The sequence below is a fragment of the Porites lutea genome, chromosome 7 (genome assembly GCF_958299795.1).
Source record: "Porites lutea chromosome 7, jaPorLute2.1, whole genome shotgun sequence".
NCBI classification, from domain to species: domain Eukaryota; kingdom Metazoa; phylum Cnidaria; class Anthozoa; order Scleractinia; family Poritidae; genus Porites; species Porites lutea.
The window spans coordinates 22,121,818-22,374,317 of record NC_133207.1 but is presented as its reverse complement, the minus strand read 5'-3'; the positions used below and the strand labels follow the sequence as shown (position 1 = coordinate 22,374,317).

General features: G+C 39.4%; 17 protein-coding genes and 1 long non-coding RNA gene across 20 annotated transcripts; 7 read left to right on the top strand and 11 right to left on the bottom strand.

Annotated features, from left to right (window-relative positions):
* Window positions 1-3,995: 3,995 nt before the first annotated feature.
* On the bottom strand, window positions 3,996-15,088 carry LOC140943575 (uncharacterized). Its single transcript, XM_073392677.1, has 5 exons — window positions 15,049-15,088; window positions 10,002-10,096; window positions 9,524-9,586; window positions 8,855-9,066; window positions 3,996-5,881 (listed from the first exon to the last, which is right to left on the bottom strand). Exons 2-5 carry the CDS (start codon window positions 10,062-10,064, stop codon window positions 5,419-5,421), a joined length of 801 nt encoding a protein of 266 aa, XP_073248778.1. The 5' UTR covers window positions 10,065-10,096; window positions 15,049-15,088; the 3' UTR covers window positions 3,996-5,418.
* Window positions 15,089-17,726: 2,638 nt separating this feature from the next.
* On the bottom strand, window positions 17,727-29,414 carry LOC140943933 (uncharacterized). The gene is made up of 4 exons (XM_073393041.1): window positions 29,301-29,414; window positions 19,718-19,780; window positions 18,900-19,111; window positions 17,727-18,602 (listed from the first exon to the last, which is right to left on the bottom strand). Exons 1-4 carry the CDS (start codon window positions 29,376-29,378, stop codon window positions 18,137-18,139), a joined length of 819 nt encoding a protein of 272 aa, XP_073249142.1. The 5' UTR covers window positions 29,379-29,414; the 3' UTR covers window positions 17,727-18,136.
* LOC140943934 (uncharacterized) lies at window positions 22,218-23,569 on the top strand. Its single transcript, XM_073393042.1, has 2 exons — window positions 22,218-22,471; window positions 22,620-23,569. Exons 1-2 carry the CDS (start codon window positions 22,218-22,220, stop codon window positions 23,080-23,082), a joined length of 717 nt encoding a protein of 238 aa, XP_073249143.1. The 3' UTR covers window positions 23,083-23,569.
* Window positions 29,415-45,729: 16,315 nt separating the features above from the next.
* On the bottom strand, window positions 45,730-48,418 carry LOC140942860 (E3 ubiquitin-protein ligase TRIM45-like). Its single transcript, XM_073391873.1, has one exon. It carries the CDS (start codon window positions 48,135-48,137, stop codon window positions 45,795-45,797), a length of 2,343 nt encoding a protein of 780 aa, XP_073247974.1. The 5' UTR covers window positions 48,138-48,418; the 3' UTR covers window positions 45,730-45,794.
* A 10,538-nt stretch (window positions 48,419-58,956) lies between these two features.
* On the top strand, window positions 58,957-64,496 carry LOC140942799 (E3 ubiquitin-protein ligase TRIM45-like). Its single transcript, XM_073391806.1, has one exon. The coding sequence runs from the start codon at window positions 59,082-59,084 to the stop codon at window positions 61,347-61,349; it is 2,268 nt and encodes a 755-aa protein (XP_073247907.1). The 5' UTR covers window positions 58,957-59,081; the 3' UTR covers window positions 61,350-64,496.
* Window positions 64,497-66,680: 2,184 nt separating this feature from the next.
* Window positions 66,681-78,800, bottom strand: LOC140943937 (atypical kinase COQ8A, mitochondrial-like). The gene is made up of 13 exons (XM_073393044.1): window positions 78,301-78,800; window positions 76,862-76,928; window positions 76,181-76,252; window positions 75,890-76,015; window positions 73,721-73,806; window positions 73,484-73,624; window positions 72,800-72,881; window positions 72,473-72,566; window positions 72,013-72,154; window positions 70,336-70,443; window positions 68,948-69,013; window positions 68,316-68,402; window positions 66,681-68,027 (listed from the first exon to the last, which is right to left on the bottom strand). Exons 1-13 carry the CDS (start codon window positions 78,703-78,705, stop codon window positions 67,752-67,754), a joined length of 1,752 nt encoding a protein of 583 aa, XP_073249145.1. The 5' UTR covers window positions 78,706-78,800; the 3' UTR covers window positions 66,681-67,751.
* A 540-nt stretch (window positions 78,801-79,340) lies between these two features.
* LOC140943049 (coiled-coil domain-containing protein 85C-A-like) lies at window positions 79,341-87,195 on the top strand. 3 transcript variants are annotated; one of them, XM_073392086.1, is made up of 7 exons: window positions 79,341-80,006; window positions 80,276-80,385; window positions 81,389-81,442; window positions 82,105-82,165; window positions 83,194-83,246; window positions 83,783-83,962; window positions 84,808-87,195. In XM_073392086.1, exons 1-7 carry the CDS (start codon window positions 79,475-79,477, stop codon window positions 84,904-84,906), a joined length of 1,089 nt encoding a protein of 362 aa, XP_073248187.1. In that variant the 5' UTR covers window positions 79,341-79,474; the 3' UTR covers window positions 84,907-87,195. The 3 variants fall into 3 exon arrangements, with proteins under 3 accessions (XP_073248187.1, XP_073248186.1, XP_073248188.1); XM_073392085.1 differs by having other exon boundaries at window positions 80,273-80,385; XM_073392087.1 differs by lacking the exon at window positions 81,389-81,442 and having other exon boundaries at window positions 80,273-80,385.
* Window positions 87,196-114,845: 27,650 nt separating this feature from the next.
* LOC140944614 (uncharacterized) lies at window positions 114,846-117,799 on the bottom strand. Its single transcript, XM_073393732.1, has 3 exons — window positions 117,416-117,799; window positions 117,183-117,231; window positions 114,846-116,398 (listed from the first exon to the last, which is right to left on the bottom strand). The coding sequence occupies exons 1-3, from the start codon at window positions 117,797-117,799 to the stop codon at window positions 115,584-115,586; spliced, it is 1,248 nt and encodes a 415-aa protein (XP_073249833.1). The 3' UTR covers window positions 114,846-115,583.
* Window positions 117,800-121,957: 4,158 nt separating this feature from the next.
* On the bottom strand, window positions 121,958-123,391 carry LOC140944297 (uncharacterized). Its single transcript, XM_073393452.1, has one exon. It carries the CDS (start codon window positions 123,182-123,184, stop codon window positions 121,964-121,966), a length of 1,221 nt encoding a protein of 406 aa, XP_073249553.1. The 5' UTR covers window positions 123,185-123,391; the 3' UTR covers window positions 121,958-121,963.
* A 3,506-nt stretch (window positions 123,392-126,897) lies between these two features.
* Window positions 126,898-138,525, bottom strand: LOC140942476 (uncharacterized). Its single transcript, XM_073391384.1, has 9 exons — window positions 138,339-138,525; window positions 135,364-135,445; window positions 133,501-133,632; window positions 132,879-132,984; window positions 131,920-131,977; window positions 131,329-131,495; window positions 130,114-130,244; window positions 129,897-129,945; window positions 126,898-128,726 (listed from the first exon to the last, which is right to left on the bottom strand). Exons 1-9 carry the CDS (start codon window positions 138,473-138,475, stop codon window positions 127,933-127,935), a joined length of 1,656 nt encoding a protein of 551 aa, XP_073247485.1. The 5' UTR covers window positions 138,476-138,525; the 3' UTR covers window positions 126,898-127,932.
* Window positions 138,526-138,841: 316 nt separating this feature from the next.
* Window positions 138,842-146,524, top strand: LOC140942477 (elongation factor 1-gamma-like). The gene is made up of 8 exons (XM_073391386.1): window positions 138,842-138,938; window positions 140,044-140,107; window positions 140,773-140,915; window positions 141,246-141,389; window positions 142,077-142,206; window positions 142,649-142,847; window positions 144,486-144,780; window positions 146,293-146,524. Exons 3-8 carry the CDS (start codon window positions 140,811-140,813, stop codon window positions 146,446-146,448), a joined length of 1,029 nt encoding a protein of 342 aa, XP_073247487.1. The 5' UTR covers window positions 138,842-138,938; window positions 140,044-140,107; window positions 140,773-140,810; the 3' UTR covers window positions 146,449-146,524.
* A 1,891-nt stretch (window positions 146,525-148,415) lies between these two features.
* On the bottom strand, window positions 148,416-161,230 carry LOC140943717 (uncharacterized). The gene is made up of 8 exons (XM_073392828.1): window positions 161,104-161,230; window positions 159,558-159,657; window positions 158,771-158,932; window positions 158,421-158,498; window positions 157,458-157,525; window positions 156,066-156,152; window positions 150,987-154,286; window positions 148,416-149,635 (listed from the first exon to the last, which is right to left on the bottom strand). The coding sequence occupies exons 2-7, from the start codon at window positions 159,646-159,648 to the stop codon at window positions 151,008-151,010; spliced, it is 3,765 nt and encodes a 1,254-aa protein (XP_073248929.1). The 5' UTR covers window positions 159,649-159,657; window positions 161,104-161,230; the 3' UTR covers window positions 148,416-149,635; window positions 150,987-151,007.
* A 108-nt stretch (window positions 161,231-161,338) lies between these two features.
* On the top strand, window positions 161,339-165,196 carry LOC140942629 (tRNA (guanine(6)-N(2))-methyltransferase THUMP3-like). The gene is made up of 4 exons (XM_073391562.1): window positions 161,339-161,894; window positions 162,924-163,260; window positions 164,111-164,273; window positions 164,802-165,196. The coding sequence occupies exons 1-4, from the start codon at window positions 161,346-161,348 to the stop codon at window positions 165,130-165,132; spliced, it is 1,380 nt and encodes a 459-aa protein (XP_073247663.1). The 5' UTR covers window positions 161,339-161,345; the 3' UTR covers window positions 165,133-165,196.
* Window positions 165,197-165,230: 34 nt separating this feature from the next.
* On the bottom strand, window positions 165,231-172,025 carry LOC140942631 (uncharacterized). Its single transcript, XM_073391565.1, has 5 exons — window positions 171,938-172,025; window positions 171,595-171,853; window positions 167,685-167,721; window positions 167,378-167,534; window positions 165,231-166,580 (listed from the first exon to the last, which is right to left on the bottom strand). The coding sequence occupies exons 1-5, from the start codon at window positions 171,972-171,974 to the stop codon at window positions 166,078-166,080; spliced, it is 993 nt and encodes a 330-aa protein (XP_073247666.1). The 5' UTR covers window positions 171,975-172,025; the 3' UTR covers window positions 165,231-166,077.
* Window positions 172,026-172,236: 211 nt separating this feature from the next.
* Window positions 172,237-175,613, bottom strand: LOC140942630 (DNA polymerase epsilon subunit 2-like). Its single transcript, XM_073391564.1, has 2 exons — window positions 175,220-175,613; window positions 172,237-173,670 (listed from the first exon to the last, which is right to left on the bottom strand). Exons 1-2 carry the CDS (start codon window positions 175,589-175,591, stop codon window positions 172,474-172,476), a joined length of 1,569 nt encoding a protein of 522 aa, XP_073247665.1. The 5' UTR covers window positions 175,592-175,613; the 3' UTR covers window positions 172,237-172,473.
* A 4,193-nt stretch (window positions 175,614-179,806) lies between these two features.
* On the top strand, window positions 179,807-180,602 carry LOC140944613 (uncharacterized). Its single transcript, XM_073393731.1, has one exon. It carries the CDS (start codon window positions 179,844-179,846, stop codon window positions 180,600-180,602), a length of 759 nt encoding a protein of 252 aa, XP_073249832.1. The 5' UTR covers window positions 179,807-179,843.
* Window positions 180,603-182,240: 1,638 nt separating this feature from the next.
* Window positions 182,241-227,994, bottom strand: LOC140944611 (anaphase-promoting complex subunit 1-like). Its single transcript, XM_073393730.1, has 59 exons — window positions 227,806-227,994; window positions 225,794-225,847; window positions 224,058-224,223; window positions 223,312-223,406; window positions 222,607-222,686; window positions 221,889-222,090; window positions 220,525-220,792; window positions 219,987-220,146; window positions 219,143-219,241; window positions 218,104-218,188; window positions 217,356-217,421; window positions 216,346-216,420; window positions 216,165-216,216; window positions 215,951-216,027; window positions 215,461-215,521; window positions 214,797-214,975; window positions 213,990-214,058; window positions 212,544-212,662; window positions 211,701-211,770; window positions 211,506-211,576; window positions 210,867-210,961; window positions 210,202-210,287; window positions 208,634-208,690; window positions 208,472-208,556; window positions 207,971-208,028; window positions 207,527-207,573; window positions 206,441-206,563; window positions 206,151-206,218; window positions 205,442-205,495; window positions 204,184-204,290; window positions 203,604-203,681; window positions 203,423-203,512; window positions 203,076-203,187; window positions 202,855-202,995; window positions 202,239-202,288; window positions 201,267-201,451; window positions 201,020-201,111; window positions 200,701-200,787; window positions 199,959-200,006; window positions 198,751-198,833; window positions 198,412-198,490; window positions 197,680-197,754; window positions 196,839-196,903; window positions 196,127-196,217; window positions 195,332-195,385; window positions 194,880-194,936; window positions 192,332-192,468; window positions 191,163-191,249; window positions 190,472-190,589; window positions 190,155-190,232; window positions 189,680-189,747; window positions 188,998-189,073; window positions 188,480-188,527; window positions 188,186-188,272; window positions 187,774-187,869; window positions 186,347-186,460; window positions 185,166-185,241; window positions 184,388-184,516; window positions 182,241-183,240 (listed from the first exon to the last, which is right to left on the bottom strand). Exons 1-59 carry the CDS (start codon window positions 227,947-227,949, stop codon window positions 183,152-183,154), a joined length of 5,562 nt encoding a protein of 1,853 aa, XP_073249831.1. The 5' UTR covers window positions 227,950-227,994; the 3' UTR covers window positions 182,241-183,151.
* A 16,544-nt stretch (window positions 227,995-244,538) lies between these two features.
* Window positions 244,539-248,093, top strand: LOC140943827 (uncharacterized). Its single transcript, XR_012166638.1, has 3 exons — window positions 244,539-244,642; window positions 246,962-247,021; window positions 248,028-248,093. It is a non-coding gene; the product is annotated as an uncharacterized lncRNA (long non-coding RNA).
* The last annotated feature ends 4,407 nt before the right edge of the window (window positions 248,094-252,500 follow it).

The window sequence follows — 252,500 nt, the reverse complement described above, 5'->3', positions numbered from 1 at the left end:
TCGCAAGAAGAAGGGCAGGTTTTGCACAAAGCCTCGTTTGGATTCCCGCCATTACGAATTCTACCATACCGAAAGTATAATAAGATAACTTCACAACGTTATTTTGGATTTCTTATTAAATTTTCTTCATGTCGTTCACAAACTATTATTTTTAAACTCGCCTTTAGAACGCGATATATTTTTGTTGTTGTTTAATAACGGAGGTATGTGTATAAAAATGAAGTATTTACGTGCGTTCCGATTGGTCAAAAACATTTCTTTTAATGCCAGTGAACTCAGGCCCAGTTCAAACGTCCAACTTCTCATGTACTAAACCTAATATAAAAGTCCGACATATCTAATTTGAGTCGAGCAATGAATTAATTTCGAGTGGCCCACATGGGAATTTCGACCGTGGAGCGACTTTGTGTCAAACGTCGAACTTTTCAAGTGCCGAACCTAATGCATAAATGACGATAATTTCTTTTCACTGCTAAACATTGTAGACCATTTTTTTACAGCGTAAGAATGAATTGAGTTCGACGAATTTAATTCAACGTCTAAATCGACCGTCGAACTTACATCATTTGGGTCGATCCAAGTAGCTGTTAAGTTCGGTACATAAAAAGTTCGACGTCTGAACTGGGCGTCAGACAAGCTTCGCCAAAAACAGTGTTAGCGTATTTTATTATAACAGGAGAGGTTAAGCGCTACGTTCACGGCAAACTGTAAAGATTACCTTACCATGAGCTTTTCCTGCCACTTCTTATGATTGCCTTCTTCAATATGTAAGGTTGGTCTTCACCTCCGTGTAAAACTCAATAAAATTTAAACGAAATTTTAAATGACAGATTCAACTGGGAAGATTCACCTCATTTAAGGTAAAATCCGGATTCCAGAATCTGGGAATTTTTTGTTGGTGGAATCACGCAGACTTTCTTAGGGGTTCGTCACGCGTTCCTGCGCGAAGAACCCCTAAGAACGTCTGCGTGGGAGGCTAGAATCCAAGACTGTCATGGATTACCTTTTTATGGGGGCCAGAAGATGAACTCACACTCGCTGGATGAAGTTCTGAGGATTTGTTAACAACTGGATATATGCCAAGACGCGGTGATTATTGATGAAAAACGGGAACGAGCTGTTCGTGGCAAATACGTTTTGCTTGACCTTTCCACCAGCAGTTTTACGTGGATTTAGTTGTGTTATTAATCAGAAAAAGTCACTGTTGAAAAAGGAGAAAGAACATATGCAATTCGAAAGTTCAGAGCTTCCTAGAGACAGTATTAAAATTATTTTTCTTTTCTTGCACACTTCTAACAGTACTTGCTTACTACGGTCATGTGACGTCATTCACAGAAAAGCTTGAACAGGTTTGTTAAACACGGTACAAATTTACTCATTCAAATGATTTTTATTTTCTTTAAACTTGGTTCAGTGATTAAAAGTTGGTGCTAATCCCGGACTGCAGACCACGTTGGCACCTACATTATGGCGGATAATGAGATCTCAAGCCAGGCTCCATGCAAGGCTGTCCAGAAAATTCCAGTGAAAATCTTGTTCCGCTGCCCACCTTAAATGGAGTGTTCTCGAAATTCTTCCCTACCGAACTGAGAGCTATACAGCTTAGTAAATGTCCATCAAAAGCAAAAAAGGGAGATAACTTTTTAAAGGCGAAAATGGATAGAAGGGAAAGCTAAAGGACTGAATAAGTCTAGGAGGCAGTGAACATTTTTTTTTTCGTAAATTAGTATCGTGAAATTTTTGTCCTATGCACAGGCTTGAAATTCCAAAGCTCTAGTTATTTATGTTTGCAAAAAATAGGCGGCGAAGCTGGTTCAACTTGCAAACAACGGCTTGATTAGTTTCGGTTCGTTTCGGCCGATCATAGTTTACATAAATCGGCTTCACTTGCAAAAATTTCTAAGGGCGAATGGTTTATCCCCCTTCAGCAAGAAACACAACGAATTTAGACCCCGAGACAAAGGCCTACTCTGGGACCTAAAGTGGCCTAAAGTCGCCCAAAGTCACCTTAAGTCGCTTAAAATCGCCTTAAGTCGCCTAAAATCGCCTTAAGTCGCCTAAAGTCGCCTTTAGTTTCCTTAAGTCACTAAATCATTCAAATCTTAACAAGGTTCAAATTGTCTTGTAGTTATTACTTTTTTAGTTTTCTATTTCCAGAATGCATGATTTCTCATAAAGTGTGTAATAACCCGTGTTCAATAATATTAGCCACACACCCACCCCACCCCCCACAAAAAAACTCCCACGGTGACTTAAGACCCATTAATTTCTTCTCCAGCCCTCTAATTTATACATTTAATTACTTTACACAATTTACTACACGTACTAATTAGTCGTAAGCAATACAAGAATAATCATTCCTGTATTGTTTATGCAAAAATGACAACATATAGTACACAACTTTATCCAGTACTTGTACAGGTATTTTATTAATTTCATCTGGGAGGTTTGTCTCATCAGTTTCTGAGTAAAAATATTGTTTAAAAAGGCATTCAAAGGTTCAAGTTCTAGCTAAATTACATTAAACAGTGTGCAAAGAGAGTAGACAGAGTAGTGTCCAGGTAATAGCCCTGGGGTACTGGATTTTATGATTGGGCTAGTGAACTGCGTTTTTAACTTGCCTGGCTGGCAAGTAAAGTTTTTTAGGGAATTCAGATTACAGAAGAACTGTAATCAGTCCCATTCATAAAAAAAATTGGGGTTAGTCAAAATGGCTTTCAGGCTAGTGTATGCTAGGCAAGCTGTAAAGCTGACTTTCTTTGCACCCCGAACAAAATATAGTTAAAACTCTTTTCTACTGCTTTGTGAGAGTCCAACATTGAAACACATTTCAAGTAACTAAGATCAATACAGGTAGGTTGAAGGGAGAAAAAAAAATTATTAATGCCGCCACAACATTAATCTAAATTTTCTGGTAGTTAATACAAGTCTAAAGGTCAATCGAAAGAAGTGTCCATGTAAATTATCGACCCAGATTTTAAGAGCAACTAATGATAAGTTTTTTCTCCAGCACACAACCTCTGATCTGTATTTACCGTCGAATTATATCCATCTATCATTGACAGAAACACAATCACTCTTATAAACTTGAACACTTAGCTTAGCTTGTACGTATACAGTCGTCTCTTTAGGTCTTCCCTTCCAGACAGAAATTCAAGCTTTGTACATCGAAGGTGCGTAATACTGCTCTTTGTTTATGTTGTCGTGATTGCTCCCTGCCAACGATTTGATGTAATCGACCATTATTGATGAAGAACGTAGAAAAGCGAAATAATACTGTTCTTTCCTCCACGTTATGGCCGCCCAGAAAGTAGTGTGTTTTGATCACGTGACTAACTGGTCTGGAGGCGGGGAGAGGGCGGGACCGAGAAACCATGGAAATTAGCTTGCGACTGAAGTGGAATTCTGGGAGAAGCAAAATGGCGGATAAAATGTTGTGCCTCGCGTTTTCGTTTAAAGATCTCCTTTTAAATGGAAATTTCTGACATAATTATGGAAACGTTTACACTTGGTACTGCCATCGGTTTAAACATGACGCACAATGTTTCCTTTTGTGCTGAGAGCGTAAACGCTGCCGCGTGGAACAGACCGAGCGAGGTTGGTTGAAGCTAAGCTTAGTTGTTTCTGCTGGTGCATAAATGCACTCATGAAATCAACCCGACTGGAAAGTTTCCAGAGAGACCATGGATAAGAGAGTACGGTTCACTAGCGAAGCAAGTATTTGGAAGTGTTTTGTTTGACTGAGACAGGAAAGGAGCAATATATATACGGCGAAAAGTACAAACTTTTTGTTTTGAATTCAGTTGGGAAAACATCCTCTTAGCCAAACGTGTGGGGACAAACATTGGCAGAGCAACTGCCAAGACATACAATGGGGATCGTCATTTCCATAATGTGCGATATCGATAAGTGATTTTAGATGTTTTAAATTAATTACTTAAATGTTTGTTGTCAAATTATGAAAAAAAGACACTTCAATATAAAGTTTTTGCTACAAACCAGCTCACAGTATTTTACAGAGATGTATTGAAATACTCTACTTTTAGGGTTTTATTTTTTGGAAAAAGAAATGCAGGAACCATTGATTTTTTGTCCCTTATATTATGAAATAATGCATTTAAAGACCAAGAGAAAATTTACCCTTTTGGTTGCTTCTAACTCAGATTTTGTCTCTGCTAATGTAATACTAAACCAACACCCTTGATATTAGCCTGTGCCACGGATGGAACTAAACTCTGGGTTAAGTCCATCTGCAAAACAGTGGCAAAATCCTAGTTCTGGGCCCCCTGTGTGTGTATCAGGATTAGAGAACATGCCAGGACTGGACTGTTAAAAATGCCATTGTCCATTTGCCAATCATGTTGAAGGGGAACTCAAAATGCTGGTAATTCATTTAGTGCATCAGGGCCCAGAACAAGGATATTAGAGCTGCTTCGCAAATTTTACTAACCACGGTTAGAATACACCTGCAACACAAGCTACCTTGGTATTTAATGTTCAAAATATTAGGTAGCTGGGATTGTTGTAAATTTGGAAGACTAATGTAGATGTCTTCAAGACTGAATTAACTTATGCTACAACATTGTGTCCCTAGAGAGGTAGTGTTATCAGATTTTGATTTTGTATATGTTGTAGTTCATTTTTCTTTCAGTTAATTTTTATTTTTCCATCGTTTCTGGGTATGGTTATGTATGCTAATGAATTTAAAACAAAGGAAAACCACAAATTAACTGAAATTAAAAATTAACTGCAACATATTCACTAACATATAACTCACCTAAATGTCACCTTTTTCTCCTTAAGTCGCCTAAAGTCGCCTTAAATCGCCTTAAGTCGCGCAACATTTTGACCAAATTTTCCTAAAGTTGCCTTAAATTGCCTTAAGTCGCCTAAAATTACGGCGACTTAAGGTCCCAGAGTAGGCCTAGACAACAAATGCTGAGCAACTCTCCTTCTTTCTTCGGAATAACAATAAAATCGGAGTATCTCAGATTATTGCCAAAAGATGTCTGTTGTTCTTTGCCATGTGTCCAAACCATCGCGTTAAAAACGGAAAGTTTGTCATTGTGCCTGTATTATAACGAGACCGCCTTAATTTCTATTTAGCTTCCCTGCATAACTGATTTACGACTGAAAACTAAAGTTCAAATCCCTTTTTAGCCATTATTGGTAAAACTGCATTATTAAATCCAGCCTCTTGAATCCTTAGGTAAAGTTTTTATCTTCTTCTATAATAATCGTACCTTTCTAATATTTCAATACTTTTAATACTCTAGTAACACACTGGCTGTAAACATATCTTAAACAACGTCAAAACTGGTGTAATAATTTCCGCATTATACGCCATCCTATCTACTCAGAGATGATACACTGACAAAAATGGACGATGTAGAGTTTTTATGCTGAATGATCTACGTCTTACTGATAGCTACCGAACCACCACTGGGTGGTAGAGTCGCCATTCATTGTACAAGTAAACTTGGGGTTTGTAGAGCTATAGAAGCCAAAGTTGTCCTCACTGCTCACTTGGCCGACGGAGTAATCGAACTGGCATTTGTGTTCGGTGCTCATGTGGCCCAAGTACGAACCAGCTACCTGCCAGAACCCGGCAGTCTTGTGTATTCCAGTGTGACCACGGATGTTGACAAGCTCGGTCTTAAGACAAACACCGTGACCAAGGAAGGCAAAGATGTCGGCGTCTGCAAACTTTCCACGGACGTAGTCTTTGTAGTTGTTGATGCCGTACTTGTCATAACTGCAGGTGGCTCGCCAGTGGGTGGACACGTCCCTTAGTGACTTCATTCTGTCCATTGTTAGCCGGTAGAGGAACCAGTTAGGCGAGTTTTCGTTCACTGGGTCGTTGATTGACATGGGTGTTTGTCTGTCGGAATAAGATAAGATAAGATAAGATAAGCGACTTTATTTAACGAGGGTTACACGTGACAGTAATTAAAATTACTGATAAACTTGTAGCCCTCTAAAATAAATTAAAAATACGATGAAATGAAATAAAAACTAGTGATAGGTTACTATTTTTGGCACCCACCAGAGACTATGTCGCCAAGACATTGATGGGGCTCATATAACGTTGGGAGGAGAATCTGTGAAACACTGTGATGCCTTAGGTACCTAGGCGTAGTTTTGGACAACAGTCTTTCCTTTATTGCATATTGACTATGTGAAGAAAAAGTTTCTAAAACACTGGGGAAGTTCTCAAGAATTAGATCATCATTAACAACTGAAGCATCGAACCGATTGTATAAATCGATAATACTACCAAATTTGGAATACTGTTGTGCTGTTTTTCATGGCTGTGGTAAAGGAAATGAAGAAGAATTGGAACCCCTGCAGAGACGTGCTGCTAGGATAGTGTTAACGGACGGTGCATTTGTCCACTCAAGATATGGCTTCCAGTATTGGTTGGGTCCCTCTTAAGACAAGAAGAGTGAAACATATCGTCAAACGTGTCAAGAATTGTCTTGATGGACAAGCTCCAAGTTATTTCTCAGAAAATTTTCGACGGCGAACTTAGAGATATTCATGAATATGACACTAGGTCTAAGGATAGGTTATCTATTGATAAAGTCAATCTCGAGTTGACTAAGAGGCTACCTACTACTACTAAGAGGCTTCATAAGGAGGCTACCTTTTTTTATTGATCATAATTATGTAATGTATCCCAGTTTCGTATATAATTAAGTTTTTATCTATTTATTTATTTATTTATTTATTTTTATACAGGACCTATGTTGATAGCAGTTTTTGTAACTGTTCGACTAGTGCAAGGGGCACTCAGAATAAAGCATGCCGCCCGTTTTTGCATTCGCAGAACTCTCTCAAGTAACATTTTATTACACGATGTCCATACTGATCTTGCATACATCATGAGTGGTTGATTGGAGCTCATATAACAAGTTGTTATCTTGCACAAATTTAAAAAGGGAGCTGGCTACGTGCTTTTCGAGAATCTTCGAGAAGACAGGTAAAACAGATATCTGGCGGTAATTGTTTATATGATTGCGTGCTCCTCCATTATGTAATGGCGTGACCTTTGCAACCTTGCAATTGTTAGGAAAACTGTTGGTCGATATTGAAAGGTTAAGTAATTTGCATAATAGATTTGCAATACCGGTGCAATTTTCTTAAGAACTCGCACAGTTATGCCATGGTACCGAGATGCCTTGTTGCTGGAGATTTTTTCTATAATGCCAATAGTTTGTTTAGGCGTTACCAAAGGAATTTTGTAAAACGTGTCTGAGTTTAATCTTGAGCAGATAAATTTTCTCAGCTTGGAGTTGCCAAACTCTACATCAGCTTTGTTGTCCTTGCAAATTTGTTCTAAGATGTTAACGAAGTACTTATTAAGTTCATTTGCAATGGAGGCTTCATGGCCAACAACATCATTTTCTGTAACGATTTCATTGATACGAACTCGAGGTTTACTTGTCCCGCTCAACGATTTCAGTGCCTTCAACAGTCTTGGATTCTAAATTCCATCCAGTGGATTCCGGATTCCAGGTACTGGATTCTAGTCTTCGTCAGTGGAAGTTGGATTCTGGATATTTATCGTTAGTGGATTTCCAGATTCCCTGCGCTGTATTCTGGATTCCAAAGCCCAGAATTCCGGATGCAGCGGGTAAAATTTTCCTGGATTCCGAAATCTGGATTCCCTTTCATAAGGCAAACATTATTAGGGCGAAAAAAAATTAAACTAAGTAACTAAAGGCAAAAGGCAAAAAACCTGCGTATTAATGGATCTGAACAAGGAGTTAAAAAGACTGCAGATTTAAAGGTGCGCTACAAGGTACTCAGCACGATTTGCTAGTTAGTAACAAGGGAATGAAAAATGTAGTCAGGGAATTAGTAGTCTTTAAGATAAACTTATTGACTTTAAGCCTTTGAAGTCCACTTTGGTCGTTTTTGGTTCATATGGACCTATGCATATTATTCTTCCTGAATCCATTAAGGTTTCTATTTAAGAGACTAAGGTAATATGCAAAATCAGCGAGGATAGATGTTACCGCTGATACCTTGACTGATTAGCAAATTTTGACCAATTCTGACAGAGTTTACAGACCAAAAAGAAAACCAACATTTTGGCAAAAATCCAACCCTAATCCCCATGCAATTTTTATTTATTTTTTAGCAAAACTTTTCAAGACGTACCTTTTAGTAAGACTTTCTATTTTTAGTTGGGTTTAATATTATACTCAATACATGATGTAATTCTTATTTATCATTTGGTTATTTTTATTCTATGTATTGTTGTATTGCGCAGTTAATCATCTCGTTATGGAACTGTGCAATATAAGTTTTAAATTAATATAATTATTATTATTATATTATTTACTATTTACCGACAGTCTACTCTTTACAGTTCAATTTGCATATCAAGAGCCATCATGGCTATTGGCATATCTATATCCCTTTGTTGGAAAGAAAGCCAGCCAAAATTTTAAGGTGGGCGACATAACTGGCTGTAAAAAGAAACGAAAAAGGAAAAAGAAGAAAGCGAGAAAACAATCGAAATTACCTTGCGAGCAGAGTTTTCTCGCTTCATGACTTTTAGCTTTTACGAAGTCATTCACGTGGCTTAACTTTCGCGTTGTTCGTAACGAAGCGACAGACAAGATCAGAAAGAAACCTGTGCTCGCAGGGTTTAATCGAAATAGATAAGAAGTCCAAACTTGGTTTATGCGCATGAGAAAAAAAACAAAAACAAAAAAGCTGCTTCATTAGAGCCATTCTTGTGCTAACTGGCCAAAAACGATCCAATAAGGAGGATTTAGTCCAAAAAGAGGTTTTTCCCTAAAAACTGGAGGACGACAAAGGGTTAATCCATTCAAAACAGTACCTAAAGTTTGAGAAGAGCTTGTTTTTCAGACTCCAAGACATGATAAGTGTCCAGGCCGCCCCAGGTTCTGTTTCCATGTCGCAGTACACAGTGAATCCATTCCCTGCAGCATCGTAAATCTTGTAGTAGCCGCAATTGTCTGCTCCATTCTTTAGGTGGTCTACGCAAGATCTCGGTTTCAATTTGTTGGCATTTTCTTGACACCCTTTTTTCTGTAAATCGAAAAACTAACTTAAGGCCTGTAGATCGAACCAGCGCGTAATGCATGGGGCGACGAAAGTTATGTGCGCGAATGTTATGTGCGGCTGTATGTAGGACGCCCCAGATCAACACAGAAGCTTTGTATAGTTCGATAAACACCTAAAAGAGTTTTAAGTGTACATAACTGATAATGGATGACTTTCGTTGTCTTGCTGTTTCCAGTATCATTGTAGCAAGTTGAGATGCTCTATTTTCTCATGAGCTCAGAGGAGCTGTCTTCTTAATGTTTTATCGAACTACTTACGATACATTCCCAAAAAAATCTTTTGGCTTCGAGGAGTGTGTTTGTCTTCAACTCCTAATATCCTTTAGTCCTTCTGTTGCGCTTTTCTATTTCACATGGTGGTCACGTTTCAAATTATAGCTATTCCTTCATTTTCAATTACCCATCAAAAAATAAGCTCCCACCTTAGTGCCTGAATCCTGGCCTGATCCTACGTTTTGTTTAACACCAGCTTTTAAATTGCCAACCTCAAAAAAAAAAATGATGATAATGATCATGATACCATAAGTGAAAATATTTCTTTTGCGATGCATCTACTGTGGAATATACGGTTAGGGAAAGGAGTAATCCTTTATTTGGCCTAAACATTAATATGTGTCGCTGGACAGGTTATTGTTTTCAGGTTCAGGGTTTAAAGGCCTCCACGGCACACATCTACCAAAACGCCCCTTAAGTCCCCCCTCCCCCCCACCCCCTCCAGGATGGTAACATAGCTTGTTTCTTGCAGGAATTCATTAGGCCTGTAGTTTCAGAATGTGGATCTATCACGATCTTTGCAACACTAGCTAACTGCGTTGTTAGCGTTATTGTGTCTGGAGTTCTCTCTCCAACTCGACGTCCCTACGGGTTATTAGAAGACCCTGGTGAGGAAGTTGACATTACCGATTTTCCTTGGCAAGCAGCCACCAGGAGAAACAGACAAGCAAAAGAGAACTTCATGGACATGACTGATAACTACCGTTCGTTCACGGATGAATCTGTTAGAATGAAACATAACCAGTATATTTGTAAGTTGTTTGAATGGAATGCAAGATCAGAGTATACAGAAGAGCATGCGTATGAAATCTCTATTTTGTAGGGGTTTTTCTTTTATCACGTTTTGGCATTAGCGCGCATTAAAGTGCCGGAATGAAAATTGAATGAACACCAACTACACTAGCCACTAACAACTTCATTAATGTGGTCTATTTTGCGTAAACAGGGCTTCTTTTGAGGCCAGAAGCCCAACTTAAAGTTCGGTTCGGAAATTTGCTGAAGGCGGACTTCAGGTCAGTTTTTGCCTCATAGGAACCTGGACCCAGGGGCAAAAGGATGCGAATAGCATCATCTACCCTAACATATTGAAGTGCATAAGGCCCCTTAGGTATGTAATCATTAATACCGTCCCCCTCCGGATAAGATAGATGGTAAATGGTGCGCCAATCTGAGGAATGTTTTTTGGGGACCACGCACAACGGATGGCACTGCATATGTGATAATGGAGGGGAAGGGAAAGGCCCGGCGACCCTGCCCAACGAGATCTCCTTGGTAAGGTTAGAGGATACCACCTTAGAGTGCTGAACCGCGGAGATTAAGTTACGGGAGACTCGATTTTTTTCCGGACCAGTGTACCCAACGTGCGTGCCAAAGCGTAACGCGTTAATTAAACTATTACTAAAATCGCGATTAGGATGGTGGGAAAGTTCCCTTTCTAAAATAGCTACATTAATAGGGGTGGATACGGAAGGCAAAATGTTCCTTGCTAGTAGCTGCACTTTATCGTTTGCACGGTCGCGGGAGCTGGAACTCTGATAAGGCCTTGAGCTGTCCTTTGAGATACTGGCGGGGCAAGTGAGGGTAGAGTGGTTGGCGGAAGGGCAACGGCGGCACTGGTGCGGAAAGGGACAGGAACGTGCAGGTTGGCCACTTGATCGGTTGAACTTGTAGCACACGGGTCCTTTAGGCTGGCGACGCGAGTGGTCGGCTGACGGACACTAACTCTGTTTGTGGTATGGGCTGCAGCAAGTAAGACAGTGAGGTTTAGCCAATCCAGAAAATAGTACTGTCCACAGTTCTAAGTCGACTTGATCCCAGCTCAACGACAGGTCGTTTGCTGCCCTTCGACGAAACTGTTCATCGTACGAGACCCGAGCCAGGCCCTGAAACTGGGTTTCCGCCCTTCTAATTATCTGCTGGTATTTCAGCAGTTCGATGGAGCGCCTGGGATACGCGGCAGCAATTACCAGCATGTAGGTCGTATAGGCGTCCAGCCATTTGTGAAAAGTATCGATCACATGGACAGAGAAGAGGGGAGGGAACCTGGGGACAAGTCGTCCAACCGCAACTGTAACTCGGGGACCTGGGGTTGAGTAAGGGAATCGGGGAGCAACAACGTGAAATCAATGAACTCTCCCCGTAAGATTTTGTCTTCCAAACTCGTTTCTAACAGACGGAGCAAGCCCAGAGGAGTTGCTGTTCCGGCTCGTCGAGGCTGTGTTCCACTGTAAGGAGGTGTGGCGCCCATGAGAGGGAGATTCGCGGAGATGGAAAAACTCTGAAGCACGCGATCCACAGAGTATTGCACCGTGCTCTCAATGGTGGCGAGCTGAGCAGGGGTAAAGGAATTTCTTGTGTTAGGCGTTGTCTCCTCGAAGTCCTCCACCAAAGGATCAATCAGGTCGGAGTAGGTCTCCACCGGCTCTTCCTCGGAGTCCTCACCCGATAAAACAGCATCAGGGGCTTGAACGGTCGCAGGTTCAGGCTGTTCATGGTGTGCAGATGTGGCTGGTCTTGTGGAACGGGCACTGGTGTTGGCTCTAGGAGGGGGGTGAATAGGGGTATGCAAATCCGCCGATCCGTGGTATTTTTAGGCCCGATCCGTCGATCCGACTTAATTTCTGTTCAAATCGGAATCCGTGTTACTTTAAAAATTTTTCGTGGTATATAGAAAGTAGCGTTGTAACATGAAAAAATGAATTACTTAATATAGTTGTTCTGTAATCGCAGCAGATCCGGGACTTCATGTTTAAGAAGTTTTCGTTACAGCTTCAAAACATGAAGCATTAGGGACAGAGCTTATAATGTTTCTTCCAACAATACAGATTTGACTAATCAAATAGTCTGCAAGCTTGCAAAATGAAAGTATCTGGTATTGCGTAAAAGATTTTTCAAAAAAAAGGTTAAAAATAAACGACGAGCATCACACGACTCCTGCAGTAAGTCGTATTGGTAGTAGTATGACCTTCAGAGCTTCGCTCTAACTAGTAGGTCCTTAAGAGATTTTCCCTTGCGATAAAATATGAGGAGAGGCTCCTTAAAGATTTCTCTTAGTCGTTGCTGGTTTTGTATAAGGTGCCACTTCCCCATAAGTATTTTCTTCAGGCTAGGTAAAGCCGGGTGGTATTGTGTAACAAAAGGTAGAAGTTTTTTGCGTGCGGATTTGTTTCTCTGTTGTAGGGCTGTTTTCCTGTCGGCAAATTTTACCTCAGAGAGGTACTTTCTTAAAATAGCGGTAGGGTAGCCTCTTTCTAACAGGCGGTTGTGAAAATTTCTGATATTCCTCTCAAATGTGCTCTGCTTGGAATTAGTCCTTAGAAGCCTGAGCGCTTCCCCTTTGACGAAACCTTTTTTCCACGCCTGGCGGGTGACACGAGTAGAAGTTCGTGTACTGGAATGTTTCTGTTGGTTTGTAATGTGTTTGCACGTCTAGGATTGATTCCTTGTCGAATCTTACTCCTTTGTACACTTTTGTGTCCAAGAACGTGATCTCTGTTTCTGACATCTCAGCCGTGAATTTTATCGTAGAGTGAAAGTTATTTGCCTTTTTCACAAAACCCTCTATTTTGTTTAGACTTGCGTTCCATAGCGAAAACACATCGTCAATATACCTTTTCCAAAAAAGCGGTTTCATCGTGATGCAACTCTGACTCAATATTTGTTTTTCTATTCTGGCCATGAAGATGTTTGCAAAAGCAACGGTCATCTTTGTTCCCAAGGCTACACACTCGATAGTTCTAGTTTCCATTTTGCAATTCAGACAATTTACACGAACGTATTCACAGATCTTGTCAGCCCGTGTGGTGGAGGGGGGGGGACTCCGCATATGAAAGGGGTGGGGATGCTCGTCGGAAATTTTGAATTAAACCCCTAAAGGAGACCGATCTGGGCGTGACAAAAGCTTTTTTTGATCCCTAAAAGAGACCATGTTAAAACACAGACGAATGAGAAAACTTGGATTACATGACTGGAGTAAATGAAACGAATTAAAAATATACATATCAAATATATATTTTTATATTTTTTCGCGTGCAACCCTTAACGAGACCTTCACGGCTAAATATGGTGGCGTTTTGCCCAGAACACCCTAAATGAGACCAAAGTCCGAAATTTACACACCTAAGCGAGACGACGAGCATCCCCACCACTTTCATATGCGGAGTCCCCCCCCCCCGGGGGGCTTGTCAGGTCACTTAGCATTACCGCCATTACCTGAACCATATGTCACCATGCACAAGGTTGCCTGACGTCATTTCTGTCACGCTGTCTATCAAGAGAAAGTCTCTTCCGGAAACCTCGGAAGTGGAACGTTAGCCGACAAAACACCAGCACATTGACCAAGGCCGACCGAAAAGTGATGATCCGATCCACAATCCGAACTTCTAGACTGACAGAATCCGGAAACCAGGCCAAAACTTTCAGCTGACCCGCGATCCACGGTATTTTTCAAATCCGCGAATCCGCTCGATTTTTCGCCAAAATCCACAATCCGTAAGCTTTTTAAGACCAAATCCGCCGATCCGCGGACCTATTCACCCCCCTCCTCTAGCTACGGCTTGCGTTTTGGATGGCCGAGATGTAATACCTTTTCGAGGATGTGTCGCGGTTTTTAACCGGCGGACTAAAACAGTTTTGCTACCAGTAATGGAGAGATTTAGCGCCTGTAAGCGGAGGCGAAGGACCTCTTCAGAGAGGGACGTGAGGTTCTCCGAACCACGAGATTTGCGAGGCTTCGACGACACACGTGGACGAGCCATAAAAAAATTATAATATTTACGAGTAGACTGTTAAGTAAGCAAAGCAGCTAAGCGAATGATGAATTTTGCCTAAAATAACCTTTTTATAGCTAGAAATCCCGGGCTAGACATACGTCTAAAGCTAAGCCAATGGACGATGGCGTACAATAGTGTTGCAGCAACACACGGTGCGTACAACGAGACATGAATAGAGGTATTTATTGAATCTAGCCATACAGAACGAATGTTACAAACGTACTAGACAGTGTTGCAACATTTTGACCTTGGTACCTGTCCGTACCGTTGTACTAAGATGCGACAAAGATATTAACTATTGTAGATTCATGGCTCGTTGCATGGCACGAGTCATCATTCCCGGGAGCTCTGGCGCGTCACGCTCCATTAACTGCCATTTACTGTTTCATCGTAAATTTTTTTAAAATTACACCACCTTTATCAAATCTATTGTCCTTTTTCCCGGTTTAAATCCGATATGTTTTCGTGAAAGATTGCACGTCGAGCTTTCAATTTTTTTATTCAAAAAATAATCTTTAAAAAATGGGAACTGGATCATGAATGAAATTATTAAGTTTAGTGCTTATCTCGGAAATCCTTAAATTTAAAAAAAACGTACGATGGCAACATTTTGCTCTCTGAGCAGTGCTGTGAGCAGTGACGGGATTGCTGAGGCCAAGGAGATCCTCTAAGGAATCTTCAGCATACACTCGGGAGCCTACTTTTTATCAATTTTTATGCGCAATCTGCTTCTGACAGTAACAGCAGAATCCCAGTACAAATAATGTTCAGCAGTGGATGACTGAAGTCAATTATTTTGTGGCTACCAAGTATTTAACATTAAAAGGAAGCGAACCGACTGAGATTTAATGGGTGTACGAGGCATCTTGAAATGTCCTGACGTGTAAATGGTGAGTACTTACCTATGTGCGCGTTGAAACCACTTTATCACGATCGATCGAGCTACAGGAAAAAAAAAAAGCAATTAAGTTAAGCACTCGACATTTTGTGAAGTAGATAAGATAAAGCATAACGCAAGGGAGGAAAACATAATATTAGGTCAAATTCCTTACTGAGTAGAGACGTTCATAAACTGGACTAGAATTGGGGGATTAGGAATATTTCAGCAGCGTCTCAACTCGGTAGACAAGTTCAGCTGGAAAAACCAGTTTTTCTTGAATTCACATATTTCGTACATAGTTGTTTCTCCGTTTCATGATTGGTGGTTTATTCTTGCTTCATCGCTAAACCAGCTTATGTGGTTAATAACAATAATAAACTTTATGTAATTTACGTGTCAGGATATTTAGCTTACAAGCTAATTGGGAACAGAACAAAAACAAACGCGGAAATAAAATGCTTAAGATTATAAATATAGTGATGTAAATTAGATCTATAAAATGTATGATTGTAAAATAGTTTTAACCCTTCCGAAGAGTGACCAACATCAATTCTCTCCTAAAAATTTCAGTAAATAGTTAGGTGGAAAGGTTTTAAGAATAAATGTTATAATCACTGAAGAAAATATGCTTTGATCTTTTAACAAATTCTCTCAACCATGTTTTCAAGAAACCTATGAACGCCATCCTGGAGAATTTGTATGTTGGTGCTTAAAGGATTCCAAAAAACTACTGCGTCTCTGATTGCAAAATCAAGGGAGGATATCACTTCTCCATTTTGTCCTTAAAATAGAAATAAATAAATACGACACGTCACTGAATTTTTCAAACTGTTGTGAAGAATTTGACCTCACTTTGTTTTATTCTCGGATGATAAAGCAAAGAGGAAACTAAAAGAATTTATAAAGAGAGTAAATATAAAAGGAAAGGGGATCATGAGAAGCTGGTTGGGAATAATGGTAGGAACTGGTGGACAAAATTACAGGGGCACTAAAAGCCGACCCAATGTCAGTATTGCCAGAATTGTCTCCAAAAGTTTTCCCTGTGCTTTATATTAAGCCTTTTTCATTGCTTAATTTGGAGCAGCCCTCTGTTCGGATGCCTTAACGGAACTTGCTCCTCTCGAAAGTTTTAGGTGCCTTTTTCGTCTCATCCGAAATTATTACCCACCATGACGGGTTCAGTCGAAAATCCGAGGGCATGAAGTAGTATTAAACTTTCCTCAGAAAATTCTTCAGATTGGAAGAATTGTCTTTATACTAAAAATTTTCCGACGACCGTTTTTAATTTTTAACACAAATCGCAAATGTGAAAAACACAACCATTTTTCTCCAGATAATCACCGCCCCAACTTTGCGGAACTGATTTTCAATAACCTGATGATATTCTAATTTAAAACAAAGCCAGTTATCCAAAGGTGTGAGTTTTACAGCTCACTGCAATACTGAGAGGAAAACATGTAACTGTCGGCATTATTCCCTTCAACAGAATTGTATACTGAGTTCTTTAGTTATTGTTACTGATTACACGCAATAAGTTATCATACACATTGTAGAAAACGTTCTCCAACTCCAGTTGCGTACACTCAGTTATTTATAACAGCAACATACTGAAAAGAAAGCTCCTTTAAAACGACTCTTCATTTAGAATAAAGATGATGTGAACTGCGGAAATTCAAAGTTTAAATTAAGATATGATCGTCGCAGTGGTCGTTGAAATTCAAGCAATTGCAAATTAACATGAAACTGAAATTTCGGGACTTCAACGGGATTCGAACCCACGTTAAGATAAGTCAAGTTGGGTTAAGAATAAGCCTGCTCCCAATATATGGGTCTCCATAGCTCAGTTGAGAAAAGCGCCGGCTTTGAAAACCCAAACAATGGCGGCTGAATCGCGTTTTGCAAGCTAAAGCTGTTTTGTCTCGATACTTTTGACCAACTATTTGGATTTTACTAGACAATTATTCCTCTCGCCCTCATGGCCTCTGAGTCAATAGCCAAGTCGCCAAGTAAATGTAAGTCATAAAGGGTGTGAAGCCCAAAAGGGTATGGCTTTTGCACCGATTCGGTCTGAAAGCGGTTATAGACATTGGCCATTTCGATTCGGAATCTGGTAGTCTCGTTTTCGAAGGAACTACGGGAGTGTATGAACGTATTTTTCGTTTCAATTCCGAAAATTCCTCCCTGGTTTTGTTTTCTTTTGCAAATTAAAGATTTTGTTAGCTAAACCTCAGAAAGAAAAACAAAAGATAGAAAAAAAATAAAAAGGATTCTGGTCTCAGTAATAAAAAGACTTCATCGCGCACGTGGCCTCTCAGCTGGGGGATGAAATACTATCGGAAAACGGCGAAATATTTTGAATGAATAATAATGTCTTTTTGATACTGACCCCAAAGGAATTTAGCATGTTTTGCTACCCCTTAGAGGCCTCCGGCCTACGAAAAACAATTGAGAGATTCTACGGGAAGCAAATCGTACAGATTCCCCTGGGCTTGTCAAAGGTACCTATTATTCCCTGCAGCCAATCCCAGTTGGACTAATCACGTGGTCAGACCAGTTATCTCAGAAACAACACCGAAATGTGGGAGCCTGGAAACACAACCAATATTCAGAATGCAAGTTTCAACTTCAAACGTATTGCCCCTTGACTAGCAACAAGTTAAGAAATAAAGGAACGACTGAAGAAAACTGGCTTTGGTTTTGTCAAGAGAAATTTCTATTGTGAGACTACATTTCTTTTACATGTTTAGATGACTAAATCAGGAAAAACCAGAAAGGATAAACATTAGATATGGTACTTTTTTGTTTGACTTATTCCAAAAACTTGAATCAAATGCCTTTGACGAAATTATCTACTTTATAAATTTATCATTTGGTTACTTTATAGTCGTCCGTTCAAGCTGAGATAAAAACAATGAAAAGTGGGTTTAAAAAGTACCGTTTTGCTGGCATTTTCCTTGTTTTGCGCTAACCATTCTTTATCTGTTATTTACTTGTATTAAAGAGGTGGCACAGTTCAGTTAAAACGTTTCACAGCCCTTACAACACAATGGGCGCATGCCAAACTCAAAGTAAATGCCTAGTGTTTACGCGCGAAATAATCCACCAGAGTGTTACCTATAGGCACCGAACCACCACTGCGTGGTAGAGTCACCATTCATTGTACAAGTAAACTTGGGGTTTGTATTGCCGTAAAAACCAAAGTTATCCTCGCTGCTAACTGCACCGACGGTGGGATCAAACTGGCAACCTTTTGAAGAACTGTCGATATGAGGAGTGAAAGTAGCAGCAACCTGCCAGAACTTGGCAGTCTTGTGAATTCCAGTGTGACCACGAATGTTGACAAGCTCGGTCTTAAGGCAAACACCACCACCAAGGAAGGCAAAGATGTCGGCCTCCGCAAACTTTCCACGGACGTAATCTTTGTAGTTGTTGATGCCGTACTTGTCATAACTGCAGGTGGCTCGCCAGTGGGTGGATACGTCCCTCAGTGACTTCATTCTGTCCACTGTCAGCCGGTAAAGGAACCAGTTAGGGGAGTTTTCGTTCACAGGATCGTTGATTGACAAGGGAGTTGTCCTGTCAATGAAAACAAAATTATCCAAAGTTACAGTATAGTAAATAGCCATGCATGTTTTCTTTTTTCCTTCCCTTTTCTTTTTTTAATGCAGTTATTAAAGTCAGAGATGTGAGATGCTTTTGCTTAAAAAAAGGCTGCGCAAGAGTATCCTCAGCCTATGGAAGTTTTTTTCCAATTCTCCTTTGAGGTGACACTGCGACTTCAGATAAGCACAAAGGGGGGTGCGGGGGAGGGAGGAGTGCAGTAACAGCGATTATCACACAATTTTACTTTTATTTTGCTCATTTGAAAAGTACCTAAAGTTCGAGAATAGCTTGTTTTTGAAGCTCCAAGACGTGATAAGTGTCCAAGCCGCCCCAGGTTCTGTTTCCATATCACAGAACACGGTGAATCCATTCCCTGCAGCATCGTAAATCTTGTAGTAGCCACACTTGCCTGCACCATTCTTTAGCTGGTCTACGCAAGATCGAGGTTTGGTCTTGTTTGCGTTTTCTTGGCACGGTTTTTCCTACCAATAACAAGGAAGTTGTTAGATTTAACTGTCTGTCTCTAACAGCTCCTAAAACCTGTCCCCTAGGTTCAGAACTCAGTCAGAATATTATTAGCTTATCTCATGTTTTTCTTACCAGATACCAAGATATTTTATATATCAACAGAGTTGCTATCAAAGACAGTCATTTCTTCACTGATGTCCCTGTCTTGACTTCTTTTTCCTCCCAAATCAAAGTAAAAGGAAGAAGGACCGCCTAATCGAAGGTTTTCTATCGGTCTGACAATCTCAACTGATTTAAAAGTGACCAAAAGTTTGTCTGTTAAACTGGCTGCTTCCAATCACATTTCCCTTTACGTGTTGTCGGATATTCATAGTCTATTCCTTTCTTGATCTCAGTGTCTGTAGGACACTTCTTTCGATCTGTCTGTCACTGCGCATTTTAGTAAGACACAAACTAAGGAAAGTTCTAACTGGTTAGAGTGTCACTTATCTATCCATCAGCTCTATCTGAGTGCCTATAGTGTCTATCTGTACTCCCCCCTGTCTGTCAGTCTCTGTACGTTTAGTCTGTCTGTGTGGTCTTTTATTTCATTATTCACTGTGTAATAAATTACGTCTCACCTTCCTGCGGGAAGTTTGTGCTGGGTCCATTTGTTTTTTAACGGCTTCTTTAATATTGTAAGTCTTAGGGACATAAAGTAGAAAAAGTTGGAAAAATGTACTTTAGCGAGTCATTTGGGTTAAACTAACGAGGCGTTATCACAAAGACAGAAACTACTTATAATAGAGTGGGCGGGAGACAAATGCAAGCACAAGCTCTGCGTGTGTCCGTCTTTGTACTAGACGGCAACTTCTTTCCATTCTTCCTTTTTCTTTTCTTTTGTTTGAATCTTATATCAAGTCGTGAACAAAAGCACATTGCAAATAAATTCATCAAAGCCTGATACGCCTGAGGGTCGGTAATTCGTATATGATTTTATACGCAATGACTAAGATGAGATGGTGAATTTTAAACCTGGTGAATACATATGACAATGATGTTTTTCTCAATCTGTGATACAGGTAGCGCTGTAGAGGGCTGGGTCGAGTACGGGGACGTTTCCTTCCAACCTGCTCCCCTCAATTTCCTCCCTGACCCCCAGCCGAGCTCATAAGTAGGGTCAATCGGCTCCTGGCCGGCGCAGGGTATATTAGCGGGGCTCCCGCGCGCGAAGCGCGCGTGGGACAGAGCCCCATACTCACGGAATATGGTCAACCTCTTTTCGTTTGGTTGTCACGTGATTGACCGAGCGTACGTACGTACGTACGTACGTACGTACATACGTACGTACGCGTCTACAGATTGTACGGGTGGGGTAGGGGAGACTATCAAAAGGAAGGGAGGGGTGTCTCAGGCATGTCTTGGCAAGTCCACATCTTTAACATAGGATTTTAGTATAGGACATCCAAGCAGGGCTGAAAAACGACTGCGCATGTGCTGTGGCATGCGGAAAAAACGCAGGCTCAGGCGCGCGCTAATTCAAAATGACTCCAGTTTCGCGGGAAATAAACAGACGGCATTTAAATTGAAAAAATAAGGTCACAGTTAAAAAGATAAGGGTTTAAACAACAGTTTTGAGAAGAAAAAACATTTTCCTTAAAATCTAGTGAGTGTAGAAATTTTGAAAAAATTGTTTTCGCGCCGAAAACGGCCATTCGCGTGATCTTTAAGTGAAGTTGCGAACCCGGCTAATTAGTGAAAATTATCGGCGATGTTTACAACACCTTGTTGGCTTTTTATTGTCATTTTGCCGTCTGTTTTTGGGTGTTGGTTTTCTGGTAAAACCAGAAACTCGAAAGAGGATTGTTATGGCCATAGCAAACCCTTACCACCAGGGTTAGCGAGAGCAGCAGAGTTGCTGGAGCACACGATGGTTTGCCTCAGACATCTGCGGATGATCGAGAGCCAAGACAATCGGTGCTCTGCACCCTTTCAAGAGAAGCACTCAAAGAAACTTACAGAGATTCCAGCGACACATTATGGAATTATTGATAATTACGGCCGAAAAAACGAAAACTTCCGACCAGGGAGCAAGTGGTGCCATGCTTGTAAAAGGAAGTTTTACAAAAAAACAGAAGGAGAAAGTGGTATGGCAAGAAGAAAACGAAGTAAGGTAAATATTGGCAATTCCCGGGTTAGTTTGCATTTACATTTTATCAAGTCATTAACAAGTACTCACTTTCCCCAACATGTTCGTGTTACATTCTTTATAGAAAATGGATATGATGACCAGTTTAACGGAAAAGGAGACAGAGTTTTACCAACTTTACCAAAAGGAGGCTGAAAAATGTCACACCCTGACAACACAAATGGAGATGCTGAAACAACAGCTCTCAGGAAACACAGGTTTTACTAATTTACTTCGCATTGCTGCAATTAAATTTTACATCCCTCAACTATTTTGCATTTCCCATAAGACACATTTTGTATTAAACAGTTGGGTTCCTTTATTTTAGAATCAACAATTGACAAGAAGTTAGAGGAATTTCAAAAGGCTCTTTACAGGCACCAAGTTACCACACCTGACATAAAGATTTATGATACAGATTCCATGAAACAGTTTGTGAATAAAAACAGCCCCGGACTCTTTCAAGATCTTCTTACCTGTGTTACAGGGTATAATAACATTTGTTTTATTTGTCACAGATCACAAAAAACGTCTGCCCTACAGAAGGACAGTGGACTGCATGCATCCAATTGTGGCATGTCATTACGGGGACTATCTTCTGGCCAGGTGTTGGGATACAGCACAACCCCCAGGACAATACAGCAGTTAAAAGCTAATTTGAGTGTACAACACACAAGCTTCATTTGTCAACAATTTCACAGGGTAAATGAGGTGAGTCCCTTGGGTGTAAATATATCTAATAGCTAAAAGTTGCCCAAGAAAAAGCTTTGAAACAAAGAGAATCATCATGAAATCTCCTGATACAGTAAATAACATTTATGTGTGTTGCGTTTAATTTTGCTTTTTGTCTTTCTTAACAGCTGCAATGCTTTATAGTTTTAATGCTTGATGACTTCCACAACATCCATTCACTCCATACACCATCACAGTTGGTACGTACAAATGTCATCCACATGGCATCCTGTTTGGCAGATGTTCATCCATCAGTTCATGCAGTCCCTCAGCCTGCATTGCCCTTACACAGACAAGTCACAATAAATGTAAATGGAGAGCAGAGGACCTGTGCTGGCGGAATTGACATTAACGACGTCCTGCAAACAATAACAAACTCATTAAGGAATATGAATAAACAGTTCTGGGACCAGCTACCAAGTTACATGCAAAGCCTTGATCCAGGAAGACTACAAACAGCACTACATGAACTAAGGTACACGTTAGTCTTATTTGTTACCCATTTATCACAGAAAAATGTCTATTACAAAAGAGAAAGACAACAGGTTAACAGAAAAAAAAAAAATTAGACTTAATAATTGCAATGAAATTGTAAATATCCGTAATGTCTGTCTGTTGAACAGGGTGTACTCAGATCCAACAACACAAGACATTGAGACGCGCGAGACTTGTATGCTAGTTGATGAGTTTCAACAAGATTTAAAGAGCATGGAACATTACAAGATGGCCCTTGAACGTGTACTGAACAAATGCCCTCAACTTAACCTGTACAGCAAGAAATTTGTTAAACCATTGCCTGCTGACTGGCCAGGGTGGTACTATCCCAAAAAGCTGATAGCAAGTGGATGGAATCCCAACATTAGCATAATTCCAGAACAAGGGCCATTTCATGTGTGTCTGAATGCTTATGAAGATGTTCTTTTGAATTTTAAATTTTTTTTTGACAAACTGTTTTCGTATGTTTTTGGAGGTACTTTGGCATCGAAACCCAAACCATACCAGACATCCCTGTGTGTTACTGCTGCCTTACTTGGTTGGCAACTGATACGACAAAAGTTACTGGAAAAGTTTGGAAAGTGCAAGTAACATGAATTTGTCACCATTCTACACTTGCTTGAACATGTTTTGCCCCTTGTGTTCTACCAGTATAACATTTTCAGAAGTGGTGACTTAAAGTTGTATGAGAAAGTTATGGCACAAATAGCTATAATTTTCATATGCTGGAAAAGGAGACATTATGACAAATCAACCTTGTCATTTTTGAGTGATTGTGCATACCAGTGTAAACATCTTCCAGAATACTGGTCAAAGAAGGCAAGTGTTCTCAAACTGATCACAGAAAAGAAGGTTGAAGTTTGGCACTCTGTACTGCGAAGAAACACTGAGAAGTTTGACGATGCAAAAAGCATTGAAGACACAGCAAAGTCTATCGCATCATCAGGTTTTTTAAATGATTTTATACAGTCCTTTGTTCCTCAATACCACCGCGGTCATGCTGAACCAAACTTATGGCTTATCGCAGGGAAGACAGCAGAATTCTTACTTGAACTGTTTAGGAGTGTCTCAAGAAACTGTCAGAAATCACACCAGGTAACACTCCTAGGGAAAAGTAAATACAGTGAACTATAAAGTTTTAAAGGTGCCCATAACACAGGTACCATACGGCTTGATAAGTAACTGGCCCTATGTTCTTAATAACTGAAAAAGAGATGACACTGACATTACTTCATCTGAAAAGTAATTATCAGTTTTTGCTTTAATAATCAAAACAATTGGTAAAAAGTTATACAGTCAATCCACAGAGTAAGAAAACAAAGTTGTGAACTAAAACTAAAGTAAAGAAGCACAATAAAATATGCAAAATGCATTGTGCACACACCTGTAAGTACACTTCAGTGTATTCATATTCTACTGACCTCATTTGGTTTTGTCTTTTTAGGTCAAACGCTCCCTTGCAAATAATGGAAGACCAAAGGGAAAGCCACAGTATTATCTCCCAACATTTGACACCATAGTTCACACAAAGTGTTTTCCACTGAGTTATAACTTGGAGGATGTGGAGCCTGGCCTGGAACCTGACCCAAATGTTTACTGTGACTTTCCAACCTGCACAAGAAGAGATACAAGTACTGTCATGAGATTGGCCTGCTTCCACTGTTTTCACCAATCTTGCATTTCATCGCATGATTGTTGCCCGATCTGTCTGGTTCCCCTGAAGAAAAAGGTGGAAAAATTAGTGAACACGTTCAACACTGGACTGCTAACTTCTAATGATACTGTTGCTGTTGAAAGTAACGAAGACATTCACGAAGAAGAAGGAATTAGTACACCAGCAGCCATGAGTGTGACAGAGGCTCAGTCATTTTATTCCTCAGCAGAATGGGCTACGAAGGTTGACAGCACAGTGAATAGTTATGCAGCAATCCCTCTTCCATCCCATCCAAACCACAATCACTCTTCAGCTCAACCAACAGTACATGAATCCAACTCTAATACCCCATCTCATGTTCTCACACCCATCACCATCCAACCCTATCATGATGGTAATGTCACCTACTGGTCTTTCCCACATATCATTTCTCAATCTACAATCCTTGGAAGAACAGGAAGTAATGCATGCACATTTATTGCCCTTTTATTTAGCAAAATGTTTTTTTCACCCAATGTCAACATTCCTGCAACTGGGAGTCCACTAAGCCAGACATGGGTCTATCAGATAGTTGTGCAAGGCATTTTGGCTGGGAACTCTATCTATGACTCAGTAACAAGTATACCTCGAACATTTGGTGTGTTGGAGGCACTTCAAACCTCTAGGGTTTTGAACAACATCATTGGGAATACTACCGTGGGCCCTGAACTGCCTGTTAGCATTGTCCCTGAGACGAATCCCACAGCTTCTTTGCCTTACTACTGGAGACAAGCTCTAGTCAAAGGGCGAACAACATCAGTATTTATTTTACGGTCCAACACAGTTGTCTTTATTCCAACAACACAGGGAATTTTTCTTTTAGACAGTCATTTTCATGGGAACAGTGGAGCCCAAGTTGCCTTTACAGAGTGGCAGCATTCATTTGAACTTCTCTCTTGGTATAAGAGAATTAATGGCTTCCAATACACACTTGGAACTGTCACCAACGTGACGTTCAACTAGAAAGAGGGCCGTACAGGGGTGCTTTCATAAAAGTCATGAATCCTGAATTCAATAAGATAATTATTTAGTGCCCTGTGACCAAAGGTGGATCGTGCCCGAGAAAAACTCAAATTGATAACCAATAACCACAGGTGACCCAAGCGTAATATGAGAGTTTGTATGGGAAAACTAGAGTTTGAAACTTAGATGAAATAAATGAAGTAAAAGCAATAAAAGTTATTAATAAAGTGTAAATATTGTTACCTGGAGTGTTTGTCTTTGTTTTTACGAAGTTTCAACGCGATTTGAGTACTTCTACATCATCTGGCCTGACAGTGTAATAATAAGAGAAGTCTCTTATTATTACACTGTCATGTCAGATGATGTAGAAGTACTCAAATCGCGTTGAAACTTCGTAAAAACAAAGACAACGACTCCAGGTAACAATATTTACACTTTATTGATAACTTTTATCGCTTTCACTTCATTTATTTCATCTAAGTTTCAAACTCTATTTTTCCCGTACAAACTCTCAAATTACGCTTGGGCCACCTGTGCAATAACTGAACCTGAAATGACATTTTAGTATCCGTAATTCGTAGAAGTTATTTCTTGGGTCCATGAATCATGCCAGAAAATCCCCTCTACAAACTTCCAAGAAAGTACTTATATAGGAACAAGTCAACAATGACAAGGATTACTGTCACTTAACTCGAGAAGGTGTATTTTAATATATATGTCTACGTGAAGCTTGCTGGTTTATTTATGAAGACTTCAATTCCCGCGCGATTTCAGTTTTATCTCGCAGTTTACATGCGGGCTTGGTTGGGAGTCAAATTGTAATAAAACTATGATTGGAAGGAATTTATTACGTTACGTCCATTGAAAGTTTACTTGATAATAACTCGATTATATTTTTAAAGTGTATAAAATCAATCAATCAATTCACCGCCATACTTTCAGGACGTAACATGTCGATAATTCCGATAGTCGATAAAATTCGATCGTTGTCGATCGTTGTCGATACTAATCAATCGACAAATATCGGAAATCGATAAAAGTCGATCACACAATTTCTTGTGATTATCGACGTTGTTCGATTATGATCGATTTTGATCGACTTTGGTCGATTATGATCGATTTTGATCGACTGTGATCGATTTTGATCGATTTCAATCGACAAATACAAAATCGGAAATACAAAAAACAATGTCAAATGTTGAACTGAATAAAATCACTGACGAAAATAAAATGCCAGTTTACTTTACTTTTTAATTACTTTACTGGCCTCGATTTTTTCCCGCATCCAGTCTACACTTTGACCCGCTCTGTCCCCTCTAAGAAACACGACTTCGAGTTCCCAGGATCTCTCATCTCTCCCGCCAAGAGAGACTCTGGGAACTAGGTTGGTCCGAGTTATGTTACAGATCGCGATTTCGCTCAGCTGAAGCTGTTAATCGATCATTTCTCGAGGTAATTTAAACATTCTATTCTACAATGAATAACAGACCACTTGGTTGTTCAGGTTTTTATTTAGCTTTATTGCCATACAGATTTACTTTAGAGCTTTTTACACTTTCATAAAAAAGCTGAAAAAAGTCATTCGAGCTATTATTGGTTTGGTTACTTGAATTTCGTAGCTGATTGAAAAATTTGTCGATAAAATCGATAACCAGTTAAAAATCTTGTGATTATCGACAAATTTGACTTGTCGATTGACAATTATCGACAAATTTCGAGTACTATTGACTTATCGACTACGTTTTCGATGATCGACTTTGATCGACATGTTACGTCCTGATACTTTTCATTGATCAAACGATCGAAATGAGAGACGATCGCCTCGTCTGACGCATGCGCAGTCGTTTTTCAGCCCTGCTGGACATCCACAATATGGTCAATTGACAGCTGTCAAAACAGGATACCCACTGACCAGTATCCCATGACCATATCGCAGGCTCATGTTTCAACTCATCGAGGTGACGTGATTTATTTGGTAGCTGTCCGCTGACCAGTTAATTGTTTTACTAGATGGCGAACAATGTTCAATCTCATACTTTTTACTAGTTAAACTGATAATGCACACATATTGGACATCAATGTTTTGATCAATTGACAGCTGTCAAAACAGAGTACCCGCTGACCAGTATCACTTGACCGTATCGCGGGCTCAGGTGTCGACCCATCGAGGTCAAGTATTTTTTTGAAGTTATGCGCTGACAAGTTACTAGTTTTCAAGTGTTCGCAGGCTCAAGTTCAATTTTTTTCTAAATTCATATGAAATATGTTGTGTTTATGTGCTACACAAAATTTTGATTGCAAACTGACCTCGGACGCGAAAATTCAGCCAGCTGTTACAGGCAGGGAAGACAGTTGCCTTTGACTTTTCTCACCATGGTCACGCGTTGGTCACGCTCTACGTCCAATTTTTATGCTCTGATTGGTCAAAATTTGACAGGTGAGTTCATGCGGAAAATTTATGCAGCATCTTGAATCTTGTTTACTTTGACAGCTGAAGCTGACAGAGTTTTGTGTCAACTTGTAATGTTTTTAACTGTCTTTTTCCACTGGATGTGCAAAATGAAATTCAGCTGCTATCAGGAGTCTTCTGTTATTCATGGCTAGTTTGTTTATTGGGTTTTTGGTTGAGGAATACGTCGCTTGTCAAAGTCGGAAATCCGATTTCGGATAGCATTGTTTTCGTTTTCACCTTGCTTGATGCGTAAGAGGATTGCAAAGTCTGAAGCGATACTGGCTGTTCTTGATACCTTTCAGGTGCTGCATCTCGAATGGTAAGCCAGAGAAATTATTGTATTTGATGTTTGTTTTTTGTATCTAATTTAATGAAGTCGAGCGGAGTTTATGCGGGCATTTAGTTTATGCACGTTTGTAAGATTTGAGACAATGATCTGACCGAGTATCAGGTTTGATATAAACTTACAGAACTTTAAAAAGCCTTTAGACAGTTTCTCACCGCAAATAGAAAGAAAACGCTCCAAAGAATATTTAGTTATAATTCTGGCCAGAAAAGAAAGCTTTGAGCGATTTTCTTGCCTCGAGTTCGTCTTTGAAAAAAGCAAACACCGGGAAGCCGGCTTAAAACATAAACTTAAGCTTGAAGCTTGAAGACTCAGGATTTTTAGGGACACTTTAATACTTGTCTTCCAGAATGAAAATTGTTGTCTCTGTATATGTTTCACCGAATTATATTTCTTTTATTGATTGTTAGTAGTCTCTGTTGTAATTTTAATCGCTGTGCCGATTGTTTTCAGTCGTTCAGTGAACATCGCTTGCAGGAGTACTCAAAATGCCGCGCGTTAAACCATTAAATAAAAAATAAACATAATAAATTCTTTATAATGTTGGAGCGTAACTCTGTTAATGTTCATTCAAACACTCGCCACAGCTCGCACTACAAAAGTGAGAACCGGATGGCCGTATAGGTGATTTTGGAAATTTTTTTAACAGTTTATGAATATTGAATGAGTCTAATTTGTATTGTGAAATACTGCTTTCTGTCCAAGGTCTGCCGGTATGATAAAAACAGTGCCTCATACTACTGTTTCACCTCATTTGTGATGTATTAATGCTATAAAAGGTTGGTTTACACGCACCCAGATTTGTTGACAAGATTTTGCAAAGTAAACTTGTCGAACGCAAAAAAGTTGGCCTGATTTTTTTTTCCACTAATTAATCTACGGTGATCAAGAGCCATTATGGCTCTTAAATGTGATCGAAGATCATTACCAGTTTTTGGGTGTACATATGAGGCTATCAACTCGATGTAAGATTTGGTTCACTCTTGGGCTGTTTGCAAATTATTTTTCTCTAAAATCAGGTAGCCTTTCCCTCAAAAGTCACATAAATGTGCTCTAAAGTTAACTGAATTGTGGAATTCGAATACAAGTTTATTGTTTAATTTAAGTTATAAATTTATTAATGGGAGCCTCGCTTTTAGCCCTGGCTAAATCTATATATTATGTCTGATACAAATCACCTAGGGATTTTTATTCGCCCATAAGTTGTATCTCAGGCCCCTGGGGGAAAAGTAGTCTTATCCCCATTTCTTCCTAAAAAAAAGGAACTGGGTAACTGGATCATGTTTCCCATAAATTGTATGTTGTAAAATTAATAATTGTTAATAAACTGAAGAAAGCATCATTGTATTGTTTACCATTGCTCCTTGGCAAATAACAGCAAGAAGAAAAATACAAACTAAACACAACTTCATGATGGCCTCCTGCACTGTCATAGGATAACGGAGTGGACTTGTCGGACCCCCTGTGAGTTCACTAAAAGCGAAAACGAAAAGTGAAGTGAATTTGCAGAAACACCCTCATATATACAGTATATTTTAAAAGTCTCAGTCAAGGGATCGAGAAAATGTCAACCGATTTTTCAATCTTTTTACGTTTTCAAATTGACGTGAATAAATCAATTTTTTTTGTTTTAAATTGATCATTTTGGTGAGTACACATTAACAACTTTTAGGTCTCTTTGCAGTATGAACTATTATGTCTAATGTTCCAAAAAACAACGATTAAAAGTTCTATATGGCTCCTTAATACTGGACAGGCAAGCATCTACTAGTTCTGGTTGCAATCGGCATCTTATTTTTTATACATATGCAATAGTATGGCCTAATAGAGTAATAGAATAAAACGTAGGACCATCTTGAACATTGACGGTAAAGTGCGATGATTGACTTTGAGGTACAGTTCGTACATATAAGACACTGCAGAGAAACTCTCTCCGAATTCAGACTTGCATAGTTGAGGCCCGATCGGCTACAATGTAAGCTTCAACTTGTTTACTGCTCGCAATTTTTCTACTTAAACGAAAACAAAACAAGGAAGGCAAACCCTTGAAGAAGAATATGTGTTTGAATTTAAGAAATATATAATGACCAATTTAGGTACCCCTTATTTTTAGGCTTCTATAGGATACTTACCCACTAGTAAGCCTCCAATGCTAGTGAGATAGAAGGGTTGATCCCGTTGCCTTTATACAGCTAGATAAAGATCACATTTAGAACCTATATTGGTTACTTTCAAGGCGGAGCCATCATATTTGGTATAATGATGGCCCATAGTAATTATCCACAACCTTATCTCCTTTAAACTTAAGTGCACTTTGTCCTTTCACCTGAAACTTGGCGGTTCTTGTGAAGAGCAATACAGCGAAGAACGCAGATACTGATCAATTTAGGTGTTTGGGAAGCTTGCAACCTACCCCTCCCCTAACCAAAACATTTTGCCCTATTAAAGTGTGAAGTAAGCGTTAACGTTGAGTTAGGGGAGGCATAGATGGGCAGTTTCCCAGAAGGCCTAACTTGATCCAAAATTTTGTTTGATGTTCATTGATTAGTTAGTGGTCAGTGAATGAGTTGGCCTCACGGTGTTGTATGTTGAAGTAAAACTCTTCATAAAGATCCTCGACTGTAGACAACTTGATCATTTGTTAAAACCTTTGCTGCCTTCCCCCACCCCCCACTCCACGCCTTAATTCAAGCAAGCATAAAGGCGTGATCTCTTCTTGATATTTGACTCACAAGGCAACATTTTCCCTAAACGCGTACAAAAAAGGCTGAAGTGCACTCATATATAGGAACTTTATACGGCATTTGCATAGGTAATAGCATGATTTGTGGTTGTATTTCGAAATTGTCACTCGTAATTTCACGATCACGAACCGTTATAGGTGAGTGAAATTTGAGACAATTTTGAAACATCACGAGCGGTATTTATGCCAGATATCACGTACAAATCATGCTATTATTTGTTTATACTACTACCCCAAAAAGGTTTGAAATTTTCACATGTAGGTTTTTCAAATTAAGCTGAAATACCACTGCTCTAAGCCAATCAAATTGCCGAAATTTCTCATGCAGTAGAATATAGTGTATCTATCTTTTAAGCCGGATTCTGGGGACAACCAGACTGAAGCCGTGGATGCTGTGCAAGCCCGGGGGGGGGGGGGTACTTTAGGAATTTCTGGGTGGGGATGTGCCGCTGGGACCTTGGAATCCCCAACCTATACCAGAGCTAGTTCAGCTGAATTTTGCTACCCTATAGTAGAGCAAACTCCCCAAATCCCCCCTATCCTAGAGTAGCTGTTTCCCTAGTCTAGATAAAATCTTCAACCAACTGATCAGTTTCCTGAAAAATGATACCCCATTCTAGACCCAAACGCTCTGATTTATATACCCTATCCTAGAGTAAACTGCTTGAAAACCATACCCTTCACAGCGGCACATACATATATAGCCCATATATGGCAGTACCCGCCCCCCTTCCCCCACCCCCCGGGTGTGCAAGGATGTTTTGAAGACAACAGGGCATGGATGGCGGCAGACCAGCTAAAGCTTATGAAGACAAAACCGAGATCATTCTAATTGGTACTCAGCAACAACTTGATAAAGTGAATATTGCACACCTAGAGATTGGTTAAGCATCAGTGTTAATTGTAAGTTCTGCCGTCCGCAACCTTGGTTCGTGGTTTGACGTTAACCTTGAGATGACAGAACAGATAAACAAGACTTGTCAATCAAGTATAATATCAGACAAATAAGGAAGTTCTTGACGTCTGCCTCCACCAAATTGCTTATACAAGGCGTGATCATGGCACGCATTGATTATTGCAACGGTCTTCTCTATGGTGTGACTAGCTGTGCATCTTGCAGTTATCACCCATGCACCCAGATACTGTCATACTACCCCAGTGCTGCCTTCCCTGCATTGGTGCTCTGGTGAAGTTCCGAATTTGCTATAAAATCTCTGTGATCTCTTTCAAGCCTATTTACAATCTGGGGCCTGCGTATTTAAGTAATCTCGTACATATTACACGATATTCTCGCTATAACCTGCGGAGTAATGTGGGCGTTATTTTGCAAGACCCTAGCTTCTCCAAAGACTTGGAACGGTTTACCGGACTGTATTAGGAAAGAGAATGATTTTGATAAGTTTAAGAGACTCATTCAGACGCACTATTTTAAAAAGGCCTATAGCGACCTGTCTTGAGCTATCGTAGGTTTCTATTTTCTACTTTTATTTTCCCTTTTTACTTCTTACTTGTTATGAGCGTATGCTAAATTACCTATTAGGAAGGAAATGTAACAAATGATTAAGCTTTAGTTTATTTTTTGTAAATCATTTTCGTCAACGGCTCTTGTCTTTAGTTAATATGGGTCTTCATGCCGAGATAATACGACTGAGCCCGCTGATACACGAGGGAGAGCATGCGGTATAAACCCTATATAGTCGGCGATCCCCGGATGGTGATCTGGTGAGTAGTCTGTGACCCCCCTTTGAAAAATCCTGGCTACGCCCCCGGACACTGTGTGTTTATGATTTAATAAATAATAAATCTTTTGTAAATAAATCTTTTGTAAATAAATCTTTTGTATTTTGTTTAATTGTTATTAACTGTTATTAATTGTTTCTTTTCTTTTCTATTATTATGTTCTTACATATTTATTTAATTTTGCCCTTTCTGGTTCATCGCCTGTACTTATTTTAAGCGTAATTGGCAGTTATGATGGCCAACTATAGAAAACCTAATGGTTCACTTGGCCATCATACTCAAACTTTCATATCATTTTCCAGTCACTGCAAATTCTGTAAGTTGAGTCTTTAACCTAGCGTTAGTCAAAATATATATTGAGCGAAATAAACTGAACTTGAACTTGCACTTGACTTCTAATTCATAGCCTTTGTATTGGTTTGTGTTGAACCACTCACTCGTCATAAATAAGATCCGCGATTGTATACTGTAGGCAACTAACCCCTCCCACTCCTCCCTCCAAGCAGGAATATTATCTTAGCTGCCTGTTCACAGACCCTCTATTTTCTCCTCGAAGTCCGTCTAACGCGCGTGATCAAAAATAAAAACCGACGGCGATTTATTGACCGCGAGCGCAAGGGGGTAGGGGTGGAGGAAGAAGAAAATAGAAGCGCCCTCGCCGATTTTTCGGAAAGAACGAAAAGAAAAATAAAAGAACGTCTGTGTACAGGCTAATCTTATCTTTGCAGTTAGAACTTTTCTTCGTTGGCAGATTAAACTGATAACAAAGCTGAGCATGCGTTTTTGCGTGCACGAAAGGCTAAGCACGGTAGGTACAATATAAAAGTGCAATATAAAAGATCTGTTTATCAGCAAATGGAAGGAAATTTTATTCAAGTCACGAATGCTGAATGCTGAGATTTGAATCGGTCCTAGCACAAAAAAGAATTAAGCTAAAACAACTCGGGCCGTTCATAAAGGTCATCCATAAGCCTAACAAATACTCTGAAGGGTTCCATTTTATTGCCTATCATGTTTAGAAGGGAAAACTTAAACCTGGGTTGGTCGAGAATGAAAACAACTGTATTTTGGATGAGAGTTATAAAATTTCACAAGTTGCAGTTTATTCAAGTGTAAAAACCTAGATAGCTAAGTTATATTTACGGCCATTTAGTCCTAGATACGACACAAGTTATCTAACTTCATTGTGCTTCAGTAAAGTTTTAGAACGATGGTTGTTTTTAGTCCCCTTTTCACTGTGCTTGGTGACTTTTCACAATCGTAGCTGAAAAACAGGCTAAGGGCAAAAAAGGTGTGTTGATGTAGAAGGTCGAATTTTTTATATATATATATATATAGAATCAACTGGCTTTAAGAGTTTTTGCAACATTTTTCATGTCAACATATTAAACCAGTCACTATCAAAGGGTTTAAAGGCCTGAAATGATTGAGTGTGGATTATCGATTGCAATGACTGAGTGCGAGTAACTGAACTGACTCAAAGTTTTGCACTTACACCGACAGATCAAACTGCAGATAGAGGTAAAAGCACATTGTCAATATATCTAAAAGCCGTGCAACATAGAACCAGGGGCGTTGCATCATTACACGCACATACGCTTTTGAGTACAGCTGAAATCTGGAAAATATATATTTGTCATGTTCCTCGAAGCCTTTTTATCATTAAATCGGGATGAATGATATTTCTTTCTCATTTTAGTGGTGTTTTTACCCGTCTAGCCTGCGTAGCAGGCGCTAGCAAATAAATGGGCGCAAGAAAAAACGCACGCGCGAGAAGGAGACACGTGTCTCGCTCGCGCGCACCTGTTGTTTCTTGCGCCCATTTATTTCCTAGTGCCTGCTACGCAGGCTATTACCCGTCTGAAGGGTAAACAACTCGCCCTTTGCTTGTTACCTCCTTGATGTCGTCATTGTTCTACCTTTTTTGCACCCTACCAATAACACTTGAGATGAAAATTAAACAACTAATTATATATAATTATTGCATTTTCCTTCGCATCTATTTACTGAAAATGTCCTACGAAAACGCAGGAAATGGCACTTCTTCTAAATTCTCTCTTGGTATAAGAGAATTAATGGCTTCCAATACACACTTGGAACTGTCACCAACGTGACGTTCAACTAGAAAGAGGGCCGTACAGGGGTGCTTTCATAAAAGTCATGAATCCTGAATTCAATAAGATAATTATTTAGTGCCCTGTGACCAAAGGTGGATCGTGCCCGAGAAAAACTCAAATTGATAACCAATAACCACAGGTGACCCAAGCGTAATATGAGAGTTTGTATGGGAAAACTAGAGTTTGAAACTTAGATGAAATAAATGAAGTAAAAGCAATAAAAGTTATTAATAAAGTGTAAATATTGTTACCTGGAGTGTTTGTCTTTGTTTTTACGAAGTTTCAACGCGATTTGAGTACTTCTACATCATCTGGCCTGACAGTGTAATAATAAGAGAAGTCTCTTATTATTACACTGTCATGTCAGATGATGTAGAAGTACTCAAATCGCGTTGAAACTTCGTAAAAACAAAGACAACGACTCCAGGTAACAATATTTACACTTTATTGATAACTTTTATCGCTTTCACTTCATTTATTTCATCTAAGTTTCAAACTCTATTTTTCCCGTACAAACTCTCAAATTACGCTTGGGCCACCTGTGCAATAACTGAACCTGAAATGACATTTTAGTATCCGTAATTCGTAGAAGTTATTTCTTTGGTCCATGAATCATGCCAGAAAATCCCCTCTACAAACTTCCAAGAAAGTACTTATATAGGAACAAGTCAACAATGACAAGGATTACTGTCACTTAACTCGAGAAGGTGTATTTTAATATATATGTCTACGTGAAGCTTGCTGGTTTATTTATGAAGACTTCAATTCCCGCGCGATTTCAGTTTTATCTCGCAGTTTACATGCGGGCTTGGTTGGGAGTCAAATTGTAATAAAACTATGATTGGAAGGAATTTATTACGTTACGTCCATTGAAAGTTTACTTGATAATAACTCGATTATATTTTTAAAGTGTATAAAATCAATCAAACCTACTCACCAAGAGCTGCCATCGTTTCCACAAAGAAGGGACGCTTTCAGGAACTTGTCCGCCGGCTTTAAACGAACATTCCCCTAGAATCCTTTCAGCATGTCAGAGAATTTCCGTTGACTGAAAACGTTCACAAACTGCGTCTCTCAGTTCCATCTTGTAACCAAACATTGCCTTGGAACGGCCGCGTTCACCGCCATACTTTCAGGACGTAACATGTCGATAATTCCGATAGTCGATAAAATTCGATCGTTGTCGATCGTTGTCGATACTAATCAATCGACAAATATCGGAAATCGATAAAAGTCGATCACACAATTTCTTGTGATTATCGACGTTGTTCGATTATGATCGATTTTGATCGACTTTGGTCGATTATGATCGATTTTGATCGACTGTGATCGATTTTGATCGATTTCAATCGACAAATACAAAATCGGAAATACAAAAAACAATGTCAAATGTTGAACTGAATAAAATCACTGACGAAAATAAAATGCCAGTTTACTTTACTTTTTAATTACTTTACTGGCCTCGATTTTTTCCCGCATCCAGTCTACACTTTGACCCGCTCTGTCCCCTCTAAGAAACACGACTTCGAGTTCCCAGGATCTCTCATCTCTCCCGCCAAGAGAGACTCTGGGAACTAGGTTGGTCCGAGTTATGTTACAGATCGCGATTTCGCTCAGCTGAAGCTGTTAATCGATCATTTCTCGAGGTAATTTAAACATTCTATTCTACAATGAATAACAGACCACTTGGTTGTTCAGGTTTTTAGCGGGGCTCCCACGCGCGCGAAGCGCGCGTGGGACAGAGCCCCATACCCATAGATTATGGTCAACCTCTTTTCCTTCGGTTGTTACGTGATTGACCGAGCGTACGTACGTACGTACGTACGTACGTACGTACGTACGCGTCTACGGATTGTACGGGTGGGGTAGGGGAGACTATCAAAAGGAAGGGAGGGGTGTCTCAGGCGTGTCTTGCCAAGTCCACATCTTTTACATTGGACATTCACAATATGGTCAATTGACACCTGTCAAAACAGGATAGCCACTGACCAGTATCCCATGACCATATCGCGGGCTCAACTCATTGAGGTGACGTCATTTATTTGGAAGCTGTCCGCTGACCAGTTAATTACTTTACTAGATTGCGATCAATGCTCAGTCTCATACTTTCTAGCTAGTTTGGGATCGGAGCACAGGAAAACTGATACACGTCAATGTTGTGATCCATTGACAGCTGTCAAAACAAGGTATCCGCTGACCAGTATCACTTGACTATATCGCGGGCTCAGGTGTCGACCCATCGAGGTCAAGTGTTTTTTTGAAGTTATCCGCTGACAAGGTACTGGTTTTCAAATGATCGCAGGCTCAAGTTTAATTTTTTTTAAATTCATATGAAATATGTTGTGTTTATGTGCCGCACAATTAAAATTTTGATTTCAAACTGACCTCGGACGCGAAAATTCAGCCAGCTGCTACAGGCAGGGAAGACAGTTTCTTTTGTTTTTTCTCGCCATGTTCACGCGTTGGTCACGCTCTACGTCCAATTTTTATGCTCTGATTGGTCAAAATTTGACAGATGAGTTCATGCGGAAAATTTATGCAGCATCTTGAATCTTGTTTACTTTGACAGCTGAAGCTGACAGAGTTTTGTGTCAACTTGTGATGTTTTTAACTTTCTTTTTCCACTGGATGTACAAAATGAAATTCAGCTGCTATCAGGAGTCTTCTGTTATTCATGGCCAGTTTGTTTATTGGGTTTTTGATTGAGTCAAAGTCGGAAATCCGATTTCGGATGGCATCGTTTTCGTTTTCATCTTGCTTAATGCGTAAGAGGGTTGCAAAGTCTGAAGCGATACTGGCGTTACTTGATACCTTTCAGGAGCTGCATCTCGAGTGGTAAGCCTAAGTAATTATTGTATTTGATGTTTGTTTTTTATTCCTAATTTAATGAAGTCGAGCGTAGTTGATGCGGCTATTTTGTTTACGCACTTTTGTAATATTTGAGACAATGATCTGACCGAGTATCAGGTTTGTTATAAGCTTACAGATCTTTAAAAAGCCTTTAGACATTTTTTCACCGCAAATAGAAAGAAAACGTTTCAAAGAATATTTAGTTATAATTCTGGCTGTAAAAGAAAGGTTTGAGCGGTTTTCTTGCCTCGAGTTCGTCTTTAAAAAAAGCAAACACCGGGAAGCTGGCTTAAAACATAAACTTCAGCTTTAAGCTCGAAGACTCAGGATTTTTAGAGACACTTTAATACTTGTCTTCCTGAATGAAAATTGTCGTCTCTGTATAAGTTGTACAGAATTATATTTGTTTTATTGACTGTTAGTACTCTCTCTTGTAATTTCAATCGTTATGCCGATTGTTTTCAGTCGTTCAGTAAACAACGCTTCCCGGAGTACTCAAAATGCCGCGCGTAAAACCGTTTTAAAATAAAAAATAAACATAATAGATTCTTTATTATGTTGGAGCGTAACTCTGTTAATGTTCGTTCAAATACTCGCCACTGCTAGCACTGTAAAAGTCAGAACCGGCTGGCCGTATAGATGATTTTGAAAATTTTTTCAACGGTTTACGGCTAAAGCCCACGCGTGCTTCGATCGTCCTGAAGAGCAATTTGTATCGCAATATTGTGAAATACTGCATTCTGTTTTCCGGGGTCTGTATGATAAAAACAGTGCCTCATAGTACTGTTTCGCCTCAGATGTGATGTATAAATGATATAAAAGGTTGGTTTACACGCACCCAGATTTGTTGGCAAGATTTTGTAAAATAAACTTGTCAAACGCAAAAAATTCGGCCGGAATGTTTTTTCCAGGCCTAATTAATCTACTGTGATCAAGAGCCAACTCGATGTGAGATTTGGTTCACTCTTGGGCTGTTTGCAAATTATTTTTTGTAAAATCACTTAGCCTTTCCCTGAAAAGTCACACGAATGTGCTCTAAAGTTAACTGAATTGTGGAATACAAGTTTATTGTTTGATTTAAATTATAAATTTATTAATGGGAGCCTCGCTTTTAGCCCTGGCTAAATCTATATATTATTTAGCTTTATTGCCATACAGATTTACTTTAGAGCTTTTTACACTTTCATAAAAAAGCTGAAAAAAGTCATTCGAGCTATTATTGGTTTGGTTACTTGAATTTCGTAGCTGATTGAAAAATTTGTCGATAAAATCGATAACCAGTTAAAAATCTTGTGATTATCGACTTTTATCGACAAATTTGACTTGTCGATTGACAATTATCGACAAATTTCGAGTACTATTGACTTATCGACTACGTTTTCGATGATCGACTTTGATCGACATGTTACGTCCTGATACTTTTCATTGATCAAACGATCGAAATGAGAGACGATCGCCTCGTCTGACGCATGCGCAGTCGTTTTTCAGCCCTGCTGGACATCCACAATATGGTCAATTGACAGCTGTCAAAACAGGATACCCACTGACCAGTATCCCATGACCATATCGCAGGCTCATGTTTCAACTCATCGAGGTGACGTGATTTATTTGGTAGCTGTCCGCTGACCAGTTAATTGTTTTACTAGATGGCGAACAATGTTCAATCTCATACTTTTTACTAGTTAAACTGATAATGCACACATATTGGACATCAATGTTTTGATCAATTGACAGCTGTCAAAACAGAGTACCCGCTGACCAGTATCACTTGACCGTATCGCGGGCTCAGGTGTCGACCCATCGAGGTCAAGTATTTTTTTGAAGTTATGCGCTGACAAGTTACTAGTTTTCAAGTGTTCGCAGGCTCAAGTTCAATTTTTTTCTAAATTCATATGAAATATGTTGTGTTTATGTGCTACACAAAATTTTGATTGCAAACTGACCTCGGACGCGAAAATTCAGCCAGCTGTTACAGGCAGGGAAGACAGTTGCCTTTGACTTTTCTCACCATGGTCACGCGTTGGTCACGCTCTACGTCCAATTTTTATGCTCTGATTGGTCAAAATTTGACAGGTGAGTTCATGCGGAAAATTTATGCAGCATCTTGAATCTTGTTTACTTTGACAGCTGAAGCTGACAGAGTTTTGTGTCAACTTGTAATGTTTTTAACTGTCTTTTTCCACTGGATGTGCAAAATGAAATTCAGCTGCTATCAGGAGTCTTCTGTTATTCATGGCTAGTTTGTTTATTGGGTTTTTGGTTGAGGAATACGTCGCTTGTCAAAGTCGGAAATCCGATTTCGGATAGCATTGTTTTCGTTTTCACCTTGCTTGATGCGTAAGAGGATTGCAAAGTCTGAAGCGATACTGGCTGTTCTTGATACCTTTCAGGTGCTGCATCTCGAATGGTAAGCCAGAGAAATTATTGTATTTGATGTTTGTTTTTTGTATCTAATTTAATGAAGTCGAGCGGAGTTTATGCGGGCATTTAGTTTATGCACGTTTGTAAGATTTGAGACAATGATCTGACCGAGTATCAGGTTTGATATAAACTTACAGAACTTTAAAAAGCCTTTAGACAGTTTCTCACCGCAAATAGAAAGAAAACGCTCCAAAGAATATTTAGTTATAATTCTGGCCAGAAAAGAAAGCTTTGAGCGATTTTCTTGCCTCGAGTTCGTCTTTGAAAAAAGCAAACACCGGGAAGCCGGCTTAAAACATAAACTTAAGCTTGAAGCTTGAAGACTCAGGATTTTTAGGGACACTTTAATACTTGTCTTCCAGAATGAAAATTGTTGTCTCTGTATATGTTTCACCGAATTATATTTCTTTTATTGATTGTTAGTAGTCTCTGTTGTAATTTTAATCGCTGTGCCGATTGTTTTCAGTCGTTCAGTGAACATCGCTTGCAGGAGTACTCAAAATGCCGCGCGTTAAACCATTAAATAAAAAATAAACATAATAAATTCTTTATAATGTTGGAGCGTAACTCTGTTAATGTTCATTCAAACACTCGCCACAGCTCGCACTACAAAAGTGAGAACCGGATGGCCGTATAGGTGATTTTGGAAATTTTTTTAACAGTTTATGAATATTGAATGAGTCTAATTTGTATTGTGAAATACTGCTTTCTGTCCAAGGTCTGCCCGTATGATAAAAACAGTGCCTCATACTACTGTTTCACCTCATTTGTGATGTATTAATGCTATAAAAGGTTGGTTTACACGCACCCAGATTTGTTGACAAGATTTTGCAAAGTAAACTTGTCGAACGCAAAAAAGTTGGCCTGATTTTTTTTTCCACTAATTAATCTACGGTGATCAAGAGCCATTATGGCTCTTAAATGTGATCGAAGATCATTACCAGTTTTTGGGTGTACATATGAGGCTATCAACTCGATGTAAGATTTGGTTCACTCTTGGGCTGTTTGCAAATTATTTTTCTCTAAAATCAGGTAGCCTTTCCCTCAAAAGTCACATAAATGTGCTCTAAAGTTAACTGAATTGTGGAATTCGAATACAAGTTTATTGTTTAATTTAAGTTATAAATTTATTAATGGGAGCCTCGCTTTTAGCCCTGGCTAAATCTATATATTATGTCTGATACAAATCACCTAGGGATTTTTATTCGCCCATAAGTTGTATCTCAGGCCCCTGGGGGAAAAGTAGTCTTATCCCCATTTCTTCCTAAAAAAAAGGAACTGGGTAACTGGATCATGTTTCCCATAAATTGTATGTTGTAAAATTAATAATTGTTAATAAACTGAAGAAAGCATCATTGTATTGTTTACCATTGCTCCTTGGCAAATAACAGCAAGAAGAAAAATACAAACTAAACACAACTTCATGATGGCCTCCTGCACTGTCATAGGATAACGGAGTGGACTTGTCGGACCCCCTGTGAGTTCACTAAAAGCGAAAACGAAAAGTGAAGTGAATTTGCAGAAACACCCTCATATATACAGTATATTTTAAAAGTCTCAGTCAAGGGATCGAGAAAATGTCAACCGATTTTTCAATCTTTTTACGTTTTCAAATTGACGTGAATAAATCAATTTTTTTTGTTTTAAATTGATCATTTTGGTGAGTACACATTAACAACTTTTAGGTCTCTTTGCAGTATGAACTATTATGTCTAATGTTCCAAAAAACAACGATTAAAAGTTCTATATGGCTCCTTAATACTGGACAGGCAAGCATCTACTAGTTCTGGTTGCAATCGGCATCTTATTTTTTATACATATGCAATAGTATGGCCTAATAGAGTAATAGAATAAAACGTAGGACCATCTTGAACATTGACGGTAAAGTGCGATGATTGACTTTGAGGTACAGTTCGTACATATAAGACACTGCAGAGAAACTAAACAAGACTTGTCAATCAAGTATAATATCAGACAAATAAGGAAGTTCTTGACGTCTGCCTCCACCAAATTGCTTATACAAGGCGTGATCATGGCACGCATTGATTATTGCAACGGTCTTCTCTATGGTGTGACTAGCTGTGCATCTTGCAGTTATCACCCATGCACCCAGATACTGTCATACTACCCCAGTGCTGCCTTCCCTGCATTGGTGCTCTGGTGAAGTTCCGAATTTGCTATAAAATCTCTGTGATCTCTTTCAAGCCTATTTACAATCTGGGGCCTGCGTATTTAAGTAATCTCGTACATATTACACGATATTCTCGCTATAACCTGCGGAGTAATGTGGGCGTTATTTTGCAAGACCCTAGCTTCTCCAAAGACTTGGAACGGTTTACCGGACTGTATTAGGAAAGAGAATGATTTTGATAAGTTTAAGAGACTCATTCAGACGCACTATTTTAAAAAGGCCTATAGCGACCTGTCTTGAGCTATCGTAGGTTTCTATTTTCTACTTTTATTTTCCCTTTTTACTTCTTACTTGTTATGAGCGTATGCTAAATTACCTATTAGGAAGGAAATGTAACAAATGATTAAGCTTTAGTTTATTTTTTGTAAATCATTTTCGTCAACGGCTCTTGTCTTTAGTTAATATGGGTCTTCATGCCGAGATAATACGACTGAGCCCGCTGATACACGAGGGAGAGCATGCGGTATAAACCCTATATAGTCGGCGATCCCCGGATGGTGATCTGGTGAGTAGTCTGTGACCCCCCTTTGAAAAATCCTGGCTACGCCCCCGGACACTGTGTGTTTATGATTTAATAAATAATAAATCTTTTGTAAATAAATCTTTTGTAAATAAATCTTTTGTATTTTGTTTAATTGTTATTAACTGTTATTAATTGTTTCTTTTCTTTTCTATTATTATGTTCTTACATATTTATTTAATTTTGCTCTTTCTGGTTCATCGCCTGTACTTATTTTAAGCGTAATTGGCAGTTATGATGGCCAACTATAGAAAACCTAATGGTTCACTTGGCCATCATACTCAAACTTTCATATCATTTTCCAGTCACTGCAAATTCTGTAAGTTGAGTCTTTAACCTAGCGTTAGTCAAAATATATATTGAGCGAAATAAACTGAACTTGAACTTGCACTTGACTTCTAATTCATAGCCTTTGTATTGGTTTGTGTTGAACCACTCACTCGTCATAAATAAGATCCGCGATTGTATACTGTAGGCAACTAACCCCTCCCACTCCTCCCTCCAAGCAGGAATATTATCTTAGCTGCCTGTTCACAGACCCTCTATTTTCTCCTCGAAGTCCGTCTAACGCGCGTGATCAAAAATAAAAACCGACGGCGATTTATTGACCGCGAGCGCAAGGGGGTAGGGGTGGAGGAAGAAGAAAATAGAAGCGCCCTCGCCGATTTTTCGGAAAGAACGAAAAGAAAAATAAAAGAACGTCTGTGTACAGGCTAATCTTATCTTTGCAGTTAGAACTTTTCTTCGTTGGCAGATTAAACTGATAACAAAGCTGAGCATGCGTTTTTGCGTGCACGAAAGGCTAAGCACGGTAGGTACAATATAAAAGTGCAATATAAAAGATCTGTTTATCAGCAAATGGAAGGAAATTTTATTCAAGTCACGAATGCTGAATGCTGAGATTTGAATCGGTCCTAGCACAAAAAAGAATTAAGCTAAAACAACTCGGGCCGTTCATAAAGGTCATCCATAAGCCTAACAAATACTCTGAAGGGTTCCATTTTATTGCCTATCATGTTTAGAAGGGAAAACTTAAACCTGGGTTGGTCGAGAATGAAAACAACTGTATTTTGGATGAGAGTTATAAAATTTCACAAGTTGCAGTTTATTCAAGTGTAAAAACCTAGATAGCTAAGTTATATTTACGGCCATTTAGTCCTAGATACGACACAAGTTATCTAACTTCATTGTGCTTCAATAAAGTTTTAGAACGATGGTTGTTTTTAGTCCCCTTTTCACTGTGCTTGGTGACTTTTCACAATCGTAGCTGAAAAACAGGCTAAGGGCAAAAAAGGTGTGTTGATGTAGAAGGTCGAATTTTTTATATATATATATATATAGAATCAACTGGCTTTAAGAGTTTTTGCAACATTTTTCATGTCAACATATTAAACCAGTCACTATCAAAGGGTTTAAAGGCCTTAAATGATTGAGTGTGGATTATCGATTGCAATGACTGAGTGCGAGTAACTGAACTGACTCAAAGTTTTGCACTTACACCGACAGATCAAACTGCAGATAGAGGTAAAAGCACATTGTCAATATATCTAAAAGCCGTGCAACATAGAACCAGGGGCGTTGCATCATTACACGCACATACGCTTTTGAGTACAGCTGAAATCTGGAAAATATATATTTGTCATGTTCCTCGAAGCCTTTTTATCATTAAATCGGGATGAATGATATTTCTTTCTCATTTTAGTGGTGTTTTTACCCGTCTAGCCTGCGTAGCAGGCGCTAGCAAATAAATGGGCGCAAGAAAAAACGCACGCGCGAGAAGGAGACACGTGTCTCGCTCGCGCGCACCTGTTGTTTCTTGCGCCCATTTATTTCCTAGTGCCTGCTACGCAGGCTATTACCCGTCTGAAGGGTAAACAACTCGCCCTTTGCTTGTTACCTCCTTGATGTCGTCATTGTTCTACCTTTTTTGCACCCTACCAATAACACTTGAGATGAAAATTAAACAACTAATTATATATAATTATTGCATTTTCCTTCGCATCTATTTACTGAAAATGTCCTACGAAAACGCAGGAAATGGCACTTCTTCTAAATTTGAACAATTTTCCGTGGGGGACCATGCCTCCAGACCCCCTATAGCTAGTTTGCAGTACCTTCGGAGGTCCATCCTTTCTTCCTGGAGTGGTGGGGGTACTCCTGGGAATTCTTGGTGGGGGTGTGCCGACCAGTTCCCCAAATCCTGACCCCTATTTCAGACCAAAAAATTTTAATTTCCACACCTGCTTTCCGACCTTGCCTTGAGGCAGAAATTATGTCATAATTTCTTTGATTGGAGCGCAAACAAAAAATTGCTCCAAATTAACGTATTTCGAATTCGCATATTTCTATTTCTTTCTTCGAAACGATAAATACGTCCATACACTCCGGTAGTTCCCTCGAAAACCATACCCGATTCCAGACCAAAATGGGCAAAGTGTATACCCGTTTTCAGACCAAAAAGGCCCCAAACCCCTACCCTTTGGGGCTGCAAATACCAATATGACTTGTATAAGAGAGTACCCCCCAGGGCTTTCTTTCCGTGCGTTCACCTTCAAAACCTCACGTTACGCCACTGAGAACACTGCTTAGTAGATTGAGATATTGGATTTAATTATTCAGCTTACAAAATTAATATAGACTTCATTTTACTGCATTGATTACTACAATTCAGTTTGCTATTGAAATTTTTTCACAAAACACATAGAATACTTCACAAACAGGAGTGCTTCTCCAAAGTTTCATCACATAAAATGATCTAACTACCAAATGAATCTAATTCTGTGTAAATCTATAAAAAACCTATCTTTCTTTTTAAACTATAAATACTTCATTGCCGGAATTCACTTTGAAAGTATATATCAGTTTCGCACCGTATTTGGTAAATATTCCGTATTCAATTCAACTCTTAAAATCAAAGTAAGAAAAACCGATTAGACAAAAATCTTTATAAAACCATGAATTTTGGGACGTAAAATTGAAGACAATTTATAAAAACAGTTAATCTATTAAACTATACCACATTTGTACGGTTCGCTGTGCACTTGTGCATCAGGCACTGCTGTGACTAAGCGAAGAAACAAATGATTTGTTTCTCTGTATTCTGAAAGTTTTTTTAACAGCTAAATGGCAACCTTCTAATGAACTATTTTACAAATCAAGTCAGTTGAACTGACGAAGATATTCGAGTTTCTGCAGGGACAAGTAAAAGATGAGTGACTGTTCAGTTATAAAGTGAACAAAACTTAAATTGTCTGGAGTAAATTCATTCTACAATGTAGAATTCTTGTGTTCAGTGAATAGTGATACCCTTGTTTGGTTGCCCATGGAGAATACTTGAATACGATCGTTTCCCCAGTCACTGATAACAATTTGATTATCCTTTAATAAAGCGACACCCATTGGGTGATTAAACTGTCCCAGCGACTTTCCTTTAGCACCGAACGAATTCAGGCAAGTTCCATCGAATCTAAAGAACTGCACGCGATGATTGTCAAAATCGCAAACTACAATTCTGTCCAACTTGTCCACAATAACTCCTCGTGGACTATACAGTTCTCCTTTCTTGGCGCCCGGTGCTCCAATGGTTTGCAGAAAGTTTCCCTTGGGGCCGAAAACTTTTAAGACATTATTTCCAGTGTCGGAGACCACAAAGCGCTTCCTTACGTTGCAGAAAGTAACGGCCCTAGGCTTTTTCAGCTTGCTTTTAATCGTGTCTCCAAACTTAAACAAGAAAATTCCCTCGGGCGAGAAGACTTGGATTCTATGGTTGTTCCAGTCGGCGACAATGATGCGACCTTCGCCATCTACGCAGATTCCGGAGGGTCCGTCGAACTGACCTTCGCCGCTGCCCCGACGGCCGATCTTTCGAACCAGCTTGCCTGTTTTCGCGTTATAAACCAAAATGCGATGGTTGTCCCTATCGGCGACTATGACGTTTTTCTCAGTGACGTCAAAGGCAACGCCAACGGGATAGTTCAGCTCTTCTCCTCCAAAGTCCATTTTGCTCATCCCGCTTGAATTCAACAAATGGACGCAGTGTTTTTGAGTGTCCGAGACCGCAATGTCTCCGATACTGCTGATGGCAATGCCGTTGGGTTGGGTGAAGAGACCGTTTGCTCCTGTCATGGACTCGAAAGATTTGAAAGGAAGCATGACAGGTGGTTTGATGACCAGTTCAAAAGGACTTTCCTGGATGTGCTGGCCACCAACTTTTACTTCCAAGCCGTAAGTACCAACCGCTTTGGCAACGTACGTCACGTCGTAGTGTCCATCTTCGGAGCTTTTAACGTCAGCCGTGATTACTTCTCCGCAGTTGTTGTTAGATTTTGCTTCTACCGTGACGTGATCTGCACTGCTATAACACACGTCACCATTCATATCTCGAGTTGTCACCGCGAAAGACGTATCTTCTCCCACAAAGGCTTTTCTGAGTCCTTCGCCGTCTGCGAAGCACGACAACGGGTCAGTACTGCTGACAACGATCTGACCAAGCGACATCGTCTCAAGGGTGTTCACCAGCGAAGGATTCGGAATGTACTCTACGGCTGAATTCTCTACTGGTCGCGTGTCAATGATCATATCACCCAAACTTTCCAGCCGAGAGATCACGCGATCTCTTAGAACCATAATTTCGGGAGCAAATTCCCTACCGATTAGAGAATCCACAAATTCAAGTGAACTATTCGTCTGGGCTGAAAGAGACTCTAGCCTGCTCTTCTGTGTCAGAATTTTTCCTTTCTTTTCGTTGCGGATTTCTTCTAACATCTTTGACATCTCATCGCCATGCTTCGTGAGGATTCCTACGAGATATGCGACTTTCTCATCCACTTCGTTTTTCAGCAAATCGATGCACCTATCGATTTCCGCGATGCGATTTTCGGTGTTTTCGATGCCCGTCTGAATCTCCCGAGCTTTTCCGCGTACAATAGTCGCTTTTTCCTCCATCGCGACTTTACTTCTGTCTGCCACATCTTGAATGTCTTGTGTTGCGTGATATTCCTCGTCAATAATGTTACAGAGGCCACACATGTAGACATCACATTCCGGGCAATAGAACTCTATGCTTTCCAAGTCTTTTCTTTCATGTTGGCAGTAGATGGGACGCTTGTATAACGCTTCGTAGTGGCTGCTTTCAAATTCATTAAGTTTGACTTCGCGGTGCTTCTTTTTCACGTTCATTTGAGCGTGCGCACTAGTGCAAGGCGGGCAAAGGTACTCATCGCAGTCGAAACAAAACGCTTCCAATTTTGTTGTGTCTTTGCAGTTGTCGCATACCCCATCTGCTTCCTTCAAGGTCTTTGCCTTGTAAAGATCTAGGATTCTACTCAGGTGAAAATTTGACGGCGAGTCCGGCATTTTCGTCGATGGTTTAAGATCTTCCTCCGGTACCGTCGCTTCTGTTTGGCATACCGGGCACTTAAAAATGAGCTTTGACGACTGATGATTCCATAACTGTTCCAAACAGTTACCACAAAAGCTGTGCAAACACACCGACAGCTTAGGATCCTTGAAAACATCACGACACTGAGTGCAAATTACCGTAGCATCAAGTTTGTTGAGTATATTTTGAACAACGTCGTTGCGTCTTAAGGACCGGCTTTTCTCTGTCATTTTGTCAAGATCTGTTAACGAAACTCGTTCACGTAGCTGGCAATCAACGAGTAAAACCCCTGTGGTGTGGAGCAAAATGTCTCGGAAAGAGCTCAATACGTAGGTATTAAAAGCAGCTATAACAGGTATATTCCCTTAGGTTTTTATCATGACAATCACGAATACTATATAGATCCGTTCCGGTTCAGCAGATGACTGGCGTATTTCAAATTTCACGAACGCTTGATGTGTTTTGCATTGATTAAAGCAACCAGATAGAACACCGCAAACATATAACACTGAACGGTTTAGATGCGGTTTAAAAACATATTTTGACGCAATAATTTAACTTGGAGGATTAAATAGATATAATATTTTGCATATGTAAAATAGCATGTAAATTTTAGGAGGCACCCACGCTATAGGTTGCGATATTCTAGTGACTATATTGGATGACAATTAAAATCGGATAATAAATATGTCTGTATCGACTTCTTAGTTTGTCTAAATCTCAATAATGCTGTTTACTCCGAAAGACTCCGCATTCATTCTTGATTTGCTACTGGTATTGATAAAAATACTAGAGATATTATGTCTTGGGGAATCATGCCATTCAAGAAGCGAGCGGCTTGTCTTTCATCTCATCAAAACATCAACTTCCCTTTTTTCAAAACTGGCGGAAGACTACGTGTGTACTATGTAGGTCAGGCAATGTTTGGCATTCTTGGGTGATGGAGAGCGGAATTTTAGGCGGCAGGCTTGCGACCAAGACGGAAGAGCAGTGACCTAAATGTACTGAAAGAAAATATTGGAATGGTTTGTGGTCTTTTGATACATATTTCGTTGCCTTTTTATTTTAGGCAATCACCGGGTTGTAATGGTCGGTATAAAAACGGCCTAGCCGCCTGGAATTCATCTTAAAGCAATTCACTGTTAAATCCGAGTTAACTCTGACTAAAACAGTCATGAGTTGAAAGCACACGGTTATTTTCCAGCAACGTAAAATTTTAAGCTACACCGTGTTAAACTTCCTCCAGGTATCGATCTGATAAGAATGGGTATATTTAATGATATTTGATGAGCTGTTACACTTTGATTGGCTGTCTGAATGGTCCAAAAATAGACATCCATTTCGCGCCTTTTTGTTTGTGGAAAGTGTAGTAAATCGGATAGGACTGTGAATTGGCATTGGCAAGTTACAAAAGAAAAGTATCGATTACTCTCTGACCTTATTCGGCTCGGTTAGCAAACTTTCCTCAAGCGTGTCATTGATTTTTCCATTGTCAATATTGGCATGATATTGGTTGATTCTTTATCGTTGTTGCCTTGTGCTGGTTCATTTGTCATGGAAAATTCGACTACGCAAATTCATGACTGAATGACTGAAAATGTTGGTTTAGTTTTTGGTCTGATCTTCTGGTCCCAGTTTTTTAAAAGGATGATACTGCTATCCAGTGTATAGCGCAATTGATTTCCCTACTTATAAAATCCGCTGTATAGTGATTTATCCATTAGATAGCGCTAGCCGACGTTTCAACAACTGGAGACTGTTGTTTTAACCTATTCTCAACATTCCTTTTAGTTTAAAACTCCACAGATTTTGTTAGTTTTAGTGTCCTTAGTGCATACGAGCCTGGATAACCAAGAAGGAATGGGCTTCTAACACAACAAAGCGGCCATGATCATCAGATCACCTTCTTAGTTTAAAGGGGCTTTGTAATGAGGATATGAATTGTAACTGTTTTAGGTGCTGTTTTAGTTTTTTGCTGAAGTCATTACTTAGGCCTTGCCCATACAAAACATTCTCGTGGAAATAAATAGAGGATGACATGACCGAACGCTGCCCTCACTCGTCAAATATTATTTACCATTCGAAGAGAAATTTCGTATCTCACTCATTCCACGTTAAGTGGGTAAATTACCATTTTTTGGTGTCCATGGCAAGTTTTGGGGACTCAAATTGTTTTCCCATAATCAATTCGCTGAAAAATACTTAAAATATGCCCAAATAAATAGCGACAGTACCCCTTTGTGCTCCTGTAGACAGTAACTTTGAGGGAATCAAGGCCAACAGTGTCCAAAAAATGCAATTTTGCTATGTCCACAGAGAGGGTGGGTATAGAAGGTTACGGTATATTTTTGCTTGTCGCCTTATACTATGGAAACTAATCAATCTAATGTCTCGGGAGGGACCTAAACTAAAGTCCTACATGATCATTTCTCACTGCAGGTCAGTTTTGTTGCTTTTAACTACAGTGAACTGGTGTCCGCTATTTTTATGAAACTTCCGTTACCGATCTGAGGGCAGATCACAAATGGCCTAGAAATAAATACTGCGAATGATTTACATCGGGTAAATATTACTTAAGTTTGCTCTTTTTGATACGCAATACAGAAAATGAAGAGCAGAAGCCTGTGGAAAGAAATTCCCTCTCACAATAGCAGGATTCAGGGTGAACAGTTAAGGTTGTAACTTCCGTTACTAAGATTACAGTAGGAAAAAATGAAAAGTGGGTCGTGCTGATTTTTGTGGTGACGGAGGAGCTAGTGAGGATTATTATGGAGTATGTTTGGTTTTTCCGAGTTATTAATTTCACTTCAAGATGTAACAGAAAAGGTAGAATTGTAACTTCCGTTACTGTAACTTCCGTTACCAAGAATTTGTCCGGTCTCTAAAACATGGGATAAACGACAGGAAAATTTCAGGAAATGCTGTCACACGATTGCCCCAACAAACAACCCAAGCCTTGATGACATCTGGTGAATATTTCGTCATAAGTAACCCTCATACGTGTGCCATTGGTGAGATACCTCTCCGTCAAGTGTGATAAGGGGATTTTAGCTGAGTTTGTGGTTCGACGAGTTTTTTTTGCATAGTTTAAAGAAGATTAGTTTCCTTTGAAGTATTTCTGGGCAATTTAGGAATATAAGATGAAAATGGGACAAGCATCTTGATCATTTTATTATTTTTTTTAAAGTAACGGAGGTTACACAAAACAGGAAGTGGATTATCTGAAGCTGTTTTCGCTAGTTCAACCCTCTTTTCTGTGAATGGACCTTACAATATTTATGTATTACAATTCTTGTACGAATTCTAACAGATTACCATGTATCTATTAATTTTTTTTTCTTTCAATTCAATTTATTTTGCTCATTTTGTTGTTTTTAGCCTTGTTCCACCCCAAAATTCCAAAATTTCATCCAAAATTGTTTAGCATTAATTTAATTCAATGGAATAAGTCATATGCATTGTTATTTAAGACGGTCTGTAATCCCAAAAGTAAGTAGTTGGAAGAGAAATAAAATATTACCTTCCTTCTGTAACTTCCGTTACCGAAACTTATTTGATAATCACTCGTTTTCTACTAGATCACATGTTTCCAAACTATAAAAAAGGTAAACAACACTTTCTTTCCCTCACATTTAGCAAAATAATGTTTAGTCTGACGGCTTTTTTAAAGAAAAAACATTAAAAAAAACACAGCAATTTTAAATTCTCAATATTTTGTTACGTCAGACCAAAGTACACCATTGCAGAACAACTTGACTTTTTCATTCCTTGAGCCACTGACTTGACTAAAATGTAAAACTCAGACCTTAGCCTTCCACTGATTTCATTTTAAACATTTTATAGTATGCTAAATTAAAAAAAACATACTATAATGCAACACTGTGCTGTTTCAAGGCATACAAAATATCACACTACATGCTATTAAATAACAGGCTATAACTTTTTATAGATAAAAGATATGTTGACCAAATTTTGGTTTCTCACCCTTCAATAATACATCTTTCGGTTAAACTAACTACTTGTCTGATTTGTTGACCTTCGATTTTTCGAAAATCCTTGGCACAATTTACCCACTTAATGTGGAATGAGTGATCTCCAAGCGACCATGTGATGATCTATTTATTATATAAACAACAATGAAATATCAATTCATTTCACTTTAAATAACATTGCCTATAAAAGTACATTTTTTTTCTACTCAAAAACGCGAAATAAAAGTGATTTTCGCAAAATCGCGTAATTTAAGTGTCGCGAAATATGCGCACATCAAAATCGCGAAATAAACAATGTCGCGAAAATTTTATGTAATAGGATAGGTCGAAGCCCAACCTATATTGCAGTAATGAAAATATGGATAAATAATTAAGGAATGGTAGAGCATGCGTAGAGACGTTTTAGGAAGAAAGAAGCTGCATCTAGATATTAGTAGACTGTTCACAGTCCCCTATTTTTTCGTGAGATAGTTTAGATATACCGCGTCTTTCCGTCACGGCTATCTTGATTTTCAAATGTACCGAGGCGGGGGGGTCTCGGGGATTATAGCTCTAGGGGGCTGGGGGTAGTTTTGACACTCATGTTTCACGCTTCCTCCCAAACCGCCCCCGCCCCCTAAGTAGTTTTGACACTCATGCAAGATGGCAGCCCGTAACGCAAAGCGCTCGATCTCGACGATCGTAGGGGAAAATAGAGGACTGTGAACAGTCTAAGATACTAGTATACCGATTGACTTCGCAACTTAATTTGCAACGTGTGATATTTCCGAATTCCAATTTAGGTTTTCGTCCAAAATTACCCCTAGAAAATTTGTCTCCTTTACTTTAACAATATTTTGATTATCTATACTTATTTGAATATTACAAATTGTACGTTTCTGTCTTGGTTTAAAGACCAAAAATTTAGTTTTTTCAAGATTCAGAGAAAGCTTGTTTGCTTTAAACCAGATTGACAGTTTGTCCATCTCTAAGTTTAACATATCTGAAAGATAGTTCAGATCTTTATGTGACAAGAATACATTGTTATCGTCAACGAACAGTATCAGATTAGATTAGAAGCATTGGGTTAGTCAATTATCTGATTTGTAGTGAATATTTTGAGCCCTTCGCTTTCAAAATAACTGTCTGGAATGTCCATATTATTATTGTAACTGAGTCGTAAACATTCACTTTATCATTTATCAATAAGACCCTAATTTAATCTGCAAGCTAAATTAGGTTGTCAAAAAATTAATCACGTGACTAGTAAAATGACTTAAATCATCACGTTTTGTCATCACGCTACGCCATGGGGACTATATATAGCTACACGAAGAGTCAAGTGATTCATTGAACGAACATTCCATCTCAGGTTTTAATGGATAGCCTTAGCCTAGTGAAAACCACAGTTCACCTTTGGGCTCCCGGCCATGTTCAGTCTGTTTAGGTCAGACATCTATCGGCCCATAAAACGATGATTCTATTCGTTCTTGTTGGCAAGACGATATATAGTAATAGGCAATACGAGGTACCACTGTTCAAGTCCCTGAAAATGCTAAACATCGTCGAGTTAAATGCATAACTAACAAGCTACCACCATTCTTATGTGTGTACAAATGAATGTGTGGTAAATAAAGGCACTTCTTCAAAAAAAAAAAAAAAAGAGAAATATAAAATAATTTAAAAGAAATACCGAGGTAAACGAATCCTTGGTTGATTCACGGTATTTATCTATTTATTCATTTATTTGCTTAACTAGTTTTCTATTAATCACTCACACTAAAAGAATATGAAAAAGGGGGGAACAGGAATGGTTAACGGTAATTACAGTATAGGTAAATGTGACAAGAAACCCTAAAGAGGGGCCGTAAGGGGGTTTCTCGTGAAACGTGATTGCCTGTTTTTATTCTGCGTGATCCGTGATCATGATAAATTAAAATCCGTGAACCGTGAATGATATGCTTGTCGTGACACGTGAAACCATAAATTTATTTTTCGTAAACCGTGAAACCATAACTTAATTTTTCGTAAACCGTGAAACTTGACTAGAAATCAGCAATTTTTTTACGTGAAAATCAACTTGCTGTGTAAAAGAGTCTGTATAAAATGCTCTTTTGGATGCGGCGCACATTGCGTGTTTGATACGTGACAGACGCGACAGAAGATAGAAAAGCAATTAACAGGCAATTTGAGCTTCCTCCGGCAGTCTTTGCCAGCCGACAGATCTTAATTTCAATCGAAGAACCAAGGCCACGTTTCTCGGCTTCACTCTTAAGGCCCGCAAGGGCGACTATATGTTTCTTGAACGCTTCTAAAGAGTAATGTTCTTCGGTCAGTGGGATTGTGACTCGTTCCTTCCCTCCGAGGAAACCAAGCGATCCAGGGGATTTGGGATCGATGAAGTAAACGACACCTTCAATTTCGCACATGGTTTTAAAACTTTTGTCGCTCTCCATAACTTTGATACTAATGCCACTGACTTCAAGCGTGAGCTTGACCATAATGATTGGGTGATCTTACATACACACGCGACAAAGAATGATGGTCAATGATGTCTTTGTCTTTTCTTGTTATCTAGCCCCGTGAGTCGGCTTCTGTCAAGTCTCAAATTGCCTGTTAATTGCTTTTCTATCTTCTGTCGCGTCTGTCACGTATCAAACACGCAATGTGCGTCGCATCCAAAAGAGCATTTTATGCAGACTCTTTTACACAGCAAGTTGATTTTCACGTAAAAAAATTGCTGATTTCTAGTCAAGTTTCACGGTTTACGAAAAATTAAGTTATGGTTTCACGGTTTACGAAAAATAAATTTATGGTTTCACGTGTCACGACAAGCATATCATTCACGGTTCACGGATTTTAATTTATCATGATCACGGATCACGCAGAATAAAAACAGGCAATCACGTTTCACGAGAAACCCCCTTACGGCCCCTCTAGAAAGAACGCGTTTTGGAAACTCGTCAGTTTTACAAGGTAGGTATTTTTGCTAACATCGCAGATAAATTATTTGCGTGTCCCCGCGTGTATAAAGACCCTATGAAAGAGGCAACTGAATATATCGAACAAGAATCCGAGTATGACACGGAGTCTCAAAGTGAAATGCCAGCAACTGTAGACAGTGACCAGGAGGACGAAATGACTTTTCTCCGAGCTTTAACAACTCGTAGTTCGAGTAGCGTCCAAGCTTTTTTAGCTTCGGGGACAGTCGTACTTGGGGCGGTCAAAATAACTGAAAGGTTAAGGTAAAGTCTGTCTACGAGCCTAGTGGCCCATCAGGCCGGAGCTTATCCCGGTTTCTATAGCATGAAGCGACTGGGAGTATTTCTACTCACCCCTGGATGGGATGCTAGTCCATCGCAGGGTTACCCCCCAACATTTCGCTGGTACCCATTTATACACCTGGTTGGAGAGAGGCACTGTGAGAGTAAAGTGTCTTGCCTAAGAACACAACGCGGCGCCCCGGCCGAGGCTCAAACCCGGACCGCCCGACCCGGAGCCCAGCGCACTAACCATTAGGCCACCGCGGCTCCCACCAAAATAACTGAAACGTTACCCAATTTCAGTTCCTTGCACGGAGAACTTGAACCTGTGAAATGGAAACACCCCAAACAATAACTTCCGAATGAAACATTAGCAGTGATCCGTGGGCCTTATAAAGTAAAAACACTCAATGTGGAGGCTTATTTGTGAAAGACGCTCTCGTCAATCATGTTATTTCCCGTGAACCGTGAAACTCGAAAATTAATTGCCGTGATTCGTGATTTACTATTTTTAATAGCCGTGAACTGTGCGCAGGACCCCCCCCCCCCCCCTTACGGCCCCTCCCTAAAGGACCTGTAAACTTATATGAAAACACTCGATTTTCTATCGTATCCAAGCTGTTCGCGGAATATTATTGTTAAGCACACCCCCCAGGGGGATTTCCATAAATTTCGGGTAGGTGTGTGCCGCTCAGGGTCTTTTAATTTGAATGACACCCTATTCAAGGGGCAAAATTAAAGAACTGTGAAAAAAATAAGAATTTAATACTAACAAATGAACGTTAATTAAATCTTTTTCTTGGCTAGCGGATAGCGCAGCAAATGCAAACAAATAACAAATGCTTTTTTTTTCTTGTAGCTGGAAATTCACATTGACCAATACAAATATCCTATCTATCTAAGTAACAAACCGGGAACACAATGCCAAACTCGGTGGTTAAAATGGTACCGTATTTAAGGTTCGGGCCCCCCATGAACCATACCACATCGGGCGGCACATACCTATCTAGCCCATATATGGGACAACTGAGGGAATAATTATTCTCTCTTCTCCCATGTCCCATCTTTTACATGCGCCTTATAAGGGAGGGTACTGTTCAATACTTAATCGGGACAAAAGTCATGAATTTTCATTACAAGTTTCCGGCAATATACCTAAAGTTTGATAATGAATTTTCTATTCGCTGGCTTGCATCACAGCAGGTGGTAAGTAAAATGAGATGTATTAATGAACTATTGCGACACCTTTACAGTTTGCGGTGCTCAATTTGTAAGAGGAAAATTCATTTTCAACCAGGCTTATGCTTCAGCATGCTTACTAAAATATATTCTTTTCCTTTGACGGTAATAAACAACCGCACAAGAGGGGAGTATCACGGCTCAAAAGAGAACTGAAATAGCAAGACGACTAGACGTACATGAGCCACGGATTTTTAATATCCAGAATATCGCCTTTTGCAGATTTTTAGTGCTTTCCTGAAAGGATGAATTTGCAAATAAGCTCTACCTTATAATGGAGCATAATGTACTTTTAGTTGGCAGGTGTAATATCTGATTTGGAATAGAATTAATTTGGCACGGCCTCGACTAGCATTTTTGGCTAACTGCGTGCCAAGAAGTTATACGGGCAATATTATCATAATAAAAAACTGCAAAAACACTACTACAAAACAGAAACGACAAAACTATCGTGACAAAACCAGTGCCAAACTGTGTTGCCTGGGCTTATACATCTTTGTAAGGGGTTTTAATTTAGGAGGGTTTATAAACGGAGGGACTTATATCCGAGGGGCCGTTTATAACCGGAATAGAAAGCTAAAGCAGAGCTGATCAAAATGCGTTTTGTGATTCAAGTACTGGTTTTCATTTAAGCTTTAAAAATACCAGTCACATGCAATAAGTCGAATCAGTCAAGAAAACAAAAGCGAGAAGGGGATTTCATCCCGAGGAGGAGGAGGGGGGGGGGGTATATTTTTTCTGTTTACTGGTACATGGGGGAGGGGGGCTCATAAGTTAAGGGCGATAAGCGACTAGCCTGTTCCAGGCGTTCAGATGGTGGGGAGCGGTGCGAAATTAAAAGGAGCGCGAGAAAATAAAAGCGAGGGAGGAGGAGAGTCCCCCTCTACTTTTCATCGCTTTCTTTACTTCGCACCCCTCTCCACTATCTGAACGCTTGGAACAGGCTAATAAGAGACACTTTATGGTGTTCCTTTTTTGCGTATACAATGGAGAACAAAAGAACTTGGGACTGTGAGAAAAAGTGAACAATTCTTGCAAGGACCTCTTGGACAAACAGCGGCGAGCGAAAGCCGGATCTTGTCGTAGATCAGGATCAACAATACAAAATAACACTTAAAATTGAAGGCAAGACTAGACAAAACTAGTCCCTGATGAAGACTAGTTTTGTCTAGTCGAAATATTGGGCAAATAAATTTGTAAACCTTAGCTGTGTGAAAAAGCCCTTCCAAGTAATTGTAACGTAGGACTCTGCTCCTAACGACAATTTTTTGTTTGGCCGTTTGGGTTCATCCCGTCGTCCGCCACCACTCCCCCCAGCAATGTTGTGGGCAAAAAAAGCACTCATTACTACCTATTTGCTCAAAATTTAATTTTGTTTGTGGTGGGAGGAGAGGGGTCGCTAGTTTTACTAATATCACTGGAAATTGGAAAGGTCCCGACACTTTTGACCTTCATTGTGGCTGATCCAATTTAGCCGAGAGTTCCCGCCAAGTGCGCAAATTTTTTATGAAAAAAATTGTTTATTATTTCAGTACCTACTTATTTACCCATTGGAACACATGAGCGCAAGATGCGCATTGTCCAACGTCAGCAGCATTTCAGCTTTTCTAGAAAACCTTATGTCATTCACAAAAAATGTTAGATATGTGAGCCACGTTGAGAGAGTTCTAGGTGTACGGGTAGTAATCATTTTAAAATTATTTACAGACGCCATTTTAATCGTCATCAGGTGCAGTATATATAAGACATATAAGATCTAAAGTTTGTTGGAGCTGTCTGACTTGAATTACTTCCAGTCGCGTTTTTTCAACCACCAATAACCAAGAGGTTTTGACTAAGCTCACTCAACGCTAAGAATTTTCTTTGTTCTCTTAATCAATAAGATTGGAATAAAGAATTTATTGCAGATCGTATCTCTGCCATGAAATACGTATGAAATGGTCCTGCAGACGTATTAAGAGTGGATTAACTGATAGTCCTCCCTTTTACAGGATAAATACCTTGTAGACTGGCATTTATTGGAGAGAGCTTAGGAAAGAAATCAAATTATAGAGGACATTGAATCTAGTGTGTTTTCAACGCTGTGAAATGATATGTTAATTTCAATAGAATTATCTTGTCAGCGTAAGAACATAAGGAGACAATGAAGGTCATAGTAATTATGACAGCTATTTTGTACAGTTATGAATGGATGGAAGCAAGTTATTTATATTCATAAGCTAGCTTTTCCCTGTTTCTCAATACTGATTCTTTGCAATAACAATTCTGGCTCAGTGCAGTAAAAATTATGAGGGGCCAGTAGTCAACTATCGCTTGGCTACGTCCTCTTAATTATGTCGAATAGATACGAAAATAGCAAATAACCTATGAGAGGCTTCACAAATGAATAAACCGGAAAAGATGTATTCGTTTTCAGTTTTATGCCAAACACTAATCGGAAACGAACTTACATAAGTATGTAAACAACAGACATCTCAAAATTCGTGACTTTATTGCACCAAGTACACGCTGATTGTTTTAAAAGCGGATTAGCGCTTGATTGAAGGACCCAACTGAGGCTCATGTAAATATTTGTCATAAACCAGCGGTTTTTGTCTGATGAATGCAATTAACGATTAACGTTTGCGTGGTTTGAAGTACTCAAGTGAATCGCTCGACCTGCTTTGATCGCATCGGTTGTAGGTCGAAGTTACAATCTAATATGGACATCAGAAATGTTATGGAAAACCTCGAGGAGTTGGTTACCTGTCCTTTATGCTCCAACGTTGTTCGCAAACCCAAACTTACGCCGTGTCTCCACACGTTTTGTTGTGAATGTTTGAAAGAAATTGCCAGAAGTCGGCCATATCAAACCTCAATCGCGTGTCCACTCTGCCAAACTGATATTCGAAAACCAGAAGGCAACCAGTTCGATTTACTGCCATCAAATTTGTACACCACCCGCCTTCTAGATCTTCTGATCGCCAAACGTCGCAATTATCCTGATGCTGCCTGTGGGAACTGCCAAAAGAAGTTGATGTTAAGCGCGTTTTGCTTTGCGTGTGACACATTCATGTGTGATGAATGCTTCAACGCGCACAATGTCATTACTCGAAGTAACGCGCATCGTACAGTGAGTCTGGGAAAATTCAAGATGCGAGATTATGAAGATCTGCTTCGGCGACCGATGCTTTGCGCCCACAAATTCACAGAGAAAGGTGTTGTCGAATACTTTTGTTACGACTGTGACGCTTGTGTCTGTCACATATGCAATATCGCCGTCCAACACACTCATCGAATTGTCGACCTGCACGAGGCCGCTTCGGAGCAAAAGTTAAAACTCCGAGATATGAACTCGAGACTCAAAGAGCAAATTAGAATGGTGGAAATTGGTGTTCATAACGTCGAACATCGATCAGTGGAAGTCCAGGAGCAGGTAGACTACCTGAAGAAAGATATCACAACAAAGATGGATAATCTTGTCGCCAACATCAGGGCTCATCAAGAGGAGATTATACAGTCGCTGGAGAATATCCGTAGGGATAAGCTCGAGAATCTCTCATTCCAGCTAAAGCTTTTCGAGACTATGAAGTCACAGACCGAAAGCGCCTTTGTTTACATCGAAAATCTTCTCCAAAGAAATATCAGCGAAGAAATCCTGAATATTAAAAATCACGTCACGTCACGCGTTGAAGAGATCGCGAATCTTGTTGTGGGCACAAACCCCGCGGAAAATGAACAGATCGGTTACGTTCCTAACTTCGAAATATTTGATGGGCTTCAAAACTCGACCATAGGTAGAGTTGTGACCAGTCTCACCGAACCAGCCATGTCAACGGCTGAGGGAGACGGTGTGGATGATGTCTCAGCTGGAGAAGAAGCTGAATTTACAGTTACAACCAGAAACGCCCAGGGCGAGGTCTGCTACAGCGAAATCGACCATGTGGTAGTGGAAGTAAAGTCTTCGATGTGGGGTGTGATAGAAAGCAGTGTTCGAAACTATAAAAATGGTACTTACTATGTAAGTTACTTGCCTCGCGTCCCTGGGCCCCACCGAGTACAAGTTGAAGTTGGCGGGCATCTGATCCGAGATAGCCCTTTCATGGTTGAAGTGAAACCACCGATTCTATCCCCCCTGAAATCTTTTGGCTCCCATGGCAATCCAGATGGGAAATTTACTCAACCTCACGGAGTCATTGGGTCAGACAATGGGCAAATCGTTGTGTCGGATAGCCTAAAGCATCGCATTCACGTATTCACAGCAGACGGAGGACAGATCCTCGATTTTGGTGGAGAGGGCACCAAAGATGGCAAATTATTTCACCCGATGGCCATAGCCTTTGACAAGAGTCAGAAGTACATCCTAGTCGCTGACAGTGACAACAACCGTGTGCAGTACTACGATGTTAAAACTGGCAGGTACGTCAAGAAGTTTGGCTCAGAGGGCAGTGGCCATGGCCAGTTCAATGGACCGTGTGGCATCTCTGTGGATCAGAGAGGTCGCGTCATTGTCACCGACTGGAACAACCACAGAGTCCAAGTTTTTGGCCCTGATGGCAAGTTCCTTTTCAAATTTGGAGATACAGGAGAAGACCGGCTCATTCATCCCAGGTTTGCTATTTACCATGATACAGAAGAGCGTTTTGTGGTCTCGGACACCGGTAACGATGTGATAAAAGTTTTTGATCAAAATGGGGATCTGATACGGATAATAGGCCGACCTGGTCACAAGAAAGGCGAATTTTGTGGCCCACGGGGCCTAGCTATTGATAAAAACCAAAATATTATTGTATGCGATTTTGAAAATCACCGTCTTCAAGTTGTTACTATAAGAGGAGTTGTTCTCAATAGTTTCGGTACCAATGGGAAAGGTATTGGGCAATTTGCATTCCCACTTAGTGTTTCCGTGGTCGGTGGGTCACGTGTCATTGTCAGCGATTGGGGTAACAATAGGATCCAGATCTTTAAGTATAGAGATTCTATAAACTAAATGATAATAGTTTAGCTTGTAGAAAGGTTTGCTTTCAATATTGGGTAAGCTTATATCCACAGTGGAACCGACATAACCGACATAAGGAACTGGCAAACTTAGTTCGCTGTAACAGGGTTTCGTCATATGAAGGTTCTTTTCCATATACGGTATTTTACTATAACTGGGGTAAAGAAATCATTAGCTTTACCGAGGACTTCGTTGTATACAGGTTCGTTGTATCGAGCCGGGCTCCGCAGCGCTGTATCCTGGGTTGGCCGGGGGCGGGGATCGGAGTGCAAATGAAAGAGTCGGGGATGCTTGTCGGAAAGTTAGAATTAAACCCCTGAAGGAGATCAATCTGGGCGTGGCTCAGGCTTGATTTGACCCCTAAAGAAGACTATACGCAATACAGTCTGACAGCATCTGTTTCTTTTTATGTAAAAAATATTACAAAATTTTCCGTCCTGTTAATCCACAATCTGCAATTTTAACCTCTAAGCAAGCGACGAGCATCCCCTTGACCCCGTCATTTTCATGTGGGAGTCCCGTCAGGTCTTTATTTTAGCAAGTACAGAAGGTCACGTTTTCTTTGACTTGGCTTTCATCCATGAAGTGAATGACTCGACAAACTGTTCCAGGGACAAATATTACTGATTAATTTCTAAGTTAGAGCCATCTAAATTTCATGAAGTTTTTGTCATTAACTGAAAAGGTGCAAAGTTAAACTAAAAGTTCTTTTCAAATAGACAAACCAGAATAATCGAACATGGCAACTTAAGTGCATGCCTTGAAACATTCATAAGAGATTTGAGCCTTCTCATGTTGACCCTCTCGTCTTATACTTGGGTGCAAATTAACATCCATTTCGCTTGTTAAACATCGTTTGCTCGCTGATCCGGTCTACATGCGTATAGCAAAAAGCCTCTTCGATTGGTGACGTCACCATGTAAATAAGCTGTTATTGTTAGAGATTGCCTCTGTAAGAAGATTTTAAAAATTTGAATATTAGCGGATTTATATTAAGTTACACGTAATTTTAACCATTATTTTAAGGGTGATTTATTTTGTCTCGTCATCATTTACTGCAACTTTGCCTTAAACCTCAATTCCGCCACAGTTGTAAATATTATATTATTTAAAGAATTAATAGAGGATATTACATGGCCGCGCGGAGATAAGAAATTTCTCTTCGACTGTTGAAAAAATATTTCACGAGTGAGCGCAGCGAACGAGTGAAATATTTTTTTCGACACGAGAAGAGAAATTTCGTATCTCCAAGCGACCATGTAATATTCTATTTATTATATAAACACCAATGAAATGCCAAACCATTTTACTTAAAAAGTTTCTTGGTCTGAAAGGTGTGGTTTATCATGAAGCCATAGCAATGGTGATATTTTCACATGTGAGGATAACATGTTATTTTCACATGTGAAGATATCAAGTTTTCGCGCGAAAGCTCACTTGGTATTTCATTGGTGTTTATATAATAATGAGGATTATCACTTTAGTCTCAAGAATCAACATTCGCAAGAATGTCTGAATTTCACAATTCTCCGTTTTGTGCCCCTGGAGTAGAATAGTCTCAGTGGGGAAAGTCAGCGGACCAGCCAAAGTACTTCTTAAGAGTAAAAGTGAACAAGATTTTACCAACTCTCTCACTTTTAAGCTTCTGTAAACGCGTAACACAAAAATGTGCAATATTTTTGCAGCATTGCTCAAACGAGTGATGTTGCGCGTTATGCCACCCACCTTCAAACTCGTCTCGCCACAAATCAGGTTGCTGCAAGTTACCTGAATACTTACATTTGATTGGATAAAATTACGCGCGCGGTAGCCACTTCATACGTGGAAGTATACGTCACTTGCTGCAAAGCAAGTTTGTCATGGGCAGGTAAAACGCGCAACATGCAATCTTGCTCTTAACGTAAATAGATAAACTAGAAACTTGTCTCTGTTCTTCTCCGTAACTAGCATTCCCCCTTTTGGATAGTTGCCTGGATTTTAAAGTTTGTTAAATAAACTATCTTATCTCTATCTGATTCATTTAGCATAATCGTAGCATTGCTAGTAATAGCAATTTCAACAACATACATTTCTTAGAATTTTGACGTATTAGATAGGATCTTAAACAGGCTCTTAACTATTGAATCGAAGCTTCTAGAAAATTTGATATATTTCAATTTTCATCGTCAGTTTTCTTGTTTTATTTATTGGTACTCATTTGTTTGTTTTGTTTTATTTTGTTGGCTTTCGCGCTTCCTTGTCAGCCCAAGTATTAGCCTGTGTACAGACCCCCCCCCCCCCCCCCTTCCTTTAAGGAAAAATCAGACAAGGGGCGTCTCCGATATTTCCTGAGGTGAGGACGGTCTGTCTAAAGGCTGCCTTAGTATCAATTCTAGGGCTTTTGGACGTTTCAATGGTCTTTGAATAAGTAGCGATTATTAGCTATTACTTTTAGTGTAACATTTTCATTTTTAATTAGCTAAATACACTGTGGACTTCCTATTTAATTAGGCGCAAAATGTTAAAATTATGAAACCTTAACTCGAGTCCCGCGTAGGGTAGTCGCCCTTGAGGCCCCATTTTTGTCTCGTTGCGTGGCGAGACAGAAACGGCGGCAAGGGAAACTACAGGTATAGTAGCCTTCCACGCATACGTTATTAGGGCCTCGTCAGGAGGTCGAAGGAACGCGTGTTGGAGCAATAAGATCGAACATTCGAGTGCGGGGCTACGCGTACGGTAGCCTGTCATGGTACCAGTGTGGTGTTTACCGCAGGCAATATGATGTCCGATGTAAAATGGCTGTTTATTAACCCCGAGGTCACGGTACTCCCTTATACTTCCTATGGGGATTTGCCGCTGGTTCTACGATTCTCTCCGCCTGTTTTGTATGGACGAAATAAAGATGAATTTTCGACTCCATTGCAAACGAAATTTGCTCAGTAAGCTAGACTTGATTAGGAATAATTGGGGGTGGTGAGTGCTCAGGAATCGACCCTGAGAGAATTAATTAGAACGGCAAATCCCTGTAAAATTGGCCCATACATGGGAGTATCCCCTTCGGGTTGCTACCTGCGTGTTGATCAAAGTACACGTGTATTGACACTCCAGTGTAATAATAAAGCATTAATCAAAGATTAAAATGGCCAATTTTTGTCTGCATTTCATAGCCTCGTTTGTATCCTGACTCTAGGAACTGACTAAAGAGAGATATTTAGAAAATAGCCATCTTCCTTGACTGACAGAAACAGGTCAACTTGCCTGAAAATAGTTACTTCGGTAGAATTACAAAGTCTGTCAGCCCTTTCACAGAGACGATGGGTGGCATTTTATCTCTCTTTTTTCACCGGAGATCCCATACCGTAAAATTCCGAAAATAAGCCCCGGGGCTTATGTTTTTCAAAGGCCCTTTTTGAGGGGTTATTTTTGGAGTGGCTTATATTCGGAGGGGCTTATCTACGGAGGGAAATTTGCGTTTCAAAATCGATTGGGCTAGCCTTATATCTGGAAGTAAATTTACCGTTTTTGCTTTGTTTTACTTTATATTTGAGGGCAATTTTCCGAGTACAAGTCCCCGGGGGGCTTATATTTGGAGGGGCGGTTTAACGGAGGGTTTTTTTGCGTTACCGGTTTGGGGGGCTTATATTTGGAGGCGCTTATACATGAAGGGGCTTATTTGTGAAATTTTGCGGTAATTTTACCACAACCATCAAATACATCGGACGTTCAGCTTCGGGTTCAAATCGTAAATCTATCCGAGGTAGTGTATCGTCCGCCTGAGTCTGGTGCTGCAATTGGATTGTTCTTTGAGGAGTTTTCTAGTTTGTTGGAAGAAGTTGTTGTTTGCTAAGAGGAGCTGCTCATCATCTGCGACTTTAACTTCCACATGGACGATACGGCTGACAGATATGTTAAACCTGAAACAACATGTGGCTGTTCCCACCCATAGTATAGGAGTGGTCATATTTTAGGCCTTGTCATATCTAGAAAGGAGGCGGAGGCTGTGAAAGTCAATGAACTTGTTGTAATGCAGCAGTTAATTTCTGACCACAAAGCTCTTTGCTTTCAGCTGAACTTTCAGAAACCGCTCAATGAACGAAAGTCTGTTCTGAGCCGCCGGCTCAGGAACTTTGATTTTGAGTCCTTTAATAAGATGATCATCTCGTGAGGCCTGCTAGCAGATGCCAGTGATCTCCCCCTGGAGTTGCTGCTGGTTGACAGGTATGATAACGTCTTGCGTGACACCATGGACATATTGGCTCCGCTGAAATCTAGGACCATCGTCCTTCGTCCAAACCCTCCCTGGTATAACGAGGACATTGGCCTGATGAGAAGAGGAAGCGGCGCAGGTTAGAGCGCAGGTGGCGCCACTCTAGCCGTCTTGAATCGGACAGATTGAGCTACATAGAGCAGTGACTATCGAGCTAATAGGATGTCTATGGGACGTAAACAGACTCGCATTGCTGTTCGAAAATGCCCTCGGCTGTTCTTCTGTGCGGCGTCGCGACATATCTCCGGCCAAAGGCTGAAGCTACGAGCCTCGAAGCTCTTCGCACCGATCACAACCGGTAACCGCGCACAACTGGGACGGAGCCTTGCTTTTAGTGTACCTTCACCTTACCTTCACCCTGTTGATTCACCTTGCGAAAAAAAAATCAAAGACAGTTCTCTTTCCTTTATTAAGTATTTGACTTATTAATCCCTTGCAACCCCTTTACATTGTTTCTTGGTAACTTCTCTTGTATTTACAAAAGAAACGCGCTTAACAAGTCAATCACTTCGACCTACTTCTGACCGATTATTCTAAACATATGAAAATTGAAAATGGCGCCACGAGGAAACGGACACTTCGTTCAAGATTATCTTCGAGTTTTACATCTTTATGACTATTACAGACTATTGAATCAATCTGCTCTTCCTTGACCGATAACTATAACCTTCCGAATTCTTCGGATACACAAGATCTCTATCACGTAAACAATACCACGGCTAAACGTAAACCACGACGAAGTGCAATGCACTTCGTCCCATGTAGGCGGGAATTTTTTTTTGATGGAATCTGGAATCATACATTTTCGTCATCTACACTAGTAGGGTTTTCAAAAAATCATTGGCAGCATTCGCCACCTCGGGTCGTCACGATCTGCCATTTTACAGCACTTGGCTCATGGACTATATGGGCGCGATCCATTCAACCAAAATTCAGACCGGTCCGACCGGGAAAAGAGGACCACCTCAAAAGGTGGACCTGTTTTTCCGAAACTTTCCCGGTTGGACCGAACCGATCCATTGAGTTTTGGACCGAAATTTCCGGAAATTTTGGTTGAATGGATCGCGCCCTATAGGTCCCAAGTGTGACATGGAGTGACGCTCCATGTAAGGGATTCTGGAATCCGGGAAATTTTATGCTTGTGGAATCCGAAATCTGGGAAAGTTTTGCTTGTGGAATCTGGAATCTTGGGCAATGGAATCCGGAATATAACACAAGGAATCCGCAATCCTACTAAAGATTGGAATCCAGAATTCAAGTTCCATTCACAAAGACTAGAATACAGTACCTGGAATCCGGAATCCAAGGAGAGGAATCCAGAATCCAAGACTATTTCGGATTCTCCTCACATGGGACGACAAACTGATGCACAGTTTTGGAAATGACATTACTGTTTCCTTTACGAATCCATGAGTTACAGCATGAGTTTCTGGTTACAGTCACGTTACAAAGCGTAATGCAGTATACAAGTACGATTAAGATGGAACGCCGACCAGCAGTGAAATCGGAGACTATTTCTCCTCTCCTGTAAGTAAAACCGACAGTTATCGGTAAACCCATCTCTGCAGGGCGTTGATTACGGATATGGCGTTTCCGTGTACGGGTACGGATAGTCTGCTTCTTACCCCCCGGAGAAACGGGTAGGCTACCGGGTAGAACGGTAACGCCATTATCTCTTCTGGGAGAAAATGGTCGCCTTTTACATTTAACGCGGGTAGACATGTTCGCCTACCCGTACCCGTACCCGTGCGGTGTAACTTAAGGTCACTTCTGTTCCATAGCCTTTACGATTTAATAGGGATTGTCCAATTATATCTTACATTTAATTGATAACCAACAACCTCGTTCCCAGGGTCCTCTCGACAGAGAAGCGAAGAGAGAGGGCCAAAAATGAGAGATTGTCTGTTTGTACTGCACGCAATTAGAATGCGATTGAAAATTGACTGCAAATTGCGAGCCATCATAAAAAATTGCGAACCATAGCGTAAAACAACTTTTAAAGAGCTTCCATGAGTCACTGATGTAGCAAGAATGAAGACGGGGCAAAGTGGGGATCGGAGTATCCGTGAAAGTGCTGTTCGTCGGTTGATTCACCATTAAACTGAATTCCAGGATGTTCTTATAAGCGCTCTTGCGCCCTTTTCTGGTTACTCATCAAACTTGTAACTCTGCCACATTTCATCAAAAAGAGGCTTGCAGTTAATTGATGCTCCGAGCTTGGCACACAACAGAAAAGACCCGGACATTTTTCGGTGGAGTGAATACGTTTCCTCAGGGGGAGGGGATAGTCGATGACGTAACATGATTGGCAAGAGCTCTTGTATGCGCCGCGTGGTATCTTGGGTGTTGAAATCGAAGGGCCGGTCATTGGCGAAAGGCTCTCCAAGAATCATTACAGCGTCTGCGTGTGCGTTGATCATCACCTACCACATGGAGGAGAATGAATGTTTGGAAAACCAAGAAATCAATTTCACAACGTTGAATTCATGCATCTAATATTGGTCATCAAATATTGTATTTCGACTAGCTGTATGCCATGTTTGGCGCTCAGAGTAACATGTTTGCTATATAAAAGGGTTTAAATGTTACCGTCCCATTATGGCTCTTGATGTTCAGGAGAAAATTCATAAGGAAATAAAGTACAAGCTCTAGATTCTTGAATGTTGTGTCTGTTCTACAAACCCTCTACTAATCAGTGTACACTTTCTCACCTTGGATTCATATCCAGTGAGAAATCCCAGTCTTATGGAATTGTCAATCACCATGGCTCGGTCCCCTGTGGCGGCACCTCGGATAATCTAAATTACAAACACAGCAATGTATGAATGAGGCTGTCTCATACCCAGAGTCCACGAAAGCGCGGCAAACAGAGATCGCAGGGCATCACGGGAGGATTAAAACGCGAAGCGCCGCCAGGTACGGAAAATCCTTCCCAGGGCATTACATTCACTGAGGCGCTGAGTAAATGCAATTGAAAATGCTTGGGAACGAGGTTTTCTAAGCCCTCCTTTATATACTTAAGATCCAAGGTTCTAAACAGCGGCCCAGTTGTTCGAAAGTCGATTAGCGCTAACCGGGGTTAAGTTTTAATTCGGGTATCTTCTTCAATCAGTTCAAAAGCATTTTCTTGGATAATTTTCTTTATTCTTTTTAGAGCATCCAATAACTAAAATTTTAGTAAAAAAGAATTAACTGAAATGCTTTTTAAGCTTTCATATCTGAATTCAAATCTCGCACTATCCCTGGGTTATCTTAACCCAGCTTAGAACAACCCGGCCCAGGATTTTAATCTTGAAAATCGGGACCATGAAAACGATAAGGACAAGATTTAAGTCCAACTGACCTTAATATACCGATCTACAAATTTCTTGTCGTACGCACGGGACGCTCCAAAGTCAAGCAAACAGATCTAAAAATTAAGACACAGCATAATCATGAGAGGAAACCCGCGTTTATAATCAAGGGTTAGGGTATGGGTCGTCGAAAAAGTTGGGACAAGAGAAAAAAAGAGGAATGAAGGGGGAGGGGGAGAAGAGAAAGGGAGCTTCTTTCCTACCCTCCCCCATCTTCCATTTTTTCTTTTTTTGCTCTCCTTCCAACTTTCGCGCAATAGTGAGCCTAAGTAAACAGGGGTTTCAATAAGCACCAACGGCCGACGAAACGCGTCGGCTACTTTGCTTAGAGAAGTCGGCTACTTCCCTCTACAAAGAAGAAGCAACTAGTTTGAATAACGTTGTAGACAAGAAATATATCATAAAATTTGAATGAAAACGTAATTAAGATGTGTTTTCGTAAAGGCCCACTAGTTTTCCGTTATGCTTAAGTCATGTGAACGCTATATTTCAGTCATTTTTTCACAGTTTCTTTCATAGGTTTACGCAGAATTTGTTCAGGGGCAAAAGTACGTTCATTTGTTCATTTTCTTGTAGGAATTGACTGTGGGACATAAATTGAAAGCTACATTTTTTGAATGAAAAACAAGCTCTTTTGTCCTCATATTTAGTCCCCAGAACGCTGAAAATCGCATTTTAGGGCTTTGAAATTTCAAACTTTTCCCCTAGAAAAAGGGGTCTAACGGTCCCTTGTTGATACGCAGTCAGTTACTCTATTCAAACCTGCTGGCTACTTCAATTTTTATTGAAACCCCTGACAGTAAAGGCGTTTTTGAGGAACGCACAACCGGAAGTGAGGCCATTTCTCTTTTAATATGCCTCGACGCTACCACATTTATATTGCCAAGCTTTTTTTGTTCTTACTATTTGCCCGAAATTTTAGAAAAAAAAAACACTACTCAAGAATACAAAAAGTAAACTTCCGGTTGACATGCGTCACTCAAAAACGTTTAAGCTCCTTGATAACTTGATCAGAAACGACAGTTGTACAGTTGTACGCAGGCTATGTTACGGGGAGAACTCTAAAAGATTACAACGGATTGCTGTTTGCATTCGGTTAAGCTTGAGGTGGACTGTCGTCTAATAATCTTTAAGTTTATCTAGTTTGCGTAACAAGCGCCGGTTTTGTAGGACAAAGAAAGAAATATCGAGGAAGCGCGTTCCCATTGCGCGGTCTGTTAAAAACATGATAGACCTTTTTCATAATGGCGGCTGATAAATATATTCTTTTTTATGTATGATAATCAGCCTTTCTGACCTCGTTTGTACTTTGCACATGCTAACGAGGCCAGAAAGGAAAATTATCTGACAATATCCTAACAATATTTCTGGGACAAACCTTTTCCGTGACAGGATTGTAGAAGAAGTTTGACCAGTTGGGATCTGTTTGCATGAATCTGAACTCAAACAACTCCTTCAAACAGAGTTTAAGGATGTTTAAGCACAGCTGGAAAGCAACAGAAGCAGAAGTCAAGTACTTTTCCACTCACTTAAATAATACATATTGTAGAGCTTTCTTGCATTTACAAAGGTAGAGAAAACGGTCTCATTTTTAACTTCACTTATTTATCAGTTATCTAATCTACTACACTTTGTGAAAAATACAACCCGAAATGCAATCAATTCTGTAGTTTTGTCGCCCGACAGCGCTGTACATAAGGTAATCCAGGACAGTCTTGAATTCTGGACTCTATGCTGTGGATTCAGGATTTTAGATTCTGGATTCCAGACTCCTTGTTTTGGATTCCAGATTCCAATGGTTAGCAGGATAATGGATTCCCAGTCTGGAGCTGAAGTCCTTGACTGTTCGCAATGCCCTTTTTTTTTTCATAAGATCATCAGGATTGAGCACCTACCAGTACAGGCAGCCATCTTGGTTTCATAATAGGGGACTGTGAACAGCCTACTGAAGTCTGGATTCCAACACTCAGGATTCTGGATTCCACAGGGAAAAATTTCCCAGATTCCGACATCCAGATTACAGAGTTCTCAATGGAATCTGGCACCTGGTGATTGATCACTGCCTAATGCACCTATCAATGTAAACCCCGTGGGGGGGGGGGGGGGGGGAGTGCGGGCAAGGGGTGGGGATTTGACAAATTTTAAAATTTTTCGATCAAATTCCCCAGGGTGGGAAACGAGAGGTCAATCAAAGTGTCAAAAAAGCCCCCACCCCAGGGGAAAAAATCTAAACAAGCAATGCTATAATACTATATAAAACGAATAAAAGAACATTTCAAACACGTTGTTACTACTTTTAATTACGGTTAACGGCAGCTCCATTAAATTACTCGCTGTAATTAAGTATTTTCTCTCTCCACTAGCATATCTTATCTTGAACAACAAAATCACTCTAGGAAGATTGCCTGTGCTATATAATATTAATAAAACGTAAAATGCTTTATAACATCTGCTCAACATGTCGGAACAGGTCGGATCAGTGACCCATAAAAAATCCTCTGACTTTCACGGTGGAATTCGATTTCAATCGAGTTCTACAATCAGATGGGAACTTGAAGATAAAAACTTCCTCAAAATAGACATTATCTGTTTAGATGACAGTTTAAAGTATCGGATTATGGTCATTAAAACAAATGAAAACTTCATACCTTTCTCCAACAAGGTGACTTTCAGGAAGCCTCGAGGGACGGACTTGGTAACTGTTTCTGAATTGATACCAGGCTTCTGTCGGTCAAAGTCAAATGTCCCGACCCCGGGGTCGCTTCACACGATCAAAAGCCCGACAGCGGGGATAGTCCCAGGCATCAAATCCCCTCCCCTTACCCGCACTCCCCCCCCCACGGGATTTACATTGATAGGTGCATAAATTTGTAGCCAAGTACTTTGCATTCTATTTGCTCCTTTTCCCTCCCTAGTTTACAACCTTTCCGTTTGTCACTGCCGCCTACTTTAATAAGGCTGGGCAGATGGCTACTTCAAATCCTATTGAGACCCCTGAGATTACCTTACACAGGGCAAGTTTTGCATCAATTTTCTTATGAGATTCCAACAATACCTTGTTAATGGTCTCCTGGTTTGGATTTTCTATCTTATCAAGTGATGTTCCCTCTATCAGCTCTGTAGTTAGCACTTGCTTTGACGTCAGGTCTTCAATAACTTCAGGTACATAATACTCCGGCATGTCTTTCAGCAGTTCTCTAGGTAAGAGAAAAAAAAGAAAACTCTACAATGTCTCACAGGGAAACACTGTGAAACCTGATTTTTTCTAGCAACATGAGTATTGTCGCCATTCCTTCGTTAACTGAAGGATGGAATCCTGTAAAGTGGTTCCAATTTTTGACTCAGAAGACAAAATCCTGTACTGTGACCACTCAAAAAAATCTCCTTGGCAACTGTACTTTCACATGGTACTATTTGTTCTTCAGCTTTTTCTTACAAAAAGAAATTTGAATTTTTGTCTAATTTTGATTTATGCCATTTCTGGGAGGGTTAGAGTATTAAGACTGCTCCATTACCTAAAGTGCTGTCCATTCTTAGCCTCCCGAAGATAGTCTACCTCCCAAGCCATCTCCCGTCTAGCAACATCCATGGCATTCTCTGCATATAAACCTAGTGAAATTAAAGAAAAAGGTATAAAAGGTTCACATGAGCAAAGGAGTACTTGTCTTGTCCCACCACAACTAGCTTTCCAGCGATTTGCAGAGCAAGCTATCCAACTCCTGCATACAAAGAATAAAGTTGTTGTTGTTGTTGTTGTTGTTGGAAGCCCTCATGGCTGAAGCTTAACCTGGTTAAAAACAAACAGGGAGATCACATGAATTATAGGACTGGATGGTAGTTACCTTCAGGTAAGAGATTACTGACTTTCAACACTGTCATCAAGTTGTTGATGTCACTGTCGATGCTGTCCCCAACCCCTGGGTACTGAGGTAAACAAGACAAAAAACAAATATGAGAAAAATTTAGTAAGCAATTATTAATGACCAGGAAGAACACTCCAGTATTAAAGTAACAGAATCACTCCAACTTTTCCTGTCATTAACAGAGACTTTCTGTCCTAGCAAAGAGCTAAAGATACCAAATGAGAAGATTGATTGTCAATATCTTTAACTCAACATTGCTATCATGCAGTACTTTAATTTCTTGTTCATCCTACAGCCAAGACATATTCATTAACCAATAAAACACTCATAATAATATCTGACCCTTAGGGTTGCCAAAAGGTTTTGAAGTAGATGGCTGAGTGGTCAAAGTAGGCGGCCAGTCCACGGATGTTTCATTCAAAAAATCCCTTCCATAAAGAAATGCCAAGCAGAGTAGCTGGCCGATACCAACTGAGTAGGTGGCGATTTTCGCTGGCAGCCAGCTACTTTTGACAACCCTGGACCCTTAAATGAAAATCTGACAAAATTAGGTCTCTACTTGTAATCAAGATGCCTTGCGATTTAGCTACAATATTGAATTGTTAAAAATGAAAAAATAAAAAGTGCAGCATTTCCAGTGCTTTTCATTTGAGCCCTTCATACCTGAATCTTTATAGCAACAGAGCGCCCATCTTTGAGTACCCCCCTGTGCACTTGGCCAATGGATGCTGCAGCAAATGGCTTCATGTCAAACTCTAAAAGTTTGTCTCGCCAATTGGCTCCCAGTTCTGTCACTAGAACTTTCTGAAATGAGAAATACATTTCAAACTCATAAATCATTGTTGCCAAGCAAAGTAGCTTTTAAAAGACAAAGAACCAGTAACAAAGTAAACTGCAGACCTCCAATTGCCAGCGAGGCATGAAGTCTGCACTGTCACGCACTCTTTCAAATATTGTTTGTAACTCTGGTGAAATGAAAGCATTATCTGCAAAAAAACAACAACCAATGTCAGTAGAAAAGAAAGCACTGAGCAAGTAAAGGAAGGACCAAGGGCCCATTTCTTGAAAGTCCCAGTACAACTTAACGAGCCCAAAACCAAACATTCAAATCAAATTTAAAATCTAAAGAATATTTTGTTCTGTCAACCAACAGGTTTATCATATTATCTGTAAAACTTTGGAAAACATCATTGAAACTTTGATCTTAAAAGTGCTAACAAAGCAGCTTTTGGGTTCAGTAATCACCAGCACTTTTGAGAAACAGGCACTTGCTATTAAAGGTTTCACTGCACTATATTTTACATCATAACAACAAAATGTACAGGGAAAGTTATTTACTAAAATGAAAACATTTAATAGAGGAGTCTCTTCAACCCTTTCAGTCTCTTGTCAGGAGGTTTTTACTATCGAGTCTGTGGAGTGCCGACAAATTCCTGCACAGCTATGAACATTCAAATGAAACCTCTTTTGCCCTACATGTAATTTTACATGGCATTGTTTATTTTCAGCCCTTCAAAAAATGAAATTTGGAATGTTTGTTTAACTTTGACATATCCACGTTTGGGAGTGAAAGGTTCAAATGATCTGAAGATTAACTATGGAAGTTATCAGTCCGACCTTACATCACCTCAGCCTGCATGGCAGGTGCAAAAAGGGGAGGGGAAGGGGGGAGGGAGAAAAGCATAAAAGGGAAAAGGGAAGGAAGGGCCTGCTATAAGAGCCGTTGCTTTTGTATTCCGCCTACCAATTTTCCAACTAATCCGATAACATCAACTATCAATACGTTACCAATCACAAGTAGGGGGCTTCTCAGCATGTTCTGAACTTCATTACTTTGTTTACTGGAAATTGTCAAGTCAAGAGGCTTTTTTCAAATGATATAATTGAGCGAAATAAAACATTTTTACTGTTCCTGCTCCTGCACCAAACACGATAAACAATGATCAGTGTTGGGTGAAAACAAAAAACGTTTGGTCTTATGTCATCAAACACAATGGTCACAAAGAACAGAAGAGTTAAATATCTGAGACTCAAATAATGGAAGGAGAATTATAAAAAATTGTCAAAAAGCTCAATGGATAGTTTTTACCAAAGCTTCAGCTCTCTTTTTACAAATCATTTAGAAGTTCACTCAAGATGGTATATTATGCTTTTGCCGAAAAGGAGCGTGTCCAGCTCCTAAAATTCTTCAAATAATGATAACCGCTGCTCTTGTGAATATAGGCACTGCAGATGTCCGGTACGAATCGCAATCGCCGCTCAGTGTTTGGACAAATCCAGTATACAAAACCTCCTGAACATCTCTGCTTGCTAAAGAGGCTATTATAGTACTGTTGGTTCTAGTTTGTGTTTCAACATGAAGTTGCAACTTGATTGGAGTAATTTTGATTTTCCAAAGCTTATGCCAGTAGAAAACATTAGTCATTTCCTGGATGCCTGCATCATGATCATGGTTGTCTCTCACTAATACACGCCAATAAATCACTCAATAGGGCTCAGCCAATCAGGAATTTGCTGCTGCTACCGTCTGCAGAAATGAACAAATTATAGGGGGTTCTTATAGCAGGCATCCCTTACCCTCTCTACCCAATTCCCACCCTTGTCTTTGTTCCTCCCTATCCCCTACCCCTTTGGATGCCTGCTACCCCAGGGAACCCAACTCACATATTTTAATGACAGGGGGGTCCGACAGAGGTTCATATTTTATACCCCAAAAAATCCCAACTTCAGAATTTGTCTACCCAAAAAAATCCCTACTTTTTTTTTAGCATACCCAAAAAAATCCCTCAGTGTTTTTGCATCAGCAAATTTTATTATTTATCTTCTGGAAAGCTAAAACGTGCCAACTTCAACTTTGGTTTTGGTCAAAAACAAAACTATAAATTGCGCTTATGTTATTTTTGATTTGAGCTGATGAAAAATACAATACCCAAAAAAATCCCTCTGTTATTTTCACGACCCAAAAAAATCCCTTTTGGCCAAAATGTCAGACCCAAAAAAATCCTTCGGACCCCCCGTCATTAAAATATGTGAGTGGGGCCCCTGGGCCTGCTACACATGTTACATCACCTTGAATGCTTAACATTTGTCCTAACTTTAGCGCTGCTCCTCTCATTTTACATAGTGTGGTTACTATTCTCTCAGCATTTGCTTCAGACAAAAATGGACTCCCAGTCAGGTCTGCTACACTAGTACCTACATAAGAAACATCATCAATGAGAAGGGTACAATTCATAATATACAGTACCACTCGAACAAAAGTATGAAGCTACCACTCTTTTGCTTGAAAGAGATAACATGACACAATAAATAAATATTCAAATTTACAAAAATGTTCATGATAGAAGAAGACAAGATTACCTGTCTTACTAAGACCAAGTTGTCGCTTTGTGACCTCGGCAAGAGCACCAAGTCCCAGCCCAGCAACCAGGCCTGCAAGAAAAACAGTCAGGGTGGATATAGCACATTAATTTAGTAAAAGGGGGCTGCGACACTTGCCAACGATTCAGAGAAAAAAAAGCTACTTCATTGATTAAAGAATTCTGAGGGCATCTGTGTCTAGCCATTAAGTCCCTATAAGACTGTCTAGGACACATAAAATTAATTATAACAAATAATAGTCTCAGACAGAAGTGAGGACCATCACATCCTACCCTCAACCACTCACAGGACCGAAAATACGCAGCCATAGAGGAAGCAGTGATTTGTTTAAGGAGAACAACTTTGCAAGAAATCTTATGAATACAACCCCAAATTGTACAGTCCTGAGGCAACTTAATTTTGGTGAGAAAAAAATAACTCAGGTTATGGCTCTGCACTGAAGGTTAAATGTTACTGTGTAGTACTATAGGAGCTACATTCATTGATTTTTGTAGTGATAATGATGATGATGATGATGATGATGATGATGACGATGGTAACAACATACAAGTATGATGACGATCAATACTAGTACTTTCAGTTTTCACAATTTTTATCTAAGACTTTTAATTTGCTTCAGTTCTTGAGAGAAAGAAAACAAACAAAAATAAATGATCATACCACTGTAATTCAAAAGTCTCCCAACTCTGGAGGAAGGAACTGGTGACTCCTTTGATCTCCCACTCAGCTAAATTCAAAGAAAAATACATGGACAGCATCAATAATGAGCATTCACCTACTAATTTTCATATGTCAGACGAGAAATGCTGTTGATAACCATATTAAACAATTTTATTTTGTTCAAAAGTAGGCAGCAATGAGCTGAAATACTGTTAAAACTACAATGTAAAACCTTATGGAGAAAGATGTTTTTTTCAGTTATGAAGCGACACAGGTGAAAAAAAAAGTCCCTCCTACTAAAATAAAACAAACTCTGTGCACATGCAAATGATAGTTAGCCCCTTCCAAAGTGAACAGGTGTCTTGAAAGAAAAGTCCAAAGGACTTTTTATCAAGGACTCATACTGATTGAATTGTGATGGAACAGGTTGCATTTGAGAGTTTCGGTGGAGTGATTCAAGCTTCAATTGACAACAAAATTATTGGGACACCTTTGTCAAATGGTGTATTTCATGGAGAACAAAAAAGTCTGGACTCCACCTCCACCCTTTCATTAAAAGTTGGGTTGTTTGTTTTTTGCACTATTAGCTTGAACAGCACAGCAACATTGATTGAAGGGGGTGGGGAAGGAAAAGCTCTATGTTTCACTGGCCTATTGAAGTGTCTGATGCCTGGTTCAGGACGCTGAACTTTTCATAAGCAAGCTCCGCACGTGAACCAATAATTAAGGGGGTGTTTACATGAGAAAACTCGCACCAGCGCGAGTTTCATACGGGGATGACTTTTTTACTTCGTATCGTGTTAACATTATGACTGGGTCATTTCATATCGTGTTATTTGAAGGTACACTACATGTTGATAAAATACATGTACCATTCAAAACCGCAAATATGCGCATGCGCTACCATTCCAGTCTACCAGCAGACTGATTTCACACTGAAACTTGTAGTCGTTTCACGTTTACATGATACCGTCGCGAGATTTTGTACCAGAGTGAAACTCTTGCCCCGCTACAACAACCAGGGTGAACTCACACAGGGGTGACTTACAGCATGACATTTTGTGGTGGTATCATGTAACAATTATGTAGAGCCATGAGAAGGAACCGGAGTGAGTTCACTCCGGAGCGAAAGTCGCCCCGGTGTCATGTAAACACCCCCTAAGAGTAGCTATTAGAATTTGGAAAAGCTCAGCTGTTCTTCCCACCTAGCCCAGGAAGAAATTTCGGATTTGAAGCGACTTTGAAACAGCTCTGATTCTGATGCCGAACTTTTCATGTGCTGAACCTAATGCATGAATTATGATAACGTATTTTGCAAGCAGTCTGACTGAAATAAGCATTTTTTGTGAAAAGAGCATTGTCAGTTTGTGGACAATGGGTTCTGATTACATAACCATAGTTATGTAAGTTGCATCTAGTCCAATAGAAAAAAAATGTACCTTTTGAGTAGAAGGACGTCTTGTAGAAGAGACTTGTTTATTTGCTGTGTTATTCTTAAGGCCTACATTTCTTTTATTTGCAGCGGTTGTATCTTGTCCAGGATTGGTGGGTGTTTGTGAAACAGCATCACTGGAGCTGGTCGTAAACAACAACCGAGCCGCTTTTGAACAAGTTATATTTGATTGCAACAATCTTGAACGAAATTTCACTCTTTCTGTGTAAGTTAATGGAGCACGAGCTTGAAGACGTCCGCAACACTTCCCTGTCGTTGGAACAAGCAATGTTGAAAGCATTCTAGAGGGCAAAACACAAGTGTTTTTTGTGCTGGCGACATGTGCGACAGGCCCTACTATGGACGCACATGCAAACTTCTTCCAAAGTCGAAAATGCCTTTCTTTCATCATATTCTGAGCCGGAGGATGCGAAATACCAATTGGTTTGATGTGCACCGAGAAAACAATACCAGGACGTAGAAAATACAACTTTTTAAAGGTGATAGATCGGAAGCGAATTCGGAAATATGCACATGTTGATTTTGCTCCTGCGTTTGTTTACGGTCAGCAGTGGTGACATTTCATCCATGTACGAGAGCATATAGCGTCCTAAGCGAGTGGACAGAATTTTTTATATTTCTTTCTTTTTCTTCCTTATTTTAAAACTTTTTCTTTTCATTTCTTTTCTAATGTTATTTTGTAACATTAATTTACTAAGCTGTTTTGCAAAATATAAAAGAAGACAGGACGAGGGCTCCAGCCTGCCGAAAATTTATCGATATTGCAAACTGGTCTTAACCGTAGCGTTTACTTGTGTAATTTAGAGCTTTCGATCTTATCAAAATTTTATAAATACATAGTTAGTAGAGGGGAACTAACTATGATAAATACGAGCAAAAATATTTCGTGATGTGATACTTGGGAAAACGCAATGGGGTGAAATGGAGTGAATAATTAGTCCGTGGTCAAATTTATTGCGGTCACTCAACTCTGCATTCTGATTGGTCAACGATAAATGATTTCATTCATCGCTTCGTTGTAGTCTGTTCGCCAGTCGCTGTCGAAAGGATGAACTCTGTCATCGACTGTTTCTTATACCGGATGTGGTTCACTTCTGTGTTTTTTTGGACCTTTTGTTAAGCAGTTGAGCAGCAACGTGCTACTTTAGAAGGGTTAAAACATGAGTGGTTTTGAGAGACAAGGGAATGAAAACTTCGTGTCAAAAGCAGAATATGAAAAAATGGTGGACAAGGTGAAACATTGCGAAGCAGAAAGACTTAAAGTCATGCAGGACCAAGGGAACATGATGAAGGAGTTTAACAAGAGAATGCAAGTTCATTTGGATGAAATCCGCTTGCTTAAAGAAGTAAATCACAAGCTACAAGCAGATCTGCAAGAGCTTCGCGACCTGACTTGTTACTTGGACGACGACCGACAGAAGTGTCGAAAACTCGCGCGAGAATGGCAAAGATTCGGACGGTACACGGCCTCTGTAATGCGTAACGAAGTGGCAAGCTATCAGGAAAAGTTAAAGATTTTAGAAGAAAAGCAAAGTGATCTCTCAAAAGATAATGCAGAATTGAAGGAACTTTGTTTGTACCTCGATCGTCAGCGCGAATCTGTCGCGCTGGAAAATAGAACGTTTTGCAGTAAATGCTCTCAGCGGGTCATGAGCAACCAAAACCTATCTGCAGTCAAACAAAACTCTACAGGTATCGAGCTTGCTGTTTATTTTGATCACCACCAAAAATGAGCACATTCATGGTAGTTTCTATCTTTTCTTTCGTCTTTTTAACACATTGGTTCACCAAAACACTAACTATATGTTCATGAGCTGATTCAATCCTCACATTCGTTATATTCTAACGGGGAATGTAACGATTTTGGAATGCGTCCGTTGTCGTTTATTTTGCCTGATGTGTCATCCGCTTAGAATCTTCGCATCCTTTAATACTCACGTCTCTTTTTCTAATTATAGCAGATCATGGTCAAGACAACGAAAATTCTCTTTCTGAGAGGCTTGAAGCGAAGCTAACCGATATAAGCTCACAAGTGGGCGCAAACAACGAACACACAACTTTACAAACTAAGGTATTTTATTAAGAAGATTACAGTTACGTTGTTTCTAAACAGCTTATGCTAGCCGAGCAAAACGTCCTTACTTATTTGCCATCAATATCTCCCCTATCATTTTCATCCTCTTTTTTAGGATTGAAGCTTGAAATAATTTACGTGAATTTGGACTTCCTTTTTATAATTTACAACCCGCAAACAGTGTGTGAAGTAAACGGACTACAGTTCTTAATGAACCGATACACGTATTCACCAGTGGAAAGGTGTAAAACCCTTGAAGCTATTAACGTGTAAACATTCATCTAAAAATTTGATCTCATCTGATAGTTGAACGTCGTACACGATCCAGCTTCTTGAAGTTCGTGTGCAGATTTCAGGATTTGTTTAATGTTGCAGAACAGCCATTAAACGTCAATTATCTCAACAAAAGACAACTGAAAAGAGTTTTACAGCAATGGAATCCCATTGTTTCGTCTAAGAGAATGGTATTGTTACTAAGTAGGCATCAGGATCAGGGAAGTGGATCGCTTGAACATAATTTAGTTATGTCAAAACAAGTTGCCTCAAATTGGGTTTTTTTTTCAAATCAAAGATCTGAAGACCAATATCAATGAAAACTGTACAAATAAATCACGGTTCATTTATTGCCGTGTTGAATGATGAAAGTATTAAGAACCCTGAAGCAATATACAATACTCTAATATATGACCTATAAACGAAGTCCTCCTAGGGAGAAGGCGGGTATTATGTCCCTAGTCTGAATTTCAAATACTGTTGTTTCCTGTTTTGAGGAGTAGGCCATGTCCCTGTCAGTATTTGACTGGGCATCTTTATGTCGTTTGTCGCTATTATGATTTTGTCTACTCTTATGTTGCTGCTTCAAGGACATGTTGTTTGTCAGAATTTCACCCTGACAGGACCTCATGGATGATAAATACAGCATGTAGTACATATGTAGTATTGCATTGCAGACTTGATTTCTTTGTTTTTTCTTAAGAAAAGTTCTGTTTATAATTCCAAGGCTGATGTTGCTAAAAAGAGAGTTTCTTTTACCTTCCCTGAGGATATTGATACTGTAAGTATTTCTAAGTGTATGGATTATGTCTTGTTGATAAGGCAGTTCCACATGTCAGGCCTTTTGAAGGTTTATGGAATACTACAATATACTTGTCATCAACATCATCATCGTCATTATCTTTTATTCACACTATTCAGGTACATGCACAAAGAAAAAATGAAATACAGTTATACAAGAACATATAGAGAACAAAATAGTAGAGATTATAATAACTGAAGTGTCCAATTTTTAAATCAGCGTGCAAAGCCGAAGTAGCGAGGGCATTTTTCAATTTGGGTTCTTTCAGTTCCATGTATAATCAAAGGGATAATGTTTTGTTTTGTTGGGGGGGGGGGGGAGCATACAAGTATTCCTAGAGACAAGGCCTATTCCAGCTCCCCCTGCTCCCCTGCTCCCTGCTCCCTGCTCCCTTTTATCTATGTCCTCTGCCTGGACCGGAGGTGTTGAGGAAGGTCACCCAGGAGATTCATGTCTTGTCCCCTGGTAAGGGAATTTTACATCCCCTCTGTTTAAGTAGGTGGGATTTTCTCACTACTCTACATTGGAATAGTTGTAGGCTGATAAGGTGACAATGAACCTGTAATAAGATAGAGTGGACTGTTCATTAACTGTATATGATATTTTTAATTACGGGTTCTTCCAATTATTTATCCATGCAGGATAGTACAGACTCTGTGAGAAGTGATACCCCTCCAAGAATAAGAAACAATGGATTGAAAAGTAAGTTGTAAAAGTATGTGCTGTTAGTATAAGCACCTCTTTACCTGTAGTATTGGAAGTTTTTGGTCAGAGAATGTTCCTTAATAAAGTGATTAGCAATAAGGTTCTAATACATTGCACATGACAAATGTACTTACTTACTTACTTACTGCCAGCCAAGGCCTATTGTTAACAAAAACATAAGGCTTGGTCTCACATACAAGTTTCTAGATCTCTTACATTCTGCAGACCATTATCCTGCAGTGTCTTTACGTGTCTAGTTATCAGACTCCCATGAGTAGGCACCCATGTAAATATCAGCTGTTGCGCTGAAGAGTACTGATCATCAGTCGAAACTTGTCCAGAAAAAGCAATTTTTCTATTTTTAATGGTACATGTAGTGGTCAGCTTTTCTATATCAAGCTCGCTATTTTGTAACCTTGTCACTTCAGGATATATATTGTTTATATTGACTTATTATATGGAATAATGTTATTATTTATATATATGAGAATGGTAGATGAATAAGTGAGTGAATTATCATCCTTGCAGTTTAATGATTCTAAACAACCTAAGTGGTTGAAAAGAATCTGAAAAAAAAACAGACATAATTGGTCATCAAACCCTGATATTTTTAAAGATGGGGCACACAATGATGCTCTTTCCAGTATGACCTCAAGCCAGGATGCAAAGAAAATCATTTTTACAGCTTGCCATTCGAGCAAGCTAAAGCTAGCATTTACTAGCCTAGACGTCATTTCAACTAGCCCCAAAAACTTTTTGACTAGCAGAATTGATTTCACAGTTCTTCTGTTATTCGAATTCCTCAAAAGACATCACTTGCCCGTCGGACAAGTTAAAAACAGAATTCACTAGACTGATAGCAAATCCACTAGCCCCGGGCTATCGGACACTACTTTCTTTGTACGCTGCCTCAAGCCAACTGGAGATCAGGCCAATCATTGTGAATTGGTGATTAATACCTAGCTTATACCCTGCTGTTGGAAATCACTGATGAGTCTCTTCTCATTTTGTTATTAAATCTCCAGATGGAAGCCAGACAGGAATCCTCAGAAATGGAATCAGATCAATTCCAAAACAGGTATACGTCTTACACTATTTTTAACAATATGTTACTTTTTGTGTTTACAGTTTCCATAGAAACTGTAACACTTTGCAGTCATTTAGTGTCCGTAATGGCTGTAAGTAAGAAAAGCGATAATCCTAATTAAGATACAATGAATTACTGTATGATTCAGTTTGCAAACAAGGAGAGTCAATGCTAGTCATGCCTTGTCGTTCTATCAATAATTTTTTCTAGTCAAAAGAAATTTTGCAAAAAAGGAGTAATTGTGGTCATTGACATGCTACATATATGTAAAATAAAGGTGAAGGGTAACTTAAGTGAGATAAATAAGTGTCACCTTGTGCGTCAAAAATTTTTCCTACTATGCTTTATTTTCTTCTTTATTTTCTTCTTACTTATATGACATAGCATGTGGATAAAATTATTGCAAGTGCACAACAGACATAAGCAAAAAACTGTAAATATGTTCTCTCTCTAGCTAGAGAGATATTTCTCTTGAGGTATTATACTTGTATTTTGCCTGATAACTTTGTAAATATTATTCTGCACAGGGTGAACTTCCGTTCCCTTCCCCAACTCATATGACTCCAGAGGCTGTTGCACAGGCAATGAGAGTATTAGAAATACACGACAGACTGGAACACCCTGATCAAAATATTGGTGCAAACCCTGAGGATCTAGCAGAAAGACTGGCTGATAATGAAGTAGAAGTTTTGAAAGAAATGTGCAATGTAAGAAGAAATGTAATATATAGATTTAGCCTAAGGCTGAAGGCGAAGCTCCTGTTGGGAAATTTATAATAATATTTACTTTAAACAATAAACTTGTAAACATATTGCAAAGAAGGTACCCAATTGGAGTTAAGCCTGTGATTGGATGAAAACTAGTTAGTTGTCAGCAGATAACTTTAAGAAAACATGCAGCCTCAATAGGTCGACACCTGAGCCTACTATATGGTCATGTGATACTGGTCAGCGGATACCCTGTTTTGACCTTGAGTTGTGAATTGCCCACAACATGGATGTGCAATATCTGGTTGCAGGCTCCCACACTAGCTAGAAAGTGTGATATTTCACACTTCATAGTGCAGAGGAATGGATGGGCAGATGGCCACGTGACTATCAAAATTTCTTGGATGGATAGAGAACCAAATTTTCTCCGCTGTCGCCTGTGGGCTCCGCTATAATGTACATTGTCGTGTGATTCTCAATTACTTTCAATTTCTGACTGTTTTGAATTCAAGGTGTTTGGAAGGCTGTGAATGGTAATTGTCCCTACACATGTAAAAGAGATAGGAATGGCTGTCTTAATGACACGGAAAGCCAACAGTTGTAATTTTTATTTTGAGTGAAGCTTCACTAATATTATGTAAAAATGATAGAATGAAAAACCTGCTGACAGTTGCAGAGCATCGTTGCTACTCAAATCTTTAATCATGCAGTCAGTCTTTTATTGAGGGATCTTATTATACCCCTGCTTCTGTGCAACAACCCTTATTACTGTTGTCAAGACAATATTACTGTCAACTGTATTTTTAAGGTGTAAGGAGTAAATGCTATTTTAAACTATTTTTCAGGTTGTGTGGCGAAAGTTATCCGATGAACCAGAGTCGAGGCAAAATGGAACTCACAGTTCGGACAATGATGGTGATCAGATTCTAGAAGATTTGTTATAACTAAGTATTGTGGCAAATTCAAATATATGTGATCCAGTGATCAGCTGATAAAGAGGTCATCAAATCTCAACTTGATTAGCACCTACAGTATGGTACTGTGTCAGTTAAAAACGTTTATAAATAGTAATTTTATTATGATGATCTATCTCTTCATGTACAAAAAGTAGAAACTTTGAAACAAATTGTATTTATTTGACTGAGACATTTATAATTTCAGAGAAGGGAGTACCCCTAAAACAGAAGAGATTAAGTCATGATTGTTGTTAGTTACATGTACCACATGTGTAGTGTTTTTGTGTAATGAATTCTGACAAAATGCTGAAAGAGAAAACTTAACCAATAGCTTAAGTCAAGAGTGCTTAGCTTTGATAGTGAGGTAATCTCCCCTTCGTGGCATTTGTTTTCTCATAGTTTAACTAATATGTACAATAAATCTTTCTACCTGTAGCTCGTATGAGAAATATAAGGTGAGGGAGAGGTTTGCATGTACAGTACTGTAGACGTCCATTCATAAGCCTCCCCTTCTTAAAAGCTCCTCAGTTATAGGCCCATCTACCTGTAAACAAAACAATAAAACTGATTTGCGTTTTGCATTTAGACGAGCTGGTTTCGTTTTCAAAGACTGATGTTCTTGTCCAGCTTGGTACAGTCAAACCTAGTGTATTTACCAGACCTCTATTAAGCGGTCACTTACCAAAGTCCAGTAAATGGTTTCCATTAATTACTGTAAAACCGACCTATACTATCAAACGGTTGCGGTCACCTTTTGCGAGGTCCCAACGCGGTATTTCTTATTGTCTTCACCTCTGTTAAATGGTCACTTTGACAAGATGTACCATACCTTTGCAGCAGGTGCGTTGGTATAGTCATTTAATTTTTTCCTTTTGGTACAAGTAGAGGAAGACACAGTTTGTGGCCTAAAAGGCGAAGGATAGCAATATTTCGCTCTTCCACCATCTTTATTTTCTTGTCTTTATGAGTAACTCTTAGGTTTGTCAAACCTGTATTAAACGGTCCACCTGTATAGAACCTTTCACGGTTTATTTCAACTTTTGACATGGACCAGTTAGGGAAAATCCTTTGACACTAATTGAAAAATTGCTAAATTTGAAAGTGATACGTCACTCGAACGAAGATACCGTAAAATTCCGAAAATAAGCCCCTCCAAATATAAGCCCCCCAAACTTCTAACGCAAAAAACCCTCTGTTAAATCGCCCCTCCAAATATAAGCCCCCCGGGGGGCTTGTACTTGGAAATTGCCCTCAAATACAAAGTAAAGCAAAGAAAAACGGTAAATTTCCTTTCAAGAATAAGGCTAGCCCAATCAATTTTTAAACGCAACTTTCCCTCCGTACATAAGTCCCTCCGAATATAAGCCCCTCCAAATATAAGCCCCTCAAAAAGGACCTTTGAAAAATATAAGACCCAGGGCTTATTTTCGGAATTTTACGGTATAGCTTAGCAAAGTTGCGAAAATTTACAGACCTTTGTATGTTGGGGGGCAAGTTTGTGCTCCCCGCCATACAAGCGTTTGTAAAATGTCGTTACTTAGGCGCCATATCTTCGTTAGTTTTCAAACTTGGTAGTTTGACTAATTTGAAGGCGCTTTTTCCAGTGATGTTGACAGACTTTCCCTAACTGGTCCATGTCAAAATTTCAAAAAAAAAAAAAAACATGAAAGGGTCTATTTACCCTTTAAGTCCCAATAGTGACCAACATCAATTTTCTCCCAATGATATCCGTACATTGTCAAGAGACTAGATTATGAGAATTAATAAAATGATCAGCTAATAGAAAATGCTTTGATCTTTTGTCAAATTCTCTCAACTCATTCTTTAAGGAAATATATAGAGATCAGTTTGGAGAATTTGCATGTGGATATTGGGGCTTAATGATGACAGTCTTCAAGACTGACCCATCTACAGGTTGGACTGAACGTTCTCATCTTAATACGTGTTCGGAGTTTTTCTTCTTTTCTTTTTCCCTTTTGGCCAAACCGATATCTTACGGTTTAAAAAGAAAAGCAAAGCAAGTAATTAACAAGGATGAAAATAATTTTGTTAGTTTGTCTGTGTGTTGTAAAAATATTTGTACATCACAGTCTTTGTACATTTTATAGAGGTCGGTCTGTCTGGTATTTATTGATTATTTATAATTTTTTCAGGCTTTTTTTAGATTACTTTAAATTCCATGGGAATAGTCTGTAAATAAGCATCTGCAAAAGCAGAGTCAAAACATTAAGTATGGAATAAAAAATAGCGATTGAAAAAATTATCGCATTGATAAGCTGTTGTTGTTAGAGTTGATGTAATTGGTTAAGTTAATTTGTTTCGTTTTTGGGTTTGTTCCCTTTTCAATAAGCGGCTCTTTTACTAGGGACGCGTTAGCCGTTTTGATTCGCTTGCTTTGGTTTAAGCATTTATGTAGACTGCGAGCAGTCTCTCTTTTTAACTCGTGGGTACGCGCGAGCGTACCACGAGTTATTGCGGGGACTGAGATATGCAAATGAGTCACTCACTCACTCGTAGCAGACGCACTTCGTAATTAAATCGGGTCCGAACTCGAGAGCGCGAAGATCTATCGTTTCCAAAGAAGCACGCGCTCGCCGAAGTTCGGTAGCATGAAATTTCTCGCTGCGAGCGTGCATCGTGCGCTACAGCACGGTTAGGATAGAGGTCTTACCAAATTTAAGACAGGCAGGAATCTTTCAAATTAGTACTATTCAAAAGCCTTTGACCCGTCCAGGCGTTAAACTTGACAAGAAGATGAGCATTTGCTCTTCGATTCCTTCAACTTCGACGCTGGCTTGATCTCCACCCTTGTAGTACTGTAGTAGGTTATGTGTATGAATGAATTTATGGCGGTCAGTATAAAACACGGACTGCGGACTACGGACTGCGGACTGGGTATAAAATACGGACTGGTGAAATGTATGGTAAATAAAGGCACTTCTTCTTTTTCTTCGTAAGGACTTCCCAAGATCACGGGGGGAAATGGATGTGAGTTTGAGCATCACCTTTTTAAAATAACAGCGGAAATCGAGATAAGAAAACATAAGCTAATGTTTTGCGTCAAACTTCGCGGAGGAGTTGTGTCGGCTTTGTATCGCATATGTTCTTTCATTGCCATGAAATGTGTTTACATTTTTTTTTTTTACTGTCAGTAGCCTGGTTTCAATAAGCCTTAATTTCATCCCATTGCTTCGAGTCGTTTTTATGGCTCGATCGTTTGCCTCGGTCGTTTGCCGGCCGAAGTTCCATGGAAACGGCATTAAATTTGAGACTTTTCGCCAAATCATTTGACCATCCTCAGTGGTGTAGTGGCTATGTGAGGACGGGTGAAACCGAAGGTACTGGGTTCAAATCCTGCTAAGAACTTTCTTCCCTTTTTTTTTCTTTTTTGTTTTGTCTTGTTTGCTTATTTGTTTTGCTGTTTTTTTTTGTTTTGTTTTTAAATATATACTTAAATAACTGTTACTAAAGTGCAATAAACAGTAAGAAAAGTATTGTGTTTCCAGAACAAGGATAGTATATTTATAATATGAATTTCTATCATTTCCTAAAACTCACTGTGGGAAAACCAGAGGTGATAACTAATTGATTATTTTCTAAACAACGTACCCACGAGTTGACGAAAGTCTTTCTTTGATTTCTTCCGTCGAGCGAAATGCGCGAGACACGCAAATGACCACGCGCGTGACTGAAGGCGCGAGAAGGGAGACGGAACATAGAATTCCGAAGCCACTTCGTCACTGAACACTTCTCTTTTGTAATCCCCGTCACTCTAGACGAGTTGGGTATAAATGCGTCACAGTTTTTATACCATTGGGATAACGGTGAATCCCATTTTTGCACTAGACGTTAAATGCGTCTGTTAAGAAAAAACATAAATAAGCGCTCAAACTAATAAAGAAGTTAGAATGAAACTCGAAGTAGATTAAAACGGATTGCATTGTTTATTGGAGCTTTAGAAAACTCGTTAGGCCCTTAGAGCAGTTTTTCAAAGTTGTTTTTGTTATTGTAACGTATACCGGAGAAACAAACGTGCGGGTGCGTGGTACGCGTCGCGTGATACCTAGCCTGAGAAAACAGCAGACATTTCGAGACACCACCACTGGTTTCCCGCTATAATGACGTCAGAGAAACGAGCGCAGACATTCCATTCTGAAGAAGCTTCACTAGTCAGCTACCCAGTTCTGGGTAGTGCTTTTGATTGGCTGAAGCAGATTTCCCACGCGGCACGACCAATCATCTGAGAAACGAGCGCAGACGTCATTTCGCGGGGAAACCAGTCATGGCGTCGCGAAATGTCGGCTGTTTTCTTAGGCTACGTGATACCTAGACATGTCTTGGCTAAAGGCAGTGCTAATTCACGTGATATAACTTCCTGGTTCTAACACATGCACGTGCAGAGTTTTGATTTGATACAAAACCTTATGCTTTACTTTCTTGTGTTTTCTTTTTTAAGATCTCATTGCCGGCGTCATTGTGCTTAGTCACGACGAAATCGCTGTAATGATCCCCTACGCCAGCCATCCCTTGTGTCGCCACGGAACGATCCTCCAGTCACGCCACGTAACGTTTCTCCGCACGTGACAACATCAGTAAAGAATGGCTACGCAGAAGTACTAGCGGCGACTATAAATCTATTCATTTCAAGAGTATCGTATTTTTATCAATTTCCTTTGCGTAAGCAGTAGTTTCCCGGACTTTTTCCAAAAATTACAATAAAAACAAGCGTTTGAGTGTGGTGTTTGGGTTTAAATGTCTTGTGGCTCAATTTCTCGAAAATAATAAGCTTACACAGAACATCTCTTTAAAATGCACCCACACAAAAAACTCAGTGTTATGATTGCAGGAAGTCATGCCTTTCCATTAAAAAGGTCGAAATCCATGTGGATTTCGACTTTTTTACTGCACCACAAGGGAAATGAGAAAAACTGAATCGATACAAGCGAAACCAGCTGTAGGAATATCATGTCAATGATTTAATACACGAACCGAACGTTTGGGAGAAAAGGGAAAAATTAAAATATTGGCTCAGTAACGGTTATATGTTTAAGAATAAGGTAAATTATGCGGGTCGGAAAGACTGGACGAGTCAAATAACGTCATACAAAACACCAAACTGAATCGGATAGGGTAAATTATGAAATGGCATTTGGTGTGGAAAAATGCGATAAGTCGCCCCAGTCTTGGATTCTGGATTCCAGGTCATGGATTCAGGATTCTTTGTCAAAGGGAACTTGGGTTCCGGATCCCAATTTTTAGTGGGATTCCGGATTCTTTAAGCTGTCTTCCGGCCAAAGCGAAAGATTGCGGATGCCACAAGCAAATTCCCGCATTCCAGAATCTGGATCACTTCCCTTACAGTCCTTACATGGGGCAACGCAAGTTATGTGTGAGTTATATAGGTCTTGTGTAAACAGTACTCTTCAAAAACTGTTACGTACAGTCTAATATACTGTAATGCTCACTACACGGTTCGTGCAGTTATACTACTACATGAGAAATTTCTGCAATTTGATTGGCTTAGAGCAGCGGCAGCTTAATTTGAAATACCTGCATGTGGAAATCACAAAAACTTTGCGGTCAGTAGTTTCTAAAAAAGAATAGGATGATTTGTACGTGATATTTGGCATAAATACTGATTGTGCGTGGGTAGGCAATTGCGGGACATTGATCAGAATCAACTTTTGTAAAGAGAAGGACAAGTAGCAGAACATAGCGGGAAAGGACCAATTAATCAAGAAATTGCGAGTAATTCCCAAGACTTAATTGTTTTACATTGCTTCGCATTGCTGACATAAAATTTGATTAACGTTTTTACTTATGGCACAAGAACGTTCGAGATGGTCAACTCTTTCAAGAAAAAAATTGGCGTTGTTGTCACTAATTTCAAGTGCTGCAGCAATTTCACTTTTGGTTGCTTCCACTAGAATGGCTTGCAATACAAACGAGAAAGAACTTGATTGCGGAAAAACATCAAAAGCCGTCATTATTTTTGTACATGTAGGAAGGTGTTTTGGAGTTTTCTGTATCATGATTTTCTTAGTAAGTGGGTCTGCATTAACACTTATTACATGCAACAAAAAAATTGGAGAAAGGAACTCAAGAGAAGCTGCTGCCTCTGATATTCCCACTGAAGACCTGGATAACTCAGCAGCTCCCGTACTTCCCTATTTTCCGCCGTTTGCCGATGCTTCATCGACACAATTGCCTGATTACTTCACTGCAGTTCAAAACACACTTGAAGTTTCATCGCAACCGAATGAGGAATTGTGGACGGAGGATATTGATGGCTCTGATGATGAAAATGAAAAGCCTCCATGTTATGAGCAAGCTCTTACCATGTCGGGATTGTCTGCTAGTGAGGCTGACTTAGAGAATCAGGCAGGATAAACAGGACCATAGTGAAAATTCTGACAGGACTACACTGGGGTAAGCCTCCCCGCTTGTTGCAATTAACGAAATCAAACTACAACAATTTTAATTGATCTTTAATGTTGGCTGATTGAACCAACATGGCCCCAGCATGGGTGTCAGTAAAACGCGGAGTCAGGGCCGGGTCGCGTCTGTCTTCTTTTAAAAGAATGCTGTTTAAGGGTTACGGTTTAGGGTTAGGGTTAGTGTCAACCCTAACCCTTACAGTAACCCTGTAGAGTGTTTTCACATGACGTCATGGCGGCCATAATCTAATGAGCGACCCAATGAACAGGGTCGTAACATGGTATATCCGGGACCCATTGATCCCTATTTTCTTGCCGTTATTTTGATCCCTGAGCCCCATTTTCCCTAAAATTTTGATCCCTGAGCCCTGATAAAAAAATTGATCCCATCCATGTTTTTACACAAAATCTTAACTTAGACAACTTTGTTTATCTCCAAATATAGAATATAGAACATGTTCAAATGGGCTGAAGCGAAAAACATTAACTTTAATTTTTAGTGCAAGTTGTAGGTTCTATCAGAGCTTTAAAGATCAATATGAGTCAACCTCTTTTTGTGCATTATTCTATTGAAAACACTTCAAATGTAATGTTTGGCGATACTAGACAAATGATAAAACCCGATTTTCTTGAACGGGAGCGTTAAACTTGATTTTTTCAGACGTTCATCAAGAGTATCTATAGGTTTATTTTCAGTGTTGCTCATACGAGCAAGGCCACCCGGAGTTTTATAAGCCAATCACAAGAAAGCATTGGATTCAAAATTTGAATAAATACATTTTTAGTCAAACCGCAAACACAGCTAGCGCTGGTTGATCCCCGGTTGAATTAATGTCACTGTAAGGTACTTCTGAACTAAGGTCTTCCTCTAGCTTTCCAATTCCTGTCCCGTGCGAACATCTGCTTGCCCGATCTGTGTGGGTCACAGATGTTTTATTTCCAAAGAGACTCTGGCAACCAAAAATTTCACCTCGGCCGTGTTACTGGTCTACAATATTGATGTTAATAAAGTGTAATCGTTTGTCTCATGATTCAGTCACTTAATGTTGTAGATCGCGACGTTTCAACTGCGTACTTCAAGTGTTCATTAGAAAAAGCAACATTTAAAGACCTTGCCTTGCTAGTCTTCGTCGACAGGACACACGTGAACTTATATGACTCCAAGCTCTGGTTCTGGTTGGTTGATTATTAGCCGCTGAGATTGGTGCATTTCTTACTCCGTTGTTTGTATGAGCTTTTGCCTCTCTGGTCCGCTGTCGTACGGATCTCTTATTGCTGTGTTTCTTGATTAAGGGCAACCAAGCTTCTGGACTTTCTACTCTGCTATCCCTGTTGATGTTGTTAGAGTGTACTCTTATGTGAATTTCCTCTTTCACTCTGTGTGTTACAATGAGGATGACGATCAATTACCAATGGCAAAATACCTTCTTTACATGAAGTAGAAAAATTAAATGATGTAAGCCACAGGCTCGACAGTTTAACAGCTTTTCTGTGTCCAGCCCATTAATGGCTTTTCCTGGCTTAATAACCATGGTAGATTGTCAGAGGACATATCTGGTTGTAGGTCTTCCAGACTTACTCTTCCAGCTTCAAATCTAATTGGCTCTGAAACGTCGTCCGCCTGAGCTTGCTCCCATTCTTCTTCGTCACCACCTGACGCAGGTGAATCATCTGATTCAAGTGACCCATGGAGCAATGCAACTATGCGTTGCTGTTCAAGGCAGCTCAAACAGAAGTTGTTTCCATCTTTTCTTATTTGAAATTTCCCAATGATATACACTCAGGTGAATTTCCATCGTCACGGTGCCCAGTCTGGTATACAAGGAGATCTTCCTCTGACTGTTCCAGCCATCTCAAACCCATGTGATCTTCCAGGAATGCGTCACCGTTATGGTGGAGATCGTGCAAAAGAACTGCAAGGAAGAAAGGAATGATATACCTCTTGTAATTGTACTTGAGAGCAACTACGTCGCCTTTTGAATAGATAATCTCATATTCTTCGGCTGCGTCTTGAACTGTAGTTTGTCCTTCACTCCCTTAAACCTCTTTCAGCAGATCGACTTCTCCATGCGCCGACATATTCCCTCTAAACATACTCAGAGCAAGTTGAAGTGTACCAGCTCTTTCTTTGGTCTTCCCTCTCGTTCGTTGCTGTCGTACACCCCGTCCGAATTCTTTCGCAAAGCTCTGCAATGCCTTCCTTTATCGCTCCTTTCCCTCCGCCCTCGTTTCCTCGTCCATATCCTCCTTGAGGTTTACTCTTTTCGTGCGACTTTTGAAGCTATTCCGGCGCCTTTAGACCCACCTTTCTCTGTGTGTAATGGCTTTGAGGACCGGTATAAAAGATAAACGAGGATTGGTAGAGCCCCTGTTTTGCCTTCTAAAAGGCAGCTGGGCCGCCGCGATGCGTAGTCGTTCAGAGCGGGTGTTCTCACTCCACTAAAGAATTCAGACTCCAAATCTAAGGTGGTGATACCTTTCGGGGCCAACCATTACATAAGCTGAGGCCGAATAGCCCAAAGGGCCGAAAAAATTCTCGTAGATCAATATTGTCACTAAAGTCTGTAAATTTTGGGCTAAATAGCCATTGCAGGAATGAGGTCTGAAAAAATCTTGCACGAAAAAAAAAAAAAAAACCATCCCCGGCTCAAAAATCAAATAGTGGGCCCCTTACTGGTGGCCCTTTCATGCTGAGTGCTATAATATATTAAATTCCTGCAGACTCTGCTACTTTTACCTAGTTTGCAACATTCCTTTCACCAATTTAACCGTTTATTTTATAAAAAAAAAAAACTAAAGAAAATAAACCATTAAGGCTGTGTTACTTATAATTCACCGAGGTAAGTCTTTGGTGTTCCACTTATTTTCACTAATTCTACAATGTTATTTCAGATTATAGCTGATTATTTATCCTAAAAGCATTTATCAGTTATACAGTAAAAGAATGTGTCCTTTACTTTCCCGGCCCAATACTAGTACTAATAGGTGAACCGATCTCGGTTTCTCATCAGAGTTCGAGATAACCCTAAAACTCCATGCAATTAGAGCAGATTTATTAAATTGCGAGAAAGCATTTATTTTGCAACAAAGCGCGCAAATTCATTGTACTTGTATTCTACTTTTGACGTCCATTCTAATTATTTAAGTACTTTTAAGGGTTAAGTTAGTGGTCCAAGAAAACTAGCCTCGCGATTTATAGTCGCCTTGTGACTTGCTTGAGGCGATGAGACAATCGGGACCTATACAGTGAATTCCGCTTTCAGTGAATCGGTTTGTCTATTGTCCTGTATGGTTATGTTTGATCGGCCGAAAAGCTCTATGCTTGGACCCTTGCCAGGAGTAAATCAGTCAAGGAAGTACTTACATACCTTTCTCTATCACAGGATTTCTTTTTGTCCTTTTTCTTCTTCCCCATTTCTCGCAAAAAAAAAGCTAAAAAAGATATGACTGTATAAATCGCTTTCTCTGCCTTCTGGCGTTGACAGCGCGTTGAGGAATTGCATTACAAAGCGAGAAAAATGACGTGAGATTCATATTACAGTGCCCTCAACAATTAAATAAATTAAGAATATGATACCATGTTTTCGTCAAACAACCAGGGCTACGTATAACAAGAACTGCTGCCAGCCGGAAGCAAGAATAGGTAATGTACCTCGGCCAGGAAAGTCTATGGACACAAACCGTATTATGCGGAAAAATATGGTGATATTAAAGAGATTTTTAGACCGTGTAATAAATCTGATCCCTGATTCGGGTTAAAAAAGCCTTGTGATCCCTGATCCCATTCTTCTGAGCCCCGAGCCCTTTCCTCTGAGTCCTGATCCCAGTCATATTTTGGGCTTTGAGCCCTGAGCCCATATACCATGTTACGAACCTGTAATAAACTTTCATGTTCTAATTTAATAATTTTGTTTAGGCTATCTACACTACGGTTAAAAATACAAGCACGGTTTATTAAAAAAAATGTAGAAGTGGAAAAACGCAATAGATATTGAATAATGCCTGAGGTCCGAGGCGTTCTTAAAAGAAAGTAATTAAAATATCGTGTTGCGCTCAAAGAACCGGACGTTTGGGAGGATATTTAAAAAAATATTGGTTGAGAAACGGTTCTATCTAAGAATACGAGAAATTATACCCGTCGAAAGGACCCTACGTCATGCAAAATGAATAGGGTACTGCAGTCAAGGCAGGTCAAGCGTACCCCCTCAAGATTCTATTAATGAATTGATTATTTGAAAAATGAACCCGTCTAATAGTCGTTTCCGTAACTGGTGTCAAATTCAATTCGGCATTCTGCATGCGTAATGAGCGGTGAATATGTTACGAGAACTTCTCTGTATTTGGACAGATTGAAAATCTTTGAATGGATGAAATTTCTTAAAAGACATTTTATTCAGGGAAACTGTGCTAGTAGAAATTTCCGTAACTGCCTCGCGTGTGAATTCACAGCTTATTACACGTGCAAGAATGCGCAGAGAGGAATCTGGGGCGCTTTCCCTTCAACAAAAATTCCGGTTTGAAATACGTGCTCAATGGAACGGCACAATCCGGTTGCACAGACCCGACCCAAGCCACCGCGCGTTTTGTTATATTGTGCCCTCGCAGCAGACTCAAAATTACACTCCAAAAGAGAAGAGTAAATACTGTTTATATCCTAAAGAACACTCGACTCTCGAAAAGGGGCGGTGGAAAGCTAAAGGCGGAGGAATCCTATTTCGCGTGGAAAGCCTATGAAAGCAAGTGAAGGTAAAAAATTCTCGTGAATTGACCACTCCAGAAATACCATAACATACCATAATGCTCTTTGTTTGTCACTCCAAATTTTTGCATAAGCATTGTCTTGAGTTTCTCTTGGGAGTTAAAATGGCCCCAAGAGAAACTGAAAACAATGCTTATGAAAAATTTGGGGTGACAAAAAAAGAGCATTATGGTATGTTATAGTATTTTCTGGAGTGGTCAATTGAAACGATACGTTTCTCAGAATATTCCCGGGTGGGGGGGAGGGTACTCCCCCGAATTTTGAATAGGGGTGTGCCGCGAAGGTTCGTGAACCCTAACCCTATTTAAGGAACTGAAACCCTTTTTAAGGCCGAAAGCCGAAAAATGATACCCTATTCAAGGAAAAAACAAAATTATTAATAGCATGAAAAGGAAAACTTTATTTCTTCTCTGTAACATTGGATGTATAGCATCAAGCATAAAATACTAGAATAAGCCTAGTTTAAAAAAAATGTTCGTTTAGGCGGGCGTTTTCACACTCCAGTATTAGATAATACAATTAAGCTACCCTATCTAAGGACCACACCAGGGACACAGAAACAAAAGGGTAAAAAAGATACCCTATTTAAGGACCGAGAACCTCGAAAACCATACCCCATTCCGCGGCACGTACCTACATAGCCCATATGTGGGAGTACCCCCCCCCCCCCCCGGGGAATATTCGAACGATTCGAAGCAATTCCTGGATTTGTACGGTAAATAAATTCGGTGTTTTGGCTAATTTTGTATTCAGCCAGGCTTTGATGTATTCATTTCAGCTTAATTGATAAATTGCTTTGGTTAAATATCGTGGACAGGTTTCAGACAAATAATACGCTGATTCTCACGGACTTTATGACTTTATACACACACTTTTTTCACCTAGCTACGTGTCGTGTTGTGTCAGTTATTTGACACTGTTAACGCAGGCAAATATCAAAAATCGAAAAAAATTGCAACTGATTCAAACCTGATTTGAGATGTCATGGCTTTACTCACAGTACTTGACTTTCCATTGGAAACTACTTGTTCTTGTAAGCAGGATACAAAAGAGCGGTACTTGGGACAACAGTTTTGGTGAAACGGAAAGGCACATTTCGGTCCGACCGACCGAAATGACCAGACCTGTCACTGTAGACCACCTTGAAAGCTGGTCCCGAATAGCCTGAATATTCCGGTCGGACCAAACCGAAATGGTCCGTTCCATTTGATGAACCAACCGAAATTTCCGGAATTTTGGGTTAAATGGAAAGCGCCCCTAAAAACTACAAGTACCAACGGATTCAACTTTCGAATAATAAATTCATTTATGATATCTTGTGGGGTACGCTTGACCTGGCTTGACGTGGGATGTTCAAGGATGTCATAAGTGAAGTCTTGTGTTACTTCAGTAGCAGTACGTACTTTCCCAGACTTGCGTAAACTAAATTCTCACGCTAACGACTTGTAATGTTCCTAGTTCCTAAATTTATCAGATTCACTTTGTCCATGTTGTAACAAGTTATTATTTTTCGTAAACTAAATTCCCACGCTAACGACTTGTAATGTTCCTAGTTCCTAAATTTATCAGATTCACTTTGTCCATGTTGTAACAAGTTATTATTTTTCGCAATTGTTGAGCAGTTGATTTTGCCTTGCAAATAGAAAATTATCCTAGGCGTATGGTATAACCACATCCTATGACGAATAATAGAATTGACTCGGTTTGTTTTTATCAACCTTAGTAGTTTTGACTGTAATCGGTTTATGCGCGGTAAATATATAATAGTAGGGTAAATAATGTGGGATATGTTTAGGAAATAGGTATCACGCTCATGTGTTAGATCACAAGAAATAATTGTGAGCCTTTGCAAAGTTCGGTTGGCGGCCGGACATACTAAGGCAAGGCGTTTACTTGTGGTAGCAATAAAACTAGCGAGCATTGTAATTTTGGTTAGAATGTTTAGAGCGATTGTGACGTACGAATAAATGAACGCAATAAAGCGAAGAAAGTGAAAGATACAGTCCTGATTGTTTATTGAACCAGCGGACGCGGAGATATTCCAAACGAAGCGCGACACTGATCGGAATCAATCGTTTATAAAGAGAGGCAAAGTCAACAAAGTGGTAGATCATACTGAAAAGGACTACAATTGCGACTGATTCCCATTACAACTTACTATGCTGACATACTGAACTTGATTGACGATTTTACTCATGACAGAAAATACCGGAGAAGAACGAGAACGCGTACGTTCGAGATGGTCAACTCTTTCGAGAGGAAAACGACTGGTGTTAGTGTTGTCACTAGTTTTCAGTGCTGCAGTGATTTCGCTTTTGATTGCTTTATCCAGAAAGCCTTGCAATACAAACGAGGAAGAAGATTGCGACAAGGAAGTCATTGTACATGTAACAAGGTTTTTTGGAGTTGTCTTTAGCATGATTTATCTTGTCAGTGCGTGTGTAATAATAGTTTCATGCCTCAAAAAGACGAGAGTACGAAACCCAAGAGAAATGGCTGTCTCTAATATACCTGATGAAAACTTGGATAACTCACCAGCTCCCATACTTCCTTATTTTCCGCCGTTTGGCGATGCTTCATCGTCACAATTGCCTGATTACTTCACTGCAGTTCAAAACATACTTGAAGTTTCATCGCAACCGAATGAGGAATCTTGGAAGGAAAATACTGATGGCTCTGATGATGAAAATGAAAAGCCTCCATCTTATGAGCAAGCTCTTAACATGTCGGGATTGTCTGCGGGTGAGGATGGCTTAGAAAATCAGGCGGCACAAACAGGAAAAAAGTGAAAATGCTGATAAGACTATATTGGGGTAAGCCTCCCCGCTTGTTGCAATAACGAAGTTAAACTACAACAACTTTATTTGATCTTTCATGTTGGCTGATTGAACCAACATGGTCCCAACATGGGTGTCAATGAAACGCGTGGTCGGGGCCAGGTTGCTTCTATCTACAATCTTAGACAAAACTGTTGAGAAAATTGTATACTTGGACAGCATTTTTCTAAACATCGTAGCTGTACCGGTTCTTCCCTTTCCCCTTTCCCCTGAAAGCAATGTTGTTGTGTATTCCCTGATCTGCATGTGGGCGTCTGTGGGAAGCAACATTGAATTGGGGGAAGGGGTTAGTCTTTCCGCAAAGGCGTCGTTTTGAAAATAGTTTTGTTGCGTAGGAAAGTGGACATGTTGGGAAAAACTTTCTCAAGTAGTTTTGTCCGGGATTGTAGCTTCTTTTAAAAGAATGCTGTTTTAGGGTTAGGGTTAGGAATTAGGGTTACGATTAGGGTCAGTGTCAACCCTAACAGCATTCTTTAAACCGACCCCCTGTTTTACTGGCACCCCTGACTGAAGAGCTTTGCCGGCTCGACAAAGTTTGTAGTTTCTCTGACATTATCAGTTTTATATATCAAAATATATAGATGTAGCCAAAACGTCCAATAAATGACTGTATAAAAGCGGTATTAGTGCGATATGAAAATTAGTATAGTCTGAACCTGTGTAGAACGGTCGCTTGGGAAATGGCAAGGTGTCGGTTATACACAGGGTGACCGTTATACATATATACAGGTCAACTTTTCAGAAAATATATGGCAACTGAAAATTTTGGGAAGTTGTCCGGTGACCGTAATATACAGGGTGACCGCTATATCATGACAGGGTTGGTATATACAGGCTTTGACTGTATAATTAGTTATACCTAAGCGCACCAATCTTTCAACCGGTCTGACCGAGTGAAAGTAGCCGTTGACGTACAGCGATGGCAAAGAAATATAAAAAAGTGTGCAGCATGTGAAAAAGATGTTGTTTTGTTATTTGCCGTACATAGTCAAGTAATTTTTCTTTTATTATAATATTCAATTGTTCCTTTCTTTCTTACTTAACTTTTATTTTACGTTTTTCATTTATCATTGTTTTGGTACTGAAATCTTCAAGTCGAAGATAAAGTCAATAAAGTTGTTGTTATAAAGTTGTTGCTAATCTAAACTTATCGCTGTTTTGACGCGTCCTCGTTGCCATTTCATCATGACTTCCTAGTAGGCTGACAGTACTGAACTTGACTCACCTTGGTAACTAAGCTAAAAGCCTGCATCATTTCACGTCTATCAGAGTAAGAAATTCATATCGGACGTTTCAACATAAAAGCTTGTCATGATTTTTTTGTTCTTCTCAATAATTACTAACATCGGTGAAGAAAAAGAAATTGTAAAAAAAATTTTAAAAAAATTAAAAAATTGAAGTTTTCTATGAAATCGTTGAGTTTTTCGTTCTTGATATGTGCCCTAAACCTATAATTTGCTCAAAGTGGCTATGAAAGGTAAAATTTGCTCGAAACGCCAAAAGTTGCTCAAAAGTTGCCGAGCACAATCGGGAAAGGCCTAACTACATTTCAAGAGTATGGAAAGTTTTAATTATCAGTTCCCTTACGTAAGCAGTACTTTCCCAGGATATTTCCATAAATGACGTGTACAGTTAATTCTCCGGTTAATAAACTGTCATGTTCTAATTTTTAAAATAAAAATTATTAAAATAATTTTGTTTACTACGGTTAAAAATACAAGCACGGTTTATTAAAAAAAAGTGTAGAGGCGTGAAAAGCGCAATAAATATTGAATAATGCCTGAGCTCCGAGGCGTTCTTAAAAAAAAGTAAATAAAATATCGTGCTGCGCTCAAAGATCGGACGTTTGGGAGGATGTTTAAAAAATATTGGGTGCGAATCGGTTTTATGTAAGAATCTGCGAAGTTATACCTGTCGGAAGGACCCTGCGTCATGCAAAATACCAAACCGTTTATAAAGAGAAGCAAAGTCAACAAAGTAGTAAATCATATTGAAAAGGACTACAATTGCGATTGATTCCCATTACTTTCTTTGCTGACATACTGAAGTCGATTGACGATTTTACTTATGATAGAAAATACCGGAGAAGAAGGAGAACGCTTTCGTTCAAGATGGTCAACTCTTTCGAGAAGAAAACGCCTGGTGTCAGTGTTGTCACTAGTTTTCAGTGCTGCAACGATTTCGCTTTTGATTGCTTTATCCAGAAAGCCTTGCAATATAAACGAGGAAGAAGATTGCGACAAGGAAGTCATTGTACATGTAACAAGCTTTCTTGGAGTTCTCTTTAGCACGATTTCTCTTGTCAGCGCGTGTGTAATAATAGTTTCATGCCTCAAAAAGACGAGAGAACGAAACTCAAGAGAAATGGCTGTCTCTTATATACCTGATGAAGACCCGACACCTCCTTATTTCCCCGCGCCGTTTGGCGATGCTTCATCGTCACAATTGCCTGATTACTTCACTGCAGTTCAAAACATACTTGAAGTTTCACCGCAACCGAATGAGGAATTTTGGACGGAAAATATTGATGGCTCTGATGGTGAAAATGAAAAGCCTCCATGTTATGAGCAAGCTGTTACCATGTCGGGATTATCTGCGAGTGAGGATGACTTAGAAAATCAGGCGGCATAAATAGGAAAATACTGTAGTGAAAATGCTGACAAGACTATATTGGGGCAAGCCTCCCCGTCTGTTGCAATTAACGAAATTAAACTACAACAACTTTATTTGATCTTTCATGTTGGCTGATTGAACCAACATGGCCCGAACATGGGTGTCAGTAAAACGCGGGGTCGGGGCCGGTTTGCGTCTATCTTCTTTTAAAAGAATGCTGTTTTACGGTTAGGGTTAGGAATTAGGGTTACGGTCAGTGTTAACCCGAACTCTATGACAGCATTCTTTAAACCGACCCCCTGTTTTACTGGCACCCCTGGCTGAAGAGTTTTGCCGACTCGACAAAGTTTGTAGTTTCTCTGACATTATCCGTTTTATATATCAAAATATATAGGTGTAGCCAAAACGTCCAATAAATGACTGTATAAAAGCGGTATTAGTGCAATATGAAAATTAGTATAGTCTGAACCTGTGTAGAACGGTCGCTTGGGAAATGGCAAGGTGTCGGTTATATGCAGGGTGACCGTTATACATATATACAGGTCAACTTTTCAGAAAATATATGGCAACTGAAAATTTTGGGAAGTTGTCCGGTGACCGTAATATACAGGGTGACCGCTATATCATGACAGGGTTGGTATATAAAGGCTTGGACTGTATAATTAGTTATACCTAAGCGTACCAATCTTTCAACCGGTCTGACCCAGTGGAAGTAGCCGTTGTCGTGCAGTGATGACAAAGAAATATAAAAAAAGTGTGCTGCACGTGAAAAAGATGTTGTTTTGCTAATCTAAACTTATTGCTTTTTTTGACGCGTCCTCGTTGCCGTTTCATTATGACTTTCTAGTAGGCTGACAGTACTGCCGGAACTTGTCTCACCTTGGCGTTCGCTCTCTAGAAATAAAGCTAAAAGCCTGCATCATTTCACCTCTATCAGAGTAAGAAATTCATATAGGACGTTTCAACATAAAAGCATGATTGTTTCGTTCTTCTCAATAATTACTAACATCGGTCAAGAAGAAAAAATTTAAAAGATTTTTACAAAAATTGAAGTTTTCTAAGAAATCGTTGACTTTTTCGTTCTTGATATGTACCCTAAACCTACATTTTGCTCAAAGTTGCTAAGAAAGGCAAAATTTGCTCGAGGTTGCTAGAACGGCAAAAAGTTGCTCCAAACGCCAAAAGTTGCTCAAAAGTTGCCGAGCACAATCGGGAAAGTCCTAACTACATTTTAAGAGTATGGAAAGTTTTAATTATCAGTTCCCTTAGTAAGCAGTACTTTCCCGGGGTATCTCCATAAACGACACGTACAGTTAATTCCCCGGTTAATAAACTTTCATGTTCTAATTTAATAATTTTGTTTACGACGGTTTATTAAAAAAATGTAGAAGCGTGAAAAGCGCGATAAATATGGAATAATGCCAGAGCATAGAGGCGTTCTTAAAAAAAGTAAATAAAATATCGTGCTGCGCTCAAAGAACCGGACGTTTGGGAGGATATTTAAAAAATATATTGGGTGAGAAATGGTTCTATCTTAGAATCCGGGAAGTTATACCTGTCGGAAGGACCTTGCGTCATGCAAAATACCAAACTGAATTGAATAGTGTACTGCAGTCAACGCAGGTCAAGCGTATTCCCTCAAGATTCTATTAATGAATTGATTATTTAGAAACAATGAATCCGTTAGTCGTTTACGTAACTGGTGTCAAATTCAATTCGGCATTCTGCATGCGTAATAAGCAGTGAATATGTTTCGAGAACTTCTCTGTATTTGGACAGATTGAAAATCTTTGAATGGATGAAATTTCTTAAAAGACATTTTATTCAGGGAAACTGAGCTAGTAGAAATTTCCGTAACTGCCTCGCGTGTGAATTCACAGCTCATTACACATGCAAGAATGCGCAGAGATGAATCTGAAATCTCTACAAATACCAACGGATTCAACTTTTAATAAATTCATTAATGGAATCTTCCGGGGTACGCTTGACCTGACTTGACGTGAGTTGTCATAAGTGAAGTCTTGTGTTATTTAGCAGTACGTGCTTTCCCAGACTTGCGTAAATTCCCACGCTAACGACTTGTAATGTTCCTAGTTCCTAAATTTATAATTCACTTTGTCCAGCGCAACTTGCCTGAAGCGCGACATTGATCGGAATCAACCGTTTATAAAGAGAGGCAAAGTCAGCAAAGTAGTAGATCATATTGAAAAGGACTACAATTGCGACTGATTCCCATTATAACTTACTTTGCTGGCATACTGAACTTGATTGACGATTTTACTTATGAGAGAAAATACCAGAGAAGAACGAGAACACTTACGTTCGAGATGGTCAACTCTTTCGAGAGGAAAACGTCTGGTGTTAGTGTTGTCACTAGTTTTCAGTGCTGCAGCGATTTCACTTTTGATTGCTTTATCTAGAAATTCTTGCAATACAAACGAGGAAGAAGATTGCCAGAAAACATCAGAGGATGAACATTTCCTGATAAGGTTTTTTGGAGCTGTCTTTAGCATGATTTTCCTTGTCAGTACGTGTGTAATATTATTTTCATGCCACAAAAAGACGAGAGAACGAAACTCAAGAGAAATTGCTGTCTCTTATGTACCTGATGAAGACTTTGAAAAATCACCAGCTCCCATACTTCCTTATTTTCCGCCACTTGGCGATGCTTTATCGTCACAATTGCCTGATTACTTCACTGCAGTTCAAAACATACCTGAAGTTTCGTCACAACTAAATGAGGGATTTTGGACGGAAGATATTGATGGCTCTGACGCTGAAAATGAAGACCTTCCATCTTACGAGCAAGCTCTTACCATGTCGGGATTGTCTGCGAGTGCGGCTGACTTAGAGAATCAGGCAGGATAAACAAGAAAATAGTGAAAATGCAAGACTACAACTAAATAATTATCATAACCTAGGGGATTTCAAGCCTCCGCCTGTGCGCTTATTAAAAGAAACTATAACGACTTTATTTGATTTTTTGAGTTGGCTTATTAAAGGGTTTTGCTGGCTCGTATTTAATCGAATAAGCATCGCCTTTAGGACAAAAAGTTGATAAGCGCTGCGGCCCCGATAGTAGGGACCTTACGATCCAACAACGGCGACGCCAATGAAAATGTCGCTGGAAAATAGACTTCGCGTCCTTGACAACTTTTTCGCCCTTATACCAAGTAACCCAGTTACTTGAAAGGAGAAAAGCTCCGTTGAAACTGAAGAGGGGGGACCGCGTCCGATTTCAGATGGAGAAAGTAAAATTTATCGCCTTGCCGTTCCCGTTCTCAAGTCATCTCAAAATTTGGTCATGTCACGTCATAAATGTGTAGGACGGCAAAGAAATGTACAAAAAATGCGTGATGTACGTGCAGAGTTCTTTTTTTGTTCATTAAACTTATTGCTTTTTCGACCTTTCCGTTGCTGTTGTAGTTTCGTAACATCCCTAATATATAGATTTAGCCAGGGCTAAAAGCGAAGCTCTTGTTAATAAAACTTGTAAACAAAAAAATTAAATCGTCTAATGCTAAACGGGGAGGCCAATGGAAATGGCATCAATAGATCTAATTAGCAAAAAACAAATTGCACGTGCAGCACACTTTTTTTTCTAATTAGCAAAACAACAAAATTAGCACGTGCAGCACGCTTTTCGTCCTTCTTTGCCGTTGTTTTGCACAACTACAACGCTGTTTTGTAGGACTAAACTTCAAACTTCCTATTGCACATTATTTTTATGGAGGAATTCTTACCCAATATTTTGTGTCCTGTGTTGATGTTCGCTTTTATTTTTCAGTGCCGCTCAGTTTCACCTTGCTGGCCACTAGCATTTCTCATTGTCTCACAGCCGCTTTGAATTTTCATGTTTTTCTTCCTACAAAATTCTTCTCTTTTGTTCTCAGAAACTAGCTCTAGCTCAGTTTCTCTGTTATCCACGTGAGTGTAAACATCAAAAATAACGTTGAAAAAGACACGACTTTGTTGTTGTTTTTTCTTTCTAAAAGTCCAAGCGGCCATGCGATTTCTTTCCAAATAAAACCTCGAGTTGCATTTGGGTTGCCATACCTGTTAATTGAATTATTTTACATTGGTATGTCTGTGGTGCGGACGGACGGTCGGGCGGGCGGGCGGGCGGGCGGTCGGTGTACGGTCACGTGATTACCAAATTTTCTCGGATGGGTAGTTTACCACATTTTTTTACCCATGGTGCTCCGCTGCGCGCTTCGCGCGCGAGAGCTCCGCTATAATTTACGAATCATGACTGGATTTCATGATTTTTCCTGATTCACGCTCTGTTTACTGGTCAATTCACGGATCACGCGAAACCCCTACCAGACCCTGAGAGACCGCAGATTTTCGTGGTTTGGGTTATAAAATGATTCGGGGAATACTCCTGAAATGGCGTGCTACCAGTTTTGATGCACCTTTTTCATTTCTTGTAAGGCTCTCGAGGATGTTTGCAGAAATGGTCTTATGCTAACGTATTTACTTAAGCGTCGAATTTAGGACAAAAAGTTAATAAGCGCTGGGGCCCCGGCATCACATTTACGTCAAACGCCGGGCAAACTCGAATTTGTACCACGTGACCAAGTTTCCCCTTTACTTGTCGTTTACTGTTCATTATTTCTACACATAAATTAGCAATTTTTTATCCATAAGAATTGTTTTGAGCTGTTTTTATTTGCTCATTTTCTATTTTGAGAAATTCTCAACTTGAATCTGACGTTTGCCGTATACGCGAAGCTTATCTAAAGACGTTAAATCTCTTAGTTAACCGAAAATGATAAGACCGTAGTTAAAACCATTCTTTTTCGCGTCAACTTTCAAATAAAAGCCTCCATCGAACAAGCGCCACATTAGAGCCGTGAAAATGTAATAAGCGCCGCGGCGCTTATTTAAGTAAGTAGAGTATCTTTGAAAATGTCGCAAGAGGTAACTGAACCTTCATTTCCGAAACGTAGTTGAAAACTTTATTAACTGTCCATGCCTTTCCATGGCTTTAGCGATGAACTGCACATCTCCTATTGAAACCTGAGCCAACTAATAGCTAACTAATCTGAAGTTTTTCACTGGAAATTTATTTCTGAAATTCACTGAAACAACTGCATTCAAAGTTTTAACGTTTCTGATGGAGACAAAATACAGGCCCAACATTTTTGTGTGGTAGGATTTGATTCATACCGGTATTCCTCATATTTGTAGTCGCTTTCTCTCTATAACAATTTAACTCAAACGTCATTTGACCGTGTATTCGATTTTAATTGTGTGTGGTATTTTTTATTTTATACTTGCGGGAAAAAAAACGCAAAAATCCGAACCCACACGAATAAAGTGCCACACGGTATCTGAATCAGCAATATCAATTTCGTCATTTCATCCAACCTCCCATCTGCTGGCTTTGCGTTGGAGGAACTCCCAATTGCCTTGGCCACTATGGTATATACTTCATGGTGGAAAGCCACAAGTGCACCGGTAATATACACTCTGTGTAATTTGTAGTATTGTGTCTTCTCCCTAATAGCTAGTGGTAGTAACTAGTAGTTACTAGTATTTACTGGTAGTTACTAGTAGTTGCTGGTGGTTACTAGTAGTTGTCGGTAGTTACTAGTAGTTACTAGTAGTTATCGGTAGTTATTGGTAGTTGCATGGATAATAGAAAGACTGGATAGGAAACTGGCTGACGCGATCGGTTCCAACATAGTGGAAAAATGTGACGTCACATAATCGAGAGCCGTTCAACCTCTTATATCCGATGTTTTGCGCGTCTTACTTTTCATCGCATATTTCATACCTCTGTCTCCGACTATACAGATTGCCCATGTTTTAAAGTAAAGGATGAAGAGGACTTGCTCTTGCAGAAAACAGTTAGATGGTACAAAACCGGTAGAGGCAAAAGACAGAGTAAATGATTATGAAACTTGTGAGAGCGAAGAATGACTCCACGGCCCATAATTTTATACACCAAACGGGAAGCCTAACCACATAAAAACTATGCGAAACCTTACATGTATACAGCTACAAAACACCTATAAAAAAGGCACAGCCTAATTTTCTACAAACCAAAAGAAAACCGGAAATAATTTTAACTCTTTTTTTCACGATTTCTTTTCTGCTTTTATCGACAAGCTCAGCGAGCGTCGAATTTTACAATTTAACAACACTTGACAAAATGATTTTATTAGCGATAAAAGTACCCAGCTCAAATAGGCGTTTAAGTTTCCCTTCAATTTTATTTACGGACAACCAGTGACAAGAAGCCGTATTTGAGAAATGTAAAAAGACGGGGAAAAGATCACAGCAGAGAAAGGAAACTTGCTTGTGGACCACCGTGGAAACGCCGTTTCTAACTTTTTCAAATCAGTTTTCATAGTGAAGCAAGTTTTTTTGTTATTTTCACGTATAAATGTACAATGACCCAAGGTACTTTTCAGTCAGGTCTTTGAAAAAGCGAACTGCTACGCTTTTAAAAATGTTATGTAAAACGGTTAATTGTAGTAGAATACAACTGGGAAGCAAACTCTCCTCCTGGTTAAAAGTAGAACCTTCACTTCCTTTTCACGAGGAAACACTTGTCTTCCGTAAGGCCTAATAAAACTTAGAAATATATTATCTTTGAAATACTGACCTTTTTTTGGGATGAAACAAAGTTTAAGTTTTTGTGTAATGTTAATGACATGGATAGGGAATACTGTAAAACACCTCTGAAATAAACATAAACACTGTTCCCGAAGAAAAATAGAAGCTGCTTATATAAATTTATTATATAGACACATGTGTTTTACTGGAAAATATACCACTCGTGAAATTCATAAAAACTACATCTAGGACCCCTGTGGTTTATTTTCCATAATCTCACACGTGAGTTTATCGATGACGTAATTTCGGTAATTTCCCTTTATTATTTTATCGATGTCTTTTCGTCTATATAATAAAAAGAACATTACACGACGGCTTGAAGATATGAATTGTATTTTCTCGTGGCAAAAACAATATTTTACTCAATCGCGGCGCTCATTCGTAAAATATTGTTTCGCCACTCGAAAATAACATTCATATCTTCGCGCCACCGTGTAATATATATCCTCTATATACTAAAGAACACTCGACTGTCGAAAAGCAGCGGTGGAAAACTAAAGGCGGAGGAACCTATTTCGCGTAGAAAGCCTATGAAAGCAAATGAAGGTAAAAATTTCTCGTGAATTGACCACTCCAGAAATACCATAACATACCATAATGCTCTTTGTTTGTCACTCCAAAATTTTGCATTTAAGCATTTTTTTCAGTTTCTCTTGGGAGTTAAAATGGCCCCAAAAGAAACTGAAAACAATGCTTCTGTAAAATTTGGGGTGACAAACAAGGAGCATTATGTTATGTTATGGTATTTTCTGGAGTGGTCCTGATTGAAACGATACGTTTCTTAGAATACTCGAACGATTCGAAGCAATTCCTGGAACTGTACGGTAAATAAATTCGGTGTTTTGGCCAAATTTGTATTCAGCCACGCATTGTTGTATTCATTTCAGCTTAATTGATAAATTGTGTTAGTTAAATATCGTGGACAGGTTTCAGACAAATAATACGCTGATTCTCACGGACTTTATACACACACTTTTTTCACCTACGTGTCGTGTTGTTTCAGTTATTTGACACTGTTTATGCAGGCAAATATCAAAAATCGAAAAAAATTGTAACTGATTTAAACCCGATTTGAGATGTCATGGCTTTACTGACAGTACTTGACTTTCCATTGGAAGCTGGTCCCGAATAGCCTGAATATTCGTATGACCTGGCTTGACGTGGGATGTTCAAAGATGTCATAAGTGAGGTCGTGTTACTTCCCAGTACGTACTTTCCCGGAGTTGCGTAAACTAAATTCCCACGCTAACGACTTGTAATGTTCCTAGTTCCTAAATTTATCAGATTCACTTTGTCCATGTTGTAACAAGTTATTAGTATTATTATTTGTAATTGTTGAGCAGTTGATTTTGCCTTGCAAGTAGAAAATTATCTTAGGCGTATAACCACATCCTATGACGAATAATAGAATTGACTCGGTTTGTTTTTATCAAGTTAGTGGTTTTGATAATGTGGGATATGTTAAGGAAATAGGTATCACGCTTATGTGTTAGATCACAAGATAAAATAGTGAGCCTTTGCCAAGTTCGGTTTGCGGCCGGACATACTTAGTCAAGGCTTTTACTTGTGGTAGCAATAAAACTAGCGAGCGTTGTAATTTTGGGTAGAATGTTTAGAACGATTGTGAGGTACGAATGAACGAACGCAATAAAGCAAGGAAAGTGAAAGATACAGTCCTGATTGTTTATTGAACCAGCGGACGCGTAGATATTCCAAACGAAGCGCGACATTGATCGGAATCAACCATTTATAAAAAGAGGCAAAGTCAGCAAAGTGGTAGATCATACTGAAAAGGACTACAATTGCGACTGATTCCCATTATAACTTACTATGCTGACATACTGAACTTGATTGACGATTTTACTTATGACAGAAAATACCGGAGAAGAAGGAGAACGCCTACGTTCGAGATGGTCAACTCTTTCGAGAGGAAAACGACTGGTGTTAGTGTTGTCACTAGTTTTCAGTGCTGCAGTGATTTTGCTTTTGATTGCTTTATCCAGAAAGCCTTGCAATATAAACGAGGAAGAAGATTGCGACAAGGAAGTCATTGTACATGTAACAAGCTTTCTTGGAGTTGTCTTTAGCACGATTTCTCTTGTCAGTGTGTGTGTAATAATAGATTCATGCCTCAAAAAGACGAGAGACCGAAACTCAAGAGAAATGGCTGTCTCTAATATACCTGATGAAAACTTGGATAACTCAGCAGCTCCGACACTTCCTTATTTTCCGCCGTTTGGCGATGTTTCATCGTCACAATTGCCTGATTACTTCACTGCAGTTCAAAACATATTTGAAGTTTCATCGCAACCGAATGAGGAATTTTGGACGGCCGAAAATATTGATGGCTCTGATGATGAAAATGAAAAGCCTCCATGTTATGAGCAAGCTGTTACCATGTTGGGATTGTCTGCGAGTGAGGATGACTTAGAAAATCAGGCGGCATAAACAGGAAAATATAGTGAAAATGCTGACAAAACTATATTGGGGTAAGCCTCCCCGTCCGTTGCAATTAACGAAATTAAACTACAACAACTTTATTTGATCTTTCATGTTGGCTGATTGAACCAACATGGCCCCAACATAGGTGTCAATGAAACGCGGGGTCGGGGCCGGGTTGTGTCTATGTATACTAGCTTCTTTTAAAAGAATGCTGTTTTAGGGTTAGGGTTAGGAATTAGGGTTACGATTAGGGTCAGTGTCAACCCTAACCCTATAACAGCATTCTTTAAACCGACCCCCTGTTTTACTGGCATCCCTGATTGAAGAGTTTTGCCGGCTCGACAAAGTTTGTAGTTTCTCTGACATTACCCGTTTTATATATCAAAATATATAGATGTAGCCAAAACGTCCAATAAATGACTGTATAAAAGCGGTATTCAGTGCCGTAGCCAGACCAAACGGCCAACCGAGGCAGGCGGGAGTTGCTAGGGGGTTCGAGGGCATGCGATTTGCGATTTGCAGCGTTTTCTGGGCCTTTCGGTAACTTTTTTTCGAGTTAATTTAAGTGGAATTTAAAAAGCAATAATCAGAAACAAGCTACATAATCTGGGTGACCGTTAACCTCGCCAATGGTTTTGATCAGTATTTGTTCCAAAAAAATTTGAGTTAACGTACGTAGCCCCTTGAGATCGATGATATGGTAATTTTTTCATAGTATATTGACTGAATTGCTGAATTCTTTGTAATATCATGATGCGTTAAAAATATCCGATGATCGCTTATGTAAAATAAAAATGATCGGCGAAATTCGTCAAAATTTTACCGCGCCGAGTGCCTCGGTTGGCCTCATACTAGCTACGGCGCTGGGTATTAGTGCGATTTGAAAATTAGTATAGTCTGAACCTGTGTAGAACGGTCACTTGGGAAATGGCAAGGTGTCGGTTATACACAGGGTGACCGTTATACATATATACAGGTCAACTTTTCAGAAAATATATGGCAACTGAAAATTTTGGGAAGTTGTCCGGTGACCGTAATATACAGGGTGACCGCTATATCATGACAGGGTTGGTATATAAAGGCTTGGACTGTATAATTAGTTATACCTAAGCGCACCAATCTTTCAACCGGTCTGACCCAGTGGAAGTAGCCGTTGTCGTGCAGTGATGACAAAGAAATATAAAAAAAGTGTGCTGCACGTGAAAAAGATGTTGTTTTGCTAATCTAAACTTATTGCTTTTTTTGACGCGTCCTCGTTGCCGTTTCATTATGACTTTCTAGTAGGCTGACAGTACTGAACTTGTCTCACCTTAGCGTTCGCTCTCTAGAAATTAAGCTAAAAGCCTGTATCATTTCACGTCTATCAGGGTAAGAAATTCATATAGGACGTTTCAACATAAAAGCTTGATTTTTCGTTCTTCTCAATAATTACTAACATCGGTCAAGAAGAAAAAATTTAAAAAAAAATTAATAAATTAAAAAAATTGAAGTTTTCTAAGAAATCGTTGACTTTTTCGTTCTTGATATGTGCCCTAAACCTATATTTTGCTCAAAGTTGCTAAGAAAGGCAAAATTTGCTCGAGGTTGCTAGAACGGCAAAAAGTTGCTCCAAACGCCAAAAGTTGCCCAAAAGTTGGCGAACACAATCGGGAAAGTCCTAACTACATTTCAAGTGTATGGAAAGTTTTAATTATCAGTTCCCTTAGTAAGCAGTACTTTCCCGGGGTATTTCCATAAACGACACGTACAGTTAATTCCCCGGTTAATAAACTTTCGTGTTGTAATTTAATAATTTTGTTTACTACGGTTAAAAATACAAGCACGGTTTATTAAAAAAATCTAGAAGCGTGAAAAGCGCAATAAATATTGAATAATGCCTGAGCTCCGAGGCGTACTTAAAAAAAAGTAAATAAAATATCGTGCTGCGCTCAAAGAACTTTGCACCGGACGTTTGGGAGGATATTTAAAAAAATATTGGGTGAGAAATGGTTCTATCTTAGAATCCGGGAAGTTATACCTGTCGGAAGGACCCTGCGTCATGTAAAATACCAAACTGAATTGAATAGGGTACTGCAGTCAACGTAGGTCAAGCGTACCCCCTCAAGATTCTATTAATGAATTGATTATTTAAAAACAATGAATCCGTTAGTCGTTTACGTAACTAATGTCAAATTCAATTCGGCATTCTGCATGCGTAATGAGCAGTGAATATGTTTCGAGAACTTCTCTGTATTTGGACAAATTGAAAATCTTTGAATGGATGAAATTTCTTAAAAGACATTTTATTCAGGGAAACTGTAGAAATTTCCGTAACTGCCTCGCGTGTTAATTCACAGCTCATTACACATGCAAGAATGCGCAGAGATGAATCTGAAATCTGCAAGTCACCAACGGATTCAACTTTCGAATAATAAATTCATTTAATTAATGGCATTTTGCGGGGTACGCTTGACCTGGCTTGACGTGGGATGTCATAAGTGAAGTCTTGTGTTATTTAGCAGCATGTACTTTCCCAGACTTGCGTCGGAATCAACCGTTTATAAAGAGAGGGAAAGTCAGCAACTAGAAAGTAGTAGATCATATTGAAAAGGACTTCAATTGCGACTGATTCCCATTATAACTTACTTCGCATTGCTGACATAAAACTTGATTGACGATTTTACTTATGACAGAAAATACCAGAGAAGAACGAGAACACTTACGTTCGAGATGGTCAACTCTTTCGAGAGGAAAACGCCTGGTGTTAGTGTTGTCACTAGTTTTCAGTGCTGCAGCGATTTCACTTTTGATTGCTTTATCCAGAAAGTCTTGTAATACAAACGAGGAAGAAGATTGCGAGAAAACATCACAGGAAGCCAATGAACAATTAAGAAGGTTTCTTGGAGTTGTCTTTAGTATGATTTTCCTTGTCAGTGCGTGTGTAATATTATTTTCATGCCACAAAAAGACGAGAGAACGAAACTCAAGAGAAATTGCTGTCTCTTATGTACCTGATGAAGACTTTGAAAATTCACCAGCTCCCATACTTCCTTATTTTCCGCCACTTGGCGATGCTTCATTGTCACAATTGCCTGATTACTTCACTGCAGTTCAAAACATACCTGAAGTTTCATCACAACTAAATGAGGGATTTTGGACGGAAGATATTGATGGCTCTGATGATGAAAATGAAGACCCTCCATCTTACGAGCAAGCTCTTACCATGTCGGAATTGTCTGCGAGTGCGGCTGACTTAGAGAATCAGGCAGGATAAACAAGAAAATAGTGAAAATGCAAGACTACAACTAAATAATTATCATAACCTACGGGATTTCAAGCCTCCGCCTGTGCGCTTATTAAAAGAAACCAAAACGACCTTATTTGATTTTTTGAGTTGGCTGATTAAAGGGTTTTGCTGGCTCGTATTTAATCGAATAAGCGTCGCATTTAGGACAAAAAGTTAATAAAGGGCTGAGGCCCCGATAATAGGGACCTTACGATCCAACAACGGCGACGCCAATGAAAATGTCGCTGGAAAATAGACTTCGCGTCCTTGACAACTTTTTCGCCCTTATACCAAGTAACCCAGTTACTTGAAAGGAGAAAAGCTCCGTTGAAACTGAAGAGGGGGGACCGCGTCCGATTTCAGATAGAGAAAGTAAAATTTATCGCCATGCCGTTCCCGTTGTCAAGTCATCTCAAAATTTGGTCATGTCACGTTATAAATGTGTAGGACGGCAAAGAAATGTACAAAAAATGCGTGATGTACGTGCAGAGTTCTTGTTTTGTTCATTAAACTTATTGCTTTTTCGACCTTTCCGTTGCCGTTGTAGTTGCGTAACATCCCTATAATTTACGAATCACGACTGGATTTCATGATTTTTCCTGATTCACGCTCTGTTTACTGGTCAATTCACGGATCACGCGAAACCCCTACCAGACTCTGAGAGACCGCAGATTTCCGTGGTTTGGGTTATAAAATGATTCGGGGAATACTCCTGAAATGGCGTGCTACCAGTTTTGATGCATCTTTTTCATTTCTTGTAACCTCTCGAGGATGTGTGCAGAAATTGTCTTCTGCTAACGTATTTACTTGAATAAGCATCGCATTTAGGACAAAAAGTTAATAAGCGCTGCGGTCTACGCATTACGTTTACGTCAAACGCGAACGTGACCAAGTTTCCCCTTTACTTGTCGTTTACTGTTCATTATTTCTACACATAAATTAGCAATTTTTTATCCATAAGAATTATTTTGAACTGTTTTTATTTGCTCACTTTCTATTTTGAGAAATTCTCAACTTGAATCTGACGTTTGTCGTATACGTGAAGCGTTACCTCTCTATAATCAACATCTAAAGACTTTAAATCTCTTAGTTAAATACCGAAAGTAATAAGACCGTAGTTAAAACCATTCTTTGTCGCGTCCAACTTTCAAACAAACGCCGCCATCGAACAAGCGCCACATTAGAGGCGTGAAAGTGTAATAAGTGCCGCGGCGCTTATTCAAGTAAATAGAATATCTTAAAAAATGCCGCCAGAGGTAACGTCACTCTAAATTGAACTTTCATTTCCAAAACGCAGTTGAAAACTTTATTAACTGTCCATGCCTTTCCATGGCTTTAGCTATGAACTGCACATCTCCTATTGAAACCTGAGCCAACTGATCTGAAGTTTTTCACTGGAAATTTATTTCTGAAATTCACAGAAACAACTGCATTCAAAGTTTTTACGTTTAATAGAGATAAAATACCGGCTCAACCCCTTTGTGTGGTAGGATTTGATTCATGCTGGTATTCTTCATATCTGTAGTCGCTTTCTCTCTTTACCAAAGCTACTCAAACGACATTTGACCGTGTATTCGATTTTAAATTTTTGTCTTTTTTTTTTACTTGCGGGCAAAAAAACGCAAAAATCCGAACCCACACGAATAAAGTGCCACACGGTATCTGAATCAGCAATATCAATTTCGTCATTTCATCCAACCTCCCATCTGCTGGCTTTGCGTTGGAGGAACTCCAAATTGCCTTGGCCACTGAAAATCAGTAGAACCTACTCGTGGTAATGGGGGCAACTGTCCGCTATGTAATGGAGGGAGGGGTGGAGGAGGAAGCGACATGGGCGGATGGGGTGGTCTGGTTTGAGGAGGCATGCTATACCCAGGAGGGTTCTGGAGAGTGTTGATGCCACTTGGAGGGGGAGGGTAAAGAGAACTGGGAGGGATGGGTGGGAGAGGAGGTGGAGGAACATTAGGGTAGCCCCCAGGGGCAGGGAAGTGGGTATAGCCCTGAGTTGGTGGCAAATAAGACTGATTCTGAAATTGAGTTGGAAGATGGAAGGACGCCATAGAACCAAGGTTTGAGCTACCAACAGATGCTTGAAATGACGCATTTGTTGTAAGCGTCACCCCTCCTGCTGGCTGCACTGTCTGTTGATAAGGGTTCATGGCGTAACTTTGCTCCGCTATGTAAGATGACGAGACAGTGGAATACACCGCTAGGGTCAGCTGGTGAACATTTGCGGCTGCAGTCATGTCGGTGGTTTGCTTTCCGGTTTGAGCTGCTGTGACAAATGTTGTGTCTACAGTTTGCGTGACTTTTGGAGGCTCTGTCGTGACCGTGACAGGTTGCTGTTGTTGCTGCTGTGAGGGGGTGGGCGCGGGAGGTGCAGGACTCACATTTTCCACTTGTATGTGAGATGACGTTAGAGCTGGTGGAAGTGGCTTTAGTGGTTCTGCTGGTGTCTGGCTGGCGACGGGAGGAGTATTTTCAAAGAAGTGGAAAAAGACTAATTAGTATACCCTAACCTGTAGCTTTTAAGCCCCGGGCTTATACATCTTCGTTAGGGGTTTTGGGATGGCCTGTGAACAGACTCTGTTTAGGGAAAGGGTGAAAAAATGCGATTTTTTTTCACCTTTTCCCCAAACAGAGAGTCTGTTCACAGGCTAGTTTTGGGAAGACTTATAAACGGGGAGGGGCTTAATCTGAGGGGGCTCTTAATCGGAACAGAAAAAGCGGCTCGAAACAAGCAAGCAGTGCTGATCAAAACACATTTTACATTTATTGGTTTTAAACTTACCTTCAAAACGCCATAATAAATCGAATTAATTTCAATACATCTGTAAGAGGAATATGTTATTTTGTTTGCAAGTAGATGGGCCTATAACAGCCGTCCATAGCTGCCACTGCCCAGGTGATACGGTTGTGCGCGTGTGTTAAGTAATGGCCATGCCGCGGAGTTGGTACGTGTGCTCCAGTGCTGTTAATTGGTACTATAACAGGAGGGCCTATAGGTAGAAAAGTTATAAGCGTCACTTCCCAGATCTGGGTAGTGACGCATCATCAGTATGGAATTTCTGTGCTCATTTCTCAGATGTCAGTTGGCGAGGAAACCAGTGGTAGCGTCGCCAAATGTCGGCTGTTTTCTAAGGCTATGGCAGGTATGACCGCGAAGGAGACTTGTACTTTAATAATTGTCATCACGCCTGGTATCAACAATAGTATTATTATAATGAATAAATAAACAGATAACTAACTAACTAACTAACTGACTACAGAAAAACCTTTCTTACCGGATGCAGTTGTCTGGGATTTGATGTCAGATGAAATGCTGGTGTGTTTCTGAAAAAAGCCGGAAATTTTAAGAAAAAAAGCAAACAGCATCTGAGGGTGAGTCGTTTCAAACCCTGGTAGGTACGCCACAAATAATAATTACTTATCTTCGGCTTAAATAAATTTAAATATTTATTGTAGCCGAAAGAACTCGAAGCCATCTCGAGGTATCTCGAAGTAATTCCGGTCTCACTTCGTAAACAACGGCTCCGTACGCCTTTTCCGACGCATCTGCAAAACAATGAAGTTGGAGCGATTTAACTTCATTCCCACCGAGACCTTCAGCATAACACCTTTTAAAAAACACTCTTCCAGCTAGTCTTAGGTCTGACAAAGTTGACAACCACTCTTGGTTGAGTTCGGTATCCACTAACTCTTCCCAGTCCCTTTGAGCCTTGCACAGTTTTTGAAACATAATCTTGAAGGGTAAAATAACTCGAGATATTAACCCCAAGGGATCAAAGAATCTCGTAGCAGTACTGAGAATCAGTATTCTTGTAGCTGGCTGAACTTCCACACCCTCCAATATCCTAGTCAAGTCATAGCTCACTTCATCTTGGTTAGGGTTCCAAAGCATTCCCAAGACCTTCTGTTCTGTCCCAGTACCTTGCTTAAAAACTGACTTTGAGAAGCTCTCATCTTCCTCTTAAACACATTCTTTACTGTTTGTAGCAAAGTCTACACTGAAGGCTGAATCTTGTTTCAGGGATTGCAAAAGACTTGCTGAGTTGCTGTTCCACTTCCTTATATTGAACCCTCCTGATTCGAGACAAAGTTTTATCTCCTTCGACAAAGAAAAGGCACTGTTCATATCCTTGGCCCCACAAACAAAGTCACGTACAGACAAAGACTTCAAAAACACAAGTGGCAAAAACATTGCCATTCAGCATACAGTGTACATGTATTAACATGGTGTCTGACAGTAGCATTGAGAATGAAGGGGCTAGCATTCACTCCAAATACAACTCTTGTGAAGCAAGGTAACTTAATCTCAGGTGATTCCTTATTGAGATCATCTAACCATAGAAATAGTAAAAAGTCTCTGTGTTCTGGATCAATCTCAATATTCAAAAGTGATTTCTCAGTATCAGCAGTTACAGCAACTTCAAGAACTCTAAATCTTAACCTGAGATCAGGCCCAATTTGAGCGGTTCTCATATATTCTCTCTAACGGCTACCGTTTCGCCATGCCCACCGGAATGTTATTTACAAAGCGAAACGAAAACAGAGCCTGATCTCAGGTTATCTAAATCTCAGCAAAATGCCCATTAGAAGAGGACTTAATGAGGGTCCAGCATGCAGACAGTCATTTAAGCTTGGTCCAAACCCGGGGGGTACTCGATATATCCCTGGGTGGGGAGGTGCGGCCCGGCCCCTCATACCCTGACCCTGTTTAAGACAAATATCGCTGATTTTCCTACCCTGCTTAAGACATTTATCCTGTTTAAGACAAAAATTGATAAATCGATACCCTGATTAAGATAAAAAATGATAAATTTGATACCCTGTCTAAGACAAAAATCCCGAAAAACATACCCTAAGGTTTCCTTACCAACAGTAGGTAAGTTTAACTGCTCACGAGTCTTACTGGTTATATAACATCTTGGGCTACAAGAGTCAAAAATGACTTGAGTATATATTCCAGTTTCCTGATTCTCTGGTCTAGAAACAAGGGCTTGGGCTGTCTGCAACCGTATAGAGTTATTATTGCTGCCAACATGCATTGTTGATGTTGATGTTGATGTTGATGTTGATGTTGATCTCTGGATCTCTCCTGGGAAGTTTACTAGGTGATGCTGATTCAGCTATTGAACTTCTAGGTTGGACAGGCTCTTAGGGTTTTCACAGATGGCCACATGATGTTTAGCTCCACAATTAAAACAATTGGCCTTTGACTGACAACCTGGTGTAACATGCCCTGCTTTCAAGCAAACAAAACACCTGCCACTTCATCTCAGTATAGTTCTTCTGGTTGGTTCAGTGATGGTACTACAGGTGATGGACTTGTGATTTTTCTTGCAAAATATACATTGCAGAGTACACTCTTCACTGCCTGTATAAAGTGCTGATGAGGAAAGGGGCTGCTTGAATCTTGAATACGGTCAGATCTAGTGAGGGTTAGAATTGGTTGGACTACTTGTTTTCACTGCATTACACCTTTCTCTTGCCTCCAACTCAAGATTTCAGTGAATTTAACAGGACATCAAGGTCCCAAGTTTCTTTACTGCCAAACTTGCGACTGATGATTAATCTCAACTCAGAAGGAATTTCTCCTTCACAACTGGAACTAATGAATTTCCAAAGAACTCTGATTCGATGCCTAGTGCCTTCAAACTTTGAATGTTTATCTCAATCTTGTCATACCAATCACCTGGGGGGGGGGGGACTCCGCATATGAAAGGGGTGGGGATGCTCGTCGGAAATTTTGAATTAAACCTTTAAAGGAGACCAATCTGGGCGTGGCACAACCTTTTTTTGACCCCTAAGCTTTGATTACATGAATTGAGTAAATAAAACGAATTGAATATATATTTTTTTAATATTTCTTCAAGTGCAACTCTAAAAGAGACCTTTACGGCTAAATATAATGGTGTTTTGCCTAGACCACCCCTAAGCGAGACCAAAATCTGAAATTTACACCCCAAAGCGAGACGACGAGCATCCCCACCCCTTTCATATATGGAGTCCCCCCCCCCGCCCCGGACAAATCCTGCAGTTACTTCGTTTCATGCACTGAACTGACTATTGGCAATTTCAACAAAGCTTCCATATGGTTAGAAATCAACAACTGTGGTTTACCAAATCTGTCTCTAAGAATATCAAAGGTAGTTTCGTAATTACCTTCAGTGAGAGAGGCAACCCGGTAATTGCAGATTCAGTTGCGCCTGTTACACAAAATGAATGAAGTGAATTTTTGGATTCTTGAAATCTCAGTGTTTCTGTTAACCGCAGATTCAATATTGTCCCAGAAACTCTGCCATTCCTCGTAGTTGCCTGAAAATGACTTAAGTTCTAGTTTAGATAGCTTCACGTTCTCGACCTCATTTCTTTTGACATTGTGAATATTACCTTGAATGAAGCTTTGGTGAAGTTCCCTCATGTACACTATTTTTAGCGTCCTCTAAACTCAAGTCAATTCTAGCCAAAACACGGTAAACTTTTGCACAAAACTCACCAGAATCCTCGACTTCTTTCTCGATGTCTCTCCCCTTAGTGTTTTCCAGAATTGTTTCGACCAGCTTTTGGACAGTTCCTAGCCTTTCATTCAGGGTGAATTTCAATCCCTTGATGAATCGTCCACGTGATCGGCATCTGCTCGACTAACGAATCGCACTAGAGCCAGACAAATCAAAAATTGTTTATTTTATGTCAAAAATCTGTCAACGCTTGACTTGTCCTAATGCGATCGCGTATTTTCGAGTTAGCCAAATATTCCGAAGGACAGCCAAACTTCAAAGGCTGCGATGTCCTGCTCCGAGGCAGGACAAATGGATCAAACAACCGAGAATACAATAGCTGGTGTTTGTTTTTTAATTAAGACGTCAAAAATGATGAGTACAACGTGATCTTTGGTTTTCGCGCGTTCTTCACTTTGCAAGATGTCGGACCAAAACAGCCCGCCAAACAGCTTTCCATTTTGCTATCCTCCGGGTTATTTCTTCCAAAACTTTTATGATTCGTATCCATATCGGAATTCCACGACCTCGATGCCCCATGCTACTACCAGTAGTTCTCCGCCAGGACAGAGGAGTAGCAGTCCTCAGTCGGGAAGTAGTGCTAGTGGAACTAGCACTCCGACATGCGAGATTGCCAGCACTTCCACTGAAGGAAACACGAAGCAGGACAAGAGACAGGGCAAGACAACGCAAGACCGATGGACAGAGAACCAGGTGAAATACCTTGTGGATCTGTGGGAGGCGAATATATCAAGGTTGGAGAGCCAACAGTCGAGGAAAGTGTGGGGTGAAATCGCCACTAAAATAAACGAGCAATTCGACCTAGCGCGCCTTCCAAGTCAGTGCGAGAGAAAAATTAAGCACTTAAAAAAGAAGTACAAAGAGGCCAAGGACTGGAATCGATCGCAGACGGGAGGAAATAATGAAACCTGCGAACATTTTGATGTCTTTGACCGCGTGCTCGGAGGCAGGGATGTTGTTACTCTGAAGCACGTGCGGGAAACTGCAAATGCAGCAGCGAAAAATAAGGAGAAATTGCCTGACTCGCCTGCTGGTGACGAGGAGGAGGGATATACCTCGGATCAGGCAGAGGAAGCCCTTCAAGCAATGGGAATCAAAGTCAAAAGCAGGAGCGAGAGGAAGAAGGGAAAAGGAAAGGGAAAAGGGCGCAAGAGAAGCCTGGAGAACGACGATTCTGAGGATTTTGCTAGATTTACCGAGAGAGTGGAGCGCCAGGGTGATAGATTGGCAAATGCTGTAGAGCAAATGCAAGAAATGCAACGAGAGCAAACTCAGGCCATGACTGGTTTCCTCGCTGCTCTGACCAAGGCTATAGAAAAAAATTAAAGGCAACAGTTTTCGTTTATCCTTATTCACTTATCCTGCTTTGTAAACAATTACTCTGAAACTGCAAAGAGACAGTAGTTCAAAGCAATGCTATATTCTAGCGTTTATAAGTTTTCGTTCCAGTTTTTTTACAAAGTCTATATGATCAAGAAAACACGAACAGAACGAAAATAGCTCAAAACAATATGTTATTGTTAAGAGATCAATGATAAATAAAATCACATGGCAATGTACTCTTTTAGTAGTTCTCTGATATCGTCGCCATCCCTCAAAACATTTACATCATTATCATTTCCTCCGTCGTCGTCGCCATCATCCCATTCCCATTCATCGCCGGCATTAATGCAGAAATTGTGTAAAACAGCACATGCTACAACTGTATCACTCACAGAACTAACCCCGCTTTCGATTTGCTTTGTCAAAATACGCCAACGACTTTTCAGAATTCCAAAGGCGCACTCCACGGAAACTCTGGCCGAGGAAAGTTCCTCATTAAATGCAATTTCGTCGGGATCTTGCGTTCCTTCAGGGTAAACTTTTTGTAACCAGGGAGCCAAAAAATAAGCGCTATCGGCCACCAAATATGGACCAATCTCTCGGCCGAGAACATTCATAGTAGGACCAGTCAATAATTCTTGGTTCTCGCATCGTCTGTAAAGGCGACTGTTCCGTAACACGCGTGCATCGTGCAGGGATCCTGGAAAGCCAGCTGCTACATCTAGGAATCTTTTCTTGCCATCAGCCACGGCTTGGACGATTATATCGTAGCGCTGGAATCGACTGAAGTAGTCGACTCTGCTGTCAGTAGGGGCTTTGATCGTGACATGTGTGCAATCAATTGCACCAGCCACATTTGGAAGATCAGAAAGCTCTTCGAAAGTTTCCCTCGTTTCAACAACTTGAGCTTCAGTTTCAGGGAATTTGATATAATCATGTTTTATAGAAACCAGTCCTGTAACGACGTCTTCGACGGCCTCGATTACTGTCGTTGTCCCAACGTTAAAACCAGGCCCAATCGAAACGTATGTTCCTCCATGAGCTAAGCGCGTGAGCCCAATTGCCAATACCTTTTCTGGCTCAATACACCTTCTAAAACGAGTGTTTTGTCTTGTGATGTATGGGCGAAGGACATCCAAAAGCAAACGAAAAGTAGCTCTTCTCATTCGAAGCTGTTTCCTGAAATATTCGTCTGGGATTCTTGGGTCATTATAATGAATATCAAACCATGAATCGGCGGGTCGAGGGAGAACCCAAAAGTACGGATGTCCACGCCGATTTCGTCTTCGCCTTCGAATCTCGAACAATCTCAGAAAAGCTCTCCCCTCTAGTTGAAATTGAGCAAGAGACAAAATTATCAGCATCATCCTCAGCTGAGCGTACATCTGAAATTGTAGGACAAATGCTGCAGCTACAAAAAGCAGAAAACGTCTTGGGATCATGTTGTTATGAAATATGATTTCCCGCCAAGTATTGGATAATGGAAAGGTCACAAGTGTGACGAAATGTAAACATTTCGGATTTGTCCAACGTAAACAAAACGTTAGTGCGATGGAGCGTGGACAACAGACAAATTGTCAGCGGACAAACTTAAAGCCAAATCCTGTGGAGTTTGCCCCGGGACATTCGAAATGTCTGGCTCTAGTGCGATTCGGCCCTTAAGCGGGTAATTACATGAGACCAGGACGAACTCAGACCGGTATGAGTTCGTATAGTCTGCTACACAGCCGTTTTTAGAGTCGTCACGCAACGCTTCTCCCCACAAGTTAGTGGGGAGGAACGTTGCGTGACACGACACTAAAAACGGCTGTGTAGCAGACTAGAGTTCGTATCGCTCTCCGTACATTTCTTTTCATGCGTTTACATGGGACCGACCTCCCTAAAAATGAACTTAGACCGGTCCGGTCGTGTCAGTCGCTGACCCGACACGAGTTATTTTCGTACCCGCGGTCTGAGATTGTACCGTTCTCATGTAAAACGGAAACGAACCTCAGACCAGGTCCATAAATAGCACGTTTCTTGGTATGGCTCCATCATTTTTGCTTTTTCTTAGCAAAATAAGAGCACTGCTATGAATAACTGTAAACAATGCTTCGGTTAATGTGAGGGATTGCACCAGATGAGCGTTAGATAAAGTTTACAATTTTCTGGAAGCTGTAAAATCTACGGTTCTCTACTCACTGTCTTAATTGGCGTAAATTGTGTACCAGTTACGCAAACTTAAGAAAGTTATATAGCTACAAGAATCTCCTGCTTTTGAATTTGTACCGGTCTTCATGTAATCAACGAAGCGTTTCGTCCCGGTCTCTTGTAAACGACTGCAAAAATTACAAATTCGTACCGGCATGAGTTCGTCCCGGTCTCATGTAATTACCACTTTTTTAAGATCCTCGTTGCACCTTCCATCGTTTTCTCCACAAAAGCTCTGTGGGCATTTCTAATTCTCTTTGCTTTTTCGTTGTGCATTGTTTTCTTCTCTAGACTGTTCACAGTCCACTATTTTTCCGTAAGATCATCGAGATCGAGCGCTTTGCGTTACGAGCTACCGCCCTGCATGAGTGTCAAAACTACTTAGGGGGCGGGGGTGGTCCCCCCCTCCCCAGAGCTATAATCCCCGACGCCCGCCCACTCGGTACATTTGAAAATTAAGATACCCGTGACTGTGAACAGTCTATTTCTTGGTCACGTGGTCGGGAAACAAATTAAGCCGAGTGGCTCTGGGGACGAGAATGCCACAATGACGCTTTCCTGACATGTAAATAAAAAATCGTGCTGTGCGACATTCGGTGTGGTCAGTTAAGTCGTGTGTGTTGGCATTGCGTAAAGAAAATTCCCAAGCAAACAGTGAGTAATGTTCCTAAATTTATAATGCACTATGTCCAGTGCAAGTAGCCGCGACATTGATCGGAATCAACCGTTTATAAAGAGAGGCATTACTTACTTCGCTTTGCTGACATAAAACTTGATTGACGTTTTTACTCATGACAGAGAATATTAGTGAGGAACAAGAACGCGTACGTTCGAGATGGTCAACTCTTTCGAGAGGAAAACGCCTGGCGTTAGTGTTGTCACTAGTTTTAAGTACTGCAGCAATTTCACTTTTGATTGCTTTATCCAGAAAGTCTTGCAATACGAATGAGAAAGAAGATTGCGAAAAGACATCACAAGGAGTCATTGTACATGTAAGACGTTTTTTTGCAGTTTTCTTTAGCGTGATTTTCCTTCTCAGTGGGTGTGTAATAATAGCTTCATGCCACAAAAAGATAGGAGAACGGAACTCAAGAGAAATTGCTGTCTCTTATGTACCTGATGAAGACTTGGAAAAATCACCAGCTCCGATACTTCCTTATTTTCCGCCGTTTGGCGATGCTTTATCGTCACAATTGCCTGATTACTTCACTGCAGTTCAAAACATACCTGAAGTTTCATGGCAACCGAATGAGGAATTGTGGACGGAAGATATTGATGGCTCTAAGGATGAAAATGAGAACCCTCCATGTTATGAGCAAGCTCTTACTATGTAAGGATTGTCTGTGAGTGAGGCTGACTTAGAAAATCAGGCAGCATAAACAAGAAAATTGTCAACATGCAAGATTACAACTGAATAATTATCATAACCTAAGGATTTCAAGCCTCCGCCTATTGCGCTAATAAGGTGACCTAAGGTGGTACCGGAGGCTAACGAGACCATCTCAGAATCGCGCGATTTTCTACCAGCTTGAAGCTAGCCAGTACTTAACATTGTATGCAAGGTTTCAGTTCAGGGCGATTTCATTGAAGATTTCATTGAGCAACTAAAGTTTCGTTTCTAAGACCGATTTCGCGGGAAAAACTTGGTAAACTGAGAGCGAAAAATACAGTTGTGGCTAACAAAATTGAATAAAGGGGCGGGCAGATTTGATAGTTTTATATCGGGTTGTGATTGCGAAACAGCAACGCGTCACAAACTCTTCTGTTATAACACCAATTTACTTGGTATTTGGGCTAATTTGAAAGTTACAGCCTATTTATCAACTTTTAATAATAATAATAATAATAATAACGATTTTATTAGTAGTACTTCCACGAGGTGGCTCTTCGCCTACTAATGCCCTAACTACAGTATATTATTACAAAAAATCAAGCCGATTTTAAATTAAAAATGATATATACAATGAATTAAGGATAAGTACAAAGGGTTTGATAAAAAATATATGTACAATTGAAAAACACCATGGTTAAAAACAATAATACAAATCAGTCATACGCTTTCTCCTTCGGAGAACATGAACTTCTTCGCTAACCTAAAGAACTTGTAATAGTCAGGCTCTTGCCTTAACCTGTCAGGTAACGTACTAAAAAATCTCGCTGCTGAGTCCTGAAAAGTGCCGCTTTCAGCCAACTTTTGTGCTTCAAAGTTATAGGCACTCACAAGAGAGAATGTCTTGGCACTCACAGTATGGAATTTAAGGCGTAAGTAATCAGGCCAAACATCATCGTAGAGGGATTTATGAGTGATTTTCAGTAGTGCTAGGTCTCTCCTTTTTATAATTGGAAGCCAGTTTAATTTCTGCAAGTCCTCTAAAACAGCATACCGCCCAAGTAGGTAGCCCGCGCATGTTGTTTGAACTTTTTGCGGCCATTTCATTTGGTATTCTGGAAGGGGAGAGAAGACGACGCACCCGTAGTCCAGTTTTGACATCACTAATGACTCCACTAACTGCTTGCGAACATGGTTGTGCGAGGTTGCGCCGTTTCCATTTGGAATTGAAACGATAATTACGTTCATACTATCCCGCAGTTCCCTCAAAAATCATACCCGATTCCAGACCAAAATGGGCAAAGTGTATACCCGTTTTCAGATCAATACGGCGCAAAAACCCTACCCGGAGAAGAGCCACTTCCGTTCTTGGGTTGTTCGGTTTTGTTTAAAAAAACCAATCAGCATTGACTAATTGTGACGCGTAAAGCCAATCACATGCTGTGAAGGAATGAAAAACGACGCGATAACCAAAATATCCTATCCTCTCGGGGATGTTTGCAGAAATGGTCTTATGCTAACGTATTTACTTGATTAAGCGTCGAATTTAGGACAAAAAGTTAATAAGCGCTGGGGCCCCGGCATCACATTTACGTCAAACGCCGGGCAAACGCGAATTTGTACCACGTGACCAAGTTTCCTCTTTACTTGTCGTTTACTGTTCATTATCTCTACACATAAATCAAGTTCAAGTTCATTTATTCATACTTATTCAATCACAATACAACAACAATAAAAGGCGTAAAAACAGAGCTAACTATACATTGAATTAAACATAACAAGGGAAAAAGTGTGCAGAAGCCAAAGGAGCCAAGCTGTCGAGTTGGCTGCTACCACAGAGCGGTTACAAGTGGGTGGCGGTTATACAGTACTTATAAAAAACTCTCCACCCGCCATCTTGGTATCCACATTCCCCACATGTTGGTATCCACATTCCTCAACGATTTTTTATCCATAAGAATTATTTTGAACTGTTTTTATTTGCTCACTTTCTATTTTGAGAAATTCTCAACTTGAATCTGACGTTTGTCGTATACGTGAAGCGTAAACTCTCTATAATCAACATCTAAAGACTTTAAATCTGTTTGTTAAATACCGAAAATAATACGACCGTAGTTAAAACCATTCTTTTTCGCGTCAACTTTCAAACAAAAGCCGCCATCGAACAAGCGCCACATTTGAGGCGTGAAAATGTAACAAGCGTCGCGGCGCTTATTTAAGTAAGTAGAGTATCTTTGAAATTGTCGCCAGAGGTAATTGAACCTTCATTTCCAAAACGTAGTTCGAAACTTTATTAACTGTCCATGCCTTTCCATGGCTTTAGCTATGAACTGCACATCTATTGAAACCTGAGCCAACTGATCTGAACTTTTTCACTGGAAATTTATTTCTGAAATTCACAGAAACAACTGCATTCAAAGTTTTTTACGTTTCTGATGGAGACAAAATACAGGCCCAACATTTTTGTGTGGTAGGATTTGATTCATACCGGTATTCCTCATATTTGTAGTCGCTTTCTTTCTTTACCAAACTAACTCAAACGACATTTGACCGTGTATTCGATTTTAAATTTTTGTCTTTTTTTTTTCCTTGCCGAAAAAAGAAACGCAAAAATCCGAACCCACACGAATAAAGTGCCACACGGTATCTGAATCAGCAATATCAATTTCGTCATTTCATCCAACCTCCCATCTGCTGGCTTTGCGTTGGAGGAACTCCAAATTGCCTTGGCCACTGAAAATCAGTAGAACCTACTCGTGGTAATGGGGGCAACTGTCCGCTATGTAATGGAGGGAGGGGTGGAGGAGGAAGCGACATGGGCGGATGGGGTGGTCTGGTTTGAGGAGGCATGCTATACCCAGGAGGGTTCTGGAGAGTGTTGATGCCACTTGGAGGGGGAGGGTAAAGAGAACTGGGAGGGACGGGTGGGAGAGGAGGTGGAGGAGCATTAGGGTAGCCCCCAGGGGCAGGGAAGTGGGTATAGCCCTGAGTTGGTGGCAAATAAGACTGATTCTGAAATTGAGTTGGAAGATGGAAGGACGCCATAGAACCAAGGTTTGAGCTACCAACAGATGCTTGAAATGACGCATTTGTTGTAAGCGTCACCCCTCCTGCTGGCTGCACTGTCTGTTGATAAGGGTTCATGGCGTAACTTTGCTCCGCTATGTAAGATGACGTGACAGTGGAATACACCGCTAGGGTCGGCTGGTGAACATTTGCGGCTGCAGTCATGTCGGTGGTTTGCTTTCCGGTTTGAGCTGCTGTGACAAATGTTGTGTCTACAGTTTGCGTGACTTTTGGAGGCTCTGTCGTGACCGTGACAGGTTGCTGTTGTTGCTGCTGTGATGGGGTGGGCGCGGGAGGTGCAGGACTCACATTTTCCACTTGTATGTGAGATGACGTTAGAGCTGGTGGAAGTGGCTTTAGTGGCTCTGCTGGTGTCTGGCTGGCGACAGGAGGAGTATCTTCAAAGAAGTGGAAAAAACTAATTAGTATACCGTTAACTGCAGCTTTTAAGCCCTGGGCTTATAGAGTGTTTTCACATGACGTCACGGCGGCCATATTGGTGTCCCAAAACAATGAAACGGCTGCCATGTTGGTGTCCTAAGCCAATCCTGTGGGAGTTGAACTTTTTTCTTATGCAAACGCTTTCTTTTGTTCCAATAAATTTGCATAGATGCTGGCCACGTGAGTGAAAACACTCTATACATCTTCGTAAGGGGTTTTGGGATGGCCTGTGAACAGACTATCATTTTGGGGAAGGAGTGAAAAAATCGCGATTTTTTTTCACCCTTTCCCCAAACAGAGAGTCTGTTCACAGGCTAGTTTTAGGAAGGCTTATAAACGGAGAGGGGCTTAATCCAAGAGAGCTTATGATCGGAATAGAAAAAGCGCCTCGAAACAAGCAAGCAGTGCAGATCAAAACACATTTTACATTTGCTGGTTTTTAACTTACCTTCAAACGCCATAATAAATCGCATTTATTTCAATACATCTGGAGGGGGGAGGATATATTATTTTGTTTGCAGGTAGATGGGCCTATAACAGGGGGGCTTATAAGTAGGAAGCTTACAAGCGGCAGTTAATCGTATATAATTAAGTATAGAAAGAAATATCTCAATCGCTTCAGTCTTGCGTTACTATATGATGTGGTTAGCTCACGCTTTATCAGATGGATAAACATAAGAGGAAATGTGACACGTTCTCCTCCGTGTTCACACGTCTTTTTATATAATAAGATAAGCGATATTAAATTTGTGAATAGTACAGATTTTTGGATTTTTATGCTGAACCTTCCGTGTCTTCAAAATGATTGTACATTTTAAAAAAGATTTATAACACTCGTAGCATCCCTATTTCAATTTTTTATTTTGTATTTGGAATGTTCTTTTAGTGTCCACAATTAGCTAATACCTAGCTAAATACTCTGACACTTAAATAAGGTTCATTCATTCATTTAAGATATTCAAGACTGCGTCTCTGTGGCCATATTATGGCAGGTATGACCACGAAGGAGTCGTGTACTTGAATAATTGTCATCACGCACGTATCAACAATAGTATTATTATAATGAATAAATAAACAGATAAATAACTAACTAACTAACTAACTAACTACAGAAAAAACTTTCTTACCGGATGCAGTTGTCTGGGATTTGATGTCAGATGAAATGCTGGTGTGTTTCTGAAAAAAGACGGAAAAAATAGGAAAAAAAAAAAAAGAAACAAACAAACAAAAAAACAATTACAATTATTTTTTAACAAAAATACTGTAAAGAACAAGTGATTGTTGACTTTTTAGAAGGCACAAAAGTGAGAAACTAAAGAAAAACTTTGGAATAACTGGTCCCACCCTTTTCTTTGCTGGAGGACTTGAGCTGGGCAATGGACTGGAATGATTTGATGAACTCCCCTCATCACTAGCTTCTGTTTTCTCCTTCTTCTTTCCACCACCATAGAGTTCCATCATTTCATCGCATATGCCTTAAAATACCAGAGCAAAGCCATGATTAAGTTGTATTATTTGCACATTCAAGCAGGTTTTCTTCTACAAGAAAAAATTGTAACATATTAAGAAATATATTTTTTTATCATTCTTATGAGGAAATTTTTTCGGTTTTATAAGAAAACTTGCCAAGTTTTCCATTTAGACATACTGTTGGTATGGCCTCTACAACACTTAAAACAAATTAGATACTGTAATTTTAAAAAACCTTTTCATGAGATTCTCATGCAGGCCAAAACAGAGAGGAGAAGTCGTTATGTCACATGCCATGGTAGCAAGAGATAAGTAGATACTCGACCTTCGACAGGTGTCGAGCAGTAAGAGTTGCCTAGGCACTATTTCAACATCCCCTACATTGGGTTTTTTTTTGGGGTTGTTGCACAACGGAGGGTGTACAAACTCATCAACCGGTTCTGTAAACCAATTGACATCAAGTTAGTTTATTCCACTTTTAAAATTAAGAACTTATTCAACATGAAAGATCCTCTCCCTGACAGGCCTCGTACACGCATCGTCTACAAATTTTCCTGTGCAAGCTGTAACGCTTGTTACGTTGGCGAAACAATCAGACACTTTTCCAAGCTCATGCACGAGCACACGTCATCGGACAGATCGTTTCATGTTTATAAGCACTTACAGATTTCAGAGTCTTGTCGTACCTCCTGTAACTTAGACTGCTTTAAGATCTTAGACTCTGCCCCTACAAGGTATCAGGTTAAGCTTAGGGAGTCTATGTACATTAAGCGGAAAAAGCCCGACCTTCATCAACAGGTCAAACACATCAATCTCATGCTTTCTCTATAGATGCATGCGCACGCATCTGTTAATTTTGTTAACTTTAGATTTATACAGTGTATTGTTTTCCAATGCAATGTAACGTATACTGTACATTGTAACAGGCACATTTTATCAGCGGTAAACTTTCATAACAGTCACACTGACGATGACGGATGTACCGTCAAAATGTGTTTGTTAAAATTCAAAAAGTCGCACTATTTTTAAAACTTTTTGAGGTTTTGCTGCTGTCTTGACCATTTCAAGAGATAAGAATCACTACAGTACCTTCAATAACTGATTCAGGAACTCCCTTGGTAAATGATTGGAACCAGGTTTTCCCAGGTACACTTGCAGATGCTTGAAGATCATGGTTGTTAAACTTGGCAGCCAGTGCTATCATAGCTACAGCAGTGACCTCAGGCTTGTGCCTCAAACACAATGTAGTGGATAGACTAGAGGATTCAATACAATACTGTTATTAACAATAAATCATTTAATTTTTATTTTTCAGAGGCACTGTCAAAACTTGGTACATTACAGAGACCATCAATCAGCACTTCTTTGCAATCATCAGTCATCATCAACATAATCATTACCTCATGAAAGATTATTGTTCATAGTGGATAATGTGTTTAAAGGGTTTTGTTTATTGTTTGTCTCACGATTGTCCCTTAGGTATCGATCATCACGTTTTGGCCACATACTGCTGGTCTTCATCAGGTGATAGTGTTGATTCACTGAGAAGGACTATTTGTATCACCATGGCTGTTTTTTATGCACAAAGTTTTAAAAGAGTCATAAGAGCGAGCTACTGAGGTTATCCCACATCTACAAAACGGTTACACAGACTTAACATTATGAACTGCAATGTCAAACCTGTCATTTGAGAATGTCCATGCCATTTGGACAAGTTTGTTGATTTTTGCACGGTCACCTGAAATGAGTTCACAAATGAAAATGATATAAGTCCCCAAGAAGCAAAAAAGAAGCGAACTTCAAGCTAATTAAAAGTACTTTCAACAAAGAGAACAACTGAGTTTTATATGCTGGGATATCTTCTCTTGTTTCCGAGATATTCATGAAAAGTTTGTGTATTACAAAAATTAGAAAGAGACAAAATCATTAATCCTTTGGGTTGATTTCCATTGTCATATAATTTTCACATGCACATGCACGTAAATTTGACGTGTGTAAACAATTAAAAAATAGAGGCGATGTATGAAAGGCTGCGTGTAAACGTAAGAGCTGAGTGAGGTTCAACCTTTATGTTAAGGTGCAATCTTTGATACATTGCCTCTCTTTTATTTATGGGTGTAAAATGTACATGTGTGCACAAGTAAAAGTTACGTGACAGTAGAAATCCAAGTGGGAGAACCAAATAACTGTAAATTATAAAATCAACTATATATCTGACAATTAAAAATCGAAGGCTTTGATTTTTTATTTTCAGTTATATAGTTGATTTTATAATTTACAGTTATTGATGATAACTTAAATATCATAAAAAAAATTAGGGCTAAACAACGCAGCTTTAATCTTTGATCCTAAACAAGGTGTGGCAGGATAACTTGTCATGCATTCTTTTAAATCAATTACTCTGTAGACAAAATCCTATAGTGTTACCACTTAAATGAAAGTGAAACCTTTTTGCCCGTTTGGCAGACTTTTTGCATAACTTAAAACCATCTGTTTCTCTGGATTTTTCAAACAGAAAGTTGGAATTTTTGTAAATTTTTTAAATATCAGCCTCCAGTTGAATCAAAGGGTTAATTTAAGAAGGTACACACATGTAAAATCTTCCTTTTCTTGAGCAATCTGCAGGCTGGCTTACATACCTCTCAAGGCTTTTCCAAACTTTAGAAGGCTTGGATACGGATGTTCCACTTGTAAATCAAATTTAATTGTTTGAAGCAACACCCTTTCATACATCATTACTTCTTCCTACAAAAAAAAATCAGTCACAAGTAACAAAAACTTTATTCAGGTGCCTAAATTAATCGCAGTTACCCACTATCATCTGACATAAAAAAAAAAAAAATACTCATGAAAAATGTTCAAGTTTCATGGGAGCAGCTTTTTGCAGATGATGATTTCAGACTTGAGTGCTGGAGAGAAATTTTCTTGAATATTGGTTCTAAAAGCCATGGTGGTACCAGTATTAAAGAAAAATACAATACATGTAACAGATGGATATTAATTTTCCCTGTTCCTTATCCTTGCAGTTCCTTGGGTCACATATTACAACGTATATACACGTATTATTACTCAAAACTACACAAATGGTTTGGTAATTGCCTATATTGTATAACATCGGTTCCATGCAAATAACATAAAATGCCTGGTAGACAGCAATGGTCCACTGTAAACTTTCCTCCAGTTTAACTAATAGTACAAAGTGCTATGGGGTTCCAATAAAACCATTGCATCTCCAGTTAATTAGCTTTTGTAGATGTTTACCTTTGGGTCCTCACCAAAAACTTCAAACTGAGCATCTGTCAAAATGCTTTTGGCTGTCTTGATTATATCTCGGCACTTTTTTGGAGTTTCCTCCACCTTTCCAGCAAGAAACAAGCAAGCAGCACTAGTGACCTATTGCAAAACAGTTCAAGGTAAAGTAATAGTTTATTGATATCCCTCTCGCAGCCTAAAGGCTGAATTACAAGGAAGGTCAGTGACACTAACAGAAGACAATACAATGCAAAAATAATCAAATAGATAATTATGTAAATATGATTAAAAGCACTACATAACAGAGAAAAAATAACAAGCACAGGATTACAACTGGTCTTGAAACTTAACGGTGCAGAAATCTGCGAATCGCTTTGTCTTGGGGACAAGGCACACCGGAACACGTTCGCCTGATAGTTAGGATAGTTAGGATACTTCTTTTAAAGCATCAGTTGGTTAGAACATTACTATACTATACAGGGTCGTTACTGACGCCATGTCAGGAGCTCAAGTGACTGCATGCAAAGGCAACATGAGCAAAATACCTACATACATACATACTTTATTGAGACTCCCTTCAACAGGGCTTTTCAGTCACAATGTTAACTATTTCATTATACTGGTAATTAACAAAAGAAAACTTATTTACAGTAGTTTAATGAAATTCAAAATACATTCAGAATTATTCAAAATATATTTCAAAATTATTTCGTATGAAACATATTATTAAAAAGTGTCTGCTTAAAACTATCAATATCTTTAGTGTTCTTAATATTGTCAGCTAGCCTATTCCATTCCCTTAGACCCTGAAAATAAAGTTCCCTTTGTCCCATTGACAGTCCACATCGGGGGACCACAAAATTGTTACATCCCCTTTTGTTATTGTTGTGAACTGCTGAAATTTCAATAAAATATTTACCTAAATAATCTGGAGCCAAGCCATTCACACATTTGAATACTAAAACTAAGTCATTAAACAGAACCTTCTCTGTAACATCTAACCATTTAAGAGATCTACGTTCCTGGGAGATGTCATCAAAGCTCTTTAAACCTAATACAACTCTGGCAGCAAAATTTTGTACCAACTGCACTTTGTGTAGGTTATGTTTAGATGTGTTCCCCCATACTAAGGAACATTAAAAAAGTTTACTGAAAACAAAGCTATTTGCAAGTAATAAAAGGGTTTTCTTATCCAAAAGATGTTTAATTTTATTCTACCTATCTTTACCAACTGGTTCATGCAACTAGAGACTGTTTTAGTAACATGTACATCATAGGTAAGATATTGATCCATGTATACCCCGAGATCCTTAGCAACTGAAACTGGTGAAATAGTTTTGCCCAACAGGGAAAAGGAGATATGAGGTAGCCTCTTAATAAGTTGTGCTGAGCCAACAACCACTAATTTTGTCCTCTCAGGGTTTATGAGTAGAGAATTCTTTGCACACCATTTACTGATGTCCCTAAGATCTTGGTTTACGGCTGCCATAGCACTTGATGAGTAAAAATGCTGTAAAATTACTAGTCAAGAGCCCTGTAAATGCTAAAGACTAACCCATGCATGTAACCATTTCCCAGCGGATCAAAGTGTGGACAGCACTAGACACCGTATAAATCATTCTCCACTGGATAACTCAATAATTGCTTTCCCACACTTGTCTACTGGAAAGGCTGGTGGATAGCATTGTCAACCTAGCTCCAGTTGTTCAAACGTTGAAGAGCGCTATCCACTGGATAAATCACAATCCAGCTGATAAGAACTAGGGAAACCAATATATTGAACTAACCACTGGACAGAGATTTATCCAGTGGATAGTGTTATCCACCCTTTGAAAGAGAAACTTGCTGTACGTAAAACAAATAAACACCTACCCAGCGAGGAAAATTTTTAAAAGACTGCACCATATAAAATCTGTGGAAGTATACAGCACCTGTAGCCATAGTATCATAACGTCTGATTTTCACTTGATTAAGGATTTACACCTGCTTGAAAAGTGCAAAAAAAGGCTTTTCGAAGTATTTAAGACTACAGATAGAGAGGATATTACACGGTGGCGAGAAGATATGAATTTTATGCTCGAGTGGCAAGAACAATATCTCACGAGTGAGCGAAGCGAACGAATGAGATATTGTTCTTACCACGAGAACATAAAATTCATATCTTCGAGCCAACGTGTAATGTTCTTTTTATTATATGGAGAAACCAATTCAACAAAAGCAAAAAGCGGGAATCGTGACGTCATTGAACGATACGACACTCACAAAGGTGACATACGGAAAATACGCCACTAGGGTCCCGGATGAAGTGGCGTATGGAATCTACGAGTGGTTTAGTTCCCAGTAAAACACTCTCCTCCATATAATAAATAGCATATATCGAACATAGTATGAAGCATTATATAATATATGACAGGTCATGATACTATAATATAGTACTGTAATGTAGTTTATGTGCTTTACAGTTATTTTGCCCCCAAGTCATTTCACCCGAAGTAGTAATCCTCGTTCTTTAAGCCATAAACCAAAGCAAGCACATTACAAATAGGGGGCTTTACAAATGGGGTGCTGAGTAAATAGGGCATGATGACTTGGGGGCGAAAGAAACAGTTTCTGTAATACATAGCCTGTGCACAGAAATAACTAAAAACAAAGGAGTAACCGCGATTAAAATTGACATGAATATCTTAAAAAAGAATTCTCTAGTAAAGTATTTTTGAAAAGTAGGCTTAAGGTCCAGTCTTAAAATATATCATATTCTTATTTTTTTAAGTCAAAATATATCATATTTTTATTTTTTTAAAGGCCGGCCTCACACTAGAAACTGGAATTATAAGCGGGGCATTACTACAGGCAGCCTGCAAATGGCGGTAGTTTCAAAAACGAAGCACTCCAAAAAAAAAGACCAAAGCATGAAACACCCAAATCTCGAAAACGAAGCACCCAAATCTCGAAAACGAAGCACCCTAGATCAAAAACGAAGCACCCAAAACTCGAAAACGAAGACCCCTAAATCTCGAAAACGAAGCACCCAAAAACTCGAAACCGGTCTGTCCTTTATAAACACGAGACCAATGCTAATACAGCAGGAATCAAGCACGATAACGAATTCTCCTGTTCCCCACCATAGAGCCTGGTCCCAGGCTGTTATCCTAGAACAAATTCTGCCTGGATCTGATCTGATCTGATCACGCAGTGTCATAGATATCCAATATGTTAGACTGCAAAACAATCGGTTTTTTTTCTCAAAATCAGTAAAGAAGTCGGTGAAGCGTGGCGTAAGAGTAATACACGCGAGCCTCACACTCCGTTTTCAGCCTCGTTTCAGACCTTTTGTGTTACTGCTCACGCGTACTTGAATACGCCAAAATCTGCTGACGGACAGTTCTGAAGTCTACATAAACATGTATGTGTACCGAAAAAATGCATATTAAGGTAAGATGTATCAAGTATAGGGAGACTAATAATAAAATTAATACAGGATATCCTATCTAGAAACCGGTCAGTGTAAAACGCAGACTGCGGACTGCAGACTGCAGACTGCGGACCAGGGGTAAAATGCAGACTGAGTGTAAAATGCAGACTGCAGACTAAGTGTAAAACGCAGGCTGGGGTAAAATGCAGAACAAAGACTGTAGACTTTTTTAAACATTTGTGCTCCTTCTTCTTCAAATCGGTGAAATAGCTAGCCGGTATCAGTTACACACTTCGCTTCCTAGTCGAAGTGAATTGCACATTCGCCAGAAGTTTCAATGAACATCCAAACAGCTGAAGTCTGCGTACCTTGATTTGCAATACTTTCATAGAAGGTCATCCAAATTTCTTGCAGAACATCTTTCTTTGTTGTTGGAATGACTTACTCCCTTTTTTTATCACCATAATTCTTCCTGTACAGTATTTTGGGTCAGCAGCTTTCATTTAAGCGTAAACATTGTGGTGTTGTACCAGTTCACGGTCCCTGGTCACGTATATCGAAAACTTCGCATCAAAAGTTGAAGCGTGAAGTCTCTCGGATGGAAAAAAGGTTCAAGATTGCGATTATGTTTTCGGGTCGTCGACGACGTTCCAGAGAAGAAAGGAATGGATTTGTGAACGCAGATGTCATCAATTAAGTGTTCGTTTACATGTATTTGCGGGATTTTTTTGCCCTTAAACCCTTCCACGACTACAGTTTATGCTCGGTCTGCATTTTACCCCAGCCTGCGTTTTACTCTTAGTCTGCAGTCTGCATTTTACACTCAGTCTGCATTTTACCCCTGGTCCGCAGTCTGCAGTCTACAGTCCGCAGTCTGCGTTTTACACTGACCGATCTAGAAATGTTCAGTGAAACAGTTGGTTATAAAACCTTGGGATGGATTTTGTGGACCTTTAGAGGTGCGGGCACATCCGCTGCCTCCACCTGATTCGGATTGCGTCATGTAAGACGTAAAGTTGCACTTATTAAACCTACAGTGGTTTCGAGTTTTGGGTGCTTCGTTTTCGAGATTTAGGGGTCTTCGTTTTCGAGTTTTGAGTGCTTCGTTTCCGAGTTTAGGGTGCTTCGTTTTCGAGATTTTGGGGTCTTCGTTTTCGAGATAGGGTGCTTCGTTTTCGAGATAGGGTGCTTCGTTTTCGATCTAGGGGTCTTCGTTTTCGAGTTTTGGGTGCTTCGTTTTCGAGATTTGGGTGCTTCGTTTTCGAGTTTTGGGCGCTTCGTGCTTTGTTCTTCGTTTTCGAGTGCTTCGTTTTCGAAACTATCGCAAATGGCAGTATAGTTCATAGTCCTATATCAGCATGAGTAAGTGATTACCACTTGGGAAGTAATAAGCTTAACAAAAAGGCTCACAACAAACATTCATATGAAAGGATACAACCTCATCTTGTTTCCACAGTTCATAATGAATCGTGTTCCTTCTCTTCTGTAACGTGTCTCTGTCATATAATCGATACCATCCAACCTTGATGGTGTTCTCACCAAGCCCTCTTTACTGAAATACCAGTTAGGCATGATTACTTAATACCTGGCCAGGAATAAATCTACATTTTGCCTCTAATTCACTACAGAAGCCGCCATATTGGAACCACGCAAGCTTTGCAACATTTAGCGCGGTCACCAAGCAAATAACCATAAGATCGACCCCATTGCCGCTCGATCTTCCTCTTATCACATCGACATTGGCAATGGCTGAAGGTGTAAGTTTCTCCCCTTTAGAATCCGACTAAATACAAAGCAATCCTTTCATTTACAGATTTTTTAGCCTTAACATTGTGTGGTACAGTTAATTTGGGTCTTTTCGTAAGTGATTTTAATTTCTTTTTCGCAGAGTTTGTACACGTATCCGGATAACTTTCGGGCCTATAAAATCCTCATCGCCGCTGAGTACAGTGGAGCAAAAATTTCTCTACCACCTTTCAAGTTTGGAGAGACCAACCAGACTGCTGAATTTTTGAAGAAATTTCCTCTGGGAAAGGTATTCATAATATTTTTATTCACAACAAAAGAGTAGTATTTTTTCCAAAGATATTTCATAGTGTATATTTATTTTGTAATTTTTGTACAAGCCCAGAGTATTTTTGTACAGACCCCGTCGAGGCCCAGAGGGGAGGCGAGAAGAGATACTCTGTCATAAGGTTCAAACCCCTTGGATCTTAGGCCATCCCCTTTTTTTTCTTCGTTTACCGTCGAATGCGTTTCCTGATATTGGGTCAGTCGGTCAGATTGAAAAAAAAAAAACCTAAAAAAAAAAAATAACAAGAAGTCTCGGAATAGTAGGCCCTGGCACCCCAGGATGACATTAAAAGTTAACATTCACACATTTGGATTAACAAAATGTACAATATACTGTGAAAACTGTTCATGTTTTTGTTCCTGTTTTTCTCTATGCTGTTACTATGCTCATTTTTTAGATTAAAAGAATTATTTCAAGTGAAAAATGGTGTAACTACGTCGGTACTTTTTTTTTTTTGAAAATGCCAAAAATGTGGGTCGGTTGGACGACGGTAAACGGAGAAAAAAAAGAGGATGACCTTATCTTTTTGCCTAGTTAGCTCAGTTGGGAGAGCGCCGGTCTGCTGAGCAGGAGGTCGCAGGTTCAAAGCCCGGCCGGACCAACACTCAGGGTCTTAAAATAACTGAGAAGAAAGTGCTGCCTTTGTAATGACATCTGCAAATGGTTAGACTTTCTAGTCTTCTCGGATAAGGGCAGAAAACGGTTGGTCCTGTCTCACAGCACTGTCACTGATTTGTTCTTGCGGGACGTAAAAGAACCCACATCACTATTCTAAAAGAGTAGAGGTCGTAGACCCCGGTGGTGTGGCCAACCTTAACAGGCTGTGGGATTGGGTAGGGATGGCACCTCGCATGGGACCTGAGTCCTGTTCGTACACATTCCCTCTTGCCATGTCTGTGTCCAGAAAAGCTGGTAAATAAATAAAAATAAATTATATCATAGTATATCCCTTACAAGTAGCTAGGTCCTCATCATCAATAATATTTTACTGAATATTTTACTGGTTATGATTAGTTCTCAAAATAATTAAAGAGGTTATTTTGACTGCATGGTTTTCTTTCACCAGGTCCCAGCATTTGAGACCAAAGATGGAAAGTGCATTTATGAAAGCAATGCCATTGCTTACTATGGTATGTTAACATGTTTGATCGTAAAGTTGCATCTTTCTTATCTTGTGAACAGACTTTTTATTTGGGGCTTGAAGCAAATGAAAGCTCTTCTTTATCACCTTTGGGAGAGATAGAAGGCACTGGAGTCTGTGATTATTCCTTTGATGCTGCTAATTCACATGATGCTGGAAATTAGTGTCATAGCCTGTTAAACAGATCACTAGTTAATGGTTGATTTTTAGTGTGATTGGACTAACAGCACGTATTTTCTCAAAAACTTAAAAAAAAACCACTGGTTTACGTGAGAAGTGATGTTTGAGGAATGACCACAGAAATTCCTTGCTTCTGGTGGGATGAAGCTTATTTTCAACCAATCAGAAGCACTTCCCAGATGTGGTTATGATGCGTCATCAGTGTGAAATTTCTGCGTTTGTTCCTCCCATGTCATTTTGTAGGAAAACCGGTGGTGGCTTTGCAAAATATCAGCTGTTTTCTCTCACTAAAGAAATCCTAGTTTTTGCACCATAAAAATAATTGTTTACTGGGCACCCTGAGTATCATGTGTACAGAACTAAGTTTGGGCTCCATACAATTTTTCTTAATTAAACCACTGCCTTGAGTGTTTTCTTCATACAAAGAATTAGGATAGTACATTACACAGCTTACTTCTTCTTAATTCATTTTAGTGTCTAATGATGAACTGCGTGGGAAGGCTCCTCTGGAAATGGCGGAGATCCAGCAGTATGTGAACTTTGCTGATCAAGAACTCTTGCCTGCAGTGGCTACCTGGGTGTTTCCTACTTTGGGTTTGATGCAATACAACAAGCAGGTGTGCAATATTCTATTCAAGTTATTTAAATTTGGCTATGATGATCATTTTTTAGGGTTTTTTCACACTCTGGGTTTCTGTTACACTAAATAGAGGCATTGACTTGTAAGAGTGCTATGCTGTTGTTTTCTGAGGCCTTCTTGGTTCTAATTTGACAACACTACATGTACGTTAAAATAGTTCTGACTTGAAGCTGTCTTCGATTTTTCAAAGTCGTGATTTTAGAAACCAATTTCCATTTCTCTTAGAGGTTTGAAAGTTGGGTTTGTTTCTTGCTATTTTGAAGACAAAGTGTTTTATAAAACTAAATGTTTTCAAATAATTTTGCAGTCCACTGACAAAGCCATGGAGGATGTTAAGAAGTGCTTGACAGTCCTGAACAATGTTTTACTGACCAAGACTTTTCTTGTTGGTGAGCGAGTATCTCTTGCTGACATCTCAGTTGGCTGCAACCTTCTCATGTTGTACAAGCAGGTTTGTGACATTAGTGATACATGTATATGCTGTAACCCTCAACATTATCAGGATATTATCTGCATTGATTTGTATACCTTCTTGAAAATTGTAGTGGAAGCTCTCTTATGGACATTCTCTTAAACAGACAGTTCTTCTTAATATTGCTGCCCTTGACAAAAGAAATTTTTATAAGTTGTTGGATGTCACCATGCCCCACTTACCTTTTAGCCAAAACAGTAATTTTTCCAAGGAAATTGTGGGAATTGCTAGCTATCATGGCCAGTTAACTTGGACTTGACATTATTACATTACATTATTATATTATTACATTATCACTTCGTAGTGAATTACCCGGTTCTGTCTGAGGTCTTCGGATTCACCGAAGTCAACACAAGCTATACCATAACTGTCAGGGACTCAACAGACAATAGTAGTAATAATAACTGAACAAAAGAGTTAGTCATCAGATAAGTGTTATAAAAAGCAGAGTTATTTTTCCATATTTATGGACAGTGACAAAGTCAAGGTCAATAAAAGTGCCAAAAAGGAATGAGCCAATATTATCCAGCCATCTTGACCAAAAAAGCTTGGTCAGTAAAGGATTTATTTTCTTGAGGGACCAACACTTGAAATCTCAAACATCTTGCCTGCTCACGGATTCAGACATGTAATGAATGAGTTATTACATCTTGTTTTAATTGTCAGGTGATGGACCCCACCTTCAGAGCTCCATTTGCTAATGTGAACAGATGGTTCCTTACCATCGTAAATCAGCCACAGTTTAAAAAGATCCTGGGAGAGGTGAAGCTTTGCCAAACTATGGCTAAATTTGATGGTGAGTCTTAGTTATCTTATTAATCTTTACTGTCAAACTCAGAAAACCGTGAACACCTGAAAAATTTCGGGAATGTTGGTTGTGTACTGACCAATTACAAGAAAATTCAGGGTATGCAAGCAAAGCTCAAAACCACCAACTAATTACTGTTGCTGTTTGCGGTTTAGTTATCTCACGCCTTATTGGCTTTTTTTCACGCAACACAATAGCATTCCGTAAATATTTCTGGTGTTCACAGTTTTGTAAGTTTTGCAGTAATTACACCCAAAAGTGTCACCACCCAAGATCAGCATGCAAGAGAATTCTCAATGGCATTTGGTTCAATACTTGAGACAGCAACGTTTTTGTATTAAGTTTCGGCAGTGCAAATAGAGGCATACTGTGAAATAGTTTTTGCGATTAATTATGAAATCTAAAATATGTTATATAATTATTTCCTCAGTAAAGAAATATGCTGAGTTGCATCCTAAGAAGGAGGAGAAAAAGGAAAAGAAAGTTAAAGAGGAAAAAAAACCAAAACAAGAAAAACTCAAGCAGGAAAAACCAAAGAAACAAGAAAAGAAAAAGGAAGAACCAGAAGAGGAAGACGATGCTCCACCACCGCCAAAGTTTGTAGACCCTTATGCTGGTCTGCCAAAGAGGTACAGTTGACTTGTTCAAATTGACTACTACGGGTGCTCTCCAAAAGTCAGAACTGGCCAGCGAGACCATAGCCTACACCGCAGATGAAACTAAACTCTGGTTAAGTTCAACAAGTTAAACAACTCTAAAATCCTTCCCGTAGGTTCCCACCTGTCCTGTGTCCCAGGATTTGAGTACGTGCCATGATTGGCCTGCTCAAAAAGGCTTTGTTGATTTTCACATCAAGATGAAAGGAAATTCAAAACGCATTTCCGGTAATTCGTTGTGTCTGTTGGGGGCCTAGAACAAAGATATGGGCACTGCTTTGCAGACATTACGTTTTCAATAGAAGTAGTGGGGAGAATTTGTTGAAGTATCAATTAGATCCATCTTGTGTGATCATGTCTGTAATTCTCATGACCACTCTGTTTAATAAAGCAATGATATTACAAGGAGAAATTTGACGCTGATCACTCTTAGGGCTTAAAGGGTTAAGGTGAATGACTGTAATACTAGCAATGTTAATTAGGCATGTTGTAGTTCATATGAACATCACCAAAAATTGCAGTTGTGATTTACTACATAAGAATTGTTTATAGTTTCTCCTGGGACAGCTTGTAATACCCAGGGCCCAGTTGTTCGAAGGCCAATTAGCACTAACCCAGGGTTAAATTTAACCCAGGTTTCTTTTGTTCAAAAGCATTTCCCAGATAATCAAATAATATTTTTCCCAGATAATCCAGTCATCAAATTGTAGACAAAATGAATAAAACTGAATTTGCTTTTTAAACTTTCATTCACCACTTGCACATCTCCCATAATGCACCTAATTTGCCCCCCCAAAATTTTGCATAAGCATTGTTTTCAATTTCTCTTGGGACAGCTGTAATACCTAGGAGAGTTGAATAAGTATGTGTAATCAAATGGTGACAAGTGAAATTAGGGAATAATTTTACGCACGTTTTGTCCAAATTATTAGGATTTGGACGAAACGCAAGTGAAACTATTCCCTAATTTCACGAGTATACCATTTGATTACCTATTAATATCATGGGTGACGAATTACGTTAGCAATCTTGGATTTTTGACATGTTTATCCTGGATCGTATCAATTGAGAACTCCTGCACTCTCTCGAACGTTTAGTGCTTAAATTTGGCTTAAGTTCAGAGTTTTTTTTGACAAAATACCTGTTAGAATCCTTCTTGATGTGCTCTTTCATGTGTTCAGGTTTTCTAAAGCATCTTTTTGTGCCCTGACATCTTTATTCATGACATTTTAAAACTTCATCGCCATCTTGACACTGAGACATACGGAAGGTTGCCATGGCAATTTTGTAATTTCACATGGAAAATTACAATTAACGTTGAAATTTCGCGCCAAAATTAAGGAGTATTTCGTCACCTATGATATTACAAAGGTTATGCAAAATTTTGGGGGGCAAATAAGGTGCATTATGGGAGATCTGCAAGTGGTGAATTTTCTGAATTCACTTTTGCACCTACATGGGGTTATCTTAACCCAGCTTTGACAACTTGGCCCTGGAAATAATATTGTTATGCACAATTTTGGAGGATAAACAAGGTGTGTTAGTGTATTATGGCAATGTGAACATGGTGAATTAGCGCCAGAAATTTTGTGACAATCTTTACCTTCTTAGCTCTTTCGATATGGATGCCTTCAAGCGAAAGTACTCGAATAACGACACGGATGTGTCTGTTCCTTACTTCTGGGAGCAGTTTAACAAAGAAGACTATTCCATTTGGTTCGCTGAGTACATGTACAAAGACGAGCTATCACACATCTTTAAGGCCTGTAACTTAGTGGGTGGAATGTTTCAGCGACTGGAGAAACTAAAAAAGACGGCTTTTGCTAGTGTGTGCATATTTGGAAAAGACAAAGCAGAGTCAATCTCTGGTATATGGATATTCCGTGGACAGGAGCTGGCCTTCAATGTAAGTGTTCTTTGTAATTCAGGGTCAACAGGTAGCTGCTGCTTGCAAAGAGAGACATGTACTATTGGTTTGCAAAGCTGGTAGAATCGTTAGTTAGTGCGAGCGCCTGGCAGGGGAGCTGCGAAGCTGCCATGCTCGTTTCTCTCGTCTTTGCCGCCAAAACTCTCAGACCATGTACTATAGCCTCCACCCAACAGAAAGAGAGTATGGGATGATAAAATTTTTTGGACGGGGTGCTATTACGTATCTGCCCCTCCCATGCCTCTCTCTTGTTTAACCTGAATGTTTAAACCAAATTACTGGGAAAACCCGAGTTTGATCGCAACTTTGGCTTTACCTCATAGTTGGCAATAATCTACAGTTATGTGTGGAAGCTGTGTCCCCTGGTGGCTGAATGGTCAGAGCACTGGGCATCCGCCCTGTGCGTTTGGTGGATGTGTTTCTTAGTAGTCCTAGGGTGCAAAGAAAGTCAGTTTCACAGCTTGGCATTCGGCCAAGCTGTAGCTAGCATGTACTAGCCCACAAGTCATTTCAACTAGCCCCAAAACCCTTTTTGATCAGGTTTGGTTGCAGTCCTTCTGTAATTTCAATTTCCCCCCAAAAAACCACTTGCCCATCAGGCAAGTTTATAAGAACAAAAATCACTATCCCGATAGCAAAATCAGCTAGCCCCGGGCAATCAGACACGACTTTCTTTGCACGCTGAGTCCTAAGTTTCGCCCTTACATCAAATTTGATTGACATCAACTATCTAGATTCGTTGAATGAATCACTTCATGTTACAGAAGGCTTTCGCTTTGGCAGGGCAGAACTACACGTTAAAGTTTAAGGAAAAAAAAGCATGAAACTTGATGGAAAATTTTGCTTAGCAAAGACGAAAAAACCAGAATGGTTACTATACAATGAAGTCACAGAAAGATGTCAACCGCTTTTGTGAAGAATATCTGCAAGGAATCGTTGATATCCTTAAACTGCAAAAGAACAGTTGATTGTTTTGCAGATTTGCGTTCTTCTTCTTTAAATGATATCCTCTTCTATCTATACTCTCCATGTCATACTCAGCTTCGTATCATTGCTTACAATTACCATTACAGTTTTAGTATGTAGGTATTAGGCCAGAAGTGAGAGTGATTTTACTTAACCCCTGAAATAGATAGCACACTACTATGCAGTATCAGACTGTTATTTCACTTTTTCCTTTTGTTTACTTGTAACTGTTGGGCACTGTTTCACGAGTTAAGTAAAATCACTCTACGCTACAACAGAGCCTCGATGATTATTACAACATAGAGTAGTGGACTGAATCGTTGTGTGGAAACCATTTATTACTATAATGAGGGGCTCTGTTTGTGTTGTTAAGATTTTCTCTGCCATGGGCCTGCTGCAATGTACTGTGACTTATGTCACGGACCATTAAGAGTTGTTGCCATTGTTATGTTTTCAACCGTTTTCTGTCTTTTTGCTGCTCATTCAGTCACACTTTGATGCTTATTTAAATAACTGTTTTTGCAGCTTTGTGAGGACTGGAACATCGATGCCCCCTCGTACAAGTTCACAAAGCTGGACGTAGATAATCCCGAAGACAAGAAAAAGATTTCGGACTACCTGAAGCAAGATGAAGGAGATTTGATGAACCATGGCTATAACCAGGGAAAGATCTTTAAATAGACTGTTATATGCTGCAGAACTATTGAAAATTAAGAATTAAACAACCTCAGCGAATAGAGAACTGTGTCAATTTTCATGTTTTCGTTTTTCATCCGTCGCCGCAAAAATCTCATTAAGTGTGCTCGTCAGCGGATGGCCTATTATAGAGCGTTTTCACTCACCTGGCCAGCAGCTTCTGCTATGCACCCTCGGAGACACAGGGGCAGTTAGTCGGGTCGGGAAAAAAGGCGCAACGAAAGTTTTCAAGCAAGGGTCCGACGAGGATGGCAGCTATGCAAATTTATCGGGAAAAAAGGAAGTTTTTACTCCTACAGGATTAGTTTGGGACACCAACATGGCTGCCGTTTTATTGTTTTGGGACAGCGGTATGACGGACGTGACGTCACGTGAATACTCTCTGTTGCTGATAATCTGCTGACCTCGCACCGGCTATGCTGGTGGAAAACAGCAAACGAGTTTCCCTCCGCTGGGAACTTAACCAGAGCGAAGAGCGAGATAAACAGACGAAAAAAAAAATCGCTTGCCCCACTGCTGACTTTTACTATCCCAGTGCTCGGCTCCCACTAGGTATCCCAATAAAAATAGTAATAATCGAAAAATAGCAAGCGCGCTTTCCCCTTCCCATTGTCCCCCGCACGCTTTTTTCCCCCTCTCCTTAGCCTTCCTACGACACAGAGGCCTCTCTGTGGAGGCGAGAGTTTTGGGAGCAGTCGTGCCGCTTCACTAGCCCTTGTCTGGCGACCAGCACCTTTATCGCGCGTTTTTTTAAAGCAAATTTTGTGAAAAAAAGGTTACTGTCTTCGCTATTGCAGCCCAAAGGATACTAAGCGGAAACCAGATTAATTTCTTTCTTGTGAAACTGCCTAAATTACCGCCTGAGAAATAATGAGCGCAGAGTTAGACCTTTGGCCTTAATTGAGTTCACCGCCCTTTTTTTACGCTATAAATTTGTTATGCGCCTGGACGTGAGACTGGGGATATGTATAGCGTACCTAGCAGGCGAGAATACGTCCTTTCGGCCAATTCCGTGGTGAGAAGTTAGTCTGTGTCTATGCAGGAATCAAAGAAATGTACGAGATTATGAAGAGATTTAGAATCATATCAGATTCGAGTTCACAGTTTCTTGAAATAGGGAGTAAGAAGATAAAAACTGTGCAAACTTATTCCTATGAATGCAACTGGCGTGGAACGACTACTTTTTTGTGGACATTATGAACAGTGAACGACAATCAAGCTTAAGGAAAACCTTGGTCACGTGGTACAAATTGACATTTACCGTAAACGTAATTCTAAATCTCACTATTCCGAGAACACTAAACCGAGAACACTAGAGGTATTTTTGAAATGTTTATTGCGTTATGACCAGTCACTGACGGACCAACAAGAAATAATTACCGTCGTTGAAAGGTGGATCTGTGCATGTTTTTGTCCGTTCAAAAATTTGTCCGGGTCCGTGTAGACGGGGTCTAAGAGATCCACGGTCATAAAGATAAGTCTTGAGACGATTTGCATTCTGTTGCTTTTACACTCGCGAAATAGACAGTCCCGCGCGAGTGAAATCACACATGTAGCCTGCGTAGCAGGCGCTTAGAAGAAATAGGGAGCTTAAGCAACGACGACGGCGACGGCTACGAAAACGTCACTTAACAAGTGAATTCGCGCTGCCTCAAACTTTATCGCGCTTATTCCATCTCGTTTAATTCGTCAAATGTTGTCAATTTTTTTTTGGAGTTGAATTCTAAAGGATTGTATCAAAAGTCAGGAAAAGAAAAAGAAAGTTGTTGTCGTGTGTTCCCGTCCTCGACAAAACGTGAAATTAGGTTCTTAATAATAATAATAATAATAATAATAATAATAATAATAATAATAATAATAATAATAATAATGATAATGATAATAATGATAACATTCATTTATACCGCTCAAATTCAACTATACAGTTTTCAAATGTTTTCAAACGCCACGTTGTAGTCTTGCAATAACGGCTAAGAAATGTACAAAAAGCGTGATGCACGTGCAAAGTTGTTGTTTTGCCAATCTAAACCTATTGCTTTTTTGCCGTTGTCGTTGCCGTCACCGTCGTCATTGCTTAAGCTCCCTAATGTGCAAGAAAGAACGGGGTGCGCGATGGAGACACTCCCCTCGCGCGCCCTGTTCTTTCTTGCGTCCATTACTTTCGAGCCCCTGCTACGCAGGCTACCAAACATGCCCATGCACAACCTTCGAAATTCCGCTTCATTTATGGACACGGTAGAAAGCACTCAACTGCTTTGCAACTATACAAAACATCAAGGCTATCATCAATTACTAGGTAGTGGTTGTTTATCATTTACATGGGGCAAACCGGTCGGTTCCGGTTTGGGCAAATAATAGAACGCAAAATTCGGGACTGGTAAATTTCGTCCTGGAATCGCCATCAGTTTTTGCACAATTCAGTTCCATTTACCAGAAAACGGCCACGAAACCCTGAAACTGGAATCAAAGATGGCTTTGAAGAAAGGTAACACGAATTTCCGTTTGGAACATTCCGACCGGGACTACCTTTTCAGATGTTCTGTTGCTCCCGGAAATTTTCCACTGAAACGACCCGAAAAGTCATGTTCCATTTACTTTCCAACCGGATTTTCCGGAAATTTTTAATAATACAAATGGTAAAAAAACAGTATTTGACTGGTGTTAACTCATATATGTATCCCTCTGTCAAGTCCAATAATAAATGGAGTTAAAGAATTATTTAACCGTAGAATTAACTTTAATTTTATACAAGCTCCCGCTCAGTTTATTAGAAATCACTAAATGCAACTTTTGATACATACAGACCTCTACTGAATGTTTCAATTCGCAAGAATATAAAACATTCGCGTCCGATTAGTGTGGGTTGCACGTGCACAATGGAAACCTGAAGGCTCGCCATTGTAAACACCCATAGACATTAATTTCCTGCTCATATTTTATCTAATACTAAAAATTATTCCGTGGACAAAAAGATTCCCATTTCGTCAAAGTAGATATACATACATCAAGAAGATAAACATTTTCTCCTTAAGCCTTAAGATTAAAAAAGAAACACTGATAAACCAAAAGAAGAGCGTGGCGAATATGATCCATTTCTATTAAGAGTTTACCTAAACCAAGATTAATGGTTCTTAGCTGGTTTATACACTGAATACAAATCCGTTATCCACACCTGAGGAAAAAAAAAAGAAGAACAGTTAGTGATTGAAGGCGACAGGAATAGAAGGGTTCTAAGGATAGTTTCACCTGGGGATAATGATTGCGGGATCCTTTGGTCGCTTGCAAAAACTGACATATAAATACTACCTTTATTACTATCTATTATTATATATTATATGGCTGAATCCGCGATAGGCCAAGGTGAAGCGAATGCTGCATTCTGATTGGCTACCCGAGTGGGCAAGATGGGCCCATCTTGGCCGCCCGGGATTTCCCACGTTCGTCCTTGTTTTTGGCCATATGATAAAGTTCGGTCATAGTTCGGTCAAGATAGCTGGATATTGGCCTTGTTATTTTTACTTCGACCTTGACTTCGCTTCAATCAACAAAAACGCCAAAAAACGCCTGGTTAATAACGCATATTTATTGTTAATTTATTAATTTGCAATGTGACGACTTTTCGTGCTAAACATACTCAAGCCAGGGCCGTAGCTAGGTTTATTTGTGACGCGGGGGGGGGGGGGGGGGGATGAGGTCATTATCGCGAGTGCCGAACATACATGCTCGAGCCTTGTAGGGGGGTCTGGGGGTGTCCTCCCCGAGAAGATTTTAAAATCTGGAGGCTCTGAAACGCTATTTGCAGCAATTGTCGTGAGATATGTCTCCAAAAAATCGACCTCGAATATGAAAATGGCATACAACTGCAAGACACTATAATCAAAATAACTGCATGAGTCTCATGAAGACAAATCCATCCACAGACTTAATGGGCCAAATATTTAAACGAAGTCTAACTTAAGCCGCGGTTTAACGAATCTTTGAACCTCCAGATCTCTGCTTTGGTGAGTTGTTTTAAGAAGATAAATGCTTTTCTAGTCTTCTCTATATACTTTCATATAAAACTCTTCTTAGATAAAATCGTTGGGCAAATTGAAAATTACTTAGAACGTGGTTTTGTTAAACACTGGCTAAACTACGATTAAATATTTGGCCCAATGTGTCTGGCTCAACAGGTGCAGGGAGGGGGGGAAGGGGCAGCTGCCCCCCTTCTCCCCCCCCCCCCCGCCCCCCCCACTGCTAGCTACGGCTCTGCAAGCTTGGTAAGGCTACTTAATGTGATGATATGTTCTATTATATTTCAAATCATTTCTTTTGAAATGCTAAAACTACAATTAAATTATTGGTTTCCCGACCTTTACCGAGACGGTTAACAGTCCCTGCACGAGTAATAATATCCGAAGTCAAGTTTTTAATGCAACTGAGCGATTATGACCTTTTTTCCTTGGCCTTGTGTTGAGTTAGTTTCTTGAGAAGTAAAAATACCTTGTTGTAAAGTGTAAAATAATAACAACAAAAATTATTACCTCGACATTATTGTGGGTAATCTATTTGCTCCCACCAAATTCCAATGTGACGTCATCACCAATGAGAACGAACGGTGCCCAGTGATCTACGGCGCTAAATTCTCTGGATTCTCTCATGCAATTCATTGCTTGGTTAAGGGCTTTACTAGCACTTTTTCCTTCCACAAGATGCTGATAGAAATGTTTCATAAACTCAAGAGTGGCCCTGTCGTCAATCGCCCACAATGATACAAGAACAGAGCGAGCACCAGCACCTAAAAATGCCCGTGCTATGCCGACTACACCCTCTGCTTTGATCTCGCCATGAGCACTGTGGCAGCAACTGAGTACAACCAACCTTGCACGTATCTGAACACGTTTTACATCTTTCATCGTCAGAATAAAATCCATCTCACCATTTTTGGGTGCTAAGGCAATTTCGCCTGCTTCCATGCTGCCATGTGCAGCGAAGTGGACCAAAGCAACTGAGCCGAGTCGTTTTAACACCTCATCCTTTGTGGCCTGTCTTCCAATAAGAGGCGTACTACCAAGCACTCTACCAATCATCTGTACTTCTTCTCTGGCAAATGGCAACGGCGGTAGCGTCGTCACGTCTTGCACCCACGGATCACCGACGAGAAGCACACCCGATGTGAGATGATGATCTACCGGACAATCCGCAATCATTTTTAAGCTGGTGAGGGATGGAGCCACGCGAATTCTGAAAGATTCGCAAAGGTACTTGGAGTCTGGGCCCATAAATGCAGCAAAAGGAGCTAAGCAAAGTGGACCTTCTGGGACGAATATGACTTCACTGCCTGACAAAAGATCTTGGATAGGATCAATGATAGTGTCGTACAGTGTGCTCAAGGCTCTTTCTTGAGAGTGCAAGTCTTGAGTTTGTCTATCACATTTAGGTGATCCTTTATCTGCCAATCTTTTATCCTTCGTCAATTCAAGTGAACGATCTTCACACTGCACATTGTCTGTTGCACTAATTTTCTCCAAAAGAGACTGAAAAAAACTGTTGATCTCATATTCACAACTGACTTCCTTTCTTCTAAATTCAACCTCTTTTCCGGGCTGACAGACCCATAGAATTAATTCCTTCTCTACAATCGCCATAAATATTGTATTAGGAGGAAGGCTATTGAACAGTTCATGAAAGGTTCTGCTTTCCTTAATCAATTCCGCATCATTCTCTTTAAATACATAATTTAATTCCATAAGGTCTTTTAACCCCTGTGCCCGTCCTTTTTCGGCAGAAAGCAAAGCCTCCGTAACCTCCCCTTCTTTTAATTTCAGCCACCAAAGTGCAGTGTATAGTCTTTGGTACTGATCACGTAAGCTTATTTTCCACTCGTCGTTCAATTGAAGACGATCTCTGATATTATTGAATAAAGCAATAGCGAGCTCGTAATATTCAATGGCCACTGGAACTTGGCCTAAACAAGCAAAATTAGAACCAAGATTTATACACGCTTTTCCCTCTTGTAATGGGTCATCCAATTCTCTCGCAATTTTCAGGGTAAGTTCATGGTAGTCTTTGGCTGTTTTAAAATCTCCTAGACTGTAATAGGCGCTGCCAAGATTGCCATAAGAAGATCCTTCCCCTGACCTGTCACCCATTTCTTTCACAAATTTTAAGTGACGCTTATAGTAGTCTATCGCTGTTTTGATGTCTCCCAGACTTTGATAGGCGATACCAAGATTGCCATAAGCGGATCCTTCCCCTGGTCTGTCTTCCAATACTTTCGCAATGGTTAGGTGGCGTTCATGGTAGTCTATAGCTGTTTTAATATCTCCCAGACTACCATGGGCGTTACCAAGATTACCATACGCGCCTCCTTCCCCCGACCTGTCACCCAATTCTTTCGCAATTTGCAGGCAACGTTCATGGTAGTCTACGGCTGTCTTAAAATCTCCGAGTTTGCCATGGGCCTTGCCAAGACTGCCATACGCGTATTCTTCACCCAATCTGTCACCCAATGCTCTCGCAATTTTCAAGTGACGCTCATGGTGGTCTATGGCTGTTGTAAAATCTCCTAGATTTTCAAAGGCATTTCCAAGATTACCATACGCGCCTCCTTCCCCTGACCTGTCGCCCAATTCTTTCGCAATTTGCAGGCAACGTTCATGATAGCCTATGGCTGCTTTAAAATCTCCTAGTTGGTCATAGGAGTTGCCCAGATTGTTGTACGCGGCCTTTTCTCCCCATCTGTCACCCAACTCTTTCGCAATTTGCAAATGACGTTCATGGTAGTCAATGGCTGTTTGAGAATCTCCCAGCCTGGCATGGGTGTTACCAAGACCACTATACGCAGCTCCTTCCCTTTGTATCTCGCCCACCTCTTTTGCAATTTTCAGCTGGCGTTCATGATAGTCTAAGGCAGTTTTAAAATCTCCCAGACTGCGATGAGCGTCGCCAAGATTGCCATACGCGACTCCTTTCCCTGATCTGTCATCCAGTTCTTCCGTAATTTTCAAGTGAAGTTTATGATAGTCAATGGCCGTTTTAAAATCTCCCAGTTCGTGATAGGCGTCGCCAAGATTGCTATATGCAGCTCCTTCCCCTGATCTGTCACCCATTTCATTCGCAATTTTCAGATCACGTTTATGGTAGTCTATGGCTGTTTTAAAGTCTCCCAGTCTAGAATAAGCAATGCCAAGATTGCCATACGCGATTCCCTCCCCTGATCTGTCATGGAATTCTTTCGCAATTTTCAGGTTCCGTTCATGATAGTCGATGGCTGTTTTAATATCTCCCAGACTTAAAAGCGCATTGCCAAGATTGCCATACGTTTTTCCTTCGTTCAATCTATCACACAGTTCTTTTGCAATTTTAAGGTGACGTTTATGGTAGTCTATGGCTGTTTTAAAATCCCCTAAACTGTGATGGGCGTTGCCAAGATTGCCGTTCGCGGCTCCTTCCCCTGATCGGTCGCCCAGTTCTTTCGCAATTTTCAGGTGACGCTCATGGTAGTCTATGGCTGTTTTTATATCTCCCAGACTGCTATGGGCGTTGCCAAGATTACAATACGCCTTTCCCTGCCCTGATCTGTCACCCAATTCTTCTGCAATTTCCAGGCGACGTTTATGGTAGTGTATGGCTGTTTTAAAATCTCCTAGACTATAATAGGCGTTGCCAAGATTGCCATACGAAGCTCCCTCATTCCATTTATCACCTAATTCTCTCGAAATTTCCAGGATACGTTCATGGTAGTCCACGGCTGCTTTAAAACGTCCTCGACTGTCATAGGCACTGCCAAGATTACCATATGCCTTATTGTCCCCCGATGTTTCAGCCGTCTGGCCATTTCTCTGTGAAACAAATTGCGCACAATAAATGTTTATATGAAATAATAGCCAGCTGGACAATAGAGCTTACGATCAGAGATACTGGGACGCCATAATAGGGCTATCCCACCTTCCAGATTGAGCCAATATATCGGAAACCAAGTCAGCCCGGATGACTCGACTTATGCTCAACTAAACTGAAGCACACAGTCAGTATGGTTGGGTGTATTTGAATCCCGTACGAGCACGGATATCTTCGGGCTGTTTTTCGGAAGTCGCAAAATTGCATTTATAACTGCGATGACCTTTCTTACATTTACTTTAAGTAAATCTTCATCGCGCAGTTCCTATATATGAATTTCATGTATTCTCTATTTTCATCTGTAAGTGTGAGTGTTTGTCAGCTTGAATACCTGGAAAAGTAGACCTTTTATCTGCGTTAGGGCTGTCTTATAGCCAGCCTAAAACAGATAAAATCACTTGCAAAGAAAAGTGGTTGTGTGTCCGGCCTACTGTACGGCATGTTAAGTTCACCGAGATTGCCCCTCAAACGACACACATGCAAAAATCTGACGATAAGTTTTTTTACCCTTCCGTGTGTGAACAACAAATGAGGAAAATTAACTCTGTGACTCGCTTGACTAACAAGATTGGAACTTGGCCCCTCTATGGTACTAGGATCTGCTTCAACTGGAAAACAGGACAGCACTCGAACGTGGACTTCAACGGCTTAATTTGCAGCTCGTGCAGACGTAAATCATACATGCATGTGAATCCAAAATATAAAAACAGCGATAACAGTGCTCTGTTTATACTAACCGATCAAAACAATCACAAAACAAATGGAAAAAAGGCTGAATGAAATCAGCTGAAAACTGAAAACAAACCTGGATAAATTCAGCTTTTAAAGTTTATATGTTAAACTAAATGACTCAAAATTAAATGTCAGTCAAGCAAATGAATTTCGGAAATTTACAAAGAAAGCTGTGCAATAGAATTCGAGTTTCCTTTGCTCAGGATTCCTCAAAATGTCAAAACTGAAAACTACAAACGGTTGGTATTTGAACAGGAGAAAGGTCCAGTTGTTCAGTGACGGAGCTGAAAAATTATTTCTAGAAGATGAAAATTCGAGGGTACATATAATAGGCGTACATAAATTTCTTGAGGTACACAGGGGCACCCAGCGGCAATTTTTGGGGAAAATATCTGTTCGGAAGACGATTTGAGATCTAAAATTTTCGGAGCATTTGTTGTAAAATTTCTTGCTTGCCTGCCTCTCCTAGGATTTTCGAACATCTACAAAATGGTATAATTACTCATTTTTAACGGATTTTGACCCTAAAAAAGGCCACCTAGAATTTTCGGGAGCCTTTTCCTGGCTGAAATTTTCGAGAAGGTAAGTTTTTATCCCTATAATTTTCGGATCACTAGATTTTCAGCTAGGAAATCCGAACAGATGAAAAGTTTTTAGGGGATGAAAATATGCCTATATCTACCGTTTGAATACTAAAATACGTTCAACAATGCTATGTTAAGTGGTTTTGAACTATATCCTCGTTGGGTGCCCCTGGGTACACTGTTGCAATAATTATATACAAGAGTTATACTGTTTGAACTGAGAATAAACATTGCTGGTTATAACGTTTGCACAGATTTAAATCAGAAAAACTTATTCAAAACGGTTGAAATCCAGTTTTATAGTCTTGTAGTCCACGCGCCATTTAACAAATTTAAAACCCAATGAATCCACATTTTTACCCTAACAAAAAAGTTTGAAATCGCAAATCTTTTCCTCTTGTTTACCTTTTTCCCGTCGCTCTCTTGCAATGTCCTTTTTTCTCCCAAAACCCTTTCTCGTAACTCCAGCAACGTCTGGTTGTTCGGGTCAATCTTGATACTGGTTAAGTTGTTAAATAATTTACATAAATAAGAGACAGCTTATAAACTTAAAATATATTCTCTTTAGTCATGTGACGACTTATGCGTGATGGGGACAAAGCAACCCCCATAGAATTATTATTCAACTTCACACAGTATAGTACAAATAACACCCAAAACGAGTACAAATTAATATCACAAGGTATTTGTACTCCACAAGAACAGTTTGACCGGTTTTCTACAAACGTCGCACATGGCAGAAAATGTTTCGTGATATGGCGTGCTTCTTCTGCTTCTTTTCGTTACCGGTTTAAGCATCAAAAAGAAAGAAATATCACAATAAAAAAGCATTTTTTTTAGAAATGAGTAAAGATAAGTCAATTTTGAGTTAAGTGCCACATTTTACACCTCCTGGGTATGAGTCATTCCATAAGTGTTCTTAGGCAGGTTCGCGATTTTGTTCAGTTCTCAATATGTACTAAAAACAATTTACAGTTCTTTAATTCAGCCAGTCTTTGACTACTGTTATGCTGTCTGCGGTAACCCGAATAAAGGGCTAGCAAGCAAAATTCACAAACTGCAAAACAGAGCAGCCTGTATAATTACCTCCCACGGATCAGCAGATTTCTTAATTGGGATAACAGCCACACGATAGCCAAGAGGAGGGACAAACGGCTTTGCCTTCTTATGTATGATACTATAAACAATGAGGCCGAAGGCTTAGAGGCCATGGGGGCGAGAGGAAAAATTGTTTTAGTAAAATCCAACTGGATGGTCAAAAATATCGAGAATAAAAATTTTTTATCTAGTTTAATCCTTTTTTGCTGCCAAAAAGCCAGCACTTTTCGCTACTAGTGGGCTATAACATATAGCCAGAAGCATATAACCCCAATTCGGGGTTATATGCTTCTGACATACCCTAGAAGTAGCTCAACCATTCCAAACGCAGTATTCTGATATAGCCTAGTAGTAGCTCAACCAATCAGAAAGCAGCATTGATAATCGACCACTAGTTGGATTTTACTAAACAACTATATAGGTGGGTGCTGTGGGTTTGCAGCTCGCTAGGATCCAGGCGTGGGCCACGTTATGGGTGCAGGCTTTGCAGATGACAAGATTATAAATCACTTTGCGCCCTCGCTTCGCTTGAACAAGCTTGTGGAGCAATATCCCAGTTGAAATACACACTGATACCCTTGCTGCAACTGTAAAAAGAACAGGACCTTCCCCTGGACCTTAAAAAAAACACGTTTTCCATGTTAAAGGAATTTTTAATGCCAGAAATAACAATAAAATGACAATTCCAGTAAAGGATACTGTCAAACCCTTATCACACCAGGTATTGGCTTCCTTAAACTTTTTCAACTGTACACAGGCACTTGCCCCTGTAAAGGTTAAGAACAGACATCAGCTTAAAACATTTTTAATAGGCTAAATTTCTAAATGGACACACCTATCACTAATTGTAATCGGAGATTAAGCATATCTAACAGATTTGAAAGATGACCATTTGGAAATTTTGGAAGGATAATTATAATTATTAAGGAAAGCAAAAAGGTGAAGATAGAAAGAACACCCTACTCTTACTAAGCATGGCCTTCAAAATAAAACAAGACGGAAAGACGATGGTGGAAAGAGGATATAGAAACCCGACCAGAGAAACAAAGAGAGAGAGAGCGAGAGAGGAGGTAGAAATTAACGTAAACAATCTCAGATCATTAACAGATGTAACGACAACAGCAGTGCCTAGACGGAACATCTACTACAGTGTGGCTTATGCTGGCGTGTCCAAAATATCCACTAGTCAGAGCTCTCGATGCATGAGTAGAATTACGGCAAACTATCACCAGTCCCTGAAGCTGACAAAGTGCCATCTCCAATTTGCTGGTCATTTCGTCCCATATAAGGGAATCTACCGAAGACAGTCTTGGATTCTGGATTCTGTGCCTTGATTCCAGATTCTGGAATCTGGCAGTACTGTGAGGATATTGGCTCAAGGTCTCCAAAGAAGGGACAGAGCACAATAAGTTCTATTATGGTGTCTTGAAAAAATTGCGGTACAAAATAGTACTTGAATTGCTGTGAAAATCAGCGCGATGTACCAGTTTTGTAAGAGCCACTGATGTGGGAAAAAACCGACTTATACATACTTGTAGCCGGAATTTATGTCACGCTGCCTCTTCTAAAATCCTCAAAGTGCATAAACGTTATACATCCCTAACCTACAAGGGTTCATGGTTTGCATTGGTCCCTCTCTTGACATAACTAATTACATCTTACCCCGCACAAAAGCTTTCAAATAAGATGGCTTTAGTTCAATGGCACTTTTAGCATCACTCACTGTTTCAGAGTAATTTCCTGTGACAAAAGAAATGCACAAACAAAATAAATAGCCTAGAAAGGAATAGAGGGGAGGGGTGGCTGTGCACAGGCTGAGAAAGGTACAATTTAATGACCACATAATGGCATCAAGCTAGGGAACCATTACCAAGCATGTCCAGCACTACTTTAACAACATACATAGAACAACTACTGAAATCCTTAGCAAGTTGATGCCTACTGACATGACTTTGACTTGACAAAAGATAAATGGCATGTATCAAAACAACCAATATAAAGCAACTTCTTACCCAAGTTAAAGTGTGCTGCTGCCCTGTTGCTATACAGTTTGGCGTTAAGATCTTCATCCTTGCAGTTCACTTTAATTCCTTCAGTGTAAAAGAAAATGGCGCTGTTGAAATTGTTCTTCTTGTATTCATCGTTACCCTCATTCTTGTAAACCTCTGCAATTGCTACAACAAAGCAAATGGAAATAACTTCAGGCATTTTAAACTTTTAAAATAAAAGTTGCATCTGCTACTCAGTAAATTTTTTTGTGTTCTACTTCCAAATGGTTTGGTGTTGTCATGATAATAACCTTTCTGGTTTCAATTTCTTAAGCAAAGTTTCAAGTTTACCGAGAAAATACATTTTTGAACAAAAACAAACAAATCTGGCCACAAAATGCCAAGTCGGGTGAAGATATCAATTGGTGAAAGACGTTTTTTAGGCTTTTTTTTTATTAAAGTGCACAAAATTAAAACATAACTTTTTAAAACAATCATAGGGTTTCTCTGATAAAAATGTTTCAAGGCGATGGCTTGTATTAAAACTAATGAAGTGAAATTTCCTTGATGCAAAAAGTGAGATAAATATGCAACATGTTATTTTGTTCTCAGTGGAGGCATGTGGCTGGGGTTCAAGCCTTGTCCGTCGCATAATTTTGTTACCTTAGAGGAGAAACTTTACTCCACTTTGTCTCCAGGGGAGAGGGTAGCAGTACTCCTGGCCATGCTTCATGCTACGAAACTGGGATAAGCTCTGGCCATATGGGGCCTTTGGCTCATATGTGCATCTTGTGCCATTTTATGTTCTCACCTCTTAAATTGTCATCACCAAATTGGAGAGTTTCCTCAGCCCCTGTTGTGATGTCATCTTCTTTCAGAGCTGCGACTGGACTTTTCTTCATGTCAGAATGCTGTTATTTATAAGAGTGATGTCATAAGCCTAAAGGTCATTACACTTTACAGCCAACACTCTTTCACATTAACTGGAGCAAATATTTTCAAAAAGAAATTTTGCAGAGTAGCCTTCCTTCAAGCCAAATACAAATACCGGTAGCTGGTCTACATGACAGTATGGCTACCAAAAGTACTGTCACTGAAGCTATTTTTTGAAAGGAACTGGACACAAGGATAATAAGGTCCTAACTCTAATATCAATTTGGACCAAGGAATAATTAAAGTCCTATTTTTTATACCAGTTTGACCCAAGTGTACAAATAATGTTATCAGGGATAAGCTTTGGACCATGGCATGGGTAAGTTTTTTACATAATAAGAACAATTCATGAACACAGCATTACACTGCATCTGGATACAAGGATGTGGCCAAATGTGGCCATGCTGGAGAGAAAAAGCCACACTGCAAAAACACAAACAAAACAAATTACCATTTGAAATTATGTACGTTTTTCTGTTTGTCTTGTCCCAGTGCGACTTTTGCTCTCTGGCATCGCAGTTTTGAACCTCATGAATGCAGGGCCGTAGCTTGGTTTTTTCCAACGGGGGGCATTATTGCGAGTGGCGAAGGGCTGTGCCTTTTAGGAGGGTCTGGGGTTATCCTCCCCCAGAAAAATTTCAAATTTGGAGGCTCCAAAATGCTATTTTCAGTACTTGTCATGAGATATGTCTCCAAAAATTGACCTCAAATAAGTGTGAAAAGGTAAGTGTTTTCAGTGCTTAATAATATATTTTACAAGTGTTTACTTCTGAGGTCCTGTTAATTTGAAACACACCATATATCCAAGCACTATTGCGTACACTAAACATTTCAAATAGTTCGAAATAGTACATATACAAGCCAATTTCAAGAGGGGGTTTTGCTTCCTTTTGCTCACTATTTGCACACTCCGTGGACCCACCAATTTCTCAGCCGTGGAAATTGCAAACAACTGCAAGTCACTACAATCAAAATAACTGAGTCTTAAGTAAACAAATCCATCCACAGACTTGATTTGTCGGCTCCACAGATCCAGGGGGGCAGCTTCCCCCCTGACTCCCCCTGCTCCCCCCTATCTATGGCTCTGGAATGGCTAACTGCTGCAAAGGGCCTATAGCCACTCTTTTATGTTCTGTTGCTCAATATTACTTCACTTCTCTTTGATGGCAACGTGCTTACAGTGGCATAAGCGACCAATTCAAACCACTCAAAGAGGGCGGCATGCCATTCGATTACATCCACACCCCGCTAATTTATAGCAGCTTCAAAGGCAATACTTTCCCATAGAAGTAACCTACTCTTGTACCAAGTTTCGAGTTTAAACACCAAACCAATTTCGCTAAAATAAAATGATACCTTGCAATCATCCAAACTTTTCTCGAAAATGACCCTTTCGTCTAACTGATTGTAATCATGTCACTGACCTTGTCAGAAAAAGATTTCGTCACTACACTTTTTGTTCAAAGAGAAACCACCCTGAAGCTTCAATATTCAGGAAAATCAGCTCAAAAAACGTCACGCTTGGCTATGAAACAGAAACAGCGCCACTTTCGGCAGCTGCAAGACGGAAGTCGCGCTGTTTTTCTTTCCGTGACGTCACGATGTCCCACCGGTAGTTACGTCCTGTGTTGGTGTACATAATGTAGTACGTGAGAAGTAAGGCAAAATGGCGGACGGTGGTGATGTGGTTGTAACAGTGTGCGCCACTGTTTCGACAGGTTTAGAATCTGTTGCTGTCTCGGAATGCAGAGAAAAACTAAATTGTAAATCCATAAGGGAGGGAAGAGGCCGTGTATACTTTGATATCCCGACAAATTTTTTTTCTCAGCTGAAAAACCTTCGCTCTATTGAGAACTTGTTTGTTGTCATAAAAGAATACGAAGAAGACAACGATGAACTCGATTGCTTCAGCCCAGAGATTCTCGAGAAACTGTACAAATTACCTCAAGCACTGGACTGGAAGGTGGCGCTTTCTCTGTGGAAGCAGTTTACAGGGTATGCGGGAATGCTTTTCAGAAGTGAGACGTCTGCGCATGCTGAAGATATGAAAAAGAGATGCCAGTCGTTTGTAGACAATAAGTGCTCCGAAGTTAAAGATGAGCAAAATTCACAAGAAGGCGGTAATGATAAGGTTGTTGATGAAGAAGGCGTTATGGAAGCTCCTGCGAAAAGGATAAAACATAGCGGTGAAGATTCAAATGAGGATAAGTTTGAAGTAAGAAATGGCAGTGAAAATAATGTTTTGTAAACCACGTGGCGAGGTAGCCAGATTAGTTGGTTGTTAAGGCAATAGCCCATGATACCACATGCAGAGAAGTGTTTTGTTCACTTAATGTCCCCCTATGCATGTGCATTCACTTGCATATGTATGCATAATTCAAAAGGCCTGGAGAACATCACGTGAGCTGAATAGGCCCTTTGCAGTTAGCTTTTCACATGGCACAAAACCGTCATGCTGGAGGACATATATACTTTTAAATAGTAATTTCCTTTGTTTGTCTAATGTCCCAGTGCGGCTTTTGCTCTCAAGCATGGTGGTGTTGTACAGCTAGTACCACGTGAATGGCTAGATACAAAGCGCCTATTGGGAAAACAAAATATACAAGCTAAAAAGGTGTTTAGAGGAAAGTTCCCAGCAGAGAAAAAACTTTGATCTTTTTCACCAACTTTGTGCCATTGATGCCACTTGCAAACAAGAATACTTCTAGCCAACTGCAGAATAGACATATCCTTTTTTTTTCTTGCAACCACAAGGATGGGGGAGGACAAGACATCTGCTAAGGGAGGGACATCTAGAAATGATGCTTATTCCCACAACATTGTTTTTGCTCTTCCTATCAACTACATGTACAGTGGGTTTAATTAAGTGTAAATTCATGGTGGGTGAATTTTCATGACTATAAAGACTTGCCAGAACACTATGTATCTAAAACAACACACAAAACTTTGTTTTTAAGTCAAGCAGAGTGGAACATAGACATAACGAACCTCTACATAACGAAGCCCTTGGCAACGAACAATTTTCTTTACCCTAGTAAATAGTAAAATATTTGGAAAAGGACCTGGATATAACCAAACCTTATTACAGCGTCAAATTAATTTTTGCTAGTCCCTTGGCCCTTCTTTATGTTGAGGTTCCAGCGCACATTGAAAGCAGTAGAATTTTGTTTGGTTGTACCAGTGTTGTATTTCTGCAGTATTCTCAAGGTATTTGTACTAAATTAAGCTTTGTCTCCTTTTTCAGTTGACTCAAAATTCATCAAGTGATAAATCCTTTAATACCTCCAACCTACTGCCGCAATTCCGTGTTACATGCACCCGTACTGGCAATAAGCATGGCTTTTCATCCCCGGAGGCTGCAGCCAAGTTTGGAGGAGGGATAAATGACTGGTTTGGCTGGCGTGTGAACCTTAGCAATCCAGACATTGAAGTTCTACTCAATATTGTCAATGGAAATGTTGTTATTGGTATTGCGTTAACCAAAGAAAGCAGAGGAAAACGAAACATTACTCACTTTGGGCCAACAACATTGAAGTCCTCCATAGCTTATTGCATGCTTCAGCTGGCAAATATCCAGCCAGGTAGGAAAAAAGTAGTTGAAGTAAAATCAAAAAAAGTTGCAAGTTCAACAGAACTTAAAGGGGCCATGTCATGGCTGTCCACTTCAGTATTTTAAGTACATGTAACAAGTCTTTATTTGCTACGGAACAGGTCTAATGTTAGCAAAGAATTTACTTGTAAATGACTTAATCACAGCTTTGTACCAAAGCATAATATCAAATTAATGTGACCCTCCATGGGATTTCAGGGAATAAGGTGAATGGACAGCATGCTAGGCAATAGAGAGTGTGCAAAATGACATGCCAGCATGGGAGTAGTGTGCCATCAGGCATGCTTAATTAAAATTTTCAATTGACCCTGAAAAACCGTTAGGCTGACGAGTTTTTAAAAACTGCAATAATTATTGCAATCCATTTTGATCTTCTTCAAGTTTGATCACCCATGCCTATATATTTGCTGTGTTATTTATTTCTTCTTTAAGTCTTTAAATATTTTGTTTCACCTAACGTGGTGGCAGCTTTCACTGTTTGAATTTGATACATTTTGTGACACAATTGACTCCCTTTAAGAAGCAAAAATAATACATAAAAACTTGTATTTGTTGTGGTTCAGTTCCCCTTAGTTTAAAATATCCCCCCGCCCCACACACACCCACCCACCCATACACAAAGATAAAATAAGGATAAATGCTTCATATGTGGACAACTCTTTGCATCTCATCAAGCATACATGCACAATTTCAAAACAAAGCTCAGAGATGGTCAATTTGTAGTTGTAACATCCAACACAACACATATCCGCTATTGTTAATCTCGGAATGAATTTTGTGTTAGAACAGTGACCTTGCACTGGTGCTATTGTTCTTTTCAGGGGACATTGTTTGTGACCCTATGTGTGGAGGTGGCTCTATTCCAATTGAGGCTGCCCTAAACTGGCCCAAGTCTGCACACTTCTGTGGAGATCACCATGATTTGGCTCCCACCAGGACTTTGGCAAATGTTCAGAGTGTTACCGAACAGCAGTTAAACAACAAGTAAGTTTATAGTAGATTTTAATAATGTCGTTTACCCTTAAGAACCTATCCTGCATTTAACCCCAGAGGGCACACACGGTGAAATGAGGTCAAGGCTTGGTTGGGCAATTTAATTTCAAGGGCTTACATTGTTACCCTTTGATAACTTCAACAACAACAACCATCAAGACCACCACAACAATAACAACTTATTGCATATGAAACAGTTTATAATGAAGAAATCAAAAAAGACTAAAAGGAAAAAGGAAGTATTTCACACAACCCACCATTAGCTTTATTATTATATTGGGTGGGAGGTGAAGTGGACGAGAAAGAAAAATAAGAAAAGCCAGACGTAGAGAAGGAAACATTATAATTATCATTATTTTCCTTTGCTTCTTTATCATACATTACAAAACCCAAAAACAAAGGGTAACAGAATTTGAAGCAATAAATACTTGAACCACATCATATCTTAACTAGGCCCTATGGCTGCAGGAACTCATTAGTGACTGTAGAGAAAAATTCTATTCTTTGTTTCCTCTACAGAAAAACTCTTCCCTTGGACATTTACCAGTGGGATGTTTGCAACCTCCCTCTCAAATCCAACAGTGTTGATGTTTTTGTTACTGATCTTCCTTTTGGCAAGAAGAGTGGATCTAAACATGAGAATTGGACATTGTACCCCAAAGCATTGGAGGAAATGGCTAGAGTTTGTTCTACAGGAAGTGGTAGGGCTGTGCTTCTAACACAGGACAAGAGAGTTATGGGCAAAGTGCTTAACAGTTCAGTACATTGGAAAAAAGATTTGACATTGTGGATAAATATGGGAGGACTTAAAGCAGGACTTTATATTCTGTCCAGGACAAGAAAGTGTTAATTTAATATCTTACTGGTGCAGTCTTTACATTTTGCAAGTGTGCTACAAAATTTTAGGGCTTTTTAATAATTAACAATAAATAATAGTCACAATGCATATTCCAAAAAGTTGCTAGTGCTAAATTCTTTAATAAAATTACACATAGCAAAATTTATAAGGAGGTTCTACTGTAGTACTGTTAATGTTTGTTTGCTGTTGCATCTTACCATTCAAATCAGACTTAATTATTGGCTTCGCTTACATTATTTCCTAACAAACAAAACATTATTGAATTTGTCCACAGAAGATGATCCCCTGATGATCACTTATCACTTTCTGATAGTGTTTCTCCAGTTCTTAACTTCCGCATTATGACAAAGTAAAATGGTTAACAAAAACATCCATAGGTTTATTTAAAAACCACAGGTTATTACTATTTGGGCCATTGAAGCCAACAGAGTATAGGCGAATCTTTGTTTACCTTTTTTGCCTCATTAACATATGCTTATCACTATCTTATGGGGCTATTATAATAAAACAAACCGGCTGCATATTGAAAGAGCATAACAATAATCAGTTATCTCTGAAAAATTGAGCTCAATATACCAAATGGTTTTTGAGAAATTCCTTTTTAAAAACTCAAAATTTTACAAAGAATGTATGGCTCATTAACTTTTTTGCCACCCAGCAATTTCGCAGTTTTTGATGGCTGATATTTCCTTCAGTATTGCTTGGAAAGAGCTGAAAATTGCACAAATTGTTCAAGGTAATGTGCTCTTTCAACTTTTGAATTTAGTTGGTATAAACGGCCTTGGCTTCTATGAGTTAAGTCATATGCTAATGTTGAAAAATGTAACCAATGACGTAGGCAAAGATTCGCCTATTAATTCCCATCATTGTCACCCTGACTTTCCTATACCCTAAGAACATATTTTAAAACAACCAACCCAATAATATAGTAAAGTTTCAATCAAAGTCACAATCAAAGCTCCCACCTGAGGACCAAGAATGATCTGATCCCCACCCCCCAAAACCATGATGTCCAAATCCTCCTACAGTGTGTCCCAACATATAACCCATTGCAGCCCCGCCCACAACTCCTGCAGCAGCTCCCATCATCATATTTTTGCGACCATTATTTTGTTTGGGTGGCTGCTGAACATACACAGTCTGCGGCTTTCCACCTTGAACATATGTTGTATTTTGAGCAGGGTAGTACTGTTGCTGTGGGTAATGTCCTGGGGGAGGGGTAGGGTAGTACTGTCCAGTTGGTTGCTGTGGGTATCCTGTTGGTGGTTGATGGGGGTACATCCCTGGGGGTTGTGTTGGGTAGTTAGGCTGCGATACAGGGGGAGGCTGAGGATAAGGTGCATAACCTTGGGGTGGTGGACCTGATGGATAAGGTGGTGGCTGTCCATATGGTGCTTGAGGTTGTGGAGGTCCTTGAGAATATGGTGGAGGAGGACCAGCTATGGAAGTAGATTTCAAATGCACAATGGTCAGTCAATTTTCAGACTGGTTACACAACTGTTTAAATGTACCTACTAAAGGGAGGAGGAGACCCCAGGAAGAAGGAGGGGGAAAGAACTACAAAACTATCAAAATGAGTTGTTTGACTTTCTTATGAGACAAGGATGAATGACCCAGGGCTGTCACTATGATTTCAAGTTGTAAGCTGAGTATCTGCAATTAGTAGTCAGTAAGATGGCTTGGAAGGCTAGGTTAAGAGGTTCTTTTGGTTTAACTTTCCTTTTTTTCCCTGGCCTATGAAAGTAGCCGCGGGTCATGTTCAAAGTAGCCAGGGAAATCCGTGGCCCTCAGTGCTTAATGACAGCCTGCATGATCCAAACAATGTCCCTAGCCCTAAAATCAATAGCAGGTTTGTTTTCAAATACCAATAAAAAGAGTGGTAAAGGCTTCACAACTTCAGAAACAGGGGATTGCCACCTTGGATGTGCCATACTAGTATGTGCTGTAGGTTGGGCTCTCATTTGTAACTTCCAGGTCTATGATGATGTTCCAATTTAAATCTAGATTACAATGGGACCATTGAATCAACGGGATGTACAGATTTCAGCTTTTGTTCACATGAAATAATAATATTAAGCTAATCTTACCATATCATCATACTAAAAAAAAATTTTGTATTGCATATGCATGCACTGTGATATAGAAAGAACTATTTGTGTAATTATCATAATTAATTTAAATAATTTTATTTATTTATTTCTGAATTAAAAATAACAATAAAAAATATTCATCTTACGAGCTTGTGCTCCATGTATGACAGATGGATTAAAACCAATAGGGGGAGGATACGGAGCAGCAGCATTTGGTACAGGGCCATATCCAGATGTGCTTGGTGCGCTGTAAGGTGGATATGAAGGAGCTCCTGGTGGATTAGGGGCACCACCAAATGAAAGCTGAGAATTAAAGTGCAGAAAAAACAACTTATGTACTCACCACAGAGAGCAAAGATTTACAATAAAGCATGGACAAACACCTTAAACAGGCCAACATGCATGATTGCAATGTGTAAGAATAAAGGAAATCGCAATAAAATCAGTACATACTGGAACCCTCGCTTGTTCTAAAACTGAAATCCATTCTCTGTGGAAGAATAAAACTTTATTAGATCTATCAATTTGAAAACTGAAATAATTAGTCAATTCCAGCTACACCCATCAGTGTTTTTTCAGATGCATAGTTACTGTAGAATATCATTTAAGTTTTTAAATTAGCCAACTTTACAGCAACTATTTTAACAATTTATTAATATACTAACAAGCTACAAAACAATAATAAAAAGAGCATTTACAGGTAGTGGTGTTGTTGATGACGTCTTTGTTACAGTCAAGCCAGGTCAAGCGTACCCCCACGATTCCATTAATGAACTATTCATAAGTTGAATCTGTTGGTGGTTATAGATTTCAGATTCGTCTCTGCATTCTTGCATGCGTAATGAGCTGTGAATTCACATGTAAGGTAGTTATGACATTTCTACCAGCTCAGTTTCCCTGAATTGATGTTAACGTCTTTAAGGCAATTTTGCCCACTCAAAGATTTGCAAATCTGACCATTATACAGAGAAGTCCTTGTAAAATATTCACTGCTCATTACACATGCAGGAATGCCGATTTGAATTTCACGCTGGTTACGGGAACGACTAAGGGATTCATTTTTTTCAAATAATCAATTCATTAATAGAATCTTGGGGGGAAAACTTGACCTGCCTTGACTGTAACATTGGATTGTTCTATAACAAATAATAACATGAAAATGACATACAGAAATGAGCAAATGCGCATTAAAATGCTGTAAGTGTCTCTGAGCTGCTGTGCAAATATAAATGAAAATGGCTGCCACAGTACAGTGTGTTTATATATGGGGATGATCATGGGGGTAGGCATTTGCATCCCCATTTTTGTACACGCTGTGGGGTTTTAAGCCTTTTAATAATGTCTCTGCCCCAGGTGGGCATGGGTGCACCTGGAATTGACTGATGCATTTCAAGCCATGAAAATTTGAAACAAATTAAAAAACACCCAAAGCCCTTACTTGAGAACTTACAGTATGTATAAAGAAGCAATTGAAAAAAAAAAAAAACCAAGCCCTCACGCCAGCAGGAATTGAATCCATGACCTTCCAGGTACATAGCACCAGGTATTAAACTAGAAAGTCCAATGGACTATTAGAACACCCCTCTTTGAATAGGTATTCCTCGCATACTCCTAACCTAAATTGGTAACTTACGGAAGGTTGACCCGGTATGGTAAGGGACCGTCGACATATTCACTTTTCCCCCGCTTAACATGAACTGGATGTTTAGGGAGGGAGAGGGTAAGGCAGTGGATGTTAGTGAAGAGCAATTTTGGACAAAAGCAAACTGATGCACTTTCATAAACTTTACAGCATGTGTGGAACGGTGCTCATAACACATTTAACAGAATGCAGGACCAATTGTACATTTTACATTGCAATCTTTTAAACTCTATTCTAAATCACCAATAAAGTTTTACAATACCAGAAATTATGGTTAGTTTCCTTTCAAAACATGCTGGCCACATACCAGTGATTCTGGCTTTGACCTCTATAATCAAGTACTGGATGTCCACGTAAAAATCAAACAATACCGCTTTACTTACACTGACCAGGGGTGCCCCAGGGGTCAATAATCGGGCCTGTTTTACTCAATTGCTGGTTTTCAGTGTCATGCTATTCACAATAGATCAAAATAAAAATCAAAACCATTCAATAGATAAAGTCCGGAATCCGGGAAAAGAATAGAGGTAAATATACAAAGACCCTCGCCCAGTTTCAGAAGACTATTGCGTATATGAGATATTCGAAGAAATGTTTACCCAAATTTATAGAGATTTGTATGGAGACGCCAAGCTGGTGCCCACCTGGATGGGCACCAACATGACCGACAGAAACCAACAAACATATGTTACCGAATTTTGGTACGAAAGCGTGAATTTATTCCTTGAGGAACTCATAAACATTAAAGTAATACTTTTTCTAATACATGTAACATAAACGAACTGTTAAGATAGCAAAATTTCCCGATATACGTCACTTTTTTAACGTACATGACAGCTCTCTCGCCCATCATGTAAATGTCATGTCACGCAAAAGCTTAAAAATTCAAGCGTACTCTATCACAAAACCAAGAACCCCTTTGAAGCAAAAATTTGTATGAAAATTAGTTTTCAGCTGACCTAATACATCATGAAAGTAAAATAACAGTAGCATCGACAGTTTTGTAGTTTGAATTTTAGTGACATCATGTGATGCAAACGGGATGAAACAGAACCATTCAAAATATCAAGCTATGGTCATGGGCAACTTACAAACTCCAAAATCAAAGTTCCATTGTGATAATACAACAATACCAGTTAATGAAAACCTCACTCTCCTTGTTGTCACTATTGACAACAAGCTGAAATATTCGATAATCAGATCACCAATGTGACAAGAGAATGTATCTCAACAGCTTGCAGTATTGAAACGTTTGAGAAACATTCTACCTCTTGAGATAAGCAAAAACATTTACCAAACATTTATTGACCCCCATTTTGAGTACTGCTCTGACGTGTGGCAAATCTGCAGCAAAACCCCATCCAATAAACTAGAAAAAGTAAACGAAAGAGCTCCACACTTTGTGCTTAAAGACAAAGCAGTTCTTCCACCGAATTACTTAAGACACTAGGAACTGTCTCATTATATGATCAAAGAATCATAAAGATTGCCAGCTGTGTCTTTAAGGTGCTACACAATGACATTCCCTCAACCCTAAAGGATTTACTACTGTGAAGATCAACAACCTATAATCTTTTTGTGGTAAAGACATTCTAACTTTACCCAAGGTTAACTCCTACAAAGCAAAGTTTGAGATCTTGGCGATACCTGGCCCCAAAGATGTGGAATTCATTAGCACAAGCATTGAGATGCGAGACTAAACTAAGTACCTTTAAAAGACCCTTGAAAAAAATTGATGTCACTCAGTTATATTGATCTGTAAATAGTTTTATTGTAATTATTATTGAACTGTACATAGTTTTTATTTACTGACATATTCACAGATTTTAATATCGCAGATAGATATTTTATATTGTATCTTAGTGTTTTTGTTTTCCTCTTTTTGCTATTTTTATTTGTGGCAGTACCTGCAAAATAGCGATACTTGCAATACTGTAATGAGCTAAGCGTATTTTGACCACATTAATAAAAGTTACTTACTTTAATACTGTGGTGTAGTAGGAAATCAAAAGCATCAATAGGAAAAAGCAGTTAATGCAGATTTTGCAAGAGAATAGGTTGGAGAATTGTGCAGTAAATTGTGTTCATACCGTTGACATCCTCACTTATAAGTGCATGTCAATAAACATTCTGGAATGCAGTGACTTTTGGGGCAGCAAAATTTCAAGTGGACGTTGAGGAGGGGGGTCTGACCTAAACGCCCAGTTGTCGTTAAACGGGGAAACAGTGAATATGTCGACGGCCCCTAACGTATAAGCGTTCTTAAAATATTCTAGTCACGCAAAGACGTTGTTATATTATAGTACACCTTATATTAAAACAAACAAACAAGGTTATTTCTTTTTGATATACTGTACCGTAAAGATTGAAGTGGTATTAAAGTGGCAATGTATAATCTAAATTCATTTAGGGAACAAAAAGCATCTCTACAAAAATTCAGCACACAAATATGGTAATCGCTACCCTGCGAACAGAGTCTCCCTTGATGGATCTTCCTAGGAAAGAACGAAGCGACTCTGCTAGCAGGGTAGGTAATCGCCGATTACAACGAGAATCGCTCGCTTCTAGTTTTGCAAGTAAAATTCGGGCATTAAACAGCCCCAGCTTGTAGAACCCCACCAATGGTTAATTCTCGTCTGGTGAAAGGAATTGGAATAAACAGGACTTTCCTACAGAGATTATTGACCGTTCCCAAGTAAGTTAAAGACAAACGCAGTTTACCTGGCTTCACTCTCTGTTTTGGCGTAGAGATACCAGGTCCTTTCAGGTGAAGAAACACAGAACATCGAATTTATTTCACTGTCTTTCGGAGGTTTAACGCCTTCTCCAACAGCATGGCCAACTTTAATTTGTCGACATTCTGTTTTCATGTGGATTTTTCCATCGCATTCCTTGTCTTTTGCATCTTGATAATAACAGAACACGCCATCTTTGTACAACACGAAGTACCTTTTCTTCCACGAATTCTTAAAAAATCCGCCTAGAAAGAAAATTAGTACACTGGTTTACTATACCGATGTCACGTTCATAACTCTTCAAAACGACCACTTCTAAGAAGGCTTACTTAGTTTGTTGAGATATCCTGCTTTGACAGTTCCCATATTTCACAAAAACATCCGCAATAGATCAGGAAAGTTCTTTACCGACAGAGCCTGGTTCTGCTGACATACCGACGACGCAAACGAGAGCTAAAAATAGAACCATGTCATGCATTATACAAATGGTTGCGTGACGTACATCCGAGTCCCCCACCCCCGCTTTTTCTCTTTTCTTTTTTTTTCCCTTCTTTTTACATTGTCATTTCCAACAGCTAAAATTCCCAAGATTTGTGCGTATTCTGCAATCGCTCCGATTTGTGAGATCTCAGTGAGAAAAAACCTTTTATTTGCCTATTTTCGTTTGACAACCTTTTCAGTAAAACTTGCATGATACATGTATTTCACAGTTTAAGCTTTCTGTTCTCTGTCTGCATTTTTGTGATCGGGTACCATTTGGTTTTTCTAAATACAATGCTGTAAATATATTCTTTACAAGTAAAAATAAGCAAGATGGCTATGTTTGGAAAATAGACAAAACAGATGTCAGAGGCGGTATTTACACCTAATCAGTAATCTTACAGTCCTCAAGCTCCTTAGTTGATGGCCAGTACACCTTAAATGCAAACTCATTTCTAGCAAAAGAGCTGGGATTTGTACAAACACACTCTAAACTCGAGCACGTGTAAGGGTCGTACTTATCTGCTAGTATCATGAGATCTGGCACAGGATAAACCCTTAGGGAGTGATCCTGAGTCCAATATATGGGCCTCACATAAGGAGGAATAGGGCACAGATGAGCTTGAGCTAAGACGGTTTTCATTAATTGAACAGGTATGTCTTTTAAGTCCGATGGCAGATTAGTTGAGTTACGGCACATCTTGTTGATGAGGTCCTCACGTAATACAATGATCTCCTGTGTGCAGTACTGGATCCTGCAAGGATTGGTTGTAAAGATACTGAGGGGGATTTTTGCAGTGATTGCTGAAGTAAAAAGTGAAGGAATCGGAGGCCGTGGTAGGATGTTGCCTTGCCCTGGATCTTGGGTGCCTGGCACAAACACAAAGCGACTGTTCTCTATTAACGGTGGAAACTCAGCCACTAGTTTGGCAAATGCTTGGAAAGATTCTTTAAGAGTGTGATAATGATGAGGCCCATGTGGCTCTGATGTGAAGTTACCGCACAGGATGAACAAGGCTGGAGGTGCTGCAGAGTACCCTGAGAACAGAGCCCGCAGCTTCTCCATTACTCTCGGCTGGTCTAGCCAAACATCTGACAAGATCACAAACATGGCATCGTGATTCTCTCTCTCAATTGCTTTAAGCTTTGCTGAAGCTTTCGGGCTGGTAGAAGATGGTCCACCAAAAAAGTTGATGTTGCCAAAGTGATTTCTGGTCACCTGTCCTGGTTCAGCTGGTGGAAAACCCAACGCTTTGACATGAAAAATACCATCTTCATAAGCACCTTCTGCAAGCACAAAGCAATTTTCAGTGTAAAGACCAGTGTGGAATGTAGCCTGTCTCAAATTCAGTTCCACCACCCCAGTTGGATCTTCAAGGAAGTATTTCCCCTCCTTGATTTGCGTCATCATGCCCAGTACAATAAGCTGCCCGAGTTTAGCTGTGCTTCCAAGGAGAAACTCCACTGGCTTGAGAGCAAATTTTTCTGCCACTTGATTCTGATTGGCTCCTTCAGCCACAGGTGAAAACAACTCATGTCTCATGGTTCTCTGGTATAAAATATTGTACCTCTCTCTGAACACCTGGTCAAAGAATAGACAAAAATCAGTGCATGAGTAAATTAATTTGCAAAATGTTTATTGCCCCAACCCACCTCTGGGTAATATTTAACAAGTGGCGATGCCTCAGTTAATTACAGCCCCATCCTAAATATAGCAAAATATAAGGAACTTGAAAAATAAGGAACGTAAGGAACTTGAAAAATTACATAATTCCCTGTCCCAACAGGACTCCATTATATTATGACACAGGCAAAACAACAAAGGGGTAGCCAGGGAGTTGACGTTTTCTTTAGCCGTCAGTATCATGCTTCTAACTGAGAAGCCACGCTCACACTCAAAATACAGTGTAGCTGGGGCAACGCAGCCCTGGGCCTCTAATGAGAGCGAGGCTGAAACAAAACAGAAAAAAAATTTTGCTTTGTTTGGCTGTTACAAAAAGACTTCAAAGTTGCCTCTGCTGAATTTTATTGAAACTGCCAAGGCTATTATAAAAGGTTTTCAAATGTTTCAAACCAGACACTGTGGGAGTTGTATGAAGAGTGGGAAGAGCAGTGCAGGCGTTTTAGGTCAAAATGAAATTGAGGTTTTAAGGGTTTCAACTTAGAATGATTCTCAGTTTCTTCAACACTAACTACCCTCACAGGTAAAGGACCACCTAAACAGGCTCAGAGTATTAAATTCGTGGGAGGAGAGGGTGGAGGCAAAATTCTAGCTCTGAGTTCAATGTTTCCCTTTTTAAACTTTGCCTCGATATTTGCATTTTATTTTCAATTGTCTGGACCTATTTTTGCTGCCTTCGCCTTTTTTGGTGGGAGGGGTTTGAGCTCATTATGAAGAACTTAGGCCCGGTTCAGATGCCAAACTTTTCAATAGCCGAACCTAATACATTGAATTAAGTACACAGGGGCGTTGCCAGGATTTTTCAAAGGGGGGGTCACCGACAGGGACACCATCCGGGGATAGCCGACTATATATGGTTTATACCGCTGCTCTCCCTCGTGCATCAGCGGGCTCAGTCGTATTATCGCGGCATGTAGGCCCATATTAACTAAAGACAAGAGCCATTGACGAAAATACCTTACAAAAAAGAAATTTTAAAAAAGGGGGCTTTTCAACAATGGCTTTTACGGCCAAGATATTGTCATGGCATTATCGCCACCTGAATATTGTAGGTTGTTTGCTCAAAAGAAGGCCTACCAAGGGGGGGTCACAGGCACCTCAGGACCCCCCACCCCCCCAATTAGGAACGCCTGTTTCAATTTGGAACTGTTCAGCCGTTCTTTTCGTCTAGCCTGGCCGAACATTTCCCCTGTAACGACTTTGGAACAGCTTTGATTCAGACGACGAACTTTTCATGTACTGAGCCTAAAGCATAAATTATTATAACGTATTTTGTAAGCAGTTTGACCGAAATCAGCATTTTTCCCTTTTTGAGCTTAGTTCAGCTGCGATTAAGATCGGCGTCTGAATCAATTCAGCCGGTCTAAATAATTTGGGTCGGCCTTAATTCGAATTGGGTTCGGCTCATGAAAATATCGGCGTCTGAACCTTGCCTTGCCGGTGAGCTTACCTCCGGTTTAGCATTTGCATTATTGGAATGCAGTGCCACACATCCACTGCTCGGAAGAAACTTTTTCCTGTCCGGATTGAAGGTAAATCTCGGCACGCTGAAAGCGTCGATGATAGTGAAAGCTTTATCACTGTCGTCCTCCGATGACTGACTACACTCCTGTACAGCTTGCTCGGCGATTTCTCGATCGACGAGGGAGGAAGATAATGGTTGTTTCTGAACGCCTTCTACAATTTTATCGAGCCAATCCTCCAGCTCAACTTCAGTCAGGGGGCTCAGTACTTCTGTCAGAAACTTTGTTGCCTCTGTTTTGAGCGAGAGGCCGTGTAATTTGAACACAGAAACTATCTTTCCCCGAACTGCGGAAGCCATGTTTTTTTATTTGCAGTCGTAAAAGGCGCGAAAACGTTCTCGTGCCAATCCCATTGCAGTAAACATGGGAGAGGGGGACTGGTTCGATCATCAAGTGCGGGACGTGGGTTAAGGACTTGTTAAGGACGTGGGACGCGGGTTAGCCTGCGATCATGCCCTCTCCCTTTGTCTCAGTAAACTGCTTTCGGGCCAAAGAAGCCAAAAAAAAAATAAATAAATAACGCGTGATCTCAGGTTAGACGCGGGTCTGGCCATGTGGACAAAATTAATGTTAGCGTGAGATTTTGATGGTGTACGCACTCGGGGAAGAAAAGTTGAATAGCTGAGGGTGGCCCAACCTAGGGGGCGTCTGGGGTCATTCGATACGCTCCCCGAGAGCAAATTAATACACAGTAAATGAAATAGTTAGTGGTCTATTTTACCCATCTGGTGTTGTCGGTAAGGTACAAAGTTTAAAGGAAAAAAGGCCAGGGAGGCCATATGAATTATGGAATGATAAAAGGATAAAGGAAATACTAACACAAAGACACTACAGTATATAGTGCGAAAAATCTATCAGTCATCCCGATGAAATGATAAAAAACGCGTTTTCAGAAAATAAAAATATATATCTAGCCGAATTTTTGAAAACATACCTCAAAACGGACCAGAATATTCGCACAGGAACCTGGCGATAGCCAGCTCGTCACTGCAGTGAGAAAAAACATAGGAGACTTGCTGTCCTGGTTGGTCTCATTGTCAAGCTCAGTCCCTGAGCTAACTCGCCATGGGTTGGGAAGGGGCCTCCATGTCAGTCCCTAGGGGGGCAAAGTGCTGCAAAAGCGTGGTACTGTCCGTTAGTCTTGCTCTGGGAGAGTCAGTGCGCTCGTCATGTCTGCCTTTAGTTTGTCATGTCAAATTCTCTTCTTAGAACTTGGTTAAGTCTCAAGCATCCTCTGTCATTTAGAGCCTTCAAGCAGCTAGAGTGTATGGCCAAGTCCAGAGTGTCTTTTTGAGGGACTTGAATGTTTCTTTTGCTAATCAGGAACCAAGAAGAGAGTCACCTTAAGAGAACCATGAGTAAGAGCTGAGTTTCTTGACAATATTTACTTTAGTTGAGTCGGTTTAAGGTGTGTGGCCTCCAGGAGCCCGCTGGTGCGGTTTTCATAAATCCGGCTAGAATATCTATATATACAGTACCACAAGTGTAACTATATATATATTTCAGCTGTACATGTACGCACACGCACGGGCGTATGTGCGTAAATGGACGCTACACTCCTGAATACAGGATGGTAATAAACTGGGATATTGGGGGGGAAATTGACAAGGTACGGGATTATTAATTAAAAAAGAGACTTCTGGGATGTTGAGCAAAGTTTTCGGAGCATGCATAGGTTTAATAATAAAAATGTGACATATATAAAGTGAACCAAAGAATAGAAATTATCAGATTGACATTTTTTTTCCTAACCAGTGTGCCCTCTGAGATGGTCTGTCTAAGTTTCTAGGGGATACGAAGACTCCCCCTATTCCCAAAGGGACCTCGATCCTTCTGGGCAAGCGGAGAAGGAATGCGAAACACATGAAATTGCATCTTTGATATCAGCATAAATCCTTCTGCTGTAGAAAGGAAATGGCCGTTGCATGGGATGCACAACTGAAATATAACGGGGGTGGAGGGGGGGGAGGGGACGGTCTCAAATAATTTCTTTCGGCCCTTCGAGCCTCGGTTTGGTCTAAATATAAGAAAGACCGGGGCCCCCTTGGATCCGCCACTGACGGTGATTTGTAAAGTGAAGAGTCACATATCGGATAGGTGTTCGTGTCGGCAGGAAAAGTTATTCGGTGTTGAAAGATTTTTTGACCCGGACTAGCCACGGTCGTAGCTAGCTTTTTTGCAATATCGCGGGTGCCGAAGACACGAGCCTTGTAGGGAGGTCTCGCCCAGAAAATTTTCAAATTTGGAGGCTGCGATACGTTATTTTCAGCACTTGTCATGAAATATATATGCCCCCGAAAAATCGACCTCAAACATGAAAATGGCAAACAATTGCAAGTTACTATTACCAGAATAACTGAGTCTAAAGAAGACAAATCCGTCCACAGGCTTGATTTGTCTGGCTCAAAAAAACCGGGGGGGGGGACAACTGTTCCCCCCTCTCGCCCGCTAACTACGGCTCTGCTAGCTAGCCTTTACAACAAACAACTTTTTATGACTCGCTGGTGGTTAAATAACTTTCAGCTCCTAGCTTATAATTCTTTCTTGTGGTAGATTAGTGTTACACCCATTTTTATACCAGCCAGAAAACGATCTGCTTAGTGTAAACTAATGCTGACGTAAGTCTAATCTGCTTGGTTAAGACAACCTTATTAGCAAGAAACCTTCGAAATAATTACTTTGTCAAAATAGTTTTTCTACTTAAGTTTTCACTATTAACCTTAGGTCAACTGACCAATACAAAACAAGGAGAACAATATAAAAACTACAATATATACTAGTAAACAGACTTTCTCATATGAACAGATAGGAAAGCACTAAAATCACAGTTTCAAGATCTAAGGTTGTTGTCGAGTTACAGAGGGTGTTATTTTAAGCTTCTTCATTGAAAATGATTGGCTAAAACTTTTCCATAAATTAACTACGGACGTGACTGGAACCTCAGAGGACAAATTAAAAATTAATACAGTTCGCGGTAGAGAGCAGAAATTACAACAATAGATGTTTACTTTAACCAACACCTGTGAATTGGGAGATATTCCATACCATTGTTACAAATATTTTAAGTTGCAAATAAAAACCATAAACTAATTGGATCGAAAAGACGGGAAACAAGCTAGAAATTAGCCAAAATGAGGTCATTTCCTGGAAATCTAGATGAGGAATCAAGTGAAGGTTGAAATATCAAACTATGCGATATTTTTAAATGTAAGCAAGCCTGTTTACATGGAGGTGGGGGACCCCAGATAGGTGAGGTAGCATGTGGCGGGTCACCCCATCTATCATGTAAACTTCTCAAACTCATTAATAATTCATAAAGAAAATTCAAAGGAAATTAATGTTTAATGAGTGTTTGGATATCTGATGAAAAACTGCTCATTTTTGCATCCTTAATTTCTCCTTCAAAAATGATTTTGTTTGAGAAGAAATATCAAACATTCGACACAGTGTTTCATCACCAGATGAAACACCTCGAAGTTCGTCAAAAATACTCCGCTGCGCGTCGTATTTTCAACTCTCTTCTCGGTGTTTCATCTGGTGATGAAACAGTGCATCTCATGTTTGATATATTACATGATTAAATTAAAATGAGGGATTATATGGACAGGCGGGTTACCTCACCTACCGGGGGCTCCCCACCTCCATGTAAACAGGCCCTAAAGGCGCTTTCCATTTTGTCAGAATTGACCGGCCAGACCATTCCCGTCGTAATTAGAATTCCACTTTCTATTTTTTCTATTATTGCTATTTTTAATGGGATACTCAGGCCACTTAAGACATGACCACCTAATTAAATATGGATATTTTAGTAAATGCTTTTTAGAACGGTTTGCTTCCATCAGTGCTCCTGAAAAGTGAACTACGAATGTGGCTCAACGAAAAAATCACGTGAAACGGGATTTCAAATAACACATGACATCGCTTCGTCAATGACGTTACAAAATACGATTTCTAAAATGGGGAAGGGTTGCAAACCTTAATCTTAGGACTTTTCACTACCAAAATGTTACATAAACAGTGTAAATTGTAAATTCGCCTTGTATGATTGGAAATGGTATTTATCCTATTAGCTATTTAACTAATTAATAAGTCACGTGACTCTTTTCCCTTTATTTAACGTAAACACACATACAAGGCGAATTTATAAGAACCTTTTTTCATAGCCTCTGAAATGTACCTAAAAGAACTTGTTGCTCTTTCGTTATCCTCTCCTCGTTTTAGAGTAAATATTTTGACCGTTAATTCTCAATTATCAGTTACGTGACGAAAATTTGAGCTTCTAAAATGCTCTCATATTGCTAAAGCCATTAAGCTACATTTGTAGTTCAATTTTCACGATCATTGATAGAAGCAGACCGTTCTAAATAGCATTTTATCAAAATATGCATATTTAATTAGATAGTTATGCTTTAAGTGGCCTGAGTACCCAGCAGGAGCCTCTGCGAAGGAGAGAGGCACGAAAGAGTCTGATGCAGCAGGCTTCATACCAGTTCAAGAAAGTTCAGTAGTACACGGGGTAAGGGTAATAATTTGCCTTCCTCCTTACCGAACATGAAGGTCATATGCGCTGGCTTAAGTAAGACGGGAACCAAGTCCCTGGCTAAAGCTCTCAGGATTTTAGGCCTCAGGGTCTATGATCATTTGGAGCACAGAAAATTCCACTACAAACAATGGGTCGATCTTTATGGTGAAGGAAAATTACCTGATTTTGGCCATATGTACGAAGGAGTTGATGCCGTTATCGCTCTTCCAGTGGCGTTTTGGTATGAAGAAATTTACGCTGCCTTCCCTAACGCAAAAGTCATTCTATCGATAAGAGATAATGAAGAGGTGTGGGTACAAAGCTGGGCAAAGCACATTGAACACGCTACAACCTATGGGGGATATGGAGCTCTAGGTAGAGTCTTCCTTGACTGGCTTGTACGAGTATTTGCCCATAAAGTTCACATTCTGATGAAGTCTTTCATAGATCCGGCTTGCGTGGCAGCGTTTGGAAGTATGAATCCAAAATCGACTGTTGTAGCCAAGAAGAGGTATCGTGAACACAACGAGCGAGTGCTAGCAGTCATCCCAAAAGAAAAGCTGTTGATTTACAACGTGAAAAAAGGCTGGAAACCTTTATGCAGGTTCCTTGGTTGCAACGTTCCCGATCAGGAGTTTCCAAGCGTTAATGAAGGACTATCATTTGCCAAGGGTCAGGTTTCAACCAGACTTCAACTACTCAAGCGGAATATAATAATATTTTTGGGTACCTCAGTTTTAATAGTTTTGCTTCTTAGTTTTCCCTTCCTATCTGGTATTAAGAACTAAAGTATTAAATTAAAGCTTTCCATGACAAAAGAGATGTAAACTGTTCAGTCCTAAACTTTGGCACATTGTTCTTTTATTTTTTGCTATTATGCTAATACTTAATGCTCAAAATTTTTGCTATTACGCTCCTATGGCCGAGCCAAAATGATCGAAAATTCCCTCAATACATACACAATAATAGACACAAAAATTTCAGGGGCACCCAACGACTGTCTTCTGTGAAATATCTGTTCTGAGAAGCAAAAATTGCCTAGAATGTTCTAAATCTGGATCTATAGATCGTTTTCACTGTCACGTAACAAAAAATTAAGTTGGAAACCGTCCAGTGGAAGAAGCCAAGAAAATGAAATGTCAGGTCTCAGGTCTTTGTGGCCCACAGTTTCTGAGTTATTTACCGAAGCGTTTCACGCACCTTTGTAGAGCTTTGTATGGAGACGCCATATTGGTGCACCGTTTTGGTGCACCAATATGGCCGCCGGAAATCAACCAAAACATCTGGAGATCACTTTTTCTACAAAAACTATTTCTTTTCACTCGACAACTAGCATACGTACGCATAAACATATCTTCTAATACTTGAAGTGTTTATACTGCTGAAAATCAAGAGGAGAGACTTTTTTCAACGAGACAGCATTCCTGTTTTGGTGTCACGCACTGTGAAAACTCGGAAGTTCAAATTGCTGTATTTTCGGAATGAAACATGCTACGGAAATGGAAACTTGTACAAAGATTTACTTTTTGTTTATCTTCAACCTAGTGTAAATAAGAATTCGTAAAACTTCGCTATTTTGACTTTACAATTTGATGACGTCACAGTGAAAACCATCTATTCAAAAGAAAGCCTGATCCCTGGGCGTTTGTGGGAAGCAACATTGAATTGGGGGAAGGAGTTTTCTTTCCGCAAAGGCGTCGTTTTGGAAATAGTTTTGTTGCGTAGGAAAGTGGACATGATGGGGAAAACTTTCTCAAGTAGTTTTGTCCGGGATTGTAGCTAAAATGTCATTTACAACGAGTATATTATGCTTTGGAAGATTGTAACACATTCTTCGGTCTTCCGTCGGTCTGTTTACTGTACATCGATTTCCTGTGGTTTTTGGTTTGACCAAAAATAGTAAATGATAGTAAATTTGATAGTAAATGTACTAGATTTACCGTTTGCTTGACCTATGGCGATATATTGCTGAGTATGTATATAAATAATGTTAAATAAACGTTGAATTACCTTACCTGTGGAATTCTTGTCGTCCTTTTGTCTCAAAAGCGGTTTTTTTTATTTTCACGCAATGTCCACTCTAAAATCCAGATATAAGATCTCTGATTAAGCGTTGAATTCTGTACGTCCTTCTCTTTTATTTACAATAGCCACCAGCAGAGAACAGACACAGCCGTAACCGGTGCAGCAAGCATCGGTGGTCCGTTATCTTAACATGCCTATTCCAGAGAGCCGAAAAACAAGTAAACAAATATAAATGCGGTAAGCTGTCTTCAAAGGCAACCTCGTTCCCAGGTTCCCCGGGGAATCTACACTGAGATTCATTCACCAATCACAACACCAGAAATTATTTGCGTCATGGCATTAACATTACAACCAATCAGAGGCTTTTCCCCAACATTCCGGGGGAAGCGGGAACAACAACAAACAACAACAACAACAAATTTTATTGACAATTGGAAAATAACTAATTACATTACTTTCCCACCCGCAAATAGCTTAAAAACTAATCGAGGCGGGGGGAGCTGAAGACATATTACAAAACAAGATTTATATATAGATGGACTAAACAACAGTGAAGACACTACTATACAGTAAATAGAATTTAAACTAACATAAAACAAGGCAAGTACATAACGATTACGAAGAGAGGCTAACCTAAAGTATTAAATAACTTAATAAGACGGGAGACTTCGACATAATCATCTTCTGACCGCAAGAAATTTAGTAATAATTCCTTTATTTTTTTACGAGAAAAAAAACAAAAAAATAATAATTTATGCAAATGTCCACCGGAACACGATTAACATCGGCGATTCACAGACGCCTCCTCTCCCGATTTTTTCTGGGGGAGAGGGGACTCCTGTACACAGGCTATCTTCCTTATAATGACACAAAATAGAAACTGAGTAAGAGTTTCAGTTCATGGCAATTTCAACCATAAGAGCTATTTTCGACAGTTTGTAAAATGTCTGCTTATTGTCAGTTCGAATCTGACGTTTGCCTAGTTGAGACTATTTGGAAGGTTATTTTTAAGGTCTCTCTTATTCTTTAAGTTAATGTTTAATTTGTTTCATTGGAGTACATCTAGTCGCCTAATGTAAGGGAATCGGGATTCCGGAATGCAGGAAATTTTTGCTTGCGTAATCCGGAATCCCACTAACGATTGGAATCCAGAAATCACGGTCCAATGACAAAAACTCGACTGGCCCGGAAAGACTGGTGACAAACCCGTGTGACACTTGCGTCAAATAGAAGAACTATGGGATTGAGGATGCTTCCTGTCAATATATCTTGGATCTCTTAGTTCTTCTGAACACGCAAAGAGGACCGAGTACTAGCTCTGCGTCTGCAGTCTCAGCAAGGAAGACAAGGCAAATCGGAGATCACCCACTTCTTGTAACATCATTGGAAGGCCGGAGAGATCTGCGAAGAACAACGAAAAACAGCAACTAAGGTGACAAGGAATTAAAGAACCAACAAGAACGCTCTTAAAAGGGCAAGTCTCGCTAGCTTGCTTGGAGATTAGATAAGAAATGAGGAGGCCATTAATTCTACACGAAACATTTCCTCGCTAAAAGTTTTTCACTTCCTACTTTACCCACGGTCGAGTATTCTTCAGGTTATTTACTTTTTATATCGTATTCAACGATTTGTTCCTGAATTGATTCAGTACGCATGTGTAAATACATGAAAATCAAGGGACTCGATTCGAGAGAAATTACATCATTGCCAAAGAGCAGAAACGCGTGATGAACATGGCGCGTCATTTCAATCATCGCCGAAAATAAACCACATGCTCGTCACAAGACTTATTTGCATACAATGAAAGTTTACAACACCCGACCAGTTAGCCTCACCTTCGAAGTTCTGCATTAAGATTCTCCTTTTTTTCGACCATTCAGAGGTTTTTGGGTTCCAAAGTCATCAACGATTTAGAACGATAGAATTCGTGGACCGACCTGTTCCGGAAAAGCTCGACATCGTAAACGAAACGCTTGCGTATTTTTGAGTTTCGCAGCAGACTAATGAAAATTTCCAGGGTTTGTTTTTTTTTTCTGTCCCATTATAAATTATCTTTTAGCCTGCGTCGAAGACGCAATTTAACCTCCATTGACCAGAGTTTAGTTTCGTCTGTGACGCACGCTAATCGTTTTGAAGAATAAAACGATAGGAAGAAAGAGTTGACAGACAGAATGATGAGTATGGGAGAAGGAAACTCTCTCTCCCTGGTGGCGTCCGTGCTAGTAAGGGAGGGCTAGCATGTGTTCAAAGAAAGGGGCTCGGAGAAGAGAAGCAAAGAGAGCCACAATGGTAGAAGCGACGATATTTCTTTGTGGGGAAGGGGAAACTTCTTCCTATCGCCTTATCAGCACCTAGTGACTGATTTAAGGCAAAGAATAACTTAACGCGTCCATTACAAAGCAATCTACTTGTAGCTTGGCGTATAGCGTAGAAACACTACTGATGAGGCAACTGCCGCAGCAATCATCCGCCACCAGAGATTGTGTTTAAAAAATGCCAAATTCTCAGTATCATTTATGCCTTAATAAAATTGACTGCCATAGTTTACCTTGTTGGATTGCAGACGGCAAGCAATGCGGCAAAGGAACGTCGTGATACACAGCAAAGCAACACATCGCGGGACAGAAGAACTTCTTGTGTTCGTTGGCGTCGTAGCATGTTCTCGCTGATACTGAATCTACAAATTAGCAAAACAATCATTCCATCAGATCAACCACAAATAACCACTCGAACAGAGTTGCAAATAACAGTCGGTCAACGGACGATGTCTAAAATTGCCCGTGTCCGAAGAAATCCTACTTACGGTCAGATTTGATGACCGGACAGATCAAATACTCAATCATTAAGACTGTCATTTTGTAGCTGAAAATTTGCGCAGTAAATGTAATTAAAGAAATCAGAAGTCAACATAATCTATGCCCGACAACTTTTCAAGTTTGTCCAACTAAATTAGTGACCACATCAGATATGTCTTCTTTCTACAAAGAAAAATTATTTTCAGGCCTGCTCGAACGTCCTTTGTTTCGAGCAGAGGGCATCCGATCTTTTTGTTAAAGAAAGTTTACTAAAAAAAATAATAATTAATGTGCGACAGCGGAAGTGAGTACTTTTTCTACACTAATGAAACTGCTCTTTTGATGATACAACGAATAAGTGCTCAAGAGAAATGAGAATTACTTCAGCACGTATTAAACTCTATCCACCCCAAAAAACTGTCTAGAGTTATTAAACTGTTTAACAAGGTTGCAAGACTTTCTTTATTTGAATCAAATGCCCACATAAAATTTCACTCTTCTAATTCGAAAATAGAGTAGTTTCAAACTTACTTTTCTTCATGAGGCGATCGATTGCATCCTCCAAATGAAATTTGTACTCGGTGATTAAATCCGCGTTAACGAGTGGCTTTTGGGAAGAAATTCGGGACATTTTTAACGTGACGAATGTATTTTATGGTGTACAGGACAGGGTTAGTTTTATGTTCAAATAGGCCATTTCCGAGTTCCCCCGGACTGCTGTTTCAAAACGAGGATATGTGCTCAGCCTTTGATACGGAAATCATTTTTCATTTTAATGCAAATAAAACTCATTTTCACAAGAAAGGTTGTGCACCTAGCCTCATTTCGAAAGTGAGGGTTTTTGGAACTCGGAAGTGGCCTATTCATTTGGTACGCGCCAGGAATTACTTTGAACAGCGGTGACAATCTCCTGACGGACGACAACAAGGCGATGGCGCCTAGTAGAGAATTGAGGAAGAGTTGAAACCACTGTCAAGTCTGAATATGTGTCAAGTTGTCACATAACAATCTGATGCCTCAGTTTATGAGCAAATTCATTTGTCATAATAGTACTCAAGAACACCCTTAAATTTTACAATCCGTTTAAGATTAGGGAAACTGTTCATTCCCAGTACCCCTCTCCTAACCCAAACATTTTTCTCTAAGGGCCTGTTTACATGGAGGTGGGGAACCCAGATAGGTGAGGTAACACGTGGCGGGTCACCCCACCTATCATGTAAACATGATCAAATTAAAATGAGAGATTATATGGACAAGCGGGTTACCTCACCTACCTGGGGTCCCCCACCTCCATGTAAACAGGCCCTACAGGTGCTTTCCATTTTGTCAGAACTGACCTGCCAGACCATTCGTAATTAGAATTTCACTTTTCATGAAAACTATCCAGCCAGATCAGTCAAATTCTAAATAGTATACACGAAGGAGGTGGTTTTTCAGCAAGAACCCTTTGGAAATAGTGGATTTCATTTGCTAACTGACCGGTAAGGCCAGCCAGTTCTGACAAATGGAAAGCGCCCACGTGAGAACTAAAAAAAAGTTACGCCCAGGTCTTCCTGTCCTTTAAAATGGATGCAAAAAGGCTCCAACAATCGTAGAATATTATATTTGGCTCGCGATTCACAAAAAATAAATAGTTTTAGTGTATCTACTTTACCTTCAATTTTTATTGAGTTTCCCAATAAGATATGAGAAATTAACGATATGTAACTAACCTTTCTGAGTAAGTTTCCGGAGATCCTTGGAAATGCATGTTTATAAAATGTTATAACCAACTTCATTTGCCACACCAAGCTCGACTCAGGTTTAAAATCCAAACTGTGAGTGATCTACAAGAGTGACAAACGGTAGGTTACAAAATATACGCTGTAAAAAGGGCAATTTTCTTGGTGTTGCGAATTGTGATTGACATGATGGAAAAGATATAAGGGATACCATAACTATTCTCGCACAACAAAAGTCTTAAAAATTATTTCCCGAAATACTACGAAAAACGGCCCCAGTGTTAAGTGAGACGTACCTTCTAACGAAAGGAAGTTGATTGTATTGAAATTAGAGCTCCTGAATTCTTTGCGAGAATTAAGCAATACTATAATAATTTTCCAGTAGGTTTTTTCCTCCTTGTTTGGCCCGGCCTGTTTTGGTCCAAATAGAGTAAGAATATGCAGCCAGATTTCCGAAGTCTGAGTAATCTTAAGCATTGCTTACTACAGTAGGATGATTGTACAAATACGCAACATATATTTTGACTTCACTTCATCTTTAGATTGCCTCGTGAGTCTGGCTCCTGATATGTAGTCTCGAATATGCAGCTGAGTTTTGTCTGGTATAGGCTTTTATTGTTGCTTAGGGGTGCGCAATGAGAGGAGGCGGAATTAATTCCCTGCGAACAAGTTCTCTAACTCTCCCTTTCTTTGCTCTTTACATTTGGCTCGGAGAGTAGGGGCTCGGAGCCCAAAAATTAACAAAAAAAGAACAAGGAGGTCTCTCTCCCCTACCCTTGTTCTTTTCCTCCGTACTTGTTCTCCCATTCGAGCCCAGAGATCACCGAAAGAGCTTGCACGCAAGGTTGCTTTGGGGGACGAATTTTGCCCCAGTTTCCTGTGCAAACTTGTAATAACCAATAAAAGAAGCGATAGCGTCCTCAAAACATTCCCGGAATCGTCCCGGAGTGCAATTCGACAACACACCGACCCAGTCTCACGCGAAACCACAAAATGGTCACTAGGCTGCCTCCACCGTCCCTTGGAAGCTACAGCTTAAGCAGCAACAACAGCAACTGCTTCGAAAACATCACTTAAAAATGAATTTGCGCCACCTCAAACTTAATCGCGCTTATTCCATCTCGTTTAATTCGTCAAATGTTGGCAAATTTTCTTTGGAGTTCAATTCTAAAGGACTGTATCAAAGTTCGAGAAAAGAAAACGAAAGTTGTTGTCTTGTGTTCTCGTCCTCGACAAAACGTGAAATTAGGCACTTTGCCGTTGTAGTAGTGCAACGACGGCTTAGAAATGTACAAAAAAGCGTGATGCACGTGCAAAGTTGTTGTTTTGCTAATCTAAGCCTATTGCTTTTTTGCCGGTCTCGTTGCCGTTGCCCTTGTCGTTGCTAAAGCTCCCTAATGACCAGCAAACTACATTACCTGCCACATGCGCAAAAGCGTTTTGAGCACGTCTGGCTTCTCTTCTGTGACGCTTTCCACCAGGGCAGACTCTATGAATGAACTTAATTTTTTTTCCTTGAGAGTAGAATTAAACAAATAACACTTCAATATACCTCACAAAAGGCGTTAACATTGACATTGGAATTGACCGAAAGGGACTGGGAAAACGCCGTACAGGGACTAGGCAATTTAACACTCAATTTCACAGAGAGCAACCCTCAGGGAATATTTGTAATAGTTAAATTATTCCTGTCTAAAATTCCTTCCTAAATCCTCCGTGTGTGTAGTAATATTCATCCTCTCCAAAATCGCATATCTCTTCGTCCTACTTTTACTGCACTAAAGCGATTAAATACTACCACTTTGCCGTGGCTGCTACTAAGGTACTTACTTTGTCACTTGAGATGTGTTTATTATCGAATAACTCGGCTAATGCGACAAGGTTTGGATCGGACGAAAAACTTCGCACGACTTCTTTCTAAAAACAAACAAACAAACAAATTTTAAAAGAATGCTGGGGGTAATTAATTCAAGGACTCCTTTTCAATATAGAGACAGTACAATGGATGGCGATATTTCTCAAAGAAGACATTAAGATACCAAGTTTAGCTATGTGAACTCTGCGAGATGTGCAGGGGAACTCTTATAACTTTCCAAAAACCTCTCGTTTTTTGAGACTTCTTACCTGTTCCGTTTGGGCGGAAAAGGTTTTTGCGAGGATGTTTCTGTGTCCCTGTTGAACAACAAAGGAAAATTACGTCAAAAGGGACGTTTACAAAAGTCCCGAACTAAGCAAAAAATCAAGCATCTATTGTCAGGCGTTAGGAAGAATGTGACCCATGTGAATCGCAGAAATTCCGGAAAAACATTGAGTCAACGTGAAGCGCGGGAAAACACAGAGTCAGCGTGAAACGCGAGAAAACAGAGTGAGCGAGAACCGCGGGAAAACATTCAACGCACGAGATTACAATCTGAGCTATGATTGGCTCATCGTTTCTTTTACTGGTCCAGCAGTGATTCCGTTTATCAGAATGAACCACAGGAAAACACTAATTCAGCGTGAAGCGCGGACAACCATTCAACGTACATGATTATTCTTTGAGCTATGATTGGCTCACCGTTTCCTTTAGTGGTCAAGTGGTGATTAATTTTACCTTATTTGTCAATACTGACAAACAGACATCATGAACTGTGACCACCAACCTTAGGATCGTCAGCGTAAGGTAAAAAACCTGTCCTTCTTTTCACGAATAACGTTCCCAGGTTGGATTTAATCAGGCTGGAATAAGTAAGAAAATTTTAATTGTCAAATTGTATAAGTCTGAGTGGCACTAAAAGGAGTATGCATAAGCGCGCTTGACATTGTCAAACACTTTCCTCGTGAGAAAATTTCTGTCTATTTTCATTGTATACGGAAGATTAGAAACAAACCTGCTTTATTTTTAATGATCGTTAATGTTTTCATTTAGCATGAAGTACTAATTACGGACACTGCTATTTTTGCATCCCCTGATGATAAAGACTCGCTATTTCTACGTGACGATCCATGCTACGCGTTAGTCTAGCTGTTCATTGCAGGACCAGGGCAGTAACTTTCTCCTCAGAAATGTTACGACCTTCAACAAACTTTGCTAACGACTGATTATGTTTAATTAAATAAGTTAGACAAAATGAAAAGCAAAAAAAGGGAACTGACCGTCTGGTTTTAACACCCGATTCAAGTGATCCTTAACGTGTGGTTCTATTTGCACTTTTTTTGATGTCGGCACAAATCAGTAAGCAGCTTTTAGAGAGGAAACAATTTTAAATGGTGTTCAAGTAAACTGCTTTAAAACATGTTTAACTTCAGGTCTACGCTACAAGGAGGAAAAATAGTCCACCTTACCATGTACTACCTTTGTCTTCTGTAAAATCTATTGTAACAGGCCAGTAGCGGACACTAGCGACACGAACCTACGATAGAAAACCAGGGTTATTCTACAAATTTCAGTTGAGTTTTCCAGGCGTCTTCCGACTATTTGTTGGATAAGTAGGCTAGTTATTGCTCGCCACGCCCGGGCCACAAGCTAGCAAGGACGAAGGCGAGGAAATATCTAAACGCATAAGGGCAAATCGTTTTAGTGTGCTTTCCATTTGCTAGAACCGACCGGCCAGACCATTCCCGTCGCAATGAAAATTTCCCTTTTAATCAAAACTCTCCAGCCAGATCAGTCAAATCCTAAATAGTATGCACGAAGGAAAAGGCCTATTTCATTTTCAAACTGACTGGTCGGGCGATGGTCCGGCCGGCCAGTTCTAACAAATAGAAAGCGCCCTTAGAATCCTACAATGCAATAATTAATTCTTGCCAATTCACTTACCTTTTTTATAAGCTGAAGTTCGGGAAGAATGCAAGGCGCCGTCATTTTTAAACTGGCCTCGGGGTAAAACTGAGTTTCCTGCAAGAGAAACGAAATATACTCTCGACCTTTGTAAACCAGCAATTGAAAACAATCACCAAAACAACAATACCAGTCTTGCTCCCAGAAGTCGCGTTACGCTTGTCCAGCGGACGGGAAAAGGGGAACCTGTTGCCCCTCCACTGGACAACGGTAACGCGGATTCTGGCAAAAAGACTGCAACAATACAATTGAAAAAGGCTTCCTCTACGCACACGAAAAAAAAGCTGATTGCCAACCTTTAGGGTGACCTCAAGAGGAACGTAGCAGGCCTTCTTTGTGTCAACTTCACGCGGTACAAGGACTCGAGGCTCTGCAGCCAAGACGTACAAATGTCGAAATGCTTGAAGATGGTATCTAAAGAAATAACATGTGATCAATGAAGCCCTGTAAGACCTAAATTTCTCACCGTCAAGGGCAGAATCCCGGATAAGCCAAATTTTTCAGATGACTGCAACGATTATAACTAACAGTCATACAACCAGCTGTGAGTTTTACCCGCAAGCCTCAGGGTGCTGGAAAATGCGCGTGAAATTATTTCTCATTTTCACTTAACAATTTGTTTACACATATATATGATGTTATGTGACTGGAATTTCATCTCTAACAGCGCACGGTCTCATTGGTTACTCTGAGGTCACATGGCATCGCTGAACAAAACTGTTTCCCGCCAAAAGTGTATGTGTGGGCAACAATGAATATTCTCTGACGTCAGAGGTTAACCAGAAGTGATAACAGTTCACTGTTTAATACGCATGAATATTGACCGGTCGCTGAAAATTAATTAGTTCATAAATTTGTACATAAAGAAGTTTTTCTTTATGGGAAATATAAGTAATAACAGCACACTTAAGAGAACTAGTTAATTTTCATTCCCTCGGGACCAGGCATCAGTTGTTATTTCGTAAATTGCCTGTGGTTAATTGTTACCTGTTATCAGTGCTTGAGATTGGGAATCTTGGATAAAATGCACAAACTAATGCGGCAATTGCCGGTCCACTGGTGCTGAGAGTGAACCTAGACGAAAAATCCAAGAAAGAAGAAAAATGAAACGAAGTGCCGCATTCCACTGGGAGCACAACTCTTGTCCATACAAACGGGGCCGAAATACGGTGGTGTATGAGCATCGCGTGGAAGCACACGAAAACGTTTCGGACTTTACCCCTTTAAAAAGGTAAGTTCATTGCAGCAAAGGGAACCCAGACTCAACAGCCCAATGGAAGCCAAATTAACTGTATGGATTTGTATGAGAATTTATCGTAAGATCGATAAAACGGTTAAAATGCACACAGCAGTCATTAAAGTGTACATACTTGTTGTTTTTTTCACTGTTTCCGGCCTATAAACGCCAATTTAGGAAGTTTTGATGTTTTGTCTTCTCACCTACTAAGAAGAAGACAAGGGAAAACTCGGCTGTCCTACGCTACCCGAAGAAAAAGCTCCAAAACCTAGCTTCAGTCCACTCCAATCGCTCCGAAACTTCGCTTGAGCACAGACCGAAGTTTCTCCTTCCTTGAAAAGGTCAATTTAGTTCCAGATATCGGGCCATGGCCTCCAAAGGACGAGAAATGTGACAAAAAATTTGAACTTAGCGCTTCCGTGGATACGCTCTTCTTCGGAGTGTACTACCGATGGCCGTTGCTCGGCTCTTGGCTTAGCTGCCACGCCGCGCGTTCAATATACCAATACAAACCAAATTCACAGGGGTACCCAGAGAACTCTTTCGTTTTACAAAGGAAGGGCGGGTAAAACACGGGTCCCTGTCTAGAGGGCCAGAAACAGTAAGAAAACAGCACAGTGACGTCTCTTTATGAGGTATGTACACTTGAATGGCTGTTTAATTGCATTTAAACCCTTTTATCGATCTTACGATAAATTCCAATACAAAGCCATATAATTCGTAGTCCAGTAGGTTGTGAGTCGGCCCCCTGTGATTGCAGTTATAGAGGCAACTTTTGCAATTGCGAAATGAGAGCCTGAAAAAAAATCAGGCTTGTGCGCGAAACGAACCCATGGCCTCCGCGATACCGGTTCAGTGCTCTAACCAATACGGATGATGGTACCCGACAAACAAACGCGAAAGAAAAAAATTTCCACACCTTCCACCTCCAAGGAACAGAAGACCAACAGCCATGTGAACAGCCATGTGGCTTCCATATGGAACATCCGGGGAATGTCTCTTACGCAGCTGTCGAGCAATCCTGAGTACATCAAGGTTCCCAGTTCCCGCCATTACCTAACAACAGACAGCGGAATTTTATTTCCTATAGAGTGGAAGCCCTCTTAAGGGTTGATATCCAGTGTCGCGTTATTTTTACGTGCGTACTTGCGTAAAATTTACGTTCGCAAATGAAATAGAGGCAATTCATGAAAGGTCGCTCGAAAAGTGTAAAAGTTGAACCGCGCTCAACTTCTCGTTAAAGCTCAGCACTTTTTGTCTTTCCTCTATTCTATTTACGTGATTAAAATCTACGCGTGTTAACGTGCATAGCCAAAAACGAGTCCGTGGAAATCAACCCTAACGGACACTCTCGTAAGCGGACAGCTCTACTTACGGCCACCCTCACAAAACCGCGTTTTACTCAACCCCCATTTCAGCATACAAACTCTGTATTTTTACATTTTCGTAAGCGGCCAGCTCCAGTTACGGACACCTTTTTCGTCTTCTGAGAGTTTCCTCTTACGAGAGCTCTCGTCCATAGTTGCCATGGCACCAAGCGCACGTTTATTATGTATTTCCAATCATAATATAGCGGTGGTTAGCTCGAAAGCTAAGCTCCTCTGACCACCGACCCGTACACTTCTACCAAAGCCATTAATTTTCTTTTTTTTTTCCTTCTTCTTCTACTTTATTAGTGTATTCTTACTTTACTATATATAATGTTAATATTTGCTGCGCAGCGACCGAAGGGAGTGAGCAGCAACATAATCAGGATTTAAAGAAAATATATAAGGGGCGACGAATTCTCGAATTCATCACTTTTTACCACAATGCATTGCATTTAACCACATTTTTTACCACAATGCATTGCATTTAACCAGAGTGCATTGCGCCACGAACAACTCAAATAAAAACACGGGGAAGTTCGGTGGGTGAGAGAGTGCATCGTTCGCTGCTCAGACTTAGAGTTTTCTTTGTGGCAAATTTTCTACAGCACGGTTACAAGTCTTACCAAATTTTAAGACACGCAGGAGTCTTTCAGATGAGTACGATGGTTAACTTGGGGATTGGATTTCAATTCAAGAGCCTTTGACTCGTCCAGGTTTTAAACCTGACGAGAAGATGAGCATTTGCTCTTCGACTCCGCAACACGGGGGATATACAAATTCCAGCTTGCTAGAAGGTGATGTGAAAGTGAGAAAATGTCATGCAATGCTATTCTTAAGAAACTGTATGAGCCGAAAATGGATGTGATTTTGACCATTCGCTTCAAAATAACAGCGGAAATCGAGATAACAAAACATATGTTTTGTGTCCTACTTTGCAGACGAGGACGTGTATCGGCGTTTTGAAAAGCATAATTACGTTCTTTCATTCATTCATTGCCATGGAATATGCGTTTACATTGTTTTTTCACTGTTAATAGCTCGGTTAATGCGGCTGGCGATCATCTTGCCGGCGGAAGTTTCATGGAAAAGGAATAAAATGAAAGACTTTTCCTAACGATTTTGTAATCAGCCTCTGTGGTGATGTGGTTAGGTGTAGTCGCGTCGAGTCGAAGGTGCCGGGTTCGAGCTCTACCCAATTATTAATTGCTTTTTTTTTTTCTGTTTTTTGTGTTGTTGTTTTCTATAAATATCTAGCTAAATAACGGTTACTTAATAAAGTGCAACAAACAGCAAGAAAAGTATTGTGTTTCCAGAGAAAATATCGTGCACCGCATATTAAATATATGGATAAACAATCTGATTTTCTATTATTTCCTACAATTTACTGTGCGAAAACCACAGTTGATAACCACTTGATCATTTTCTAAACAATGTTCCCACGAGTTCTTTCTATAGACTGATAGTAATTATTCTAGTACTTTCCAACATGTAAATAGGACATTCAATGTCATTTTTGATTCTTTTAAGTCTCACTGCCTAACTAATGCCAGTATCAACAGAATGTGCCGCAGCATTACTATCTTTTAGATACCCTAGTTTATAAAGTGTGAATAATAAAATTGAATTGAATTGAATTGACGGCATTTAATATAACAGGCTAAAACAAGGTACAAGACCGAGCAGGGCTCGGAAAAAATGAATTCTAGCTTGTCCTTTGGGCAAGAAGCTTTCACACGTTTGAACTTGGTGGAGCTAACTTTGAGCAAAGAGGATACTAGCTTCTTCCATAGTTATTAAAGTGGAATGGTTATGAAACCCGTTAGACTCTTTTGTTATATGTTTTTGTTAGCTTTTTTGGACCTGACCGTGCACAACGTTCAATAGCATTCCTATCATTTTGAACTTACTGATCAGTAGAAACATGGTATTAATTTATTTATTCAAAATTTGAGAACAAAAAAACAAGGATTGTGCACCGTCAGGGAGCTTCCAACATAATTACAGCACCGTTGTTTTCAACTTTGATATTTGTCGGCTTTCACAACCATCTCTTCATCTCCTCTAATAATCATAGTTCTTCTGAGTTGAAAAACATACCATAGTAAGCGACAGAAGAATGGTATCAAGACAAGTTTCCACGGTGGGTTTACCAGCCTATCAAACGTAAAAAAAAAACAGCGTTAAATTAAACCTGGGAATAACTGAAAAGGATTTTTTCCTTTTTGAATAATTTTTGGAAGGTCTTTGAAAATGATGTCAAACTTGGGACCGTGCATAGTAATAGCACAAATTCGTCGGGAAAGAATAAACAAATAAATACATAAATAAATAAATAAACAAACAAAAAAATAAATGAATATATAAAGATTTACAGGTAGCATATCCCAAAGTGGTTCTTCATCTACAATGGCGAGATTCAACAACAAACTTGACCCACGCAATGTCGTCGCCTCAAGCATTCGAACCCCTTACCCGGGTCACACTGATGGGAGGCGAGTGCTGTGAAGAGCACATCCTTCGGAAAAAGAAAAATCTAAGCTTAAATGTACCTGTTCCACAGCAGCACTAGTCAACATTTCTTTGCAGTATTTGGTATAGTGCATCTGGAAAACAAAGAGAACAGCTGTAAGCTTAGTTTTCAGTTGAGCAAGACTTATTCATGCCTGTAATACATTTGTATCTAAACAGACTTGATTTGTAACGTAATGACGCGCTACAATTGTATACAATCAAAATAACTGATCTTAACTTCAAAGGAGGTCAAACGAACTTGGGACACATCCTTCTGATCGGCTTTGGGCTCATCCCTTCATCCCCCGAACCACCCCGCCCCCCACCTCCATAAGCAACACATTTACAAACATTTTAGTCAAAATTCAACATTGTTTGGGGTGGGAGGGGAAGGTCATAAGTTAATAATAAATACTAATATCACAGGAGAGGTCCTAACACGTTTGACCTCCATTGTTGCTTGCACACACAAGAGCTGATGTGACGAGATAAGTGTAAGGGTTAGTCTACGTGTAGCCGCACCCTCCCCCCGACGAAGGAAACTCCCTATCTCCGTTTTTCCTTCGTCGGGGGGAGGGTGCAGCTACACGTAAGATATGTAAGGGTGCTCAAAAAACGTACTGAAGAACTGAAGAATACCAGTACGGAGTGGTTAAGCTCCTGCAGGCATGCGAACAATTGATTGACTTTTCGCAAGCTGCCAACATTATTTTTCCATTGCAATGTTCACTTATATTCATTGAACCATTCTTTGGCACATTCTATTTGGTGAAATAAAGATGCATGCATTGGTATTTGTATGACAGAAAGTACAGCAAAGCAAATAATGATACCAGACAGTTGAAAGCTTGAAGATTCGCTGAACCTGCAAATCTCAGCCCCATAGCCATGCAACAGCCAGCGATAATGTTGACCTTTGCTTGACTGAAAGAAACAAACACATTTGCATTTGATGCTGAGTGATTTCACTGTCTAGAGTCTAACTCGAAAACCATACGGTTTATTTAGGCCCCAGGTATTTCTTTACTTCTTTTTCCTATACATTTTGTTCAAATTAAACCTTTACATTTAACGCTTGTTTGCTTATTAACATGCTCTTTTTCACACTTTCTTTTTCTATATACATCCACGAACCAAGTTAATTTCTTATCTTTTGATAATGATGATAACGCCATCAAAACGTCAAGTTTCTTTCATATCGTTTATTTTTTATTAGGATACATTTTTTTATAATAAACTGTTGTTGCAATGGTTGAAAAAGCTAGAAATCACGATTGAAATACAAAAAACTGACAGGTAAATATTACCAAAAGAAGTGATGTTCGCGCAATTCAACAAGCTTCTTTGTATGAGAGTGCATAGTCGAAAGTAAAAGAAATAATGTCAAAAAAAATTAGAACAGCTGTGAAATAGAGACACAAGGCATCAAGTACTGCTACTGGTCTTTAAAACTTTATAAGCAATTCGTTCTCACTTGATAAGACCTATCAGAACGAGAACTACCATTATTTTCTACTGTTCTGTTACAATGTTTGATGAACTAACCTGAGACTTTCAACGTCGATGTCAGCATCTTTAGGCTCGATAGTAGAGTCATAGTGTTGAACAATCTTTAAAACAACAAAAGTAAAGCTTTACTTACAGCTCTTATTAAACTTCTACTAACAATATCACTGTACAATCAAACATACAGCCCACGCCAGAGCAAAAAAGGAAATCTGCCTTGACATTCACGTCACTACGACATGAAAAATATACGTAATGCAAAATCTAATTCAACTCGTTGTTATCTATTTTAAGATTTTTCTATTGATATAGGATTTCCTTTTTCCTCTGCTAAAGCTGACAACGACAAGAGATGTTTCATTTTCGTAGGAATAATGCACTTTTTCAAGTACGTTAGTTTGAAATAAAATCAAGTGTATCTATGTTTTGCATAAGCACACGTAGAACCTGTAGTTTGCAATGAACAGCCCAAGTTTTTGAGATTTTTTGAATCGTTTCTTTTCCGCCTTTACTGCTGTTGCGACATTTTCTGTTAAAATGGTGTTAGACAATGTTAAAGCGAAAACGCCGTTTGCATATGCGACTAAACATTTTCTGCAGCGCATATTAATATCCTCATATTCCATGACTTTCCATAATCTTTTTCATGACCTTTTTAAGTTTTCCATGACCTTAAGGTTAGCTGTCACCTTCAAAAATTTTCAAAACTTTCCTTATTTTAGGGTATTTTTTGACCTCGCACAGTTCAACAGGCACAAAATTTGGTGTCCATCAAAATGTGCGCCGGTTTTCGCGCTGTTTTACTTCTCGTCTCTATGTATTACAGTACATTGCCCTAGCTTTGACATCTGCAGTAACTAATCGTTAGATATAAGCTTACAGCGGGGATGTGGCTTTCCACCCAGTCTGTGGAGGGGTAAATGTGGTCCCACATTATAAGGCCTCTACTTAAAAGCTGAAAAAAAAACAAACAAACAAACAACAAAACAAACAAAATCGTCTGTCAACCTCAGCTAACTATAAAACCACTTATTATTCATTCAAAATATTTCTCCGTTTTTGATTGGTTAAAATCTCACGCATCATAACCAGCTACTGTCGACCAAATTTGGAAGAATTTTGCAATATGTGAGTAATGACGTCAATTGTCAATTATGGAGATCGGATCTCTCCATACTTCTTGAGATGATACTCAGCCTCATTCAATAATAACTTGCTAACTATCATTGGAAACTTCTATCGTTGATCGTCAGAAGGGTAGCTATTTCTGGTGGAAAACGTTCGCGATGGAATTGTAAAGAAAAAAGAATAGTCCAACAAATGAGTGAGGACAGAGTGGCAGGTTGCAGTGTTTTGCACTCTTAGCTGCTGTTTCTGTGGGTTAATAACAGGAAGAGAGTCAGGACTGGACAGTTGGATTGTTCGTGACTTTTGATAAGAGTTGGTTTGGCACACATTTATTTGGAAGCCTGGCTAAGACGATCAGTAATGTTACAAGAAATATGCAGCTCCTGACTTCGTTGTTGACTGTGATTGCCAGGATATCGGGCAATTCTCAAGAAAAAAAAACGAAGGAAAACTAATTTCCTTTCAACGCAGCAAATCACTTTACCCGAAGAAGAAGAAAGTCGGGACGAATGAAATCCAGCAAGAACTGGGTGTCAGGAGCATCAAGCCAGGCTGCTACAGATCTGAAAAAAAAAAAGCAGGATAAACCAAAATTACAGAAGTTCTTGCATACGTCTGGTGGCTATATTTGAAAAAGTTTAACATCTCTAGTGTTTTCTAGGTGTTTCTAACAGCTGACGAAGTGCAATTCAAACGAGAGGAGTTTTAAACCTATTTAGGGTACTGCGAGGCTTAGTCACACTCGCGCCGTGAATTCAACTGAAATCAAGGTCAAACATAACTATGTACTCTGCGCCATGTGGTTCACTGATTGAGTACATACGAGTTATTGGTCTTCATAAACATTAATCCTAGAGCGAGAGTGGCGCCTGGTCCAGTAACATTTACATTCACACTGTCGCCTTCCTGTAGAAAAAAAATACTGCATGAGAAAAGAGATCTCGAGAGCTTTATTTTATTGAGTATTGCCAAAGTGAATAAAAGGTTTTTACACAGTTCAACCAAAAGGGGAAGGGGGGCCGGGGGGTGAAAGCCCTTGCAAAAGCTAGCCTATGATGTAAGCTTTTAATGATAGCGCGCAGGGTGCAAAAGATGTAGGTTGAGTCACCAGCCTTGGGTATCTCGGTGCGCCCGCAGTACTTCTCACCCGACGGTTGGGCGCACGCGCATAGCTTGGTGGGGAGTACCGGGAAGTACCGCAGGCGCATCGAGATACCCAAAGCTGGAGAGTGAGCCTAGACGGGACACACACTTACGACGTAAGCATGAAAGCGAGGTCTAAAAACTACATAGCAATCATAATTAATTGTATGAAGTGGAAGACGCGCACCCTACAACAACGACAAAAAAATAGTTCTCACAAACGCCGCGCTGTTGCGCTTTGTAATAATCGTTCCGATAATAGGAAAGACTTGACGTTTCATGTATTTTCGAAGGGTCCTTGCTGAATGTTAGTTTCGCCACCGTCCACTTTCCAACGCTAGTTCATTTACTATAACTGCTTCAGGGATATCTTTCGGGGATACTTTTTTATCTCTAAACGCCGAATCGTTTTTGTTTTGGCCGCCCTACTTACTTTTTTTCAAGTTTGCGTGAAATCTGGTGGCCCATAGGCCTCGCTTTCATGCTTACGTAGTAAGTGTGTATGTCGCCGACACATCTTCGGCCGAAGCCACGAGGGGCCGGTCACTAACCTATAAGACTTGACCGAAAATAACCATTGTTCTTTTTATCCCTTTCAGATAAGGAAGAGTCGTAGTCGTAGTGGTCTGACTTCTATGGGACGTAACAGAACCTTTCAATTCACGTGCACTTTAGAGCTAAGTCATAGTCTACGACTTCGTGAAGTATCAACTGCGTCATAAGCTGTCTGGCTTTGTCTCCTAAAATTATACCTGAAAAACTTTGAGGGTGTGGTCAAATAAGTTTACACTGATTGTACTTTGCAGAATCAGTTCTTAACGACAAATCAGTTCCCGTTTACTTTGGGTTATAAGAGCGATGTATATTGTCTATAAAAAAATGGTTTACCTTTATTTGATAACTAGGAGATTTAAACTTCTCTTTCTGAGTTCCAGTCTACAAAGAAATAAGTTGTACATTTAGGCAATTACAAAAGTGGAAAATAACGACATAAAACTATAACGATTTTTGCGTGGTGCTGTTTATTATACTGCACAGGGTGGTTAAAAAAATTTGAGTCTACGGCTAAAACTCTAAGTTATGACTCTTCACCACTTTACAAACGAGAAGGAAACTGGGCCGAGTTAGCTTTCTCAATGACTTCTGAGATTGCTACTGGGGAAAGGGCCAGTCAGCTATTGGCCAATAGGAAACTGGGCCGAGTTAGCTTTCGCAATGACTTCTAGGATCGCTACTGGGGAGGCGCCAGTCAGCTATTGGCCAATAGGAAACTGGGCCGAGTTAGCTTTCGCAATGACTTCTGGGATCGTTACTGGGGACTTACCTGTCAGCTATTGGCCAAAAGGAAACTGGGCCAAGTTAGCTTTCGCAATGACTTCTGGGATCGTTACTGGGGAGGCGCCAGTCACCTATTGGCCATTTTTTTTCTTGTCCCCATTAACGGTCCCAGCAGTCTTTGCAAAAGTTAACTCGCCCCAGTTTCCTTCTTATTTCTGAAGTGGCAAATGCTACTGAACAGACTTTCCAGTCCTACTGTTGATTATGCTTATTATACTTCAAATAATTAAGTTTAAGGCTGAACTAAACCACTCAGACTGTAGCGCAGATGATCAGATGATTAAAAGCCAACCTGAGGTTTAGTTTGTCCGCCAACCATGTAGTGGTAAAGCTGATCTGCGATCTTCAAATCTGCTACGCTTGCTGCTTCGTTACCATGCTTAAGGAAGAATAAAAACATAAAATAAATAAATAAATAAATAAGCAGAAAAACAAATGAACTGTTCCCACGCTCAATATTAAAAGCTTCTTATTTTCAGTGTCTTTAATAAATAGAGTCTATAATCAAAACCGAGACATTCAAAGTTTGGTCATGAAAGCACAAAACGCACGTGAAATTATTCCCTAATTTCACTCGTCACCATTTGACTACACATACTAACAACGGTTACCTCTAACATGACTAGACCCAGCGCAAGGCCTGCCGCAAGTGAGTAGGATTCTCTATTGACAGCATTCTCCATTTCCGGGCCAGGCGGTCTGCCTAAAAATAATTTGAAATAATTTAAATCTAACACTGAAGTTCTTGACTTTTAGTTTATTGCTACAACGCGACTTGCGCCCCCCACACAACTTATCTCCCTTAAGTGATAAACCACTCTGTCATAATGAATGATAATCGCACAAATTCAGACTAACCGATCTCTGACAGCAGCACTTCAGCCATTCTACGCTGTGCAGTTCCTTGGTAAAGAAGACCAACTCCTAATATGGCAGCCACCTGAGCTGAATGTGGCAGATCAAGTTCTGCCGATGTTGGTGGTAGCAGAGCGTCAATATGAATGCTTAGCATTTTGGTGGTGGTCACGTCCATAGTGCCACGTCTGAAAGTGAAAGATGATACAGATACTACAATAAACGTCCAGCATAGAATCTTTAGGTGTGGCGTCAGAAAAAAGATTAAATTTGTGAAATTATGGGGTTTTGGGGTTATTATGAGAGAGCAACACCCAAAAGGCGTACCTGCCAAAACTTAGCATTCCAGGGCACATTGTCTTTGAGATATCAGTCAAGTTCTGATGACTCCATACAAATCGTTCTAAATTTGACTCAGTTCATAACATTAGGAACCGAGTCAAATTTAGAGGGATTTGTATGGAGTTATCAGAGCAAAACGGGACTAGTATCTCTGAAACAATTTGCTCCACAATGCTACTTTTTGGCAAGTAGGCCTTTCAGATGTTGTTCTTTCAAAATATGTCTTTCAAAGTGACCTTTTTACGGTCGGTTATCGCACTAAGGAGGACAAAATGTAAACGTTCAGCATCAACGCGCATTGTGAGGGCGACCAGGCCTTGGTGCTATCCAGGAAAATGAAAGAAGGTAATGCCTATCGTTAGTGAAGGTGCGCTTGACATTTTTGAACCGCACGTAACACTTGTGGAGGTAGCATTCTGCAACAGTCTACGTTTTGGCGACGTGACACCATAACATAGGTTTTCAAAAAATATGTTCACAAGTAATACTTTGGGAAATGTAGATACCCTTCCTGCACATGCAGGGCGCTATGCAAATTGGCTCTCTTGTTCCTATCTGGGTCCATGTTTGAACATATTAAATACAGAGTCCTCTTTCACCAATCACCTTAAGGCCAGCTGTTAAAATACTTACTTTGAAGCTGCTGCACCAAGCAGTAGACCCACTGTGGTCAACTCATGTCCCTGGGTTAATACAGAGAAAGAATAATACGTTTATAAGAGAACACGTCATTTCTACTGCAATAGTTTCTAACCTTACAAAGGTAATCGTGTCAGACATGGGTGAAACTCAACAATGGTGACCCGGGCTCAATATCCGACGTCGACACCATGTGTGATTATAGTCTGTTGTTGGCTATGGCTCTTGCTCCGAATGGCTTTCTGGTTATACTCCAGATTTCTTCTTTTCATAATGTCTAATATTTTCAGATTCCAATTAGATTCGGAATGGTAAAGAAGAACTGCTTTATGGAGATTCTACCACCAGATAGATCGTCATGTGTTTTTATTCCTGTTTACTCATTCATGCAATTAAAGAGAAAACAACTTAATGTTACTTCACGAGGTTACAAGACTGCTCAATGCACGTACATACCCAGCGAAATACAAACTGAGACGTACAAAATAAGTGACAGTTACTCGTATTTCACCAATGATCGCTTGGTGCGTGAAGCTCCAGTAACTGTCGCTTATTTTTTATGCCATAATTTGTAATTAATATGTATTCATATATATGTATTGTATTGTACCTTACACAAGTAATCATGTAAATTCATATACGATAAGCTGTTGAGGTGGCCACTAAGGCCGAGAGCCATGAGAAAACCCGCATGCTCTTCTGTTAACTGGTTGTTTCTTGGTTTGTTATAAACTATCCACGTACTGTCGATCTGTACAAGAAACCAAAATGCTTTCGTTATAATGAAGATGAATTGGAATACGCTACTGACTCATCACTTCCTTGATATACCTTTGATATTCCTTGTGCGATCCTGAGACCCGCTGCCACTCCATTGTGAAACAAAGGCCACACTTTCATATCCATGGGTGTTTCCACATGTTCTAAACCAACTGACGTGTTCCTAATAAAGGTGGAGACTATTTAGTACAGTGGAAGCAGAGAATTTCTTGATTCCAATGTGATTTTAGAATCGAACAAGCTTGGCATTGCTCCTTCAAAACCCCTCTGCGCTCGATTTTGAAACTCGGTTGTGGAAATAACAGTAGAAACGCAAACGCAAGTTTGCATTTTTCAATATTACAATTTCGTGTAAACACAGCAAGAGCATTAAGGCCCTATTAGCCCGATCTTCTTACCTTGGAGGCGCCCGTCCTGTTAGATCTAGTGGTGGAATAGGAAGGGTTTCTGTTAACACAGGATGAGAGGTGGCCATGGTGAACATGCCCCTAGGAAATGAAATAAAACGCGAAACAAGCTCGTACCTGCACCCCTCCTCTATAGGCCAAAGGCAAAACACTTTTGAAATCATATTCATACCTTCCTACTGGTAAAGCCATTGTTCTCTTACACATCATAAGTAGACGAGTCTCTTGTTCCTGGATAAAGTCATGGTCGCTAAAACACACATCGAATGCTTTTAGTGGATATTTTCTGGCTGCTGTAAATTTAGCCAGGGGAAGGCGAAGTTCCCGTTAATAAAAAGGCATCCACTAAAGTTGAGCCTCGATCAATTGAAAACTAGTATCCTGTCAGCGGAGAACTACAAAAACGTAACCTCATGGGTCGACACCTGAGCCTGCAACACGATCATGTGATACTGGTCAGCGGATACCCTGCTTTGACAGCTGATCACAACATGTAGGTGCAATATCAGGTAGCAGGCTCCCACACTGGCTAGAAAGTTTGACATTTAACGTTGGTTTTCCTGTGGAGCGGACGGACGGGCGGTCGGGCGGATGACGCTAACGTAATTACCAAAATTTCTCGGATGGATGGATTTTCTTAGGAATGGGGTTCCCCTCGCGCGCGAGTGAAGCTCTGCTAGTACGTACGGCCCTGGAAAAATTAGGATACTCCACTTTCAAGTCCAGGATCAAAGGAATATCGAAAGACATACCTGACTTCAGGCTTTTGCACAACACTGACAGTTAGAGGTTTGGACGACTGCAGTATTCTCTTTATTTCTTCAACTCTCAGGTCTTTGCCAAAGCGTAGGCTTAGAATCTGGAAAAAGAAAACGCTAATAAAGCCCTTCAAGAAATAGTGCAAATTTTAGATCAGGTTTTTCCCACCCCATCGGCAAACGTAATGACGTAAGGTGTCAAGATCCTTTAAGAGTTAAGGGAGTGACATAACAGTGATAAGGTAGACAGACTTGGATGGACTAGAAAAAGTATAGGTCAATTGAGTTCAGATGATTCAGTAATTGTCATACGAAGAAGTAGATGCATGGACCGTTGATCTACCGACTAAGTTAAAACAGATGGAGAAGGGCTGCCCCTTTGAAGTTTTTAACCATAAAAAAGAGACGGAGAGCTAAAAGGGAGTGCGCCATTCTTCTTTTCCTCTTCAGAGTACCTACATGAATATGGAAATATATATGGTGGTAGTAGTGGTAGTGCTGGTGGTGGTAGTTTTAGTGGTAGTGGTGGCGGTGGTGGTGGTGGTAGTAGTAGTGAACTCTATTAGCGTGTCAAGAATCTCTAGCGCATAGCACTAACTGGTGACACAAAAAAATGACATAGATAAAAATTAAATATTAAAAAAGTGTTAAAATAATGTTAAGATAGAAATGCAAATAGTAAAAACTAGGGAGGTTAAAAATCTAAACCTCTTTACACGTGAAAAGATGTATGCATATCAGCCTCCTCCTAAGGCGCTTCGTTTTTCGCATGGCAGAGGCGAGCGCGAAACGAGTGACTGGTGATGAACCGCAGGGGACCATGGGAAGGGTACACACGGCAGGCGAAGCGCCCGTCTCGCAAGTTGTCTCCTTCCCGCCTTCCTTTGCGCGCACATTTTTATAAAGAGAGACGTCTGGGTACGAGGCAGTATGCATATGATAACAGGCCATCTTAATGAATACTTTCCATATTTAATCGAATTAAAACGAGGCAGATTGAAATCCGAATTGCTTCCTGTCACTGTTTGCTTTCGGCGTGGTTCAATTTTATCCTTGGTTAAAATTTTATTCTCCTTTGTTTCAAGGTCATTACCAAACATTACCATACCCAAAAACAAAGTATAAAATTTAAACCTAGGATGAAATTAAAAACCACAATATAAACTTACAAGTATATAACTATACAAGTATAAGAATATAAGTATAGAAAGATAATATCTACTTAGGTTAAGAATACTGGCTCAAAACTAACCTCGTCATCTAAATTAAATCCATCATCTATTTCTCCTTCTTTCAAAGTAGCTTTCTTTGAAAAATAATTAGCAAATTAAAAACAACAACACCAGCAACAGCTACAACATACAGCTAAAACAATCAGGACATGACTGTTAAAAGAAAGGCTACTTGTTGATCAAACCAACAAAAAGAAAAGTCTTCTAACTGAAACTACCAACTTGCAACCAATAGCGACAATAGATTAGAAGAGAAAACATTGTGTCCCAGCCAAAGAACAATCGGATTCATTTTTGCAAAATACGGACACGCGTTGAGAAATATCATCAGTCAAACGCCACTCAGATGAAGATGAGCAGTTACCAAAACCTTTCTATACCTTTTTGGCCATTTTGAGGATGCGCTTGAGAGACTGGGTCGATAATGTCTCGAATTGCACTGTGGTACTGTTTTGGGGGACGAATTTTGCACACAGTTTCCTGCGCAACTTCGAAATAGCCAATAATGGAAGCCATAGCGTTCCAAAAACAATCCCATGATGCTGCTATTTCCGTGACACAAAACAGACCCAGTCTCACGCTGAACTTCAGAAGAGTTGAAGAACGTAAGTGAAAAACCTCCAGTTAGGTAAGCTGAAGCAACAAAGTATATTTAATAAAAGGCCCATCATTAAGAATTATCGGCTCAAAGCTTTTGCTCCAATCAAAGGTAAACAGTAGCATACTTACTTTTAGCGGCCCGTGAGGGTGTAATTTCTTCTTTTCGGTTTGCAGCATGGAGGCGAGATCTTCACGTCCTAAAAGGCAGAGACGCGACTCCTAAGCTGGCGAACTAAGTGTCCTAAAACATCCTCTTCTTTCACCTGGAATTGGGCGTTAACCCTTACCCTTACAATATAATAATTAGAAACATCACTGCAGAAAACTAGTTCATTTCCACACTTTACGAACGCAATTGGCCGTACATTCAGTCGTTACCAAGTCTATATGAAAAAAGATTACCGTCTGAGTGTACTCACCAATAAGCCGGTATGCCTCGGGTGGAAGAGTAAGGGATGGATCCGCGGCAGTCTGGTGAAGAGCTTCCTTGATAGGCATAGCCACTCCAAATGGTAACCGCTCCAGGTCATTACTGGTCAAACCTAACAATAGGTTGGCCAATAAGATACTGTTACTCCTCAAGGAAAATTCAAGCTCTTAACAAACTGTTCGATCAAAACCGTTACAGTTACCAGACTGAGCAACAAGGTATAAATGTGAAAAAGAGAACTATTGCGAGGTATAGCTACACTTTAAGTCAAGAGGGCCAATACAGCTGAAGACCAACCCAACCTTTATTGCATAAAACACATGCGAGTATTGTCTATGCCACTTTATACAATGATTTAAACGCTGCGCGCGCTGTGATTGGTCGCTGCCCATGATCTATAAGAGTACAGATACAAGGATGACGTCACTTGTTTTTCTTTGTTTTGTTTAAAATGGCGCGCGGCCTTGAAAATGTTTGTGAGAATATTTCGGATTAAGCAAGTGAAAGCCTCGAAAAAAGTTTAGCAGGAGCTATTCACAAAAAAGGAAAATGGAGAAACAGAGACAAAAAGAGTTCTTGACATCTTGAGAATGCCTAAACAGCGGGAAATTTTCACATCAGTTGCTATCGAGTGTCAAAGCTACGAGAGACTACTCGCAGTTTTGCGAAATATTTTCACGATTATTCTGCTTTGTGTAAGTGAAGGCGTCGAAAAACTTTTCGGAGAAACTGTATACAAGTAAGACAAAGAAGAAAAGAAGAAGCAGAGGCGAACAGTAGTGTTTGGGACTTAAAATAAACCTAAACTAGCAAAAATCCTCGAACAGTCAAGCAGTACCAGAAAAATAGGTGCATTTGTTTTTTTCACGTCTTCAAAGTATAGCACAAATAGATTCCATCACTTCTTGGTTTTTACCACATTTTGCCGTCATCTGTGACCTATTACTGAACAGACGCAAGGCTACATGGAATCTATTTGTTAAGGAACGAAGGGATGCAAGCCCATGGCAGGGTTATCTTCTTAAATCAATCGCTACCAGAGTACATGTACAAGACAACATAATAACGTGCTCACCATTCTCAGCTAAAAAGGCAACAACTTTTTCAATTGTAGAATCAAAACTAGGGAGAAAATGCATTGTTACAGAAGCGATTACTCGTCAAACAAGTTAAAATAGTAAACATCCTTAGAGATAGTTGATATAAACATTGCGTCAATTCATAGATGCAGTTTGAGAGTTTTCTATTTCAGCAACTGTTAGTTACATTAACCCTTTTACCCTTAAGAGTGATCAACAATTCACACAGACGTGACACTGTTCTATCACGGATATAAGTTGTCAGATTAACGGAAATGATCACCAAGTAAGAAAGGGCCATAAAATTTTGCATCAGTACCGTATATTCATGCTGATATTATTATCTTCCGGGTGTAAAAACAACTCGGTAAACTAAGATGTTTCGTTAAGTGCACAACAAAAAAAGATCGGAGCGACAAGACTACATACTGGTATCTTACCAATTTAATTTATCCTGCAATTTGACAACCGAGTCCTTGAACATGCAGTCCACGTCTTCTGTAAAATGAAAACTCTATGTTATGGTAGAAGTATAGGAGGGATGTTTACTCCACTTTTTTGGGCAGGAATTTTGATTAACTTGGGCAGGAATACATTAACGCCAATGACGTCATAACCCTTTGTCTTGATCTCATGAATAAAATGCGCAGGAATCTCATAAAGATTCACTACTCACTTCTTATTGTTAAGCATGCTTCGTCTCTAAATTAAAAAGGAAAAATTTCTAAAACAATAAGCACAGAGAAACAATGGGTGTTCACCTTCTTCCGCTTCAAGAGCGGTTTCCGTATACAAGTTTAAGAAAAGCGTATTTTCATTATTAGGGAAAGTTTAAAACGAACTTGATTGCCTGTTATTTACCTTCATTACACCCATGCACTTAGTGTCTTTTTATACCTAAAACGTTTTGCAATACTGAAAAACAACTATACACACTTTACCTGAACTTGAGACACATTTGAAAAGTCTGTCAACATCTGTAACTGCTTCACTTCCATCCTCCATGGGAACAAACAACGAATAAAGCTTTGAAAAAAAGAGAATAACAGTTAATTTTATGCTAACCATACAATACCTAAATGTTGGAAACACCACAAGCTTACCATAATAACGTTAAATATTCTTTTCGTAGCCCCTGGCAGCAGATAAAAAGGTCCATTCTAAAAGGGACAAATGACATCAAATGAGGTTATCGGACATTGAAATAAGGTGGATGTAATAAGACAAACCATTATTTGCACATGGTATTTCTGCAGGTAAAAGAAAAACTATGCTACCATGTTTGTATATCGAAAAAGGCGAAGCCAAGGGCTACATTAAGATTCCACGGAAGCAAAATTAACTGTTACCCTTGGAACCAGAAATTTAGTGTTGGTTAACATGAGGCAAGTAGCGTCTCGCAGGAAACAACTGATTGAATGTGCCTAATAGCACTAATGAAAGTCGATATCCTTAAGGAGCTCATCTTTTTTATTTCTTTATTTTCCACTTTATTCAAGTACTACTCGCAATACACATACAATAAACAATATTGCAATAAAGACAAATTATAGTTAAACATGCATAATGAGGGCAGCAGATTTGTCAGTTTACTGTTTAGCGTTACCCTCTTTAAATAAAATAGAAACATGCGTACATCAGACATACACAAATTAACAAAAGTTAAGAGATCATCTTTTGGATACAACTGTTTGAGGGAAGTGAATATTTCAGGAACTACATGAAAATGTAGGCTTCCGACAAGGGTTTATCACTGTGGGTATAAGAGTGCAAATGTGAAGCGAAAAAATTATCATAAATTATACACAGGACATGAATTCATGCGCGGGAAGATGGGGGTGCATTTGTTAGCCCAAACGCAAATGGTACTTTGTTAAAGCATAGCACACTGAAAAAAAAAATAAGATAAACCGACAGGGTTATCATAACAAGTCTAAGGATCATGAAAAAGCGTCTGCAAATGTGAAACTAAAAAGAATATCGTGGGACATAAATTCGTCTGCTGGAAGCAGTGGGTGCCCTTGTTAGCCCAAAGGGTACTCAGTTGAAGCATGGCCCATAATATGAAAAGAAAGAATGGAAATAATAATAATAATAATTTTTAATAATAATAATAATAATTTTTAACAATAATAATAATAATAAAAATAATAATAGACAACACGTTTTACATCGTCGATGATTTGGGTCGACAATAAAATGGTTAAGTCTTCACTTAAAAAACAGTGCCAGGCAGGCAGTTTTAATGACAGAATGGCAATTGTTCTCTCTTTACCCCTTTTATCCTTAGTTATAAGATACTGTAAATTATTTTGATTTTTTTATCTCTTTTACTGTATGCATTGTATTCAAATAATTTGGTTAAATGTTATGTTAGAAAAGCCTTTTTAGTTATTCTGTGAATATTTCAAGTGAGTTAGATAAAGATTGACTTGACTAACACCATCTATTGAAATGAGCTGGGTGCATTGGTTCGACCAAATGGCAATCAAGTCGTGCACACTTCCACACCTAAGTGATGGTACAAGGCAATGCATTGCACGGCAATTACTCTTGGGCACCCAAAAGCTAATGTCAATAACTTAAATTTACTTTTTTCGGAGATATAGTAGCAGGGGACTAAAAACGTTCCCTCAAACTTTTTTTACGTCAACTCTCTCATTTGTCTTACCTGGTGACCACTAAGATGTCTATACAGCCACTGCATAATGCTTGGAGGCTCTTCACACAAAGGAACAAAGCATTCCTTTGATTTTTCTGAAACAGAAACTCTATTACTAAAAAATCCTGAATTATTTTCTTTGAACAAGAAAATACAAATGAACATTAACGGAGTTTTTCATTTTAGCATTAATGCATCGAAAATCTCTTTTTCAACTCCCTTAACCAGAACTTCTAGAATAATGAAAAAACGCTGTTGAAAGGGTAAGTCAATGTCTCAACAAAACAACTGACAGATTATGAAGTCCCTTACCCTTAAGGGATGGGGAGAGCACTTAAGGGACGTTTGGGTGAGAGTGTGCCACCAAGCCTTTAAACCATGACTGTCTTCAAGGCAAATACGCTCATATTGCTACTCTGTTTCGTGAATCTTATTCATTTCATTTCGAATACAGAATCAAGTACTTCTCTCTGCTAAAAGAACATTCATGTACACCTTGTTTATGGCGTCTGGTCCATAAAGTCAAAAATGGCGCTAGAATTGAAATTATATGCCCTGATTAAGAATCAATACCATGAGAACCATACGCTATCTGGTTTGGCCAGATAAGAGAGTGCCCTCCCCACCTCCTTACTCCCAGCAAGGGCCTAAAGGTAACTACCAACTAAGTTCACCCTTTGTCATTGGAGAAGGAACGTCCCAGGAACCATCAAAGAGATCAGGAAAATCTCTGTAGTAGTACTCAACGTACAAATGCCAGCCAAGGTCACTAAAACATAACACAAGGAAGGAAACTTTTCATTAATTTTCTTTTTGTGCGACTAGAGCGAAACCTATTCTCAGCGGAACTCATATTACGAGAACACAAGCAGGAGAAAGTCTCACAGTTTTTTTTATATATATTTCTGTAAAATGAAAATGTGGTTAGTACCCACCCATGCTAAGCAAACGATAGTGACATGTTCTATTGTAATGATATTTAAATTTTGAATGTCTTGTGTAACTTGATTCAGAAAGGCTTCAAATTATGCTATCCTTTTTTCGTAATGATTAATAGACCTCGATACCTCGTTTAAAAGTAACATCTCCTTTTTAATTCTGTAGATGCAATTGAGGTAAAGAGGGCTAACAAACATAAATATAAAAGAAAACTACTATTGCGCCATTTTGGAATAAGGTGCATTTTTAGCAGGCATCACCAACCTTCAATCCAAGATTATCAAAGACTTTATTTAGTACAAAACCTCATGAAGCAAAAGTTAGATTCAATGTTATGACAGGTGTTCGTTGCATCTTTTAAAATGAAGACTTACACTGCAAGACTGCACAGGAAGCGAGCTAAGGGATAAAGTGAATCTTTCCATAGTATATCTAGCTTAAGGTCCTGAAATGTAAAAGAGATCAGAACACAAATTTGTTTAAACGTGACCTTCAACTAATTCAAGCGAGACGATGCATAACTGTTTCTGATTGCATCTTGGTGGGTACGTATAAAAGAGTTTAAATACCTCATAAACCAGGTGCCAGGCAAACAAAATGGATGGAATATATCGATACAAAAGAGCATCTTTATTAAGCCTGGTAAGCAAAAAGACAATAACATTTATATCACATTTATTTCTTCTTTAATCTCTACGTTTATGAATGAGTCCCTTACGGGTATGGATTGATATGTTAATGGTTTGCGTTTCATGGCTCTCACTGAACTGATTTGGCGACTTGAGGGTAAACAGATTAAAATGTGAATGCATTTACATCATTGTCATAAACACAACACCATGTGTAGCCTACAGAGCTGCCAATGTGGTTTTAGCTTTTGAGTTTTAACGAACAGGATTGTAAACTGACATTTTAAGACTCAGCTGTTATTACGATGTTTTAACTTGTCCGTTGAGGAAGACAAATCCTTAAATGTGATATATCATGAATGGCTGCTAGTTAGAACATTAAAAGCTCAAGCCTGGAATAAATATAGTTGACATCTAGACTATGGAACTCATGACAGTCGTCAACTGTTATGTTCATTCAAGTAAAGACTTGTGGACGAGATTTTGCCTTTGACAAAGGGCTTCGGGTGGTAAAGGCCGTCCTCATATTTTATACGTTCAAAGGTGGTTGAGACTGTCTTGGTCTCTTTTCAAAAAGCATACAGCTTGATTCCACTTTAAAGGGTGTCAAGGTTATAACACCAATGAAGTGAGAAACATCAGACTCTCGTTAACACATTTATTAGACTGCTATAGCCGTGCAGATGCAGCAATATCTATTTCAGTCCAAGTTACCTACTCTGTCACCACCTTTGAACCGAAGCAAAGTTCGACAAAGGCAACTTCTCGTCTTGTGTCACTTACTGTATTTCAAGTGATATTCTTTCTTCTTTGAATGACTTATTCACATTAATGGGCTGTAAACCAATTTCCTGTCTTGTGAAGTTCTCGTGAAGCGCAGTCGTCATTAACAACTCCCACGCCTTTAATAAATACAAACAGGCATTCCATGTTACACATACATGTCAATCACAGTCAACTCAATAGTGTACCCAAAGGGTACTTTCCATTTACATGGAGAAAATGGAAATTCGGAATGAAAAATGAAAAGGTCCGCACAGTTTCACCTTGGAAGCTTCAGAAAATAAATATGGGGTTCTCAGTATGCTTTTTAAAGTCTATCGGGCTTGTGATCACTGCGGACAGTGAATGTTAGCACTGTTTTCAAGAAATGTAAAATCAGGAGAGGTCACCCTTAGCCCCCTTAGCATTTTGGACTTGGCAATAGAACGACCTCTGCCAAAGATACAGATAATATGTCTCTTTGAATTTGGGCAGACAAAGCAAAAAGGAGTCGGATTCGACCCAGGAGGCATAATGCGTTTTAAACGAAAACTGTACGTGAAAGACGTAGAATTCACAACCAGGCTGATAACTGTGTGACTACTGCCATATATTTTCTTATCTAATGTTTTTAGATGGTGAGATAATTAACATAAGCTCCATTAAGATTTATTCATCTACAGAACGATAGCCTTCGATATTAACTTTGTCAGGACACCTTGTCTGACCACAGTTAAGTTTTTGCCCGATATGGACCAATTTTAGGCTTATTTTTAGGCTGGTCTTTGCAGCTTTAAGAAAGAAAAGTAAATTGTAGCTTTTAGTTTACAAAAGCCAGGTTAATTTTGGGCAGAGTGCATGTCCAATGGTTGGTGCGATTCTTTCCCTCTTTTTGCGCAATGCAATTAATTCGTGCGTTCATTTGACATAATAGGGACTTAAGGATCAGAGGACGCGAGGCCGCGAACACGTCCCTTAAAAAGTGAATTGCATTCTTTTAGTTTTCATCGTGATTATTCCTATTCACTTACTTCGCCAAATGAAGGCAAACCCTCCAGGAGTTGAATTTCTAGGAGCCATGTCCAGGTTCGGAAAGAGAAATAACATTTCGTCGTCTCTTGTTTACGTCCTCCATAATACGTTACATTAGGTATTTTCACGTCTCAGTCAAGCAGTGACGGTAAAAATGTAGAAAAATGTGTGATGCACTTGCAAAGTTATTGTTTTGCTTATTAAACCTATTGTTTTTTGAAGTTCTCATTGCCGTCGCGTCGTCGGATCTTTAAGTCCCTAATGTGACTGCACGACATGTTCGTTATTTCCGCCCACAAATAACCTGCTCATGACAGGAGTTGTCAGTAGTTCAGTGGCTCCGACTAGTGTCTGGAAGGTCGTGGGTTCGATTCCCATCTGGAGCTCAGAAATTCTATTTGAGTTCTTCTCTCCACACATCATTCTATGCATTACCTTACTATTACCACTATCTTCAGCCTGTGTTTTCGATTTCTTGGCAGCAGGTAAACCTGGTGAGTCACACTGCAAAGGATGGAAACGATCCAGTCAGGAACAGTGCGTATAAGTATTCAACTCTATTTAGTTTATCTCCAAACTTGGCACAATCGCACAGATAATGTTTTGGTTGTCGATGAATGTTCAATTGCAACATAAATCGTCATGCTTAACTACAGGAAATTGCTTTTTGTACTTGTTGTTTTTTCTTTGAATTAGGCAATTTTCTGGAATTATTTGCATAAACAAGGAAAAAATGTCACAGTAAGCGTTTAGTACATAAAATAAAATGGTTCCCATTTTAAAATCCAGTGGAAGTAGAGTCTGTTTGCTGCTATCATGGGAAAGAACTGGTGTCAATGTCAGAATTAATACAACTATTAAACAATGGGCTTTTAACATCAAACTTGGAGATCAATGATACGCCCAGCTACAAACTGGGGAATGCATTCGTCAACCATTCTTACTAAGTTCGCAAGTGAGAAGGTGTGTTTGCTCCACAAGCCAACGACATGATCACCTAGACTGAGAAACATTCTCCTTTAAAATTTCCTATTCATGACAGTGTACTTAGAAACTTTTGCTTTTTTTTCCAAGAACAATTCTCTCTATACATCCGTTTTTCTGATTCTTTCCTTTTTACAGGTCTTAAAAACGTTCCTGATCTACCGTCAAAGTAGCCATATATCCCTGACATCACAAACGTTTTTCTCTTAGACTTCTGCACATAAAATGGGATTTCAATTGTTCAGTCACATATGTTACCTTTGCTTTGTCATCATTGGGAAATCCCATTAAATTCAGGAGACATTGAGCGAACTGCGGCCATTCCCCTCCGCTGGCTAGAGAATGTGGACCTTGAGAGGAGATGTAGCAAGTAATGTGGGTCTGCACTACCAGTGAAGCTGGAATAACACCCTTCAAGGCTTCCAAACAAGCCAGGACTTGAGTATATAGTCAAACGAAATGAAAATTGATAAAATTAATTAACATCGACTCAAGCACAAACATACACGCTGAAGAGGCTAAATTACTACCAAAAAAGGCAGTTAGGGAGGATTAGGACCCAAACTCGAAAGTCTCAAAAGTCTACAGGCATTATGGGCGCTTAGCTATACCTTGACTATCTACATAGTTTGGCTGCTCATACAACTATTCTGGTGGTTACTCTGGACAAAATTTGAAAATCAACATTGAAGCCTGGGTGTTGTGTTAACCCTGCACTGCATCTCGCACAAGGAACAAACCATAATAGCATTTCATTGCAATCTAGTAGAAGAGACTAAGCGTCTTTTGCTTAGCTCAGACAGTTCTGCAAAACATAAGTTTTGTACCCTACAACAATTTGATTTGAATTGGATTCCAATGATTCTCTACTGTAGCTAGCTGTACATTGGCTGGCCATTGCTACAAAAGTTGTTTAACTGACCTGCTGAATTTTGCGACAAGAGAGGCAAACTCATCCTGTATATTGTCCCATCCTTTAATTCCTAATGGAAGCAAATGCACACAACTATAGATTGTTTTCACTCATGTGGTCAGCACCTATGCAAATTTCTTGGAACAAAAGAAGCTTTAAAAAAGAGAATGCTTCAGCCCCCTACAAGATTGGTTTGCGACACCAACTGTTTCATTGTTTTGGGACATCATTACTCAAAATGGCAGACGTGGCCTCATACATGAACGCTCTGTTTGTCACTATTTCATTCATTCAGACGGGACAAAGAGTTATAATTTATAACAATAAATTCTAAAAAAGGCCATTCAATAAATTGAGAAGAATGTTGTTCAAGCAGGAACATGGACACTATTAACCATTTATCACAAAACAAGTGTTTAAAAGAATGAGTAAACTGGCACCACCATAACAGCTACAAGCCACAAAATTAAACTTTTTTTAACACGTACAACTGACTCACCAAATTACAGGTGGAGGATACTGCATCTCTCAAAGATGAGACCTGGAGCTCCTGTAACATCACTGGAGCTTCCATATCTAAAAGAAATAAGACAGTAGAGATATAAATTCCCCTATTTTCGGAAAAAACCATCTGATAAAATAATAAATTTTTAATAATTGCTGTTTTAAATCATTTCTCCCATGTTCTCATTCTACATTTTTTGGTGGGTTACCTGTTGTCTCTACATCACTTCTTTGTACTTCCATGGGAGAGAAGGCCAAAGTCTATCAAAGGAGAAAGGAAATAACCTCTTAGAAGAAGGTTCTATAAGGATTACATGTAGCTAATTCTATGAAGTTTTAAAGCCACACGTTAATGACTGAAAGCAACAGAAAATAAGTCAGGCTATTAACCTTTTCTTGAGTATGAACCTGTGATAATTCTCCTGCCTTTAGGACAGGAAAGAATGGTAAATGCACCTGGAAGCCCTGAAACAACAGAAAGACAGTATGAGATACAGTCAACTTTCTCTAAGATGAACACCTTTGGAACCGGTACTAAGTGTCCGTCTTAGAGAGATCTCCATCTTACAGAGAGTCAAATAAAGGGAGTAAAGAAAGGCAGGGACCACCTCGTAAGTGTCCATTTTACAGCCCTCTGTCTTTATATAAACTAAGGTGTCTGTTAAGAGATAGTTGACTGTATAGTTTCAAGTTGAACTAGGAATTTGTAGTTAAAGATGATTACTGCTACAATGAAAATAACGCCTTCCTTCTGAGACCCTATTTCATATGTTACAGGAGCCCTCGGTGATCCCAAAAGCAAATTTTGAAGGAAACCCGGTTGAGTGGTCTTGGTTTCAAAGCTGCAAACTGAGTCGTGACCAACTCAAATTTAAGAGTTTGGTATGGAAAATCCATCCTGGCCGCCCTGGTCCTGTCTTTTGTTTCATGTTCTTGGTAATAAATATTTGAGAGCAGAAATTAATAGTGGCTATATTTGCTTTAGTCTATGCCATAAGAAGTTTCTAGAAAACACTGTCCTACATGTACATGTATCTATGGTTGATTTTACCTAGCATTTCGTTTTGAAAACAATACAATGTACACTGTAACAAGGGTATAATTGCAAAAAAAAAAAGGCTGCGACTACTAGGCTACATTGTACTTCATCTATTCAAAGCCTGTTTATATGAGATGAGCCAGTCTAGTTAGCTGGACTGGCTTGGCTCATGCCTTGTCTCCTCATAATTATTTTTGTTGTTTTAATGTCAAGGCAGGCAGGCTGGCCTGCCTGCCTAGATCTTAATTTGATAAAAAAAGAGAGAGATCTTAACAAGCAGGCCATGTATTGGGATTTGGGATTAAAAAGATTGTACAAAGGTGGTGGGGAATCCAGCAAAAAATACTGTCTGCAAACATACCTTGACCATTCCACAATACATAACCAGGGTTCCATTAGGCTCGAGAACAAGCATCATGTTTAACCTCTGTGATAAAAACAATATTAATACAGTTAAAACCCATGATTAAGAACCTGGTTTTTAAGAACCTATTAGGCTAAAATTTGCCAGTTAAGCACCCTTTATACAAGAACCTGTTTAGCCTTAAATTTGATTCTGGCCGGTTCTTATTTACTTAAAATTAATTACAGAGAAAAATTCTGTACACTTGGGAAAATACGATAAGATAAGAGAAGACAATAAAGGCTCCTCTTTGGAAACATAGACCTGTGCCTTACACTCTAACTGTAGTACTAAACTTATTTAGTGTGCAAATTTTTACGCATTAAGCTGAATACCACTAAATTCTCTTAAGCTACAACACATATATTTTTTCTTCAGATAATGAGAACCTATTTAAGAATCTAACTAGCCTAAATTTGTGCTAATTTCCATTATGTAAGAACCTGTTTTATTTAGCCTAACTTGGGAAAATGCAGGTTCTTAGTCATGAGTTTTTACTGTAGAAGACAGACCGATATAAAACAACAGGCCCCGGTTGTTCAAACGTTGGATAGCGCTATCCAACCAGTGGATAACGCAATTGGTTTCCCTATTAAGTACCTGCTGGATAGTGATTTATCCAGTGGATAGCGCTATCTGGACATTTGAACAACTGGGGCCAGATAGATAGTGGGCTATCAAGGGATTATAGGCTACAAAGTCTTACCTCCATTGGTACAGCATCTTTAGCAATGATCTCAAATGGATTAACCAATTGTATGGATTCACCCTCATGGATAATCTCTACCCCTCTGAAAGAAGAATTTGACAAAAAAAGAAATTAAAACCTTCAGTAGTAATAAACCTTCAAGCAGTTGCAGGTTGTAAAAGGTGCTGCTTCAGGTACATGGTAAATTTTACCAGTTACCTTATGATAAGGAGAACACTGCAGTTGGTTGTGGTTTAGATTTTCCCTGCGTGACAGGCATATTTTAAGCATTCCCATTCGGACCAGAATTTCAATTTTCAGTGCCTTGTCAATGTTTTGAACCGAGGCACTCAAGGAAAAATCAATTATTAATTTTGTTTTAAATGGGAAAATATCATGTTTGATTTCCAGAAGAAACTTACCTCTTGTCTTGTCAAAGTTTTTAATCTCAATAAAAAACATAATATCAGGGTAAGAAAATAATTTAAGGTAAGAAAATACAAAAAGCATTGACTGTTTACAGGCAAAGGAAATCACCTATAAGGTGGGAGACTGGTATGAGCAATTTTGTTCCAAAGTGATCTGGTAAGAGCAACATGGTGGTCAGCTTTGTGGTGCGTAAGTATTTGGGAATACAGTTAAGTCTTCAAACTAAGAGGGCTATCTATCTATTTAAAGAAAAGTCCTTTTCAACTAAGGCGTCAAGGCTACACAATTATAATTATAATACCTTTTTGTACATGGCAGTCTGCCTTTTGCATTTGTTCTAACTTCACAAGTATTAAAGATAATTTTTTAAGTGTGTTTCCCTGTTAAGCAAAACTTTCATAGGCACTTGCTGGGGACTAGAATTTTCCATCTGGCGACTGAAGACTTTACCTGGATAAAAAAGTTAATTTCGGACCTGCTTCATTTCATACACATGGAAATGACAGATTTCCCTACCCTTTCACGTACCTTTAGTCTTAAAAAGGTACCCCTTTTGGGAGGAACCAAAACAGCACCAACCTGAAAATGGTCAATAACAGTGACAAGACGTCCAGGTTTAAAGTCTTACCTCAGTTTATTTAACTGTCCGAGCAGATAGCAAAGAAATGAAGCACCAGCCTTGTCTTGTGTAATAAATGCTTTTGAAGCTCTTCCCTTTGTACCATGTCTAATAAAAGAGCGATAACAAGACAAGAAACTTCTAAAGGGATACTGACTGACATTACTGTATGAGACATGTGTGAAAACCATTGGAGGTTTTGGGCGCTTTCCATTCAACCCAAAATTCCATAAATTTTGGTTGGTACAATGTACATCATTTCAGTTTGGTCTGACCTGAATATTCGGGACTAGCTTTGAAGGTGGGCCCCTTTGACTGGTCTGGTCATTTTGGTTGGTTGGACCAAAATGTCTCTTGCCTTTTGACAAAATTGTTGTACCCAGTACTGCTCTTTTGTTTCCTGCTTACAGGAAAAATAACCAAACATGCAGTGGCTTGGACTGAGTCTGTGTAACTGGGATGTTCCGTTCAATGGCACGTGGAATTTCCAAAATTCAAACTGGAATTTTTGTTGAATGGAAAAAGCCCTTGATCTTAACAGCTCCAGAGCAGCTGGCCCTTTTAGTTTTTGTTAGAACAAGCTTAAGGTAGGTATGATACAACAACAACCTAAATAGTGGATGCACTTTCCGACCTGCCTCCACTTCAGTGCCCACTATCTTGCCTAAGGTGGAGAGTGGACAAAAAAACCTGCTGGCTTGTACATGTAAGTTTTAGAAATATAGGCCGTATTGTAGGATTTCACAGTGTACGAACATGTAGGTACTTAGAAGTTTGAAAGAGTACAACAAGTCAGAGTACAAGCTCTCATAGTGAAACCCTTCAGCCTGCTATTAGTAATTATTTAGTGTACCTGACAGCAATTTGGGTTTCTTGCCAAATCTGACTAAGGCACACTTCTGGCAACAGTGGCTGAAAGCTATCCCAAGATGATTCTTCTCTGCTTGAGGAACATGATGTTGGAGGAGAACGAACAAGAAGAGGAGATCTGAGGCTAATTCCCAAGGGAGAATCTGCTGAAACAATGTATGTAATGTATGTATTAACTATGCTAGGTATTTAAAAAAGCAACTTAAAATGATAATCATGACGGATACACTAGCTGTACTTTAATGACAAATATTTAAAAGTAAAAAAGTTCTCTGATCTGTTAGTTCTCATAAACTTATTAAATAGTCGAGAAGAACCAGGTCTAAGGTTATAAGGATTAGTTCTTTGTACAGCAGTGGACACCAAGCATGATAATGGGTGGTCACAGATGTCTTTCATCTAAGGCATAAATTTACGACATAGAAGCTGTTGGAAAGTGTAGTTTTGTTGGCTAGCGACAGTGCTTCATGCTGTAATAAAGCTTGTTGATTGTATACAATACAAAACGTTTTCTCACTAACCAATGGCAGGAGACAAAATCATTGTCCTGTTGTGAGACATGTGACTCAGCAGAGGTGACATTAAACGAATTGGAGTTGGAGATTGCACATGAGCCCTGATGGCAGAAGTGGGTGTGTAGGGTCTGAAAGGAGAGAAGGACTGGGTAGGAGTTGAGACAGACAGACGTGAATGGGCACCAGCACTAAGCACTGACATTGGAAGGTGAAGAATGTTACTGAATGGCAACTCTGGGGGGTGGTCTGAGTGTGTTGGAGATGCTGGACAATCCTAATAAGCAAAAGAAAAGAAGGTTTACAGTTAAATTTTTTTTACACACACCTACAATCCTGGACAAAAGTCCTTGGGACAGTACTGCAATACTCATATTATTCTGTCATTCTATTTTCTCTGTTTCCTGTTAAAACTGTGCATCCTTTTCGCAATTTTCTTGCATTTCTCCCTCCCCTGATCCTATACAAAGTTGAAACTCGGAAAAAATTCTGGATACACGTGTCCAACATTTGAATGGCAGGGAGGAAAACAAAACTCTCCCCACCCCCCACCCCCTCCTAACCAACCTGTACAAATGTCGGTAAATTTTCACAACTTTGCGGAGCTACATCTTGCTCACAATTAAGACGTATAATTTTTAAACTTGGCAATTCTACTTATTTTAAAGTGCTCTTTCCAGAGTTTTTACCTAACAGGTCCTTGTCAAAAGTTGAGAAACCGTGGAAACAATGCTGTGTTCTGAGTAAGAGAGCCCAGTGCGGTGAAACTGTAGAATCTAAGATGTCCAGCATATGATTTGTTTGAAAAAAAATTCTCTAGTCACCCAAAAGCAAAAGTTAGACACCAGGGGACATTGTGCTCTGCTAGATCACAGCCCTGCATGGAGGGGTCTTTTTATCCACAGTTTCAAAACTTTGGTACATGTATGTTATAACAGGGATGTCCCTGTTAAGGTTTCAAGTTGCTGGAAAAATACAGCAAGTACATTGTAGGCAGGAAATCAAATGGCTAGGGATTTCCCGGTGTCGACGCCATATGTGGGTTGCATTTGTTCTTGGTTCTCTCCCTTGCTCCGAGAGGTTTTTCTCCGGGTACTTCAGTTTTCCCCTCTCCTCAAAAACTAACATTTCTAAATTCCAATTCGACCAGGAATCAGGTAGACGAAGAACCACTATGTGGATGTGCTACCTGCAAATCATTATTTATTTGATTGATTTATTTTGGTTCCATTTTTTCTTCTATTTTCCTATGAAAGTAGCCGGGGGCCATGTCCATAATAACCAGGGGAAATCCCCAGCCGCTGCCTCTTAATGACAGCCCTGTTGAGAGAAACATTGATTCTTGAAATCAAACTTTTATTGAGAAAGCTTACCTCAGGTTTGGCTTTGGTTACTTCCCATACAGAATGCAAGCCAATGACTGAATCGTAAGTCATGACCAATGCAGGATCACTGCATGTAAACACCACACTTACAACAGGGTCACAAATGTAGCATACTTTGCCTTGAATTTTACATGTGACTGGCCTTGGTTCATCCAAAGGATGCATGACACTGAATACTGTGGGAACATCCCTGAGGGGAATAATTTTAGTTACATACAGGCATTAGGTATTTTTATTAGCATACCATTTATTATAATTAAGTTAGGTTCACCAGTATTCTTGGCAGGATCAACAGAATAGCATGTAGCACCAATGACTGTCCTTCCCTCCATAAGAAATAAACCACCACACTGGCGACTATAAAGTCCCCTCCTGTACTCTTTATGAACAGCATGTTGGTTCTGTAACATCCCGCAGAGTTTATTATAATGAGTAAGAGTTGTGAGATGGGGCGTAGAGTATATTATACAATCATGTACTTATCTGAGAAGATAAAGTCTAACCATATGCAGTCTTTACAAAGGCAGCACTTTCTCCTCAGTTACTTTAATTAAGACCCTGAGTGTTGGTCCAGTTGGAATTTGAACCAGCAACCTCCAACTTTGCAGACTGGCACATATCGAATTGAGCAAACTGGGTGGTTGTTAATAGAGCAGTAGGAAAACACTTTTTGCGATGATCAGTAAAATGACATAGGACAACCCACCTTTTCTGTCCTGTAACTTCTCCAGGTGTTGTTGCTCTTTCAAGTAGCAAACCTTTTTGCAAAGAAACTACTTGTGATACCTAATATGTTTAAAAGAGAGAAGTTTAGATGCATTGTACAACTTACAACAACCATCATTACATGTATATTCATTTTACTTACATTGTATGGCAACACCGCTTAAGGCCACGACCTTCATTATAGAGACTTTTCACTCACACGGTTAACAGCTATGCAAATTAATAATTATTTAATAGAGAAAAAGAAAGTACCGGTATTTAAATAAGAAAAAGTTCAACTTCCACAGGAGTTTCTTGAGACAACAATATGGCAACAATTTCACTGTTTTGGGAAACCAATGTGGTTTTTTATGTCTTCTAGGTGAAAACACTCTACACAGCAGTAAAATTAACCTGCCAAAATTTTAGAAACAGACATGCTGCATGAGAGGTATATGTGTAATGATTAACTAACCCCAACATTATCTTCGTCTTCCTCTTCTTCTAGACTCAATTTTAAGGTTCTATAATCAATGGTTTTCTAAAAAAGTGGCATACGTGCAGTACACACAAACCTGGGCTTGGATATTGTACAATTTTTTCCTGGTGTTCTTGTTGATCAACTAAGTCAAGGAAATGTGTTTGAAAAGCAAAGCTGCAAACAAACACCTGCCTATGGTTCAAACATTAGTCAGAGTGAACTCACTGGGAACGGTAGGGTGATAGTAAACAAGGCACCATCTTTTGTTAACACATCAATGCAGTCTTCTTGAACAACACATAGGCTTTGTGATGCATCACCTTCTGTAAAACATTTAAAAATCTTAATAAATTAATAAATAAATAAGTACAATGCACATGTAATAACTTTGTACGGCTCACATTTTCCTGCTATGATACGCTAGAGTGCATGTATGCTCCTTTAAATTTATTTTATAATTTAGGGCAAAAGAGAAAATATAAAAGAGAGGAAATGTGCATTAATTTATTCTAAAAAAAACAAGGAAAATTGCACTGTGCCTAGAAAATACATTGTATGCCTTCTCTTTAGCCTAAAATTTGAAACAGGTTCTTTTTTCCTCTAAAACCTATAAAAAAAACTGTACACTTGAGCAAATAAGATAAGTCAACATTCAGGATCCTCTTCAGAGACCTGTAGGTGCCTTATCACTCCAACTGCAAAGCTAATTTAGTATGCAGACTTTATGTACATGTAAGGAAAGAACTACCCCTAAATACTCAACTACTTAGCTACAATGTATTTTTTCCTTCAGAAAATAAAAAAAAAAACATCTAAGAACCTAATTTACAGTCTAAATTTGTTTTAATTACCATTTATGTACATGGTAAGGACCTGTTTTGGCTAATTAACTTAGTAGAAAAATGCAAGTTCTGATCAGCAGGTTATCACGACTGTATTTTTAATTATCAAACAAATAACTCTAACGTTACCTGTATTGATATTTTCCTTTGCTGGATTGGAACAATCAGAGGGAAGATCAAAGGTGGACCATAAGCAATCCAATACTGGTTTCTTGGCTGTGTAACATTTTTGAATTGTCCTCACTTTCTGAGATTTGCCACAACTCCACACAACAGTGTTGTTTTGCACAAATAACTGCATGTAAAGAGTGAACAAGATTTGGTGAACATGCACTTGTCTGAAGTAAAAAATTGTAGAATTTTGTTTTTGTTTTTGTTTGTTTGTTTGTTTTTTCAAGGAAGTGCTCTGAGCTCAAGTCTGTGAAATCCAAGGTGCCCAGCATATGATTTCTGACTAAAACTTTCTAATAGATTACTTAAGTGTGACGTCATAACAATTTAAATTTCTGAAATTATAGGATTATGTTCTTTCAGAATATCCTGACAAATCCCATAAATTCAGAAATTTAATCTTTATGACATCATCACTTCCGAACTCTATTACCCAGGAGTAAACGTTAGGCACCATGGGGCCAACAGGCACCGCAAGAAGACAGCCTCAAAATTCATTATTTTGTTTGCAAAAATCCAGTAGTACATGTTCACTGTAACTCTACGTATGTGGTACAAGAAATGGCCATGCCTCTTTAATCAACAATGGCAAAAACAAAAGTTTCAATGGTACTGAGGCACAAGGGAGTTTAATTTAAGCAAAGACTTTTTTGAAAGACAAATTTCAATTGAAATAAATTTTTTTGCATTAATAATAATATTATTTGAAGGAAGATCATCGCAGTTATATACGCAACTTATGCTGTTGCCAAAAAGTTGGGTATATGGCTGCGATGATCTTCCTTCAAATAATTCTTCACTCCGCAGTTCACATATATGATTTTCATAATTATGTTCATAATTTCATCATCATCCTTTCATGGGTTTATAATGAACCAATTCAACGACCTGCTCCCAGTTGGCTTGTTAGCTTAATTGGTAGAGGGCTGCAATGGTATCAAAGAGGTCAAGGGTTTGAATCCAGTACAAGCCTGAATTTTTTTCAGGCTTTCTTTTTGCAACTGCATAAGTTGCGTAGATAACTGTGATAATCTTCCTTCAAATAATTCTTCACTCCGCAGTTCACATATATGATTTTCATATGTTCATAATTTCATCATCATCCTTTCATGGGTTTATAATGAACCAATTCAACGACCTGCTCCCAGTTGGCTTGTTAGTTTAATCGGTAGAGGGCTGCATCGGTATCGCAGAGGTCAAGGGTTTGAATCCAGTACAAGCCTGAATTTTTTTCAAGCTTTCTTTTTGCAACTGCATAAGTTGCATATATAACTGTGATAATCTTCCTTCAAATAATTCTTCACTCCGCAGTTCACATATATGATTTTCATATGTTCATAATTTCATCATCATCCTTTCATGGGTTTATAATGAACCAATTCAACGACCTGCTCCCAGTTGGCTTGTTAGTTTAATTGGTAGAGGGCTGCATCGGTATCGCAGGGGTCAAGGGTTCGAATCCCGTACAAGCCTGCAAGTACCTTGATATGTTAACAAATTCTCTCAACTGATTTGTTAAAGAAAGTAAGGAAGTCAGTCTGGAGAAATTTGTACATGTATGTGGATGTTGAGGCTTTAAAGATTAACTGAATAAATTTTGCTTTACAAATAAATGCCAAAAAAAAAAACCCTGAAAAAATACAGAACTCTAAAAACTGCTCTATGTAGTATTTACATGTACAAGTACAGTGTACCTCTTCATAGCAATCTGGATTTTCCTTTACTGATTGTAACTTCCACTTGGGACACTAGAAAATAATACAAAGATATCAAACAGGAACAACAAAATACCCTGCCACAGCACTGTACACCTTATGGTACTTCATACATGTACTCAAGTCAAACACTGGCAACTTCACATACTGTACTGTACATGAAAGCAATGAGCACAAAAACAGTACATGTACAGGGTACAGGATACACAGCATTCAAAATAAATGAAGCCCTACAATCCTAGCTACAATAATACAAACATAAAATAGCTTTGCTGGAATTGAATCACTTTAGGACAGTGGAATCTCTGAGTGCTTTCCATTTGTCAGAACTGACCGGCCAGACCATTTCTGTTGTACACTGAGTTAAGATTTTCACTTTTGATCAAAACTATCCAGCCAGATCAGTCAAATCCTAAACTAGTATGCACAAAGGAGATAATTCTTCAAAAAACCTACTTCATTTTCTAACTGACTTGAGCAGCAATGGTCCAGCTGGCCAGCTCTGACAAACAGAAAAATGCCTTTGTACTTAATATTTGGTTTATTTATATACAAGCATGTTTCGCATGTGTATTTCTTAATTTGCTTGTAATAATGCTTACTTGCATGCAAGAAACATGCATGTACTGCTGCAACTACTTTGGCCTGTGCTGTACATGTATGTCCTGCAGTTCCCTAGCAACAAAACCATGACAATAAACTTGGTCCTTTCTCCTAAGCTTTATAACAACATTAAAAAAAATTCACCATCCTCTGCTTTTTTGGTTGCACCGCCAAAGAAGCAGCCACCACAATGTGCAAAACTTTTTGGTATCAACTTTTGATATCAATATGATTTAAAGAAATCATGTTAAAAACAAGAACGCTCTTACAGTGGCGTTAAGTCTCACTTTCTTGGAGATTACAAAATGTAGATCAAGAAATGAGGAGGCAATTAATTCAACACAAAACAGGATTTACTTGCTAAAGGTTTTTCACTCCCCACTTCTGAATATTTACTTTTTATTTGTTTCCAAATCGATTTAGTACACGTGTTAGCAATGACCGGAAATACGTCTGCGGTCGCAGGCTATACGCATGTTTTAATTCATGAAAATTCAAGGGCCTTGATTCCAGAGAAATTACGTCACTGCCAGATTTCAAAAAAGTAATTTACATGGCAAGTCATTTTAATCATCGCGAAAATAAACCCCATGCCCACGACCAGTTAGTCTTTTGCTAATTAAGATTCTTCTTTTTTTTTTGACCACGGAAGTGTTCACTTGTTCCAAAGTAATCTACGCTTTCAAGCGACAGAATTCATGACAGACCTCTTCCGGAAAAGCTCTAAACGTAAGCTTTCTTCGCAAAACATGCCTGGCTTTGGTCATGCAACGATTCTTATTCCCAGTTTTCACAGTCTCCACTAGAAACGCCTGGGACCGAAACTGTCAGTTTGAGTACTAAATACAAAGAAAAAAAGGCTTGCAGATTATGAGTCTCGTTGCTTACGAAAGCAATCTTGACTAATAAAAAACAAACACCTTCCAAATTTGGTCAGTGCTGGCTGGTTAGAAAGAATTAGCGGGGAGAAAGGACACCATCAATAAAGTTTAAGGTTGTCAAACTTAAAGGACCAGTAAATGTTAACCCTTACACCCCCTAGCCCACCACCCCACCCCACCCCCCTACCCTCCATCGGGGCATATCAGGGAATTTGCAGGAATTTTTAGTTATTGGAGGGATAAGCAAGCCGCAGGTAATGGGGAATTCGAGGACTTTTGCATGCCATCCAAGATCAGCAGGGGAGCTGAACCGCGAAATAACTTTTCCATCTTCCACTATTAAAGTTGGAATGGGTGAAGAATCATAAATTCAAAGAGGCACGGTAATTACGGAATTGAGTCTTACTCCCTTGTTGTGAAGAATACAATGAGAGTTCTGCGTGCATGACTAATAGTCAAGCTGCTCAAAAACAAAACTTAAAACAAAACAAAAAAAATCAAGCTTACCGTTTCATTCGTAGATTCGGCGCCTTGTTTAGGAAGCGAACCATCTTGGGTTTCACAAGGGCTTGCTGCAAGTGGATGCTGCGAGCAGAAAGCTTTACCGAACGGCTCAAAATTTTCAACTTTAGCAGAGCTTATAATCATCATATCATCTTCAAACAACCTTTAAAAACGAAGCAAAATTGACGAGTTCTAGGCTTGAATAACTTAATTCACGCGCTTTCACCCGCCATTTTCGCCTACTGTGGTGACCAGTCTTTTTCGTTTCGAACAAAGCGCGGCTACAAGGTTAATTCACAGGCCTACCAGCACCACTGAGCGGCGAAGCCGTAACAGGAAAAACGCTTATTTACTTTGCGCGCCCAACCAAAACCGACATGCTACGCAGGCTACACTTGAGAAGGCTGAGAAAGCCTTTTAGATATTCACAAATTTCACCTAAATTTAAGCAAGCAAACGGTTACACTGTTATGAACTGATACTGCAGACACCCTGTGGCAAACTGACGGTAGCGCGCGAAAATTTGTCACCATTTGAAATTTAACTGTGTCACGCGCGCATGTGTATCATTTCTAACTGTATTCGCAGTAAAAAACACACAAAAAGAGGATTAACTGGTTTATTTCTGACTATTGTATTCCCGCTGTGACTCTTGAACGAACTTTTTCTGCTAGTAATGTACTCGCTTTGAAAGTTACAGGTCTATAGTTTTGAGGATGTACGACCATGTACCTTTAACTTTCAAAACCAGCACGGTGCTAATGTCAAGGAAGGTAACCAGGATTAATTTTTGTTGGTTGTCTGGGATTTAGAGTTTTTGTCTAAGTCTTTATAAAGCTGCGTTCAAGCTCTTGTATAAGACTTTTTAAAGCGTTCTTCAAGCTCTTATATAATGATAATCGCTCATCTAACAGCATGTTATTTTCTCCACAGCTGTAGAAATGATTCCATTCGGGAAACCGTTGCCTGCACAAGAATTAGCGGTAAGCCTGTGTCACTGACTTACAAAATATAATTTCTCGAACTGAGAGGGTGTCCCAAGACTTGTGGTTCTAATTTTCAGGGATTTTTTTCATCTATTTCTAAATTGATAAAATTGTTCTCGTAAGAAATAGATATAATAAGTACCTAGTAAATGGCAAGGGTTTTAAAAAGTTTATCTTTTTTTTGGTGTGGCTCATTTTGGATTTTTTTTTCAGTTTCCCGTATGGGGAAAATTCAACCAGATGCGCAGATTTTGAGTTACGGTGACGCTACTTTTTTGCATCATGGTACAAATAATCCAACACTGTAACACCATTTGATTTTTCACAAAAGAAGGACTAAGCTGGAAATGTCTGGAAAGAATCGAATGTGTTGGTTGTAAACGGAGCGTAACTAAGCCTGGATTTGCGCCAATCGTCATATTTAAAAGATTATAGGCAAAAAACAGGGGCACGCAACGTCAAGTTTTGGAAAATATCTGAAGGGAAGACGATTTAAGATCTAGAATTTTCGGAACATTTATTTTTTAATTTCTTGCTTGCCTGCCTCTCCTAGAATTTCGAACATCTAAAAAATGGTATAATTGCCCATTTTTACCCTAAAAAAGTCACCTGGAATTTTCCGGAGCCTTTTTTCTGGCTGAAATTTTCGAAGTGGTAAGTTTTGATTCCCATTATTTACGGATCACTGGACTTTCAGCTAAGAAATCCGAACAGATGAAAAATTTTTAGGGGATAAAAATATGCCTATATCTACCGAAAAATTCTAAAATGCGTTCAACAATGCTATGTTTATGTGGTTTTAAATAATATTCTCGCTGGGTGCCCCTGAACAAATTGTGGCCGAAAAGAACGGCTGCGAGCGAAAAATTTTCACCATGTTTAAATCAAGTGTGTAACGCACCCATGTTTGTTGCTAATTGTATTCTCACAGAGAAAGAATCGAGAAAGACTCGAGAAAGACAATCACACAAAACATAAAAAGCATGAAATTATTACTTATAAATGTTGCATTGGTTCTTAATCGATAGGAAATTTTCCTGATTCTTTGACACAGCACAAAACAAGCTAGTTTAAAGCGCGCGCATTTTTGGAATATGTCATATAAGGCTAGTTACACCTTTATAACGTCAAATAATTTGTGAATTTAGAGAAGTAATTCGACTGAGATTTTTTAACAACTAAGTTGTGTTTACTTCGGAGCTGCGATTTTTTTATTTTCGTGGAGATATTCGTTAAAGCGCGAACATGGCTGCCATCCGCAGGGAAGGTACTTATAACTCCTTTTAGTTACTAATTTTCTAAAATTTAAAGTTTTTTGCTTATAGTACCAGTCAAAGTCTTAAGTTCTTCAGCGACCGGAGAGCAGGGTTCAGAGTCGGGGTCTAATCCAAACCCATAGGGCCGGATGGGCAGACTGCGGGGTTTGCAGGGATATTCCCCAGGAAAAACCTGAAGTTTGTGTCTCCTGCGTATCAAACTTTTGCATTTTTTGAAGATAATAGTGCTTTTGTTTCTCACATTCTTTTGTGTCTCGATTATCGGCGTTCGACTTCAGTTTCAATCGGGTGTGATCGGTAAATTTTCGGTGTGATATTGTTTTACTTTGTAGTGGTCTAGCGAGATAAAATTCAGTCACGGCTTTTTGACCTGGGAGATCGCGCATTCAATTAAGCTTAATCATGATCAATTCATGACACCTGCGTAAAAGAACAACTTCGGTTATCGTAACTGGGAACTTTCAATTTTGTTTGCGCAAAAATCTGTCTAGTATATGCACAGTCAGACTACCCGCTGTTGATGGGGGCCTTTGTTGATTGAAATATGAGCAACGATAATTAGGTGCATAAGTATAATATTAGAATGACATGCATTTGCGCAAAGAAAGTCAATCGCGATTGGTAACCAAAAGTTTACTAGAACTGTATCCTTCCTCCTACTAACTTTTGTCCTCTAACTTATATAGCCCTTTAACCGTTGCTATTCATGTATTTTTCTATTTAATGCTGTTTTGTTTCACTATAGCCGAGGTACAGATAAATTCGACTGGAAAAAACAAACCAAGTTGTGTGTCACTGAAAATCTCGGTTGCTCGCGCAAATTTGTCAACATTTGAAATTTAACTGTGTCATACGCGCGCATCTGTACTCCTAACTGTATTCACCAAACTTTGTGAAATGCGGTTAAACTAGTTTAAGTAATCATTTCCATTTCTTGATTATTTGTAAAGCTTGGTGGAAAATATTCATAAACCTTTGCCTCAACAATGAAAAAAAGGCGAGAGAGAGCGCGCGTATTTTTGGAATATGCTATATATGGCAAAACAAAGCCTTTATGACGTCGATTACTTCGTGAGTGTAGTAACTTGACTGAGTTTTTTGTACGACTGAGTTGGTTTATTTTCGGAGTTGTAATTTGCGATTTTTGAGGATATAACTTACTCACAGAACGGTTCAATGGCTGGTATCAGGCAAGGTAATTACATTATTTTATCGGCCGTCCTCGAAATCATGATTCTGGTCGACAAACTCTTTGATAAGCTTGTTTTGCAAGTCTTGCTAGCAATCATGATTTTTTCCACAGTTCTTCAGGTTAAACCTGGACAGATACATCATGGATTTATTTGACCAGGTTCAATCTGAAAAACTGACTGGGAACCAACTCCTTTACCAAACGGTACGCTTTTTCTGACTGAACAACAATATTTCTCTCAATGAAAACCAAGAGTTTGCGCAAATTTACTCGGCTAAGCCTTTATCTATCCTTAGGGGAAGAGTGAAGATTCCTTTTAAAAAATTATAAATAGTAGAGAGTAAATAGTAAGAGCTTTATATATGGTAATATTTTTGGTGGTTTTTGTTTTGTCTGTTAAAATTATTTTCACTCCCTGGATTTGGGGAAATTGCCCCGTAACGTTATCAATCCATACCAATCACAATTTTTAACCAGTGTGGGTTGAAATCGCCAAGCTTTTTTATCTGGCTGTTTTCTCGGTTATTTTTTATCAGTTATAATTTTACCCCCAAAATGATATTTTCCAATGACGCTTTAGATCTAATAGTATTGGATCACCAATGCAGGCTATTCCTAATGAATTGATATTTGTATAACGGCATATATAAATAATTTTTTCAACAGCTATAAAGCCTAAACCCGGAGATAAAAATCCGCTGTTTTTGACTATTTTTCCTTTCACTTGTTTTCTTTGCCAACAAATATTTCCCATTGCAATAGTTATTCACTCTAAGGCGTTTTGGTTTTTCCTCAGTTGACCAGATTGAACCTGGGGAATTTAATCCTTACTGGAACCCTCAAGGAGACATCCAGCGTTACTATGGCGTTCAGGTAACTGATTATTGGTAAAGCGAAAACCTGGCCCGTAAACAATTAGACTTTTATATTTTCGTTGCTCTAAGATGAGGAAAGCCATTTCTTGGATCTTGTATCTTTTATTATTTTCTCAGCAAGTAGAACAAGTCAAAGGTCTCTTTTAGTATGCAAAATCAAAGGAAATCTTAAATTTGAGCAAGTAGGAAACTTAGCGCAAAGGCAAAAGAGATTTCCCGCCCTGCAAAATTATTAAACTTTTTATTTTAAAAAGACATAAACTGAGATTATTATATGGCTGACAGTGGGGTATTGTAAAAGTTGCCTTTGTGAAACTTCATAAGTACACGTATGGAATATTTTTTCCTAGCCCTTTCCCGTTCAGTACCAACAGTTCCAGTATCCTGCAGTTCAGCAAGCTTGGGCTGGCGGAATTCAACTGCAGCCTGGTCATGCCACATTTATGTAAGTTTTTATTTTTTACGTACCTATCTGATAAGCCTTTTATGCCAAAATGACTTCCACGATCTGCTGTTGTCAGGTAAACATTCATGGTAAATCTATGGAATTGGCTCAGACAGAAACAGTGTTCACACAAGTAATGCTATCATCAGTTTTAACGTCAGCTCAAATTATATTTTGTCACACAGGCAACCATACTGGACTACCACTTCAGCACAACAACAATATGCAGCTCAACAGCAATTTGCCGCAATGCACCCGCAGCAGTATGCAACACAGCATCTGCAAATTGCGACACAGCATCAGCAAGTTGCGACACAATATCAGTGTGTGAATCAACATCAGCAAGTCGCTACACAATATCAGTTTGGGGAACAATATCAACAGGTTGCGACCCAACAGCAGCTAGCTGTCATTGCGACAAAACAGCAGAAAGATGCGACACAGCCGCAGAAAGTTGCGACAAAACGTCAACAAGGTGCGAAACAACAGGAAGATGAGGAAAAGCAACGAGAGGAAAAGAACGGCACGACCAAGACTCTTCAGGAACGTCTTGAGTAGGTTTTAGTTTATAGCCGACAGATCATGCTAGCGAATTTGTCTCAACGTCAGCGACGTTTTACTGCTTAAAGTGTTAATGGAGTTTTTGTCTGAACATGGCAAAGACCACCTCCCCTTTTTTATGAAAAAAATATCTCAATTCTTGTGCAAAACTTGATAAGCATTCATTTGACTCTAAGCTCCATTTAATTTCTGGCCATTAAAGAGGGTTTGATTTGATACCCGATGTAAGAAATTTTCATCCTTTGGCATGCCCCTTGCGTGCGATGAAAACAAACGCGTGCGCACAAACGGTAGCAATCTCGTGACCCGAACCTTTGGATCTTACTGCTGCCGGCCCGTGGGGGTGAGAATGAGACGGTAGATAACCAAGCCTAATGTGTTTCATCTTCTATTCACACAGAGAAATGAAACAAACTCTGGATAAAGAAAGAGAGGAATTCTCCCTGAAATTGAAACGGCATTCAAGAAGAGTTAGTGATCTTGAAATCAAAGACAAGTATCAACAAAATGAGGTAGGATAGGAGTCAAGGGCAATTGTGATAAATAGAGAACCAACCAAAGTCCTCTGACAGGCTTGCTTAGATATTGATATTGATATTTGATATTTGATATTTGATATTTGATATTTGATTATATATTTGATATATTGATATTTGATATTGCTGTTTTAGGTCAATTCTGTGATAAATGCATTTTTAACATTACTCAATGCTCCTGTGGAGTCATGAAAAAGATATCAAACAAACAAACAAACAAAAAAAATTCTGTTTGCAGGTTGAACTGTTTTTTTTTCTCTTAGTAACGAATATTATATAGACTTGAAAAAGAAGCCAATATTAATGGGTAACCAGTTTCTCCTCAATGGGAAAACCTAGATTAAGCAAAAGTCAGAAAGCAGTGCTCGGAAATACTCGTTTGCCTTTCTTCTTATACATTTCCGCAGATCAAGGAACAGACAAAAGCAAGAGAGCTTGCCGAGGATATGTAAGATTCCTTTCAATGCCTTACTGTTATTTCGATTCAGTAGTGGAAAAATTTTTATGTGAGATTATGTCCGAGAATCGTCCATGCTGACTTCAGGGATATTTTTCTTTCTGTTGTTACAATTAAAATTGAAGGTGGAAGAAAATCGAGGAAGAGAAGAATGCTTTGGATGCCATGAAGCTTTCATTGGAGAAGGAAGGCGGCAAGATAAACCGAGTTCTCTTGGTATGATCTACTTTCTTCTAATTCCTTAAAACGTTTTAAAACAAATTTGTAGTCTCCCTCGAAGCTGTTTTTCGTGTAGTCACGCAATAGTCTCCCAACAAACGACTACCAGTTATGAGGCATCGATTGTGGTTTCAACCTAACTTATAGTTCATTAATTTCTTAGAAAACGGAACGCGACCTTTCTAAAGCACAGGAGAGGATCCTTAAATTGGAAGCTGATGATGAAGCACTAAGGAGCAATCTCGAAAAACTCAAAGATGAATTATCTCAGGAATTTGTCGCACTTCGCGCCACTTATAATGAGGTGAGTGGAAGTTATATAAACTATATTAACCAACTAAAGGAACCCACCCCACCTCCCCCCCCCCAAAAAGAGACCTTTTTGGTACCCACTATACTACTTGGATGTGCATTAATAAAAAAAACGAGGAAAGGTTTACTTTAAACAGGGGCACGTGACTAAGAGTTATATAGGACACCTCTAGTATTCGTTGGCTTATTTTCTGATTTTGTGTCTTTTTTCTTTTTTCGATTCAAAGTTGCAAGAACGGGTGCGAGTTAAAGAACTGTAAGTGCTTTATCTTTTAGTTTGCTTTGAGAAATTGTAACTTTTCGAACAAATTTTCAGGAGTACCTCCCCATCTATTGAGAACCGGCCTGCAATGAAGGCTTTTCTGACGGATACGAGGTAGAAATTGGCCAGAGATGTATAAGAGTCAAAGTCAACTTTAGAATAAAAGTATTTAAAGGAAAAAAGGAAAACTTTGACAAAATTGATACCAGGAAAAACTAAAAACTGACAAGGACGGCACCTATCCGAGGAAATTACTCATGTCCCAGGCAGTTTATTGGCTTTTAGACAGATTTATTTTTAGATAGATACCTAGAAGGTTTAATTCCTCCTTCACAACGTTACCCTAGTTTTCGCAAAAGGCAGCACAATAATTCATTATTTCGTTAAATTGTTTCATTCTAGCGCCGCTTCAAAGATCATACATGGACTGGAAGATGAGGTATCTTGTCTCTAGCTTCAACACTTTGAATATTGCTTCTTTTTAAAAACAATTGAAAATTTTTATAGGACAAGCCTCAATCAACAGATGATACCTTTTCTTCTTTGAACTAGTTTCCGTCGTCGCTTTTCTACAGCAGTTATTTTTGTATTGCTTGTCAACAAATTAGTGCAGAGTACTCCAAAATGAAAAGAACAGTTTTCAACTGAAAGCTTACATTAGCATACTTTAACATATTATAGCAAAGCAGAAGAATTTTAGAACCCCAGCAGAATTAGTTCAGTTGGTCAGGTAGGGCTCTTGACTACAAAGCGAGATGCCGTGGATGCGATTCCCGGCCAAGACCAATACTCAGGGTCTTAAAATAACTGAGAAATGGAGGTACCCCCTTTGCACTGCAAGCAGCTGGCTTTCGCATGGTTCGGATGACCAAGGCGGCAGCAGTCCCGTCTCCAGTAAAAGACCTAAAAACAGTTTCCCCAATTATTACTTTCGTGCTAAATACATTGACATTCAAAAAAGCGCATTTCTATTTTTATTCTTTTCGTCTTTAGTATGAAATGCTAACGAAAGTTTTTTAAACTTGCAGGTCGCCTATTACAAATCGTCTCACCAGAAAACCACCGAAGAGTAAGTAAAACGTAATAAACACTTTGAAGGCCGGGCTTCCATACAGGCACATGCCAGACAATCGTGTAAGGAATACCTTAAATTCCCGCTATAACCTCCTCCCCACTTATGAGCCCTCCCAGTCATAAGCCCATCACCTGGAAACAAAAATATAGTTTCGATTATGGCCCCCCGACACACAAACACACAGATATAGGTCCCCCTCTGGCCACACGCACAGACACATATTGGTCCACCTATGGATCGGTTTGAAATGAATTTGATTCATAATGACTTTTTAAAGCTTAAGCTTAGACGGTATTATACGGTAAGTAGAAGTGGGACCAGCTGCTCAAATGACTATATAACAAAGAAGGAAAGGGTTTTTAATAGGATGCAAGGCGGCAGAGCGAGCGCGAGAGAAAAGTTGAACCGTAGGTCTAAATATGCCAGACTTGAGAGTGTAAATAACGGATCTCCTTGGGCGGTGCGATCCGTAAAATAATCTTTTTGCCTTAATGTGACAGTTTCATTTTGTACCTTTAAGAAAAAAAAGAGCGTCGCGGGCGGATCTAGATCTGACCAAAAGCATCGAAGCTCAGTCTGGGAACGAAAATGCAACAATTTATAATCTAAACAATAATGATATGATAATAGTAAATCTAGCAGGCTTTGCGTGGTTAATTCGAAGTTTACTCTGTACAGGTCATCACAATTTTACTGTCATTTAACGATCGCGCACTTATTATATTTATGGTAACATTCTGTGACCATTCTTTTGTAACGGTTTTCATCCAGAATGAAGGAGACCCTCTGTTATATACGGCCGAAAAAAACGTGTTCCAAAGACTTGTTAGCATTTGTATAGCATACGTCGTGCAAGTTTTGTCTTTCTAAAATTAATAGTGTTTTAAATGATCATGATAATATGTTTTTTTTATGTTATTCAGTTTAGGCATTGCTAATCAAGAGCAACGTTCCTTGGCCCAACGGTGTGAATTGTGGAAGAAAAGCTCTCAAGAAAAAGATTTGATTTGTGAACGTGCAGAGAAAGACAAAGCCGTTCTTTCTAAGAAGATTCAGGTGAGAAGAATAATTACTTGATTTCTTTTTTGAAAGTGAAAAAGTATAGCCTTTATTTATGACTGTAAGTACATCCCTCTTAACATGGCTATGAAAAACTGGAAGCTAGTCAGATTAGTTTGCTCAACTCAGTCGGCAGGCCTCGCTTCTAAAAAGCCTTTAAAAATTTGTAAGAGTTGACCACACATGGTTTTTATTTGAAATCTTATCTACATTTAAGGAAGTTGTGGCAATCTTTTTCTCTGAATTGTCAGAGATGAAGGATAAAACGTACCCGAACAAAGTATGAATAGACTTAATTTACCGTCACAGTATTTCGTTAGAAGAACATAGGTAAAAAAAGGATGCTCTTTTATTATTGTAGATAAGTAATTGACCAATCAGAGCGCGCGCTTCACCTTATATTGAAATTGATTGACACTTATTTCTAATTTTTCACACTTAAATTTTTTTCCCTTCCTTTTTATTGATGGCATTATGAATGTTAGTATGTAATTTGTATTATTTTGTGGTTGTAAACAAAATAGAATCGAAATTTGTTTGGATGCTTTGTGTTTTGTAGTTTTTTTTAAAAGTTATTTGTTAAGTTTTTTTGCATTCACTATTTAAGTGTGAAACAAACTTCATCCCTTCTCTTATGTTTTATTTTTTAGTCTGAGATGGCAGCAAAGATTGAATTGCAAGAGTAAGTAACTCACTTTGCCATCCTTGGCCGCGACCAATTACAGTCTACAGCAACTTTAGAAATCTCTTACGACGCGAAGTGGGTTGATTTAGACCCTTGATTATAATCTGAACTAAGAGTACATGTTTTAAAAGAAAGTTATTGTCCTCTAGTCTCTGGGACATCAATGCTTCAAATCGGCCACTTCTGGCTTTATCTTAAACTTTTTGCACAGTTAGATAACCGTTTAACGACTAAAATTCCAAAAGTGGACGATCGACTTGTTATTAAGACGAAAAATAACAATAACGATTTTAGTATTTCTAGCACTTCAAAGGTTGAACCTTACCAGCGACGGCCTCTCGGAGTCGTAATTACAAGGGCAGATATTTATGATCTTTAGTGAAAACAGCATTTTGATTCAATTTACAACGCTGTCGATCATCTCAATATAGTTAAAGTCAGTTTATCGGAGTGGTAAGCAAAGGCGGAAGAACTAAATCGTTCACAATGTATGGTAACAAAATTGATGGTAACCAATAAAACTATTTTTCATGTATCGACTGATTTATTCTTCCGCTAGCTGACAAATGCGCACAGAAACGGGGGGCAAAGGTAAAAGTGTTGATAGTTACTAAGAAACAAGCTAATTTTCGTGAACATAACAGTCCTAAATTTCGAAATAGGTACATGTATTTTATTCGTACTTAAAATTAAAGGCCTTCGTTACCCAGATCCCACAGGTCTGCAAGTTTGACCGTCAGGGATCTGGGTGCTGGATGTTTCAAGACGAGTCCAAGTCTAAGGGTAACATGTAGGAAGGCATATTATTTATTTATTTTTTACTGTTTAACCTCTGTCGTTTTCAGAAATAATGAAACTCTCCAGGACGAATTAGCTGCATTTAAGAAGCAAAACGTTCTGCTTATGCAAGAAGTTGAACTTCTCAAAGAACAGGTGGGTAAATACAAATTTGGAATTTGTCTTAAATTTTTTTTTTTCGAAAAATTTTCTTCTGGAGAATTTCCCCAGTTTAACATTATCTTATGATGTACGGGTTTGAGTTGAGCAAAAAAAATTTAAACAAACAATGTTCCAGACTGTACTGCGTTTTGAAAATTGTAGCAGTTGTAACATGGGTAAAGACATGGTACAAAACGTTTAGAATTATTGATTTAATTTGTTCTCTCTTTTTCAGAATTACAATCTGCGATATTATGGAGGAGTAATTGGAAAATTCCGAAGAATGAAACGCTTCATTGTAAATGCGTTTCGACGATTTTCATCTTAACCTAACAAGCTTTTTTTTGGATAGGGTCTGTTTTGGGAGGGGGGGGGGGGGGAGGGTTTAGACGGAAAAAAAATCTTATGCATGAACAAAAGTCTTAGTTAAATCTGCTGAGGGAAATGGCGATGACTGATCTGTTTTAAAATACTCGTATTTAGAAATAAGTGGATTAGATACTGTGCCAAGATTCTCATCCTAATTTTTAAAGCTATATTATGTATGGGAGGGGGGGGGGGGTGTATGTTTGTGTGTGGGGGTCTGGTTGCAAAAGGGAAACGATATTGTTGTGACTGAAAACGTACTATAGATAAATTTGCTGAGAAGGATGACAATGATTGATCTGTATAAAAAAAAACTCCTATTTACCAATAACTAGATTGTCATCAATAACTTACAAGCTATGTTTGGGACAGGGTGGGGGAGAGCAATAGGGAAAAGATATTCTTGAGAAGGAGGACTTTCTTTAGACACATCTGCGGGAATGAATGACAATAATTGATCGGTCTCATTCTTGTCAATAACTTCTGTGGATAAGTTGTCAAAAGGGTCACGGTATTCTCGACAATTGCACATGCGCATATTCTTAATCTTCAAATCCGTAAAAAAAACTCCGAATGTGTTTACTTTAATCTCACCCTGTCTTGGCAGCGCGAGAGCTGGGTTTGCCGTTAACAAACTTGCTTGAAGGTAAACTAAGGAGCTGAGTTGAAGGAAATAATGACGTCAGGGCGGGGCGTAGCTGTACTTTCAAAATGGAGATTGAGACAAAAAATTTGTATTCTCTCATTTTGCTTGGCTACGGCCGGTAAAACAATGAGTAAGAAAACAAAACAACAACAGCAAAAAAACAACAAAAACTAAACCAACAAAAAAAAACAACAAAAAGCACAAAACAAAACAAAAAAATAAAAAAAAGAAATAAATATCATTCAAAAAACAAAACAACAAACAAACAAAAGAACCCACAAAACGAAAAATAAATATTATTTTATTAAAAAAAAAAAAAAAGAACAAAAGAAACAAACCAACACCAAAAACAAAACAAAACAAAAATAAAAAAAAAAAACCCTAATAATAGAAAAAATAAAGTTTAACTAGCTGTAGCTTTGACTTATTGTATAGGCCAACAACAGTTCGGGTGATGTTATCAAGTAATAAAAACTCGCTTGCAAACAAAGATGGACAAATACCCCATTGCTCACTGAGTGTTTGTGCCATGTTTTAACGCGTCCTAATGATTACTTAGTTCTATTACACAATACAAAACGCTTGTCTCAATCACCGTTCTGAAAGTACAGTTACGGCCCTGACATTATTTAATCTAACTCCTTACGATCGTACATAACGCTTTTGTTTTTAATAACTCTTTTTTAGTTTTACTGTGTTCCACTGAAATAGTCAAAACTTTAGATTGACCTGTTCCTAAAACACTAAAGGCGCAAACAGATTTTTAACAAAAAAAGCTGCAACGAGCAATAAAAATATAAAAGTAAACAACGACGACAACAACAACAAAAAAACAAAACAAAAGAAAAAAGAAAATAGCGAAAAATAACGACAAAAAAAATAAAATGAGTACGAAAAACCAAAAAAAAAATCATAAAAACAAAAGAAAAGCAGAAGAAAAAAATTAGAAAACAAAAATAAATCGTTGTAGAACAAAATCAAACATAACAAACTTGTTTTTGCTGCCTTAGGCGTTAATATTCTTAATATCCACACATATCCATATATTTCTTCAAAGCGGAGATTTTTCTTCTTTTCTAAAAAAAGTACGAGTCCACACTTAGTGTATTGGCATCGTTTTAACCAGTGCACAGAAAAACGCTAAAACGAAAAAAAAAAAAATCCGATCGAAAATCTTACAGGACATGCCCTGTACGATGACTGTATGAAATCATCGACAAAAACGATAAGCCTACGTTTAAAAAAATCTCCACACTAGACAGCGGTTTTGAAAAAATATATTTTTTTTTCGATGACCGTTTTCACCAAATACGTGCATGTAGACTTCAGGCAAAACCGGAGAAAAAATTCTCTGTTTTCAAAGAAAATAGGATATGTGTGGACAGGGTTAGTTCGTACGATATTATCACATTGTAAAAATTTGCTCATGGTATCGTAGTATCGTAAGGATTTGTGTCATATTAAAAAGATGTTATAAAGTTTGAATGGGTGTCGTGTGTTTCTAGTTTTACCTTTGTTAAGATAGCTCGATACAGTTTTTCAGGGCCAATCCCTCCCAAGTTTGATCATAAACTACGTCGCCATAAACAAAGTTTTGGAAAAATTGCCACCACAGTTGTATTAGATGAAGATGAAAATTTGTTATGATCAGGGTTGCAACGGCATGGGAGTTGTCATAGCAACGAAATGACACTATTACCTATTTTACTTGCAGCAGTATATCCCGGCACTGGGAACTGTTCTTCGAAAATCATTCAGAGGAGCTTTTTCCATCATTGGAATTGTAGAACGAATAAAGAATAATAGTGAGCAGCTATTTCCATTCAGCGAGTCAGAGCTGTCCCATACTTTCTGCAGATTGCAGATATATTTTACGTCTGTCCCGTTTTTTTTGCTTTGATAGCTTAGGTATGGATAAATCTTCATCGGCAACAGGTATTTATATACAGTGATGTTGTGAAAGGAGAGCCAAGTCCCACGTAGCTTAGGAAATATCAGGAAGAGGACAAAGGAGAAGCCGTGACGAAAAAGGCAATCAGCGAGTTGGAGATTTTCGTTTCATGAAAATTTTACAACTTTTTCTATTCATTTCTTTTTTTCTATTACTTTGCTTTATCATTTTTTCTACACTTTTTTTTACCCGCCACATTTACCCACACCCACAACCCACGACCCACGCCCACTACCCACGACCTCTACCCACGACCCATGACCACGATATTTAGCTACACTCTAGTGATGCGGCGCAAAAAGAAAACATAAAATAAAACAAAAAAATCGAGCTTAAGGTTTCATTCGTAGATTCGGCGCCCTGTTTTGAATGCGAACCTCTTAGATTTCGCAAGAGATTGCTGCAAATGGATGCTGCGAGTAGACAGCTTTGTCAAACGGCTCAAAATTTTCAACTGCAGTGGAGCTTATCATAATCATCATCTCATCTTCAAACAACCTTTAGAAAAGAAGTAAAATTGACGAGCTCTAAGTATGAATACCCTCAACCGCTTTCACGCGCCTTTTTTACCGTCTTTGATGACCAGTCTTTTTCGTTTCGAACAAGGCGCGGCTACAAGGTTTTCCAGACCTATCAGTCTATTATATCGTGCATTCTCTCTCGAGCAGGCTGAGAAAGCCTTTAAGATATTCACAAATTTCACCTAAATTCAAGAAAGATAACAGTTACACTGTTACGATCTAATATTTCGGCAGCCTTCACGTAAAATGACGATTGCGCGCGCAAATTTGGCACCATTTCAAATTTAACTGTGTCACGCGCGCTTGTATATTTGTAACTGTATTCCCACTAAAAACACACACAAAGAGGATTAACTTGTTTATTTCTGACTATTGTATTGGTTGTGACGCTTGGAAGAACTTTATTTTGCTAGCACGGTTATTATTTTTGAGGATGTACCTTTTAAACTTCAAAGCCAGAACGACGCTGATGTCAACTAAGGTAACTAGAACTGATTTTTTTGGTTGTCTGGGATTTAAAATTTTTCTCTGAAACACTTTATATGGCAGCCTTGAAGCTCCTGCACAAGACTTTTTAAAGCGGTCTTTAAACTCTTACATGAGACTTTTTAAGGCGCTCTTCAATCTCTAACGTAAATGATAATCGTGAGCTCATTTACCAGCATTTTATTTTCTCCACAGATGTAGAAATCAGTCCATTCTGGGAATCGTTGACTTTAATAGATCTGAAGGTAAGCCAGTGTCACTGACTGACAAAATAGAACTTCTCATTGACAGGGTGTCCCAAGACTTGTGGTTCGATTTTTCAGGGCTTTCTTTCATCTATTTCTAAATTGATAAACGGGTTTACGTAAGAAATGGTCATAATAGGTACTTAGTAAATGACGAGGGCCTTAAAAAGTTTATCATTTTTTTATTTGTTTTGTTTTGGATTTTTATTTTACCTTCATGATCATGGCGCACACCATCCAGGATTGAAATAACATTGAATTTTTCATAAGCTGGAAATGTATGGAAAAAACAGAATGCGTTGTTGGTAAACAAAGCATACCAGAACTAAGCCTAGATTTGCGACAATCGTGATATGCAAAACATTATAGGAAAAGATTGTGGCCGTAAAGCGGCTGCCACTCCAGTAAATTAAGGCATGGGTCTTCTATTTAATTCCTCAAAAACAAGGGGGGGGGGGGTAGTCTAAATTCCTAAGCTTTTTACATAGCACAAAATAACTTATGTACAGACTTTCTGGGTATAAGTTTAACAACTTTGAATAATGATTGGAGTCACTAATTGTCACGTGACCTATTAAGGCTGTTTTTAGCACAAAAATCCATTTGGCAATATGGCACCACTTTTAATTACCTTCTGGAAGTTTCTGGAAGTTGCGGTTATCGTCATAGTTATGTCACTGGTGGGTACACCATTTCTGGTTTTAAGTAATAGAGTGGTTTTCGTTTGAGTGTCGTAAAACCAAAACCACAGTAATTACTCTGGCCAATCACATAGGACACAGACAAGACATTGAACCAATCAAAACTCGAAGTAATTACATGTGGCTGACGCAAAGCGCGGGAAAATGCATGCGAGCGCGTCACAATTGGCTTTGGTTTTACTTCTGATTGGATGAAAAGGTGGCGCGAATCTTTTAAGCCAATCGCATCGTGTAGAAAGTGCAAAACCAATTACTTTTCGACACTCAAATGAAAACCGCTCTAATCTTTTAGACAGGAACCAAATTCGAAAATCGTTTGCTAAGGGGACTGGGTACTAGTACAAAATTCCGTTTATTTACACTTTTACTAAATTGTTCAACAAAGCTCGGGCACAGATGTCTAGTTGTCCATCTAGGGACATGTTTGGTTGTAATTTCTTTGATTGGCTGCCGTTATAAAACGGTGCCATTCCCAATTTAAGTTTTTTTCGCCCAAAATGGCCGTTAAAGGTCACGTGACCTAATTTACATATTATTACACATTATTACTCAAGTTTTGTCGCTATAGGCCTTAATCCTCAAAATATATACCCCCCTTAACTTTTTGAGTGGATTTGAAAAAACACCCCTGCCTCAATTTCCTTGAGGAGCGCTAATTTTTCACAATGTTAATTCAAATGTGTCACGCACCCATGTTTATTACCAATTGTACTAAGAAATTATCGAGAAGTACAATCGCACAAAACATAAAAATCATGAAATTGTTTCTTATAATGTTACATTGGTTCTTAAAGTCCGATAGAAAATTTTCCTGGTTCTTTTACACAGCAAAAAACAAATTTAAAGCGCGCGCATTTTTGGAATAAGCCATATAAGGCTAGTCCTTTATAACGTCAAATAATTTGCAATTGTGAATTTAATTACAGCAGTAATTCGACTGAGTTTTTTGAACGACTAAGTTGTGTTTACTTCGGAGCTGTGATTTTCTTATTTTTCGTGGAGATATTCGTTAAAGCACGAACATGGCTGCTATCCGCGGGGAAGGTACTTAACTTCTTCTAAGTTATACCGATTTTCTAGGCTTTATAATTTTTGGTAATACCAGTAAACGTCTTTTAAGACGTAAAAGTTCTTCAGCGACCAGGAGCCATCCATAGGGCGGATGGGCATACTAAGGGGTCTGCGGGCATATTCCCCAAGAAAAACCTGAAATTTATGTCTCGTGCATATCAAACTTTTCCTGTCATTCGGGTTGCATTTTTGGAAGACAATAGTGCTTTGTTTCTCATATTCTTTTGTGTTTCGATTAGCGGGGTTCGGCCTTTAATCAGGTATGATCGGTAAATTTTCGGTGTGACATTTTTTTACTTAGTACTGGTCTAGTGGTGCAAAAGTTTTAAGAGGAGCACAAAAACGATAAAACAGCCACGGCATTTTGACCCCAAATAATATAATAATATAAAATAAGGCTAGTTACACCTTTATAGCGTAGGACTCGCAATCTGACGGTCCCGGGTTCGAGTTTCGCTCTGGCCACTTGCAACACTTGCTGCAGGACTTGCTGGATTTGTTTTCGTTTGTCCTGAATTCGAATTCTCTCAGCCATTTCCTGTAAAGCGCCTACAGGGTACCTCCCGCCTGTTAAAGTTTTCAATCCTTTTGCTCTATTTGGTTTGTCTGTTTTTTTAATTATTAATTATCTGAATATAGTGCCTTTGAAATAGTTAGATGAGCGAAGAACACTTTCCACTATGAGCAATCTCTTAACCTTTTCCAGCTAATGCTGCTTTGTCTCTCCAAAGCGTGGTACTTTACTGCTTTGTTTTTACATTTTAATTCACCTGAAGAAAGCAAGCCAAGCTGGGAACCACCCAAACCAGGAGGTAATTTATAATTCACTAACTCCTGGTATAGGTGGTTTCCAGCCTGGCTTAGAATCAAGTTAGTTCTTGGGGAAGTTTTCGATCCAAAATTTCGAGTGGGATTGAAAAGCTTGGGTACTTACGATAGTGCGATAAGACAACATTGCAACCGATCAGTTTCAAAGCGGACCAAGGGACAGACCACCTAGTTTCTTGCATTGACGTCAATACTAAAAATGCTTCAACCAGCGTTAATACGAAGATCTACATCAGCAGTGGTTAGCAGTACGCAGTCTAAATTTCATGTTAGATAACAACTAAAAACGATTAACTAGTCTAGTTATTACTATACATACCGCAAGGAATAATGGCTTTTATTACAAAGTTATTTATGTGTACGGCGTCCCACTAATTCAAGATAGATATATACGCAGGATAATCAGACGCTAGTAAAGACTAAAATTGTTGAAAATAGCATTGCATGCATATGGCCTTTATTTTACTTGTTCACTTTCAACCCCGCCCTCCCAGGGTTCCCAGGGAAGGAGGACGAATGGGAAAAACAGAGAGATTTTACTTTTGTTTTACTTAGTGAAGGAAAATGCAAAACAAGGCCAGCCCTGAGTTCTTCGAAACCCGGATACCTTAAACCTGCTCTCAGTGTAAAGATTTGTTATCAGAATCTGCATTTGCACAAAAAAAAAAAGAAAAGAAAAAAAGAAAAAGCCTTGCGAAAACAAATGTAACTCAATCGGTGACCAAGTTTTCTTTAATTGTGCACTTGCTCCCAATGTTGCAGTTTTTAATTAGTGTCCTCTAACTTGTATTACCCCTTCAAGCCTTACTACTCTTGTATGTTTCTATTTAATGCTGTTTTGTTTCTCTATTTGCGATACAGCTAAATTCGCCTGGAGGAAAAAAGGCAAGCTCGGAGCCACCTAAGTGTGTCACTAAAAACACTCCGTTGCGCGCGCAAATTTGTCAACGTACATTTAAAATTTTAACTGTGACATACGCGCGCATCTGTACTGCTAACTGTGTTCACCAAACTCTGTGAAATACAGTTAAAATAGCCTGAAGTAATCCTTTTCATTTGTTAAATTGGTTGTAAATCTCGGTGACATTCATAAACTTTTGCCTTAACAATGAAAAGGAGACGAGAGAGCGCGCGCGCATTTTTGAGTATGCCATAAATGGTAATTCGAAGCCTTTATGACGTCGAGTCGAGTAATTCGTGAGTGTAGTAACTTGATTGAGCCTTTTTGTACGACTGAGTTGTGTTTATATTCGGAGTCGTAATTTGCGATTTTTGAGGATATAAGTTTCACCCCAAACCGGAACAATGGCTTCTATAAGTGAAGGTATAAGTAGCTATAATATTTTATCCGTTGTTCTCGAATTGTACAATTTTGGTCGATAAACTCTTTCATAATCTTTTCTTGTAAGTCTTGCTAGCAATAATGATTTTTTCATTTACTAACATTTGTTTTTCTTTCCACAGCTTTTCATGTTCAACCTGGAGAGGTTAATCCATACTGGGAGCCACCTCCTTTACCAAAAGGTACGCTTTTTTCTTGGCTAAAAAAATACATTTCTCTCAGCGAATTCCAAGTTTTTGTGCGAATTTGCTGGTCTAAAACTTTAGCTATCCTTAGGGGAACAATAAACATTTCTTACAAGAAAATTATGAATAGAGGAAATAAATAGTAAGAGCCTTTTATTCTGGTAACATATTTGGTGGTTGTTCTTTCGTCTTTTAAAATTGTTTTCACTCCTTGGATTTGAGGAGAAGTCTATCGCTCGGCGAAAAATAAATTCCTGATTTCCCGTAACAGCCTCGAGGTTGCGCACGCAACGTTTTAGTTAAATTCTTTTTCATTTGCCTTCTTGGCGTAATACCATCTTTCAAGGGAAAACTTTTCCAAAGATAAAGAACGGTTTCGCCAAGAGAGTCTGGAAAAATTGAATTTTTATTGCACTCTTTGTTCGTAAAGTGCTGAGCTGAATTTATTCTGCCAGTATATTTATTAATAAGTGTAAATTTTTCCCCATATTTTTTACATGTAGCTGATCAGGACGCGTACCGTTGACGGTAAAGACTTAGGCTCCAGTCATTATAACTTATTAACTATGCTAATTTTTTTGCCACAGCTCTCCAGAAAAAGATTGATGAAAAGAATCTCGCTAAGAAGCCGGATCATAAAGAAGGTAGTTTGAAGCAAGTTTTTATTTTCTTCGTTTTTTCCTATGGATTCTCCATCTAGCGATTAATCTTGATTTGTATATCATCAATTAATCTGATTGCTAATTTGTATATCATCGATTTATCTGATTGCGCTTTTCCCTACAAAGCTGTTCAGCGAGTTAGGCTTGGCAAAATCTGAAATTACAAAGTTATTTTTCAAAGTATTTTCTTTTTTTGTGGGGAGGGGAGTGTTGTTGTTGCTTTCGACTTAAATTTGCCGCCTTAAATAATTCAGAGAATCCTTACGATCGAACAAATCAACCATAAAATTTTTAATATTTCCTACTAATCATGCCGGCTTGTTTCTCGATTTCCTCCGTAGATTCTGAGCTTAACATTTATGCTCAAATAACTCGACAACGGACCGACCTTATTAGACCAAAAGGTACTTATAATTACTGTCGACTACCTTTTAATCCTTTGCTGCGCATAGATTTTTTTAATATATATTTTCTTCGAGTTTTGTTCAAGTAATAGCACTACCTATAGTTTTTATTGGTCTTAAAATTTCTGCATTTGACCATAAAATATACTATAAACTCTGAGAGTAACCAAACACATTAAAAATGAATTGGTAACCGTAACGTTATCAGTCCATACCAATCACATTATTAACAAGAATGAGTTGTGATAGCCAGGCTGTTTTATCACAACTTATCGATTGTGTTTTTATCAGTTACAATTTTACCTAAAATATTTCCAATGATCCTTTAGATCTAGTATGTATTTGATCACCACTGCATGTTCTAACTCTTGGTTAATTGATATTTGCATAACGGCATATATATTTTTTCTACAGCTATAAGGCTTAAACCTGGCGATAAAAATCCGTTACTATGGGAAACGAACGGCTTTAAAGCGCCAGGTAACGTGCCCTGAGTTTCTTCTGCAGCTGTTTTTTACTTGTTTTCTTTGTAAAAAAAAACCCATTGGAAACAATTATTCACCTTAAGGCGTTTTGGTTTTATCTTCAGTTAATCAGATTGAAAATGGTGGAAGAGATCCTTACTGGAACCCGCAAGGAGAAATCCCATTGCGTTACTATGGCGTTCAGGTAATTGATTAGGGACCTTACGAACCCACGACGACGGCGGCAACGGGAAGGTAAAAAACAATAGGTTTAATGAGCAAAACAACAACTCTGCACGTGCATCACGCTTTTTTGTACATTTCTTTGCCTTCACTGCACAACGGGAACGGCAAGGCGATAAATTGTACCATCTCTTTCCGAACTTGAGCGCGTTTCCCTCTCTTCAGCTCCAGCCAAAATCCCCTTCTTTTAAGTAACAGGGCGAATTGAGATAATCGAGAAAAAATTTCAAAACAGTGATGCGAGGTCTGTTTTTTAGCGACGTTTTCATGGACTTCGCCGTTGTCGGATTGTATTAAGGTCCTTGTTATTTGTAAAGCGAAAACCCGGTCCGTTAACGATGAAGTCTGTTCCCAGGGTTCTCACAGTGGGACCGAGCTTGGTTGGTAGAAAGTAAGTTGGGATAGCCTTTTAGATTTTGTTCCTTGCTCTGAGCTGAGGAAAGCCATTTCTTGGATCTTGAATCTTTTATTATTCTCTCAGTTAGTAGATAGAGTCAAAGTGGTCTTTTTGTAAGCAAAATCAAGAAAATTATACTGAAATTTGACTGCAAACTTAGTTCAAAAGCAAAAGACCTTTCACTCCCTGCAAAATTATCAAACTTATTATTTTAAGAAGACATAAACTGAGACTATTACATGGCTGACAGTAGGGTATTATAAAAGTTAAAATATTTTTTTTCCAGCCCGTTCCCGTTCAGTACCAACAGTTCCCGTATAATCCTGCAGTTCAGCAAGGTTGGGCTGGCGGAATTCAACTGCAGCCAGGTCATGCCCCATTTATGTAAGTTTTTACTTTTTACGCACCTATCCATAAGCCTTTTATGCAAAAATGACTTCCACGTTCTGCTGTTGTCAGGTAAACATTCATGGTAAATCTATGCAATTGGCTCAGACAGAAACAAATTGTTCACATAAATAATGCTATCATTACTTTTCGCGTTAGCTCCGTTTTATTTTGTCCCACAGTCAACCATACTGGACTACGACTGCAGCACAACAACAATATGCAGCTCAACAGCAATTTGCCGCAATGCACCCGCAGCAATATGCAACACAGCATCAGCAAGTTGCGACACCGCAGCAGCAAGTTGCGACACAACAGCAGAACGATGCAACACAGCAGTGGAAAGTTGCCACAAAACATCAGGAAAGTGTGAAACAACAACAAGATGAGGAAAAGAAACAAGAAGAAAAGACCGGCACCACCAAGACTATTCAAAAACGTCTCGAGTAGGTTTTAGTTTGTAGTTGACAGATCGTGCTAGCCAATTTATTTGTCTTATCGTTAGCGGCGTTTGAAGTGTCAATGGAGTTACATGTACATGTTCTACCTCAGTAAACGTGGCAAAGATAACCGGCACCGCATTTTTATCAAACAAACCTCTCAGTTCTTTTAATCATTTGTGCAATACTTGATAAGCACACGTTTGATTGTAGGCTCCATTTCTGGCTATTTAAGAGGGCTTCATTTGATATCCGATCAAAGCAATTTCTACTTTAGCATGCTTGGGATGAAACCAAACGCGTGCCCAAAAACAGTACCAATCTCGTCACCAATGCTCTCGGATCTTACGGCTCCCTAGCCTGTACACAGACCCTCTATTTTCTCTTTAAAGTCCGTCGAGCGCGGGAAATAAAATATAAACCGAAGGAGATTTATTGACCGCCAGCGCAAGGGGGTAGTCGTGTCTTTTTCTCGCGCTCCGCGCTCGTTCTCGCGCGCTCGCTCGCCGATGTTTTCTGAGAAGAACGAAAAAAAAAAAAATAAAACAACGTCTGCGTGCAGGCTAACAGCTGCTAATGAGGTTAAGATTGATGATGAGGTGGTAGATAGAGGGTTCCCAATAAAGTGTTTTCACTCACGTGGCCAGCATCTATGCAAATGTATTGAAACAAAAGAAAGCGTTTGCATAAGAAAGAGGAATTTAACTCCCACAGGCCGACTCGTTTGGGACACCAACATGGCCGCCGTTTCATTGTTTTGGGACACCAATATGGCCGCCGTGACGTCATGATTGTGAAAACACTCTATAGGTTTTTCGGGATCCGATAGTTCCCTTATTTGAAGCTCGGGATTCGAGATTTTGAAGCACAATCGGACAAGATTCGGGATTTTATGTATGCACGTGAGTTAGAATGCCCAAATGGCCCGCGGGATTACGGGATTAAAGAACCCTACTGGGGACTTTCGTATATAATCAAGGCTAAAGTATTTGCTCTGTTTTTTACACAGAGAAATGAAACAAACTCTGGATAAAGAAAGAGAAGAATTCTCCCTGAAATTGAAACGACAATCAAGAAGAGTTAGTGATCTTGAAATCAAAGACAAACAACAACAAAATGAGGTAAGATAGGAGACAAGGGCAATTGTGATAAATAGAGAACCCAACAAAGTCTGACAGGGCGCCTTGAGAGAAGTAGATGATACTGCTGCTTTTATGTCAATTATGTGATAAACTAGGGGATTTTTAACCATATTCATATTCTCCTGTGGAGTTTTGAAGAAGATATCAAACAAACAAACAAAAAAGTTCTGTTTGCAGGTTGAACTATTTTTTCTTCTATTACTGTAACGAATATAGACTTGAAAAAGAAGCCAAAATTAATGGGTAATCAGTTTCGCCTCAATGGGAAAACCTTGAGTGAGCAACAGGCAGAAAACAGTGCTTGAAAATAATTGTTTGCTGTTTGTTTTGAATTTTCATGTAGAACGATAATTAGTTAATAACCAGATATATTTCGTATACAATTTACGCAGATCAAGGAACAAACAAAAGCAAGAGAGATTGCCGAAGACATGTAAGAATATTTTTAATGCCTTACTACTATTTCGATTCAGTGGCCAGGGGCGGACCGTGGATCCAGGAATTTTTAATTGGGAAAGGGGGGAGGGGGGGGGGGGGGGGAGTTTGGTTCAGAAAGGCCTGTTGAACTTTTTGGTGACAAATTACTTCTCACAAAGACGACCACGTGTTTCTCAACCTGTGAACGCCGATCGGCATTGGCGAGGCAAGTATTACTTTGCGAGCGAAGCAAACAGTTCATTAATCGGAGGGTATCCAAAACAATTACATTTTTAAATCCCTGTGGTTATGGCGCGTTCATAAAGAAAAACAGTGATATACGATTCTGTCGATGAAGAATTGCTGCTTCAAACAAGCGTCAGGTCTGATGGGAGGGGGGGGGGGTGGGGTGTTTCCGACCCCCCAGGTCCTCCCCCTGGATCCGTCACTGTTAGTAGAAGAATTTTCAAATAAGATCATGTCCAAGAATCGTCCATTCTGACATCAGGGATATTTTTATTTTCGTTGTAAATTCAAGGTGGAAGAAAATTGAGGAGGAGAAGAATGCCTTGGATGCCATGAAGCAATCATTGGAGAAGGAAGGCGGCAAGATAAACCGGGTTCTCTTGGTATGACTTTTTTCTTATTCCTTAAAACGTTAACAAATTTGTAGTCTCCCTTGCAGCCGTTTTTACTGTCGTGACGCATGACGCTCCTCCCGCACAAACGACTACCAGCTATGAGGCATCGATTGATTATGAGAAAGTTTCAAGCTAATTTAAAGTTTATTCATTTCTTAGAAAACAGAACGTGACCTTTCGATAGCACAGGAGAGGATCCTTAATTTGGAAGCTGATAATGAAGCACAAAGGAGGAAGCTCGAGAAATTCACAGATGAATTATCTCAGGAATTTTCCGCA

Coding starts and splice junctions, on each gene's coding strand:
- LOC140943575 (XM_073392677.1), bottom strand. CDS start 10,064: ATGTCCATGAAGTTCTCTTTTGCTTGTCTGTTTCTCCTGGTGGCTGCT. Junction 9,067..9,523: donor GCCAGGATTCAGGCACTAAG/GTGGGAGCTTAT, acceptor TTCGATTTACAG/AAAAAAGGGTGTCAAGAAAA. Junction 5,882..8,854: donor AAGCTCTTCTCAAACTTTAG/GTACTGTTTTGA, acceptor TTATTCCGACAG/ACAAACACCCATGTCAATCA.
- LOC140943934 (XM_073393042.1), top strand. CDS start 22,218: ATGGCATCCTGTTTGGCAGATGTTCATCCATCAGTTCATGCAGTCCCT. Junction 22,472..22,619: donor ACAGCACTACATGAACTAAG/GTACACGTTAGT, acceptor TCTGTTGAACAG/GGTGTACTCAGATCCAACAA.
- LOC140943933 (XM_073393041.1), bottom strand. CDS start 29,378: ATGACAGTGCAGGAGGCCATCATGAAGTTGTGTTTAGTTTGTATTTTT. Junction 19,781..29,300: donor TTATTTGCCAAGGAGCAATG/GTAAACAATACA, acceptor TATGTCCCTAAG/ACTTACAATATTAAAGAAGC. Junction 18,603..18,899: donor AAGCTATTCTCGAACTTTAG/GTACTTTTCAAA, acceptor TTTCATTGACAG/GACAACTCCCTTGTCAATCA.
- LOC140942860 (XM_073391873.1), bottom strand. CDS start 48,137: ATGACAGAGAAAAGCCGGTCCTTAAGACGCAACGACGTTGTTCAAAAT.
- LOC140942799 (XM_073391806.1), top strand. CDS start 59,082: ATGGACATCAGAAATGTTATGGAAAACCTCGAGGAGTTGGTTACCTGT.
- LOC140943937 (XM_073393044.1), bottom strand. CDS start 78,705: ATGATGAAAGAAAGGCATTTTCGACTTTGGAAGAAGTTTGCATGTGCG. Junction 70,444..72,012: donor ACCAGGAGACCATTAACAAG/GTATTGTTGGAA, acceptor GTTGCTTTCCAG/CTGTGCTTAAACATCCTTAA. Junction 68,403..68,947: donor TTGTAGATCGGTATATTAAG/GTCAGTTGGACT, acceptor TTTGTAATTTAG/ATTATCCGAGGTGCCGCCAC.
- LOC140943049 (XM_073392085.1), top strand. CDS start 79,475: ATGAGTGGTTTTGAGAGACAAGGGAATGAAAACTTCGTGTCAAAAGCA. Junction 80,386..81,388: donor ACACAACTTTACAAACTAAG/GTATTTTATTAA, acceptor TATAATTCCAAG/GCTGATGTTGCTAAAAAGAG. Junction 83,247..83,782: donor TCAGATCAATTCCAAAACAG/GTATACGTCTTA, acceptor TATTCTGCACAG/GGTGAACTTCCGTTCCCTTC.
- LOC140944614 (XM_073393732.1), bottom strand. CDS start 117,799: ATGCTTTGGAACCCTAACCAAGATGAAGTGAGCTATGACTTGACTAGG. Junction 117,232..117,415: donor ACGGAGCCGTTGTTTACGAA/GTGAGACCGGAA, acceptor GGCTTTTTTCAG/AAACACACCAGCATTTCATC. Junction 116,399..117,182: donor ATCCCAGACAACTGCATCCG/GTAAGAAAGGTT, acceptor TATACTAATTAG/TCTTTTTCCACTTCTTTGAA.
- LOC140944297 (XM_073393452.1), bottom strand. CDS start 123,184: ATGATCCCAAGACGTTTTCTGCTTTTTGTAGCTGCAGCATTTGTCCTA.
- LOC140942476 (XM_073391384.1), bottom strand. CDS start 138,475: ATGCCTAACTGGTATTTCAGTAAAGAGGGCTTGGTGAGAACACCATCA. Junction 129,946..130,113: donor GTCCTCCAGCAAAGAAAAGG/GTGGGACCAGTT, acceptor GTCTTTTTTCAG/AAACACACCAGCATTTCATC. Junction 128,727..129,896: donor ATCCCAGACAACTGCATCCG/GTAAGAAAGTTT, acceptor ACTTCTTTGAAG/ATACTCCTCCTGTCGCCAGC.
- LOC140942477 (XM_073391386.1), top strand. CDS start 140,811: ATGGCGGAGATCCAGCAGTATGTGAACTTTGCTGATCAAGAACTCTTG. Junction 141,390..142,076: donor TTCTCATGTTGTACAAGCAG/GTTTGTGACATT, acceptor TTTAATTGTCAG/GTGATGGACCCCACCTTCAG. Junction 142,848..144,485: donor TATGCTGGTCTGCCAAAGAG/GTACAGTTGACT, acceptor TTACCTTCTTAG/CTCTTTCGATATGGATGCCT.
- LOC140943717 (XM_073392828.1), bottom strand. CDS start 159,648: ATGAAGAAAAGTCCAGTCGCAGCTCTGAAAGAAGATGACATCACAACA. Junction 158,933..159,557: donor TGGTGATGACAATTTAAGAG/GTGAGAACATAA, acceptor GCTTTGTTGTAG/CAATTGCAGAGGTTTACAAG. Junction 157,526..158,420: donor TTTGAAAGCTTTTGTGCGGG/GTAAGATGTAAT, acceptor TAACCTTTACAG/GGGCAAGTGCCTGTGTACAG.
- LOC140942629 (XM_073391562.1), top strand. CDS start 161,346: ATGGCGGACGGTGGTGATGTGGTTGTAACAGTGTGCGCCACTGTTTCG. Junction 161,895..162,923: donor CAAATGAGGATAAGTTTGAA/GTAAGAAATGGC, acceptor CTCCTTTTTCAG/TTGACTCAAAATTCATCAAG. Junction 163,261..164,110: donor GCTGGCAAATATCCAGCCAG/GTAGGAAAAAAG, acceptor TGTTCTTTTCAG/GGGACATTGTTTGTGACCCT.
- LOC140942631 (XM_073391565.1), bottom strand. CDS start 171,974: ATGGGAACTGTCAAAGCAGGATATCTCAACAAACTAA. Junction 167,722..171,594: donor AAAACAGAGAGTGAAGCCAG/GTAAACTGCGTT, acceptor ATTCTTCCACAG/AGAATGGATTTCAGTTTTAG. Junction 166,581..167,377: donor CATACATGGAGCACAAGCTC/GTAAGATGAATA, acceptor CTACTTCCATAG/CTGGTCCTCCTCCACCATAT.
- LOC140942630 (XM_073391564.1), bottom strand. CDS start 175,591: ATGGCTTCCGCAGTTCGGGGAAAGATAGTTTCTGTGTTCAAATTACAC. Junction 173,671..175,219: donor ATGCAAATGCTAAACCGGAG/GTAAGCTCACCG, acceptor TTCTTTGACCAG/GTGTTCAGAGAGAGGTACAA.
- LOC140944613 (XM_073393731.1), top strand. CDS start 179,844: ATGAAGGTCATATGCGCTGGCTTAAGTAAGACGGGAACCAAGTCCCTG.
- LOC140944611 (XM_073393730.1), bottom strand. CDS start 227,949: ATGATGATTATAAGCTCTGCTAAAGTTGAAAATTTTGAGCCGTTCGGT. Junction 192,469..194,879: donor TTCTTCTGTCGCTTACTATG/GTATGTTTTTCA, acceptor GTCTGTTGTTAG/GTAATGGCGGGAACTGGGAA. Junction 189,074..189,679: donor GAAGACAAAGGTAGTACATG/GTAAGGTGGACT, acceptor TACTTATTCCAG/CCTGATTAAATCCAACCTGG.